Genomic DNA, 288,358 nt, shown 5'->3' on the forward strand with positions numbered 1-288,358 from the left:
CTTTTTCATATGCTTATTTTCTATCTATATATCTTTTGAGTTTTCCATATTTTTGTCCATTTTTAATTGGGTTTTCTAATTATTTAGTTTTAAGAGTCCTTTGTATATTTCAGGTGCTAATCCTTTACCCAGATTTTTTTTCAAGATTTTCTCTTTTTCTATGGATTGTTTCTTCATTCTCTGCTTAATGAAATTCAGCTTACCAGTTTTTTCTTTCACTGATCATGTCTTTGATGTTTAAGAAGTCATCTCCAAACCCAGGATCACCTTGACTTTCCCTGTATTATCTTTAAGGAGTTTTACAGTTTTGCATCTTACAAAAGTTTCCAAATAAATGGATAGTTCTTAATTTTTGTTACTGATTTCCAATTTAACTATGTTATAACCAGAAACCTCACTCTGTATAACTTCAGTCCTTTAAAATGTGTTGAAACTTGTCTTACACTTCAGGAAATAGTCAAATTTAAATATTCTACCTGTGCTGAAATTAATTGCATATTAATGTATGTGCTAAAATTGTTGCAGCATGTCCTAGAGAAGCCTATTATATTATTTCCATCTTCTACACTTCCATTGATTTTTATCTATTTTTTACACTTTTTTTCACATCAAATGAGACAGCTATGTTAAAGTCTCAAGCTGTGACTTTGGACTTAATAAGTTATATTAGTTATATTCTTTTTTTTTTTTTGGCTTTTTCTTTTTCTTTTTTTTTCATTTATTTTTATTAGTTGGAGGCTAATTACTTTACAATATTGTAGTGGGTTTTGTCATACATTGACATAAATCAGCCATGGAGTTACATGTTCTTGCTTTTACTTATATTGAGAACATATAATTGAGTACTAAGTCGCTTCAGTCATGTCCAACTCTGCGACCCCATGGACTGCAGCCTGCCAGGCTCCTCTGTCTGTGGGTTTCTCCAGGCAAGAATACCGGAGTGGGTTGCCATTTCCTTCTCCCAACACATCATTGGAAGAATATATATTTAAAATTGTTACATAATATCTTCCTGGCTAAATGAAACCTTATGTAGGCTGTATCCCTAGTCATGCCTTTTATTTTACAGATGGTTTTATCTGACATAGCCACAGGTAGTGAATGTTGTGCCCAAACCTCCGTCAGGAACTGCCAGCAACCAACAGCTCTCGCTCATCAGCCATGTAACAGGAATTGTCCTCGGCTGCAGGGTGTCACCGCGGCCAAGGGCACGTCCCCTTTCTGGACACAGCATCCTTTGGTGAGAGCGGGGTTGCCAAGACCCACGCCCTTGCCAAAGCCGCTCTTTCCCCTCTGCTCTGAGACTCCAGGTACATCTTCGCACTCGCCACCTGTTCTCTGCGGGTTTCTTCTAGCCTCCCTCTCAGTTCTCCAGTAGCTTTTAACTGTCAAATCTGACGTTAAACCTACTTCCATAATTTCTGGTTTTTTTCTTTTTTCTGTCACTTCTTGTGGTTGTTAACTACTGCTTTTTGAAGTTTGGCTTTATCTCCATGATTATTAAGCATGCTCAATCATGTCCAACATTTTGTGACCCTATGTTGTAGCCTGCCAGGCTCCTCTGACCATAGCATCTTTCAGGCAAGAATACTGGCGTGGGTTGCCATTTCCTCCTTCAGGGGGTCTTCCCAATTCTTGGATTGGCAGGTGGATTTTTTTTTTACCATAAATGTAGCAATTTAATGACTTAATGATTTTACTATTAAGAATTCTCTCATGAGTGTATCAGTTTTTTTCTGTATCCAGATGCTGTGTCTGAGGTTTGTTTTGTTTTTTTTTTCTTTGCTTAAACTTTCATTTGAGAATTTGTTTTTTGGAAATAATTGAGAACTAAGATGATGGTAGCTTTCTTCAGAATGAGGTTTTGTTTGCTCTGAAGGACCTTGGTATGCCGCAGTCCCAAAAAATGAAGCTTGAGATTCTTGAGTATCCTCTCTGCAGAGTAAGCCCTTTGGGGACTGCACCCACAAAAAGGAGGCGGTGGTAGGTACCGTGGCCTGTTCTTAGTGCACAGAGGATGGGCTGAAGAGGAAGGTGCCTCCTGCTGCTCCAGAGAAGATACTCCCTATCGCCCTGCTCCCCTCGCCCATCACTCCCTGAGTGAGAATGCAGCAGAGATGCCTTTATGTATCCTGCCACACAGCTCTCAGCTGCAAAGAATGCTGGAAAACTAGCATTTTAAGGTGTTGTAAAGAGTGTTGCAGACAGAATCCTAAGACAAGCCCCATGATCTCTGCTTCCTAGGTGTTGGCATCTCCAATTAGGTTATACTGCATGGCCAAGGAATTACTCAGATCTAATTAAGGTCGTAAATCAGCTGAATTTGAGCTCATAAGGGAGATGATTCTGTGGGTCTCATATAATTACATGAGTTTTAAAGTTTTCTCCAGCTGGCAGCATAAGATGAGAGAGATTCCACGTGTGAGAAGGACTGAACAGGCCACGACTGCCCTGAAGGTGGAAGGAGCCACACGGCGAGGCGTTCTAGTCTCTGGGAGCAGTGAGCACCGCCCCGCCCGCCCTCCCTCCAGCAGCCAGCCATGAAACGGGCTCCATACAGCAGTCACCAGGAGTGGAACTCGGCAAGCAACAGGTATGAGCTGGAAAGCAGTCAAGCCAATGCTTGATTCCTGTCTTACGATACTAAATTGCAGAGATCTCAGCCAGGCCATCCTAAACTTCTGACTTTAGAACTGCGAGACCATAAAGGAATGTTATTTTAAGCCACTGAATTTGTGGAAATAATCCCGTCATTCTTTGGCTTTCACCAAGATTCACAAAGGGGTAAAATGTACAAAGGTTCAGATACTGAGTGGCCAAAGTGAACTTCCAATAAGGTGTTTACTCCAAGGGTTAATAACTGAATTATTTGAGATAAGCTATTCAGTCATGAGGTTTTATGGCAACTCTTAAGAAAGAAATAGGATGGCCCAGTTCTTAAAAATGCCCGTGTTTTAGAGCAGCTGAGGCCCACATGTACCCAAAAAAGATCGGACAGACAGCTTTCATATTAGCTACAGATACCTTTTGAGTAGAACTCTGATTTGACTCAAAATGCAGGAAACTTAAATGTACTAAAATGAACACGCCCTACAGTAAATGAAATCACATCAGCACGAAAGAACAAGTATACAAAATCTTTATAAACTCACATATTTTTGCCAAAAGTGTACAAGCAGTCTCATTTCACTGGGACAAAAAGGAATATTTTTGTTCTCCACAGGTCACTGAAGGAAGTCATTGTACAATTCAGAGAAGCTATACATAGAAAGTGAACTGGGTGTGAAAAACAATAGTGTCACTCACACTGTTTTATCTAATAACAGTATTAACCCACTTGCTAAATAGGCTTTGACTTATAAGAGGCACGTGTTTCCAGAACTGTTCAACATCTCATACTGATAAAACTAAAAATTAGCAACTGTATGAATCCTTTAACAGGGTATTAGCAAAAAATAATATGAAATGGTCTCTTTGCAAAGCCACACATTTACTTTCCTTCCGTGAAAATAACCCATTAGTTAAATTTTGTCAGCCTCTCCTCCAAAAAGTCTGGTTTGCTTTACCAACCCTGGGACCTCACTAGCTGAGCCCACTGCTATTCTCCACTGACAGACTGGCCCAGACCTCAAGTTGTTCAGGACCTGGAATATCTTTATACCCAGAAATGTTCCACTGATAAGGGAGAGTGCTCAGGGGCAACACAGCCACAGGGGGCCCCCCACCATGGGCTCAGCTGCTGCAGTGACGGGACACAAAGGTGAGCCAAGCTCACTCGCCTCCTGCGCTGGGCTCCTGCGGTTACTCACAGCAGGTAAACTGTGGGCAGACAGTAGCTGGGGACATGGCAGACAGGAACCTGAGTCCTTGATGGTGTTGCCAGGCCCTTTGTGGAAATGAATGGAGTAGAGGTGGAAAGTAGCTGCCAGTAAAAAAAAATCATTCCTCCCCCTCACTCTTCCAAACCCTCCATTCCCTCTTTATGAGAACATTCAATCATAATGACTCTTCTCTCTCCTTGTACTAGTGAAAGAAACAAAGTTCTGCAGATACCCACAGTTAAGAGACTTCAAATCCAGCAAGCAAGGCCTTTAGTGCAAATAAAATGAGTTCCCATTAAGGTCAAAATGTTATGTTGTAATTAGGTACCAAGCTGGCTTGATACCTTTGAAGGTCCAATTTTACCTTCCTTAAAATGGTTAAAGTATGTTTCAGCCAATTTCCTTCTGCAAATAGGAGTAGGAACTGTCTAAAACTTCATGTTATTGAAGGCAAAGCAGCCTCACGTCATCTAATCAGCTCAGTTGAATCTATTTTTAAAAAGCAGGACCATTGTCCTATATTCAAGATTTTCTCACATATGTGAGGCATCTAAATTCTATGTTGTTAAAATAGCCTATGTTTTATTAGAATATATTTACCTAAGACCAAAGTTAGGTGAGAAAGATTTTAAAAAAAGAAAAAAACTTCTAAGGCTCCTTCCCTTCCAATGAGGGAAGGGGTGACAAAAATTCAAGTGTCAATTTCCCTTTTCTGGGAAGAGGTTTAGAAAGGCTGGGCTCACCTTCAGAACTCTAGCAGTTCCTTTTGAAATCTATCAGATCTAAAATATAAAAGTCAGGAAAAATAGTTACAAAACTGGGCATTTCTTAAAGACGTAAGACCTTGGTAATACTGGAAGAACCATGTGAAGGAGATGTTTAAAGACAGCTAATATACATTCTTGGTTAAGTGAAGATAGAGAAAATGAGGATGCAACATCTTACATAGATTTTCTTTTTATGCCAGGACATGACGCAATGAGGAGTAGCTGAGGCAGCCTGATCCCTGAAGTGAACTGCTCGGCTATTCTGTTTACCTAAAGAGGTTTGCAAAAGGATTGCTGTGCACAGACTGAGCTACCGTATCTGGTAACTGTTCTCCTGAGAGAACAGAACCACCTGGCAAACTTAAAGGCAAGTGTTTCCATTCTTTTCATTAACTAGGCTGTGTTAAAATTAACATCAAAACCAGATCTGAACCCACCAGCCCACCATGATGTAGTGCAAATCTCGCAGTGGCAGAATACCCTCGGAGAGGCTACACGTTGGTTTCCAGTCCCAGCAAACGTCCCATTCTCTCCACATTCTTGTCAATCGTAGCTTGACACGTTATCTCCTTAGCACATTCCATGGGAAACCAGCCCCGTTCTCCATCTCGAAGTCTTTCCCCTTCAAACCAGCCTGCAAAAAAGAGCAGAGGTCTCAGGGGACACTTAAGTATTTGGAGGAATCTTGATTGTGTTTGGCTCCAAGGGAGGAGCGTAGGGGCAAATTTCAGAGCCAGCATTCTGCCCCAGGTTGGGTGTCAAAGATGATGCAAGGTGAGGAGAGAGGTGGAACAGAGGGAAACCTTTCAAGAGGGAATCAGTGGCATATCATGATGAAATGCAGGACATGATCAGAGGCCCTGAAGTGAACTGGTTGGGAGAGTTTAGGAGCTTGGGCTGACTGAAAGAAAGGAATGATGATGCTTTGGGTACTGAGAAAGTAATTTTTTTTACTTTATTTTTTTATTGAAGTATAGTTGATTTACAGTGTTTTGTTAGTTTTAGGTGTACAGCAAAATGATTCAGTTATACATATATATATATATTTTTTCCCCCCAGATTCTTTTTTTTTCCCTTAAAGGTTACCTTGGTAGTCTCGAACTGTCCTCATTTGTTTTCATTCCTTTATTCTGTTCCATGGCAGTGATTTCCACCACTGTGTATTCCAACTCACTTATCCATTCTTCTGCCTCATTTATTCTCCTGTTGATTCCTTCTAGGTATGTTTTTCACTTCAGTTATTGTATCCTTCTACTCTGTCTGGTTGTTATCTTTTATAACTCTTTAAAACTCTTTGTAACTTCTCTGTGCATCTGTTCTTTCCTATATTCTTGGGTCATCTTTATGATCATTACTCAGAATTCATTCTTGGGTAGATTGCTGATCTCCACATCAGTTAAGTTGCATTTCTGAGGTTTTATCTTGTTCCCTTGTCTGAAACATATTCCTGTGCCATCTCATTTTGTCTAAACTTCTGCGTGTTTTTCTGTGTATTTGGAAGCTTAGTTGTGTTTCTCAAACTTGGAGAAGTGGCGCTCTACGGGGGCCGTCCTCTATGTCTCAGCAGTACACTCCGCTCGCATCACCCAGGGCCAGAGGCTAGCTGGCGCCTTCCCACTGGGAGGTGGGCCCGGGTCTTGGCTCTCTGGTGGGCAGGGCCATGTGATGGGCTGTGTCTACAGGTGGCTGTGGGTTCAGGAACTCTTCAGAGAGCCTGTCTGCTTACGTCTGTGGCCGTGTTCCTGCTCTGTTGGTTGGTTGGCCTGAGGCTTCCCGTTCCTGGAGCCTATGGGATGTTGGGTAGGACCAGGTCTTGGTACGAATAAGCCAATCTGTCAGGCACCAGGGTTGTCATGTGGTTGACCATAACCCAGTATGCCTGCCACCAGTGTCTGTCCAGACAGTGAGCCACAGCTGACTCCTGTTTCCTCAGGAGAACCTCCAAGACCCGCAGGTAGGTCTGATGTAGGTTCCTGTGAAGTCACTGCTTTTACCCTGGGTTCTGCTTACACATGACCTGTGTATGTCCTCCAAGAGTGAAGTCTTACTCCCCCCGACCTGTGGAGAGCCTACACTCCCGCTGGCTTTTGAAGCCAAATCTCTGGGGGCTACTCCTGATGTCAGACCCCCAGGCGGGGAGCCTGAAGTGAGGCTCAGAACTCACTCCTGTGGGGAGAACTCTTGTAATATAATTGTTCTCCAGTTTGTGGGTCACCCACCTGGGCGGAGGGAATGGGAGATCTGCTTGTATCATAAGTGCACCCCTTGATCTTGTTGGGTTTCTTCTTTGTCTTTGGATATATAGTACCCTTTTTTGGTAGGTTCCAGTCTTTTTATTGATGGCTGTTTACCAGTTGTGATTTTTGTGTGCTCGTGAGAGGAGGTGAGATTAAGGGTCCTTCTACTCTACCATCTTGTCCCCCATCTGACTTGAATGAGGAAGGAGGAACCTCTGGAGCGGAGAACTAGGTCACTGGGGGACCAGGAAGGAAGGAAGCATTTCATGGTTCGTTTTGACTAACAGCCATTACTGCAGCCTATTAAAAACATTTAGAAACAGTAATGTGTAGGTACAGGAGAGAGAGGTGCATAGGAGAAAACTAAAGGTCAGGGAACATAAGCACTGACAATAAAGTGAGACCCTGAGTGCTGGACCACCACCACCCCACTGAAACACTCACCATCGCTAACACGCTGATAAATGAGGACCACATCTGCCACCTGCAGAGAGAGTTCATCTGGCTGCTTGGCAGTAAATGACCGAGTGATTTCCACTTGGGTCAGTGCTGAGGGGGAAAGAGGACATAATGAGAAACGAAACAGGGGCAAATCAATAATCTGCATTCATTCAGCCAGCATGGATAGAAAAAAGGCAGGCTTCCAAAAAGAAGCAGAAATTAGTTTCTAGGAACTCCCTTACTTGGCCACGAGCTTCCAAGTTAGAAGCTCAGAATCAAGAGAGGCCTTTTATGATACATGAATCCCCTCAAAATTAGCTTTGATAAGTCATTAGATACATCACACAATACAACCGGAAACAGCCACTGGGGAAACTGAGGCAAGACAGACTGGGTATGTGCCAAGGCCATGCAGCTGAGGATAAAATCCAGAATCTGTGCAGTTCTCCTGGCTCTCACCCAGGGTGCCGCCCCAGCCCACCTAGCAGCACCTGAGAGCTGCCAGAGAAGGGTAGAAATAAAAGAAGTTCCAGCCAAAGGTTAGATCCTAACAATCTTTTACTTCAATGACTTGCTCCTGGCTGACCTGAGTTCTTACTTTGGTTTTTAATATGAAACTTGATTCCAGAGAAATTTCAAGCCAGTCACTTTAGCTTTGACTTTAAGCTGTGATTTGTGAGTGCTCCAGGAGATCCGGTTTTGTTGCCCTAGTTCTTTGAATTTGCACTTCCAGCTAGAATCACCCAGAGCAGCAATGACATCAAAGCAACATGCTTAGCACATGGCACTACCCTTCACTGTGTCAGCTAGGGCTCCCTAGAAAAAATATTTTTAATATTATTTAATAACAAAAAGTCAAAAGGAAGGGTACAGTGATTTACCTTAAGGTTAAAAATACACTTTAGTATGGAGAAGGTTTAAACATGCTATTACTGCCCATTGACAAACTAGAAATGTAGGAGCTTGACAGTACAAGCAAGGCGGTCACTGTAAGTTTAACTTTATTCTCACTATCGTATGTAATGATGCACCTAACCTGCAGGCGATTTAAGAGACTCGGGAGGCTATGCAATGATCTGCCATGTTTACAGAGCAAAGAACTGCACTTCAGGTTGGAATCTGTCCCCTGGTCTTCCAAAGCGGGGTGCACCCAGAGCTGATGTGGGGCAGCAAGGGGGAAACCTTGGGAACTCACAAAGCGGGCAGTGTGGCATTTAACCACTGACAGCCCAGCAGCCAGCAGGGGGCAGAGCTCTCCATTTTTCAGATTGTCGGCCCTCCGGCTACTTACAGGTCCGATCTGGAGGCTGCTTCCCACTGCTGTGTCCCAGCGCAGTTATCCAACGGGCTCGCTCACTCCTAAACGCAGAGAACATCCAGTTGAGAGATTCAACAGTGCTTAGACACAGAATGAAGTATGTTCTAGAATGCAAAAGCTTCTTTTCCCCCAAAACAGGGCAGACATTCTCTATAAAGGTAAGCGGCTGGTCTTCAAAACTCAGGTAAGAGTTATTTTAAAATGATAATCTGGAAAATGTAAATAAGCCCCAAAGAAGTCATTGTCAAGAGATTCTGAATGGATCTGTCTGGTTATTAAGTGGAATTTCTCATATGACAGTTTGTTGTTGTTGTTGAGTCGCTAAGTTGTGTCTGAATCTTTTGTGACCCCACAAACTGGAGCCTGCCAGGCTTGCCTGTCCATGGGATTTTCCAGTCAAAAATACTGGAGTGGGTTGCCATTTCCTTCACCAGGGGATCATCCTGTTAACAAATAGCTGATTACACTAATATAATCACAAAAAGATACTTAGTATCTATCTCTTGCCACTCCCTCCTCTCTCCTCCCTGCACACTCCACCCATTTCCAGATAATGAGAAAACTGAAAAACTGACAGATTTAAAGTCGTTCTGTCCTCCTACAACAAACATTACCAAATGTGAGCCTTAGCCAACTAGAAATTCTCTGTTCTCAGACGCTTAAAGTGGTTTTGTGATTACAGACAAAAGAAATTTTTTAAGGTTTAAAAAGTTTTTTTATATTAAGCTATAATTACATGAAACAATAATTATTTAACTAAAAGATCAAAAGTTTAGGATGAGCAAACATTACTCTGTAAAACAGTAACCCCAAGTTTCTGATTTGGACAGTCAAATATTAGGACTGTGATTAAATAAACCACACAAACATACACACTTCAAAATCTTTTAGGAAGCATTTGTTAGACATACCACTTGAGAGCCATTATTTAAGTTTCCCAAAAGCCTGTTCAAAGGTAAATGACCCAAACCAAGGTCAGTTTCTACTACTACACTCTACCTCTTAAGAAAGGGATGCCTTGTAACAATAAAAAAATAACCAAATGGGACCTAATCAAACTTAACAAGGTTTGTACAGAAAAGAAAACCATAAACAGAATGAAAAGATAACCTGTGGACTGGGAGAAAATACTTGGAAATGCTGTGACCAACAAGGGCTCAATCTCCAAAACATACAAACAGCTCACACAGCTCAGAGGGCTCCCTTGGTGACTCAAGACAGTGAAGCGCAGCGCAGGAGACGGGCTCCATCCCTGGGTCTAGAAAATCAATCCCCGGCTCGGGACAATCCCCTGGAATAAGGGAATGGCTTCACTTCAGTACTCTTGCCTGCAGAATCCCATGGCCAGAGGAGCCGAGTGGGCTAGGGGCCAGAGAGTCAGACTCAACAACTAACATTCTCACTTTCATACAACTCAGTTTAAAAAGACCCAATCAAAACTGGGCAAAAGACCTACACATTTCTCCAAGGAAGACGTAGATGACTAGTAGGCACATGAAAAGATGTTCAACCTCACTAACTATCGGGGCTTCCCTGGTGCTCAGACAGTAAAGAATCTGCCTGCAATGCAGGAGACGCAGGTTTGTTCCCTGGGTCGGGAAGATCCCCTGGAGAAGGAAATGGCTACCCCTTCCAGTATTGCCTGGAAAATCCCACGTACAGAGGTGCCTGGCAGGCTACCGTCCATGTAGTCACAAAAGCTTTGGACTAAACAAGATCACATTATTGAAGAACACACATAAAACACTACACTCTTCTTAAGTGTATACAGATCTGTAAGTGTTTACTTAGGTACAACCACGTACTCACACCCCCAGATCAACACACAGACCTGCCAGGAGGTTCCTTTCTGTTCTTTTCCAATCAATGAACTCCTGCAAAGGTAACTGCTGTTCTGATTTCCATCACACAGAAAAGTTTTGCTTATCTTGAACTTTATGAAAATGGAATGCTATATTGTTGTCCACTTTGATACCTGGCTCCTTTTGTTCAAAACATTCACCCAATATTGAAAACACAAGGCTCATCTCCTCCAAGTTGGCCTCCTCTGAAGCATGAACCACATTTCTGACATCATCGCATTCTGATAATGCTGTCCCTAGGCCCCCCTCCACACAGCCCTGTCACGCTGCTGGGCAGGTACATACTTCCTGAAGGCAAGCGCCTTATCTCTGTATCTGCCTGCACGTAACAGGAACTAGTAAACCCTGACCTCTGCTAACTTGGTACTACTCATCGCAGACTGACCCCATCTTTTAGGGGCTCATCTGTTTCTCAGCTGGGCCACAGATTCCCCCAGGACAGGAACTGGATCCTATAAATAGTGTAAGGGATTGCGTATATGCCAGGTATGGTGCTTTTTTGTATTTAGTGAGTACCATCTCATCTTTACAGCAATTTTGAAAACTGTTATACCATCTCATCTTTACAGCAATTTTGAAAACTGTTACCATTCTTTTTTTTCCCAGAGGATGAAGCTGAAGTCTGGAGTGTTAAGCGCCTGCTCATAGTAAACTGCTAAGGGTACAGTCAGACTGTAAGCCAGGGATCATGAGAGGTGGTGCTCCTTAGCAAGTGCTCACAAAATAACCAGAGGGGCAGGAAGGGTAGAAACTGTAGTCTGCTGACAGACAGACTTACGTAAAAGAAAAACATGAGGTCAGGCCCTGATTGAGTTCATGTGTCAAGTAGTAATACGCACAGTTCGTATAGAAACTCGTGACACCGCCTTGCTTTCAAGAACTTGATCTCTCTCTAATACAGGCCCAGGAGGTTTTATAAGGAGCCAGGAAAGCGCAACCTCTTTTCAAATAATCCCTTTGTTAGGTAAGATTTTTTTTTTTTAACTCAGGCTCAACGAGAATTTCCGAAGTACAAAGGCAACTGAAAACTACAGTATCTTAAGGATGGAAGCGCGCTGTTTGCCAAGCGTAACCTGAAACGATCCATCTGTGTCTCCCATCTGGCTCACCATGGCATCTTCACACGGCCCTTACCGCCGTCTGCAGTCCTCAGCGTGGACCCTTCTCTGGCCCTGAGTGACTGGTCCCAGCGGCAGCCTCACCCTGCAGCCGGCTTCCAGAAGTCCAGATGAAATCTTTCTCCTGTGGCATACTGCCTGGATGCTAATGGCATCCTTTAGACACAGCGGCCCCTCACAGGGACTCCAGGGCACAGAACAAGACACTCCTTGTTGCCTTGCTGAAAGGAGCCGCTTCTTGAAAGGGCTTCAATGGGATCAGCCCCACCCCCTCTGAGATGCCATCAAAACCGCACGACATTACCCGGGGCTTCCACAAATTGTGCCAAGGAGCTCCTGCCTGTCGTGAGGCGGAAGGCGCTGCATCTCTAAGACTGGGAGGAGACTTGTTCTTAGAATTCCATTTTACGTGGACCAAGAAAACCCTGAGCATAGCCATACCCATTATTAAACTTAGATATGAGGTCCAGGGCACTCACAAGCAGACAGCTATTTTCTCTAGGGACAATGAGACAACACAAATTAACAGTCCACACCACACCTAGTTCATTGAGATTTCCCTCTGCCCAAACAAAGTGCCAGAATCAACAACCAATCCTGCTAATGGAGACCCAGGGCAGGTCAACTTTTAAGGCACTTCTGACCCCTCCTCTCAACCAGCATTCACCAAGTCCCTGCCTTTGCGGGAGCCCTGTGGCAGGCAGCGGTTGCTAGGTGAGTGGTACGGGGTGTCTTGCTCTTCACAGCCATCAGTGAGGGATCGGAGCCAAAGACAGAATCCAGCGCATCCTGCATTGTGCTGGGATGGCACCTTCTCCGTAAAACCCATCTGACCGGGAGAGAAAGGAGACCGAGCTGAGGAGGGAACCCTTTGACGTAGATATCTGGAAACGCAGTCCTTTCTGTCTGCATGGCATGAAAGGATGCACCTCCAGTTCCTCCCCACTCAGGGGTCAGCCACCGTAGCACCTTGACCTGTCCCTTACGTGATTATGCGAAGGTTTCAACTTAATTGCACAAGAGTCAAAGATACAGCCAAGCTGGACTTCCATTGACTATCAGGCATCTGCTAAAAAGATGGATACATCCCGAGAAAATGGAAAGCACAGTTTGAAACGGGCAGGAGTGTGGCTTAGGTGGAAGGGAATGAATGCGCCCACGGAGGGCTTCACTACTGGAGGGGGTCATCCTGGTCTTTCAATAGAAGCCCAGAGACTTCAGCCGCTGTTTGACCTTCCTTTATCTCTCTTAAAATGGCATTTGACCAGACACCTTTCGTGCTCCTTCTCACAGCCTACAAATTTACTTACGGTTCCTTTTGAAACTCCTGTACCCATGACCTTTGGAGAAAAAGTCCCCTGAGCCTTCCTAAGGTGATCATGGAGACTGCTGTTTCTGTTCATTCTCTCACACATTCAGTTCAACGAGATGAATTCAATATGTGATCCAGAGAAAACCCACAGGGCAGAAAACATTCTCATGAATGCTATGCAACAAAGGCTTATAAAGCTGTACCAGCTCAATTTATTTTAAAAAAAAGTCTAACCAAACCAGTTCCCCTTGCTCACTAAGAGTTTTTTAAAATTTATATTCTGTGACATGCTATATAGTTAAATTAGTTGTTTCTTGTCTGTCCTATCAAACAGCTCATGAGACCTAGTCTGGTCCACAAATCCTAGAGTTAATTTGAAGTGGGTCAGCTACTACCTGCTTCCTTAAAAAAAAAAAGACCAACGCCATCACGTGCTCTCCTTTTCCTGTATATCAATGATGAGGAATCACCAAAGATTAAGTATCCTGATGGGCACCTACAAATGTAAAAGATTATTAGACGTAGAGTCAACAAATACACCCTAAAATAAATTTTTCCCATACAAAGTGTCATCTCTGGATTTTTCTTAAAGGGTGAAGAGTAAGTTAGACATACTATATACAGTTTTATTCCGTCCTGTTTACTTCCTGTTAATTAAGTCATTAACAGAAGCAGGAAGAGAGCAAAAGACTGCCTGCAAACAATGCCCCTTTATCAGGAGGCCCAGGAGTGGGCTGTCTGCATGGCTGACAGAACTAACCACATCCATTAGGCGTCTAGTTCATCTTGTGAGACAAATTTTGAGAAGGACCTCTGATTACAGCTTAAGGTGATTATATCTTATAGCCAAATAGAAGATAAAAGTTTGTGTTCATTACTAAGCATGTCCTGCACAGGCTGGACCCAAATGCCATCCAGATTCCACTGTGGACACAGGAAGCCAAGGACACCGCTTGCCACAGCCTCACTCCATGCCAGCTGCAGCTGTCTGGGCTTCATTTTAATGAAGGCAGACAAAGGGGCACTCGGGCGCCAGCATTCTTCTTGAAAGGCCAGAGGAAGAAGTGACTGGAGTAAAACACTCTTCCCTCGTACTTTTATCAAGGGTAAGCTTCTGTATTTCCCACAGACTGTTGTCTCATTAATAATACAGTGACTTAAGATCTTTAAAAAGCAAACAGATATAATACCGTATGGCTTCGAGGTACATCCTTAAAACGGTTTAACCATATCCTTGAGAACACATGTTGAAAAACAGGTGGGATTTAGATAACACTTGCTCTAGCAGCACAAAACCACCACCAACAAAATCCCAGTCAACAGAGACGGACAGAGGAGCAGTGTTTCCCTGCACTTCGTTCCAAGTCCACCTTGGCTTGGATATAGGAAAATGAATGATTAATCATGGGGCAATTCCAAAAAATACTCATTGGGAACCTGCTATGTACAAAGTGGGAAACAGACAAAACAGGCTGAGTGTGGGGATTAGTAGTAAAACCATGCAGAACTGGGGAGAAGAGTTAAAGGCTCTGAGGATGCCTCAAAAGATAGAGGCTATGCAGGTGGTCCTGGGGGGAGGGAGGTGGTGGGATGGAAACATGTAGGAAGATGCAATACACTTCCATTCAGGAAGAACCAGTCCAGGATGGATCTGTTCAGACCTCGAAGCATCAGAAATGCCACCAAGTCTCCCAACTGGATAATGTGAAATTAAAGAAACGCACATGTTAGGGGAAGCAGAGGGTACCAGCGACGACTGGTTTCAGAAAGGCTGCATTTCTGAAGGGGAAGGGGAGAGGAAAGGTTACATGTGGGGAAAAATGAAAGTGCACAGATAACAGGTTGAGAAAAATTGAAAAAAGAGGGGTCAGCATGAGAGAGCTGGATGGCTAACGGAATGGCATTAGAAGTAAAGAAAGGAAATCTGGGCTGCTGGGGGTGGTCCGCAGGAAGCCCTTGCTCATCTTCTGATGCAGTGCCCTCCCTGGGCGGCAGAGGAAGACTGTGTACCGAAGATGGTTGAGGAGTGACTCGGAACAGAGCGTCGGCTGCTCAAGCCAGGGCACCATCGATTCCTCTCTCCCTCACGGCCACCCCAGCTCGGCCAGTCCTGACGCGGGCGCTGTCGCCTCTGCCTCCACAGTGTAGTTTCCATCTCTCACAGACCACAGTGCACGCTGCCATCTGATTCATCTGGACTCACATAATAGGACCCTAACTGCTCTCCCCGATGAATCCCCTGCCTCCACACCTGCCTCTCCAGCTTATGTGGTTCTAAACCAGCGCTTCTCAAAATATCTGGGGTGGACTGGTCTTCACCACCCCAGGACCCCCACCCCTGTTCCAATTCAGTGTGGACCACTGTTCTCAAACACAATGAGAATGAGTTGCTGTTGAAATAATCTCACACTAGGATGCTGCAGAAGTGTCAAATTGCTGTATGTCTTTAACCGTTTCCCTCAGGCCGGGCCAGGAGCTCATGTGCGGACTGGCAGCCCACAGGCCCTACTGGAAGAGCTCTGCTGAAACGCTCCAGGCTCCGCCAGCGTCTCAAGCACCCACCCTCCCCTGACCTACTGTGGCCTACTCACTCTCGCGACGTTCTGGCCCAGTTTCCCGGCAGCTGGGACTCGCTGTGCCCTCTGCGTGGACCGTTCTGGCCCTGCCCTTTCCCCCAGGCATCCTCATTCATCCCTCAGGGCTCAGTTCAAACGGCCCGGAGACGTCTTTCTGCGCCATCTGATTGGAGGACATTCTCCACCCGAGCACCTAACGCTCACGCCAGAACACGCTGCCTGACTTTACTGTTGCCTCGGCACTTTTTCCCCCACTCACCTTTAATACTAGATGAAGAGGGCTTCCCTGGCAGCTCAGAGGTAAAGAATCCACCTGCCAATGCAGAAGACATGGGTTTGCTCCCTAGTCTGGGACGATCACACGTGCTGCGGAGCAACTAAGACCGTGTGCCCCAACTTCTGGGCCTGGGCTCTAGAGTCCCGGAGACTCTGGTTGGGGTGGCGGTGGTCAGGAGTGCTAGAACAGAGGGTGGGCGAGACAGAACCGATGGAGAAAAACGAACCAACAAGCGTGGTGCATGCGGCAAGCGCTCGGCATTCTCGGGAACGAGAGCACCAGGAGCCGCGCTGAAGGGTTCCCTGCAGGGGAAAGACCTGGCACCTGGAGCGAGCCCCGAGGACTGAGACATCTGCTAATCTGAGGAGTTCCAAGAAGGGTATTCCAGAAAGAGGGGAAAACGGGCAAAGGAACAGAAAAGGACGTTTTTAAGTGGAAAATAACCTGGGGGGTGCAACATCTATTCAGCATTATAAAATATTTCAAATCACATGATGCCCTACATTTACCACAGACCTTTTCCTTTTTTGAATCTATGGATTTATACTCCACATTTTAGTAGTTTTTACATTTGATGGTAACTGGCTTCCTGGAGTTTCCCCTTCAGATCCAGAGTAAGGCCAGGTGGGAGTGGAACAGTCTCCTGGCTGGCAGCTTCTCAGGAAGAAGCTTAAAGTTATTAGAAAGCTAGAATCAGAAAGGTCAAGGTCAAGTCGCATCTTGTCCGTAACCCATTTCCTGTGTCATTTCAGGCAATTCACTTCACCTTTTGGAATCTCATCTGACATCTGGGGGGAAAGCTGAGGGAGCTGGACATCAGACTTATAATGAGGGTCACTACATATTGTCTAAAGATGCTCTGGAGAGCCAAGAGGGGCCTATTCTTAATTTTGCCAGAACAACAGACATAACACTGATCCCGAAGAAACCAAGATGTTGTCTTACTTAGAGGTCATCTTACTTATTACGTACCTCAAAACCCTGAAGGACCATCCTCGAGAAACACCCACAGCTCCCTTCTTCCTGCTCTCTGGCTGGCTTAGCGTCTGGCCCATCCCAGATGCTCGCCACGTGTTTGCCCCACTTCCTTTCCGTGAGCTTTTCTGCATTCTTTGTGTAATCAAAGCTGTTAATCTGTTCTTCCACAATTCCACTGTCTTCTGATAGCCTAACTGTCCCTGTGCCAAAGAGCCACCCCCTTCCTACTGCTGCTGATTTTACATTCCCAGGTGGCCTCTACTGAGAACAGTTTTTCAAAGAAGGTAAATATTTAGGTACAGACCTCATTCTTTTTCAAACCAAAGAATAGCCAAAGAATGTAAATAATTGATCTGAAATCCTGCAATTATTCAAGGTCAGGATGGTGATAAAAGCCTTGTTTTCTCAACTAGATTGCTGATGGACTATTTTAACCACATATAAGAGCTAAAAAACCTGCTCACCTATACCTTTCACAAACCTTAGATTCAAGGAAAACATTCTACACAAACCAAGACTCTTGACTGTTCAAAACCATGTAGCCCCGTGCCAACCTGCACATTTCCAAATGCATCATATAACAGCTTGCCAGGGTTTTAAACAGCTGATTTGAAAAAAAAATAAAAAAGAAAGTGCATTTTGACTGTCCTGTTTTTTTTCAGCACCCAAGTATTTGTCCAGATTTTTACTTTGCGACTGTAACTGAGCTGGGAGCAGGGGAGAGTTAGGGAGTCATTCCTTCCATACCCAAGGATACAGCTACCCGTTCACATCTTCTGGAATGTTCTCTTGCTGTTAATTAAAGAGCTACAAATATGAGTCATACCCACGGGTTTACGGGTGACATAACTAGATATTCTGAGAATTTCTTGTTGAGGAAATGAACATCCATTCAGTCCACAGCAAGATTAAAAAGCAAGAAAAAGGATGGAACACGGGTTACAGAAGGTCCCAGAAAAGGATTGAGCGTCGGTGTATAAACTGAACGTGCCAGCTTACTGCCTACTCTCTTGGAATAATCTCAGAAACCAGCAGCAGAGATGACATAAATTATGGATGAGACAGTCAGGAAAAGATATGTTGATATGTTGGCAAGATCTGAATAAAGAACAAACAATCCTTATAAACACAGAGAAAATGAAAACATGAGTGAAACCAACAACACTTTCTCCCTTATTAAAAATGACAAACCAATGTCTTCATCTCCGAATAATTCTTTAGAATGTCTGGACAAGCAGTCATCTCTGAAGTCTTTAAGACTTATTTTCATCCTTAAAGTTCTTTAAGATCTAAAGCTCAGAAGTACTAAATTCTCTTTTGTGAGAGGCTTCCCCAAACAGAGAAGATCTAGGTCTGTCTTTACACGCTAAGGGGTTTTATCATTTTTAAGAGTTGAAGAAATGCCTTCAAGAAATGCCTCAGTCCTGGCCTTGGGTGTGTGTCCCTGCTGGTCACCTGCATAGCCCAGTAAGCACCACACCCAACAGAGATGCCCTCCCCAGAGGCACAAACAGAGGAGCATCCTTGGAATGCCGCAGGGCTTTCCAGCCCTTTCCTGGAAGAATTCTGGGGCCTAAGGAAGAGGCATTTCTTTGTTTTATAAACAAACACAGGGGATGGCGCTCCTTTTCTTACTCATTCCCTCTGTTAGCTTGAGAAGTGCATTTGGAATCCCTTTCTGCTGTTTTTCAACCTCAAATAGCTTTCCACACCCTCCCCCTCCTGGTTCTCCTTGCCCTTTGAAAAGTTGCTTCTAGTGCCCAAAACATGACGTGATCATTTCATGTGGATGGCTCTTCCCCTTCCTTCTCTTTTCTTGTGTCTCTCTTTAACAAACCAGGGTCCCTGTTAAATATTCTTAGAAGATGGAGATTGTCTCTTTGGGTTGACTTGTCTCTTTGGGATTTTGTTACAGTCTTAGGGTGGTTATTCACCCTGATTCATTTTCATCACACCATGTTAAGAGCCAAGTAGAAGAGTATAGGAACCCCAGAGAACCAAGGATTAGGGACCTTTCCCTCCACGGCTTCAACCTCTGACCCAACATAATACCTGCCTATGATGATTAGTTTAAGAGGAGGCTTCCAGTTTCCAAACAAATTGGCCAACTATCTCTAAATGGACAAAATTGCAATGTAACCGAATAGGATCCTGCAGGGCCTTCTCGGGATAGAACCCCCACCCCCACTGTCCTCTGCTGCGGCTCCTTCCAGAGGCACCTAAATAACAGTATCTGATGCACATTCCTGAGCTGTGTCACAGATGCTGAAACCACCACCAAAATGGAAGAAATACTGCTTGATGACCATGCACCCCCAGACCTACTGGTACCTAAGGACTGATAAGGGAAACCACCCACCACATACCCTGTAACCCCTTCCCGCACCTGGCCTTTAAACGTGCTTTGCTGACATCCATCTGGGTATCTGGGGGTTTTCAGAGCACGAGTCACCCATCCTCCTTGTGTTGGCCCCTTCACGATAAAGGCTGCACTTCCCTTCATCACAACCCAGTGTCAGGAGATCAGCTTTACAGCGCACAGGCAAGCAGACCCAAGTTTGGTTCAGTAAGAGCAAAGGCAGACTTGACAATTAAGCCCCTTAACTTCATCCCATATGGCCTTCCCTGGTGGCTCAGATGGTAAAGAATCTGCTTGCAATGCAGGAGATCCAGGTTCAATGCCTGGGTTGGGAAGATCCCCTGGAGAAGGGAACAGCAACCTACTCCAGTATTCTTGCCTGGAGAATCCCATGGACAGAAGAGCCTGGTGGGCTACAGTCCACGGGGCCACAAAGAGTCAGCCATGACTGAGCAAGTAACCCTACCAGTACTGGCTTCATCCCACGTGAGAATGGGCTGCCTACTAACTGCCGCTGAAACTGTTGGCACAAACGTGATGACTGTCCTGCCTCTGCATCGACTCTGGACAGGAGAGAGGGTTCATCAGAATGTTCGGGAACCGCTGAAGAAAACCACCCACCTTGACCAGGCAAAGCGATAACCACTTGCATGAGTTGTCTCACAACGGGAGGATCCCGATAAGGAATGGGGTGCTGCCCCCAAAACTAACCAGAAGAATTTGGGAGGGGCCGAAAGGAGGGAGGAGATGCCACCCCATAATATGAGCCAACCTCCCGGAAACTGTCAGGCCAGAATCCATCATGGCTGAGAGATGTGCGTGCCGCTAGGGAGGACCCTGAGTCAGACCAGGCATGAGCCAAACAAGATGACTCCTCACTACTATGGAACCGAGGTCGCGGGCGCTGGCAGAGAGGTCCGCTGGGTTCCGTCACCTGTGGCTCTCCGCCTGGGCGCCACTTTCCTGTAAAGTCTTGCTTTGTCGGCACATGTGTCTCCTTGGACGGTTCATTTCCAACTGCTAGACGAGAGCCCGCTTTCAGGCCCTGCAAGGGGTTCCCCTTCCTGCAATAAAGATATTTCCCTAAACGCAGTGTCTCTTTTGACCAATCACTGGGCTTTCTGCTGCCTGGCTGAAGGCAGGTGACTGCAAAATGACTTCAATTTCAGTAGCTAAGGAAACACAGGGCCTAGACTCAAACTACCAGTAAGTCATATTCCTAGGGCTCCTGGGTCATATTTTTATCAATAATTAAAATAAACTGATTTTTTAAGCCATTCTGTAAGTATAAAAGCTCACTACACATCCACCAGGACTCATGGGGACAAAAATAACAATACCCATCTCTCAGTACGTTGAGAGGATCAGAGTGAGAAGACGAGTGTCTGTACAAAACACCCGGATGCTATGCTTGGTGCATAACAGGCAGGCAATACAAAGACACAGGAGGTGGCGTTCTACTGTTTCTAGGCAGCCTGTGGACCAGGCGTGATTAGACCGTCAGCAGACATGCTGAAACCCTCGCCCTGCACACACTTACTGTGTCTCCGCTCCCAGCAGCATCTCCACTTTCTCGTTGGCATGGTTACTAAGGACAGTCAGCGTGAAGAGGTGACTGGCAGAGTTCTGTCTTGAATAAAGCATTGTGGAGCTGTTCTTCCCTGGAGAAGAATTAAGCTCTTCACTGTCACAAGACTCCACCAGTAGCTGATCTCTTAGAGAATAATCGTTGACATTGTAACTTTCTTCACTGTAAAGAAAAGGGGAAAAGAACATGATCAGGAATTCAGTGGATGAGACTGTGATGCCGTCAATTTTCAAGTCACACGTTGGGGGACGTGGAGGGGAAGGGAAGGAGGACAGGGAGAGAAGGATTTACCTTAAATACGAATTGAACTCTGAATTATTCCTGCTGATTATGAGTCAGCATGTGTGCTCATTCACTTCCGTTGTGTCCATCTCTTTGTGACCCCATGGACCGGAGCCCGCCAGGCTCCTCAGGCAAGATTCTGGAGATCGTCCCGACCCAGGGGTTGAACCCACATCTCTTACATCTCCTGCATTGGCAGGCGGGTTTTTTACCACTGAGCCACCTGGGAAACCCTATGAGTCAGTATAACCCTCCAAAATGAAAACCTCCTAATTACTATTTTTCTGTTGTATACCGAACTGTATCTTAGGTATCAAAGCAATATCGAGACTTCCCTGGTGGGCCAGTGGCTAAGAGTTCATGGTCTCGATGCAGGGGACCCAGGTTCAGTCCCTGGTCAGGGAACTAGACTGCACATGTCACAACTAAAGATCCCAAGTGCTGTAACTAAGACCTGGTGCAGCCAAATATTTTTTAAAAGAGAAGCAATATTAAAAACAATTATTAAACCCTCCAAGTTTCCCTTTACACTATCCTGGCATTGCTGCAAAAAGTAACCATAGAGACATCATGGGACTGCTTGAACAGCTACTCCCCAGCCTCACCTCCATCTGCAGGATGAGATCTGCTCACACTGGGAGGCAAGGCTGCCCTACCAGCCTCCAAACCACCAGGCACAGGAGGAAGAACAGCCTCAGAGGTCGGTCTTCTGGCAAGACCCCCGGCCCTTCCTCCCAGCATGCACAGCCTCCCCACCAGCTTCAGACAGCGCCCACCGATCCCACCACTCCCTCCATCCCTGCTTGTGCCCCAGACTGACCCCCTGGTGGTCTCCGTTCCCCGGGATGGACTCTGACCTGCACAGCCCTAAGCACGTGCCTAACTGGGCCTCACCTCCCCAAACCCCTCAGCAGGTTGCTAAACCCTTCCACTGCGTCCTCTGGAAATCCAGCGAAATCTCCTAAATCCTCAGCCTCTTCTCTGAACTCTCTCTCTTTACCTTCTTGCCTTAACAGATATTAGGCTCGTCCTAGAGAGCACCGCCTCGCTAGAAGGCTTTCCACCGGCTTGAGTTTCATTATTCTAGACAACAATCACATCCTCCTCCCAGAATGTCCTCAGTCTCTATTTCATCATCAAAGTCATCTCCAGGCCCCTGGATCCTGCCTCATCCTCATTCATGAGTGTAGCTGCTGGCTTCCTGCTGCTGTCCAACACCCCTTTCTTGAATTTCCATGTGGCAATCCTTCCACGATTCTGGCCTCTCAGTTCCTTGATTTCCCCTTCAAGGATCGACCCTGTTATCATCAATTGCAATCTCTCTGCAATCCCAATGTCAAACCCACTTCCTAACCAGCCCTGCTAGTCTCTTTGACTCATCTCTTCTAATCCTCAACCCCAACAATTTTAACCCACCATTCCTACAACCCACTATTCCACTGATACAACCCCACTGATTCCACTGCCTTTCCCTCCATCCTTGAACCCTTCATGTCCTCTCATTCACCCTTATTCAATTATCCAACTTGAATTTCCCAATACCTAAGTATATAAGCACTCCTTGTATACACAGTCATTTTCTTGGCAAATCCCAACTCTAGTTAGATACAGCTCTCCTCTATTCTCTACCTGTCCTGCAGGTGAACATGGCAGAGGTCAAAAATAACTGGTGAATAAATGGATGACCGTGCAATACATTCTAATGCATTCTAAGAACCATATTGAACAATTAACTTACCTAATAAAAAATGCAAATTTATGAACTCAGAAGAGCTAAGGAAAAAAAAAAAAAGAAGAGCTAAGAAGAATCCTAGTGCTCAACTATACTAGGAAATTTCAAAATAGGCCATTTTGCTCAAGATTTCTGAGAAAATTTTTCATCTGGTAGTGGGCATCTGTCAACCATTCCCTGTAACTCTCCTTTAAAAACTTTATGATCTTTTTAAAATTTAGTTTCATAGATCATTCCCCCACCCCAAACCAGCAAATACAGTTGTATCATCCATAAAAGCAAAAAACTGCCTTTTGATCAAGCCTGTTTGTTGCTAGGGTAATAATCTGTATTAACTGGAAGTACACATGGCAACATCATCCCCGAAACTTGCTGAGACCTCGCTTATACAGACCAGCATACTGTGCTCAGAATATATAAAATATTTCTCATATCAAAATGAGGGTTATCAAAGTTCATGTGATTTTCATAAAAGGAGGAAGCAGAGTAATATACTTTACAAACAAACAATATTATACCTTGCGAACCAGAACCAAAGCAGTCAGTTTTGGGCAAAGCAGGTGTGGGGTTGCAGCCTGCAGGCCCACAAGCCTTGTAGTTGCCCAGCCTCAAGACAGACCCCGCAACAACAGAGCCATCAGTGGTTTATGGGAGAGGGGACCTTACATCTGAAACAAAAGGGTCCCAGAGTGACAAGTGTGCTGCTGGCGGCAAGTAGACCGGGGCAGCAGTCTTCAGCACCCGGGGGAGAAGCAGCCACCATTTACAGGGGGAAGTGACATCAAGTGGGCTCACTGGCTTCCAGGAAAATGTCCCTCACAGCCCCTCTGGTTAACAGTCATCACGAAGGCAGATGTTTCCCTTAACAGACTGGCAAGTGAAGCTGTTCTGGCCAAAGGATGAGAACAATCACCAGCTGGGGCAGTGGACAAGCACGTTCCTGTGAGTTGGGCAGAGGTGAGGGAGGGATCCAGCTGGGCATGCACAGACAGTAAGAGGAGGGCCATCCTGAGTGGCCTGACCATAGAGCAGGTGAGGCTCATGATGCTGTCCAGACATCTCAGACACGGATTTAACAAAATCCAGGACTCAGGAAAAAGGATAAAAATGAAAGCAAAACCTCAACAGCAGCAGCAAAAACGAAAGGAAAAAAAAAAAAAAAAGAAGCCTTTGGTACTGTCCTCTCTCTGCACCCCTGAGCCACTCTCTTGGTCCAACTCACAAGCTTAAAGAGATCATCTTTTAGTTAAAATCATTTCCAATTAAAAATAATTCTGCTTCAGACAGGGAACTCCAAGCTCCCTAACGGTGTGCGCATGGAGTATTTAGGCAGTGCCGTACGCTATGACATTGCACAGGTATTCTCTGTATTCCCAAAGAAATAAATGGCAAAGAAGTCTGCATGCTATGGAGGCAAGTTCCGAAAAGGCTTCAGCATAAAGTGGCTTTACTTGCTAGATGGTCCCCAACAGGACTCCAAACCAAGAGTTCATAGGAAACTCATGCAAATGGACATGAATAAGCTACTTAAATCTCCCCCCCCCCCTTAATTTTCGGAGTTATTACCCCCTGTGTTTGCCTAAATGCAAACAATATCAGCTAGTGTGTTTCACTGATGTGTTGAATCTCTGAATTCAGGGGGAAGGTAATTAGAGACAGAAGAAGTAGAAAAATTAATAGAATATATTTTTTAATTGTTCTCTTAAGCCATGACAACTACAATACCGTTAAGACCTAGGGTGACCATTTGTCCTGGTTTATGTCTGTTGTCCTCTCAAACGTTCAGCTGGGATGGCAAAGAGCGGCCACCTCATTTATAGTTGTGCAAGTTCACCTCAAGATAGCTGGTGTCCACACATCCGGGTCGTTGAACTTTCCCACTGTTTTAACTTCTGTATCCAAAATAGGACACAGGAAACAAGTGTGCTGTTTCTTAACTGATTCAATAGCCGTCACCCAATATCATTATTTTATCTAGACCTGCAAACGTCTTCATTATGTAAAAAATAATGTCCACAACTTCATCACCACTCCTTTAACGCACTTAATATTTAAAAAAAAAAACAAAAAAACTTGATTTAACAGTAGTCAAGTAAGCTATTTATCCTTGTCGGCTACTATTCAAACCCAACGGAACCGACAAGGAAAAGGAACTCGCTAGCATGTCCGAGCTCTCTCACACAAAATACACACTCACACAGTTAATCTCATAAAGGCTCAAGTTACTATCTCCCCCTCTCCAAATCTGCTGAATACTGAGTGAAGTTCTTTCTCCTCATGACAATCGGCACCTACTAACTGTCTCACACTAATACAAAAGGATAACTGTTAAAATACGTGCTTAAGGATGTCTCTGGTAGCACAGGGAATAATACGCTGCCTGCCAGCGGAGGAGACACAGGCTTGATCCCTGGTCCGGAAAGATTCCACATGCCCTGGAGCAGCTCAGCCCACATACCTCGAGCCTGTGCTCCAAGACAAGAGGAGCCACTGCAAGGAGAACCTGGGCACCGCAATGAAGAGTTGGCCCCTGCTGGCCGCAACTAGAGAAGGCCTGTGGGCAGCAAGGAAGACCCAGGGCAGCCCCAAATAAATAATAATAATAAAAATATGTGCATAAGCAGAAGAGCGGGGAATCCACAGTCAGATGCAGCCATTCACAACCCCATTCCCCCTTCTGCTGACCCACCCGTGTCCAGTCAAGTATAAAACAAGCTCAGCTGGGTTGGGAAAGATCCCCCTTCCCTACAGGAAGTTGATGCTAATCAGACTTCCCCATATTTGTTTCTTTCATCTAGCAAACATATGGTTTACATAGCCTCTGAAACAATCTGGATCATGAATTTAGGAAGTTAAACTGCTCAGAAAAAGGCAAATGGAAAAACCACCTTTCCTTGCACGCAGCAGTTTACACGTAGACTTCCTCCGATTGTCTTAGCCGCACTCCAAGCTTGCCGGCTGCTCATCAAAGAGCAGCTGCTGTGTGCACGCACAGCCTCCTATCAGGCGCAGCAATCAGACCAGTGGAAGCCTGTGGCTCTGTGGCATAAACAACGATGGGTCTCCCTGTCGAAACGTACAGTCCTAGTAACCTTTGGGATGCCTTTTCTTTTTTTAACATGATAAAAAAAAAACTATCAGTAGAGAACAGAATATGGTGGTAAATAAACACGTCAATTATTCTTCCCTCGGAAGGCATTCTTTTGTTAAGCGGCTCAGATACCGTTTGGTTCTTCTGTATGCAACCTAACAGCATGCACTAAAAACTTTTCAGCCCATGATACACCTTTTCTGAGAACAGTTGATTCTTAAAGTAAATATTAGGGAGCACTTTTAACTTTCTCTCCTGTCAATTTCTCTAAAGGTTGGAATGCTTTCATAATGGGCATATATTTGAAAAAATAAAGCAAAAGTATTAGTCGCTCAGTTATGCCTGACTGTAACCCTGTGAACTGTAGCCTGCCAGACTCTTCTGTCCATGGGATTTCCCAGGCAAGAACACTGGAGTGGGTTTCCATTTCCTTCTCCAGGGGATCTTCCCTACCCAGGAATCGAACCTGGGTCTCCCGCATTGCAGGCAGAGTCTTTATCATTACCCAGGAAGACCTGGGCATATATTTATTACTTTTAAATAAGGGCAACATTTAAAACTGCATACATGCATGAAGTGAAAGTCGCTCAGTCGTGTCCGACGCTTTGCATCCCCATGGACTATACAGTCCATGGAATTTTCCAGGCCAGAATACTGGAGTGGGTGGCCTTTTTGTTCTCCAGGGAATCTTCCCAACCCAGGGATCGAACCCGTCTCCCGCATTGCAGGCAGATTCTTTACCAGCTGAGTTACTAGAGAAGCCCACATACATGCATGCATGCTAAGTCGCTCAGTCATGTCTGACTCTTTGTGACTCTGTGGACTCTAGCCAACTAGGTTCCTCTGTCCATAGGGATTCTCCAGGCAAGAATACTGGAGTGGGTTGCCATTTCCTCCTCCAGGGAGATCTTCCCAACCCAGGATCAAACCCCCGTCTCCTGTGTCTCTTGCACTGTAGGTGGGTTCTTTACCACTGTGCCACTGGGGAAGCCAGTTGCATACAACACACATTTTTAGAATACCAAATTTTACATATTTAGAATAAATACTTAGAATATTTCAAATAAAATCTACATATTCAGAATACCAAAATTTAGAATACCAAAGCTGCATGTGTATACACACATTAATGAGAGCATAATGACAGGCACCCAGCTCAACATAGGACTTACTTTGGGAAAGGGGGAGAAAAAAGGGATGATGAAGAGGCTCTAGGTAGACCTGCAATATTATATCAGGACTTTTTTTTTTAGAGACCTGGCAGTGATATAGCAGGGGGAAAAAAAAAAACTTGTATCTGTTAAACCTGGGTGATAGGCATGTTGGTGGCGGTGGTGGTTTCGTCGCTAAGGCATGTTCGACTCTTGCAACCCCGTGGACTGTGGCTTGCCAGGCTCCTCTGTCCATGGGATTCTCCAGGCAAGGATATTGCAGTGGGTTGCCATTCAGTGTTTGATAATTTTCTGTATGTTTGAAATATTTTGCAATTCAAGGTAAAAAAAAAAAAAAAAATCTAAATAATAAAGGCATAGATGTGAAGACTGTCAGCATTCCATGTTTTCTGTGGATGCCTGAGGGTACAGGTGAAGGGACTCTTGGGCAATGGAATATTTTTTGCCTTACAAACAACTGATTACTTGCAGATAACATCATTAACTGAAGTATATCACAAGGTAAGAGTGAATTCACTAAAATGGGTGGGCTAAAAAAAAGAAAAAGACTTTTCCATATATGAATAACACTCAGAAAATATAATGGAAGAAGATCTTATTTATAATAGACACAAAACCCACCAAATGTTTAGAATTTTAAATTGAAGCTTCTTCTATATGAAGACAGCCTTGAAATACTTTAGAAGAAGGCCTGAATGGATATAAAAGTTTGATATTAAAGAGATATTAATTCTTCCTGAATTAATATATAATTTTAACATAATTTCCTTGAAAAATCTCAGTTTTGCAGGGGAAGAGAGGAGGGGGAATAGTCAAGCTGATTCTAAAATATGCAGAAAATAACATTCAGATTGTGAGAAAAATGAGAGTGACTAGCCATATTAAAAACATATTCTAAAGCTACAGTAATTCAAAGACTGAGGTGAATAGATATTAGCTGACAGAGGGCGTACTGAAACAAGAGTGGTTCACAAAGGGAAAGGGAAAGGGAAGTAGCTCAGTGGTGTCCGACTCGGCGACCCCATGGACTGCAGCCCACCAGGCTCCTCCGTCCATGGGATTTTCCAGGCAAGAGTACTGGAGCGGGGTGCCATTTCCTTCTCCAGGGGATCTTCCCGACCCAGGGATCGAACCCGGGTCTCCCGCACTGACCCTAAATACGTCTAGGAATTTACTACATGATATCAGTGACATTTCAAATCTGTGGAAATATTGGTAGTTTAGTCAACAAATAATATTGGGACATCTAGAGAAACACCTGAAAAGTTTTAAGAAGCTGGATCCCAACCTCACTCCATTAATCAGGGTACTTCCTTGGAGCCAAGCTATGTAAGCATCATGAAGAAGAGGTGGTAATGGAACGGGTCTTTCTACAGAGCCTTGTGATTAGAGATGAGCTTTTACACATGCAAATACCATAGGAAGAGTTTCCACCTTAACCCTTATGAGCAAACCTCTTAGGTACATAACAAGGATGACCAGGAGTGAGAAATGACCAGGCTGGATGACCAAATGGAACCAGCAGTACAAAAGCAAAGACAGAGATGGGGAAAGCAAGAAGTGTTAGACTTTAAAAGACCAGCTCTCCCCATGCCCTGCTCAAGTCTGCCTTAACTGTCTCACCTGCCACCTTCCATTGCTCTGGAACTTTCTTTCAGAGCCAAAATCTGACAGACCAGAAGGAGAACTTCCGATTATTCCTTTTGTAGAAGAATTAAATTTAACAGGAAAATGCAAGCAAAGATTATCCAAAACAAAACACAAGGATTTTCTGCCATCTATCATCAAGAATAAGATTTATTTTTACCTATTCAACACCTCCCTTTCCACAGGCTTTTTTTTTTAAACATGCAGGCAGCTTCCCTGTCCTGAAAAAAAATTTTCACTTGAATCTGCTGCTGAAAAGACAAATGTCTACTGAGCTAGCAGCTGCCGGCATTTTCTCAGATCCTTGTGCCCATGTACCAATGAAATTGCTCTCCAAAGTCATGATGGCCCATCGCCGCAACAAACCCCGGACCTGCATGCCACCACTGCTCATCTCGGCCCTTAATGAGGTTGAGCACCCGTGACAACCTGGAACTCTTCCTCTCCTAACGCCTTCCACTACAGTCCTAGGTCATCCTTTTTTTTTTGTAGTGGCCATACTCCAAGTTTCTCTCCTAGACCTTCTTACTTTCCTCAGGGATCTGTAATGGCTCTGCCCTGCTCCCTGTATGTGGATTCACAGAAGTTCCTGGTGTTTAATAAAATCAAAGAGATTCTTCCCACTTCCCTTCAAGACACGTACAAGAATTCTTCCTCTGAAGATTTCAACTTGTTTCTCTTTCCCTTCTGAAATCATGATTGCTAATCCCCACACTTGACTTTGTCCTTAACTGGAACAAGAACACCCTAGTTAAACATTTCTAGGAGGGAGGAGACAGGATTATGCTGAAGTCTACTTTGAAGTTAGGAGGTTAAAACACTTTCTTCACAGTGGCTGAAGTTGATTTTCATTTTAAATCTTGTTATTAGAATTATATATACAATTTTTTTACTAGAATAATATACAATTTTAAAGCTGTGAAGTACAGTGTAACATGAGAGTACAGGCTTGGCCGAGCGTGAATGGCTCAATTTCATCACTCACGGACTTTGTGATTTTGAGCAAGTTACTGATCCTTTCTGTGTCTTCTCCTATGTAAACTGGGGATTACAATACCTCTTAGGATTGTTGGGAGGATTAAATGAAATAATACATTTATTATCTTTTTGCATGTAAAGCTCTTACAATCATGCCTGGCTTACAGCAAATGTTATTAGCTAGTATTTAAAATCTTCCTGTAGAACATCACGCCTTTACACTGCCTGACATCTTGTTAAAAGCCTAATAATTATAGGTGCTTTGCAAATGAGCAAGTGGACTAAGCATAATTAGAGCCAAATACCTGTGGTCAAAATATTCATTATTTGTCAGAGGCTCCAACCAGCAAAACAAGGCATGAAATTTGCCCCAAAACCGATTTCAAACAGCCTTATGTGCTCAATGCCTCAAAATAATTCTGAAGACTAACAAACACGCCACACACACGTTATGAATATTTACTACAAGTCTTTATGAACAGATTTTATTTCTCTTAGAATGAAACACTGAATGGAACTACCGGGTCATATGGTAAATTGCTTAGCTTCTTGAGAAAGTGCTGGGCCACTGTCCAAAGTGGTCGCATCACCGTACCTTCCGATAAGCAGCCTGTTAGGGCCCCGTCTCTCCACACCCTTCTCAGCACCATCTCTGTCTTTGCTATAGTCATCCTAGCGGCTGCCAAGTGGTACCTGGTTTTGGTTTTAACTTTCATTTCCCTACTGGCGAGTAATGCTGAGCATCTCTTCAAACGCTAAGCCATTTGGATATCTTCTTGGCTGAAATGTCTATTCAAATGTCTGCCCACTTAAAAATTGAGTTGTCTTACTTTTGAGTTCAAGATCTCTTTATGTAATCAGGGTAAAAGTCCCATATCAAGTATGGCTTGAAAATATTTTATCCCAGTCAGAAGTTTGTAAATTCCATTTTCTTAGTTTTTCTTTTTCTATTATTAAGTTTCAGGTCTTCATTGTTCAGGTCCACTCTATAGCACAGCCAGCTCTAAAAGAATAAAGACGAAATCCCGTGGTTAAGACTCCACCTGCCAACACAGGGGACATGGGTTCGATTCCTGGTCCGGGAAGATTCCATACGCAACTAAGTCTGTGCACACAGCTACTGAACCTGCGCTCTAGAGCCTATAAGCCACAACTCCTGAGTCCACACGACACACACAGAATGAAGCCCTCCCACCCCAGGGCCCGTGTTCCGCAACAAGAGAAGCCACCGCCGTGAAGGGCAGCCCCCGCTCTCCACAACTAGAGAAAGCCCATTTACAGCAAGGAAGACGCAGTGCAGTCAAAAATAAAAAAGTAAACCTTAAAACAAAAAAGACCAGACTTCCAGAAAACCCAGAAATGTCACGCACTTTCTGTTTCACTGTTGAGAACGTAACAAACAGTGGAGGTGAGGGTCACGTTTGTTGGTAAGGATCTGTTATGATTTACTGCCACTCAAAAAGACTGCCAATGATTCACACAGGATCAGAAAGCCCCCAATCCAGGTTTATCATCACTGACCTCTCCAAATGAAGGGAAAAACATACTGAACTCACTTCTATCAGCCACAAAGTTACAGTCTCCTAATCAAATACTAGGGATGTTACAAGACAACTGCTAATACAAACACGTACCCATGAACCAGATCACCGTACCGAAGAGTAAAAGTTGATCAATGATTATCCCTCAGTCACTTGCCATCTGACACAGGTTCTTGATAGGAAGGGAGAGGTGTGGTGTTAAATGCATTTACTCCTAAGGCCATATTTCAGAGGCCATAATCCAGGTTTGGAGAAGGAAATGGCAACCCACTCCAATATTCTTGGCTTGAAAATTACACAGACAGAGAAGCCTGGCGGGCTGTGGTCCAGGAGGTTGCGAAAGGGTGGGACGTGACTTAGCGACTAAACAACAACAATGCAGGTTTGGCCTTGGGGTGCACCAGACTCTCAGCTCTCCAGCAGCGGCTTAAGGTTTCAAGGGCTTCCCTGGTGGCTCAGAGGGTTAAGAACGCGCCTGCAAGGCAGGAGAACCGGGTTCAATCCCTGGGTTGGGATGATCCTCTGGAGAAGGGAATGGCTACCCCCTCTAGGATTCTTGCCTGGAGCATTCCATGGACAGAGGAGCCTGGTGGGCAACAGTCCATGGGGTCACAAAGAGTTGGACACAACTGAGCGACTAACTCTAAGGTTTCACACCATTTTTTAAAATAAGAAAGTGTTCCAGAAGTAACAGGGCAGTAATATGATTTGTGCCAAATCTTCATCGAAGGACACCCAGGACTGGGAATGATGATGACGCCAGCAGGTGTCAGTCCGGCAGCAGGGACCATCCGCTGCATTAGGCACTCACTGAGCACGATGGCGATTCTCACAGACGCTCCCGGGAGGCCGTGACATTGCTTCCTCATAGCACGGATGAGGGCACTGAGGCTCGGAGAGATCAAAGGCAACTCGCCCAAGGTTACACGGCCAGGGTTTTGACACGGTTCTGTCTGACACCAGGGTATTTATATTGTGCACTTGGGGCAACAATGACCCTTCTTACAGAAGCAGAGAAAAAATACTCTTAGCTCCTGCACGTCAGAGGATCAAGGATGTGTGGGGCAGCAAGAGAAAGAGAAGAGGAGGAAGACGAGAGGGGGTTCCCACGTCTCTCCCATCCCATCTCTCCATCTTGATCTTAGAATCCGATCCAAGTGGTCACAAACAACCAAGCTGTATATTCCAGGAATAAAAGGGCTTTGTGCCAGAGCCTTATTGCCTTTTGTTTTATCCAAGATACTCAAAAGTTAATTTCCCGAGCAAGGAGTTTATTCTGCAGAGGCAGAGCGACAATGTCAGGTAGCCTCAGCTTTCTACAGTGGCAAAGCTGTCAAAATGGAAAAACTCAAAACGGGGCCAAACTAGGCCATGACCCTTTCCAGGGAGCCCACCCCACTTTAAGCTAATGGACATTCGAACTACTTAGGAAAAGGCAAGTTCTAGCAGATCTCTGAACTCCTGATAATGATCAGGTAGAATTCTATTATAGAAAATCCTTTTCTTTAAAACTTGAAGTCTGTAATGCGTCATGGAGTTCAAGTTATGTCAATATACACAATATTTATGGAGCTGGGGATCAGGAAGTGGAAAGCTCCGGTCTTAAATATCTGAGGGAAGGAAATGCGAAAAGGAAACGCTCTTCCCCACACTCTGATGCTAGATTGGCTAAAGGCAGAGGAAGGCTCACAAGTACACCTTGGGACCCCTTCTAATTTCTTCTCACAACCAGTAAAACTATAAAAATACTCAAGCAAAGACCCGCTTTGAAAAATGTGTTTATCAAAGCAAATAAAAAAGGTACCAGTTTCTAGGCTACTTTTCCAAGAACATTACAGGATGGTGGAAAGGTAAAAATATTCCAGAAAAACAAAATTAAGAATTAATGAACATAAATTGTTAGACGAGGTTCAGACTCAGATGAGAATCCTGGCTTTGCTGAGACTTTAATCTCTTTCTGCCTCAGTGTCCTCATCTGTAAAACGGAAATAATACTTGATTCCTGTGATAACTCAATGACAGAGTCAGAAACACTCTGAGCACAGTGAAGGGTACACTATAATGCTCAACAATATAGGCTCTTACCATCATTATCACTATTACTACTCATCTGACTGTAGAGACCACCCCAAACCATCATGGATAGATCATTTGTGGGGACAGAATTCAGGAGAAACTGCAAGAAACACATCACAACATGACTACATTTACCGGTCTGATAAAGTCTAGACTAGATTGCTACAGTCTTTTGGGATTGTGCCCAGCACCCACGCAAGGTCAATCCGTCTGCAGCTCTAAACGTGCTCAAGGGCACGGCGGGGCTGGTGGCAGCAAAGAGGCTCTATAAGCAATATGCTCAGTGACCCACACTGGAGGACTGACTCCAGCCAAAGGGACGTGCGTTCTACCTCTCCAGGCATTTCTGTCTTTTTTGAACCTACCCCCAACCCCATTTATCTCAAAGGCAATGTGTTAGTTTTTATAAAGAGCTCTTGGGACTTCCTTGGCTGTCCAGGGGGTAGCTCTCTGTGCTTCCACTGCAGGAGGCAACAGTTTAATCCCTGGTCGGAGAACTAAGATCCTGCAAGCCATACAGAATGGCAAAAAAAAAAAAAAAAAAAAAAAAAAAAAAAAAATTTTTTTTCCTCTTTTCCAAACTATCCATTGTCAATTGAGCTTCTGTGGCAAAGAAGGCTTCCCAGTTGTGGCCCTAACTGTCTACTATCTAATCCTCTGCCATCTTCCCCTGCCTCACGGCTAAACTAAAACAATCATGGTTGTCCTATTCCTCTCTGCTATATGCTGGCTTTCCCAGCCTCCTTTATAAGGTCAAGTCTTGTGACCCAAGACAGATGGGTAAAACGCAAGAAGCCTTCTGAAGACTTGTCTGGGAAAGGTTCTCCTCTGCTGATGAAAAGAAAAGGCACTTGAGAAGACAGTCCCTTTTTGGTCAGGCTCTATGCCTTGCTGCTCCCCTCCTATGTCCTTGAAGGAAATCACGATGCCTGGACTTGCAGCAACGGCGCTCCGTGCACGCGCTGCAAAATGAACAGAGCGTGGAGCACGTGCAGCCAAGGAATGGAAGGCGCTGGGTCACGGGTGTGCCCGCTCTGGCTCTCCACGCTGGTGAGAGAGGTGAAGGTCTTCATTGCTTGGGCCACTGCAATTTGGGTATCCAGTTACATATAGCCAAGCGCCTTCCTAAATAACTTCATAGCAAATTCCCCAAAGTGGAAGAGTATGCAGGGTCTTCCAAGCTCATCTGACTTCTTATGTATGTGTGTGTTTGTGTGTGCATGTGCCTGTAATAAATGAACATTTTTATTGCTTAAACCTTTTTGTATGGGTAGCTCAAAACATTCGTTGACTCAACAGTACAAAATAAAAGCAAGCCAAAAAAACTAAAACAAAAACCCTTCCTCTGCAGAGCACAATTTTGCAAATACAATCCAAAGTGTTTGTCAGATTGAGGTTATATGTCATTTAGGGGTAAGTTTATAGGTAAAATTCTAGAAGATGTGAGAAGTCGCATGATAAAGCCCCAGATTTGTTTTTGCCCAGATTAATTAAAAAGTGAATCTATAACGGAACAGAACACAAAAGTCACATATCTTTTAAAAATAAAAGAGAATCCAAAGAGCTTTTAGCTTGGGTGTGGAATGGGGAAGGCCGCCCACTGAGCAATACTGTCACTCTGTTTATACTTAACCATCTTCACGACTGGTTCACATTTGACAGATATTTATTACCCGGTCATTATGGGCCAGGCGGAGGCTCAGCACTGAGGATGCAAAGGTCATCTCGACAGACATGAGCAGACAGTAACGCAAATATTATGACAGAGAAAGTGCAGGGCTCTATGGGAGCGCAGAGCAGTGGAAACAAACCCACTCCAGAGGAAAGGATAAGAGCTCCCCGTGGATGTGACAATTCATCTAAAACCTAAAGAATGAAAAGGACTCTGCCTAGAAAAGATCTGGAGTGGAATGGGGTTATGGAGTAGAGAGGAGTATTTCAGGCAGAGAAAGAAGCGTGTGCCAGGTCTGGGGGGCTGCAAAGGGGGACATTATTCAGTGAGGCATTTATGCTGAGTGCAAGGTAGATCACGGAGGGGCTGTTTGCAAAGCACAGACTGAGTCTTTGAAAAGGCACACTGTGGCTGCGGAATGTAAACAAGCGGGGGGATGGTGGCAGGAATCCAGTTCTGGGCGAGTTCAAGGCGGTGGTGCAAGGGCGCGGCAACAGGTGAGGACAATGGCTGTTCCATCACGGGCAGAAGACTGAGGACTGGACAGACGGGGAGCAGGGTGGGAGAAGGCCAAGAGGCCGTCCAGGTTTCCTGAGGAGTAACCGCGTGGATGGAGCGGCCTTTTACTAAGGAGGGAACAGACCCTGGAGAGGGGACAGTTTGAAACAGAAGATCTGTACATGAAGGCAACCTGTGAAACCTCCAAGAGCTGTTCAAGTCACACCACCGTGATGACATCCAGGAGCGAATGAAAAATGGCATCGTGCGTGCGTGCTAAACTGCTCCAGTCATGTCTCTTTGCAACCCCATGAACTGTAGCCCCCCAGGTACCTCTGTCCACGGATTCTCCAGGCAAGAATACTGGAGTGGGTTGCTGTGCCCTCCTGCAGGAGATCGTCCTGACCCAGGGATCGAACCTGAGTCTCTGATGTCTCCTGCATTGGCAGGTGGGTTCTTTACCTCTAGCGCTACCTGGGAAGCTCATGAAAAATGGCACCAATGTTAAAAAAACAAGCAAACATGTTCTAGAACTGGCTAAGACATTACAGCACACTTCTTCATTCTATGTTTAAGTGAGGCAGTGGTGATGGGCCAAGCAGCACAGGAGGCTGAACTCCGGCCTCAAAAATACGCTGAAACCTAAACTCCTGGCTCTGTGCACATGCCCTGATTTGGAAATGAGGTCTTTGCAGATGGAATCTGCTAAGATGAGACCATTCTGGATTCGAGCGGGCCTGGAACCAGTAGCTGGTGTTCTTACAAGGAGAGGGAGACTTTAAGGCACACAGGAGAGAAGAAAGCCAGTTGAAGGTGAAGGCAGAGATTGGAGCCACAAGCCCACGAGCCCAGGGACCACCAGGAGCAGAGGCAAGGAAGGATTCGCTCCTGCATCCTTCGGAGGTGTGCGGCCCTGCCGGCTTCCTGATTTCAGAATGCTGCCGGCGTGACCGTGAGAGACTAAACGCCTATTTTAAGCCACCCAGTTTATGGTTCTTTACTACAGCAGCTGTGGAAAGTATTACAGGGAGGAAGACTTTGTTTTAGCTTCAGAAGAAACTGGAAAGGAAGGCCTAAGGCAGATAGAAGGCAATGAATGAGACAAGCAAGGCCACTGCAAACTAAGTGTGTGGGGAGTCTGGCCCAAACGCTTAGGTCGTGAATTCAGTTTTTATATTTCAAAACTGAGGGCAACGGTACCTAATCCATAAAGTCGCACATGGGGGTACAGTCTCTGCACCGTCAAGGGTAATTATAAACATGCTATTGCGAGGCACAAATTAGATATTACATACATTTATGTAGATTATTCAGTAATCTATGAACACACCATGGCAACCCCTTCCTCTTTTATTATAACATCACTGCTGCTGCCGTGTCAAGTCTGATAGATCTGTACACATTCATTCCCCTGAAGGCAAAGCTGGTTGACAGTCCACCATCATTCTAGCACAGTGATTCTCAACTGGGAGACATATGACAATGTCTAGAGATGCTTTTGGTTGTCAGAGTACGAAGGAGGTCCTACTAGCAAGCAGTAGGCAGAGGCCAGGGAGGCTGCTAAAACAGCCTCACAGAATACAGCAACCCCCCCCCCCCCCCATTCCCGCAACAAAGAACTGTCCAGCCTCAACTGTGCTTCTAGAACTCTGCTCTGGAAGCACCCGACGGCCTGCAGCCAAGCTTCAGGGACCAAGGATGCACTTTCTCATCCACAGCAGTCAAGCTGATCACATATTCTCCTGAAATGTGACACGAAATTAATATCACTATTAATACAGTGATTCACAAGTAACCCAGAGCTAATGGAAACATAAGTCCTCCTTGATATCCTTACAAAGAGTGAGAATTCCCGTCCTAGAAGCAGCCAGTGACCATGCCGCTCTGAAAGCACCAGCGGGGATACACGTACACACACCGCAGGGCCCAGGCGCCCACACTCCCCGCCCGCCGGCGCACGCCCTCTGCCAGACGAGACTGGAGGAGGAACAGCAGCTGTCCTCCCAGCAGTCCCTCCCAGGAGCTGGGGAGCCTCCCTGAAGCTGAGCAACCCCTGGAGACCCAGCAGCGGAGCTCCCGGGCTGAACCCTGGAATCAGACATTCAGCAGTGGGTGGCTGGATCAGGCCCACGGCGCTGGCACAGGTAGTCAGGTTATCTTTTATCTGAACCTTGTAGCCAAGCCTGAAATACTGCCTCGTTCCAAGCTGCTGTATCTTCTCTGTGGCTGCCTCTGGCATGCGAAGCATCTGTAGTTGCCTCCTTGTAGCTATAATGTAAATACGGCTGTGCATACTGGACATTTTTAACCAAGCTTGTTTATCAAGCCTCTGTGGTCTGCTCATCCCCCTCGCCATGTATTCAGGTCATAAACAACTTGAACCTCCAGTGCTATTCTTGGGAGTCAAGAGCACCTTAAAAATAGGATCAGCTAATTGCTAAAGGCAAGAAAACCCCAGTTTTGGTAAAGGCACAGTCAGGTACTCAGGGTTGCCCTCTCTGCTGAAGCTGTATGATTTTCTTTTACTGACAAAGAAGTTCAAACATATCTAAGGAAATAAATGTGGGACAGCGTGCAGTGCAACATTAAATGGCAAAGTCTACCTTGGAGGGCAGAGCACACCGCTACGTAGAACAGCACATATGTTAATCCTAACTTTGAGAAGTCTGTATTTATTGGGTTCTAAGCAAGTTCAAGGATAAAAGTTGTGCCATACTGGTTTAAATACCCTGAATGTTTCCACCACCATAATCAAAACTACATTTACATTTAAAATTGGCTTGGTACTTTCAGTGTATCTTTTATCATCAAAATCAAAAGTTTAGTTAAAGCTTTTGGTCCATTGAGACAGAGCAAATATTCCAACAGATGGAAAATGTTAAAAGTCAAGAATTCTGGCATTTGAAGATTCATATATAATTACCCTCCTCTAAAAGCAAAACATCATGAAGAAAGCCAAAGAAACATGCTATCTCATAGGAAACCAACAGCAAAACACAAAAATACAAAAATTACAATTCCTCTCCAATCTGTAAAATAAAATTTACTGAGCTACTTGAACTTTTTAAACCGCCCCAGATAATAGAGATAATTTCTTCTTGAAGTTATGGGAACACGATTTTCCTAAGTATGAAAAATAATCATCAGCATCTTAATGTAGTCATCACAGACACATGGCTTTTCAGGGCAGACCACACAAAATTTTCATGTCACGTTGACAACGAAGCGGCTGAAGTAATTCATAATGCAGTCTGATTTGAAGGAGCAGAAAGAAAAGCTCAACCTCTGTTTCAATTCAGTTTGAAAAAGGAGAATTCAAAAAAATATTTCATGATAACTTAGACATAGAATTTACATATTCATAGAAGCCTGTGTCTATGACTGCCTTTGGGCAGTAGTGTGTAGCGTCAGTCACTCCGTTGTGTCCGACTCTTTGCGACCCCACAGACTACAGCCCGCCAGGCTCCTCTGTCCACGGGGCTCAGAAGGTGAAGAATCTGCCTGCAACGCAGGAGACCCAGGTTCTATGCCTGGGCCGGGGAGATCCCCTGCAGAAGGGAATGGCAACCTACTCCCGTATTCTTGCCTGGAGAATTCCGTGATTGCCTTTATCTTATCTAAATCGTACCCTGTGAACTAACAATTGCTATTATTATATGCCATCAAGTCAGCCTACCTTTATCACCTTCACACACGGAAACAAAAAACCCACAGATTTATATTTTAATGCTAAGTTCATATTCTGGGAAAGCCAGACTGTTTACAGAGAAATAACAAGAAGATCTTTTATAATCCTATCTATGTAGAGCACATTTATTAAAGAATGCTCCCCAGGGCTTCCCTAGTGCATCAGTGGCAAAGAATCCACCTGCCAATGCAGAAGATAATGGGTTCGATCCCTGATCTGGGAAGATCTGACATTTCAAGAAGCCACTAAGCCCGTGGGCTACAAGTACTGAGCCTGTGCTCTAGAGCCTGGGAACCATAATTTCTGAGCCCTCACGCTGCGACTACTGAAGCCCGCATGCCCCAGAGCCCTGCCCTGCAAGAAGAGAAGCCTCGGCAAGGAGAAGCCCGCACACGGCAACTGGAGAGCAGCTCTCATTGGCCTCAACTAGAGGAAAGCCTGTGCAGCCGTGAAGACCCAGCACAGCACAAATAAAGTTAAAAAAAAAAGGAATGCTCCCTAGAGAAAGGCAGCGCTGAGGGCTAAGCAGAGTGTGTTTGTGTGTTTTGAGTGGGGACAGTTAGAACAAATATCAGAAAAAAAGGCTTGTACACTAGTCCTCCTGGAAGTTTCCCTAGAGTAGGACCTGCCTACACAACCAGAAGTCTAAACTAAGAAGAAAAAACACTCTGCCACCCAGGAGACTGACTTTCTTCCCCAAAGAGTGGGGTACTGGACCACTGCTAACGTCCTCCCCATCACAGGGAAACTTTTTTGGACTAACCATTTTTAAGAACACTGAATTTGTAAATTAAGCTACAGGAAGCACTCGAGTTGCACTTCAGCTTGTTCTCAATCAGAGCGATGTTTATCTGTTTCATACAAAGGTCCTACAGCAGAAGTGTGAAAAACGCTGATGGAGAATAACACCATTGAATAATACCATTGCCTCCCTAGGGATGTCAAGAGAATCCAAGGGCATAAACGTGTGAAATGCTTAGCACAGAGGTTTGCAGGCTATCAAAGCTCAGCAGCGGTTGGTTGGAATGATGATGCCGATAACAATTTGAATCTTTGCTGCAGAGGTAATTTAAAGAAAATGAAGCACAGATGTTCATATGATTCGCTGTGAAGAAATGTCACACTTAACATCTCAGAAGCTTTTAAAAGATGATCACCTCCAATAGTTGCTTGCACCACAGAGTTTTAAAACTGGATGCGCAGAGGGCAATGCCACAAAAAGGCTCACCTCTTCTTCTTGGTGATGATGAGCACATCGTTAAACAGGAAGAAGTAGACTAGCTGTCGGGACGTCCTTTTTGAGAAAAGCACCGTGTCTTCCACATATGCCGTCAGCTCGCCTCTCTTTACCAGCCACCGGGAAGAGGAGACCAGAGGGAAAGGCTGCAAAGACAGAAACGCTCAGTACCCAAAGCCAAAGTCACGTCTTTTTAGGACCACCGGAAGTAAAGTATACAACTTACATTCAAACAAATGATACGCCGTTACTCTATAACAGTTCATGTAATAGGTACATAATGGTAAAAACACAATCAGAGGAGAACACACTCTTCAAGAGAAAACCAAAAGGAACCAAAAGGAATCGTTTATTTCTATTTTCCAACAGAAAAAAACTGTTAATATTAACTTGTCTATATAAAGACTAAAACTCAGTCAGAAAATGTTACTAGGTCAACCAAAAATTGTTACCCTTCCATGAACTCTCAACTTTCTGAAAAAGAAGACTGATAAGGAGTCACTTAAAACTGGAAAACCTCAAAATGAAATCTATTGGTATCAACTGTAGCCATTTCAGATACCACAGATCAGAATCCAAATGTACCAAAAAACATTGATAACTGTGCTTAAAAAGAGACAAACATAAAATAAGAGATAAAGGTCTGCATTCAATTCATGAATTAAAAAGATTTTATTCAAAAGGAAAGAAAAAAAAAATCCCTGCAAATGTATGTTATGTCTATAGATTATCTACTTAGCTGTATTCTGGAGAACACCTATTCTTGAAAGTTTACGGTAGTTTCCCTCATGGAAGTTAGTCCCTGAAAGCATCGTGCCACTTTCTGGTTGTGAAAATGAACTTCTTCCAGAATAATCCACCTTAATCTCACAGAAAAGGCTATATTCAAGGAATTACATATTGCCTTTTCTTTATTCAGTTTACAGTTTCCAACTGGAAAACTCTCAAAACCTCAGAATAATCCTTGCCCTTGAGAGTTCCTTTTTTTAAAAATTACCAGAAATGCTTACTGCCAAAAATCTGATTTAAAACACGACATCCATAATATAAGCAAAAGTTCTTGGACACACAAAAGATAACCCTAGTAAGTGTGGTGCAACCAAATGTCATCCATTTCAGAGAACAATGATTAAAAATAGCCAGAGGAAATTAAGGATATAAGGGAGGAAATTCAAAGGCTAAGAAAGGATTTCATTTTTTTTTTTAATTTATAAAGAACATTTCTAAGAAGTCTGCTCACAAACACATACTTTTTGGTTGGCCAAAAAGTTCCTTCAGTTTTTAAGTAAAAAATAAAAGACACATTTTTCATTTTCATCAAGAACTTTACTGAACAGAATATCCACCATTTTGTTCTACTATCATCTGCCATTTTTCAGGCAACTTCATAATTTCATCTTCCCCAAACTTTTAATCTTTTCAGCCAAAGAACTGTTTCAAGTGCCTTTTACAGTCTTCCAGAAAATTGAATTTTTTTTCCATTAAGAGAATTTTGTAAAGAATGAAATAGAAATTCAAAGGTGCCATGTCTGGTGAATACGGCAGATGAATCAGAACCTCCCAGCCAAGCTCCAACAGTTTCTGCCTGGTCATCAAGGAAACAGGCGGTCTTGCGTTGTCCTGATGAAAGATTATCTGCTTTCTGTTGACTAACTCTGGGCACTTTGTGGCGAGTGCAGCTTTCAGTTGGTCTAACTGGGAGCAGGACTTGTTGGAATTAATCCTTTGGTTTTTTGGAAGCAGTGCATAAGAGAGGTGAGCCAATCCAACCCCACCATATACACAGCATCACCTTCTTTGAATGAAGACCAGCCTTTGGTTGGTGGTGGTTCATTTCATTTGTCCAGTGATCTCTTCCATTCCACATTATGCATAGTATTCACTGTTCATCGCCCATCACAAAAACGGGACATTTTCATTATGTTTAAGTACAGAATTTCACGGGGAAAGACGGTCAAGAAGGTTTTTTTCGTTTTAACTTATGTGGAACCCAAACATCAAAGCAATTAATGTAATCAAGATGCTGTAAATGATTTTTAATGCTTGATTTGGATATTTTGCGTATGTCTGCTATCCCCCATGTGGTGTAGCATTGAGTGTTCTCAATTCATGTCTTAATTTGATCACTATCAATTTCAACTGGTCTACCATCCAGCAAGAAACTGCACAAACCACATCTGATATATTCAATCAGTCACAGCACCTTCTCCATATACCACACAAATCTTTCTTTATTTTTTTGCATTTTAGTCGCACTTTTACCTTTCCTGAAATAATAAGGCATAATATGCAGAAAACGTTGCTTTTTCTTCTATCTTCAATATTAAAATGGCTACACAAAAATTCATCAATTTTGATAATTTTTTTTTCTAAATGCACACTGATGTGACCGCTGTCACAGTACAATCTAACAAAATTGTCCTGAATTAAGTTAAAGACAACTAACCATTATTAGAGCTATCTTACGGAAAAAAACAAACAAATGTTTTGGCCAATCCATATTTTCCTGAAGATTTAACAAAGGAAGATGAAAGATTATGGCTGATCTTAATATTTCAAACATGTCTAATAAAAGAGTTCATATACTTATCAGCCTCCAAAGTCAAATCGGTCTATGGCTGAGACTTAAAAGGTGACAGAGAGGTTACTTCAATAATTTAGGAGGACCCCCACCAGCAAACATGAGAGGTCACAAATAACCAGAGTCAGGTTAGGTCCTGCCACAGGACCATAATTACAAGATAGCACTGAAATCGTGCCATAGATTATAAAGGACAAACCAATGAGAGTATTACGTACGTGCCACCCTACGCCTATTCTTATTTAGAAGACAAGGGGAATAAAAAGTTTTTTAAACCCTTGTTCTTGAAATAGATTGAGTTTTTGTTTTATTTTTTAGATTGAGTTTTATGGACACTTCATAATCCACTAGGCAAAAATAAATTTCTAATGTATATCTAAAATTGACAGTGGCTTTCTCCAAAGAAGACATAGAGACGGCCAACAAACACATGAAAACATGCTCAGCATCACTAATCACTAGAGAAACGCAAATCAAAACTACGAGGACCTCCATGGTGGTCCAGTGGACAGGAATCCATCTGCCAACGCAGGGGACACAGGTTCAATCCCTGATCTGGGGAGATCCCACACGCCGCGGAACAGCTGAGCCCACGCACAGCTACTGAGCCTGCGCTCTAGAGCCTGCGAGCTGCAACCCCTGATGCCGAGCCTGCGGGGGCCAACTACTGAGCTTGTCTGCCACAGCTACGAAAGCCCACACTCCCGGCGCCTGTGATCTGCAACGAGAGAAGCCACGCAAACGAGAAGCCCATGCATTGCAATCAAGACTGGCTCCCACACTGCAACCACAGAAAGCTCACACACGGCAATGAAGACCCAGAGCAGCCAGAGAGAGAGAAAGAAAGAAAAAACTACAGTGAGGTATCACTCACACTGCTCAGAATGGCCATCATCAACATTTATACAAACAACAAATGCTGGAAAGGGTGTACGGGAGAGAGAATCCTTCTACACTGTTAGTGGGAATGTAGACTGGTACAGCCACTATGGAGAACAGTATGGAGGTTCCTTAAAAAATCAAAACAGATCTGTCATGTGAACCAGTAATCCCATTTTCAGGCATATACCCTGAAGAAACCATAATCTGAGAGGGTGCATGCGCCCTGATGCTCACGGCAGCATCACTGCTGATAGCCAGGCCATGGAAGAAGCCTAAATGCCCATCGACCAAAGAACGGATAAAGAAAATGTGGTGCATGTCTGCAATGGAATATTACTCAGCCAAAAATAGGAATGAAATAGGGCCATTTACAGAAACGGGGATGAGCCTAGAGGCTATCATACAGGGTGAAATAAGTCAGAAGGAGAAAAACAAATACTGTATAATATTGCTTATATGTGGAATCTAGAAAAATGGTAGAGATGAACTCATGTGCAAAGCAGGAATAGACACACAGACATAGAGAACCAACTTGCGGTTACCAAGGGGTGAAGGGAGAGTGGGATGAACTGGGAGACTGAAGCTGACATATATACACTGCTATGCATAAAGTGGATAACTAATGTGAACCTACCGTATAGCACAGGGAACTCTATTCAATACTGAATGACAGGAAGAGGGCATTGTAACAGAAGTGTGTGTGTTGTTTTTAGCGAGTACTCATCATCTCCTAAGAAAAATCATGGGTCATGTTTCTGCATTTAAAATGTTACAGTCAGGTTGTCACAGCAGAATAGTTTACACTGAGCTGCAAGTCAGGATATCTAGACCCTAGTCCTGATTCTGCCACCATAAGCCAAACGACCCTATTAGTGATTAATTATTCTCTGGGCTGTATTTTCCTCATTTATAAAATAAAAGGGTGCATCACTGACCCTCAAACCATATGACACAGTAGAGCGTTATCTGCATAGAGCCGTCATCACTCTAATTCCACAGCTCAAATGGGGAACCCGTTCACTATGAAAAAATATGACCAGTCACTTTAAGGTGCTTTATTAAATTCAAGAGGCATAAAAAGAAATAAAATCACAACCATGAGCACTCACATCCATTAAGGATTCAACTGTGAGCCACAAAGGACTTGACAATGGCCAAGCCTGGCCATGGTCATTTCCTTGTTCATCCTGTCATGTGGCCCTGGGCAGGAAGGGACACGCAGCAACACGCAGCACATAGGCACAAAAAGAATTACGTAAGAAAAACAAACGTGAAAAGAATAATCCACTAATAATCCTTTTTGCCAGCTGGGAAAGGAGTCCCCTCATTTGACTGAGGAGAAATGCCCTAGTCCAGCTCATGGGATACCACTGTTTTGCCGGACACTTTGGCTCAGACAGTAAAGAATCTGCCTACAACGCAGGAGACTCAGGTTCGATCCCTGGGTTAGGAAGACCCCCTGCAGAAGGGAATGGCCACCCACTCCAGTATGCTTGCCTGGAAAATTCCACAGACAGAGCGGCCTGCTGGGCTACAGTCCATACAGCCCATGGAATAAAGAGCTGGCCACAACGGAGCAACTAACACTTTCACTTTTATTTTTTTTGGAGAATACAAAAGCAATCTCCTTTCCAGTCTAAAAATTCTGTCATTTTACTATGTCTCCTCAAGTTTGGTCTCTTCCTCGGAGGGAAAAAAAAGTTCTAGTTAGATAATACCTAACTCAGTGGTTTAGAGAAAGGTCACTTTATCTGGGATAAGCAAGAGCAGAATTACCCACAACAAAGAATCTGCTGCTCCGCCTGCCAGCCTCTGTGTAATCCATTTACGGCCCTGCTTTGACAAGCAAATTCCTCCACACTCTGCTACTCTCCACTATCTCCCTATTCACTGAAGATCTCAGCAAAAGCAGTAATAAATCTGTTTATGAAGAAGTATGAGAGAGTACCTTAATTTTAAATTCCAGCTGGGAGTTAATTGTGTACATCATTTCTGTCCTTTCCATCTTCCGGGCTCCTTCATTGCAGAGTCTCACCAACTGCAAACAGAGAAGAATCAGGGAGGGTTAAGAGGTGAAGGAGAGAAACCTCACTATCAAATGCAGATCTTGCAGGAAATAATTAGCACTTTGGAAAACTCCAGACAGTTCAAGAATCTCCAGCCTCACACAGTCAAGACTCCGTACCCAGTTGGAAGTGGTGTCATTAGGATGTGCAGACAGAGGAAGAATGCCCTGAGAGTTTTCAGGGACACACGTCCTCGTGTTATGCGTGTTACCACATCACACGCTTCACATACACGAGGCAGGTTCACTGCGTGGTCCAACCTGTCCGTTCTGCCCCCGCTCCTCGCCTTCACCCCTGGGAGCCCCACCAAGCCCAGGGCAATTCAAATCAGAGCAGACTGAGGGCAGAATACCGGACTTCAAGGGCAAGTTCTCAGCTGAATGCTAGGCTCCAGGCATGTGGCGGGTGACCTGGATGCTAGAGGAGGACAGCCTTCTGCTGGAACCGAATAGTCAGTGACTCTTCAAGCTGAGGGGAATGCGGTTTAATTAGCACTACTGAGTTATCTACAAATAGATGGACTAACAGTCCTTGGACGAGTAGCTGTGATACTGTGATTTATAATAAAACAGATATTTTGTCTCCTAGCCACTGTTTCTGGCACATGGCTCCTAAAACCCTTGTAATTTCCTATATAAGAGCCTTGGGGGCATCTTTGGCTATAATTTAGTATTGTTACCAGTTCCCGAAATAGCTCCAGGACATAAAAGTAAACTGGGTATCTTCTGTTATTCATAACAAGCCCCTTTCAACCTTGCTGAATTTATATTAATGAGGCGATTTTCGGAAAGCTCCTAAAGATGGGGTTGGTTGCCAAGGGAACCATTCAAATAATTAGAGGAAAGACTGGAACTTTCAGGCCTACCATCTGACCTGCAGGGACGGAAGAGGGGCAAGATATGACTTGATCACTACTGAGCAGTGATTTAATAAATCATGCCCATGTAAAGAAGCCTCCAGAAAAACTGCTGAATTCTGGAATGGGAGAAATTCCAGGTTGGTAAGAAGATGGCATCTCAAACTCTGAGGATAGGACATTCGGAGCTTGGGACCCTTCTGGACCTCACCCTATCTCTTCCTTTGGCTGCTCACTCATATTCTTTAGCATCCTTTGTAACAAACCACCAATCTAGTAAGTAAACTGTTTTCCTGAGTTCTATGAGCCCCTCGAGCAAATTAATCAAACCTAAGCAGAGGGCAGGTGGTGGAAACTTCCGATTTATAGCCAGTGGGTCAGAAGCACAGGTAACAACCTGGACTCGTGAAGAGTAACCAGAGTGAAGTCTGGGGTGTGGCCTGGGGGGCCTGAGCCCTTATCCAGTGGGATGCGCTATCTCCAGGCGGAGTGAAAACTGAATTGAATAGAGGAAGCCACACGGGCTTCCCAGGTGGCACTAGTGGTGAAGAACCGGCCTGCCAGTGCAGGCAGACACAAGAGACACGCGTTGGATCCTTGAGTCGGGAAGATGCCCTGGAGGAGGGCACGGCAACCCACCCCAGTATTCTCGCCTGGAGAATCCACGGACAGAGGAGCCTGGTGGGCCACTCAGTTCATGGGCCACAGAGTCGGACACGATGGACGTGATTTAGCACGCACACACGCGCAAAGCCACCGAGCTGGGAGGGCAGGTTGCTCAGCGTGGGGAAAGCCGCACACATTGGAGACCACAAGGGTCAGAAGTGAAGCGTTCTGTGGGTAGAGTAATGTGCGCAGAGGATCCACCCAAGAGCCACAAGAAAGTTTGTATTGTTAATTTCTCATTAACTGGAAAATCTGTAAAACATGCCCATAACAAGGATCATCGGCCATAAAGACAGTGTGCTTGTTAAAAACAGAAGCTAGAAATTCCGATTAGATTTACTTAATATCGGTGCTTTACTAAGTAGCTCCTACTCTGAAAAGAAATGCTAGCACATCAGGCCAGAAAAGGCTCTGACCTAATCCTACTTCACGGAGGTTAACTGGAAACAAGATGGGTTACACACTTCCTCCTTTTTTCCCATGATTATATGAACATATAAATACACACATGTGATGTGTAAAAATTATTTTATTTTTGTAAATGGATCACCCAATGCTTGTCTGGGACTTAATTTTTCCACTTGACAATATTTCTCCTTATAAATAGAGCATTCACTGAAAAACAAGTTTATTTTGTACCTGGTATGTGTCAGGTGCTAAGGTTGCAACACTTAAGAGATCTACAGTCCCTACTGTCATAAAAGAAGGGCAGACACAATAATCAGAGACTGAAATCTTAAGGAAAAAACGGGGTGGGCAGGGGTCCAGGGAGGAAGAGGGTGGGGAGAGAGTCGGGGGCCTCTCCTTAGAGTTCCTCTGAGCTGCGCCGAAGGAACAAGGGGAGTTGTAGCGCGCAATCGAGGCGCAGCACTGGGCCGGGCAGAGCGAACACGGGAAGCAGACTGCCGTGTGCCTGAGGAATAAGATCCGACACAGGAAAATGGCACAAGGGGAAACTGAAGGGCCAGGCCAGGGTCAAAGCACGCAGGCTCTTTCGGCGTGTGGGTTGTGTTCTAAGTGCAAAGAGAAGCCACCCGCAGGCTTTCAGCAAAGCAGTAGCAGGATGCAACATACGCGGTGAGCACATGTGCTTCCACAGCGCACCTATTCCATCCCCAACTGATGGACGTTTGGACGATTTCCAATCACTTGACGGATTTTCTGGGTTTAAAGGGTATGCCTATCTCCAGCATATCTTTAGGTCCCAGTGGTATGAAGAGTTTATTGATGCAAGGACTGGTGGTCCACCTGCTCAAAGCTAGGAGCCGAGGGACTTCCCTGGTGGTCCAAAGAATCTGCCTTCCAATGCAGGGGACACAGGTGCGACCCCTGATCGGGCAACTAAGACCCTATATGCCTTGGGCAACTAGAGTGCCCGCTCACAGTCACTACTGAGCACGCACACACCACAACTAGAGATGCCATGTGCTGCATCGAGCAAAGCCTGCGCAGTTCATAGTATCTCGTTAATGCTGTGACCTCCAGAAAAACATGTCCAGTCTTTGTAAGTTCAAATCTGATCATGAAACTCCTCAGCTTGAAATCTTTAAAAGGCCCTTTGAAGCTTCCAGAATTAAATCTCACCAAGATGAGGCTCTGGCACCTACTTGCCCGACCCTACTTCTTCTACCCTGGGCCTCAGTGCTACTGAATTTCCGGCCAAAGGTCCTCCCTCTGCCACGTCCTTCACACTTTTGATGTGTTTCCCTCCACCTGAATGCCCTTCACCCAACTCTGTCCAACTGACTCCTTCTTATCTAGATTTATACCACTCTGTTTGTCTTTCAGGTCTCATCTTGGGTATTACTTTTCTTAAAAGACTGGAGAACAGAGACTGAAATGTCCATATCTGATAGTTAAGTGCCTGGCCCAGTGCCCAAGACACAAGGAACACTCAGCAAATAGCAAATGATAATGTATAAACTTTAGGAATTCTTAAAGAGATGGGAATACCAGATCACCTTACCTGCCTCTTAAAAAACCTGTATGCAGGTCAAGAAGCAACCGTTAGAACTGGACATGGAACAACAGACTGGTTCCAAATCAGGAAAGCAGTACATCAAGGCTGTATATTCTCACCCTGCTTATTTAACTTACATGCAGAGTACATCATGTGAAATTCCAGGCTGGATGAAGCACAAGCTGGAATCAAGAATGCAGGGAGAAATATCAATACCTCAGATATGCAGATAATAGCACCCTAATGGCAGAAAGCGAAGAGGAACTAAAGAGCCTCTTAATAAAGGTGAAAAAAGAGAATGAAAAAGCTGGCTTGAAACTCAACATTCAAAAAACTAAGATTATGGCATCTGATCCCATCACTTCATGGTGAATAGATAGGGAAAAAGTGAAAACAGCAACAGACTTTATTTTCTTGGGACTCCAAAATCACTGCAGATGGTGACTGCAGCCATGAAATGAAAAGACACTTGCTCCTTGGAAGAAAAACTACGACAAACCTAGACAGTGTATTAAAAGCAGAAACATCACTTTGCTGACAAAGGTCCATCTAGTCAAAGCTATACTTTTTCCAGTATCATGTACAGATGTGAGAGTTGGACCATAAAGAAGGCTGAGCACCAAAGAATTGATGCTTTTGATCTGTGATGCTGGAGAAGACTCTTGAGAGTCCCTTGGACTCCAAGGAGATCAAGCAGTTGATCCTAAAGGAAATCAGTCCTGAATATTCATCGGAAGGACTGATGCTAAAGGTGAAGCTCCAATACTTTGGCCACCTGATGCAAAGAGCTGACTCATTGGAAAAGCCCGTGATGCTGGGAAAGATTGGGGGCAGGAGGACAAGGGGCAACAGAGGATGAGATGGTTGGATGGCATCATCAACTCAATGGACATGAGTTTGAGCAAACTCTTGGAGACAGTGAAGGACAGGAAGCCCGGCGTGCTGCAGTCCATGGGGTGGCAAAGAGTAGGACACATCTGAACAACAATGCATAAGCTGCTTTCAGAGGTCATTTACAAGTGCTTTAAAAAGGGGGACATATAGACCAATGGAACAAGATAGAAAGCCCAGAGATAAAGCCAGGCATCTATGGGCACCCCACCTTTGACAAAGGAGGCAAGAATATAAAATGGCGAAAAGACAGTCTCTTCAGTAAGTGGTGCTGGGGAAACTGGACAGCTACGTATAGAACAAAGTACACTTCCTAACCCTATACACAAAGATAAACTCAAAATGAATTAAGACCTAAATATAAGACCAGAAACTATAAAACTTTTAGAGAAAAACACAGGCAGAACAATGTATAACATAAATCATAGCAAGATCCTCTATGACCCACCTCCTAGAATACTGAAAATAAAAACAAAAATAGACAAGTAGGACCTAATTAAGCTTAAAAGGTCTTGCACAGCAAAGAAAACCACAAACAAGGTGAAAAGACAACCCTTAGAATGGGAGAAAATACTAGCAAATGAAATAACTGACAAAGGATTGATTTCCAAAATATATAAGCAGCTCCTACAACTGAATACCAGAGAAACTCAATCAAAAAAGTGGGCAGAAGACCTAAACAGACATTTCTCCAAAGAAGACTTACAAATGGCTAACAACCATATGAAAAGATGCTCAACATCAAATGTAAATCAAAACTACAATGAGGTATCACCTCAAGCCAGTCAGAATGGCCATCATCAAAGAGTCTACATCCCACTACTGGGCATATACCCTGAGGAAACCAAAACTGAAAAAGGCACATGTACCCTAATATTCCCTGCAGTACTATTTACATAATACCTAATACACAGTAGCCACCTAGATATCCAACATCAGAAGAATGGATAAAGAATTTGGTACATGTAGACAATAGAATATTACTTAGCCATAAAAAATGAATCCATTTGAGTCAGTTCTAATGAGGTGGAAGAACCTATAGCCTATTATACGGAATGAAGTAAGTCAGAAAAACTAATACCGTAATATATTACTCATATTTACGGAATCTAGAAAGACAGTACTGACCAACCTATTCACAGGGCGACAGTGGAGATACAGTCATAGAGAACAGACTTACGGACGTGGGTCGGGGGAGGAAGGTGAAGGTAGGACAAATGGAGAGAGTGACACAGAAGCATACACCCTACTGTGTATAAAACAGGTAACCAATGGGAATTTGCTCTATGACTCAAGGAACTCAAACCAGGGCTCTGTAACAACCTAGAGGGGTGAGAAAGGATGCGAGGTGGGAGGGAATTTAAAGGGGGCGGGGCACGTGTGTACCTACGGCTGACGCATGGTGATGGATGGCAGAGGCCCACACGATATTGTGAAGCAATTTTCCTTCAATTAAAAACAAATAAGCTTGGGGATAAAAAAGGTGGGGGGATAAACTCATTGGAAAAGACCCTGATGCCGGGGAAGACTGAAGGCAAAAGGAGAAGAGAGTGGCAGAGGATGAGGTGGTTAGATAGCATCACCAACTTGATGGACACGAATGTGAGCCACCTCTCGGAGATGATGGAGGACAGAGGAGCCTGACGTGACACAGTCCACGGGGTCGAAAAGAGCTGAACATGACTCAGTGACTGAGCAACAACTGGCTGCTGGCTTCTGCATCGGGCAGTGCAACTCTACAAGTGTCTTCAGTATCATTTGAGCAAGAGATTGCACCGCTGTTTTTGTGCTGGGAAGTCGCCAGCCCTGAGAAGAGCACAGTTCTAGAATTTCTCGTTAGAAAATGGTCTCAGCCTTGCTCACATACCTATGTAGTGTATTCTCGTGATCAACGTTCCTCTTCCTCAAAGTACAAGGATAAATGTTAACTTTATATTCTTCAGGTGGGAAATGGTGGCAAATTAATAGCGAAAAATTTTCCAAAAGGTAAAAAAAAGTAAAAAATAAAAAGAGGAGTGGGGGGGGGGGGGGACAATTCCTTTATCCCATTTTAAAATGAAAGGGAAAATGGAAAATAAATTCATCATCTTTATTTCCTAAACTTCCAAACACCAAGTTCATCAGCCAGCACTTCTGAAGGCATATGAAAATCAAAATCGTTCCCCAAGGAATGGTATCCTCAGTGGACTCTGTTTAGTGACTATTTTAAGGGACAAGCACTAATTTGGATATGTGTGCTCTCGTATTTTCCGTAAAATCAGCCTCTGCATATTGAAACTGTGCCTTCCTTCAACATCTGTCAAAGCTTTATTAAATTTAGTTCACTAAATTTTTTGCTTTAGGCAAAACTTATGTGTGGGGGAAAAAACCTCAATCTCTCTAATGAAGTATAAATAAAAACAAAATATTTTCAATTTGTCAAATTCACAAAGATGAAAAGAATATTCGATGCTGGGGGAAAGATACTTAGAAATACTTCCGGTTGTCATGGACACAGGGACAATTTTTCTTACAGGTACTTGGGGGCCCTTAAAACATACCAAGCTTTCCCCCCCCAATAAACCCACTTCCGGAAACGTTTTACAACAGAAATCATCAGAGGAGCACAACCATTTATGCAAGGCCATGCGGCACTATTTAGAACAGTAAATGAATGGGCACCGCATGAATCCATGTTTAAAAGTACATTTACATTCACTGGAAGCACACACCATAAAATGACAACAGTCATTACCTTCAACAAGATTACTAATACATTTTGTTTTCTCTTATTTCAAATTTTCAAATTTTCTATAATGGACACTTACTACTTTTAAAAATGTACCTTTGTAAACTTTACATACATTCTTTCAGAGCAATACTTAAATAGTGAAAAAAACAAAACAAAAAATAAATTCCTCCCTGCCACACTCCTGTCTCTTCACCATCAGCAACCACGGTTGAAAGTTTGAGTGTGATTCTCAATACTATTTCTGACACACATATGTATACAAACGCATTTTATTATCTAGATTCATTATGCTATTTGTTCTGTTCTGCAACTTCATGTTCTTCACTTAATACAGCTTAGAGATCTTTTCGTGTTAACAGCTATCTACCTCTTTGTAAACAGCTGAAGTGGCAAGTTACAGGAAAAGATTCAAGAGGACTTGGCTCTTCTGCCACTAGCAAAAGAGCTTAGAACTTAATACTATCTCCAAATAGAAGTAGAAATTTTATGAGGTGTGAGTTAAAGCAGTTATTCTCTTTCTGTGGGAGAGTAAATAGAAGGCAACAGCAGGGGAGATTTCATTGGCATCAGAAACCATCTCTTGACCACCATTCCTTAGACACAGACCAGCTCTTAGACTCTGCACCAGCTGAACTATCAGGTTCCCAGGAAACTGCCCTCCTCCCAGCTCCACCTCCCGCATAGAAGCAGAAAATCAGAAAGTACATACATGTTTCACTTGATAGAAACATGTTGTTTTCAGACTAAGAAGTCTCTCCAACTGCCCCAATTCAGAAAAATTGTCACCATCATTTCATCAATACACATGAACAATTTCACTGAAGTATTATTTGCACTAGGCAAATACATTTCATTAGCATTTTGATCACCAAAAAACATATTACTCATTTTTCCCCAAGAATGAGTAATGATTTAGAGAGACTTGCCCAAGGGCCCTAGGTGGAATCTGCTTCTAAAAATTTGGGTCTCAACACACAAAATTTCACTGTAACGTAAGTATTGAGAACTCTCAGTTTCTCTCATTTCAGAAAGAGCAAGCAAGTGAAAGTCTGCATTTTGATTTCGAACCATAAACACTCTGTGTGCATAATCTTTTGGTTAAGAATACTGACGTTGTTTTCCCATCTATAAAAACCCACTGGTAACTTGCACAAATAAAAAGAAGATGAATCCTTGAGCTGGCAGTACTGATGACCTCAGTTTCCTACATCTAGAGACTGAGGTTATAATCCTGATGTTCATGACTCCTATGCAAGAGAGAAAAATGCTGTCCTAGAGAAAACACTTGCTTAGGTCACTGAAACAGCAATTCTTCACAGAGGGTCTTTCACGTAGTAAGTATCAAGGTACTGCATGCTTAGTTGCTTCAGTTGTGTCTGACTCTGGCGACCCCACGGACTGCAGCCCACCAGCTCCTCTGCCCATGGGATTCTCCAGGCAAGAACACTGGAGTGGGTTCTCATGCTCTCCTCCAGGGGATCTTCCCAACCCGGGAATCAAACCCATGTTTGTTAAGTCTCTTGCACTGGCAGGTGGGTTCTTTACCACTACCGTCACCTGGGAAGCCCTGTATCAAGGTAAGGCAATTAATTTTTGCCAGCCTGCCCTAAAAGCACCAGTGCCAAATCAAGTCAAACAGCGATGCCTAAAGGAACATGGCAGTCTACTCAAACTGGGACGTAAAAGTCTCGAAAAAATTAGGTATCATTCCTAATTCAAATCAATCACTACTACCTTCCTCCTTTTTCTCTGTGAATTTTTTTCCAGCTTCTCAGTTACAACCAAACAGAATCTGACACTCTCTTTCATATCCAAGACTCAACTTCTCCAAGTAGCTTCTCCTACAGATGCCCCCATCCACTACAGGATTTGGGGTCCTGGAGGAGAGACCACGGGCAGCAGGATCATAGGCAACTTCATACCTGTCAGGCTAAGTTTCTTCACTTAGTGTTTTTGCAAAGTGGGATATGTGTATCTCCCTCTCTGATGGAGCAAGAGATGCATTCAAGTGGTTGGCAGATCACTATAGATCACTATAGTTTAAATGTTCACATCCTCCCAAAATACTTATTGAAATCTTAACTCCCAAAGACGATGGTACTAGGAAGTGGGGACCTTTGGGAGTTGCTCAGAAGTCATGGGATAGAGCCCTCATGAATGGTGGTGTGCTTTATACAAGAGGCCCCAAAGAGCCGCCTTGCTCCCTTCTGCCTTGTCAAGGCTGCGAGAAGTCTGCAACCTGGCTGGAAGAGGGATCCCAGCCAACTCTGCTGGTTCCCTGATCTCAGACTTCCAGCCTCCAGAACTGAGAAAGAAATTTGCTGTTTATAAGCCAATCAGTCTGAGGTACTTTGTTCTAGCAGCCCAAATGAGCTAAGACACAGATAAACTAATTTTTAGTATAAAAATGTGTTAGAAAAATGAACAACTAGCTTATAAAACTCGTGATTTTGTAGTAATTTATTGGCAAAGATGAGGATAAATAAAATGGAGTCAGTTTAAAGTTGACTGAGGGACTCCCCTGATGGTCCAGTGGTGGAGTCTTTCTTTGCCTTCCAAAGCATGGGGTGCGGGTTCAATCCTTGGTCAGGGAACTAAGATCCCACAAGCCTTGGGGTCAAGAACCCCAAACATAAAAAAGAAGCAATAAGGTAACAAATTCAATAAAAACTTTAAAAATGGTCCACATAAAAATATTTAAAAAATAAAGTTGAAACAGTAAAATTCAACATAAAGTTCAATTGACAAAGTTGATTGAAAGAAACAGTGCTTCACAGTCAAGTATCACAAAGATGCACAAAACTCGAGGCAGCCTAGAGATGCTTAGGATGTTTCTGTGATCACGGGCTTTGCTCTCCTGGGTCTAGCTCATCTCATATCCTCACTGATTCTCAAACCTTCAGCTGCATTTTCTCAGCGAACTATTCCTGTGAGCATTTAAACATACCCACAATTTTCTAACCTTTAAACAAAAGAAGACCCTCCCTCACTTCCCTTTCAACTCATTTTACCCTCACAGCCCAGTGGGTGAAACAGCTACACTCACTGGCGCACAATTTCATCCTCCACATGCGCCAACCTGGCTTCCACACCTACCCCGCAAGGACACAACTCACCTGGTAATAAACACACCCGGGGAACGCAGCGATCACTCTCTCACTTTGTCTTTCCAGAGCAGCCAGCGGGGCTGCCCTTCCTTCCACCAAATTACACGCCATTTGCCAGACCATTAGAGGGCTTCCCTGACAGCTCAGTTGGTAAAGAATCTGCCTGCATTGCAGGAGACCCCAGTTCAATTCTTGGATCAGGAAGATCCACCGGAGAAGGGACAGGCTACCCACTCCAGTGTTCTTGGGCTTTCCTTGTGGCTCAGCTGGTAAAGAATCCAGCTGCAATGAGAGAGACCTGGGTTCGATCCCTGGGTTGGGAAGATGCCCTGGAGAAGGGAAAGGCTACCCACTCCAGAATTTTGGCCTGGAGAATTCCATGGACTGTATAGTCCATGGGGTCTCAAAGAGTTGGACATGACTGAGCGACTTTCACTTTCCTACTTTAGTACTTCTGTTGTTTTTCAAGTTTCCTCTGCTGTTTCCTTTCCCCTACACAAGGTGAAGCCTGGTGTTCTTCATGGCTGAACCTCAACACTCTTCTTACTCTACACACTCCTGGGTACTTTTCACCCACTTTCCCAGCTTCAAAAATCATGCCCATACTGATGATCCACAAACCCATGTCTCCAGTTCAAGTCTCTCCACTGAGCTCCTGACTTGGATATTCTACAGGAATCTCAATTCCAACACACCCACGATGGAATCATCAGCTTCTCCCTATGCTCGTACTATGGAAGTAAGAGCATCCATCTAGCTGCCTGAGACAGGGACGATTTTCCTTGAATCATGTCCATAAATATACCCACCCAAGTCATCTCCACGCCTACCTCCCCAGTGTTGCTTCTTTGCCTTCTAGTATCATATCAGTATAGGCTCTGGTCGTTGTAACCTAAGCAACTGTAAAGGCTTCATCACTGGGGCCCATGCTCACTGCCAACTTCACAGCACATGAATCTGTAGCTCCCACAGCATCCTAGGATAAGGTTCACAATTCCTTAACATGGGTCCTCTGGGCTCTCTCTCCTGGACTGGGCTTTAGTCACGTGAAGAACATTCTAGTTCAAATTCTGCAAACAAGTCTTTGGGTCTTTGCATGTTCCTGAAACACCCCTCCCCAGACCCTGGCTCAAAGCTGCTCTTGCTCCAGGTTTCAGCCTCAACATTTCTATGTTCTTCCTCTCATGTCACTCACCACCCTTTACTGTAACTCTTATTTCATGTCTGCCTTCCCCTTTGTGCAGCACATTCCATGAGGGCAGTAACCACACATGTCTTATTCATCCTCACATTGTCAGGGGCTGGCATTGCCCCTGGCACTGTAGTGAATATGCAATAAATATTTCCTGAATGAGAGAATGGATAAACAGCTATTCAGGCACCAAAAGAAAATGAGATCTCTAAAGGCCCTTAAGACTGTCTGAAATAGTAAAAATACCAATTTCACTTGAGTACAGAAAACATAATTTTGTTTTTCAACTACTTAAAGAATGGTGCACAAATGGCTGTGAGAATCAACCAGTTTTTAGCATCAAATCCAGACAGGTTCTCTTCTGAGGGATCTGAGTGTTTTATTGTCTGATTAGCTACTCAACAGTTACCTTGCTCACTTCCTTTAAGGCTCTTTTGCAGACTTCATATTTCGGAGAGTCCTTAGGTGTCTTTTGACAGATAGTCTGCAATAAAATAAAAGAAGAACAAAATCAGCTGATTTATTCTATTAAGTAAAATAAAACCAATGTCCAGCCATGTACTCTTACTCATAGCAAACCTAACAATGCTGAAGACAATACTATGGATGAGTATAAAGACAATATTAAAATAGGAAATAGTCTTTAAAAGCATAGAATCCATGTTCATCCAGAGGATGATTTAATAAGAGGATAGACTTCAGAGGTGGGTGAATCTGGTTTCTAATTCTAGATCTGCTCCTTATGAGCTATTCGACCTTGGGCAAGTCACCTTCCCTTATAAGCTTCTATAAGCCTCAATTTCCTCATCTGTAAAATTGGGATAAAGCCACCTATAAAGCCACAAGGCTGCTAAAAAAGTTAAATGATAATGCATGGGAAGTTCTTTATGAATAACCTGCATACAGTAGGTCTTCAAACAATGACAAAATTACTTCAATGATCCCTGTTATCATCATCATTATTAGAGGTTATTACATTTGCAGATGATATCATGTGAAGAAAAAGATCAAGAAAAAATGGCTGCTGGGTTTTTTCTTGATATGCTTATACTGCAATTTTTGTGATGGTAAAATTGAGTTCAAAAATCGTCAACTGAAGACATAATGAATTACACATAACTTTTGAAACTATATCCGTTCAAAGCCAACAAAACCATTCCAATTGTTAAAAATGTTACCCTCAATTAACAATGTAACTAAATCTCCAAATGAAGTAAAATCGAAGAGATCATGTTTTAAGTACATCGAGATTCTGCCCAGGTGGCCCGATTCTCACACATGGGCCACAGATGAGGGCAACAGGTATCCAGCGGAAGCGGAAGACACCAGAAACTAGCAAACCACTGGTACCTTACACGCGGAGGAACACCAAGCCTGTGAATCTGAAAGTCAGGTGTCAGGAATGCTATGTGTGACATGTAAGAAGCACACACCGGACCACTGGTGGTTTTATATTAAAGTACTCAAAATTTTTTTGACTATGACCCCACTGTAAGAAATATTTTTATGCTGCAACTAGTACACATGCACACAAAATGAAAGTTTTTTATGAAATAATATTTAATCACATTATGAACAATGTATATATCACATACTGTGTGTTCTACTCTATATTCATTTTCTAAAAACACTACCCATGATTCAAAAGTCAATTTCATGACCCACTTATGAGTACAAAAGCAGTTTGAAAAATATTAGTTTTTATTTCTGGGAGAAGGCCATAGTTTCTTTTGTACACTTTAATTTTATGTAAAATTTTGCACACACTAGGAAGTCATTCTTTTAGGAAGAATGACTACAGCTTAATCTACAATCTCAAAAGAGTCTCTGACCCCAAAAAGTATCATTTCTTTTTAGAGTCTGTGTGATAGACATGATAAATATTGAAACAAAAAATCAGAGCTAGATTTGCAAAACTGCAATTTTCCCAATATTTACAAGGAGAGAAGTCCCTAAATCACACAAGATGGACAAGGATGGGTGCAAGGGTAGTAGACTAGTAGACTGAGGTGACCTAGGAGAGCAGCAAGTGCTGTGAATTCTGAAAAGACAGCTGAACCTCAACACTGTGCGGCTGGGCCAAGAAAGTGACCATAATCCTACCCTTTTACTAGTTTGTAAATTTCACAGCTTCTTTGAATTTATAATGGAATAGAGAAAATGGAATTTATTTTGTAATCTTAGACAATCATAATTTTTGCTATATTTTTATCCTCTATTTTGACTTATAAAAAGCAAGCATGTCAAAGCTGACATTATATTATCATCCAAATTTAAAGCTGAACTATGCCAAGATATTTTAACTTGATCAGAAAGATATTCTTTGAACTACCATATGATCTAGCAATCCCACTCCTGGGCATATACACGGAAAAAACAAAAACTCTAATTCAAAAAGATACATGCAACCTGATACTCCTAGCAGCACTGTTGACAATAGCTAAGATATGGGAGCAGCCGAAACGACCATCAACAGACAACTGATTTAAGGTGTGGTTTGTATATGTAATGGAGTACTAGACATAAAAAGGATGAAATCATGCCATTTGCAGCAACACGAATAGACCTAGAGATTATCATACTAAGTGAAGGAAGTCTGAAAGAGAAAGATAAATACTATATGATTTCACATATGTGGAATCCAAAAAAGAATACAAATGAACCTAAAGATTAAAAAAAAAACCTCACAGACGCAGAAAACTTAAAGTTACCAAAGGAGAAAGGAAAGCAAGAGAGGGATAAATTAGGAGTTTGGGATTAACAGATACAAAGTACTACATATAAAACAGATAAGGAACAAGGAGTTACTGTATGAAAAAGTAAATATCTTCTAATAATCTATAATGGAAAATAATCTGAAAAAATATATATACATATGGTATATCTGAATCACTTTGCTATACACCTGAAACTAACACAATATCAAAAATCAACTATAGGTCAATTTTATTTAAAAAAAAAAAAAAAAAAAAAGGTGCTTGTGGGCACACCAGCCGGATGGGAGGCACATCAGTCACCCCTTTCTCCTGCGGCTGCCGCGGCGGTTTGGGCCCAGCCAGCATGCAGCCCTCCGGGGCCACCGCCTGGCACTCCTCCCCGCCGTGCTCCCCGCCGTGCTCCCCGCCGCCCGCCTCTGCTCTCCCCGCTGTCACGTCCTGCACTGCTCACAAGCAAGTACGTGTTTTCTTCATGAGTGCTCCCTGCGATAAGATCAGATGTCTGGATTTTCCTCACTCACTCTGAGCAATGCAAACGAGGGCAGGTTTATGCCTTGTGACGCTGCAGAGACTCTTCCCGTGTGAAATGGGAGCCCTTCGGCAGCTTGGGGCATCCCACATGGCACCGGCGGTAAAGAAGCTGTCTCCCAATGCAAGAAGAGATGCGGGCTCAATCCCTGGATCGGCAAGATCCCCTGGAGGAGGGCATGGCAACCCACTCCAGTTCTCTTAGCTGGGAAACCCCACGAACAGAGGAGCCTGGTGGGCTACCGTCCGAGGGGTTGCAAAGAGTTGAACATGACTAAAGCCAGTGAGCACACGTGTAGCAGCTTGGAAGATGACAGAGAAAGGGATCCTAGTGACCCAACAAGGAAACTGAGGCCCAGAGAGGTGAAGTGACAGGCCAAGGTCTCACACCTGGTGTTTCAGCCGCAAAGGAATTCAGTACTCCTGACTTCAAAGTCAAGGTTCTTCCCATTTCAGAAACTGTTAAGTGAGGGTTGTAATCTAACTTCTTTAGAGCGACCACACAAGCCTAAAGTGGAGACCGTTTCCCATGTGGGACTTTCTAGCCAAACAGCACCTTCTCACTGAATTGGGAAATGTTATAGAAAGGATATAATTTAAGCGGAAGAAGAATAATTTTCTTAATTGGATTTGTTGCAGCAACAGCTACCGGCAGAGGAAGCAGACAGCAGGTCACATCTTACGTCCATCAGCAGCGGTAGGCGGGTCACCCTCTGCATGGGGAGGATGAGGAATGAGATCATGGGCAGGTTCCTGCAGTCTTCGTGGGACTCGATTCGGGACAGAACTTCCTTGAAGGACGGGTTGGTGGCTCTGAGGGAAAACAAAGAGACAGAACTTCAAAGTATTTCCTCTTTAAGGTAAGAGGCAAGTCAAAATGTATTATAAAACACTATGATAAACTTATAGATTATCAATGATTTTTAAATATATAAACAACATAAACACATAATAGGTGGACATGGATGGCTTCATCGCTTGACAGTCAAGACTGAATATAAGTTTAAGGTAGTAATAAGAATAATAAGATGAAAATATAGGTGCCAGAAACTTTTAGAAGTAGAAAGTAAACAAATGAAGAAAGCAGTGGTATCATAATGGTGAATGTATACATTAAAAATTAGTATACACACTACATCTCATATCTGATCATCTGCAAACATTCCACTAAAAAATGACACATATGTTTTAAGCCACGTCTCTAGCCTGAGATAATAATCTAAGAAAGAAATCTCAGGATTTACTTACTAGGAGGCCTTTGGACTTTTCCAAAGCTTCTAAGACAGAAAGCCTTCTGACTATGTCAGCCAGAATATCCCTCCTCTCCCAGTGATGCTACAACAGGAACACTGCCACAACATTTCTACGGAATTTAGCAAGATACACGGACACGAAGGGTCTCATGTGGCACCATCCACGTAACTTTGAAGGGGATTCCAGTAAGAATGTGGAGTCTCAGCAAGGTCCCCAACTTTCCAAATAAAACATCTAGCATTCGGTGAAGACAGAAGTCAAACCAAGGTCTTCCGACTTTCAGCGGGTCCCTGACATGGCATCTCCTGTTCTGTCACCTCACTTCACCCTAAGGGGAGCTCTGGGGCGTTACAGTGTGACTTGTGAGGGGGACGCGGCGGAGGGGTTGACCCCAGATTCTGTGAGCCCCTGGTGAGGGGTGACGGAGGCCAAGAAGCAGGGTAATGGCAACTGAAACCTTTTTCCAAAAATTTATACTTTGAAACTTAGATGATTTGCTTCAAGGCTGCTAGAAAGAAATCGGGAAATACCCAGAAGAGCAAGTTAAAAGAAAGTACTCAGAAATGTTACAATTTCCTTTTCTTAAACTTGAGGAGTTAAGTTTCCTGCTAACTTTGAAAAAAAAATTTAGGAAATTAAAAAAGAATTAAACTTTAAACCAGTTGCATATTTAAATCACTTCCGCCACCTCCAAAGATTCTGAGTCTATGATGGACCCGGGGCATTGTGTGTTTGCTGGTTTTCAGATTCCAAAGTGCAGGTAAAGCTCAAAGTCACAGCCCCAAAGGTAAATTTACATTCTGAAAACACAACTACTAATTTCCATGTGAAAGCTCAAATGACGATATCATTGAGCTAATTTAAATAAAACCTTTAGTTTTAAAGAGTTACATAAAGTACAGCAGTACTTATTCAAGTTTTTTTTATTTTTATTTTTTTAATCTGGCAAAACAAAACTTAATTTAGCTCTAATTCCTGGCTTTGGCTTTTATACTTGTCACTTGGATTTTACAACAGTTAAAGAGTAACCTTTACATCGCAGTTCCCATGGCGGATGAGGGGTGATGAGGGCATCAGTAAGGTCTGGAGACATTTCTGGTTATCACAGCTGAGGTGAGGCTGGGCTTCCAGCTGGTGGACAGGAGCCTGGGGAGCTCCGAAGTATAGAACAGTCTCCACAGCAAACACTAGTCCAGGACAAAATGTCCGGCAGTGCGGACAAATCCTGCTTTGTGCTACTAACCTCATTTAGGGCTGGCAGCTGTGGGGTTTCCTCCCTGCCTGTACAAGATTTTAAGGAGGATGTGGCGGGGGAACGGGGCATCATCAGCCCTTCTCACCCACGTGGGGGCTGCTTCTCTAAGGAGCCATGAGGTCATCATCACCAGGGGTCTCTCACATTGTCTAGAGACTGGCCAGCGTGCCACGCTTCAGTCATAAACAGCACAGCTCACAGAAGGATGACCACAGCCAGTCAGCCCCCAAGCTGAGTTTACAGCGATGTCCGACTGTACTGCCAGACGCGGAGCTCCTGGGGGTAAACAAGCCCCGGCCCCAATAACGCAATGCAGACATCGCTGAACCACTGCTGAATGCCTTTCCGGCTAGGGATGGCACATCCATCACACCAAAACTCTCAGCAACCTAAACAGAACAAACGGAAAAGGTGTGTGTGGAAATGTAAGGTTTACTTCTTTTTTGTTTCACAATTAGAGCCTTTAAGAACTCAAAAAAAAAAAAAAAAAAAAAAAAGCCTTCCTTCAGACCATCCTTGTTCTCCTCACACCTAACCATCCAGAGGGAAAAGATGAGTGATTCCCATAAACAACTAAATACAGAGTTTTTATTTGAATGGAGGAAGATTAGAATACTAAAGGACACTCCACTCGGCTCCTAGGCACTAGTTCAAGAACTTTATCTTGGCCTCAGGCAAAATATTTAATGACCAGATAGATAACAGCTTAAAGAACAACCTTCTCACCATTCAGAATGATGATCATCCATCATCATTACCCTCCCCCATCCCACAGGAATTAAAAAAAAATTCTTGCAGGAATTAAAAAAAAGAAACAAGGAAACTCAACAAGCTATAATTTCAGAAGAGCTTTAAGGAAAATTCTCCACGGCTGGGTTTTTCTAATCTAACACCCCTGCCCAAAAGCACCTCTCTTCCCAAAAGGCATTGAATTTAAGAGATCAATGAATTTCAATCAATGTGACCAAATTAAAACATGATTAGGTCATTAAAGCCGCAACATTGAGTACTGCTTACAACAATTTCTGCAGTGTCCGCTGTTGGTAGACTTCATTTGTGCAGTATTTCACATATGGGTCAAATGTGGATGCTGTGTGCTTTTCCACAATGTCACTTATGTCCTCTATGAAGATATTATTCTGATGTCTTGCTTCCAACTCTGTAAAGAATCTAAAAAAAAAAGAAATGCATTTACACTGCTTTCTATATGCTTTAATAGACAACAGATTATCCTCATGAAATGCTATTATACAGGGGTTGAAAATACCAGCAGTACATGGTGCCAAAAAAATACAAGAAAAAAACTATAAAACAGTCTAAGTTTAAATCTACCATATTAACGTCTTATTCCTTCATATGAAAGTGTTAGTCACTCAGTCGTTTCTGACTCTTTGTGACCCTATGAACTGCAGTCCACCAGGCTCCTCTGTCCACGGATTCTCCAGGCAAGAACACTGGAGTGGGTTGCCATCACCTTCCCCAGCCCAGGGATCAAACCCAGGTCTGCCACATTGCAGGCAGATTCTCCACCATCTGAGCCAGCAGCGAAGCCCATTACTGCATGCGGCTAGCTTAAAACATTTAGTCCAGGACATTGCTATGCTTTCAGGTATATTTTGGAATGTACAGATTTCACTATTTTTCAAGAATTCCCTAGATACTTGGGGACGGGGTGCAGCATTAATCCTTACATATAGTATTGTATTGAAAAGCATATGAGCAAAACACCTAAATAAGTGCCCAAAAACTAAGTCTGAAACAGACCTAATTCTATGGGGCCTTTCTCTCCAAATAAAAATAATCATATCGTTTCCATCTAACATAATACATGACACTTAAATGACTTTGTAAATGCTTTAGACTGCAATTTAGAGTTGCCTTATGTGCACTCACACGTACCTATATTGTGTCTAGCCCAGTCAAAATTAAATTTCAGATAAACAATGAATAATTTTGTAATACAACTGTGTGCAAAATAACTGTATAGGACATCTTGGGTGTCTTGCATTTCTTCTGTCAACCTTATATTGGGTCCAATTTTAACAAAGTAGCAAACTCAGATATTTGAAACAGACTGTTCTTCCTCTGGCCCACAGACCAGCAGCATTGGTATCACTCAAGAGCTTATCTAAAAGGCAGAATTTCACCCCTCACGTCTCCCAGTCTGAACCTGCACTTTATCAAGACTGCCTGATAGTCTGAACGCACCCTAAACTGAGAACTTCCCTACAGCACACTTACTGACCCTGTTCGGAGCAGCAGGAAAATCTATCAAAAATAACTCTCACACAAGGACTAAAGGGTTTTCTCAAGTCTGAAGAAGGTGAAATCAACAATGTCTAATGTTGACTCTAGAATATTAGTACAAGGGAAGGTTAGTTTCGGTATTTAGCACGTCATTGCTCCTTACCAGTTTGTTGGGTGGACTCCATAATACAAAATTCAAGACAGACAGTGAATGAGACAACAGAAATTTATACAAGATTATTAATGGTAAATATGGGCTAACATTTTCTCACATTTATATCTCAGTTCTTTTCAAAGACAATCTTGGCACTCAGAAACAAAACAACTAAGACGTTAAAGATCTTATTTTTATAAGGGTTGGGAAGATCCCCTGGAAGAGGAAACAGCAACTCACTCCAGTATTTCTGCTGGTATAATCCCATTAACAGAAGGGCCTGGTGGGCTACAGTCCATGGGGTTGCAAAGAGTCAGACACAGCCAAGTGACCGAGCATGCATGCATGCTGACATGTACATTAAACTCATTTGAATATAAATTGTATTAGCTTGTCATCATTATCTATCCTATTTTTATTTTTTTTGACTGCACCACACAGCTTGTGGGATTTTAGCTTCCCAACCGGGATTGTGCCCAGAAAGTGAAGAGAAAGTGCCGAGTCTTAACCACTGCACCACCAAGGAATTACCTCTACTCAATTTTTAAAAGTCTCCAAAGGAGCTTACCAGACAAAGAAATACATTTTAACTTCCTAGAAGAATTAACATTTATATTCTGGGAAAGCACCTACATGTTTATTACCTTTAAAAAGGACTCAGGAAAATAGTCAATATTGTTCCTATCCACATGACCTCATCATCCAAATTCCTTGTTTAAAGAGCAAGAGGAGCAAATAAAAGCACAGCATGCTAGACTTTTCAGCCTCCCTTCCAATGGGATCAGGCTGAATAAGCACAGCGTCCCTCAGGATCAGAGAGCAGGTCAGAAGAACACACCTATGTTTCAAAACTCAGTCAGTGACTTCATGTCACTTTGCCACGCTGAGTTTATTCAACATTCAAAAAAAATATCAAACCCTCTCTAAAAGGTTTCAGAATTTCAAAAATGTCAAACTCCAAACCCTCGACAAACAAAAACCATGCTATTTCCTATCTAGACTAGTCCCTCACTTCAAGAAATCTGTCTATTAAGATGGTAAGAATGGTAAATATAATTGATACAGGAAAATAACATGCCTGTATATAATTAACTACATGTTGAAACATATGCATAAGAGTGCTGGTGGCAGTATCTTTTTAAAAAAATTATATAAACTATTTATCTTTTATTGTAGTAAAATATATATTACATAAATGCTGCCATTTAAACCATTTTCAATGGCTTTAATTACTGTCAGTATTGTGCAACCATCATCACTATTTCCAAAATACTTTCCTCACCCCAAACCGAAATGCTGCACCCATAAAGCAACAACTCCCCGTTCCCCCCTCTCCTCAGCCGCTGATAACCTCTCATCTTCTATCGATCTTTGTGAATTTGCCTATTCTAGATATTTCATGTGAGTGGAATCACACAACTTTTTCTCTAGTTTATTTCACTTAGTATTCTGTCTCCAAGGTTCATTCATATTGAGGCGTGTATCAGAACCTTTTCTTCTTTATGGCTGAATAATATTCCATTGTAGGTACTTACTATAATTTCTTTATAATATGAACAGGTTGTTTCCACCTTTTAGCTACTGCGAATAATGCTTCTGTCAACATCCCCATCTGGGTATCTGTTTGACTGGCTGCTTTCAGTTCTCTGGGATGTATATCTACAAGTGGAATTTCAACCTTGCTGACTCTGCCACTAGTAGTGTATACCAAGAAATGACAGTATAATAACAAGAATCAATACAGAAGAAGCTAAGTTAGATGCCAAGGAGAGGTTATTTCATTAAATGAAGGCTGAGTAAGAAATAAAGGATAGAAATGGTATGGACCTAACAGAAGCAGAAGATATTAAGAATAGGTGGCAAGAATACCCAGAAGAACTATACAAAAATGATCTTAATGTCTCAGATAGCCACGATAGCTTACCTAGAGTCAGACATCCTGAAGTCCGAAGTCAAGTGGGCCTGAGGAGGCATCACTATGAACAGAGCTAGTGGAGGTGATGGAATTCCTGTTGAGCTATTTCAAATCCTAAATGCTTGTGAAAGTGCTACACTCAATATGCCAGCAAATTTGGAAAACTCAGCAGTAGTGGCCACAGGACTGGAAAAGGTTAGTTTTCATTCCAATCCCAAAGAAAGGCAATGCCAAAGAATGCTCAAACTACTGTACAATCACATTCATCTCACACGCTAGCAAAGTAATGCTCAAAATTCTCCAAGCCAGGCTTCAACAGTACATGAACTGTGAACTTCCAGATGCTCAAGCTGGATTTAGAAAAGTCAGAGGAACCAGAGATCAAATTGCCAACATCTGTTGGATCATAGAAAAAGCAAGAGAGTTCCAGAAAAAAATCTACTTCTGCTTTATTGACTTCGCCAAAGTCTTTGGTTATGTGGATCACAACAAATGTGGAAAATTCTTAATGAGATGGGAATACCTGACTACCTTACCTGCCTCCTGAGAAATCTGTATGCAGGTCAAGAAGCAACAGTTAGAACCAGACATGGAACAATGAACTGGCTGCAAATTGGGAGAGGAGTACATCAAGGCTGTATATTGTCACCCTGCTTATTTAACTTATATACAGAGTACATCATGAGAAACGCTGGACTGGATGAAGCACAAGCTAGAATCAAGATTGCTGGGAGAAAGATCAACAACCTCAGATATGCAGACGACACCACCATTATGGGAGAAAGTGAAGAGTCACTGAAGAGCTTCTTGATGAAACTGAAAGAGGTGAATGAAAAAGCAGGCTTAAAACTCAACATTCAGAAAACTAAGACCATGGCGTCTGGTCCCATCACTTCATGGTAAATAGATGGGGAGACAATGGAATCAGTGACAGACTTTATATTTTTGGGCTCCAAATGACTGCAGATGGTGACTGCAGCCATGAAATTAAAAGACACTTGCTCCTTGTAAGAAAAGCTATGACCAATTTAGATAGCATATTAAAAAGCAGAGACATTACTTTGCTGACAAAGGTCCATCTAGTCAAAGCTATGGTTTTTCTGGTATCATGTATGGATGTGAGAGTTGGACCATAAAGAAGGCTGAGCACTGAAGAATTGATGCTTTTGAACTGTGGTGTTGAAGAAGACTCTTGAGAGTCCCTTGGACTGCAAGAAGATCAAAACAGTCAATCCTAAAGGAAATCAGTCCTGAATATTCATTGGAAAGACTGATGTTGAAGCTGAAGCTCCAATACTTTGGCCACGAGATGCAAAGAACTGACTCATTGGAAAAGATCGTGATGCTGGGAAAAATTGAAGGCAGGAGGAGAAGGGGACGACAGAGGATGAGATGGTTGGATGGCATCACTGACTTGATGGACATGAGTCTGAGCAAGCTCCGGGAGTTGGTGATCAACAGGGAAGCCTGGCGTGCTGCAGTCCATGGTGTCGCAAAGGGTCAGACACAACTAAGTGACTGAACTTAATTGAGTAAGAAATGGGTCTTTACCTCCTAATGCTCAGAGGTGAGTGGCCCATGGGAGGCAGGGAGCCAATCACTTGCAATACGAGACCTAAGACAGGGCCATACAGTGAAAACGACAGTGTAGGGCGGTGCAGCTGGAGGCCGAGGCGAGGAAAGGTGTGAGGGGTCATCAGCGATTAGGATGGTAATGCAGGAGGCCAGGGGAGAGAGCACCTGCCGCAGGACACCCTGTGGGCAAAGGCCCGAATCTCATTCAGAAAAACTGTGGGGTTTAGCAAGCTGAGATGTCGACCACAGGAGGAACAGGACAGAGAACAACAGCGGCAAAGCAAGTGGGCCTGAGCTGGACTGCAAAGTCTGACTGTCTACTGAGCAGCTTGAACTTAATCTACGCACAAAGAGAACCTGCTGGAGATGTTGATGCCAATAAATCATCCAACAGGACAGAGACAACTGACACAGAAGTGGGGAAGAGCATCTGCAGGCCAGTGAGATGCTCACCTAGGCAGGTAACAATAAAGCCTGCACGGGGAACCAAAAGGAGAGGACACATTAGGGTAACAGTGTGGAGGGAAAGTTAATACAGTGGAGAAACTCACTAGATGGAAAAGTCAAGGAAGACACTGCGGTTTCTCTTCAAAGTTTCTAGCTGGGCAACAAGCTGGGTCATTAAGCCATCCATGAAGGCAGGAACTTAGGAGGAAGAGGGAAAGGCAAGAAAAGCGCAGTTTAATTTTCCCTGAAAATATCCATCTGTGAGAATTCAGAGCCACAGGAATTCTAGGTAGTATGTAACCAGGACTAGTTCACTTTTAGCTGGTTTTCATATAAATGCAAACTATTTGCAATTTCTTTTAGCTCCAAGAGTCATTTAAGAAAACGTTCAAAGAAAATGGAAAAAATAAGAAGCCATTCATAAGATCATTATCATGTAAATCTAAGAAATATCTCAGAGGCAAAGCTCTCTTCCAATTTCTTGTCTTCAGCTAACTGTTACAGTCTGAAAGAATGCAACTATATGACCAAAAACAACAGCAACTTGGCTTTTCCCAATGAAAAGGGAAATTCATCTATCACTCTTGAAAGTTTGCCAAAGTACAAGATTAAAAATGAAGCACTAACGAAATATCTGTTTACGCTACTTGTTTTGATACAAAATAAATGAAGCCGCCCATCTTTTATTTTGACATGAGCATAATTAAGGCATAATTCAAAGCCTTCTATGTTCAATTCTCTAATGGTTATTTTGGGCAAATTTGCATATTTCACTCAATGAGCTGAGCTACCAACAGGCCAAGAAAGTATTACTGAAGAATGAGGTATTATTTCAATAACCGAGAATGCTGGAGATCCAAATGAAATCTGAAGCAAAAATAAAAGCATTCTGATTCCCTGGGTGAGACCTGAATGCAGTCTCTGAAGCAGTCTGGCTTACTTGAAGGACAACTCTTTAATGGAAATCTATTTCAGCCCAATGAATTTTTTTTTCCTGGCACAATACCTTCATTATTTCTTCTTTGTAGCAGTACCAAGATGATCATGTTTTACAACTAATCATGTTACACAACCTTTTTTTTTTCCTACCAAAATTTTAATGTCATCGCTAACATCTAGACTTTGAGAAACCTCCGATGGACCAGGAAAGGCCTCCTGGAAGCACTGCCTCTTAACCAGACACCCCGGTTAACCCTGTCTGACTCTTGACTAACCATCACCAGCCGCCGGTAGCTCTGAATTCTCACAGATGTGTCTTTTCAGCATCTATTTCACCTCTCTAAAGGGAAATGAAAGTGACTGCCTCTTGCTTCTTCTGCCTCTACCTAATCACATCCATACTTCACAGGAGGGCTGCAAATGATTGCAGCCCCTCCAGACGAGCTCCTTGGCTGTGCAGAGAAAAGTTCGGGGCCACCAAGAAACACCAGGCCAGCCTCCCAGGAGGTGAAGACTTCAAGATGAGAACCACATGGTCACATCTGCAGAGCCTGCTCGAAGCCTATAGCCTCTCTAACATTTCCTATAACTACAGGGGCTGCATAGTCTTTAGGTCTTTCGTGGTTGCTTTAACAAATGATGGTTTTAATTGTAGCACTGCATTTTCAGGGAAAAAGCAAAGTCAACAGGGAAGGAGCCGCTTCTGACACACTCAGTACATATACTTTTGTGAGCATCATTTTCTCCCTTCTGTAGTAGACGGAAAAGACCTACCAATATGAGGATAAATCTCTCCATACCACGACTAATAGGCTCTTCAAATTCAACTGGTAATGTCATTGGCATGTCAGGGATGAGTAATCCTGAGAGATCTTTGGAGACAGTAAATCCACTCATCTACAGAGGAGAGTAACACTTATTTAATACAGACAACAAATCTGGCTTCAGCTGTCAGCCAACAAAATCTCTGCCGTGGGTTAGCACAGATGACATGCTTTGATGGATGTCAAGTAGCCAACAATTGCTAACGATGACCACCATTCACTATGCCACGTCCAGCACTTCCCACACACTGCCTCATCTAACTTAACCCTCAAGTTGACTTTATGACCACCAATGAACCCATTTTACAGATAAGAAAACCAAGGCTAACCGAACTTATGTCAAAACTAAACAACAAGCTTCAGTTTGAACGCAGAGCCTTTCTGAGTCCAGAGTCTGCTTGAACTACTTCACCTACCACCTCTGCTCACAAGTACCCACTGCTCCGGTACTACGGGCCAGTCCTCAATCTGAACATCCAGCAAGAAGGCTTATAGCTGGACCTTAAAGAGGAAATACATTACTTCCTAAGAGTGACTACCGAATTATCTCAACAAATGATTTACACACATCTACAGAGTAAAGACTTTCTCAGTGGATTTACGCTGTGGCAAGAGGTGCGAGGCAGCGCAGGAGCTGACCGCCTCCCTGGATGCTGCCTCCAGGGGGGCGGCAGCCGGTGATGTGTTCTGGTCCTGGTCCACAGAGTGAGAGCAAAGATTGGTTACGGGGCGGCCGGTGAAACCCTCCGGGAGTCATGCCCAGCCACCCCCCACCCCCACCCCCTGCTGCCCTCCCCTCTGCCCCACTCATCCTTCAAGTCTCAGATTCACTTTCACCCCCTCCAAGAAGCTTTCCCTGACCCTTCTGGCTTGGGTTAGGTCCCCCTACCTTATGTCTTAATAAACCTCTATGCTTTTCTTTTGGTGTGTCTACTATGATTGTATTTAACTATATAATGATTTTGTTTACCTTTATCTCTCTTAGCAAGGGAGCTAGAGGACAGAGGCCGTGTCTGTTTTGTTCAACACTCTATGCTTGGGGCCTGGCCATAGGACCTGAAGTATAAAAGACAGTTAAACAACGGATGCATGAATAAATCTAATTTGTGTTTTAAACAGTAAATATGAAGAGGGAATCCACTCAGGGAATTTTGTTCTAATGCCATTTATATGACACCTACAAAGAAGTCAGTCTCTGCCTTGTTCTGAGCTGTACTGCGCTCAGTCGCTCCGTCGTGTCTGACTCCTTGTGACCACTTGCACTGTAGCCCGCCAGGCTCCTCCGTCCATGGGGGTCCTCCAGACAAGAACCCAGGAGTGGGCTGCCATGCCCTTCTCCAGAGGATCTTCCCAGCCCAGGGATCGAACCCAGGTCTGCCACATTGCAGGAGATGCTTTACCCTCTGAGCCACCAGGGAAGCCCCTACCTGGCTTTATTCACTGGTAAATATATATTCATATTTACTGACCACAGAGTTCCCAGAGTTGTTCTAGGCACAGTGAAGGTCTCAGTGAAGACACACACTCCCAGCACAAACTTTTACAATCCTGACAAGTATGGTCAGCATTTCCTAGGTGGCTCAGAGGTAAGGAACCCAGCTGCCACTGCAGGAGAGGCGGGTTCGATCCCTGGGTCAGGAAGATGCCCTGGAGAAGGAAAAGGCAACCCACTCCAGTACTCTTGCCTGGGAAGTCCCACGGACAGAGGAGCCTGGTGGGCTAGAGTCTATAGCTCACCAGGCTCCTCTGTCCATGGCATTCTCCAGCAGAGAATACTGAAATGGGTTGCCATGCCCTCCTCCAGGGAATCTTCCCGACCCAGGAACTGAACCTGCATCTCTTAGGCTACAGTCCACGGGGCTGCAAGAGAGACAGGATTTAGAATCTAAACAACAAGTATGGTCACTAAGATGAGACGCAGTTTAGCCCAGGTTTCTTCAGTGCCAGCTGCCCTTGCTGAAAGCCTTGCCAGGCTGGCGCCACCTTCACCAGTTTAGGGAGGATTCCAGGCGACTGAGAAGCTCAGCAGAGAGCGCTCGGGCTGAGGAAGCACAGAGAGCCGGGCTCTGCTTATGGTCAGCGCAGCCCTGTGCCTTTCTGGGAAGGGCGGCCTCTCAAGGTCGTTTTGCTTCATTAATATGCACGTGCCTAAAGCAAACTCACCTTCCTCCCTTGGATGAGCTGACGATCTAAGTGGCCGTGGTACAGCGCTGGCGAGGGCCATATTCACGTACGCCAGGGACATGTACCATACCAGGCGGGTTTCACGTGTCTAAACTGCTATTGCATAATGAAAAATATCTTCATAAACAAAGAAATACTCCAGATAAGTGGAGCAAACTATGTGCTCCTGGAAATACTTTCCTAACAGAGCAACAAGAAAACATTCTGTACTCCACCAAAATGAACTTCTACTCTGCTGAGCACAAGTGAACTCTGGGGCTTATTTGTTTGCATTTGTTGGGGGTTTGGGGTCTTTTGTTTTTGGGGGATTTTTGGTGGTGGTCACGTTGACATTAAAACGGTTTCTTTTAATAGAGCGGACTGTGGAGAGCAAACTCACGGCAAGAATACCATCACTAAGCCGCGGCAGGCATCATTAACAGATTATGGTGCTCTGCCCACGTGCAGAATCTGTATTCAAGCCATCATCAGTCAATCAAAATCAATGATGAACATGATGAAGCTCACCTATGAATGCTTCACTGGACTCACACTGATGGGAAATCTGTTAATTCAACAGAAATAGAGGGCTGTTGCTTCTCAATAAGAATACCCTACATCCTGATCTGGTAACGGTCTCACGGGTTTCCTCCCCAGCAGACTATACATCTCTTTCCATTCCATTTTAGTGTCTTGTGACCTTTTCTCTCTGGATTGATAATAAAGGGATAAGGGCTGAATCAGAAGTGTTTTGGGAATGTGAGAGGAAAAAAAAAAAATTCTCAACAAAGATGTCCATAATGTCCATCCTGAGACCTACTGTTTAATCCTAAAAATCTCTAGGATGGATTTTGTTAAAGGATTCTTATCATCTTATCAAAACCTTTTAAATCAACCTGGACATAGGACAGAGGTGATGGAGGTGAAAGAGATAAACGAAGGGTTTTCTTTCTTATCCTTAACACCACACAACACAGAGCCCGCTAGGTTTAAATCCAGCTCCCCACAGATGCCTTCAGTCCGGGGCGCCCAGCAAATCTCAGAGATGAAAGGTGGAGCTGGGGGCCGGGGGAGGGATGCGAGGGAGCGAACACAGAACCAAGTGCCCCCGAGACTTCCCTGCATCAGTTAAGGCTCCGCTTGCTGAGTTCTTTCTCTCACTGATCACAGACAAGCTAGAGGGAAAAGAAACATGACCAAACAAATAGTAAAAAAAAATACTATTTTTAAATTTCTTGAAATTTTAATACCATTAGACTCAGTTTTTGCTTAAAAATGAGAATTTAAAGAATTTCTCATATGACTCTGCTTCACAGAAGCTGGAGGAAAGGGGTCTTGTTCCCATGGTAACCTGCATACTCGATTCTTTTGTTTCAGCACTCCTCATGAATTTACCACATTTTAACTTCACTCAGAATGAAGATAACACTCTAATGAATGACAGGAAGCATGTGCCAGAACCCGTCTGAAAACACCCTGAGAAGAGGCCTTATGTAGGCATAGGCCTGGGACGCTTGGGCTATGACGGACAGTTCTGCAGTTTTTAATGATGGTTTTTAAAAATCTGAACACAACTATACATTTCCATCTGAAAGAAAATCACACCCACTCCCGACAATTTTATATATAACTGTGAAGACCGAATGTGCCTGGTTCATCCCTGGATTTCCAGGACCTAACAAAGAATGAGGACTCCGTCTCTTTGCTATGCACCTGAATCTATCACAACATTCTTAATCAACTATACTTCACTACGAAATAAAAAGTTCTTAAGGAAAAGAGATCTTTATTATACAATTATTTCAGATGTGGAGGTGAGAATGGGGGTGAAATTCACCTACTGCTTTCAATCTGCTGACCTAACCAGAAACGCAGTCAGCTTATCTTCAAATTTGTTTTGATTACAAAATTGAAGGTTACTAATATACAATAAACTTCAAGTGTGTTACAGACTGTAAATAAAGGGAAAAAAATTGATTGTTTATTTTTCATGGCTGACCTGATTGCAAAATTTTACTTAGTGTTACTCTTGAACATTGTTTCCCTGTGATGAATAAAGATTTGGGGCTAATTAAAAAAAAAAAAAAAAAAGAATGCAGACCTGATAAATGCATTGATTGAATCAACACTAGGTTCCTATTACTCCTCCTTGCCCCACTGTTAACGTGCTGACTTCCAAGGAGAGGAGCAGAGGGTGATAATATGAAACAAGTATCTCCCAGGAACATGAGTTAATAACTTCAGACGTGAGTTAAATTATCAGGGTCCTCACAAGGGGGGCGGGCAGGGCCGAATGGCCCTAACGGCTGGCAAGTGAGGCAGGTGGGTGTCTGCTCCTGACACAGCATGCAAGACGCAGGGCATGTAACTCAAGAAGTTTTGCTAATCTACCGCCTGGCCAAAATTCTTTGAAAACTCCAAACCTAGGAAAGATTTATGACTTTCGGAGGGACTGTTTCCTTTTATTAGATGACAGTTACATAACCAATTCCATGACCCTTTCCCCTTGGCCGCCTGGAAGGGTGTTTTTGTATTTAACCCTCACTCGAGCTCGCAGCTCTGTAGCAGGAGGGCTGGCTGGGCGCACTGGCTACCCTTGTCCCCACCCTGGTCCCCACTTCCCCCTCAAATGGACTGTGTACATCTCATCCACTGCGAGTAGTCTTGGGCCTTTGGTGGATGCAGTTGGAGGACAAAATATCAATTATGAACAAATAAGCCAGGAAAATGTGGATGCTTGGGTGTGCTTGGAAATAGCACTGAGAATAAATCTACAGAACGCTGGGACAATATCAAGTAAAACATCTTTTCATGCTGAAGCCCCCTTTCCTGTTGTGAACTGATCATTCTTGAACACAATCAACACAGGGAAGGACATGCGTGCCTTCAGACACTCTCTCCAGATGCTTTTTAGGTAATGCCCTCGGTATTCCAAGTCAGAATTTAACCCACAAGGAAGAGTAACATTTCCAACAAGCCCCAAAGCTTCGCATCTTCACTTTTCTTTATTAAATATGCCCCCAAAAGTTGTCTTCCTAAAAGGAGGCAATGCTTTCTATAGAACCATCAGTTTCAGCAAAAAGAAAAAGGAACCAGGACACAGAAATTTGGAAAACTCTAGCAGCTGGTTTCCTAAGCCATAATACCCTAAGAAAAAGGACGCCTGTCTGAACGATGGAAACAGAATTCCATGTCTTTGCTGACACTTTTCAAACCTGCTCCAGTTTATCAGCAGCTGGCTCCAGTCGGGCCCTTTCTCACACAACCCTCTCATTCACCTTTCATCAGGGATTTTTAAAATACTTTCTTTTTAGATGGTTATTAGCACTGGCCAGCAAAGTAGCCAAAGAACATGATCTACAGGGTAAACAAGTTCTTAACCTGGTCTTAAGTGGATCTGGGACGATGATAAATTTGCTCCTGCATTTATTAAAATGAAAGGGGCTGAGTACAGAAGACTGGTCAACCATCAGTCCTGCAACACGCAGTCATCAGCTCAAGACCAGTGGCAACACAGGGAAGCCAGAAACACGCAAGGCCAGGTCACTGGTAGGGGAGCATGAAGACGTGAAAAGAGAGAACGTGCAAATACTAAACCTCCTCAGTACCAAAGACCAGACTTTCCACTTTCTCTTTTTCTCAGTCTTTATACTTTTCTCCAACATTAGCTGTATGTGATCTCTTATCTCATGAGTAAACTCCAAGATAACAGTATCTATAAATAAATACACTTCCAGCTGAAGTCCATTTTGCACTGTACCTACCATAGCAAGGCTATCATGTACCATTACCTCACACCTCTGGAAGATGGATGCAGGGTACTGGTTACAAGTGCAGGCTCTTACAAGAGCCAGATGGCCTGGGTTCAAATCCCGACCCGTCTTCTGCTAGCCTTGTAGCCTGAGGCTACTTAATGTCTCCATGACCTATTTCCTCATTTGTAAAGTGGGAATAATAATGGTATGACCTCATGTGGTTCTCACGATGACTTAATGAATTAAAACAAGTGGCCAGAATGTGGTCTGGCATGAGGTATGTGCTAGTTAACATTAATTATTACTCGAGTGCAATAAAATTCCTTTCCCTCCCATGTGAATTTACACAATTCACATGTCTTTTAAATGAAGCCACTAAGCTTTCTCGATTTTCCAGTCCACTCTGTTCAAGGACACCAAGTCTAACTCCTATATTTCCATCAATTAAGTCTGGGTGGGCAGGTGTAAATCCATCTTGCCATACACCAAATCTGCTCAGTCATAGGCATACACTTCCTCATCAACTTACTAAAAATTGTAATAGGTACTTATCAGTGACAAAATTAGAGGAGGATTAGCTCAGTTCTTTATTGGGCTTAAGAACCACTGGCTTTGAATCAAAATACTTTAAAGTTAAATTTCTGATTATTTGAGAATTTTATATCTCATTAAATTAAAAAATGTCTTCTCACCATAATTTTGCTTTCGGTGTCTAGGCGTCTGTTTCTGCTTTGCAGATAAGTTCCTTAGTATTATTTTTTTAGTTTGGAAAACTCACGATTATCAAAGGGAAAAGGGGAGGGGGAGGAATAAATTAGGAGCATGGGATTAACAGATACCCACCACTGTTCAGAAAATAAACAATAGGATTTACTGCCTGGCACAGGAGGCTATAAGGGCCTCCCAGGTGGCACAGCGGTGAAGAATCTTCCTGCCAATGCAGGAGACATGGGTTCCCCTGGAGGAGTAAATGGAAACCTACTCCAGTATTCTTGCCTAGAAAATTCCGTGGACAGAGGAGCCTGGCAAGCTATAGTCACGGGGTCACAGAGAGTTGGACGCAACTGAGTGAGTACACACGCACGGAAGCTGTATTTGATGTTCCGTAATAACCTATCATGGAAAAGAATGTGAAGACGTACGCTGGAAAAAAGGCTGCTCACAGTTCTAGAGTTCAATATCCATCTCATCGATCTTATATCCCACCCCAGTCATTTCTCTTTCCCCTCATTATCACAGAGATCACTTCCACATGAAGAGGTCTGATTCATTCCAACCCTGTGCCACATGACTTTTGCCCATTTCATCCCATAGACATTACTCCCTCAAAAGTCTCTAGAGTTTGACACTATCATCAGTTACTGCTTCCTTTTTAACCTAAACAGATAACTGTAAACGATTTAAAAGAAAACCATTTTACTGAAACCATGATAAATAATTATAAAATTTGCATGTGCTTTAATTTATACTTTAATGACAATATATTAAAATTCTGTAATTTTTTTTTAAATTTTGTAATTTTTAAAGTAATATTTATTCTCATTTATTTATTTGACTGTGCCAGGTCATAGTTGCAGCATGTGGGATCTAGTTCCCCGACCAGTGATCGAACTTGGGCACCCTGCGTTGGGAGCATGGAGGCTTAGCCACAAAAGTCTTCCCATTAGGGAAGTCCGATTTCATGTATTTTGAATCTAATGACATTTTACTTTATTATTGTTTAGATTAGGACTATCCAATAGAAATATAATGTGAGTCACATATGTGAGTTACGTAAGTAATTTAAAATTTCCTAGTAATAATATTAAAAAAGTTAAAAAAAAAAATCAGGGGTGAAACTAACTCTAATAATATATTTTATTTACCAGTATATTAAAAACATTGTATCAAAATATAATCAATATAAAAGCTATTAATTAAATATTTTACCTATTTTCATATTTGGTCCTGGAATCAGTGTATATTTTACACTTATAGCCCACTTCAATTTCAACAAACCATATTTCAAGTGCTCAGAAGCCACACAGGGCTAGTGGCTACCACATAGGACAGTGTATCTTTAGATCACTGAAGTTAACAGAAAATATAAACTATGTGAAAATCTTTATTATAACAACTAAATTCATGATTTTGCTGAAGGCAAAGAAATCAAATTTTGTGAAATAAATGCATAATGATAAAAAGAAAAAAGAACCATTGGCTTTGTATAATGAAAACCCTAACACAGAAAGAGTCACAGAAACTGAAAAATTAGTGGAAGTCGAAATTTTATATCAGTAGCCAGGGCCTAGATTGGGGGGAACTCAGACTGCCATACTAAATAGCTTCAATTCCTTCCTTAAGTAATAGAGAACCCTGAAGTTTCTTCTGTTTTAGGAAAGAAATCTAGAGGTAGGAGGGTGAAGGACAGGATATGGGGCTGAAGGTTAAACTGAGGTACTAACGAGAAGGCAAGGAAGCCAGTCACTGTCTACACACACGATCCACTTAAGACGAGACTGGCAGTTCCTCAAAACGTTAAACAAAAGGGTTACCATCCGACCCAGCAATCCCACTCCTGGGTATACACTGGGAGAGAAATGAAATGAGAAGAGAAATGAAATGAAAACAGATGTTCACACAAAAACCTGTACACAAATGTTCATAGAAGCATAAGATATAATGGCAATAAAGGGAAAACAGCCCATGTGCATTAACTAATGAATGGACACATAAAAAGTGGTATATGCATACAACGGAATATTACTCAGCAATAAAAATAAAGACTTGCATATATTGTGACATGGATGAACCTTGAAAATATTATGCCAGGTGAAAAAAGCCAGTCATAAAAGATCATATATTATATGGTTCTATTAATATGAAATGTCCAGAATAGCTAAACCCAAGAAACACAAAGTAGACAGGTGGTTGCCTAGAGCTGGAGAAGTCTAGGGGGAAACAGGGGTGAGTGCTAATGGATGTCGACTCTGTTTGAGGTGATGAAAATGTAAAGTTGATTGTGGTAATGTCTGCTCAACCTGTGAATATACTAAAAATCACCAAATTACACAACTGAAATGCATTATTTGTATGGCATGTGAATCATTCTCTCAATAAATCTCTTTTAATAAAAAGAGCAGCAGCTGGGAAATCGGCAACAGGGGTAAGAGCTGATCTGCACGCATCCTGTTCATGGATAGAGCTCTTTTTTCCTGCTTTCCCAGAGAGTGAATTCTGTCTGTGTTTCATCTCTTTTCAAGAGACTCTTATGAAAAGTCCCAAGATTTAAACAATAAATGAGAGCTGCCCTGGTTCAGGCTGGGTCAGGAGGCTCAGAGTCCAGTTGTTTGGACCAACACCCAACTTGGCCGACCCTAAAATGCCTTCAGGGAATTCCGGGCCCCTGGGAACGCAATCTGAAACCACTCAGTGGATCCAAAGGGCTGAGAGATGTGGGAATGTGAAGCATCTTTGTAGGGTCAGCGAGAGGGAATCCAGCCAGACTCTGCCTAGTCACACCAGGGAACTGGAGACAGAGTGTCCGCACCAAAGCAGCCCTGCCCACCGCTCACACCTTCAGTCCAGTGACAACTGTCTGCCCTCTGCCCCGTCACCATACACACTCCCTTGTAAGGGTGAGTGATGGGTTCATTTACAGAAAGCTAGAAAGGTCTGGCTTTACACCCTCCCTTGAGGTTTTCAAAGAGCTCCAATGATGGTAACTGTGTTCAAAAGAGTCAAAATGATCCAAAATCTTACCTGGTATTTGACCAAAACCAAGACGCTAGCAGCCTTCACTTTTCTTTAGTAACAGTGAATTTAGAATTACAAAATACATTATCTATTCCCTTAAAGAAAGTTATATAGCATGCATAATGGAGCCTATGTTTCCTGCTGCCGATCTGTAGCCTATAAACCATGAGAAGTCTTATTTCACCACTGCTTGTGTTCTGTTTTATACATGTACCCCTTTTCTTGCACTTGTTTCTCTACCAACATCCTGGTCCCCAAACACAAGTCTTCAGGAAAGGTATTTTGCACTTCATGTTATTCCCCACGCTTTTTTTTTTCCCTGCTTCAATTCCGCTTTTCCAGAACTAACAAAAACTGCTTCTAAAAGCTCTGGCCCCATCACCCCATTCCTCGGAACTATCAGTGAGACCCAGCTGTCTGAACCAAATCTCCGACTGTTAACTTCTAACCACACAACTGCCTCTGAGAAAAGCCCATGATGCGCTTCTCCTGTTTCCTTTCTAACCAGCTCTATGAGCCACTCTGAGCCATCAAGTCAACCTCCTACCTGCTCTCACCTACATCCTGCAAAGGGCAGTGCCGTTGCAGAGCCTTCTTTTGTTGCTTCTTAGCAATGTTGACAGTAGATCATCACAGCCATTCATTCACTAGGATATGCAGTGGCTGTGGAGAGGTGACTACTTGTTTGTAGGGAGTTGGTCACTCCCTAGTTTTCCCTCTTTCTTTTTTTAATTAACATCTTCATGGTTGTGGTAGAAACAACTATCAACAGCTAATCTGGATTTCAAAAAATTTATTGGAGTATAGCTGCTTTACGCTGCTCTGTTATTTTCTGCAAAGTGAATCAGCTACACGTATACATTATTGTTTAGTTACTAAGTCGTGTCCAACTCTTTGTGACCCCATGGACTGTAGCCCGCCAGGCTCCTCTGTCCATGGGATTTCCCAGGCAAGAATACTGGAGTGGGTGGCCATTTCCTTCTCCAGGAGATCTTCCCCACTCAGGGATTGAACCTGCATCTCCTACATTGCAGGGGGATTCTTTACCACGGAGCCACCAGAGAAGCCCATGTGCATATGCCCCCTCTTTTTCATATTTCTTTCCCGTTTAGGTCACCACAGAGCTCTGAGTAGAGTTCCCTGGGCTACACAGAACGTCCTCACTAGTTATCCATTTCACACACAGTCGTGAATATATGTCAGTGTCAATTTCCCAATTCATCCCACCCTCTTTTCCCCTTGGTGTCCACATGTTTGTTCTCCAAGATACATAGACACCTGCCTTTGGCCACTTCACCAGAGTAGCACCCAACCATCCTCACTTCCAGACACAGAAGCAGGGAGGGCAGGCTCCCTGCAAGCTGCAGGAACTTGAAAAAGAAACAGCCTACCTTGGCTTACTCGAGGGAGTGCCGCACTGTGATACCTTCACAAGGGGATGGTCTTACAGCCTCGAGTTAAAAGGAATGTGAGCAGCTCCCGGAGAGCTGGACCACAGCATCCCCTGCCGAGGCATGTGAGCGCTCAAGTCATCAGCAGCTTCTCTAGTTTCTCTAGAAACTGAAAATGCCTGGGCACCTGTGCTAACACGGTCAGCACGAATTTCAACCTCAGAACTGTTATCTGTTATTACACCTGATAGCTTAACTAGACAGTGTATAGTGCTTCAGTTTCCAAGTGGTTTTCTTCATCTTTCTATTATACAGTAGTACCTTTTCCAAGGGCTGTCTTTGGCTTTTAGCTATGAAAACTAAATCCCCACTGGCTACTTTCTAAACCAGAATGAAACGAAACATACAGTATAAGTTCTTTCTGGGGGACGAACTGAAAAATCGTAATTCAGCAATAGAGGACTACTCCACGAGACGCAGTTTCTGAAACAAAAGGTCATGTATAGGTTTTACTATTTTTATACAACAGTGATATACTAAATAAATCAGAGGCAGTCAGCTTTATAATCTCTAGGAATTTTAAAAGAATTCAAGATCTTTGAAAAATATAATTGTATTAAGGTTTGCTTTTCTTTTATAAACCTTCAGGTTTCAGTATATTAATTTTATATATATATATATATTTTTTAAGGCTGACTTGAAGATAAACAATGGAAAATAAAGAAGGAAGCATTTCATTTCCATGGAAAGTTGATGGACGTATGAGGGTCTAGGCAGGAAGGGTCACCACCATGCCTGCCCTCCGTCTCCAGCGGTCTAAATGCCCCACAATACGGCACATCCGTGCTCTCAGCTCTATGCTCAGGCCACAGGCCAAGTTAACCTTGGATCGTTTGAAGTGCAGCTGCAGGTATGCGAACACAGATCAAAAGTCTAGCCCTCTCCCCCCTTTTTTGGCCACACCACCCTGCCATGTACGACTTTAGTTCCCCACACAGCGATTAAACCAGTGCCCTCTGAATGGAGGTCAGAATCTTAACCTCTGGACCACCAGGGAAATCCCTGACCACGTCCTTCTGCAGAGACCGATCAAAGGCATGTTGGCACTGTTCCCTAGATTTCCAAAACCTGGACTTCACCCTCCACTCTATGACCCAGGGGAGTAAATTCAATTTTCTAAAAAGTGAGCTCTTCAGCCTTTCTAAGTGGGAGACTCTTCAGTGGTAAAACCCCGATCTGCAGGTGGATGGTGCTTCTACCACCTCTAGGACCTCCAGAATCTCAGCCTAACAACGGTCTCCATCATCACCTTCCTCTGCTGTGCTTCTACAAGCTATGTTTCTCTTATTGGGCTTCTTCCTAATTTCAAGCATTTCTCAGTTTTCAATAGTTGCCTTACCTCTTTGCCAGACTAATACCTTGAAGCCAACTCAAGTTTTTTAACTGTTTTAAGCAGGAAAAAAAAAAAGTGTGCATATCTATCTTTTGTTTTTCTTGTTTTCCTGTCCCTTTTCTATTTGAAGGGCATTGTTTTTACTCCATGTTAATACTGTAAAAAAAAAAAAAAAGACAAATCAACCTGATCCCTCAGTTGCTCTAATATAAAAAATTGACAAAGGAATATTATTTATCCCATCTAATTTTAACAGGGGGGGGGCGGAAATAGGCATGAGTTACTGAAAATTATATAACTGTACTTTCTTAATGCCTCAAATTGTACAGTAATAGAGACAAAGGTATATTTGAAAGCCCTTATGCTTAATTTCCCTAAGTCCTGGGGAAAGCATTCACCCTATACATGAAAACACACTCCCCCTGCACCCCCGTCATACTTGCCAAGTTGATAGAGAGGGTCTCTGGGGAGCTTCAGGATTGTGACCCTGTACACGCGCACAGTCCCATTGATTTTCAGGTTAACTCAGAACAAATGATCAAACCAACGAAATGAACACCTGAGCTCTCAAATGGGTGGCTGACAGGTTGAAACTGCCCTACACGTGTGTATTTTTAAAAATCTCAATTATCTTCCAACACTTAAAAATCAAGAGACTGCACCCACACACCCAGATTTCCCACTTCTGAAGTATCAGCTCTCAACACGGAGCTCACATTCTCACAACAGCCATGGAGGCTGGGGCTGCGCACACCCCCATGTCCAGTGACCCCCCCCCACCACTCAGAGCCCACCCTGTTTTTCAGCTATGTGACCTGCTCGCCAAGACAATTCCTCCCCCTCTAGAGAGGGCTCAGAGTCAGACCTGGCTCTCAGCTCCGGCTCATCCTTCAGCATCTAAATACTTACTCAGTTCAGTTCAGTCTCTCAGTCGTGTCTGACTCTTTGTGACCCCATGGACTGCGGCACGCCAGGCTTCCCTGTCCATCACCAACTCCTGGAGCTTGCTCAAACTCATATCCACCGAGTCGGTGATGCCATCCAACCATCTCATCCTCTGTCATCCCCTTCTCCAAGGCTCCAAGTCCCCTTCTTCTCCAAGTAGTAAGTAACACTTACTATTTGGGTGCAATTTACCTAACCTCTATGCCTCTCATCTGCTCAAAAAGATCTATTTCCTGCATAGATCATGGCAAGCATGAAATAATACAAAGTCAAAAAGGACTTAGCATAGTACCTGGCACATGGGGCTGAATAAATGATGATAAATGTTGTCATCACCATCATCATCAAATGAAAAACCATCCAAGGGACACTTGGGAAGATGCAAATTTCCATTCAAGTCATAAAGTTTCTAAAATCACCATTTCCACTTCCTTAAATGTATATATTATTCAGAAGAAATCTAAGTTACTAGGGACTCATTAAATTTTGCTTCCATGTATCAGGATCTTGCAAGTTCAGACTCCACACATGTGGGAAAAAAACAAAAACCTACACAACACCTGGTTTTCATTTAATTCCTCAGAAGAGCAACATATTGTTCAGAAATATTTTTATACGCAAATCAATCTGTCCCGTACCCCTGAAAAGCTTCCCCTATTAATATAAAAAGAGAGAATACAAGCTTTTATCAGTCTGAAAAAAATTTTATTTAACTGTGAAGAATTAATTGCTGCAATTAGCATCAAATTTTAACAAACATATGGCTGTAAAATGTTTGTCTTTCACTATAAAGGCTTTGGAGTTCGCAGATTGCCATAATTGATACCTCTGTAAGAACTGTAATTAATTGGGAACTTTTATAGTTCAATTACAGAAGAATAAAGGAAGAAAAATTCAGTCATCACTTCATAATCTTAATGCAACCTATGTAAGTGGAGATCAGTAGAAAAGTCTTGTCAATTAAATTCATAATTTGAGCCAGAAGAAACTAGATGAGAGGCTAAATCCAATTATTTATAGCATTCTGGCAAAAGTCCATAATGAATTTTTAGACGGACTGGGGGAAGAAGAAAAAAAATCCATAGAAACCTTACTAATAAACTCTCTTGCAATGGCCTATTTGGATATTAATAGCACCTGGCTGAACACGTCATATTCTGATGGTAAGTTAACTGTGCTATAAAACCTTAAGTTTTCCTCAAATGTTGATTTTGGCTACTGAATATTTAAGAAAAAAACAAAACTGGTATAAAAAGGGTTAAATTATGCTCCTTATAACCATTTTACTTCAGTCAGTAGCAGTAAAGCACAGCCCAACCCCCATACAATAATGTGAAGTCATAACAACAGGCACCTCGTTTATGCAATAGATGCTTTTATAAAGCTAACTTTTTTTTTTTTTTGCAAATCAAGTCACTACATATGACTAAAAAAACCCTGGATGCTTCATCTTGTGAAAAGAAACGCAATCTGGGAGTGCAAATGCTCCCCCTTAGAAGGCATCTGTGCTGTATGTCTGGATCTTAAGCTGGTAAACAAAACCAGTACGACCTGCATTCAGAAAACAAGTGAGACCAGGAAGAAACGTCCACTCCCGCTGCCACAGCGAAACTTCAACAACAGCACTGTGGCCTCGTAGAGTGCGGCACTCTCCACTTCCTTTCTCTGTTTGGAAATCTCTCTGTTTGTCAATTGCTCTGACAATCCTATGAGTCACAAAAGCCACGTGGAGGCTAAGGCGTTCTGAAGGAGCATCCTGACCACTTGGTCCAGAGCAAACTCATCTATTGCTTCCTGTGCAGAACTCTGCATCTCACAGACATAATACCCAACACGGTTCCTCAAAAGGATTCCAAAAGAGACTAATGTCATTCTTCAGGTACATTGATTTTTTTTTTTCCATTAAGGAAAAGAACAAAACCTAGAGGCCCCTTGGCTTCTAGAGCACACCATCCTTCCTGGATTTCCTTCTGCCCCCACTGGCTGGGCCGTATCGGTCTCATTTGCTGGCTCCTCCCGCATCTTCAAAATCTCTTAAGAGCTGGAAGGTCCAAGCGCCTGGGGCTCCCTCCTCTGCCTCCATCCTTTCTCCAGTAAACTCATCCACACCATCGCTTGAAACTGCATCTACAAGCCAACCACGTCCCAGTATGTCTCCACCATTCAGACCGCCCCAATCCAGACTTATGAAACGAAATGCCTCTTCGCAGTACCTCTGACAGCTCCCAGCCATCTCCAGAGATACAGGGCGTGTGGGACAAAGAGCAACTTCAGGACTCAACGCTTGTTAAAGGCAAAACTAGAGGCACTAAAAAGATCAGTGGTTGTCAGGTGCCTGGGCAGAGGGACGGATGAACAGGTCACCAAGGGTTCTTAAGGCAATGAAAACCATTCTGTATGTTACTGTGATTACAAATACACGTCACTGTACATTTGACAAAACCCAGAGAATGTACAACACCGGAAGTGATCCCTAACGTAAGCTCGGACTTTGGACAATGTCAAAGTAGGTTCAGAAGTTGTCTAAATGAGCCTCTCTGGTGAGGATGCTAATAATGAGGGAGGCTGTGCTTGTGGGAGCTCAGAGGGGCTATACAAGAAATCTCTGTACTTTCCACTCAATTTTATTCTAATCCAAAACTGTTCTAAAAAATACAGAATAAGGACTTCCCTGGTGGTCCAGTGGTTAAAACTCCACACTTCCATGTGGGTTAGATCCCTGGTTGGGAAACTAAGATCCTACATGCTGCATAGCGAAGTCAAAATAAAATTGCAATTTGTTAAAAAGTAATAATAATAAAGTATTAAAGAATACAGCACAACAGTGAATGAACCAAGTGAAAGACATCTAAAAGCTTATCATTCCATGTCTGTTCCACCGTCCCAGGGTGTATTTTCAGCATTCCAGTTAGAAAGGCACATAATGCTTTTCCTGAAAGACCTCCAGAAGAAAGGATCCTACAGTAGCTGTGACATCACTCACCAGTGTATACTCGCTGACATCCACGGGCATCCTGACTCTTCTCATGAGGCTAAACTTTAAGACAGGCTTCATGAGAACTTTCTTAATAAGACCCCGATCTCTTAAGCCCCCTAGACCAGTGGTGTTTTCCACAAGTCTTTCCCGGCTCCTGAAGAAAAAACTGACCAGTGGGAAAGACATGGACTTTCAACTCTAGTACCAAGGCCAGACTCTGGACCACTCTTTCATAGAGCAGGAAACAAAATGAGTAAGACTCACATAGCTTCGTGCCACATCTGAACACTCAACTTGTCTTTCCCTCTCCTTTTCCACTTCTCCAAGCAGCTGTCTGAAACTAAGAGGAGTTCTCAATTTAGTTCTTGAAGAGGATAAGAGATTAATCATCCCAACTTGTATTTGCAGAAGTAGCCACTGATTAGGTACTAGGTGATACTGAAGAATCATCCTCACAGCTGACTGGCATCACCACCTAATGTATCCTTCAACCTGGGACACCTCTTGAGTGAGAAAGGAGTAATGAATGATTACACCCAACTACTGAAATTAACCTGGGCCAACAAGGATGTGTAGTTACCCTAATAAATTAAAGAGCACTACTATATACTAGGAACTACTCCAGCTGCTTTTCATGTATGGACTAATTTAATTTCCACAACAACCCAAAGAGTAGGGACTGCCATCACCTCTACTTTGCACACATGCATACTGAGAAACGACACCAGGAAGCTTGCCTGAGGTCGCATAGGGCAAGTGGAAGAGCTGGGACTGGAACCCAGATGGACTGATGCCACTGCTAGTCACCACCCCAATACTGTCAGTAACACCAAGCTTAATGACACTCTAACAGCCCCGATGCTTACAGTGTTTTAGAATAAACAAAGTTAACTGTTGTTTTTCACAGTCCTGAGTTATTTCATTCCTGAGAATTTTTTTTCCCTCTCACATCTAACTGAAATTAGTCCTGCTGTACCTCTGGAATTAGAATGAGCAGAAATAAACCCAACTAGAGCCAGCAAGCAGCTGGCCACTTCGGTTTTGCGTGTGTTGCCTGTTCTTCTTATTTGTGGTAGTTATGTTCTATAAAGTTACTGTGAACACTGAATTAGCAAACCCTGAACCATTACTCCTAAGTGGAAATACAGAGATTCCTACAAGCCTCTGATCACAGTAGTTTCATCAACTGATCGACATATAACCTTCGGTTCCTTAGCACCACATTCATGCCGACAGCCCTGTCAGTTAGCCTGAACAGAGCTTACCTCACACACGTTTCTCCGTATCATGCATCGCAGTCTTCCTGTCTTGGGAACTCCACACAGCACTTCGGCACTACACATGAGGGCCACTTTAAACAGCAAAAGCACCCACCCCAAAAACCCACAAAAGGGCAAGAAATGTGGATTTAAATAGACCGCAAGTCTGAACGACTACAGGAGCACAACAAGCATTGATTTGGCGTCACAAATAAGTCTTAGTGGGAGGCAAATGAGCAAATACGGATACCACAAATAATGAGCATCAACTCTCCACGCCCCTCACTCACTAAGGCACCAAGCCTGTGATACAGAAGCAGAGACTCCAGTTCCAGCCGGCGAATCTGAGCGCAAATCACCAGTCAGACACCCGCTAGCTGACGGCTGTGGGTAACTTGCTCTAACTCCCCCCTGCGCTGTCTGTCTTCAACTGTAAACTAACACTGCCCCAAACCTTCTCTTTCTTGGGTCACATAAGAGCAATTTCTGTAGCTTTCAATCTTGAGTTCTATTTTCCATTTCTCATCGTTCTTCACTACCAAGTCTTTACAGAGCTGAGTTCCCTTATTTGTCATCTGCGATGGAATTCAGGCTGGGGCTTCCCCAGTGTCTCAGGTGATAAACAGTCTGCCTGCAATGCAGGAGACCTGGGTTTGATCCCTGGGTCCAGAAGAGCCTCTGGAGAAGAGAATGGCACCCACGCCAGTATTCTTGGCCTGGAGAATTCCAGGGACAGAGGAGCCTGGTGGGCTACAGTCCAAGAGGTCACAAAGAGTCACACAGTTGAGTGACTAATATTTTCACTTTCAGTTTTTTTCCATGGAATCAGGCTAAACAGAGCAACATGGTCTGATCTAACTAGCAAATGAAATATGATCTGTAGGTACAGAGGCTTCTCAAAACTTTTCGTTTAAACTTCAATGAGAGGGGGAAAAAAGATGCAGAATAATGTATATCATCAGTATGCTACATTTTTTAAAAAGAGGGACAGTAAGAACTAATTTGTATTTGCCTGAATTTGCATAAAGAAATGCTGGAAGCTGAAACAAGACATCTAATACATTAATAGGAAGTGAAGGGTAACAGGGTCGACAGAGAGAGGGAATGAGCAGGTGTCTCTGAACCCAAGTACGTATCATTTGATATGGTTGTACTTTTACACCATGTAAATATATAGCTTATTAAAACCACAATGAAATATCCTTTCCTGTAAAATAATGAGCCAAGAGTTAGAAGTTCCAGGTTCTAGCCTTAGCTCTGATTCTAGTTAGCTGTGAGGCCTGAGGTAGTCTGTGGGTGCCAGGATGGGATAGATGGCCTCTAAGCTCCCTCTCTATCCCAAAACTGCACAGAAGTAGTCAGCTACAAGACAAAATAAAAGCGTAAACCGAACTTGTACCAAAGTGTTTACTAAGAGAATAAATTAACAGCAAGTGAGTGCTCTCTTAGCCACGCTAACATGATTGACACGTTTTACAATTTCTATCTCCTATTTCAAATAAATTATCTGAATTTTTAAAAACAAGATAGTAATCATGAGAAATTTTAACAAAACCAAATGTTACCTAAGGACATGGTACAAAACGAGTTCTTAGTAAAAATGAAGCATAAATAACTTTCCCTTAAGCGAGATTAACTGAAGGTGTCCAAATCTCCCAGATTTGTAAATAATTCAGAAGCAAGGAAATTGAAGAATCATGCACTCTAGCTAGAAGTATATTTAGTGTTTTGAACCAAGACATAACCCAGGCTCTATTATTTTTCAAATAAAAATCTTCATATTGTAGTTAAATGACCAATTTAATATGTTGTAGAGATGTTTATTAAGTTCTACTCTGTACATTCCAATTGCCCATTTAATAAAGTTACCAGCAAATATAAAATCAATAATAACAAATGACTAGTGTGGGACTTCTACATATAGAGACTAGGTTGACTTGTATTTGACCTAAAACATCTATTAACAAAGTACAGCATGGGGACGATAGTTAATAACATTTTACTATATTTTTGATAGCTGCTGAGAATGAAGCTCTTAAACATCTTCATCACAAGAAAAAAAATTTATCACTATGTACAGTGATGGAGGTTAACTCGATTTATTGTGATGATCACTTCACAAGAGTTTATACGAATATCAAATCATTATGTTGTACACCTGAAACTAATGTTATATGTCAGTTGTATCTAAATTAAAATAAATCTATTAAAGACCATGAATCTTAGGAGACGAATATGATGAGGGAGCATAGGAAAGATAAGCAATTAAGAGTTAGAGAAAAGACACTTCCCCAGTTCCCCCACCACTCCAAGGCCTTGCTTTGAGGGGTATCCTGCTCTCACGTTTCCGTAACATGTGCATTCATCCCCCCAGATCACCAGGACAAAGCTTTCTGCCTGCCACCTTCACTGCTGTACTTCCAGTGCCTAGCATATTGTCTGGTACACAGACAATAAATTACATTAAATAAATTACATTAAAGAAAGTCAAGTCTAAAATACTTCATTAAAGAATAAAGATGTAATGCTCAATAAGAATCTCATATTCAGAATAATATCTATCTCCCCAAGAAAATAAATCCCGTAACTCATGTGGAACCACTCATTTAAAGTTCCTAAATAGAAGAAAGTAGACAGAGGACACCCTGGCTTATTTTAAGTATAGGAAGGGAAAAAAAACGGATATCTACTGCTTTTCTTCATTTAAGACTCTCGCTATTTTAAAGACTGAAAGAAAAGTAAGTCAACATCAGTGCATAATAGTGTGTACGGTAGGCTATAATTGTATTTTTAAAATAATTTATTGATTGTTGGCTGTGCTGGGTCTTCAGTGCGATAAGGGCTTTTCTCTAGATTCAGCAAGCGGGGGCTACTCTCTCGCTGCGGTGAGCGGGCTTCTGATCGAGGTGGCCTCTCCTGCTGCAGAGCAGGCTTCAGGGGTTGCAGCCCACGGGCTCAGCCAGTCGCTGCGGTTCTCAGGCTCAACTGCTGCGGCACACGGCTTAGTTAATCCCCTGCACGTGGGATATTCCCAGATCAAGGCTCGAACCCAGGTCTCCTGCATTGGCAGGTGGGTTCTTTACCCCTGAGTCACCAGGAAAGCCCTGTAACTGTATTTTAAAAATCATATATGCAGAGAACATCTCTGGAAGCTACATCACAAACCAGCTGGATGGGGGACTTCTCACTGCATACCCTTTGGCAGAATTCGAATTTTTCACCAGGTTATGTATTATTCTGGGCAGTGGGGGGTGGGATGTCTCACCCACTGTCTGCTGGATGAAAGCAGAGCGGCCTCCTCCACAGGAATCAGCACCAAGCCAGCCCTCGACAAGGACATGCAAGGCTCACAAGGGAAAAGCACATGGAAAATTTCAAACGGGCCACAGACGTTCTAGACAAGTCAAACACGTACCATGTCGAACCTTGCCTACTGCTCAATTCTAGGCTTGTTGAAGGAAACCCATCCACTGAGATTATCAAGATGCCATGCACGTTTCCCCAAACACGGTGTCCAATGGTTCTAGGGGAAGGAAAAGGCAGCCCCGCATCATGTTTTTCCTAGCTTGGATGTTCACTCTCGGAAAACTGTTCCCATATATCACCCTCGTATTAGAGGGTTATTCACGTCTCTACTTCCTCAACTGTTCCCATATATCACCCTCGTATTAGAGGGTTATTCACGTCTCTACTTCCTCCAGGCTATCTTTCCCACATTAAAAACACTGGCAACGTGTACATCTTTTCATACCATCCCTGAAAGGCTTTGTACTATAACCAGGCTCTCTAATGGAAGTCAGATTTCTGAGCCTAAGCCGGCATTTGCAAAGTCCACCCTCTGTGAGACCAACCTGCCCGAGTTCACGTGCTGTACGGAGAATACACTGTGTAGAAAAAGCACTGATAGGAGTAAGTAATTCTCCAGTGTGAGCAGTGATAACAGGCTCACAGCAGGCCAGGGCCTCAGTGACCTGGTTTCTGACTCTTCAGTTATTCCCATCACCATTAGCTCACTGCTTATGGAGCAGCTGACGTGCATAGGGATGGAGTGATGTTCCTAAGGATGAGATTAGGAGGATTCCTTATTCCGGTCTCAGGAAAGAGAAACGTGTTCAATAAAGACTCATCTTCAATGTTGGGGATGAAGTTCATGCCAAGAAATTCTGCAATAAAACAGTCAAAGGAAGACAAAGTTCCTTCAGTTTGAACATGTACGTTTCCAAATACAGAAGGTCTTCAAGGAGTCCAGAAGAATCTATTGTATTCAACAGTATGCAGGGGAAGTGTATGAAGTCTAAAGAACCATACGTCCCCCCTCCCCGGCTAAGTTGGAAATGATACCTCATGAGCAGAAAACAGATCGCCCAGTCTACCTTTCAGAAGTATCAATAAGACAATACTCTGATCTTTAAATGTAATAAATTGGTAAAATTCTGATACTCTAATAAAATTTCATTCTGATCACAAAAACTGTTCTGTGGAAGTAAACTGGATATTAGCCAGGAAGACTAAAAAAGGAAAAAGGGATTAAGGGACAAACAATGGTTACAGAAATGATTTTAACACAAGTGAGCTCCTGCGACAGTAAGTCAACATCAGTGCATAATAGTGTGTACGGTAGGCTATAATTGTGGTCCTGTGCTTGTTTAATTTACAACTGGCAAAGTCAAAAATCCATGTAATGGTTCAAAATCCACAGTTGCAAATGCAGTGCAGATGAAATACGGCAACTAAAATCCAGCCATTGTTTCTTTTTCCACGAAGTTCTACCCTAGTTTAAGATTGATAACTGCTAGTGACTAGGCTTGGTAACACTTTCGTCTGTCCCAACCAGGATCGTTGGCCAAGTTTAAATCTCCATGTGACAACTCAGAATCCACAGACTCTTGGAGCTTGCAAAAGCAATGCAAAAAGGCAAAAAAAAAAAAGCACATAATGGCCCAAATGCCTGCAAAAAATAAGCAGAACAGCCTGGTTGGCAGCTGGAGCATGTCAGGGCCTGTTTTGAAGCCCTGGTCCAAGGAATGTACTACACACAAGCACACACCAGCCTGGGAAGAAGCAAATAGCTCAGTTTTTAATCCTAAGTCATAATTAATACACTTTATGATTAGGGAAGAATCCATTTATTTTGAAATCATTCAATGTCAAAATAAAGATGATCACTACATGTTGCAAAGCTCGCCACAACCGTCTTGAATTACAAACATGCACACCATTGGCCAAGAATCTTTACCAAACAAGACCTGTTCTTTAACCTAGTCCTAGAGCAATGCTGTCAGAGGCTAATACACAGAAGACAGACAATATATACCAAAGTCACTAAATACAAAATCTAGAGATATTTCAGATTACCAGATTAGATGACCAAAATGACAATATCAACAAAATCACTGCTATTTGAGAGCTTACCAAGTGTGAAACTAAGTCCTCTATATGTATTATCTCATTTAATTCTATACCAACCCAAGGAGGTTAGATATACTATTATCCCCACTAGACATCAGGAAACACTTAAGATTTAGAGTTAATAAGTACTTGCCTAACATATTACTGAAATGTCTATATATATACAATATATGTATAAATTTTTATTTATTTTTTTACATTTCGGCTGTGCCACGAGACATGTAAGATCTTAGTTCCCCAACATGTGGGATCTTAGTTCCCCAGGGATTGAACCCAGACCCCCTGCAGTGGAAGCCAGGAGTCTTAATTGCTGGACTGCCAGTGAAGTCCCAAAATGGATATATACTTTAAAGATGGAGGCTTCATTTGTGCGCACCTACAAAGCTTAATAATAAGAACACATCTGAATATAAACATTCTAGTTGAAAATTATAAAATGTTACTTAACTTGAATTAATGCCAGTCACCATTTGACAAGAATAGGGTGAAGGTAACACGTACACCTGATTGCAGGGTTCCAAAAGGAGCGTTAGGGCAGAAGCCTTCGGGTGTCAACAATCAGTACATCCTTGTTTCCTGCATGCCGGCCACTTCCTCACCTGGGGTTGGGTCTCCTGAATCCCTTGGTCCAGTGTTCATCGATTTTGCCCCACTGCTGGGTTGAAGCGAGCTATCCTCCAGTGGTGTGGAGCCAAAAAGCACATCTGGGCTCTGACTACTGCTCAAATAGGCTGTGATGAAACTCTTGTTTATAGACACACCTTTACTCCAAATTCATTAATTCCTGCACTTTGCAGAGGTGCTGGGTTTAAATCTGGTTCCTTCTTGGCTTTCTTCACTACCAATTTAAACTTTCTCAGATTATCTGAGTACTCACTGAGAGTCTTTGTGCTTTTTTTAAGGTTTCAAAATATCATTCATTGCTGGCATCTCTTTCTTTGTTTTGTTTAATTTTTTAAAAGCTTTTGTGCCTTTGTGCATTGACTATCCCATCATTTTTAGTGGGATATCAGAAGCGAATAAATGTTAGAGCACATGGCTACTCAGTCATCTGCCTCCCATTAACTTTTACAAAGATTTTAGATACCCTCCCTGCTTTTCTTCAGTCTTACCTAAAAGGACTGGGTCTATTAAGAAAATATTTGGGGGCTCCCTGCCAGTCCAGTGGTCAAAACTCCATGCGTCCACCGCAGGGGGGCTCGATTCCTGTTTGAAGAACTAAGATCCTACATGCCGTTCACCATGCAAAAAACAGTTAAATGTTAAAAACACATAAATATTTGTTGTCTTTATGCCTCTACTTGAAATGATACTTAAAAAGTGACTATTTTTTACTTCAGACACTGGTTATTGGTAAAAGCTGAATAACGTGGACTAAAATACCCACATTATTATAGAGATCTTGAGGGGAATTTCAAATTAATTTCTTTGTTGTTTCATCTCAGACTAGAGAAAAAGTCATCATAAAAGTAACCTGAATGTCACTGTCTCAAATGTCAGTTAAAGACGTTTGGTTTTAGAAAGAACAGTTTTTCTGTTACATCTGTGAAATCGGGCAATTGCTTTAGTTACCAAAAAGCTTTGTAAAGTTGGTACCAAATAAAGTTGGTAAACTTATACTGGATATTGTGGAAGCAAAGAACATTTGCTAATGAAAAACAATGGCAACAGCCATTACTTCAGGACAAAACAGGTTCTACAACGTAAGGAATTCCATACTCTCCGGCCAAGTTAAATTTAATATGTTTTTCTTTTAAAATTTAGCTTTATGAACTAGTCAGGAAAGACGAAATGCTAGTACTAATACTACAAAACTTTTGATAGTTTACTATCGATGCCTTCAGGTTGACAATTTTAATTACCAAATAGAGAAAACACTGTACAATATAGATACATTGTGCTGTTGCTCCAGTAAAATGTCACTTTCTGTATAATAAAGTCATTTTATAAAATAATATTGAAACATGCATTTAACAGTATCCAGGATTCCATGATATTTTAATTTTAACAGAATCCGATTAAAATTAGAGAAAGGAATCTCCTGGAGAAGCAAGTTCTGGGTGAGCCCCATTTTGTCTGTTTACTATTACTGTAATTTACTTCTCCACACAAAGCAGAAACTGGAGAATCTGGCATTAGCTGCTCATTATATGTTGGGAACAAATTCAGTTCCTCAGGACACAAAAGCACATTGATGGATATTTTTATTTTACTCGGCAGAAATTGAAGACAGCATAGTTTTAGCTTTCAATTACTTCCCAAAGAAATACCAATGTTTTAGCTTTGTAATGAGAACAAGAAAAACAAGCATGCCTCAAAGTTCTTTAGCAGCATATTTTTATAAGTTACAAATAATAGTATATACTATTATTGAAAAATGCAAATGAAATATTGTTAGCATAACCTAGACATTTAGAATGAAAACTCAGAATTAAGATTGAAAACATATTGTGTTATAAAAAAAATCAAAGAGAGTTTTATCTAGTCTTCATTGCGCAGAAAACTTTTTAATACAGAAGACCTTACTTAGACCTTAACCCCATAGCAGTGGGGTTAATAATTTAGTCTTACACAAAAGGCAATTTCCTTTTCTGATAGTATCAGTCTTTCACCATCAATAGAGCTTAAACTTAAAAACAAGTGGAATTAAGATCATATTCTGTCCCAAATTCATGTAAATTAATCATACGTGGTCTCTACTAATATGGCATCTATCTATAAATTATTCTAAATGAACAGATACGTGAAAGCAAAATCCCTCCCCCCAAAAAAATCAAAAAAGTTGAAAGTGTTAAGTTGCTTAGTCATGTCCAACTCTGCAATCCCATGGACTGTAGCTGCCAGAATTCCTGTCCATGGAATTCTCCAGGCCAGAATACTCCTCTCCGGGTTGCCATTTCCCCCTCCAGAGGATAAGGATGTACACAAACAGACAAAGTATATACTACATGTGATGTTTAATAATGAATTAAGTATTCATTTCTAAACAAAAGTTATCCAGTACTACATTTTTTCATGGGATGTTTAGGGTTTTAGGACACCTTTGGGCCCCAAAAGACAGAGAGACCATGAATCCAGGGAGATTTCATGCATCTAAGCAGAGGGAAACGGGCAGTCACAGGTAGAAGGAAGTAGGTCCACAGCTGGAAGGTCAAAGACTCTGCCTTAGCACTGACCAAGGACACACCGGGACAGGATTGAGCTCTAATCATCCAAGAAAAAGAAAAAAGTCACACTCTTGCAGGAGGGGTCAAACATAAGACCAGTGGGGTTCCAACTGCCTCCCCGTGCATGCCTTTAAAGAAGGTTACAAAAAATAAAAAATAAAATAAAATAAAGAAGGTTACAAAAAATAAAAATAAAAAATAAGGTTACAAAGCAAACAGCTGCCTGGCCTATGGCAGATACAGGGGTGACAGGTAGGCATTAAAGAGAAGGGCGAGTTCTCCACAGTCAAGGGGCTTGAGAAAGGTCCATGCAGTGCTTCTTACCCTATCTGCTTCAATTCTGCCCCACCCTCCAGGTTCCTTCAATGTTTCTGGGCCGAAATTCTGACCATGGCTTTCTTTTTCTCTATCCATGCTTCTCAAGGAGGACACAACTAGTATTTGGGTGGGACAATTGATGCTTGTCTGGGGGCAGTCCTACTAACATGTCTGGCACTTTCAGCCTCCATCTACTAATGCCAGCACAGTCCCACGGTCACTGGAGCAAGCAAAAATACATTCTGAATGCCCCAAGGAGGCAAACACAAGGAGCACCACCAATTCAAAACCAACGCTACAAGCTCTAGTATCTCATTTAAACCCACAGTGCCAAGAATGTACACAACTCAAATCTACATCTTGTGTCAAGATTTTCCTGGATTTCTAACCTTTTTCTCCTTTCAACTAGACATCTTGCCCTCATCCTCCACAGTTATTTTGAGCTTACCCCAAATTGAATCCCCTTATCTCCCTCAAAAAGTCCCAACCTGCTTTTCTTACACCCTGACTAATAAAACCATCATTCAAGGTCAACGAGGCAGAAACTGGGAGGCAAACAAAGCTCTTCCTCTTTCTCACCAAGTTCTCAGGATTTTAAATTCTAAATATCCCTCAAGTCCTTCCTCTTAGGACTGCTATCAGATTCCCATCATCTCTGGCTATGTTTTGCAAAGGCCTCAAATTTTTCACCATCTTCACCTCCTCTCTAATGTAAACACTGTACCACCATCATCTCCCAGGTCACCAGTTCACTTCCCAACTTAAGTGCTCATTGTGCCCACCCAGCCTTCAGGAAACAGAAAAAAGTCCTCAGCAGGAACACAAAAGCCTTCACCATCTTGTCTCCTCCTCCTCTCTGATTCTCACCAGGGGCTCTAGGTCCACAACCTTCAGCTTGACTAAATCTGCCCACCTGGGGGAAGCGCCCTACGCGAGGAAGCCTCTGCACGCACACTGGGGAAGCTCTCCTGGAAACCACTGACCAGTGAGGACCAAGAGCCCAGGGCAGATGCTTCCTAGCCGAAACGCTCTAGATCCCAGGCATCCGGCAGAATAAGAGCCTCCACATGTATTGACGGAAATGAACAATTCTTCATAGAAAATTCAGTAGGAATATCCACTGACAAATGTACACACCCAGAATCAGAATGGTCTTGTCCTTGCCTGTCTTCATGTAACGTCATCTTACACAGAAGGGCTTCTTGGTGACACTTACTGACAAACAGTGAAAAATTCAAGCAATTATGAGGAGGACCAGACATCACACTATTGAGTCAAACGCTGAGCATGCAATGATCTTAGCCTCCACTAAATAGCCCGTCACCTAGAGCTACAATTTTTCATCAGATAAAAGTAAAGCAATGCAGACAGTCTTGATTATGCCACACTTAATAATAACACACAGTCTAATCAGTTTAGACACTGTCCATTTGTTTATTTAAGGAAAAAAATGAAAATTTTATGGTTTCTTAAGACTGGAAACTCTTTCATGGGTCACACAACGAGTCACTCTTGGGGCCCGGATGCTGGAAATTCAACAAGCAGGCATTAATTACATAATGAAATAGGTTTTGTAAGTCTCCTGAGCACTTTGAATTTTAAAAAGGCCATATTTAAGACTTCCCTGGTGGGTCCAGTGGCTACAATTCTGCATTCCCAATGCAGGGGGCCGAGGTTCAACCCCTGGTCAGGGAACAAAAGTTCACATGCTGCAACTAAAGATCCCGTACGCCACAAATAAGACTCAGCACAAGTGAAATTGCTCAGTCGTGTCCGACTCCTTGCAATCCCATGGACTGTAGCCTACCAGGCTCCTCTGTCCATGGAATTTTCCAGGCAAGAGTACTGTAGTGGGTTGCCATTTCCTTGTGCAGGGGATCTTCCCGAAACAGGGATCAAACCCAGGTCTCCCACATTGCAGGCATACGCTTTACTGTCTTACCCACCAGGGACTCAGCACAGCCAGACAAAAAAATAAAAATAAATTAAAAAAAAAAAAAACACTGTATCTAAAATGAGTGTTTCAAACTTAAACTTTTGTAATGTAAGTTATTATGATACAGACATAGGATTACCATGTAGAAGCTAACCATTCTTAGTTGAAATATATAACAAGAGATTAAATTACATAGGTAAGCATCTCTCCAAACTAAAACACTGCATTTCAAATAAAAACAGAACAAAAAATGTAAAGGATAAAGATGTTTCTTTTTATCATTTAATGGAGGTTGAGATGTTTTTGTTTTAAAAATGAAAAATAGACAAAAAAAAAAAACCATCCAGAATAGCCTATTATAAGTTACTATCAAAATCAAAACATTTAGATAAAATCATAAGAGATTTAAATTTTGTCAGGGAAATTAAAATAATAAAATGTTCATCTGTAATTGAAATGACTTATTTCAGGGTTAACCAATTATGCATTATTTTAGTCTCCATTTTATAGCTAAGTTGCAGAGGTTTAGAAACCTTCTCAAGCCTAACCTACTACCTGCTAGGCCCCAGGCTCCTTCTGAATCATCTCTGATACACGAGCAGTGCTATCGAGGCCCAAAGACTCTGGGACCCAAAACATCCTCTGTTCAAGAACTGCTGTTACTCATCAATCAGAACTGACCAGCAGCTTTCTCAAGAACCATTGACAGGCTGGGAGAAGTGGACTCATGGCCACACAACTCAAAGAACAGTTCCGAAGAGGAGTAAAAACGTGCACTGTGGTTTTCAGAAAATAAATTCTAATTAAAATTATAACTTACAAGCTATAGTTATCAAAACAGTAATAATTCTGTGTAGCAATATAACTAATATAGGGATTTATCGTCATAGTTAGACCAAAGTACAAGTTAAAATGAAAGAGACTCATTTTGAAATCTGAACACCTGTCGAACCAGGACACACCATCTAAGGCTCTTGTCTTGGTCTCTTCACTAAGAGGAGAAAGATCTTTCACTTCTCTTAACAAAATGGGCAAGAAGGGTGCCCCCCAAAAAGCAATGGGCTGAACACAAGCAACGACTCAGGTTCTAAAAAAGGACTTTTCAAGCTGCGGTGCATGTCACCACCTGCAAACCACAGGCCTCTCTTCTCTAAGGTTCAACAGGTCCTCGGAACATGAATTTTTAAGTATCCACGTCAGACACAAGATTGCCAAGATCTTTTCTTGTGGCAGAATCTGCTTCAGGAGTTGTGTAACTAGCATAAAATACTAGGAGCACTCACTGATCTGACCACGAATCCCATCTCTGCAGTCGCCCAAACTCACACACCAACCTGTTCATCACGGGACATTCGATTCTGTAGTTGAAAAGGAAAATCTATTATACCTGCACACAGAGCCGGGGCCAGGGGTACGTCCGCATTACCATCACCGCCTACCTGGCTCTGCCCTAAAGCGACAAATGAACAACGTCCAGATTCACAAAGGGTATTCACCCCGAGGCAGGTCCAGTCTTTGTGGGCCCTGAAGACTATACAATTCGGAGGCCCTCTAAGAAGAAATCAGGCACTATCGCAAAAGATGCCCTTGCAAAGTAAGCAGCCTTGAAGCATAAGCTTCACGAGTTGAATGAAAAACCCACCTTTGACTCAACCATAAAAACTGCCAATATTTGAACCATTCTGACCACCCAAAACAGCAACTTTGCACACTCAATTTAGTACACTGCTGCTCAAGGCTCCAGGACAGGCTACGGAGTTCCCTCTGGACAGAAGAGTTCAGGACGGAGGTACAGTAAAAATATAACAATAATGAAAGCTCTCCTAACAGTGCTTATGGAAAGTGAAGCAGGGAAAACCTACAGAAATCATTACAGACACCACGACCTCACTTTAAAAATAATATATACATATCTTAAAAAGCGAGAATGTGAAAATATAATTTTTGTTTTTAAATGTTATGATCATGAGTTACTTTTTTTTCTTTTCCAACTAAATGTTGTTACATTACTGGCATAATTAAAGAGGAAAAATAAAAGGGATAAAGGGGAAGTAGGGAGAAAAACAAGGAATCCGGGGACCTCAGATACAAACGTCTGCTGTGTCAATTCACTACACACTTAGCATCTATTTACACAACAGCAACTTGAAACAGACCTTAAAATTTACCTCAAGGGACAAAGATAAAAGCCAGATGAACAAATGAGAGGCCCCACACCGCTCCTGTTTAGAGGGCCCAAGTGTTTGTTAGCAAGGGACGCTGCTGCTGCTGAGTCGCTTCAGTCGTGTCCGACTCTGTGTGACCCCATAGACGGCAGCCCGCCAGGCTCCCCCGTCCCTGGGATTCTCCAGGCAAGAACCCTGGAGTGGGTTGCCATTTCCTTCTCCAATGCAGGAAAGTGAAAAGTGAAAGTGAGGTCGCTCAGTTGTGTCTGACTCTTAGCGACACCACGGACTGCAGTCCACCAGGCTCCTCCGTCCATGGGATTTTCCAGGCAAGAGGACTGGAGTGGGGTGCCATTGCCTTCTCCTAGTAAGGGATATCTAAAGGCCAATGAAAGCGAACTTACTTTTTGCTGGCCTCGCAGACATCTGTAATATTGGAGAAAAGATGGTGACTCTCGGTCTTCGTCATCGTATCACTCAGCGCTTTAGAATTTTTAAACATTCGTATCAAGATCTCCAAACTGAGTAAATATGAGTGTTCAGAGGATATGACTTCAAAAATAGCCTGATAAGAAGGAAGAAGAAATGAGTTATTAATTCTTTCAATTAAAGAATTAAATTGAGCTCTCATAATTCTGCTATAAGAATAACAGTATCTTTAAAAATGCAAAACTGTAAGTATTAAAAAAAAGTACATTACCAAACTACTGTCTTTATATAAGGCACATATACCCAAATTTTGAGAAGCAGAGTCACTGCCTAGAGTGCAACTAGGAAAAAACAAAAGCATTTGGCATCCTGAGGTCACATTTTGCCAGAGGGCAGAATCTCCGGGCGGAAGCTAGGGCAGGTCATAAAACCTCAGGGTGACATTCATTAACCTTTGGGGTCACCTCCTCCACCCTGATTTCAAAGCATGCTGTTCTGGGACAGTGAAGATTTATGGACCTCCCTTGGGATTCAGAGACAATTTCTCACAAACCCATTTCTTCCCTCCCCTGTGGGTCCTTTGTCTCCCAGTGTTTTACTTCAACTAATCTGTGGTTAATATGAGCAAATATTCTGGGTGTATTAAGGAGCATGACTGGACCTACCCTCAAAAGGTTCTTATCAGCCACAGGAATTCTTTTATATAAACTCATACAATCGAAAGTAATTCTGTGCAATAAGTCACCCTTTCTGCTCTCCTCACTGTCTCAAGAAGGAGTGAAGGACCCTCAGCAGAAACTCTTGGTGTCAGGCACACAGAGGCGGTTCAGCTGATAAGCCTTCATTAACAACGAAAAGCCAGCCCACGTATGTGGAGAGATACCAGCGCCCTGTGTAAGGAATTCATCTCCGGCCTTAACAACATCAGATTCTCCTAGAACGGCCAGGCAGAGAGAATTCCTCCTCAGGGAGGCGTGGTGAACATCCTTGCGGGCTTGAGAGTCCCATCCTTCCTGGAGATCGTCCCTAATAACAGAGCATCATCCCCGTGGCCTCCAGGGCTCCTCCCCTTAGCCTGGCCCGGAGGGGCCCAGAAGGGTCTCCTTGTAAGATCCAATGCTCCAGCTGAGGTCAGGTGGGAGCCCCGCTGCAGGCAGGTGGGCCACACTCTGTAACACTCGGTAAATCGGGTCGGTGGGGCTAAGCTCATTGTTCACCTCTATTCTTAGCATCCACAATCATTTAGGTAAGTCTGACTTCAACGTGCTGATCTAGCCTTGGTTGTGTTCCAGGGACTGTAAGTGATTTAACCATCTAATGATTATGTCATTAGAGGTAAAGACAAGGACGTTAATAAGAGTTTCATTTAACTTGTATCTTGTGTGATTCTATTCAATTAATAAAATTATCCCCAGGAAATATAATACAGACTAAAGAGAGTTCACTCTTCCTGACCAAAAATAATGGATTTCGGGTTGTTGATGGATATGGTGCCTTGGAATGATTAAAAACATTTCAAAGTAGACGTTTTTGTAATCAAATCCGAAATGTGAAGATTCAAACAAAATGATATGATAAACCATACAGAATAAAAGAAAAGATGAGTACGTGGTAGTTTAACATAATACGCTTAATGTAATAACTTAAAACATCCTGCAATAGAAACATCAGTTACTGGAGGAAGACCACATTAGACCTGTTAAATATCTGTATAAGAACAGAAATAAATCATAAGTAGATTTGCTATCATTAAATTTTTATATCACAAATATGAATAAATATTCTCAAAATGTAAGGGAAATGGAATAGATTTAAAAGAGAAGAAACATTCCAGTGGGATCAGGACCCTGGAGAAGCTCTTGAGCTGTTTATGCCATAATGTTAACAGTTAAAAAAAAAAAAAAAAAACCACCTACTGTCCATCATTAGGAGAACATACTTTCTTTAGAAGTATTTATGGAATGGAATACTATATAGTGGTTTGAATAAATGACCTAGGTTAATATGTCTTTACATGGAAAAATCTCAAAAACAATGTTAAATGTAAAAAGCAGTCAACCAAAACACACGTTCAGAATCATATCATCTATCTACATCTTAATAGGCACAAACATATGTACATAAATAGATGTAATACATGAACAGATGGATACACATCGATCCATAATTATAGTTATCTCCTGGGAGGAGAGGAAAGGAATGAAAGGAGGAGAATGTAAGACTTCTATTTTATTGAAAGTCATATTTTCTTTATAAAAATTAGAAAAATTATAAATGCAATAATTTTTTAAATTCTCTGTGATGTATGCACCAATGTTATACACTATTTTGATTTTTTTTAAATAATCCTATAATTCACCCTTATATTTTTGTGTCACTGCAAGCCAATGAAATAAGAAAGGGGTACTTCATGTCCTCTATGGAATTTATTTATATGCATGTATATGCCTAAGCTTATTTATCTCCAAACTCATATGCATAAGACAGAAAGAAAGTGCTTTGAGAACTTCAAAATATTGTTACAATGAGCAATTTTCTTAAGCTGCATTTACTAAATTTCAACTTATGAAACTATTGCTATCTGTTCTATTTTTTATTAAGCAAACTTGCGTTTGGGTATAATTTTAGATTTCTAGAACTCTTGCAAAGAGGGTTCAGAGTTTTTCCACTATCATCCTTTTTCAGTTCCAGAATCTAATTAATGTCTTTTCCATTTTTCAACATATTTCTTCCAGTGTAAATATTATACCTGGACTAGGTGCTTTCTTAAGTTAAAATGACATTTTGTTTTTAGTTTTTGTTTGCTTAATCGCTCAGTCATGTCCAACTCTTTGCAATCCCATGGACTGCAGGGTCCTCTGTTCATGGGACTCTCCAGGAAAGAATACTGGAGTGGGTAGCCATTCCCTTCTCCAGGGGATCTTCCTGACCCAGGGATTGAACCTGGGTCTCCTGCATTGCAGGCAGATTCTTTACAGTCTGAGCCACCAGGGACTAGATGTTTTGTTAAATTAAAATGACATTGGATATTTTAAATTTTCTTTTTTGGGAATCTACATGTAATTTTATTTGACAATAATCACATAATGCTTTTGTAAAAAAAAAAAAAAGAAAGAAAATGAATACACTGTCAAAGGAAAATGCTCAACAAAACAGGCACCCCAAGAATCCTAAAGAATCTGCTTGGTGGAAAATATATCTTTTGGAACTTCCCTGGGGGTTCAGTAAGACTCTGTGCTCTCTATGCAGGGGACCCGGGTTCAGTTCCTAGTCAGGGAACTAGATTCCACAAGCTGCAACTAAGATCCAACACAGCCAAATAAATTAATTAAAATTCAAAAAAATACCTCTTGCCGCTTTCTTTCCTCCTGGCTAACTGTCTGAGATAATCCATTTCTTTTCACCTAGAGTAAAAAGCAAAATAAAGTTGAGTTCATTTACTTTCATAAACAACTTCTTTATTATGTAAGGCATAATCCTATGCCCTTCAAATATGAATTAACTGCAAAATGCTGAATTCAGTACATATTAATTTTGAGTCTCATATTCCTCAGATGACATTTAATCACATTAATAAATTAGAATAGTACAACATTAAAGGAATGAAAAGTGTCTAGAGCACTACCCAATGGGTTTGAGTTAATTTGTTCTGGTCTTAGTTCTGGCTATTCCTAAAACACTTACAAAATTAATCTCCCAATTCATAAGTGAAGAAGTCCCTGACAATAAAAGAAAGGAAGCCACTGCCCTAAGAGTTTACTGCTCAGAAACCCTGGTCGGTAATATGGTGTCCTTATTACATTGAAAGTGCAATTTTAACACTATGTGAACACTCTGTGAAAACAGGAACTCAGTGGAACACCAATGCGCTTTACAAAAACCCAATCAAACAAGAAAACACAGGCCTCTTGGCCCAATTTCAACAGGTTTTTGGGTATATTGAATTTTGACAAATAAGGATGTTAATCTGATATTCTTTGATGAAGCAAGAGTACCTCCAAGAGCCAAGAATGCCAGCCCCATACTGGGAATAATGCAATTGTGTCCCTGGTTGAATTCCGAAGTCCCTATCTCAACTGCCACACACTTATACTTGATTGCTGCAGTTCCTACCAAAATTCAGTCTCTAACTCAGAACAGAGGTTGAATTACGAACCCCATGAAGGCAGGACCTGGAGTCTCTTCTAATATACCTGGCCCTGAGTCCAGCACGTGACAGACATTCATGCTTTTCAGTTAAAGTTTAATTAACGAAAAGTAAGGCATGCACCCAATACCAACCAATTAGATCCTGAACTTGACAGAAGAGCAGCAAAAAAGGAGAAAGTCCTCCCCTCGTGTGAAAAAGCAATAGCAATAAGATGTAACACAGGTCTTCAAACGATTTGCTATCTACTTCCCAAAAAAACTAAAAAACCATGTTCCCTTAGACCCATTTTATGTTGACATTTCAAATTTTCATCCAAAATTTAAAGAATCTTAAAGACATATCTTCCTATTAATTGTAAATCTAGACATTTTAACCATGTGTTATCATATTCTTTTAAATGTATCTAGTGGAATATAAAAACCATGATGACAAAATCCACCATCATCCATTTAAAACATATGGAGATTTTACATTCTTCTTCTTTCTCCTTGAAAACCCATTTCTATGTCAATTTTCCCTCCAAATTTCCTGATATAATTCTGTGTCAGAGTATTTAATTCATCACTCTAGCATATTTAGGGCATAGGTTTCTACATTTAATTTTCTAAAATTTCTTGTGATCAATGAGCTTTAAGTATAAAAAGAATCTTCTGGACTGTATAATCACTACAAACACCATTAATAATCCATAATCAAAATGATGCAATTATTTCTAATTTCAATGCATTAAGCACTAAAAGTAAAATTTTACTGAGAATGCAGCTCTGAGTGAGACGGGGGTGGGGGTGTATGGTGGCTTCATTCAAGGAGGCTTTGCTGAAACCAATATTTCAAATTGACCCCATTTTATTTTGTGCTGTGATTTAACATGCTGACACAGGGCACCAAACACCAAGTAAGATTTGAGATGGGCTTTCTTTAGAAAAATGGCAAAAGGGTAACTGTGAAAAGTGGAAATTGGACAACAAAATGTGGTGTCACACTTTAACTGCAGATACACTCTCAGTTTTAGAGAAAAGAATGCCTAGGAATTAAGGATCTGGAAAATGGTCCCCCTTACAACTACTCCTGCCCACCACCTCGCCTGGTCTTGCTGAATGCAGGCATGTGATGTGTACCCCAGTGTGAAGACCGCTGGTATACAGGTCTTTACATGGTGGGGTCAGGGAAATAAAGACACCTATATGTTACTGCCTTCAATCTGGTTGTTCGAAAAGATTATAGAGAGCAGTACAATAGCATAGAAAGAGTCCTAAGTCAATAGTAAAATCAACATTTACTGACTGCCAGGAAATATGCCAAGTATTTTATATCCCTATGATCACCGAATCCTCAGAAAAACTCTAAAAAGCCAATACTATTCTTATGCCCATTTCACAGACAGTAATAACAACTATGACTTAGGATTCCAGATCACACAACTAACAGATAGGAAGGCCAGGATCCTCATCCAGGCGTACCAACTCAAGGGCTCCCGCTCTTAATCATGATATTATCAGGGATAGGGGACCCCCAGTTTTGCATGAAGACACCTTACTTCTAAGGTCGGGTGACTGTCACTAATGATGATCCCTTCTAACGCCAGGTCTGCACCAAATCTCCACATGCTTGTTGTCACCACACATATCGCGGGATGTTCTCAGCCTTATCTACCGTGCTGACACTGGGCCAGCCTGTCAGCAAGAATTCATGGCTAAAAAGGCTTCTTCATACATTTTAATAAGGGAGGAGACTGGCCAAAAGAATGAAACCATTCAGAGCTGCTCCCATTTGGTTAACGTTGAGCAGGAATTGCACAGGATTTCCTGCCTGACTCAAAGCCCAGCAGATCAATATCCTGGCGCTGTGCCCACAGTCTCGGCAGGTGATGTCACCAGCAAGAATTTCCATGCCACCAGCATCTGCACCCACAGCTACTACTGAGTTCAATCACAGAATCTTAAGGGGAAGAAAGTAAAGCATGTGGGCTTAGAGACCTACCCAGATACAGCTAGGTCACTGAGGGATTAAGAGTACTTCATCCCATCAAAAAGAAAAAAAAAAAAAAAATCCCCAGCTAAAGTAGCTGCCCTTCTGAGGGAGAAGAGAAGGTAGTTTTCAAAAAGGCAAAGCACTCATACATAGAATTATCATCTTTCACCAACACTAATAAAAAACGATCAAACATTCCTTTAACCAAGAAGTCATCAATTAGAAACCAGTAGCCCATACAGAACTGACCGATAGAGAAAACAAAAGGTTCTAGAAAGTACATTCTTGAGTTATAATTAAGAAAATGGGCACATTCAAGGATCCAGAAGGCCAGGTCTGGAGTTATGACAAGCCGGCTCTACCTGGCTGACTGCCAGACCACTGCTTGGGGCCCGGCTAGACGGGTTCTTCTCCCGAGCCAAGAGGAAGCTTTTTGTCCACCTGAGATCTTCCACATGCAACTCTAAATTACACAGTGCCTGAGAGCAGGTGCCTGGAGGCAGAAGATCAGAGTGGGCAAGAGGACTTCAGAGACCAAAGAATGTGGAAAATGAAACCAGAAAAAGAAAGGTAGAGGGGATATATGAGAGGGTCCCACAGAGACTGGCAGGAGACAGGCAGGAGAAAATTGGGAGAATGAAAACACAGAGCAAAATGTCAAGTGGAAAGAAACAAGGAAAGAAGGGGGAGGAAGGGAGAAAGGGAAACAAAAGAAGGAGAAAGGCTGTGTGCAACAATTTTAATAGTATGTTATCTCTGGAAATTTTCTATTCAAAACCAATGACCTATATTACTAAACCGAAGTAAAAATCGCTGGTAAGCCCAGGCTTTTCTTTTGCACAAGCACACAAATATATGTGTAAAACATATGTTTACAATAATACCTACAGTTTTTACATTGACATGTTTCTGCAGTTTGCACACTTTTGCTAAGAGAATTAAAATATCAAGTTTATCACATTTCTCCAAGTGTTCCCCTTGTCTCCACATGTGGAAAAGATGATACACCAGCTTCCAAAACGGGATTCCTATTCTGTCATCTAAAACGAAAGAAACTAAATCGCAGAGGCTCTTTTTTAAAACCTTTTACATATGTATCTTGCAGTGGCGGCTCCAGCCCAGGACAAAGGGGAACACACATTCTGCCAAGCAACAAGCCTTTCCAGCGCCCTTCTGACCTCACTGGAACTTGCTCACTGCTTTAAATTTCCTATTTAACTATATCATCAGTAAGTACAGTTACAAATGTGCTTGAATGAAACATTAAGAGCTACACTCAGTTTGAGGTTCTTGATTTTGTACAATCTAACTAATTCACAAAACCGTTCAAATCTTGCCATGGCAGATTCTACACTCTTAGGAGAACATGTGAATATATGTCAATATTTATTTGACATATATGACATATATTCAAATAAAAGTCGATACAAATTAATTCAAATAAAGCAAAACTGTAGCCCACAACTACAGTTCTGACATATGTTAAAATATATGAACATATATTATGTGACTTGTCAAGGCAGTGAATGCAGGGAACTCAGTAATCTCATAACAGTTATAAATTCATAATCATAAATTATATTTTTACTGCTGTAATTGGTATTAAAATTCTCCACTTATGATTTTTTTTTTTTTGTAATCAACATATTTTCCATGTTCAAAAGAGACAAAAATTAACAACTGGCTAAAACAAATAAAGAACAGTAATAGATACTTCATCAATGGATATACTGTCTAACTGGCTCCAAGATATAGTTTTTGAAATTTAAGGTAAACTCCCCAAAGGATAGATCCAAAAGTTACTCCACCTAAAACTGACGCCAGGTTAGTCTGAGAAAGACAAATATCATATGATATGACTTCTACGTAGAATCTATAAAAATTATATAAACGAACTTACTTACAAAATAGAAACAGATTCACAGACATAGAAAGCAAACTTATGGCTACCAAATGGGAAAGGAGAGATAAATAAGGAATCTGTGATTAACAGGTGCACACTTCAACATAGAAAACGAATAAACAGCAAGAGGCTGATATATAGCACAGGGAACTATACTCAGTACTTTATAATTACCTACATGGGAAAAGAATCTAAAAAAGAATAGATACATGTATATGTTCAACTGAATGACTTTGCTCTACACCTGAAACATGACACTGTAAATTGACCACGCTTCATTTTTTTATGATTAAAAAAATAAACAAAATGGATGCCAATTTCCTTCGTGATCCTTTGCAAGCCTGAGCTTGTTAGATGACTATCTCATGAAGGAACAAGCAGGCTTCAGGTAGTAATTCCACTTCTGCACTCATCACAGCTACAGGTGATTTCACCTTGTGAAAAGCTGTCTTAAGGAAACCTAGGCAATGTTCCTTGGCCTCTGACGCCGCTGACTACAGAAGGCAGTAAGAGCCGGGTTCTCCAAGTCTCCAACAGAATCCTGAGGTTGCCATGTGTAACTAAGCCTATCCAGAGCATACAGCCTGCCCTCTAACTGTGTACAGAGCCAAGAGGAATTACCCCAGTCTCTAGGCTGCTCGGATCATTTTCTATGGGGTAAACAGGGATATGACCTCAGGCCCTCTATGACTTGACATTGTTTCTATACAGATAAGATGGGTGTACATTCTTTCTCTTTTTCCCACCAGCCAAAGTAACTAGAACAGGAGGGCCTGCAAAAGATTGACGACCAAAGAAGCTCAGAAAAGTAGTCAATTAAAAATGAGATCAGATATTTATAATCCAAGTTCACTCAGGCTCCATAAAGCACTGATGTCCACTGAATACCCACAGGAGCTAAGACCTTCAAACTTAGAGTTACTCATTCGCGGAAAACCAGCTGGATTATTCATGCCTCCTGGTGACTTGCTATTCATGGGTTTCTATTCTGGAGAGTTCAAGTGGGAAGAGAATGAATTGCAAAGTAAAATTATACTGCGGGACACAATCACTCCTAGGTCCTTTCTACAGACTTAATACAAATTGAACAGTCCCGGAATTTCCAATGAGTTAAGAGTTCTTTCACTTCAACAACATAGGAACAGCAGCTCGCTGAGAGTGTGCTTGAAGTTCCTAAAATGAAAAATCTGCCACGGGCCTGAAACTGTCCTCGGAAAGTAGCCCCCGGGGTTGTCTCAGGTCCCGCCTCGTCCACTGAGAAATCACTGGGATGCGGTCCATCTAAGCAAGAAGCTGCCGCAGAACACCCACAAGGGCCCGAGATCCAGACGACCAGAGATGAGATAACCGAGGTCACGATGGGGACGGTGCGGTATTTGTCAGGAGAAACAGGTACATAGATCACTACTTTTGAGAATAATGAGAGGTAGAAGACAATGGCCCATTTAATAAATCATATGCTTAATTTAAAAAGATCTCCAGTGACATGCCAGGGATCTCATCATTTGTTCAAAAAACCAGAGCTCCTCTCTTATCGACTGTTGTTAAACTTAAAACAGTAAAATTCTATAATCTTAAAACTATAAATTCCATAAGCTTAAAACTGAAAATTCTATAATCCTCACCAAAATTCTTGAATCTCAAGAAACAGTAAGCTCTGCCAGCCTCCCAGAGGTAACCTCGCGTCTGCTAAAACTGTGGCGAACTCAGATAAGGCAAGGCAGGGCTCGGGGCTTTGACCCAGAAATGGCCTGGGTCACCGTCTAGAGTCAGAGCCGGGATTCCTGACTGAGTCCCAGTTACTTCAATAGAGATATGAGGCCCAGAGTACAGACCACAAACAGCAAGGTCATTAAATAAACTTCTGTGTCTTGTGGAATTTAGGAGACAAGAGTGCATGTGTTACTTTGTAGCCAGTCCCTGTAAACCAGCATCCTTTATTTAGCCAAGACCTGATTCAGAGTTCTGGTTGTTCCTCTTGTATTTCTCCAACTTCTGATATATCCAATGCTTACCATGCACCAGGCACTGTTCTTCCCATGCATCTAAACCTTCTAACAATACCACAAGAAATGTATTACTATCGCTATTTTACAAATAAGAAAACAGACACAGGAAAGTTGTCTTCGTCAGCCCTAACAAGTGGTCAAGCTGGTATTCAACCCAGGCATGCTTGCTGCTCACAAGGACAATTTCTTTACCACCGCGGTGCACTGCTTTCTCACACTTCTGAATTTCTTCGAGGTGTGCGTGACCCGCAGCTACCCTTCCTTTAAACTAAGGTCCTCCCCTTGGAAACCTCAGAAACTGCATCCCCAAATGAATTCTCAGCTCTTGCTCCAGAGAAAGCTAAGCTGTTGGCAGGGTGCCTGGCAATTTAACTTGTTGATTAGTCCTGACATCCGTGGAATCTCCACAAATTCCTCTCTCTGACTTGTGGCTCTCAATACCACTCACTCCCCTGCGGGCTACTGAGCCTGGACCCAGGTGGACTCAATCTCTATCCCCCAGTGAGAGAGAACCCCACTGCTGCTTTTTCTATCAGCAGCCAAGGGGAGAAAATGAGATCAGGACATACATGAAAAGCTAATGTCACAGAAGATAAAAAGGAAAACTGGTTTTAGGGGGACAAAGCAATTCTATAAAATTATTTCATAAAAGATGAGCAGTTTTAAATATTGGAAAATTTAATAAAATACTGAGGAAGCGACCAGACCAATAATGATGGTGGACAGTGGTGAGAGGCGGGAATGGTGGTAAAACCATAGCAACTCTCAGTCTTGTTGTGCTCAGTTTTGTAATAAGGTGAACGCACCTGCATTACCTTCATAATTCAAAAATGGCTATTGCAAAGAACTTAATTTAAATTTTGAATTTTAAATTGGAATATTAAGAACAAACTAATGACTAACTAAGGGGAATTGGTTAAAAGAACCAAACTAAAAAAAAAAAAAAAACAAAAAACTACCTATTTGATGAAATATAAATATGGGCTTTACAAAGGTTGTTATGAAAGAAAGTTTAATGACATGAAAAGTCACTCACAGTGTTGTTAAGAGGGAAAAAATGGGTTAAAAAACAACAGGTTTAATGGTGAGCAAATATTTACATTATTAAATAGAAAATATGAGCAATAAGACAATATGTTTTTATTAATTTTTGCTTACAGGAAGAGGAAAATTCTAAATACACATTAAGAAAACAAAAAAAGTCTGAAAAGTTATATACCCAAATATCAACAGTGACTACTTGGGAAGGATTTCAAACAATTTTTACTTTCTTCTTTTTATCTATTGGTACTTTTTTATTTTGCACTAATAAACATCTCTTAGCTTTGGAATTAAAGCATTGCTTTTAATAAAAATGTTTCAAAGTCTTCTCTCAAAAAAGGAAATAAAGCAAGTAGGAGAGGCAAATGGAATTGTGTAGAGATGCCAATAATGCCTGCGTTTCTTAGTTGCTGCCCATAGGAAAGCTCCTGAGAGGTAACCATTCGCAGATAAAAGCAGCTCAGATAAAGGCAGGTGATGAGAAAGGTTTCGGTCCAGCCCAAACCAGGCGGTGGCTTATGAGGCGGTGCTGACAGTGACGGATGACAGGCAGGCGTGTAGATGGGCGAACAGAGGACAGGACTAGGGGTGCGGAACTGACAATGAAGCCGATGACATGGTTGAAGGCATGAGTCGGGAGGGGCTGACGAAGGCAGAACAGGTCTGAGGGGCCCTTCTTGCAGAAAAGGACACCTGTTTATAGAGCAGGTGCCAACATCTTTGTTGCCATTCTGCTTCTGCTTGTTATTTTTGTCAAGTGGCAGATGGGTAGGAATGATCACCTCCAATCAGTAAATTCCTTAGAACAACAGTGACACTGAAGTGAGCGTCTTAGATTTGCAACACAATCTAAACTTGAGCAAAACTGGTTTCAGAAAAGTGGGTACTAAAGTGAATTGATGTTTTACGCGCCATGTTCAAAGCATGCCATGATCCCACTGGGCAGGAACTACCATATTATATGGAGGAGATCTGAGAAACAGGCATAGCATTACCAATATTCTCCTGTTTACCTATACCTCAAGTTTCATTTTCAATTCAATTACTCAAGCAATTATTTTACACTTCTGTTTTTATTTTCAACTCTTGGCCCATCTAGCCCATCGAGTTTTAGTCATAACCTCTAGGGAGCACTTTCCTGGCCTTTACTGCTTTTATGACATCTATCTGTGCCATTCATTTCTGCATTTTGCCCAACATTCTTTCAGAAACATCACTTAGACCTTTCGTTTCTATTGCCTCCTAAACCAGCTTCCAAGTTCCCACAGAGCAGGTACTGGCTTCAGTTTGTTTTGTTTGCCCCATTCGCCCCGATGCAGCGGAACACGTATGAATTTCAGAGACGGACACTAGCGTTTTCAGACTACAAACTTACCATCACTTAGTGAACGGCAAAATAAAGCCCCCAAATTTCTGCCTGTCATCCACGTCAGGGTAACAAAACAGAAACGACAGGACGGAAAATACCACAGTGCACTGTGTGTATCAAGGGTAACTTCCACACTGTGAAGCTTTTGTTTGAGGCACACAGACACGCGCACCCATGAACACACATGCTAGGCTATAAGCAAAATGTATTTCTCATTATGTTAAGCTACCGATACCGACCACGGTTGCAGGATGACTCCACCATGTGTGAATTTCCACTAGATATGTCAGGCACGTCACTGTACACTCTCATTCACACATGAAAGAAAAGCTGTCCTACTCAGATTCCGCAGAAGCAGCAGCCCAAGAGGCCAGATTTCTCATCATGCGGGGGGTCAAAACGGATTGGAACAGGGCTGGTTAAGCAGTGATCAAATAACAGTAAATGTTTAAATAACCTATTTAAGTGTTGTTGGGGGGGGTGCAGAATTAGTGTCTAAGTCTACATGATTATCTCTTAAGAAACTCAACAGGTAGCTATCCATGGAAAGCTAAAAGGGTAACATGAGGAGGGCCAGGACCATGCTAGGTAACCTCAAGTCTAAGTTACAAGAACTCAGAAACTTCGAGTGTGTAGGAGCTCTCGGAAGAGCAGACAGACCAGGCAAAAAGGGAAAATGAGAAGACAGGCCACTTCTGAGATGGAGTCATATTATTGGCCAAGTACCTGATGGAAATGCGGTTTCTGCTCTTTCACGGCCCTAGGTATATGTCCGGTATAGACAAACTTGAAAGGCTCTGTTCCAGGTAACCTCAAGACCATAGGAAAAACAGTAGGAGAGGAACCATATTTGTCATCTCAGAGTCTCAGCTGCCTCAATATATGGTGGAGAAATAGCCTCCACCCTCATGGTATCGTCAACCTCATGGCATTGTCACAAGGATGATACAAGCTGAGTGAAATGGCCCAGTCCAATCCCTGCAGTACAGTATCCTCTGCAAACCCTGGGTTAATACTTCACCTACATGTAAAAAAATTAATTTCATGATGACCCAATGACAGGTCCCAGAGCTACAGCCACCCTGCAAGTCAGCCTCCACCCTGCCCGCTCACACTGAGACAGCTGAGTATGAGTTTAGCAGCCATAAGCCTTTGTCTATCACTACCAGAAGCAGGGTTTCCTGCTGCTCCAAACGGGAACTGTTCCATTTTATTATTGCAGTCAGATGAGTAGTAGAGTTTATCTCCTACACCAAAGGGGAAAATAATCTGCAATTTCCTTTCACTGGCAACAATACTTCCTTCTGCAGAAGCTGTCCACTGGCTATATAGTCCTTATGCCCCCAAATAACAGATATACAGGTAACAAATGCCAAAATGATCCTAAGACAGAAAAGTACAGATTGATCATGCAGAAAATCAACAGGCCTTAAGTATTCTGGATAAATCAAACAAATTTAGAAACGAACTTTTAAGCACTAGCTCCATATTTATAGATTCAGTAGTCATTTCGATGGTGACAATTTCTCTATTCAGTCATCAAGGAGACAAATCACTCTGTGGATGTGGAATGGCCCCTTCCCTGGACCGAGAGAAGAGACACCACAAGGAGACATCTCAAGGTCGAGAGGGCAAACACAGGAATCGGATGGATGATTTCCACAAACCCAAGTTTAGTTCTACAGAGCCCTTCCCCAGAGGTATTCAGAACTCCTCGAGCAACTGAGCTGGGACTTTCCCTGGTGGTCCAGTGGTTAAGAACCCACCTTACGATGCAGGGGACATGGGTTCAATTCCTGGTCGGGGAACTAAGATCCTACATGCCGTGGAGCAGCTAAGCCCGAGGGCCACAACTACTGAACCCTCATACCACAACTTGAGTTCATGAGCCTCAGCGAAAGATCCCACGTGCCGCAACTGAGACCAAATGCAAATAATACATAAAAAAGTAAAGTAAAAGTCACCAAGCCTGCTTTCCTCTTACTTAATTACACTGTATTCCTACAGACTCCTACTGTTCTTAAATGCATCCCATCCACCTCTCCAAAAGACATTATCAAGTGGAGGACAAGGCTGTAATTTAATTTGATCTCATAGTATGCAAACACCTAACATAGGTAGTTTTAAACTATGAAGATACCAAATTTCCTAACACATCAAAGACATTTGTTAAATCCAGGATGTAGCCAAGAAAACGTTAAGAACTTTTCTTTTAAAATAAAAATTCAAAACAGCCTCTACATAGTCCCTAAATAGGAAACTTTCTGGCTATTTTAACTGCTGGGTAGCTTTCTGTTATTTTCACTTATGGAATTAGGTTTTGTCTTCATTCATTCACTCATAAATTCATCACAGATTTACTGCAAGCCTACTGTAATTCAGGTACTGTTTCATGTGCTAGGGATATAATAGAGAATATAACAGACAAAAATCTGCCTTCATGCAGTTTTTATTTCAGTGGGAAAGTATGGACAATTAACAAGAAAAGTAAATCACATAGTACATGAGAGGGGTAAGTGTCAGGAAGAGGATAAGAAAAGATGAGGAGGTGGTAGTGAAAGAGTCGTGTGTACGCTGAGAAGACAGCAAGTGCAAAGGTCCTGAGGCAGAGTGTACCTCACACAGAAGGAACATCCACATAACTGAGCAACAAGCAAGACAGAGATCCAAGAGAGGCGTTCAGAAGAGTAACCAGGGGCCAGAACACGGTCTCACTGGTCTCTGTAAGGCTTGGTCTTTACTTTGCGTGGAGTTAAGAAATCAGTTAACACTTCAGAAAACAGGATGCCTTGGTACACTGTTACAGGGCCACAAATCAATAATATAACTATATGGCTGCTGTATGGAGACGAGACCAACGGCACAGAGGAAGACGCGGGGCGCTGAGCTGGGCAGCACAGGGGACAGCGCCCCTCCGCGTTGACAGAATGGCAGCCGCAAAGCAGCTCTATTCTGAAGGTCCAGGCAACAGGCTTTGCACCAAATTGGAAGCAGGTGATGGGAGAAAGAGAAGTGTGAGGAACGGCTCCAAGGGTTTTGATCTTCAGGACTGGAAAAAGGAGTCATTATTTGCTGAGAAAAAGAAGAGATTGTGAGAGAAGCTGATTTGGGGGGGAGAGAAGGGAGTGATCGGAAGTCAACGTTGGGACAGGTTAACTTTGAGATGCCGGCTAGATGCCAGAAGTGAAGTTGGAGATCCTTGTCTGACACTCGAGAAAAGGTCCAGTCTACAGACAGAAACCTGGAGATCGTCAGAGGCAGAGGATCCATTTAAAGCCACAAGACTAGCAGCAATGAGCCTGGGAGTGCAGAACAGGGAGGAGCCCCAAAGATGGAGCCTTGGGACTCCCAACCGTTAATGATGGGAAGAGGGAGGACTCACAAGGAGATCAAGGGGCTCCAGGTGCTCTGACTTGATTTCAAATCCCCTGACCCTCTATCCTCAGAGGGTGTGTGTACGTGATGTTTCCCTGCCTGGGACTCCTCCACCCTGCACCCACCCCCTCCAACAACTCTGACCCGACATGTATCTGGCAGCTGATCAGATGGCAGCTCTTGTCACCTTCTTTGCCACCTTCCCAAAGGTGCCCAAACAGATGCCCTTCCCCACAGGGTCTCAGAGCAGCACAAGCCCGTCCTTCACGGCAGTCACACAGCAACTCTGCATCTATTTAGGGGGTTATCTGGTGTCTGTCTTACCAGCTACAGTGTCTGCAAGGACATGAACGGAGGGTGGGGGCTGTTTGTACTCCATCACCAGTGTCTAGAACAGGGCCCTTCATAAAGAATAGGGGAAGGAAGGAATCCTTGATCAACCTCTCATCAATTTTCTGTTAAATGAAATAAGACTCTCTTTGTGTGGGTCCCAGGTCAAGGTTTGCAGTTGAAACATCTCCTTTTATACTTATGCCAACCAAAATAAAATACCCTTGTGCTCATGTCCTCCCACATTCTTGGAGCACCTGTCTCTTCTGCCCCCTACCTCCCCTTGGGGCCTCAGGCATACAAATCCATTTTCACAACCCATTGTTCTCCCCAGAGAATCAATAACATAAATATTGGCACATAAATTAGTGTACTCATTGGCTCTTACTTAAGCTCCAACCAGAATATTTATTTTTTTCTCAATGTCTATATATTTTCCAGAAAGGGTTATATAGTTCAAGTTCCGCTATCACTATAATTCAGAAAAAAAGCCATTTCTAATAGTGATATGAACAATATGAAATGCACTAAGCTATACTGATGTGTCCCCAGTATTTGGAGATAAAAGAAAAAACACTCCCAAACTGGAACTGAAAAAAACAAAACCAAAAATTATAAACACACACTTCAAACATAAACATGCGTGTACATTTTTCTAAAGAGAAGGTCTGTGGCTCACAGCTTTTATCAGATTCTCAAAGCACATAACAGCTCCCCCAGAAAAGACAGATGACAAAATGCACATCCATCCTACAGACTAACAGAGGGACTAGAAAGAACACTGAAAATCATCATGTATAGACAGGAATTAAGACACATTGTTCAGGAAAAAAGCAAGCTTTAATATATGCACGGGCTTCCTTGGTGACTCAGTGGTAAAGAACCCACCTGCCAATGCAGGACACTTGAAAGACATGGGTTTGACCCCTGGGTTGGGAAGATCCCCTGGAGCAGTAAAGGAACTCCGTATTCTTGCCAGTAAAATCCCATGGACAGAGGAGCCTGGTGGGCCACAGTCCATGGGGTCACAAAGAGTCGGACACAATTCAGTGACTAAACAACAGCAACGATATCTGCACAGTATATAACTTATGTTAGTACACATAATCTTTTTCTCCTTAAATGTATATACATGGATTTTGAGAGCAGTGTTACCAAATTGAGAAGCGCATTGCCTAGAGAGAAAGGGGAAGAGACTGGGATTGAAGATATGATCAAGAGAGACTTCAGTCTTATCTGAAATTTTTTTTTCATGGAGAATGTGTTATGTATTGCTTATATAGTCAAAATCAGCTTTCAAAAATGTTAAGGGAATGCCTTAATTTAATTGTACTCAAATGGCAAGAGTGTAGCTCTGTCCTTGCCTCAGGCTATGCAGACCCAGCTCCAGCCCTCTTGGCTGGACCAGGATCTCTGCTGGGGGTCTCAGGTCTGGAGGACACAGACCTCCAGTTCTGTTTATAAAGATACAAACACCCTAGGAGACCTACTGTCCAACTTAAAAGCTTGCACCAGTACACGCCTAAAGCCCTGACTGTTTACACGGTGAGTACTGAAAGTAAGCCAGACATGAAAAATGCAAACTTTTTTCTATTTTTATAAACATAAAAGATAGAGATGATAAAAGCCATTAATCAACATTTAAGGTAAAAAAAAAAATAAGTTTATGAGGCTGCTGTGTTGCAAAAATGTAAATGGAAAATTCTACGACTGAAGAGATTATTTTAAGCAGCAAGTCACTGAACAACTGAAAATTAATTCAGACAAGTGTGAAAACGTAAGGGAAAACGATGAAATTTTCAATGACCTCTTTAAGCATTTCTGCAAGCAGAAGGATATTCAGGTTTATTACATCTGCTGAGTTGTGATTTTCAGTAGAAAACAGTCTGTCTTTTACAATAAACATGGTGTAAATTCTAAAAGAATAAGTCCCACCAGATGGAACTGCTAAGACTCCAAAGAGTGTTATAAGTATCATGAAATCATAATCAAATAGCCAGTTTTCAAATCATCCTTTCTGGTTCTGCAGTTCCAGAAAGTCGTCCAGAGCAAACTATGTGTCTTAGGAGCCAAGTCCTAATTCTAGTTATGAACCTAGTTAGCTACACTAGGGACAGCCGAAGACGTACTTCACAGAAAACATAGAGAACCAGTTCCAGAATAAAGTGTTTAAAATATTTGAGCACGCTGGAGAAATATGCAAAGCGAGTAGGATTACTGATAAGTCGCCTGTCAGCAAGTCCAGAGGAAAAGTCCAGTAAGAGGGTGACTATAGGAGGCCCGTATCTGGTGACTGCGTTGGATACTGAACCCAAGCAGAGTGTTCGCCTCTGTGCTTGTTCCTGCCTCTGGAGCTGAACACCCGTGTCAAAGGCACCTGGCATGTCAAGGCTATGGGAATTACACAAACACCCCACGGCAGAGGGGGTCAGGGCCAACAAAGAGGGCTGGCAAGGGTGGCTTTGGGACTGTCACCAAAGTTAACAAACACTAGTTTTGCAACTGCCATTTTTTCAATCTAACGCGTAGTACCTGATAGGAGGAAGGGTCGAGTTATGACAACGGCAAAAAGGCTCCAGGCGAGGTTCATTTTTTATTTTCTGTAATACTGTAAAGCCTCCCGGGATCCTATGAAAGGATAAAACTTATTAAAAACCTGAAGCTCTCTTTGCAGGGGGGACTCAGCCGCTACGCACCTGGCGCTAACTGCTACAGGTATGCAGTGTTCTATCCCACACCAGTAACACAATCAATATTTTTCTTCAAACCCACAAGCCCAGAAATCCAAGCACTGTGGTCTTAGTCCTCACAATGCCAGTTTAGGTGAGTTGCTGGGTGAATCCCCTGTGGATGGCAGATTCCTTTGTCTCTGGGCACAGATCTCCAGAGGACAGAAAATTACTTTTTTTTCTAACTTTTGGACTCTGGGAGAAAGCGAGGGTGGGGTATTTTGAGAGAACAGCATCAAAACATGTATATTATCTATGGTGAAACAGATCATCAGCCCAGGTTGGATGCATGAGACAAGTGCTCAGGCCTGGTGCACTGGGAAGACCCAGAGGGATCAGGTAGAGAGGGAGGCGGGAGGGGGGATCGGGATGGGGAATACATGTAAATCCAGGGCTGATTCATGTCAATGTATGACAAAAACCACTACAATATTGTAAAGTAATTAGCCTCCAACTAATAAAAATAAATGAAAAAAAATTACTTTTTTTTCAAATTGAAACCCCAAATTTCATTTCAAACCAAGCAAAACCTGAAAACCATGATCATTTAAGTTATTTTGCATACATTAGTGTTCCCCAAGACCTGAAGTAAAAGTCAAGTTGCTCAGTCGTGTCCAACTCTTAGGGACCCCATGGACTGCAGCCTACCAGGTTCCTCCATCCATGGGATTTTCCAGGCAAGAGTACTGCAGTGGGTTGCCATTTCCTTCTCCAGGAAATCTTCCCGACCCAGGGATTGAACCTGGGTCTCCTGCATTGTAGGCAGACACTTACCATCTGAGCCACCAGGAAAGCTCAAAGAGCAGCAAAAAGTTATGTTCCCTAGAATGGAGAAATTCTGTATTTCCACTGAAGAAAAGATTGATGCACTCAGACAATCAAGTAAAGGAAAAATAAGTCTGGCACCATCTGATGACATTAAGGAGCCCAGGTTGCGTTCCTGACACAGAAGAACACCCCACTTCTACGTGGGGGGACCTGTCAACAAAGCCGCATTGCTACACACATCCACCAGGTCGCGGTAATCCAGTTAGGGACGCCTGCGGCAGCCTAAACTTTCTCCACTATGTTGAGGCCCAATTAAATGCCTCTCTTACTCATTCCTAGGTGACTACAACACTCCAGTTAAACCTGTCGCAACACCTTACACAGAAAACCACCTCTTGCCTGCGTGGTTGTCCAACGAAACTGAAGAAGACGCATTATAAACAAATGCACTAAGACAAATTCCATACAGACTGAAGGTTTCAACACCTACAAAACAAGCAGAAGTGACTGCAAATTGCTGCTCTGAAATTTTCAAGTCTCCCACACACTGGATGCTTCTTGCAGTTATCTGATAAAAAAAGTTTCATCATCTCAGGAGGCAGTCTGGAGTTGGCAATGGAGATAAGAGGTTTGCATAGGACAATCAACAGCCGCTAACACACAGGTGTGCTCCTAAGCAACCCCTCCCAAGTAGAAAGTCAAGGTAGATCCAAATAGAGATCTAACCCCCTTGCCAGAAAACCCTTTATTCTACTCCTTTCTGGAATCAAGGCCTCACTCAGAGAAGAGTTGTGGGTTAAAGACTAGATAGAGACGACCTTACTTATTTGGTATTACTAAAAATTATGCATGAAAAAATTAAAATTAAAATTAAGCATGGAAAGATGATGCAAAAAAATACAAAAAGTCGAAGTACTCCAAAACCTGCCCTAAACACGGCAGCCCCTTTACAAGAAGAAATCAGGCACAATATCAGACAGAGATAATGGAGGTGCTGACTGCTTATGGAAAATATCCTGACATTTTTCATAACTCACGAAGCCTCTATTCTTTAGGGTCCTAACTGCAACCTGGATATTCACTAACTACTAGAATTTTTAAAAAGTAATGGCTGCTTTTTGTTGTTAAAAGTATCCAGTTTTAAAGAAGCCGAAGGGGACTGCCACTTTTTAGTGGACAGGAAACCCACGTGGGAAGGACAGAATAGACACCTTCAGGACAGTAATGACACCTGGGGAGGCAGGAAGGAGAAAAGGACCGGGAGGAGGATGGTGAACAGGGTCTGCCTGAAAAACGAGAGGCCTGAATACGAAAATGTTAATGTCTGTTCAAGCTGGTACCTGTGTGGCAGGTACCTGGAGATGCATTACACAAACTTACATGTTAGTTTATCTGCACGCTTGTCCTCTCGCCTTTCGAGATGGCCCACACTCTGTCTCTGGGGTGTGTTTCTCTCTAAATCAATTCACATCTTACTTATCACTCCGTCTCTTACTGAATTCTTTCTGCCACAAGACACTGAGAACTTCAATAAATCCTGAGACCAGGCATGATCTCAGTTAAAAGACCATGAGCTCAAGTTCCAGATCTGGGATTTCGCTAGGGTCAAGTCCTGGACTGTAGGTTCAAGGCCCAATTTGAATTACATGGTTTCAGAGGGTACATTACAGATGAACCGACTTAAGAAACATGATTAAGTAATCACAATGTATGACCTTATGCAGATTCTGATTTAAATAAATCTTAAAAAAATATGAAAATTGAGAAAATGAGAATACTGACTGGGCATTGGATGGTATTAAGAATTTTTTTCTGAATTTTTAGTTGTAGCAATATAATGAAATATTATTTACGGATAACTTTTCTGCCTTCTTGAAGTTGTTGTTCAGTCGCCAAGTTGTGTCTGACTCTTTGCAACCCCAGGGACTATGGACTGCCAGGCTCCTCTGTCCATGGGATTTCCCAGGCAAGAATACTAGAGTGGGTTGCCATTTCCTTCTCCAGGGGATCTTTCCGGACCAAGAATCAAACCCATATTTCCTGCACTGCCAGGTGGATTTTTTACACTGAGCCACCAGGGAAGCCCTGGGCTTGAAATACTTTATAGTTTAAAAAAAAAAGTTTTTAAAAGTGAAACAGACACACAGAAAGGCCAAAGAAAACGCAGGCTGGTGCCCAAGTGACGCAAAGGGCAAAGTCCAATCATGATGCTTTGGTTAAATGTAATTGCCAAGCAACACAATAAATACACACAAGCCCTGGGAACATGCAAATCCAAGATAACACAGTTCTGCAGTCAGAATCTACTTTACAACATTTTATCACCACATAGTCTTCTAATATCAATCTTTTCGTTAACAAAAGGCACAACAGTACATTGATCCTTTGCCAAATAAAATGCATGCCCATATTTGAAGTATTGAAAGTTTGAAAGATACAAAGTGGTATTTAAATTTGCATTTGTTAATCTAAATGGAAAAAAAAAAATCTAAATGAAAGTCAAACTCCAGGAAGCATAAATATGGCAGCCTGGCTTTCGGTACAAAGCTAAGTTGGAGAAGTGTGTAAGTGACAGCGAAGTACATGTTTTTGTTTAGCATTCAGAGATCAACAGCAAGATTTAGGCCTGGACTAACACACACAGATGCTGCCCTAGAGAGAAAACTCAAAAAATCCAGTTTTCTTCTCGAGTATCCCCTAACAAATGGTCTATACCAACAACAGAATGACAGTCCCTCAGGGTCAACTTGGCCTGTTACGTTGCCAATAAAGGTTCATCTAGTCTAAGTTTTGGTTTTTTCCAGTGGTCATGTATGGATGTGAGAGCTGGACTATAAAGAAAGCTGAGCGCCAAAGAATTGATGCTTTTGAACTGTGGTGTTGGAGAAGTCTCTTGAGAGTCCCTTGGACTGCAAGGAGATCAAACTAGTCAATCCTAAAGGAAATCAGTCCTGAATACTCACTGGAAGGACGGATGCTGAAGCTGAAACTCCAACACTTTGACCACCTGATGTGAAGAACTGACTCACTGGAAAAGACCCTGATGACCCTGATGTTGGGACAGATTGAAGGCAGGAGGAGAAGGGGATGACAGAGGATGAGATGGTTGGATGGCATCAGCAACTTGATGGACATGAGTTTGCTAAGCTCCGAGAGTTGGTGATAGACACGGAAGCCTGGCGTGCTGCAGTCCATGGGGTCGAAAAGAGTCAGACAGGACTGAGCGACTGAACTGAACTGGCCTGTGTGGGGGTCTCCCAGGTGGCGCTAGTGGTAAAAAATCTGCCTGCCAATGCAGGAGACATAAGAGACACAGGTCTGACCCCAGGAAGAGGGCAGGGCAACTCACTCCAGTACTCTTGCCTGGAGAATCCCAAGGAGAGAGGAGCCTGGTGGGCTACAGTCCATGGGGTCGCAAAGAGTTGGACACGACTGAGCAACTACTGGCCCAGAGATAGTGTTGGGCTCATGAAACAATTGTTTAAAACTTAAATTAGGATGATACTCGAAGGGACGTCCCTGGTGTTCCAATGGCTAAGATTCTACACTCCGCATGCAGGAGCTGGAGTTTGATCCCTGGTCCGAGAACTAGATCCCACATGCCGCAACCAAAGATTCTGCATGCTGCAACAAAGATTGAAGATCGTGTGCCGCAACTAAGACCTGGCACAGCCATATAAACAAATATTAAAGAAAACAAACAAACGGAATTTTGCTGTTGTTCACTCACTGAGTTGTGTCCGACTCTTTAGGATCCCATGGACTGCAGCACACCAGACTTCCCTGTCCTTCGATATCTCCCAGAGTTCGCTCAATCTCAAAAGTCTGACTTTCTGTATTCTCTTTTCTAAATATCAGAAAATATTGCAACACTGAACTGGTTTGAACTAACTGGCAGCTGTCCAATTTATACAAGGCCCATGGACCACAGTTCCCCACCACTCCCCATCACCCACACTCACCAGCATCGCTTATAACACTACTTGGCCTGCCCCCCGTAGGCATTTTAATCTGTGGTGTAACACTAAGGATGTCACACTGTGCTGTGATGCTGCAAATACATATCTTCCCCTTAGCACAAAATTAGGGGGTAGGAGGGTTTGGTTTCTTGAATTCTGAATTCCAGTACAGTCCAGAGAGGGTGCTCAGTGCGGAAAAGCCTGAGCCAGATGTCATCTCCATAATCAACATACACGCATTTCCATGGTCAAGTTTACAAGTGCTTCTTCACTTACGCTGACGGGTTCCCTAAGTGCATGAGATTCCCGATTCTGAACTATGCTCATTTCGGCTTCAGAGAGAATCACTTCTGCTTCCGTAATACTAAAGGACTCACAGAGGTGCACTGGCATGTTCGTCATGCAACATTCCCACCACCCAACATTCCCACCACCCAAGCCAGTTATGGGAACTCTTTCCCACCTACAAATGCTGGACCCAAACTCACACCACGTAAACTAAGCATCACACTGTGACATTGTTAAGCCAGGAGGAGAAGAAACTATGGCTGAAAACTAAAGAGGTTTGATGCAGAGAGGAGAATTTACTCATCAATACAAAAATAAGTATCAGACACTGGCCCACAAAAGAGGCACACGTGGAGACAGAACAGAATGCCATTCATTAACCAATTTCAAGAAAATATAAATATGTCTCTATCAAACGAAATTTCCAAGGAAGAGGTGTAACACATTCCCTGTTTTACATAGGTACTATACATACATACAAATATCATACATACATATATATTATTGTCATTCAGTCACTAAGTCGTGTCCAACTCTTTATGACCCCAAAGGACTGTAACCTGCCAGGCTCCCCTGTCCATGGGGATTTTTCAGGCAAGAATACTGGAGTGGATTGCCATTTCCTTCTCCAGGGGATCTTCCTGGATCAGGGATGGAACCTAAGTCTCCTGCATTGGCAGGTGCATCCTTTACCACTGAGCCACCAAGGAAACCCCCAAACTTATGCATACACAGCCATAATTATGATACAGTTCAGATATATTAAGAGATATTAAGCTATCACTTAATATAGATATATTAAGCTACCACTACATACACACTCTATAAAAAAAAATAAGAAAATACACTGAGTAGGAAGAGTTTCCAGAGCCCATAGTACATCAGTCTTAAATCACTTTATTTTATAAAAACATGATAAATTTTCCTGATCAGAATTGTCAAAGTTCACTTTCTCACTGCAGAGTTTCAAGAAATATTTCACAATCTAAAGAGAAGAACCTTCCTCCTGAGGGTTACAGGATCACTGGTAGAAAAAATTAAAACCACAACCAGGTATAATTTTCACAACTTGGTTTCTTCACGCCCACAGATAGAAAAACCAGAAGGTACACACTCACCGCAGAGAGCTGGCTCCATGTGGACCTCAGAGGCTTGTGGTGAATCACAATTTTTTCATCGGATTTCTGTTCTTTCAGCTCTGACTCCTCATCGGAGTCAATGTCAAGGGCCTTTTCTTTGTAGTTCTGGTACAGGACAGCGTTTTCTGCAAAAAAATAACCAAACCCTACACATCACTAACTGCCACCCCCCCATCATGATGCTACTTGTTCTAAAGAAACATCCAATATTTATGTGATGTTTGGCCTCCAATTTAATAAACAAGAGATAAATGGATTTCTTCATGAAGAGTCATGATCAAAAATCTATCTTCTCACTCATACAGCTCTATCCCCCAATCATCTGCAGGGGACAGGGAAGTACCTGTACGTCAAATGCCAACTGAAGCAAAGTTTCCATGACTCTGTCCACCACTCATGAAGGTCATGTCTATCACATCATTGTTTTTTAGGTTAAATTGAATTTACACCCCTTTATTTTTCAATTTAACAACATTTATAGCGCATCTACAATGTGCCAAGGGCTGGGAGTAAATAGAAAATAAAAGACACTTTCTGTGCCCTCATGAGCTAAAAATTTATAGTAAAAGTCAGTCATTCATGAATTCATTCAACTGATACTTAGAAAATGTCTACTAGACGCCAGTAAATGCTAGGTGCTGGGAATACAACAAAGAAAAACAACAAAAAAAAGAGAAAAATCTCATTCTTCAGGAAGCTGACATCAGAGTGATGAAAGAATGACAATAAATAAACAAGCAACCTTTATAATATGGCAGATGCTGAAAAGTAACATGGCGAAAAATCAAACAGAGAAAGGGTGTTATGAAGGGTGGTACGTAGATTTTAAACAGGGTGGTTTAGGAAGGCCTCATAGAGGTGACATTGAAGCAAAGATCTAAAAGAGGTTAAGAAAGGAAACCGTCTGGACTGCTGGCAACAACAGAGACATCAGCAAACAGAGACAGCAGCAGGTACAAAGGGCCTGGGGCAGGAGTCGGCTTGATGTGTCTAACAACAGGCACGCCGATAGGGCCAGGAGGCCTGTGTGGCCGGAATAAGTTAGGGGAGGGGAGGAAGCACAGGAGATGGGGGTTGGGATGAGTAGAGGGCTGACCATGTAGGGTCTTGCCTCCATGCCACTGGAAGGACTTTTGTTTCTTACTCCAAGTAAGACAGCAAGTCATTTTAAGGTTGAGAACACAATGATCTGGCACAAATACATATCTACAAACCAAAAGATTTATACACAAGTGCTCTGAGGACAGACTGTCAGCAGGACATGATTTAGTCTGGGGGTCAGAGAGGTGTTAATGAGGAAAATCTTAAGATCTGAAAGCTGAGAAAGCACAGAGCTACAGAAAAAAAACCACCTGCAAAAGCAAGAGGAAATAAATGATCTGAGAAGAACAAAAGAGGTCACGAGCTAGAGTAGAGGTGTCTATCAGACAAAGGGTGTAAGGTGGGTTTAGGGAGAAGAGCCAGACAGTTCAAACCAGGCAGAGTTTTGCAGGCAATGTTCAAGAACTAGATTTTATCCTGATCCCCAAAGCCCCAGTTTCTTTCATACTGTAAAGGTTTTATTTTATCCCGACGGCAGTGAAAACCCACTGAAAGACATTTTTAGATTGGAAGAGCAAGACATTGACTAGATAAGGGACTAATTAGGATGCTCTTGAAGTGGTCAGTGAAAAGCGATGGGGACTTGAGGGGGCTGGACTGGAAACAGGGGTCAGACTGGCTGTGGTGGTCAGGATGTCTTCTAGCTCTGTTAAGTCCCACAGCTGAAAAGCGGAAGAAGGGAACTCCAGAAGAAATTCGGCTTTAGTGGAAAGATTATGAGTTTGGTTTTGGAACATACTGAGCTTGAAACGTTTTCCCTATTTAGTGAAGCTAGCAAAACATCCGCCTAATTTCTCATCAACTATGGCATGTACTGTGTGCATCATCATCACTAAATACTGAGAGTTCATGCAAGACTTTACTGTTCTCTGATTGGTCTGCAGATGAAAGCAGATTATGAGGGTACAGATCTCTGTAGAACCCTTTAAAGTACTTAATTATATGACATAAAATATGTTCGGACATTGTTGATATGATGTCTCATTCATCCCACAACAATGCAGGCAATTATGAGCTTCATTTTACGCAGAATAAAACAGGCTCAGTGAAGTTGAGAGGTGTGTTTAACATCACTCCACTGATAAGTAGCAGCAGCAGGACAGGAACTCAGGTCTCTGGTTCCAATATCACAGGATCTCACCACTCAGCCACACAGCTTCCTGACTCACATTCTTGTTAGTCACCAACTGTAAGACTCCTGCATTCCTCACGTACATATATGTGAAAAAGAATGTCTAGGTCATCATATTTGAGAAGAGCGGAGAGGGTGCACAGAAACAGCTCCTCGTAAAAGCAAACAGCGTAACACTAGTTATAATGACGGTCTGGCCTCAGACTTCAAAAATGCTCAACATTTTTAACTATTCGAAGCAAAAGTCCCAAAACTAATGCCAAATTCCAGAAGATGCAAAACATCTCTCATGATTGATATTAGATAGATGCCTGTTCACTTCACGGTCTTAACAGGGTACAAGAGAAAGCAAAGTGCATGAGAAGCAGTTGTCTGTCCTGATCCCGGCTGTGTGACAGTGGATAAGGTACTAAGCCTCTTTGAGATTCCAGATTCCTCGGTTATAAAATCTGGAGGATGCCTTTATCCCAACCAGCAAAAATGCTATATCTGGGTTTCTTCCCCATAGAAAACATTTTTCTAAGAGGGATACAATAAATACATTTTTATAAACTGGTCATATTTAAATGATAAAATGGGAACTGATTTTTATAAGAATTATATGGGGAAATGTTTTGTAATCAGCCAAGTTGATAAAACTCTGGGTGGTTTTACTTTTGATTTACTTACAGAGGGGCCTACCCTTCTTCACTGTTCTTTTAAAGGCTGGAAAACCTTAGCATTTCAAAGAATGACAGGAAGTAACTACCCTCACTTCCACCACACTCCCCCAGCTCTACAAGCTCTTCAGGTCCATTGACACTGGCTCCATTTACACAAAGTCCGCTAATCTGATTAGGGTCTGAACACCTGGTGAAAGCTGCTTTTGTTTCTGAGATCCTTCACAAAAACACTACACAGGGTCGAAGTTCATAGCAGTAGGGTTCTGTTAGCGAAGAGAGTTAGGTTTCCTCCAAATTGAAACTTGGTTAGGAAACCATATTAATGATATTAAAATATGGGGATAAGACCATTAAGTCAAAGGAAATATGACCTAAGGAAATAGCGGATGTAAGATCTACATGCCAAACCTTCAGAATTTTAAACTGAAGAGCTAGAACTTATCCTTATTCTTTCTTCATTTTTTGAGGGAGGTGGGGATAGAGCCAGAGTAGAGGAGAATTAAAAATCCCAGAACACTGGTCTGACAAAGGCATCGGCTTACAAAGAATGCCGTTAATTTTATTCACTGCTGGTATTACTGGATGAAAATTTAGCTTAGTGCAGAGCTTTGTGCTGTATAATTTGAGAAGAAGTTGTACATTTTTCTCATCTTGTGTTTTTGTTACTTCAGTTGGATTTCAACTTATAATTGATATTCCACATTGAAACAGCAATAAAAGTCTGGAAAATCAAATGCTTACCTTCCCCATCAAATGTTCCTTGTCCTTTCAGCATTTTTTTCTAAGAAACAAGAAAAGCAAAAAGAGGAAAAGCAAAGCAAACTATGTATGAATGAGCCAAACAGAAAATACAGCTATTTCAAGAAAAAGTACTTTTTTTGTGGTCACATTCATTAGATTTCCAACAGCATGCACACATGATCCCTTGAGCAGTCATATGACTACTACCACTCACTTAAAAGATGAAATAAAATGTACAATATCCCCCACACTCTGCCAATACAGCTTGAGAATCCTCAAATGACCAATAGTTTTCAGCTTATTACTGATGATTCACCATCACTGTTAAACTGAACTATGCTATACTTGCAGAGCTGGGGGGAGGGGAAGCACATAAAATGTTATGTAATTTCTTTACTTAGAAATTAGTTTGCTTAGTCGCCCAGTCATGTCCTATTCTTTGTGACCCCATGAGCTGGTTCCAGGCTCCTCTGTCCATGGAACTTTCCAGGCAAAAATACTGGAGTTGAGAAGACATTCCCTTCTCCAGGGGATCTTCCCAACCCAGGGATTGAGCCCAGATCTCCTGCATTGCAGGGAGATTCTTTATCATCTGAGCCACCAGGGAAGCCCACTCATGATTCACCACCACTGTTAAACTGAACTCTGTTAAACTTGCAAAGTTGGATGGGGAAAAAAAAATACACATAAAATGTTATGTAATTTCTTTAAGGCCATAGGATCTAAAATAAAACAGGCTCGCTTGTGTATTACATATGTGACATTTATATAGACTGGTTCCAGCTTTCAGATTAATCAGGAAAAGATGTGGCTGCCAAAATGAATTTCTGCCCTATTGCTGAGATCTGTCTTGTGTCTGGAGAAGGCAGCACATGTACACTCCAAAATCTCCTTCCCTAGTCTTCCCTATTTCTTTATGTCATATTTGGTATTTTAAGGAGTGCAACTCCTAAGTCTTTATCTGGGAGCAACGCCACACCGTTCACTCCAACCTGAAGTTCCAAGCTACCAACTTGTTAAATGCACTCAAGGGTTAAGTGGGCACAAAATGGGAATGAGATGCAACCAAAATCTCTGGTGAAAGAAGCCAGAAACAACGAAGATGACAAACTATGTCCTTTGTGATTCTAGCAGTTGACCTTTAAGATTCACATTTTACCTGGATGGTATTTAGTATCCGTGATCATCACGGAAAGGAAAAATATTTCAGTAACTAAGTCACTAATATAAGTACTTAAAATAATCAACAGGCTGAAAGGAAATCAGTGTTTTCCTGCATCAGCTGTGGTGAATCAGGAACCAGTAACTGACACTTCTAAACAAGCACCACACGGGCAGATCCACGCCTGCCTGCCTCCCCCTTGGCAGCTACCTGTATTAAAAGTGCTCAAGACTCACTCCACCAATACGAAATCTGATGTGTTTTTTTTCTCCTACTTGTCCAAACATTTTGCCGAACTTAGAAAATTAATAGTGATAAGTTTCAGTTCCTCCCATAAAACTGCATTAACCTGGGCTCTGCCTACCTGCACTAAAATGGCCAAGAGATAGACGTGCAGGGCTCTGATCGACAAACAATAAAATTAAAAAACAACAATAACCTGTGGTTCCTCCGTGCCCCTCCTCCCCACCCCAAACATCTTCACTGGCGACTTGGTGACTACCTAACCTGCGCCCCTCTTGCCCACTTTTACCTTTATCCTCCCCAGGCTGGAAAACTTCTCCTTGTCCTCCACCACTGCTTTCAGAGCCGGCTGGGACATCCTGTTCTTCTTCTTCGAGGTGCCAGGACTGTCAAAGTCAACGCCACTGACCACCGCCCTGCGATAGGAGGTGGACCGCAAGCCTCTGCGCAGCGACCCCGGGCTGTCCGCCTCGTGCTCCGCCTCGCCCTCGTCCTCTGCCGGGCCCAGGGGCGGCCCGAGGCCCTCCACCATGCTGCGTACCTTGAGCAGTCTCTTGTGAGCTTCCACGTTCAGACTGTTGGACTTACTAACTTTAATTTCCGAGGCCAAGCTCTTCGGAATGATCTGCTGTTTTCCCACTTTGAGGGCGGCGGGGCTGTTTGTGCTCAAAACCACCGAAGGATTCTCCAGGAGTTCGTTCTCCGGTGAGGGCAGCCTTTGGAGGGGCAGTTTTTGTTCCAAAGACCTTTTGGGGGGCGAAGGAGAGAGCCTCGAGGGTCCTCGCTCAGGGTCCTTAGCCACGCAGCCGGACAGCGAACCGGCGCCCTGGGAGGAGACACCAGGCGAGAGCCCATTTGCAGCCGGCGAAGGCAGGGGGCTGGAGGGGAATCCGGGCTTGTCCCCCTCGGGGCTGCAGGGGGAGGACGCTCGAGGAGTCCGCGGGGGCTGCAGCGGCTGAGGCGCGGGCTTGGTCGCCGTGCCGTTCGCTGCGGACTTCGGGGAGCCGCCCGACGCCACTCTGGGGACTTGGGGTGACTTGGGCCGTCGGAGCCGAGGAGAGACAGCCCGGTACTCCGGGGAGACGGTCCTCCCATTGGTCACCGCCCTCCGATGGGCGCAGAGAAGCAGGGGGCTCCTCTGGACCGTCCTGCCGTCGGAGGCGCCGGGCACTTCGGCCAGACTCTGCGCCGCAGGGAGCGTCTCTCGGTCCTCCACCGGGAAATCCGTGATCAGCAGCCCGCTGGGGCTCTGGTAGGACTGGGGCCTCGGCTTGCTCCGGCCCAGGAGCTGGGGCTGAGGGGTTGAACGCCTCCGCCACAAAGGGGTTAAGCTGTTGCTGGAGAAGTCCACTTCGCTCTCGGTGTTCATAGCGGAGCCTCGGGGCTCAGCCCCCGGGGGGCGGGGGGGGCGGACAGCACCTAGTTAGTCTTGCCTAAAGAGGAAAGAAGTCGTGGAGCTCGGCCTCCGGACTACCAGGCACGCCTTGCAGACGCGCGCGCTCTGAGCCCGGGGATCACCCGGCTGCGCGGGACACAACTGCGTTCAATTACCCACCCTTTCTGGGGCAAAAACTGCGCCCACCGCGGCGAGGGGTCCAGTACAGAAACCTGGGTCGTGCCCAGGCGAATTAATCCAATCACCTCCGCGCCGCTCTCGCGGCCCAAGACCACCCGCACAGAAACAGACCGCCACCAAATCGCCGGTGCAAACTGATGCACAGGAAACTTGGGACGAGTTCAGCTCGGGAAACTCGTCGCGGGACGCTCCCCTCCGCCGCCATCCAGCGGCCAGCCCCCGTCGCAGGTCCCCTAGAGCTCCAGTGGCCCGTCTCCCAGGCGGATTTACCTTCAGGGCTTTGTAGAGCTCGGGGCCGACCAGCACCCCCGCCCAGTGGGTGGCCCGGGTCCCGGGTCCCGGACCGAATCTTCGCAGCGGGAGCTCGGGAGAGCTCCGCCGGCGACCCCGCGTCGGCGCCGCCCCCAGGCCTGATCCCGCCCACGGCATTGGCCGCGCCCCGGCCCGCCCGAGTCGCCGCCTTCTGGGAGCCGCTGCCTTCCCGCCCCGGTCTCTGGTTAAAACGCTCGAGCGCACCTGGGCCGTGCGCCGAGCCCCGGGTTCCAGGCCACGAGATGCGGGGAGGGGGCGGCGTGGGAGCTGCGGGCGCGCAAGGCTGTTGCTCGGAGCACAGCGTGGGAACAAACGTAGGCGCCCTGCCAGAAAGTAATTTGCGAAGGCCTGGGCCCCCGGGGGATCTCCCTGGTGGATCTCCCTGGTGGGAGCTCGGAATGCCGAGCACCGTAAGGTGGGTGAAGGGCGTGAGCCGGAACGCGTGGCTCTGAACACAGAAAGCCAGGCGCCTCTCAGTGTTCCGGTGGTCTTAAATCCGATGCCCTGCGCCCCTGCTTAAAATATCTTACGGACTGATAGGCTTGCTTGTGCCTGGAGTATTTCTGGAAAGATACTTAATAGCCAGTTCGGGGAGCACATCTGGGTGGCTAGGAAACCGGAGGGACGGAGTGTTTTCATTCAATCACCTTTGGATCTTGTATGCTTTGAATTGCGAATGTTACCTATTAAAAGTAACCATAATTTAAACTGCCCAAAAAAAAAAAAAAAAAAAAAAGCTTATTGGTTTCTAAGCATACACAGGATAAAATTCAGAATCCTCTCCAAGGCCCTCTAGGACTTGGCAGCTGGGTAGGAGCGCACGAACAGGACGCGCTTGCCTCTGTAGCCCAGCCTTCCCCCACCCGCTACACCCGTTCCTCCGCTGATTTTAGGCCACACCCCCCAAGTCTGACAGCCTCAAACCTTCCCTTTTGTTTCTCCTTGACCTTCTGACCTCTCGGTGAGAGAGGCCCTCCCTCCTGGATCTGATTATGGCTACGCTTATTTACTTTCCCGGCCACCTTTTCTCATCTATCGACACTCGTCGCAAATGCATTTAATCATATATTTAGCTTTATGTTTATGATCTGCTTTGTCGTCTTTCACTGAAATCTGCAAGAGGGCAGGGGCCATGTTTCTTTCCTGCCGCCTCTGTATTCCAGGCACATAGAGTGGCACTTAATGACTATTTGTCGAGTGAATGAATGTACGAATGAATGAGAGGGTGACCTGAATGAAGACACTGACCAACCACCGCAGAGTGCTCCCTTGCTAAGTAGTAGAAAGTTGGCTGTGGCCTGGACAAGCTCCAGCAATGTGAGAAGAATAAGGCAAACTTGAGAAGACAGATGATTTTTAGACCGTAAGATCTGTGTAATTAATTCTATTACCAAGACATATGGGCTGTTCTCCAAACTCTCTTTTTTGGCCTTCACAAATTCAACAAGGGTATACTGCACATCCACAAAGTCCTCTTGTTTGCCCTGGATAGGTTGAATTTGATTACCAAAAATAGTAAGAGGCAATTTCTGGGTGGTGATGAGATGAATGTTTTTCATGCTTATTTATACTTTGCTATACTTTCCAAATACTGTACATTAAATATATGTTACTTTGATTTGAGATGTTTTCATAAGTAGAAGAAATGGCATCAAAATATTTATAAGAAATTTTTCTAAAAAAGAAATTTACCAAATATTTTGGTTAGAAGATATGGCTGATTATATACTAATACCTACCCACTTTTTAATATAGGGTATTTTTCATACTAATATGTATTACTTGTATATTGGGAAAATATAATAAAGTTAATTTTTAAAGTGCTTAGTTAATGGCAGATGAAGTGTTACCTAATTCAGGATGCAATCTGTGACTTACATTAAGAAGTTTTAAATGGTGATGTGAGAAAATAGCTTCTTAAATGGTGATGTGAGAAAATAGCTTCTCTTCAAATTATGCTGGTTCTGCAAACAAACAGAACTGATGATTATGAAGAAATTGCAGGATATTCCTACCTAATTCCTAAGCAACAACATAATACCCACCAAAACAACAACAAGGACAAAACATGAAGCTCTTGTTCCTTCACTAAGCTTTGAAATCCACAGATCTATGGCCCATTTTACAGTCCATTCAATTTATCATAATTATTCAAATCTAGTGTTCTTGCCTGGAGAATCCCAGGGATGGTGGAGCCTGGTGGGCTGCCGTCTATGCGGTTGCACAGAGTCAGACACGACTGAAGCAACTTAGCAGCAGCAGCAGCAGCAGGATACTTTTGATAGCATGTGCTATCAAGAAAAAAAAAAGCTGTGAATTAAATTACGACACTGTGTTGTTACATAGGATCTTTTTAATACTTATGATGGTTTTAAATTTAGATATAGTTTTCTCAGTAATGCCCATATTTAGAAAAGGAAAATATAAGCAAAATAAATTGATTAAATATTTCTACTAATTCTGTACACGAGTCTAATTTTCCTAAACCCCTCTTCACACAGAGCATCAGCATGTGCTTGTCCACACAGTATCATTGATATACACGTAGTATTTCCTAAAAGGATGGCCTAACTGTGTCTCTGGGAGTTGCTTCCTACCCAGACATTTGTTCTTCAAGTTTGATGCTGGCACATTCCTATTAGATTAAAAGCATAGTTTTCTTGTTCAACTGAAGTATATGTCACTACAACCTATGTAGGCCTTCCCTGGTAGCTTAGCTGGTACAGAATCCACCTGCAATACAGGTGGTTCTATTCCTGGTTCAATTCCTGGGTTGGGAAGATCCCACTCCAGTATTCATGGGCTTCCCTGGTGGCTCAGATGGTAAAGAATCTGCCTGCAATGCAGGAGACCTGGGTTCGACCCCTGAGTTGGAAAGATCCCCTGGAGGAGGGCATGGCAACCCATTCCAATATTCTCGCCTGGAGAATCGGCGTGGACAGAGGAGCCTGGCGGGTTACAGTCCACGGGGTTGCAGAGTTGGACACGACCGAGTGACTAACTACAGCCCAGCACAGTACCACCTACACATCCTCTCTATTAATGGCCAGAAAGAAGTTTCTGACAAATTGAAGTTCCAGGCCTTCGCTGCAATCCTGTGTGATCCAGGAGTTGGTTATATTACCCTCTTGTTGCTTTGAAATTTCTTTCATCTAATCTGACACATCTGGCAATTTCTCCTGCCTTCAACTGCAGTTCTTAGCATGTGATTTTGACACATGTAGTATTAAATTGCATAGAATTCAGTGAAATGATGACAATTCAAATAGTTATAACTATGTTCACAAGCGCAAAGGCAATGCCAACTATATCAGGACTGCCCTCTGGCCAATGGCTATTTCTTAACATTAGTAAAATGAGGTCGCTGGTGATGCAGTTGGTAAAATCCACCTGCAATGCAAGAGGCCTGGGTTTGATCCCTGGGTTGGAAGATCCCCTGGAGAAGGAAATGGCAACCCACTCCAGTATTCTTGCCTGGGAAATCTCACGGACAGAGGAGCCTGGCAGGCTACAGTTCATAGGATCACAAGAGTCAGACATAACCTAGCGACTAAACCACCACCACCACCATCACCACACATCCCACTTTCAGAGATGTTAAAATGTGAGACCAAAGTGCTTCTTAGAATTGGAGAAATACAGGTCCATCTAGTCAAGGCTATGGTTTTTTCAGTGGTCCTGTATGGATGTGAGAGTTGGACTATAAAGAAAGCTGAGCGCCGAAGAATTGATGCTTTTGGACTGTAGTGTTGGAGAAGACTCTTGAGAGTCCCTTGGACAGCAAGGAGATCCAACCAGTCCATCCTAAAGGAGATCAGTCCTGAATATTCATTGGAAGGACTGATGCTGAAGCTGAAACTCCAATACTTTGGCCGCCTGATGCAAAGAGCTGACTCATTGGAAAAGACCCTGATGCTGGGAAAGATTGAGGGCAGGAAGAGAAGGGGACAACAGAGGATGAGATGGTTGGATGGCATCACTGACTCAATGGACATGGGTTTCAGTGGACTGCGGGAGTTGGTGATGGACAGGGAGGCCTGGCGTGCTGCGGTTCATGGGGTCGCAGAGTTGGACACGACTGAGTGACAGAACTGAACTGAAGCTGAGTAGGTGTATGATGAAGCTCCCTGTTCCCTGAAAGCCTCTGTGAAGGAGTCTGGGTGGAAGCGGACCTGAAGAATATGTAAAATATCTCGAGACAGAGGTGAGGAAAAGGATATCCTAGAGCCATGTCCCAGAATGAATAGAAACACAAGGGCATGGCTTGAGAACTAATATTTACTAAGTGCCAACTATATTTCAGGACCTAATCTCAAATTAATCCTCTCTCCCCTTAAATAGGAAGAAGCTGAGGGTCTAAAAGCTCTTGTACTGTTGGTAAGCGGTTGAGTCAGAATCCTATTAATATCTGGGATCTGTCAGACTCCAGAGCCCTGGAGCTCCACATACCAGAAACTAAAGTCACAAGATCAGGGCATTTGCATTAAGAAGTTGTGGGAGATTGATTTGGCTTAATAGAGAATAGAATGTGGTGTGTGACATAAACTGAGGGGTCTGGATTTTACTTGGATAACATCTGACACTCTGGAAGTATTTAAACTTTGCTATCTTTTAAAACAATTTAACTGATAACATCAATCTCAGAGATAAATAAATAAAAATAAACAGATTTGTTTGTGGGTTAAAAAAAAAAAAAATCCACCTAAACCCATAAAATCTGAGGGAAATCTTCTCTTGGAAAGAAACTATAGAAAAATATTTAAATATATTCGTAACAGACAAATGTTAGTATCTAATCACTCACAAATCTTTAAGGAAAAGACTAACAGTGGAAAGATGAGCAGAGTGAGAATAATTTTAGAGTAGACAGGAGTGTTTTCTGTACATAAAAATACACTCAGCCCCAATTGGTAACAACAAAATTGAAACAGTAATGAGATCATAGTTTTTCATTCATTAGATCAACAAAGACTTAAAAAAAAAAACAAACACATGGTAAAAGTGCAGGGAAAAGAGGGTTCTGACTCCTTCATGGTAAGAATGTAAACAACTTTTCTGAAAAGCAATTAGATGATACTTAATCAAAACCTTGAAAACAGGCATATCTTCAACCAAGTAATTCCATGCCCAGGAAATAATCCTGAGGAAATCATCTTTGATGTGTAAAAATATATATGTTCAAAGATGTCCATTAAAGCATTTCTTACAGTAGCAAAAAAATCAGAATCTGACTCTTTACCAAGAGTTTTGTTAATAAACCATGATGTAAAATGAAACAACCAAAAATAATAGTGTAGACAGAAATTACTCATATAAAAATTCAAAACACTGTATGGTAAGTAGGAGAGAAAAGTTATTTTTGAACTTATCATGCAGAATATCCTACATTGAATCTTTTTTTTAATGCAAACAGCTGTGTATAACTACTTAACGATAGAGAATCTGCCTGCAATGTGGGAGACCCAGGTTCGATCCCCAAGTTGGAACGATTCCCTGGTGAAGGGAGTGGCAACCCACTTCAGTATTCTTGCCTGGAAAATCCCACAGAGAAGCCTGCTGAACTACAGTCCTTGGGTTGCAGAGTCAGACACGAAGGAGTGAATTAACACAATTACTTAATATCTAGATTTGCGATATTCAAAACGTTGGCATGTCCACCTCTGGGACAGAATTAAAGGTGGTATTCCAATTGTGCTCGGTTGTAAAGCAGACCACCTCACCACTTAGGGGCTTAAAATAGCAAATTGTATTATTTATTGCTCCTCACCATTCTGCAGACTGGTATGGTGGGTTCTTCTGAGTGTCTCCCCAGGCTCTCCCACATGGCCACAGCCTGCTGTGGGGTAGGCTGGATCAGACGGACAGATGGACGAGAACAGATGGCTGAGGGTTGGCTGGTGCTGGCCGTTAACTGAGGTTCCTCAGTGTTCCTGTTCTCAGATCTTAAACATCCTGGACAAGCTTAGTAACCCTGGTACAATGAAGTGATGAGTCAAAATGACAAAGAAAAAATTGGAAAGGATATTTGAAAAAGAGAACTTGAGAGCTGATTAATTCTCACTGGGAAAAGAGTTCTTAAAAAGATACTTTCTTACAGCACTTATAATAATGATTAATATATTACCTTCTGCTTTTTAAAACATTTTTTGAGCACTTGCAATATACCAGACCCTCTTTGAAGTGCTTCAACTATATCACTGATACATGACTTAACCTTCACAACGACCTTATGAGGTAGGAACTACCACTGTCTCCAGTTTATAGAGGAGGAAGCTAAAATGCAAAGAGGTTAAGTACCCATGCAGTCTGGCTCCAATCTGCCTCATAACTATCACATCGTTATATTATTTGTGATTCCATTATTCACTTACATTCTTTTCCCACAAATAAAACATAAGCTCCCCACTGTCATTTCTTCCTCTGTCTCCTACATGCTTCGGTAATATGAACAGGTGGATGGATCAGTGACAATGTTAGTCCAGAGGAGGGGAGGCATACCAAGCAGGGTCACCCAATCAGGAAATAAATGCAAAGGCCTTTGGAAAGGAAGACTTTCAGAAAGGAAAGGCAGTCCTGTTCATCAGCTAGTATTTTCTTTTGGTTCCTGATGGGTATCAGGCTCTGGACTTGTAGAGACAGTGGTAAAGAAAGTAGGCATGATCCTGCTAAGTGTTCCTGCCACAGTCTTGCTAACAACCTTTCGGGAAAGGCCAACCCCAAAGGGCATCTCACCCATGTTGCTCACCTATTGCTCTTTCAACCAGCCCCTCTCGTCTTGGGGGGCAGGGAACCCGACATACAGGGCTTCTGGAGAGAGCAGGCAGCCTGAAGACAGTGCAGGCACTTCACTGCAATTGTGGGAATTCCGACAGTGAAAGGAAAGGCAAAAACAGAGCAGTTGCTGGAGGGAAAGGGAGAAACAAGCAGTTTTATTTCAAGACAGGGGACACTTGGCTGGACGTCAGGCAGCTGTCTTGTAGTTGGTGTCTGCTGCTTTCTAACTGTGGGAATGAGGACAAGTCACTGAACCTCTATAAGACTGCAGTTTCTTCAACTACAAATATGAAATTGTTCCTCTTCTCAGCACAGTTTGAGAACACTGATTGATTAGAATAATTTGGATGTGGACTGGGGAAAATGGGATGCAGGGGGGGTGGGGAGGGGAACGGAGGCCATCTGAACCGTACAAAACAAATTCCTAATCACCTTTCCTCTGTCTTGAACAGAGGGGCTTCCCTGATGGCTCCGATGGTAAAAAATCAGCCTGCCAAAGCAGGAGACTTGGATTTCATCTCTGGGTCAGGAAGATCCCCTGGAGAAGGAAATGGCAACCCACTCTAGTATTTTTGCCTGGGAAGTCCCATGGACAGAGGAGCCTGGTGGGCTACAGTCCATGGGGTCACATGAGTTGGACATGACTTAGCGCCTAAACAACAACAATCTTGAACAGAACATAATCAGAATGAAACTCTGTTGTTTCCAACTCTAGCATAAAGGAAAAGGATCACAGTGAGGAAGGGATGCTGAAAATGGCTCAGAGGACTCTTGATAGGACCCAAGAAAATGATAAGAGGAGAGAAAGGGCTTCTTTCTGCCAGTCTTAGCCAGCAGCATCTAATCTATTGATTCACAACTGTGACTCTGAGAATGAGTCACATCTGATCGACCCCCCAGTGACACTGGGTTTTTGAGGGGAAGCTCTCCATTTAACTAGAGTGAATCAGATCCTAGGTAAACTACAAAGTCAAGGTAGACAGTGACTCTCTGAACTTGTTAGGCCCCAGAGAACAACTGTTCACTGTTGTCCTTTGAATTGTAGGGATAAGATAAACAACTGAGCAGCCACTTTCTTCAATAGGTTCTAGTCTGAGGTCAACACGTGGCTTGAACAGAACTTTCACCTCTTCAAGCAATAGTTTTCTTGCAGGTTTTGTCTTTTTTTTTTTTCCTTTTAAAATTTTAATATATTCATGTGGTAAAAATTGGGATTGTACAAAAGTAAAACATATCTCCTGCTCTTGCCTCTAGTTTCCTACCCCGCCCTCTAGAGGCATTCACCGTTAACTGTTTGTGTATTTTATAATTTTCAGATTTATGGTGGGACATAAACAAGCATATATATCCCTATATACCCTGGACACCCCCACATGCACTAGTATCCTATAACGATATCCTGTAACTTATCATTTACCTAGGATACTATTCTCCACCAGTAATTACAGAGACACTATCTGTTTTTAACATCTGCATAGCATTAGGAAGAATCAGATGCACTATCAATTTCATACGGTTCCACCTAATGTTACATCACTTATTGGCAAATTTCCTGTTGATAAACATTTAACTTGCTTCTTCACAAAATCTGAGCACCAAGAAGGAAAAAAAAGGTTGCCTTTAGTTCTAAATTTCCATAATGCTTTTTTGTTCCCATTCTTCAATGCCTGGGTCAGGTAAGGTAGAAAAGAGAACACTTTATTGAACAAAGATACAAGGATGATTTAATTCTGTGACGAGTAATTAGGAGTCTGCTCTTAATACAATTTTAATGGTGATATATGGCAAACATCCTCTAGGTGTGTTTCTTTTGGGGGAAACTAGATTAGGGGTGCTATCATCACTATTACTGATTTCCCTTACTGATAATTTCCCAGTCTCTCTCTCTTTAGTCTCCCAGTTTACCCAACTCTTTGCGGTTCCTCTGTCCATGGAATTCTCCAGGCAAGAATACTGGAGTGGGTAGCCATTCTCTTCTCCAGGGGACCTTCCCAAGCCAGGGATCAAACCGGAGTCTCCTGCATTGGCAGGCAGATTCTTTACCATCTGAGCCAGCAGGGAAGCCCTATGCTCCTTCTTTACTGTCCTTCTCTGGATCCTGTTCTTTCTTTGAATTATCAAAGTGGTGTGAAGAATCACAACTCCCAACTAATAAAAAAAAAATTAAAAAAAAAAAAAAAGAATCACAACTCATGAAGTTTGCTAAGTAATTTGAACAAAGAGTTATCTGAATAGGCCATAATGTTCCTTTTGTGTGAAGTATTTGATGTTTGCAAAAAGAACTCGAGATAAAAAAAAAATTCTTCTGTGTGCCCTCATTTTCCAGGTAAAACTGTATCAGGAATCATGTGGGGATACTTAAAGCTAGCCAACACATTTCAAGTTTTCTTCTGCCCAGATTTGTTTGGAAGAAATCCAGTCTTACCTATCTCAAAAATTCAGCAGGGAAAAATAGCTGAAATAAATTAAAACTGTGATTACTAAATTCTGTGTTTACCTAGACAGTCTGGCATTTGGCTTAAAAGACAGAGTTTTTTATAAAGTGTTATTTAAACTCGGTTTTGCTACAGATTTTAAATTGGAAGAAAAATGGTAAGAGGGGAAAGCTCTATAAACCATACACGTTTGGGCTCATTACCAAGTACTCTCACCGAGCAGTACCAATAGAATTTGAAAAATGCTTTCCTGAGTTGAGATCTGCCACCTAGCAACCGCTGTGAATTGCTTCCTGCGCTGGCCCAAGACAACTCAAAGTGCCAGCTTTAAAATTGGTGAGGTGTTTCTTTAAAATTGATGGGGTGCTTTGCTGTGCGTGGGCTGCAGTCATTGAAGGGAGGATTAAAACTTTGTTTTTAGGGCAAAGATATGCAGATTAGAAGGACTATTTAACTTAACTGCTCAGCTGAGTTTTGGAACAGAGTTGGCCGATTAAAGATTAAAGATGGCAGTAGACAGATTATGGTAAAGATTATTTGTAGTTTATCTGAAATTCAAATTTGACTGTGCATTCTGTATTTTTATTTGTTCAATCTGGCCACTCAGTTCTTTAGATACTTTTGTAGTACAGAGCGGGGGAATATTTGTAGAATATACATCACTTATGGGCTTCCTCTGTGGCTCTGCAGTAAAGAATCTGCCTGCAATGCAGGAGCCGCAGGAGACACAGGTTGGATCCCTGGATCGGAAGATGCCCTGGAGGAGGGCATGGCAACCCTCTCCGGTATTCTTGCCTGGAAAATCCCATGGACAGAGGAGCCTGACGGGCTACAGTCCATGGGGTCGCAGAGTCGGACACGATTGAGCGACTTGGCACGCACGCACGCAGATACGCATACATCATACATATTAACTTGATCCCCCAAGGCTACTGATGTTATGGATCTAAAATGCCTTTCCAAGAGCACTGGCTATTGGATAGGAGGGAGCATGAAGCATAGGAGGCCACAAGTCGGGTGGGAGCTAACAAGGGGACGAGAAATCAACCCAGTGTTGCAGCTGAGAAAGCTAAACTGGGAGGAAGGCAGGCGAAGGAAGGGGTTAGCCGTGTGGGAGCAGGGATGCCCCAGAGCGGAAGGGTGCCGGGGAGGAGAGCCAGCTGCCTAGGCTTCCGGGAGCAAGAGGAAGTGGGCGATGGCAGCATCCATTTCACTTTTAAGCGTTAGAAGGAGGAGAAAGCCCGCCATGTAAATATGCCTTCTGAAGCTTGGGCTAAGATGCGAGAGGGGCAACCTGGGATCCCGAGAGGCCACGGCCACCTCCAGGCAGCACCCACACAATCCTCAGGCCGCTTGCACCAGGATGCAGAGCCAGCCCGGGGCGGAGAGGCTCTGTCAAGGCCCTGCCCTTCCCGCTTCACCTGGCCCAACTCTGAGCCTGCGAGAGGCCGCCGCTTTGTCTTCAATCCAGATCACAGCCCCTCATCCCCACCTGAGAAATCTGCAGCTCATTAACTCAGCAGTACAAAATACTTTAGACAGAATTCAAATATAATTCCTATGTGTTTGCACATGATTGAACATCTCCTAAAGGACACATAAGAAGCTGCTAAATGGGGTGTGGAGAAAAAGATTTCCTTCTACACTGTCGGTGGGAATGTAATTGGTGCAGCCGCTGTGGAGAACAGGATGGAGTTTCCTTAAAAAAAAAATAAAACATAGAGTTGCCATATGATCCAGCAATCTCACATCTGGGTATATATCTGGAGAAAACTCTAATTTGCAAAGATTCCTACACCCCAATGTTCATTGCAGCACTAATTACAATATAATTACAATAGATAACACATGGAAGCAATCTGAAAATTCATCAATGGAGGAATGGATAAAGAAGATATGGTATATATACAGTACAATTGGGATTCCCTGGTGGCTCAGAGGGTAAAGCATCTGCCTGCAATACCGTTGTTTAATTGCCAAGTTGTGTTCGACCCCTTTCTGACCCCATGTACTGTAGCGCGCCAGGCTCTTCTGACCATGTAATTTCCCAGGGACCAATATTGGAATGGGTTGCCATTTCCTTCTCCAGGAGATCTTCCCGACCCAGGGATTAAATCCGTGTCTCCTGCATTGCAGGCGGATTCCTTACTGCTGACCCACCAGGGAAGCCCCATTGGACTATTTCTCAGCCATAAAAGAACGAAATAATGCCATTTGCAGCAACATGGATGAGCCTAGAGATGATCATACAAAGAGAAGTCCAACAGACAAAGACAAATATATGATACCACTTACATGTGGAGGCTGAAAAAGTGATACAAATGAACTTATTAACAAGACAGAAACAGACTCAGAGACATAGAAAACAAACTTCTGGCTACCAAAGTGGAAAGGGGGTAGGGTTAAGTCAGAAGTTAGGGATTAACACATCTACACTAGTATATAGAAAAAAGATAAATGACAAGATCCTCCTGTATGGCACAGGGGAAAATATGCAATATCTTGTAATAAACTATAATGGAAAAAATCTGACAAAGAACATGTGTATACATGTGTGTGCTTGTGTGATAAGTCGCTTCAATCACATCGGACTCTGTGCGACCCTAAGGATTGCAGCACACCAGGGTCCTCTGTCCAGGGGATTCTCCAGGCAGGAATATTGGAGCGGGTTTTGCCATGCCCTCCTCCGGGGGATCCTGCTGATACATGTGTAAATATTTATATGTGTGTGTGTGTGTGTGTGTATAAACTGAATCATTTCTCTGTACACCAGAAATGAACACCACATTGTAAATCAACTATACTTCAATTTAAGAATTATTTTTTTAAAAAAGAAATGGCTAACTGGGGCTGCCGGGGTGGAGAGGACTGGAGTAAGGCAGTGGTGGAGGGGAGTGGGTTCTGAAATGGAGGTATATTTGCTCACATACCTTACATACCCACTGATTTATTTTCCAATGTGTGTTTATTACTGACTCATAATAAAAATTCAAATTTAATGACTATAATAAATTCAGTCCAGAATCTGATTCATGTTTCAACTTGCATCTTTGATTTAAGATGACTCGTGGCAATAAGGTATTTTAAAATAAATGTCTTTATACACACTGTCTGATAAAGAGGACTGGGAACTGACATTTCAGCACAATTTCCGGAAAACTTGCTGCTGAAATCAATGACAAAAATCAACCCTTGGCAGAAAGTCTTGCTTATTATTTTACATGTTCACTCTGAATTATGTGCCATGTTGCTTTATATATAAGTATGTAAAAGCTCAGAATGAAAATTTTATGGAAATTAAATCTGAGGCTTATTTTTTTTTAAGTAAAACAATGTTGAATCCCGCCTTGTAGGTTCCGCTAGGCCAGGTGTCAGCCTCCTTTGTTCGGTGATGGAGCCCCAGGACCTAGAGCAGCTTGTTGGCACATATTACATGCTCAATAAATAATTGTTGAATGAAGCAATACATGATTAATATAAAAATTCAAATATTACAAAAAAAACCCATACAGAATGTGCAATACCCTCTAATCTCTTTCCTCATTATAATCTGCTATTCTAGTCTTGTGAAATAAAAGAACAAATCATTTACTTCTTAAGGAGTGAAAGTTTCATCCTAAGTATGTTTTTAAAAGATAGTTAATTGAATGATGCCACAAAGAATGAAAAGACAAGCAACAGAATGCAAGAAAATGTAACAGATATAACTGGCAAAGGACCAGCACCGAAAATATGTAAGAACTCCAATCAATTAGAGAAACTGGCAAAATACTTGGATACACATTTCACATTAAGAGTAGCCCCTAGCTGCCAAAATCAAATGAAAAGCACTCTTTCATTTAGTCAGGAGAGAAATGAAAATTAAAACTACATAGTTGGATTTCCCTGGTGGTCCAGTGGTAAAGAATCCGCCTGCCAATGCAGGGGACACAGGTTCAATCCCTGGCCTGGGAAGATCCCACATGCCAAGGGGCAATTAAGCCTGTATGCCACAACGACTGAGCCAGTGCTCGAGAGCCCATGCTCCGCAACAAGAGAAAGCCCCTGAAATCAGAAGCCCTCCCATCGCGATGAAGAGTAGCTGCTGACCACCACACTAGAGAAAGCCCCCACACAACCAATAATAAATAAACAAAAAGCAAATCAATCTACATTTTAAAAAACCTACACAGTCAATAGATGGACACAAATGCTGAAGTCTCACAATAGTAAATGTAGGTGAGGATCCTGAGCAGCAGGAATTCTCATATATAGTCTTGAGTGAGGAAACTGGTTAATCCAGTGCAGAAAACTTCATGACATTATCTTCCAAAGCTGAATATGCAGCAATTCCATCCCTAGTGTGCAAGAGAAATTCATTAACATAGCAAAGTTGAAATAGGCTAAAATTGAAAAACTCTCAATTATCTACCAACAGAAGAATGGATCTAAGCATGTGGTATCATCTCACCGTGAAATTCTATATGGCAATGACAACGAACAAATCCCAAAGAAAGGCAATGCCAAAAAATGTTCAAACTACCGCACAATTGCACTCATCTCACATGCTAGCAAAGTAATGCTCAAAATTCTCCAAGCCAGGCTTCAGTAGCATGTGAACCATGAACTTCCAGATGTTCCAGTTGGATTTAGAAAAGGCCGAGGAACCAGAGATCAAATTGCCAACATCCATTGGATCATCAAAAAAGCAAGAGAGTTCCAGAAATCATCTATTTCTGCTTTATTGACTATGCCAAAGCCTTTGACTGTGTGGATCACAACAAACTGTGGAAAATTCTTTAAGAGATGGGAATACCATACCACTTTATCTGCCTCCTGAGAAACCTGTATGCAGGTCAAGAAGCAAGAGTTAGAACCAGGCATGGCACAACAGACTGGTTCCAAATAGGGCCAGGAGTACCTCAAGGCTGTATATTGTCACCCTGCTTATTTAACTCCTGTGCAGAGTATATCATGAGAAATGCTGGGCTGGAAGAAGCACAAGCTGGAATCAAGATTGCGGGGAGAAATATCAATAACCTCAGGTATGCAGATGACACCCTTATGGCAGAAAGTGAAAAAGAACTAAAGAGCCTCTTGATGAAAGTGAAAGAGAAGAGTGACAAAGTTGGCTTAAAGCTCAACATTCAGAAAACTAAGATCATGACATCTGGTCCCATCACTTCATGGCAAATAGATGAGGAAACAGTGGAAATAGTGGCTGACTTTATTTTTCTGGGCTCCAAAATCACTGCAGATGGTGATTGTAGCCATGAAATTAAAAGACGCTTACTCCTTGGAAGGAAAGTTATGACTAACCTAGATAGCATATTAAAAAGCAGAGACATTTCTTGGCCAACAAAGGTCCATTTAGTCAAAGCTATGGTTTTTCCAGTGGTCATGTACGGATGTGAGATTTGGATCATAGAGAAAACTGAGTGCCGAAGAACTGACGTCTTTGAACTGTGGTGTTGGAGAAGGTTCTTGAGAGTCCCTTGGGCTGCACCCTAAAGTAAAGTAAAGTAAAATAAAGTCCACCCTAAAGTAAATCAGTCCTGATAATTCATTGGAAGGACTGATGCTAAAGCTGAAACTCCAATACTTTGGCCACCTGATGCAAAGAACTAACTGACTCATTGGAAAAGACCCTGATGCTAGAAAAGATTGAAGGAGGGAGGAGAAGGGGATGACAGAGGATGAGATGGTTGGATGGCATCACTGACTCAATGGACATGAGTTTGAGCAAGCTCTGGGAGTTGGTGATAGACAGGGAAGCCTGATGTGTTGCAGTCCATGGGGTTGTAAACAGTTGGCCACGACTGAATGACTGAACTGAACTGAACTGAACTGAATTACCTATTTCATATACAGACATAATTTGTTCAAAGAAAAGTGCTCATTGCTTTACTCATCCAAATAAAATAGTTCAGTATTTTCTTTTATGTCATAATTAAAAAGGTCTATCCCATTCTATGATTGTTTTAAAAATTACCCCCAGTTTCTTCTGGGCAGTTATGACCAGAGGGTATTTTGGCACTAGCCATAGGGACTTCAACAAATACGGTCTTTCCCTTCTTTCCACTTAAGGTCTATAAATCATTGAATCAGTTGCTTTATTTATAATAACTCTTAATTTTACTATCTCATCGGATGTTACTGTCTGAACTTTACTATGAAACCTAGAGAAGTCTTCAAATGAGTAGAATTCTTCTTCTTCCCCTATCCTCTGAGACAGTTTAAATAGCACAAGACCTGTCTGTGTTTTAGAAGCTGGAAAAGTTAATAATGAAACAGCTTGAACCTGACTTTTGGACAGGCAGTTTTTTATATTCCTTGCAGAATTACTCAGCTACTTAGATTTTACAGCTTTTCTTGAGTCAGTCTTTGTTTCTGTATTTTCCTAGATTCATTTTTTTCCTTAACTTCTTAAGTGCCTCTGAGATCAGTTTTATGTACCATTATTAATATTCTGCATTTTTTGCATTATTATTTAACATTGCCATACAAGTTTGTCTGTTTATATATGGCACTGTTTTCCAAATGCTTCTCAAAATTATTTAATCAATCCTACTGACCTAATCATTTCTAATTTGTTAATTTCTGTTTTTATCTTTAATCATGTCTTTTTCTTTTTTCTTTGTTTTGTTCTTTTTCTAATTTCTTGAACAGTTTGTTCACAAATTGTGTCAGTCTGTATCTAATTAGGAGAGGAAAACTATATAATAATTTACACAGGAAAGGTTTAATATGAAGAATTATTAACCATAACAAACGATTAAAGTAATTATAGATTGTCTAGTAAGAAGTAAAGTGGTGGTTTAGTTACTAAGTTGTATCCAACTCTTGCGACCCCATGGACTGTAGGCTGCCAGACTCCTCTGTCCATGGAATTTTCCAGGCAAGAATACTGGAGTGGGTGGCCGTTTCCTTCTCCACGGGATCTTTCCGACCCAGGGATCGAACCAGCATCTCCTGCATTATAGGCAGATTCTTTACCACTGAGCTACCAGGGAAGCCCAGGAAATAAAGAGAACTCTAAAGATTATAAGAATTGCCAGACATAAGGAGCAGCCACTATCCGTGGAGTTGAGATGGAGCGCGCAAGCAAGAACCCATCTCCATGGTGGGGTGGGAATGTGGGGTGGGGGTGCTGAGATCCAGACCTTATCCAAGGGGATGCTGCCCTGGCTTCCTGGGGAGAAGACATGTCATTGTATCTCGGTGCTGGTGAAACTTGCTAGAAATCTGTCCTTTATCAAAAAAAAAAAAAAAAAAAGAAATCTGTCCTTTGGAGTTGCCAAATATCTGCCCTCTAGGGTACCAGGGAAAACTATCCACAGGAAGGTGTCTTACTGGAGGTGCTTTGTTGCAGAACTGCGCAAGTGGGTACCAGGGCAAACCTCAGACCATGAGGTGCCGCTGTCAGCTGCACACCCCAGGATCGGAGCGCTGGGTGGAGAAGCCGAGAGTACTACCTGAAGAGTCTGTCCTGGAGAAGCTGTCAGCAGTCCAGGAGGCAGAAAAGCTCATCTGCAAAACCTACCAGGGAAGGTGCATGGGGGGTGGGGAGCTGCTGGCTGCCATTCACTGCAGAAGTTCAGGCTTCCCCACAATGAAGTGCTGCAGGAGCCTGGTGGGGAAGAAAACCACCGCCCTGCACTGCAGGAGCCTGCCTAACAAGTACAACAGAACCCAGAAGCAAGCCCTGTTTCATCTACTGTTTCTACAGCACTCTAAAGTGATACATCTTCAGTGCCAGCAAGCAACGAAAAAATATTTAAAGGGCCCAGGTCCATTTCACAGAGTTGAAAGGTTGACTTTTTCAAAGGGTGACTTTGGAAACAGTAGGCAATCAACAGGTAACCAGCACACACATTTTCATCAATTCTTCTTGAATAGTGTGTGTGTGTGTGTGTGTTTGTGTGTGATAGTAACAGCCTTGAAAGAGATACATTTTGTTCCAAGTACACTTTTGATAAACTTAAATTTTGTGTTATCATGTTTATATGTTACTACTGTTTTCTAATTAGTCTGTTATTAAAATCATATACAAGCCCTGTGACCCTGTCCTTTGAAGTAAAAGGTGTTTGCTTTGGTTTTCCAGGTCTCCCTTGAGTCACAAAGGACTAGCTCAAGAGTTAATGATTAGGAAATGTGAAGATGTAGGAACAAAGAATAACTGTTAGGTGGAGAAAATGGTAGCAACTTAGATTATAAATCAACCATATAGCAGTCTCCCAGGTCCCTGAAAGATATAAAGGTCTGACACACATTCCTAAACTGTTTTTACAGGAAGCTCGTGAAAACTGCTAACTGCAAGTAGACCCTAGGCCAATTGAAACCAGAAGACTGATGATGCTCAAAACTTCATCTTGATGTCTACTAAGTTGAGAATTGAGTACAAGTTGATCCCGGGCCCCATGGCTCCCTTCCTCACTAGCTTTAAGAAATCCTTCCCTGAAAGTCATCAGAGAGTTCAGGTCTTAAACGCACTTGCCATTCTCCTTGCTTGGCACCTGCAATAAACACTGGACTTTTCTATTATGTGACCAGAGGTCAAGAGATTAGCTTTGCTGGGCATCAAGCAAGGTGATCCATATCCAGGCTCATCAACATGATTGATACTTTCATTTTCTGATTGATGCTTTCAATTTCTATCAATAATTATAGATATACACTCTATTTTTAGTTTAGAGGTGGACTTTATGTACTTTTTTGCTTTACAAGTATTTACTTTTATTATACTGTAGTCAAAGAATGTGCTTTTACTGGTTATGCTACTTGAGATATCTAATAAGGTTTTTTTTTTTACAACATTTTGTAAATGCTTCATGAATTTTTGAAAAGAATATAGACTATCTATGTGACAAAAAGCTCAATACATATACTAATTAAACTTTTAATTATATAATGTTTACTACATTTGTTAACTTGGCCTGCGGAAAACTGACACAGAGAGTAATATCTTTGTTATTGTTTTTCATTTGTTACCATAATTTCTCACAAATTTTACCTTGTTTATTTTCATGCTAAATTTTTTGACACATAAACACTCATAAGTGGAGTTTGGAAGAACATATCCAGTTATTATAATGGTGTATTTGCACAGATGCCTGACACATCAGTTCAGCTCAGTTGCTCAGTCGTGTCCGACTCTTTGCGACCCCATGAATCGCAGCACACCAGGCCTCCCTGTCCATCACCAGCTCCCGGAGTTTACTCAAACTCATGTCCATCGAGTCGGTGATGCCATCCAGCCATCTCATCCTCTGCTGTCCCCTTCTCCTCGTGCCCCCAATCCCTCCCAGCATCAGGGTCTTTTCCAAGGAATCAACTCTTCGCATGAGGTGACCAAAGTATTGGAGTTTCAGCTTCAACATCAGTCCTTCCAATGAACACCCAGGACTGATCTCCTTTAGGATGGACTGGTTGGATCTCCTTGCAGTCCAAGGGACTCTCAAGAGTCTTCTCCAACACCACAGTTCAAAAGCATCAATTCCTTGGCGCTCAGCTTTCTTTATAGTCCAACTCTCACATCCATACATGACCACTGGGAAAACCATAGCCTTGACTGGATGGACCTTTGTTGGCAAACTAATGTCTCTGCTTTTTAATATGCTGTCTAGGTTGGTCATAAGTTTCCTTCCAAGGAGTAAGCGTCTTTTAATTTCATGGCTGCAATCACCATCTGCAGTGATTTTGGAGTCCCTCAAAAATAAAGTCAGCCACTGTTTCCCCATCTATTTGCTATGAAGTGATGGGACCAGATGCCATGATCTTAGTTTTCTGAATGTTAAGCTTTAAGCCAACTTTGTCACTCTTCTCTTTCATTTTCTTCAAGAGGCTTTTTAGTTCCTCCTCACTTTCTGCCATAAGGGTGGGGTCATCTGCATATCTGAGGTTATTGATATTTCTCCTGGCAATCCTGATTCCAGCTTGTGCTTCCTCCAGTCCAGCCTTTCTCATGATGTACTCTGCATATAAGTTAAATAAGCAGGGTGACAATATACAACCTTGACATACTCCTTTTCCTATTTGGAACCAGTCTGTTGTTCCATGTCCAGTTCTAACTGTTGCTTCCTGACGTGCATATAGGTTTCTCAAGAGGCAGGTCAGGTGGTCTGGTATTCCCATCTCTTTCAGAATTTTCCACAGTTTGTTGTGATCGACACAGTAAAAGGCTTTGGCATAGTCAATAAAGTAGAAATAGATGTTTTTCTGGAACTCTCTTGCTTTTTCAATGATCCAGCGGATGTTGGCAATTTGATCTCTGGTTCCTCTGCCTTTTCTAAAACCAGCTTGAACATCTGGAAGTTCACGGTTCATGTATTGCTGAAGCCTGGCTTGCAGAATTTTGAGCATTAGTTTACCAATGTGTGAGATGAGTGCAATTGTGCGGTAGTTTGAGCACTCTTTGGCATTGCCTTTCTTAGGGATTGAAATGAAAACTGACCTTTTCCAGTCCTGGGGCCACTGCTGAGTTTTCCAAATTTGTTGGCATATTGAGTGCAGCACTTTCACAGCATCATCTTTCAGGATTTGAAATAGCTCTACTTTTGCACTTGCAGCAACATGGATGGGTCTAGAGATTTTACTAAGCAAAGTAAGTCAGAAAGGGAAAGACAAATACCACATGACATCACGTATATATGGAATCTAAAATACAACACAAATGAACATATCTACAAAACAAACAATCTCACTGACATAAAGAACAGGCTTGCTGTTGCAAATAAGGAGGCAAGGACTGGGAGTTTGGGATTAGCAGATGTAAACTATTATATATAGAATGGATAAACAGCAAGGTCCTACTGTATAGCACTGGGAATTATATTCAATATCCTGTGATAAACCATAATGGAAAAGAATGGATATATATATACACACACACTAATATAACTGGACCACTTTGCTGTATAGCAAGAATTATAAATCACACTGTAAAGCAACTATACTTCAATAAAAATTTTTAAAAGAATATAGATATTCATATATATGAATCACTTTGCTGTACATCTGAAATGCTATAAATCAATTGTACTTCAATTTAAAAAATTAAAGAAAACAGATAAAGAAAATTTGGTCATTACTTTTTCTTCTGTTAAAACATTTTCTGACCTTAGAATGTACTCACAATGGAAACAATATCCTTTAGACATTTATAGGGACTATGAATTCGAAATTTCTTAGAAAAAATTTTGGTTTTCTGATGTAAATTTGCTTCCGATGGAGTATAATTTCTCAACTTAATTTCTTCTTTGTACTTTTGATCCTTTTATTTGACTATTGATTTTTTTCTACTCATACTTAAACAGTTAGGATTACGATTTGCCAATTAAAGAAAAACTTTGTCATGTTAAAACTTAGCATGTAATGATAAAGGGGAGAGGAAGAAGTTTCCGTTCCCTGAAGTTTTCCATTCCAGATTGGGTATTCAGTTGACTCTGCATATAGAGCCTGTGGAAAGTAGCTCTGGACGAGGCTGTTACTTCCTTAGCCACAATTTACAGCATTTCTGCCATCTGGAGTGCCAGGTCAGTGCTGGGGAAGCTCGATTGTTACCATATTGAGGGCAGGAGCACTGTGGGTGGGCAAGTCCATATCCAGGCCTTGAGACTGACCACAGCCTAATGAGTCTACAGAGGTCTAAAGGTAACTTATCTGTGCAAAATAGCCTAGGGCGATCTGTGGGAGTCTGGAAAATGCACGCCGTGTCTAACAGGCGCGGCTGCTACTCAGCCTCAGTATATTGTTGCCACGTGGGAATGTGGGCTCTGCCAGAGGGAGAGCTTCTGATTCAAGAGAAGCCAGAAACCTAGGTTGTTTTTTTTTTTTTAATGCAAAATCTCCTAATTTTTTAAGTCTTGGCAGCTAGTTTGAAATCTTAAAAATATTCTGTGGACCAACAATGTGTGGTCCTAACAAAACCCATCTGTGGCCTACCAGTTTGTGACCTCTGCACTAAGAATTGTTTCAGAGGAGGCTGGGTTTATGTAGAGAAGGGGCGGTAAATCAAGGTTTAATGACTAAGAGCCTGGATTAATTTTTTGAAATGCTGAGCAGCTTCATCGTCCCTCACACAGAGATTCCTGTGTGATCACAGGAATCCTGTGTGATTCCACGATCACATGCTCATTATGATTGTGTTCTCGGTATCTCTTCTGCTCCTTCTCTTAAGTGTAATAAGCATATGGCTTTGTTACCAAGTCCAAGCTCATACTGCTCACTGAATGACAGGCCAACCAATCGAGACACGAGTTGCTGGGGCAAAGAACAGAGACTTTATCTGGAAAGCCAGCAGATGGAGAAGACGGTGAACTAGTGTTCCAAAGAACCATCTTCCCCAAGTTAGAATTCAGATTTTTTTTTTTATACTGAGGAGAAGGGGTAAAGTTCTGGTTCCAGCCAGACTATCGAGGGGATGTGTTAATTTCATCCTTCCAGCAGCCATTTACAGGTGGGCCTGGTCAGGATGCTTCCTGTGAGCTAAAAAAAAGATTTTTTTTTAAACTTTATTTTTCTATTGAAGAATAATTGCTTTACAGAATTTTGATGTTTTCTGTCAAATCTCAACATGAATCAGCCATTGCTATACATATATCACTTCCATTTTGAACCTCCTCCACCATCTCCCTCCCCATCCCACCCCTCTAGCTTGATACCCTGTTTGAGTTTCCTGAGACATACAGCAAACTCCCGTCGGCTATCTATTTTACATATGGGAATGTAAGTTTCCATGTTACTCTTTCTGTACATCTCATCCTCTCCTCCCCTCTCCCCATGTCCATAAGTCTATTCTCTATGTCTGTTTCTCCATTGCTGCCCTGTAAATAAATTCTTCAGTGTCATTTTTCTAGATTCCGTACATATACATTAGAATATGGTATTTATCTTTCTCTTTCTGAGTTACTTCACTCTGTATAATAGGTTCTAGGTTCATCCACATCATTAGAACTGACTCAAATGCATTTCTTTTATGGCTGAATAATATTCCATTGTGTATACGTACCACAACTTCCTTATCCATTCATCTGTTGATGGACATTTAGGTTGCTTCCTTGTTCTAGCTACTGTAAATAGTGCTGCAATGAACAATGGGATACATGTGTCTTTTTCAGCTTTGGTTTCCTCAGGGTATATGCCTAGGAGTGGGATTGCTGGGTCATATGGTGGTTTTATTCCTAGTTTTTTAAGGAATCTCCATATTGTCTTCCACAGTGGTGTATCAATTTACATTTCTACCAACAGTGCAAGAGTGGTCCCTTTTCTCCATACCCTCTCCAGCATTTATAGTTTGTAGACTTTTTGACCATGGCCGTTCTGACTTGTATGAGGTGATATCTCATTGTAGTTTTGATTTGCATTTCTCTAATAATGAGCGATGTTGAGCATCTGTTCATGTGTTTGTTAGCCATCTGTATGTCTTCTTTGGAGAAATGTCTGTTTAGGTCTTTTTTCCACTTTTCGATTGGGTTGTGTGTTTTTCTGACATTGAGTTGTCTGAGCTGCTTGTTTATTTTGGAAATTAATCCTTTCTCAGTTGTTTTATATGCTATTATTTTCTCCCATTCTGAAGGCTATATTTTTACCTTGCTTATAGTTTCCTTTGCTGTGCAAAAGCTTTTAAGTTTAATCAGGTTCCACTTGCTTACTTTTGGTTTTATTTCCATTATTCTAGGAGGTGGGTCATAGAGGATCTTGCTTTGATTTATGTCATCAAGAGTTCTGCCTATGTTTTCCTCTAAGAGTTGTATAGTTTCTGGTCTTACATTTAGGTCTTTAATCCATTTTGAGTTTATCTTCATGAATGGTGTTAGTAAGTGTTCTAATTTTGTTGTTTTACATGTAGCTGTTCAGTTTTCCCAGCACCATTTATTGATGAGGGTGTCTTTGCCCCATTGTATATTCTTGCCCCCTTTATTAATAATAAGGTACCCATACATGCATGGGTTTATTTCTGGGCTTTCTATCTTGTTCCATTGGTCTATATTTCTGTTTTTGTGCCAATACCATCCTGTCTTTATGACTGTAGCTTTATAGTATAATCTGAAGTCAGGAAGGTTGATTCTTCCAGCTCCAATCTTCTTTCTCAAGACTTCTTTGGATATTTGGGGTCTTTTGTGTTTCCATATGAATTGTGAAATTTTTTTGTTCTAGTTCTGTGAAAAATGTCATTGGTAATTTGATAGAGATCACATTGAGTCTGTAGATTGTGCTTGGTAGTATAGTCATTTTCACAATATTGATTCTTCCTACCAGGGACATGGAATATCCCTCCATCTGTTTATGTCATCTTTGATTTCTTTCATTAGTGTCTCATAATTTTCTGCATATAGTTCTTTTGTTTCCTTAGTTAAATTTATTCCTAGATATCTAATTCTTTCTGTTGCAATGGTGAATGGGATTGATTTCTTAATTTCTCTTTCTTATTTTTCATTGTTAGAACATAGACATGTAAGTGATTTCTGTGTATTGATTTTGTATCCTGTAACTTTGCTAAATTCACTGATTAGCTCTAGTAATTTTCTGATACTATCTTTAGGGTTTTCTATGTACAGTGTCATGTTATCTGCAAACAGTGAGAGCTTTACTTCTTCTTTTCCAATTGGGATTCCTTTTATTTCTTTCTCTTCTCCAATTGCTGTAGCTAGGACTTCTAGAACTATGTTGAACAATAGTGGTGAAGGTGGACACTCTTGTCTTGTTCCCAATCTCAGGGGAAATACTTTCAGTTTTTCACCATTGAGAATAATGTTTGCTGTAGGTTTATCATATATGGCCTATACTATGTTGAGGTAGGTTCCTTCTATGCCCATTTTTTGAAGAGTTTTTAATCATAAATGGGTGCTGGATTTTTTCAAAGGCTTTTTCTGCATCTATTGAGATTATCATATGGTTTTTATATTTCAGTTTGTTAATATGGTCTATCACATTGGGCTGGAAGAAGCACAAGCTGGAATCAAGATTGCTGGAAGAAATATCAATAACCTCAGATATGCAGATGACACCACCCTTATGGCAGAGAGTGAAGAGAAACTAAAAAGCCTCTTGAGGAAAGTGAAAGAGGAGAGTGGAAAAAGTTGGCTTAAAGCTTAACATTCAGAAAACTAAGATCATGGCATCTGGTCCCACCACTTCATGGCAAAGAGATGGGGAGACAGTGGAAACAGTGTCAGATTTTATTTTGGGGGGCTCCAAAATCACCGCAGATGGTGATTGCAGCCATGAAATTAAAAGACGCTTACTCCTTGGAAGGAAACTTATGACCAACCTAGATAGCATATTAAAAAGCAGAGACATTACTTTGCCAACAAAGGTCCATCTGGTCAAGGCTATGGTTTTCCCAGTGGTCATGTATGGATGTGAGAGTTGGACTATAAAGAAAGCTGAGCGCAGAAAAATTGATGCTTTTGAACTGTGGTGTTGGAGAAGACTCTTGAGAGTCCCTTGGACTGCAAGGAGATCCAACCAGTCCATCCTAAAAGAGATCAGTCCTGGGTGTTCATTGGAAGGACTGATGTTGAAGCTGAAACTCCAGTACTTTGGCCATCTTATGCCAAGGGTTGACTCATTTGAAAAGACCCTGATGCTGGGAAGGATTGAGGGCAGGAGGAGAAGGGGACGACAGAGGATGAGATGGCTGGATGGCATCGCCGACTCGATGGGCATGAGTTTGAGTAAATTCCGGGAGTTGGTGATGGACAGGAAGGCCTGGCGTGCTGCGATTCATGGGGTCACAAAAGAGTCAGACAAGACTGATCGACTGAGCTGAGCTGAACTGATCACATTGACTGATTTGTATATATTGAAGAATCCTTGTATCCTTGGAATAAACCCAACTTGAAAATGGTGTATGAACTTTTTGATGTGCTGCTGAATTCTGTTTGCTAAAATGTTCTTGAAGATTTTTGCATCTATGTTCATCAATGATACTGGCCTGTAGTTTTCTTTTTTGTGTGTTGTCTTTGTCTAGTTTTGGTATCAGTGTGATGCTGGTCTCATAGAATGAGTTTGGAAATGTTCCTTCCTCTGAAATCTTTTGAAAGAATTTTAGAAGGATAGGCATTAGCTCATCTCTAAATGTTTGATAGAATTCTCCTGTGAAGCCATCTTGTCCTAGGCTTTTGTCTTAGGGAGATTTTTGATCACAGCTTCAATTTCAGTGCTTATATTTGGGCTGTTCATAATTTATATTTCTTCCTGGTTCAGTCTTGGAAGATGGATCTTTCCTAAGAATCTGTCCATTTCTTCCAGGTTATCCATTTTATTGCCATATTGTTTCCCATAATACTCTCTTATAATCCTTTGTATTTCTGCATTGTCTGTTGTAACCCCTCCTTTTTCATTTCTAATTTTGTTGATTTGATTCTTCTCTTTTTTCCTTGATGAGTCTGGCTAAAGGTTTGTCATTTTGTTTATCTTCTCAAAGGACAAACTTTTAGTTTTATTAATCTTTACTATTATTTCTTTCATTTCTTTTTCGCTTATTTCTGCTCAAATCTTTATGATTTCTTTCCTTCTACTAATTTTGGGTTTTTTGTTTTGTTTTGTTTTGCTTTTTCCTTTTGTTTTAGGTGTAAATTTAGGTTGTTTATTCAATGTTTTTCTTGTTTCTTGGGTAGGATTGTATTGCTACAAACTTCCCTCTGAGAACTGCTTTTGCTGCATCCCATAGATTTTGAGTTGCCATGTTTTCTTTTTCATGTTTCTAAAAATTTTTTGATTTTCCTTTTGATTTCTTCAGTAACCTGTTGGTTATTTAGAAACGTGTTGTTTAATCTCCATGTGTTTGTGTTTCTGTTTTTTTCTTGGTATCTAGTCTCATAGCATTCTGGTCAGAGAAGATGCTTGATAACAATTTCAGTTTTCTTAAATTTACTGAGGTTTGATTTGTGACCCAAGATGTGGTCTATCCTGGAGAATGTTCCATGTGAACTTGAGAAGGAGGTGTTTTCTTCTGCATTTGGATGGAATGTACTGAAGATATCAATGAGATCCATCTCATCTAATGTATCATTTAAGACTTGTGTTTCCTTATTAATTTTCATTTTGATAATCTGTCCATTGGTGTGAGTGGGGTGTTAAAGTCTACTACTATTGTTGTGTTACTGTCAATTTCTCCTTTTATGTCTGTTAGTGTTTGTCTTATGCATTGAGATGCTCCTATGTTGGGTGTGTAGATAATTACAATTATTATGTTTTCCTCTTGGATTGATCCCTTGATCATTATGTAGTGTCTTTCCGTATCTCTTGTAATCTTTATTTTAAGGTCTATTTTGCCTGATATGAGGATTGCTACTCCAGCTTTCTTTTGCTTCCCATATTCATGGAATATATTTTTCTATCCTCTCATGTTCAGTCTATATGTGTCTTGAGGTCTGAAGTGGGTTTCTTGTAGTTGGCATATATATGGGTCTTGCTTTTGTATCCATTCAGCCAGTCTGTGTTTTTTGGCTGGAGCATTTAATCCATTTATATTTAAAGTAATTATTGATATATATGTTACTATTGCCATATTCTTAATTGTTTGGGATTGATTTTGTAGATCTTTTTTCTTCTCTTGTATTTCTTGACTATATAAGTCCCTTTAACGTTTGTTGTAAAGTTTTGTTGTAAATGTTTTGTAACATTTGTTGTAAACATTTGTTGTCTGGTTTTGTGGTAATACTGAATTCTCTTAACTTTTCTTGTCTGAAAAGCTTTTTATTTCTCCATCAATTTTGAATGAGATTCTTGCTGGGTACACTAATCTTGGTTGTAGATTTTTCCTTTTCAGTACTTTAAATATATTCTGCCATTCCCTTCTGGCCTGCAGAGTTTCTGCTGAAAGATCATCTGTTAAATGTATGGGGTTTCCTTTGTATGCTATTGTTGCTTTTCTCGGGCTGCTTTTAATATTCTTTCTTTGTGTTTAGTGTTTGTTAGTTTGATTAGTATGTGTCTTGGTGTGTTTCTCCTTGGGTTTATCCTGTATGTGACTTTATGTGCCTCTTGGACTTGATTGGCTAATTGCTTTTCCTTATTGGGGAAATTTTCAACTATAATCTCTTCAAATTTTTTTCTTACCCTTTCTTTTTCTCTTCTTTCTCTGAGACCCCTATAATTAGAATGTTGATGTCTTTGATATTGTCCCAGAAGTCTCTGAGACTATCCTTAGTTCTTATTCTTTTTACTTTATTCTGCTCTTCAGAAGTTATTTCCACCATTTTATCTTCCAGCTCACTGATTCATTCCTCTGCTTCAGATATTCTGCCAGTGATTCCTTTTAGAGTATTTTTAATTTCAGTAATTGTATTGTTTGTCTCTGTATGTTTTTTATTTAATTCTTCTAGGTCTTTGTTAAATGATTCTTACATTTTCTCCATTTTGTTTTCAAGGTTTTTCATCATCTTTACTATCATTATTCTGAATTCTTTTTTGGGTAGTTTGCCTATCTCCTCATCATTTGTTTAGACTTCTGTCTTTCTAGTTTGTTCCTTCATTTGTGTAGTATTTCTCTGCCTTTTCATTCTTTTGTTTTAATTTATTGTGTTTGAGGTCCCTTTTCCCAGGCTTCAGGGTTGAATTCTTTCTTCCTTTTGGTTTCTACTTCCCTGGTAGCTCAGATGGTAAAGCGTCTGTCTACAATGTGGGAGACCCAGATTCAATCCCTAGGTCTGGAAGATCCCCTGGAGAAGGAAATGACAACCCACTCCAGTATTCTTGCCTGGAAAATCCCATGGACTGAAGATCCTGGTAGGCTACAGGGTCGCAAAGAGTTGGACATGACTGAGCAGCTTCACTAAGGTTGGTCCAGTGGTTTGCGTAAGCTTCGTATATGGTGAAGTTTGTGCTGAGTTTTTGTTTGATTTTCCTCCAATGGGCAAGACTGAATGAGGTGGTAATCTTGTCCGCTGGTGATGGGGTTTGTATTTTTGTTTTGTTTGTTGTTTAGATAAGGCGTCCTGCACAGGATGCTACTGGTGGCTGAGTTGTGCTCGGCCTTGTATTCCAGTGGCTTCCTTTGTGTGAGTTCTCACTATTGATGCTCCCTAGGGTTAGTTCTCTGGCAGTCTAGAATCTTGGAGTCAGTGCTCCCACTCCAAAGGCTCGGGGCTTGATTTCTAGTCATGAAAGAAGATTCTGCAAGTGGTTTGTTATGGCATTAAGTGAGATGAAAACAGACACCCAAAAATGAGAAATCAAAGATGAACCCCAGACAAATGGCAGTTACAAAATCAGGCTAATAATAATCAAAATAATGGAATATACATATATACCTATATACCCATAAGCAAAGTCAAAACAGTCCCAACAAAAATAAAGTGCAGCAGATTGACCTGGTGAACAAAGGAAATAAAAAATTATATTTACCATTTAAGAAGAAAACTAACTAAAGTACAAACTGGAAAACAAAACTAAAGCAAGGTGCCAAGTGGGGAATAAAGCAATGAAAGCAAAACAAACAAATATGAAGAGAGGAAGGAAAGAAAGAATAGATATGCAAAGTTAAACAGAGTTAGATAAAGAAGATTTATATACATTAAAGATTAACTGCAAGGGGAAAAAATAGTAGGAAAGGCAAACAAAGGAATAAATGTAGAAAAACATAACAGATTAAAAAAATTAAAAATTATAATTATAATAAAGAGAAAAGAAAAAAATAAAGGAAAACCCCACAGAACTACAAAAGCCCAACATAGAGGCAGAATTTTATAATGATAAAAAGTGTGACTGACTATACACATCCACATATACACCCATAAGCAAGATCAAAACAGTCCAACAAAAATAAAGTACAATAAATTGACCCAGTGAAGAAAGGAAACCAAAAATTATATCTACCAGTTAAGAACAAAACTAACTAAAGCACAAACTGGAAAACAAAACTATAGCAAGATGCCAGTTGGGAACAAAGCAACGAAAACAAAACTAAAAAATATGTTGAAAGGAAAGGAAAGAAAGAAAAAGAAAGAATACATATGCAAAGTTAAATAGAGGTAGATAAAGAAGATTTATACACATTAAAGATTAACTGCAAGGGGAAAAGAACAGCAGGAAAAATAAGCAAATGAATAAATGTAGAAAAAGTACTAATAGGTTTAAAAAATTATACATTAAAATAAAAAAAAGAGAGAGAGAAAAAAAAGGAAAAACTCCACAGAATTGCAAAAGCCCATTGTAGAGGGCAGAGGTTTATAACAACAATAAAAAGTGTGACTGAGAAAAAAAAAACTCAAAAACTTAATTGGATTTTGTACTGCCAATAAAATCGACAGTTACAACAGAAGGGGAAGAAAAATAAAAAAGAAAAAAATCCAAAAGAATCTACAGAACAGATCAAAACATAAGAATAATGAATGTTTTTCTTGAGTCACTGTTGTCAGGATCCTTTCCCTCGCTGGGAGTCACAGTCCACCTCACCTCCCTAGGATGCCCTCCAACACTGCACTGATCTCTGGACCTGCAGTGGAGGCAGCTCAGATTCTAATCTGGTCCTCCTCCTGTGTTCTTGCCTCCAAGGTCCACAGCCATCAGAACTAGTGCGTTTTCTTTTCTGGGAGTTCTCAGTGACCTTTTATATATTCCATAGACACAGAGTCTGCCTAGTTGATCCTGTTGATTTAACCTGCAGCTTGTACAGCTGGTGGGGAGGTTCTGGGTCTTCTTCCTTAGCCACACTGCACCCGGGTTTCAGTTGTGGTTTTATCTCCACCTCTGCGTGTGGGTCGTCCACTGAGGTTTGCTCCTGAGGCTGCCCTGGGGGACTTGGGTTTCCCCTGTGAGGGCCAGGTGCGGAGGAGGTGCAGCTGCTTGGGTCGCAGGGGTTCTGGCAGCACCGGGTACTCAGGGGGGTTGGCGCTGCGGCAGCAGGAAATACAGTGCTCTGGAAGGGTGTGGCGACCAGTACTGGCCAATCCGCTCCAGTGTTCTTTCCTGGAGAACCCCCCTGACAGAGAAACCTGGCAGGCCACAGTCTACAGGGTCGCAAAGAATCGGACACGACTGAAGCGACCCTGTGCGCACAGACGCAAGACGTTTCTTGCCTGTGGCAGCTCTGCCCCAGTGAGAGTGCGTGAAGGTGGCATGGCTGGTTGTCTTGCAGGGACCCTGGCGGCGCCAAGTGTGCAGAGACATGGACTGCCTCTGCCGTAGGAGTTATGGCCCTATCAGGGTCTTTTTTCAAGCCTCTTGTAGCTGGTGATCAGAAGGCCTCTTAGGGCAGCCTTTCTCTGTAGCTCTGCCTGTTCAGGCACTTAGAGGGCTCCCTTGCCTGGGGTCCCTCTCTATTGTTAGGCATGTCAGGCACATAGAGGGGCCCCCCTGGCTGGGGTCCTACTCTGTAGTTCAGTGGTGAGGCGTTTGATGGGCCAGCCTCTCTATTGTTCAGCTGCTGATGCTGGCATGTGGGGAGAGATAGACTATGGTGCTGGCTCTACCCGCTACGCGTGACTCAGCAGTATCGCCTTGCTTCCATGGCTGCCTGGCTTTCCTCCACTGGCATTTCCCACCACAATCTCTTCCTTCACATCCCCCTGATCTGTCTCTCCACAGTCAACAGCAGCCCTAGTCCTGGGATTGCTACACAATCCCTAAACTCCAGCTCCCAGCCACTGCATCTTCTAGGGGACCTGCATCCCTGTCCAGGGTATGTGTGGCTGCAGCAAGGACTGTCTGATTCTCATTCCTTTTAGGCGTTTCCCTCTCAGCCTTCAATGTTTCTCCTCTGACTCAGAGAATTGCCCTGATGTGGGGATCAGACCCCTGCTTCAATTCCCCCACCCACCAAGGGCAGGGCCAGTCCTACTAACACTCCTGTTTTTCCCCCTAGTTCCTTCATCCTACTGAGTTTTGTGTGGGTCTATAAATTCTTTTCCACTGGTCAGGTACCCCTGTCTGTGCTCAGCTGGTGTTCTGCATGCATTTCTGAGTCTGAAAGTGTATTCCTGATGTGTCCGTGGAGAGAGATGTACTGCACATCCACCTACTCCTCTGCTGTCTTATTCTTTCTCTAAAAAAAGGTATTTTAGCTTTACATTAATTACCTGGGGGCAGAGTTCCCAGAGAAGGGCCATTATGTATAATTTAAGCTTATAGGCAAAATCTCTTTAGTGATTAACTTGTAATAGAATACTAAGTTTCTTCCCTATTACATTTTAGGGGCGATTGATCCTTTATCTGCTTCTGGTACACTATCCCCCTTGCCCACATCAACAGATAGTAACTCAGGCCTGAGCCAACCAGCAAACAATATTTCCGAGACACAGATCAGACCATGGTGACGTTATTGGATGAGATTTACAGATTTTAGGGGCTTCCTTGGTAGGTCAGTAGTAAAGAATCCCCTGCTAATGCAGGAGACACAGGTTTGATCTCTGGGTTGGGAAGATGCCCTAGAGAAGGAAATGGCTACCCACTCCAGTATTCTTGTCTAAGAAATCCAATGGACAAAGGAACCTGGTGAGTATAGTCCATGGGGTCACATAAGAGTCAGACATGACAGAGCAACTAAACACCACCACCACCACCAAGAATAGATTTTAGAACTAGAAGAGACTCTAGAGTCTAACCAGTTATTTTCAGATGAGGAAATGAAGCGCCAAAGAAGTGATATGATTTGACCAAGGGTGTGCAGCTGTCTAGAGGTAGAAATGAGACCATAACTAGTGTCCATACTCTACCCGCTTTATTTATTATATTACCTTTAAAAACAAACAACTTCCTTAGAGGTATTTTGCATTGATAATTCTCTTACAACTATTACTAGTTACATACTTTTATAACTTGATTAATTCCCATCCTATTTTCATATTTCATTCATATAAAATACTTCCTTCCTCTGAACTCAAGATAATATGTTGTTAATACCACTCATTTGACAACTGTATCAATCAAGACTCAATTATTAGAGGCAAAAAGCCAAGTACACTTGCCTTAGCCCCAGATTTTTTTTATTTTTCCCAACTGAGAAGTCCATTGGTGACACTGCTGGAAGCAGGGGTTCAGTGATGTCACTTAATTGTCTTGCTTCTCTTGGTGGCCTGGCTTCTTTCATTCTGAAGCCAAAAGCTTCCTCTATGCAGCTGGGGAGATGGCTGCCAGCAGCTCCAGGCTTACTTAATCAGACTCTAGTAACCACGTGGAGAGAAGTCTATTTGCTTAAATTTGTATGTCTCTCAGAGGGAGACTCTGATTCTTGCCTCTTGTGCCTGGCCCTGGGATCAATTTCTGTGTCCGGAAGAACCTGCTACTATTTTATAGGTTCAGATTGGATCTTGTTTCCCTGTCTCCTGCCAGGGAGAAAGAGAAGGACTGAGATGGAAGTGTTCACTAGGAAAATGGGGGTGGTCAAAAGGATTGGATGTTGGTAAGCAATATCTGTCAGAGGCCAGGAAAGCAATTACACAACCAATATTGTTACATCCCAGTGTGGTTATGTTTGGGAAATAAACAGGATCCTGCTCAGTTCCAGGACATCCAAGAGTCAGGCTTGGCCGAAGTGCAGGAGCGTGTACCCAGTGATGCCAGGACTGGTTCATGCTGAGGAAATAGAGTATTCTTCTTATTTATTTATTTTTGGCTGCATTGGGTCTTAGCTGCTGTGTGGGTTCTTCACTAGTTGCAGTGAGCAGGGGCTACTCCGTAGTTGTGATGCGTGAGTTTCTCATTCTAGTGGCTTCTCTTGTTGTGGCTCAGGGCTCTAGGGTGCGAAGGCTTCAGAAGTTGCAAGTCCTGGGATCTAGAGCACAGGCTCAGTAGTTGCTCTGCGACATGTGGGATCTTCCTGGACCGGGGATGGAACCCATGTCTCCTGCATTGACAGGCAGATTCTTTACCTCTGAGCCACCAAGGAATCCCTGGAAACAGAACATTCTAAGGAGAGATACAAAGCCGTGTCAAGAACAGGAGACAGAGACGTGGGTGAGGAGAGATGGCGATGAGGCAGGGAATGCTTTGAGGAGATGTGCCCAGAGCCATCTAGGTTGGTCTTAGCAAGACACCAGTAACTTGTCCTACAAATGGGTTTTGAAGTTAATAGAAAACTCCTGACAACACTTTCTAACAGATGCCAGACTTAGAGCAATTGCTGGGAGAAAGTGTAAATTGGTTTAAACTTTTTGAAGTTTACAATGAGTATACCCTTTGACTCAGCCAATCTTCTTCTCAGAATTAACCCTAAGGAAGTATTTATATATGGAGATTGTGCTGTAAACTGTTAATTGCTGTTATAAGTCAAAAAAAGATGGAGACAACCTAAACATTTTACAATATAAGACTGGGTAAGCAAAGAAATCATTACAAATACAAACAAAGGAATGTATTGCAGCCACTTAAAATGCTATTATAAAAGAGTATTTAAAGAAATGAAAATCTGTTCATAATATGTTACATGAAGAAACAACTTCCAAAATGGCTCAAGATTAATTACTTTTATTATACTCTACTATATACCAGACAGTTGTATGATCTGATTTAATCTTTACAATTCTAGGCAGTGGTTATTATTTTTTCCCCCATATTACTTAACTCCTAACTTCATTTCCTTCTCTATAAATGGGATATAGTTGAGTCCATCAGCTGGAAGCCATATGCCTGGATTTAAAACTGGCTCTGTTACTTACTATCTATGTGATTTTGGACAAGTCACTTTTTTCATCACAAGCACTTTTAAAAATATGCTTTATATTGCAAATCAGTACTCACATGCACACACAGATGCAAAATATAAATGGAAAGAAAAATTTGCAAACCAATACTTATTCTTCCTACCTTGGATGCATTCTGGTATTTTCTTTTCTATACAAACCCATTCCATTCTGATCTACTTTATTCTATTCCATTTTATTTTTTTTACAGCTCACCAACTACAGCCCACTAATGGTAGCATGACTGACATTCTTTAGATGCTCAGTAAATGGCAGCTAGCATCTTCTTCTCCTCCTCCACCTCCTCCCTCTCCCCTTGCTCATCTTTCTTCTTCTTCCTGTTACTATTACTGGTAGTAATAGTAGCATCAGGATTGTGACAGAAGGTGGTTAAAGGCAATGCCCTTCAGAAAGAGTAGATTCCCAGCTTCAGAGCGTGGAAGTGGTTTATAAACACAACTCAAATTGCCACAATCATTATAAATGTAACTTCTAACAGAACAGATGGGTTTATCCTGTACTTAACAAATCCAACTGTCATTGGTGGCAGTAAAGCTGAAAATCTGTTGTAGGAAGTCAGCAATACTCCCTGGAGGAGTCAGAAGACTAGACTGTCAACCTTCAGTGGTACTAGGACTCATTCAGTTACAGGTGACAGAAAATCAAAACCAGGATTTTTGGAAAAAAGAATTTGTTGGCTTACATACAGAACGAGGCAGTAGCAAATCTACCTGCTTCCGCATTGTTAATGCTTCCCTGGTGGCGCAGACAGTTAGAAATCTTCTTGCAATGCAGGAGACCAGGATTCGATCTCTGGGTCAGGAAGATCCCCTAGAGAAGGGAAAAGCAACCCACTTCAGTGTTCTTGCTTGGAGAATTCCATGCACAGAGGAGCCTGGCGGGCTACAGTCCATGGGGTAGCCAAGAGTCAGACATGACTGACAGGCTAAGACTGAGAGAGTTTCTCAGTCCTGTTAGATCCAGATGCTCAACGGAGTCCTCAGAAAATTCTTTCCTAAGTTTCGGTTATACTCTACTACATTGGCTTCCCTCTCTGCCAGGTAATTTTTAATGGTGGCCCCTGGCAACTGAAGCTCTAAGTCCGGAAGAAAGAAACCATTTCTCTGACTGAGTTCCAGTAAGTCTTGGGCCTGGCTCTCCGTGACTTTGTGTTCCATCTTGGACCGAACTGCTGCAAGCAGGGGGTTAAGCTGCTCTGGCTGGCCAGGATCCCCAGAACCATATGGGCTGAATGAAAAATAGGTGGGCTGCCAAGAGAAACCAGGTTGCTGCCCCCAGGAGTAGGGAGTACAGATGTGGGTGCACAAATATGTCTACTATAGTTAGTAATGGGCTTCCCAGGCGGTGCTAGTGGTAAAGAACCCACCTGCCAATGCAGGAGACATAAGAGATGCAGGTTTGCCTCCGGGGGCGGGGAGATCCCCTGGAAGGGGGCATGGCGACCCACTCCAGTATTCTTGTCTGGAGAATCCCACGGACAGAGAAGCCTGGTGGGATACAGTCCATGGCGTTGCAAAGAGTTGGACACAACTGAAGCAACTTAGCACACATGCATGAATAGCTAGTAATAGTGCAGAGTAAGACAGAGGATCTCAGAACCCACATAAAGTGAGTGGTCAGAGGGGTTAAAATCCAGGCATGAACCACAGACGAATGTTCGAGCATCAATAGCAAAAGAATTCAGAACTCCAGAAATCCCTATGTGCTTTGTCCATCTGCACGTGCAGAGATCTTGTCAGCAGCATTCTTCTGAGATAAGGAGGAAGGAAGGGAACTAGGGCAAGGAAATTGCATTGAACTAGTTGAGTATTATCTCATTTAATTTACCAAAAGTTGGTCCTTAGGTAACCCTGGGGTGGGTAGTGGTATTTCCATATAGGCACAGGAGAAAACTGAGATCATACATCTAGAAAGTGATGGAGTCAATATTTCAACACAAGTTTTGTCTTACCCAAAGCCCACACTCATTGCCTCTGCTTGAAACTCTTTCCATATTTTCCTGACTATGAATTTCCAATCACACTTAAGCTTGTCAAGATTTGTCATGCATCTCGGGGTCCCTTACACTTAATTCACAGCCCTGCAGAATCTTTTAACATGGTGCTGTAATTAGTTCTTAAATCAGTCAATGGTCTCCAATCATATACTTCTATTGGTCAGAACTTTGGGGTAGCCTACTCTATGTTATTTATTTATTCATACTTACATGTGTTTATAATAGAAATATACTTATTACATGTTTATAATATTAATGTTAGTATTTACATTAGATGGTGAGACCCTTGAGGGCAGTGGCTATTACATCATCTTCAGCCAATGCCTAGCACAGTATCTGATACATGCTATGATGACAAAATTCTCAAATAAAACATCTGCTTTTGCACATGATCGTGATATAATCACTTGGTGTATATAGACCTTTGTTCTACGTTTCAGAAACTGTAATCCTCATATTAATTCTAAAAGGTAAGTCCTATGTTTCCTATTTGACAGATGAGAAATCTGCCACCTAGTCGACGGCAAAAATCATATTCTAGTCCAGGTCTTTAGACGTCTCAATGGTGTTACTGCTAAACACTATGTTAAGGTCTATTTTAATACATAAAGTGACAATGAGTCAGAATTTAAATTGATGCTGTTCTGGAGAATTTAGAATATGTGGCTAAATAGCCTTGTGATAGTGGCGTTTCTCCTAGTTTCCCATTTGGTTTTGCTAACTAGATCGTAAAGGCCTATGTATGCATGATGTTTTACTTTTTTCTACCCCTCCTTGCATTGCTCAGATGTTTTGCTGAGCCAATGTTTTTGGCTGGATCATTTCTGAGAATGACCAGGGAAAGTTGTGCCTAGGAGTGTGGGGATATAGGATGTGGGGGTGGAGAGGTGTCAGTCAAGGGGAGATGAGGTACGCTGACAACGGGCCTGCCCTTAGACCACTCCCCACACATCACACACCATAGGCTGCTAAGCCTGGTGGCCACGGAGAAAACTCTTGTTCCCAACTGCTTGATTAACAGGAGTATTTAGTTGAAAAGAGACACTTGCTGCACAATATTAGGTACTAAGATTTCAAAACTCACGAGTGAGCCAGACATAGAAACGATCACTCTGAGTTACTGAGAATGTTTATTTTTTAAAAAATTCTTCAAGATTAACTGTCAGTAAGTTGAAGGGAAAATAAACGGGAAGATGTCAGCAGGGAAATGGTGTGCTGTGGTGCTGTCTAGAAGTTGTGAAAAGCAAAGGACTTGGCTAAGAATGAAATGAAATCAGAGGTGGGTAGACATACTGTCCCATTTTAAATGTGACAACAAAGCAGAGAGCCAGAAAAACTTAAAAATGACATTGGAATCCAGAAACCGGAAAGGGCTTGACTTTGCTGACAGCATTTTTTTCCTGCTACTAAATCACCTGTATCAGGCAAGGCACCTACTTGGAAATGAACTCATTTATCTATTATGTTGCAACGGTGAAGTGATGGTATAAACCTTTAGATATAAAATTGGAGAAATTCCCTTAGTTTCACATGCCTGCGAACAGCCCAGCTGTGCCCTCTAGTGATCATGCGGTCCTGCTGCTTTATTAGGAGATGGAAAATACTGAAGCAAATGCATTGAGTGCCTCTTCCACCTTAGAAATTAGCTTTCCGTGTGGGATGATTGCTTCTATGGAAAATAAATGTTTCTAAAGAAATATATATCGTGACGGTGAAACACAAATTTCTTTATTTCTGTTCCCCGGAGCACCCTTTTTCTTCGCTTATAGATTCCTTTATAAATTTGGGTCATTGGTGAAACTGATGTTTTCAATTCCACCTAGTCAGTTACCAGGGGATTGAATTGAGGCATAAAGAATTTTTCACAGATCCAGTATTGCAAATAAGTTGGATCAGGTTAGGACAATCATGTTTAAAAGGGGGATTACCTTACTCCACATGTTGGGATATATGGTGTGACAAGAGGCTGCCAGGGCAGAGGAATTTTCAGTCAAATTCAACTCTTGGCTTGATTTAATTTTACCAGGAATATGTGTGCACCTGTCTTAATTTCTTTGCTTGGTTGTAACTTCCATGTATATAAGCCTTATATATTCTAGAACTTGGCATTTTGTACTGTATTTCAAATTGGGCCTTGCATACAGAAGGTTTAAAAAATTTTTTGAAACAATGACAAACTTTCATAAAAGGTGTGAGTATTTTTTTTTTTTTTCTGGACCACTTAAGAGAACGTTGCACATACAGTGACACTCCTCAGAGTATTTTAACATGTATTTGCCGCAAATAAAGATTTCTCCTACACAACCACAATGCCATCCAAATCAGAAAATTAACATTGATGTGTTACTAAACCTCAGACCTCATTTAAGCTTTGCCTGTTGTCCCGTTTCTGTCCGTTGGAACACAAAGATCAATTTCAGTATAATGTGTTGCGTTTAGCTATTTCTCTGTAGTCTCACTCTGGAACAGTTTTTCATGTTTTTCACTTTCATGACCTTGATAACTTTCGACAACTATCTGCTGATTGTTTTCTAGAATGGTCCTTTATTTGCATTTGTCTGATGTTTCTTCATGGTTAGGTTTAGGCTGTGCATCACAGGCATCAGTGTGACAGAGTAATGCTGTATTTATCTATCAGCTGACACACATTTTCAGATTGTCCCGTTATTAATGATTTTCACTTTCATCACTTGATTAAAGTATTGTCTACCAGGTTTTTCCGCCGTAAAATTACTCTTTTCACTTGGTAATTTATACATGCCTTGTTTGGAGTTCTTTTGCCTATATATTCTGTTTTTCATTAAACTTCCAATTTACTCATTTACTCATATCTCTTTAGATTCATTTCTTAAAATTTTATTCAATTGAATTAATTTTATTCAGTGATTCATTAGTAACATTATTTATTTTGCTCAAAATTTCCCAGTTTGGTCAATGGGAACCCCCACAAGTTGATTTCTGTGTCCTGACATGTTTCCATTTTTTTTGAGTTTTTAAACAGTTTATTTATTTTTTATGGAAGTATAGTTGATTTAAAATATTGTATTAATTTCAGGCATACAGTTATAATTTCAGCAGTTATATATATATTTTCAGATTCTTTTCCCATACTGGTTATTGTAAAATATGTAATATAGTTCTCTGTGCTATATAGCAGGTCCCTGCTTATTTTATATATAGTAATGTGTATATTTTACTCCCAGATTCCTAATCTAACCTCCCCATCACCTTTTCCCTTTGATAACCATAAGTTTGCTTCCTATGTCTGTGAGTCTGTTTCTGTTTTGTAAATAAGTTCACCTGTATCATTTTTTAGATTCCACATATAAGTGATATCATGTGGTAATTGTTTTTGTCTGACTTACTTCACTTACTATGATAACTATGGGTTACTATCTGGGTCACTATCAGGGTTACTATCTGTAGGTATATCCATGTTGCTGCAAACGGCATCATTTCATTCTATTTTATGGCTGAGTAATATTCCACTGTAAGTGTGTATGTATATATATACACACACCCCACATCTTTAGCCAGTCATCCACTGACGGACATTTAGGTGACTTCCAGGTCTTGGCTATTGTAAACAGTGCTGCAATGAACACTGGGTGTATGCTCAGTAGTGGGATTGCCGGATCATACGGTAGTTCTTCTTTTATTTTTTAAGGAAACTCCATATTGTTCTCCACAGTGCTTATAACCAATTTACATTCCCACCAACTGTAGGAGGGCTCCCTTTTCTCCACACCCTCTCCAGAATTTATTGTTTGTAGAGTTTCGATGATGGCCATTCTGACTGGTATGAGGTGATACCTCACTGTAGTTTTGATTTGCATTTCTAAAATAATTAGCACTGTTGAAATCTTTTCATGTGTCTTTTGGCCAACTGACTCATTTGAAAAGACCCTGATGGTGGGAAAGATTGAAGGCGGGAGGAGAAGGGGATGACAGAGGATGAGATGGTTAGATGGCATCACCGACTCGATGGACGTGAGTTTGAATAAACTTCGGGAGTTGGTGATGGACGGGGAGGCCTGGCGTGCTGCAGTCCATGGGGCTGCAAACAGTCAGACACAACTGAGTGACTGAACTGAACTGAACTGATGTCTTCTTTGGAAAAATATCTGTTTATATCTGTCCATTTTTGATAGAGTTGTTTCTTTATTTGATATTGAGCTGTATAAACTTTTTATATATTTTGAAGATTAATCCCTTGTTGGTCATACCCTTTGCAAGTATTTTCTCCCATTGTGTAGGCTGTCTTTTCCATGGTTTCCTTTGCTATTCACAAGCTTTTAAGTAGGTCTCATTTGTTTAGCTTCGTTTTTTTGTTTTTGTTTGTAATGATCATCTTACACCCTTTCCCAGTCCCAGTCCTGAAATGAGTCATTTTTCCAAGGAGTTCCTGAATCCTTTTAGTACAGAATGGTATTTAGAAACCAAGATCTGGGCAACTCTTTTCGCCCTCTGAGAAAACTGAGCTAAAGACTAGATGTGGTACAGCCCCCCCCCCCTCATATTTCTATATCTATCTCTATTTATTCAAGACCGTAAGTTCATCCTGATTTCAGTTCAACATGGAGTTAATTCCAGTAGTGTTTTTTCCTTTGCTGTAGTTCCCTTCTATGAGTGTGAGAAACTCAGCCCTTGTTTTCCTTGATAGATTTCCTTAGTCAGCTTACCTTGATTTGCTCCTACACATGTCTGCTCTCCTCATCCCAGTTCTAACACCCTGAAGGGTTACCATCATATGGGCATCCTCTGTGTCAAGGCAGCTCCCTGCCTTCCCATTTTGAGCTGCCCCTGGCATTCCAGCCCTGCCCACCTTCATCAGGCTCTACCACCCCATTCCAAGCTCCCCACATTCAAGGACACATTCCTCACTTGGGCTCCTTTAGACCCTGTGGTTGGTAGGGGGGACAATAATGATCCCTGGAGCTTTAGGACCAACATTTCAGGAAAGAAAAGGAAAGTGAGGATGAAGGGAGAGGTCTTTTAACTTTTTTCCTTGAAATGTGTTTGAATGACTCGCTGAATGAGTGAATGGTGTATTAGTTTCTTAGGGAGATCATAACTAATTGCCACAAAATGACTATCTTAAAACAATAGAAATCTGTAGTCCTATAGCCCTGGAGACCAGAAGTCTGAAATTAAGGTGTGAGCAGGGCCGTGCCCTTTCTGAAGGCTCTGGGAGGGGATCCCCCTTAACTCTTCCTAGCTCCTGAAGGTTGCCAGCTGTTCTTGGTGTTCTTTGGCTTTTAGCTGCATAACTTCGGCCTCTGCCTCTGTCACATGGCATTCTTTCTGGGTGTCTGCGTCTCTCTGTGCTTCTTTTTAAAAAACTACCATGTACAAAATAAACAAGCCACAGGGATATACAACACAGCACAGAGAATATAGCCAGCATTCTACAATAACCCTAGATGGAGTACAGTCTACAAAAATATGAGTCACTGTGTTGTACACAAGAAACCAACACAATGCTGTACATCAACTATACTTCCATAAAAATAAAAGAGAAGACACACTTTTTTGAATTTACAAAAAAGAACTTCACATATCAGATTTTTCTAGGTCACGAGACAAAAATAAAACTGGATTATTTAAACCATGATTTGTCTTTCCACGCATCTCATCTCTTCTCTTCCTATAAGGACACCAGTTTTATTAGATTAAGGGCCCCACTTTACTTGTTAACTGAATCTTATCAACCAACTAAAGAATAATTGAATGAATGGTATTTAGAAATCAAGATCTGGGTGCTAGGGATTCCTGTCACTTGGCCCGTTTTAGGTCACTTCCACCTGAGTTGGAGATGCTAATACTTAGGGCTCCATGTTGAGTCCCTTTTATCTTTACCATCAGCCCTCTCAACTATTCCTGTGCTTTCCTATATCATCTCTATAACAACTTCCAATACTATACCACTTCCAACATAGTTTTATATCACACACTACTTACATACCCCCCATTTGACTGTTTCACATATTCAGAACCAGATTTTTATTTCTCCCTACTCATCCACCTCCATCTAAAACTGCACATTTTCCCATATTTTCCATAATAGGTAGATCAAGCCACACTTGCCTGTCATACTCGATTCTAACCTTCCCTCTAATATCTTTTCCCAAGTCATTGCCACAAATTCTCATATCTGTTTACTGTTTGTCTTCTTTCCATCTCAGTGGTCAGAATTCTAGTCAAAACTTCCAGTATTTCTCATCTCCTTGACTGCATTTGCCCCTAACTTAAATCCCAATTCTGATTATTTCCCCTTTAAATCTATTGTCTACCATAGGGTGATTCTTTAAATAAACACATTTTTTAAATAAATTTTTTTAGCCATATCCAAAAGTAGAAAAAAATAGTGCAATGATCTCATATAACCCATCAACAAGAATCAGCAATTACCAGCATCTTGCCACACTTGCTTACTTGATTAATCTATGCCTTTTCCCCTTCTTTCCATCCTCCTTCTTTTCCTTTCTTTCTTCCCCCTACCTCCCCCACTTATTTCTCTCTTTCTATCTCTCCTTTTTACTTATTTATTTTTGCTGGTATATTCTACAGGAAATTCTTGACATCATAAAATTTCACCTCTACTTTAAAAACACCTCTAAATAATAAAGAATAAGGATATTTTTCTTATATAGCCAAACACCATTAACAGAATACACTAAATTAAAAATAATTCCTCAATATCATCCAGTTCTCAGTCCATATTAAAATTTCTCTGTCTCAAAAATCTTTTGACATTTTGCTTGTTTATTATAATACTCATTTAAAAATAAGAATCACGTTTAAGATTGGATAGCCCCATGCTTTCAAACTCCTCTCCTTACAACTAAAAGTACCGCTGAAGATAACACAACAGCATAGAAGATTCTGAAAAATGGAAAGAAGGCAATGGTCCAAGGACCTCGGGACTCGAGGAAGGACACAGCAATGAGTCCCTGAGTTTCTTTATTGCCTTTCATGTGTTCCAGACAGGCTGTTCCCTCCAAACTGGAACCGCCAACAGGCACAGACAGAAAAGCTCCAAGAAAAATCCCGTTTCCATAGCCAAAGGATCAGGAAAAGGATGGCCCAACAACAGAAAATCTTTTTGGCAATATCTGCCCTACTCCAGCCAGACATCTACGGAAATACTGCCTGGCTTCCTGCGGTTTCAGTGGGGTCAAACAGCAAGCTGATTTTTCCATCTCTCCTCTGTCCTCAGTCGGGGAAGCAGACCGTGGTGCTCTGGTTCTCTTGTCTGTTGGGGAGAAGTCGGTGAGACTGATTGAGGAGCTGACCTTCTGTCTTCCGCTCAGGGGAAGCAGGTGATGCTCTGACCCCGCTGCCTAGTTAGTGTCAGCTGGGCTGAGTGAGGAGCTGACCTTTCCACTGAAAGTCGACTTTGCTCCCCTTCTCCTGCCAGGGTAGAATTGGGGAGGTCCAGTGGCAAGTTGATCCTCCATTCCCATTAGGCAATGAGATTGAATGGATCAGTCCTTCATTATCCCCCAGCCAGGCAACAGCAGGGGCCAGTGTGGTGGGGAGCTTCTGCTCAGACACTGCAGCAACAATGAGCATGACTTTGCACTCTCATTCCCCCTTCCCCGAGGTCGGGGGAGCCTAACAGAGAGCTGAGCTTACGCCCCTACTAGGATACAAGGAGACAGCATAGTCAGTTCTCCACTTTCAAGAGGAAGTTGCCAGCAGGGCTGAGGAGGAGCTGAACTCTCCTGCGCCCATGTGGTACAATGAGGCAGTGTAAGTTGGGGGGTGTGTTGGCAGGGCCCAGAGGCAAGGCAAGCATGTAGAACCACACCGCCCCTGCATTACACCTCAACAGGGAGTTGTTGTGATTTAGTCGCAAAGTCGTGTCTGACTGTGATTCCATGGACTGTAACCTGCCAGGCTCCTCCATCCATGGGATTTTCCAGGCAGGAGCACTGGAGTGGGTGCCATTCTCTTTCTCCAGAGGATCTTCTCGACCCAGTGTCTCCTGCACTGAAGCCGCGTCTCCTGCTTTGGTGGGGGGATGTTTTACCACTGAGCCACCGGGGAAGCCTCTCCACAGGGAGACTGCTTGCTGAAAAAGAAGACTAAGAAGGATCTGTAGATTTGCTTATGGCTGCTGTGGGTCTCTGCTGCTACGCCAGCCCTTGTCTAGTTGCAGCAAGTGGGGGCTGCTCTCCGGCCGCAGTGCACAGGCTTCTCGTAGCGGCCGCTCCTCTCCCGTGGAGCACGGACCCTAGGCACACGGACTTCAGTAGTTGAGGTGGACAGGCTTAGCTGTTCCATGGCATGTGGGATCTTCCCAGACGTGGGATCAAACCGACGTCCCCTGAATTGGCAGATGGATTCTTAACCACTGGACCGCCAACCAGGGAGGTCTCTACATGGGTTAACTTAATCAATGCCCATCACAACACTGAGGTGAGTGCTATTATTACACTCTCCCATTATTTTGATCTCACTTTGAAGAATGCTGTTGTAGAGTGACTAACTCACCCAAGATGACACATCTTGCTCACGGAGGAGGAACCAGGATGCAGGTCAGCAAAAGGAAATCACTTCGAGACTGGATGACTGAAAGACAGGCCAGTACACTTGGCCTGGATGCAAAATTTTTGAAGGACTTAGAGAAGGGGTGTGACCACATATAAAGGTCAGTTAGATTTTAGTAAACAGGTGGTGTGGATCAGACTAAGAGAGCCTCAAATGTGGAGATTATGGAACAACAGGGGTCCAGGACACTTGGTGGCTATAGGAATGAACCAGAAAGTACTGAAGAACAGCATCTAGTAACAGATTAGAAATAGATGTGAAGAGGATAAAAGCGCCTCTCTTATGTCAAAAATCAAGGGATGTCAAAGATCCCCGGACTACGGCATGAGAGATGTGAGCTTGGTCAGGGTTCTGTCATTTACTAGTTGTGTGTGCCTTTTGTCATGACACTTCAACTCTTAATCCTGTCTTCTCAGTTTTCAAATGAAAATCTATTAGAGGCTCTAAAGCAGAAGCTACCAGGCCTTCCCTGGTAGTTCAGTGGTTAAGACTGTGCTCCCAATGCAGGGGGCCTGGGTTCAATCTCTGTTCAAGGAAATTAATCCCACAGGCCATAACTGAGACCTGGTGCAGCTAAAAAATAAATACAAAAGGCAACCATAAAGTAGAAGCTACCCTACTGGTGGCTCAGATGGTAAAGAATCTGCCTACAAGGCAGGAGACCCGGGTTTGATCCCTGGGTCAGGAAGATACCCTGGAGAAAGGAATGGCTACCCTCTCCAGTATTCTTGTCTGGAGAATTCCATGGACAGAGAAGTCTGGTGGTGTCAGTCCATACAGTCAGTCCCCGGAGTTGCAAAGAGTCGGACATAACTGAGAGACTTTCACTTTTACCTTACTTTATTATTGTTGTTGTTCGCATTAAAGAAAACAATAAACCATTTTTATAGTAATTTAAATTATATCTGTCAACAATTGAACATTGAGATTACACACAAATCTGGATTTCTGTCTTTTCATGAAAAACCAGAAGATCTGGTAACATCAGGCTCCTGATCTCACTTGATAGCCATGTGCTTCCCCTTGAGAAGCAGCTATCCCTCTAGCCAGGTCACCTGCTTTCTGCCTTTGCATCCCTTGAGTTTGCTTCAGCTGTATCAATCATACAGCTCTGGGCTCTGTAAGTATTCAAATATTTTTAGCCCTGAACTAGTTGATTTTCCAGTTTCTTTTATTTGTGAAACTTGCAAATCTGTAACTTTCATATGTATCCTAAAAGCAGGGAGGGGAGGAGGTAACAGTAATAGGTTTAAGAGCTTACCTAGTGCACTATATTTTAAGTGCTTTACATATATTATTTCATTTAATCCAAATTTCATTTGGCTTCATCACTATTATTTTTCATCATACCCAAACAACACCCAGAAGGCTAATTTGCCCAAGGTCATACGACAGTTGTGTTGTTAAGTCAGGATTTGAACTCAACTTTCTGATTCCAGATCTAATGCTTCATAATCATTAAGCTCTGAAATTTGAAGGTCAGCGAATTTTGGAGAAAGGCGGGTTGGTTCTCAGTGTATGAGAGGTTGATAGTCAGTGTACCCTGGCCATGAAGGTGATGACGTGATCCAGATCCTTGCTACCCTAGGCAGATGAGTGAGAACCCTCAGCCCTTATAATTCTTCACACCACCTATTCAAGCATTGGAATAAGAGTCAGTGTAGTCCTGGTAGTAATGAAGTGTTAAGAGCTGGGGGGATGAGAAAGGCTTTGAAGGGATTTAAGAATTAGAGGGGAATGGGAGCCAGAGCAACAGCTTGAGGTGAGGGAAGCTGGCATAGTAAAGCTGGACGCATTGCTAGTTGTTTTATTCTGCCAAGAAGCTGTAGGTGCAAACCCGAGATCTGGACGAGGCCAAACAGGTGAGGCTGCACACCCATCAAATCAAGTTTGCAAACTATGGTGAGAGAGCTATTTTTCCAAAACTATCCCAAGTACTGCTGGGTAACAGAGTTACAGGGAGGGCATAATGACTGTTTTAATTTGCTGGTTTATCAACTATGATATCTATTTACAAAATATAACACAACTCAGTAACATGTAGAAAAATGTATATAAGTCTTCAGGAACTTATAAACTATGAAAAAGCTTAAATATGAGACCACCAGTGGCATATTTTCCCTCAATCGTATATGTAAGCATTTTCCTTCTTGGATTATCATAATTTTCCTTTTTCTTTTTCATTTTTTATTCTTTTTGTGAGATAAAATGGTTATGAGAAGTTACTTTAAAATTATATAATTAATGAGAGTCAAATGGAGCATATACATAAATGGAAATAATAGTCTTTTATAATAACTGGGCCCATTGAGATATAGAGAACCATTTTATCTGCTATGATACGTTTTTCAAAGAGTGGCTAATAAACTAACTTCAGAACTTTTATTTTTCCACTTGGAAAATATTTCTTAAGCACCTGTTTTGTGTTGGGCTCTAGGTGGGAGGCAGAGGCAAGAAGACAAGAGTGAAGACTCTGTGCCGGCTTCAGAGAATCTACAATACGTTCCAGTTCTCTGAGGTCTGGTGACAGTGACTGATGTTTAGTTTGGCTCTTTGGAGGTGAAGGATTATCTGCCCCAAGGTGTGGATTGATCTACTGCCCTAAAATAGCTTCCCCTATTTCCCTGACACTGTGGACTGTATGTCAGGATGGAATCAGGCACCATATCTGATCTCTAGTCTGACACATAAGCAGCGACTCACTTCCTTTTTTCCAAATTGTGAAAAATACGTGTAAGTTATAATTTCTGTTTTTCTAATCAATTCATAAAGGGAAAAATGGTTAAGCCAGCTCTATATAAACCAGTCCTAGTCTCTACGTCTGTTAAAGCTGCTTTTAAAAGTATATAGAGTGTTTTTAGGCCAGTACTCATGGCTTATGCTGTTTTTTAACTTCAGGAAAAGATTAAGACAACCGTGACCAGGATTGGCAAGCCAGGAGTTTGTGAAAAAAGTGAAATAAGAGTTTGGATCAGCTCCCTGACCAAATCCTACCAGTTTTGAAAAGTACTATAATCAGATGTGGCTTCCCTAGTGACCGCAGTGGTAAAGAATCTGCCTGCCAATGCAGGAGACGCAAGAGGCACGAGTTTGATCCCAGGGTCCCCCTGGAGTAGGAAATGGCAACCCACTCCAGTATTCTTGCCTGGAAAATTCCATGGACAGAGGAGCCTGGAGGGCAACAGTCCATGGCGGCCCAAAGAGTCAGACGTGACTGAGAGAGCGCACATACCATCAGCTGATGTGTCTAAGGGATGGCTTGGCCTGATTTTCATCATTGTCCCCAAAGTCATTCCAAGTAAGTTTCCTGTACAATCTATGGAAGAACTGGGTTTGCTAGTCTTCAAATGAAGGTTGAAGGAAAGTCCCACGTTACCCCCTTTTCAGAGAATGACTCCTCTGAGTGCCTCTTACATAAAAATTCTGGTGCAGCCACCAGCTAAAATTCATTTTACAGAAGTTGTAAACCAGCTGCCAAGGCCTGACCCTGACTTTGTCCAGTGCCATCAATAGAGTCCTTCGTCAGACCTAACAAAGCTTTTTTTTTTTTTAAACAAGCAAACCCTCCTGCAAGGATTAAATCAATGATGTACAGTGAAGGAAGGTTTGACCAATTAATTAATTTTTAGCATTTTATGTATCTGGGAAAACTACAGAAGGAAAGTGTTTTGACGGTGGAAAAGAATGTGAATCTTTATCACTATCCAGAAAAGCTGGCCTGCTTGGGTGTGGGGCTGCATGAAAACCTGCAGAATGGAACCAAGACCTTGAGATATTTTCCCTTCATTTCAGAATTCTGTCTTGAATGCTGAGTAACAGTGAACCAAAGAGAGCTGGCCCTTAGAGCATAGTAGGTCCTCTTCTTAAAATAGGTCACGTGGTCTTTCATTCAGGCTCCTTTACTGATTTGTATGTAAGTGGGCAGATCACTCAAATGCAACTTACCAGAGTGTTGTCCTCATCTGCTAAGTGAAGATCCTGGACTTTCAATATTCTTGGCTTCTTCAAATTCTGGGCACCTGTTTCTAGTTGGGATCCTTTGCAGTTGACAGGTTCAAAGGATGCCAGTGATGTCCATACCAGATATTTGGAAGGGTTCTGTCGATCACAAATGATAAAGGGCTGTCCTGATATAAGAAAGGAGAAACAAAAAAGAGATTGGCTTGGTATTCCTAATTTCAATGAGAATCTACATTTTGGTGAGTGAAGTGAGTTTCATTTGGTTTAGGGTATTCAGAGTGGATGGGTTTCTTTATCTCATCCAGGGCCTCTGATTATAGAGAACTGGCTAAGTTGCAGTGTGGTGGTGGTGGTTTAGTCGCTAAGTCGTGTCCGGCTGTTGTGACCCCATGGACCCCATGTGACCCCAGGAGGCTCCTCCGTCCATGGGAGTTTCCAGGCAAGAATACTGGAGTGGGTTGCCATTTCCTTCTCCAGGGGATCTTCCCAACCCAGGGATCGAACTCGGTTCTCCTGCATTGCAGGCGGATTCTTTACCTACTGAGCCCCTAGGGAAGTTGCAGTGAATCCACTACAATTGTCAAAGAAAATGTGATTTAAGCCTTAAAGAGTGAAACAGGCTATAACAGGAATAAGCTGTTTCTTTTAGTCTGACTGAAAGACTTAAAGTTTGCCATTCTTGAGCTCTTTACACTGTTGATACAAACAGAGCTTCTTAAAACTTTTTTTGAGAAACAAGAAGTGTAATACATAAACCCTAAAAATTAATGTGACTAAACCCCCATAAATCTCAGATATGTCTGTGCTATGTTAAAGCAAAGATGTGTAACTAATATTGTGAGAATATGGCAAGTGGGGTGGAGAAGGAAATACATTTTAAAATAAATTTTCGAGTCACTGTAATTAATAGAAGGAAATATATAAGCTATTTTCACGTAATCAAATCCACATGGACAGTTTCCACTTGCATCTTGGGTGTGGATCTGAAGGCAACATGAAATAAGGAAGGAGAGCCAGCTTTAAAGATGTTTATTTTTCAGCTTATGTGGAACATGTGGAGTTAACTATATAGAAATACTCATCTGAAAACTAAATAACTACACCCACAAGTCAATATTCAACTCTTTGTGGGCAGAAATGGCCTCATTCAGTTTTTAATTCTTAGTATGTCCAATATTACTTGCTAACTGAAAGGCATGTGGTACATTTTGAGAGAGGAAGGAAAACTTTTCCCCCGTAAAACAGTTAGGAAAGAGCTCACTTTTGCTTGACTCTGAGGAAGAACTAATCATTTTCAAAAAGTGGATTTTTAAAGATCCACAAATAAAAGCCAGATCATTTTATTGAATACATTTGAAGTTACCCTTTTGCCAAATGTTTATTCCTTGATTCCAATGTGCTGGGTAATGTACAGGGGCTGAAACAGCTCAGAAGAGGAATAAGACACTCCTTGCCCCCAGGGGAGAGTGAATAGTGGATCAAATAGTGGAGAAAAACGTGCACAATCAAACGGTAACAAAGATATAGTGATATAAAGTGGTATAAAGTGATATATAAACATAGCACACTATGTTGTGTACAAGTTCAAGAGAGATTCTACTTTTGGCTGATTGAATTGGTTGATTACCTATTACGGGCTGGGCACTTTAAAAATTATTTCTTTTGCAAAGATGGGCGTTATGATTTCTACCTAACAGGATGAGACTGAGGCTCAGAAATGTATGCAAATGAAGAATTCATAGCTGTCACTTAATGCAGGATGCATGGGGCTCTTTTAGTGAACACATGTTAACTTTCAGGAGCAGAGAAGGTACATGAAGGAAGTAACATGGGGGCTGGGCCTTACAGACCTTGCCCTTAGCAGACTCCTGTCCTCTAAGGTTTCCCCTCTGATCAGTGCTCTGTGACCTTCTTTTTGTTCCTTCCTCCACCGTCCCACTTTGAGCCAGGTCCGTTCGAGTCCTCCCTTGAGAATTAGACTGAATTTTAAGGGACAGAAGCAATCACACTTGTGTGTAGGAGCTGTGGAGAAGAGTGTACTCTCACCTTCGGAGATGGGCCACACTCTGACCGTGGAGCGTGTCTCTCTCTAAACAAATCCATTTCTTACCTATCACTCTGTCTCTCACTGAATTCTTTCAGCGATGAGACATCAAGAACCCGAGTTTCATTGTCTTGAGAGCAGGCATGTGATCTCAGTTAAAATATCGTGGGGTCAAGTTCCAACTAGAGTTGCACGGTTTCATTACCACTACTTTATTACTCGTACTGCCACTGCTGAAGGTCTTTGGAAAGGGTAGTGTTGCCGTAAGGGTACAAAAAATGGGCTAGAATGGGAGAGAGATCGGAGGAGGAGAAACCAGGGCTGCATATTTGAATTAATCAGAAGGCTATTGAAGTAATTCAGATGAACAGGTACATAAAGCTGGTTACTGCATTTTATAAAATCCTGTGGTTCTCTAGATGTCTTTGGTTTTCTTTTTTTGATTAAAAAAGCATGGATACAGAAAAACATTTCTATACCAAAAGAAGATCAAATATAAGTGGCAACTGAGTCTTAGTCTTGGTGTTAGAGAGATAATAGGAAGCAGTAGGGACCGAGGTAAACTGGAGAGTATGCACACACGGGAAAGAAACTATGATTGCTCAGGACCAGTTGATTAATTCCATGTGAGAGATCGGGCCAGTGTTGGCACACCTTTGGGTTTTTGAAGAGTGGCTGAAATCCTGAGATTTGCATGAAATCACTCACATTTTAAATGTTGGCTCAAATTTTTCTATAATATCATGTGAGCCAAAGAATACATTTCTAAAGGCCTCATGTAGGCCATGGTTGTTAATTTGCAATCTCTGTGAGTAGCGGGGAGGCTCAGAAACCAGAGTATAAGGATGTGACTTCCCAGAGTGCTGCTACCATATCTTATTGGTTTTTCTTTCTTTTATTTATTTTTCTTTTAGTTTTTTCTTTTTTTTCTTTGTTTATTTATTTTTAGAGTTCTATTTATTTAGGCCCCACTGCATGACCTGTGGGATCTTAATTCCCCAACCAGGGATTGAACCTGCTACACTGGAAAATGGAATCTTAATCACTGAACAACCAGGGAAGTCCCTACCATATCTTATTGATGTTTATATATTCAGTATTAGTAGCACGTCTTGGGCACAAATATCAGTAAAATGATCCTTTTCTTAAAACTTAGGTGGGAGATAGACACATAAGCATATATTCATAACACAGTGTGATGACAGAGATGTGTCAAGATACCAGGAGATCACAGAGATAAGGCAACAAACAAGGCAGCCTATATCCAGCAAGGCTTCGTGGAGGAGATGATGGGGCATTGTTAGGCAGTAATGAAAAAACCTAAGAGGTCAGATATACATCTTTTTCAACATTTATTTTAACTATCATTTAGATTGGTAAATGCAAATTTTGAAATTTGAAGAATCATTTAGTAATTCTATACCTGGTTCTGCTTCACACTGTGGAAAACAATCAATGCATTAATATTTTAACTTAGAAATGAAAATGTTTGGGGAAGCAAGAAAAAGCTGTTTACCAAATAGTGAAAAATTTTATTTCCTTAGAAAATAATCACATCATCTGACAGGAAAATTTATTTCAAAGTTACAAGAGTAGCTGTTCAGTCAACATTAAAGGAGGCCGATGTTTTAGTTATTCTTTCATTTACTTCTCAGACTTGGAAAATACGTCAGGCCTTTATGCAATTATCAGATAAAACTACTTTTTCCTTAGTAAGAGAAACAGATTTTATTGTCAGGAGATAATACAGAATGTTTATATGCATATTTCAGTGGTGGAATAATTAAATCTTTTAGAAAAATCAGTCACATGTACGGTTGCTTTTGAAGATCTTCATGATCTTTTTGAGATCTAAAATTCTGCTTTCTTTTTCTTTTTGTATGAAAAAGACAACATTTTGTTCTTGATATAGATATATCCTATTAAAAAGAAACCCGAATAAATGTGCAATCACAAACCTGCTGCACTAGTTTAATTAACATTTTAACAATGACTAACCTGAGCAACACAAAGGTTTTGATATGGAAAGATCACGTTGTTCTGAGTCAACTCCTATAGTGTATTATTTTTAATTCTTTTTCTTTTCTTTTTTTGATGAAGGATGTAAGAGAGATATTTTAGAAGAAAATTGGAGACAGAAATCTTCAGGACTAGAAACTACATAATTTGCCTTACCTACTTAGAATTCTGGCTCCAAAAGCTAGTTCCTATAAAATGGTTCTGTAAAATGTTAGTCATTCTGGCTTTGGATAATTCATAATTTATAATAAACCAGATGGGTCACGAGGTAAAACTTGTAAGACAGGGTAAAAGAATTTTAAAGCAGCTTAAGGTTATAAATGAGTCTGCAGATGAGATGTTTAAGATGATTTGAAAAAAAGAACAAGCTGTTCTCAAACACTTTGGAAATATGGACTGCAACAAACAGATGAGCCATGTGCAAATTATTTCAACTTTTCCTAAGCTCTGTCATATTTGGAGGGAACCTTGAAATGTTATTCTGTGGCATTCTAGTTTCATGATCATAAATATCTTAATTTGAGAATACTTTGCTTAAAATATCACTAATCATATAATTACTTTTCTTAAAGTACTCAATAATGACTCCTTTTAGAAAGGAGTCTAAATCAGTGTTTTTTCAAGATAATATCTGTAAACTATTTTGAATTTTATTTAGAATTTCCCTCTTTCTAAATATATAACTTTAAGGTTTAAAAAATCTGTTTATTTATTTATTTTTTAATAACATATCTTGGGTTTGGTCCAGCAGCACCTTGACAAACTATGACAGGTGGACTGGCGTGCAGACTTGGAGGTGGCCCTACACTTGGCCTGTGAATAGACCTGGTGACAGATGCTCAGTGGATCAATCTGATGAGCAGGTTAGGCTAGTCCAAATGGTATAGTATAAGAAAAATGAAGTGTTGAGGTTTCAAGAAAGTATCCTCAGAGATTCATGAGGCAGAGTAAAAAGAAATCAAGTTCTGGTCTATCATCCAAAGCCCAGACGTTCAACCTCAGTGAAGTCAGTTAGTAATTCTCAGTACTCAGATCTATAGCAGAAGTGCTGGAATGCATAAGGAAAGACCCATCACTAAATAGCATGGGTAAGAAAGCAGGCAACTAAGAAAAAAAAAAAAAAGACCAAGATCCAGAGTCAAGGCAGAAAACACTGACCCACAGAACTGAGGTAGGTGGGGTGGACAACTGTCCATAGTGCCCAGTATCCATTCCCTTTTTTCTTACCATAGATCTGCTTTGAGAAACCAGACAGATAATGAGCATGGACTTGATCATACCCAGTTCCTGGGGTGAGCCCTGGATGACTTAAGCTGAGCAGCATAAAGTCTATGGCTAAGTTGGATTAATCATAGTGACTGATGGGACTTTAAGACTATTAGCGTTGCACTCTCCACTCTTTGGAACTACTGAAATCAATTCTAGTTTCATGGTGGGGACCCATATTAAGGAAAAATCTGAGGTTTATGGACATGAAAGACTGGAAAACAGGCAAGGAAGTGAAGACAAATCCCTAAGGATACAGCAAACCCATGTATCTTGTGATGACTAAAGATAGCACCATACCCCTAGACCTTTCAGTTGTCTGGACCAATGAATTCCCTTTTTGTTGCAGCCATTTGCATTGGCATTTCTGGTACTTGTGACTGAAAGCTCCTGGTACATTAGATGCTGGCCAGAAATAAAGAAGAAACCCAGTTGTCAGAGGATGATTCGTGGTGAGCACCAAGTCTCAGGGATAAGACCAGTCTTGCTATAATTTGAGTGACTTGAGGTTACACATGTCCTGATGTTAAATCGCAAAGTACTGAACAAGAACTATCAGTACTGAACAAGAACTATCTCAATTTCTTTTGCTGAAGATTAGGATTGGTTGCATCTTAATTGGTTGAATTTACAGTGAAAGCTGAGCCTGAAGATGGCAAAAAATTCGCCAGGAGGAAGTTGGACTAAGAAATAGGCTGGGTGAGTCCACTTACAGCCTTCCTCAGATAGTTAGTTCAGCTGCTAAGTCGTGTCCAACTCTTTGTGACCCCATGGACTGCCGCAAGCCAGGCTTCCCAGTCCATCACCAACTCCTGGAGCCTACTTAAACTCATGTCCATCATGTCGGTGATACAATCCAAACATCTCACCCTCTGTTGTCCCCTTCTTCTCCTGCCTTCAATCTTTCCCAGCATCAGGGTCTTTTCCAAAGAGTTGGCTCTCTGTATCAGGTGGCCAAACTTGATTTATTCTTGAAATTGGGGGGCAAAGATTTGGAGAGACAATTCGGATCTTGGAATGTGAAGTCAAGTGGGCCTTAGGAAGCATCACTATGAACAAAGCTAGTGGAGGTAATGGAATTCCAGTTGAGCTATTCCAAATGCTAAAAGATGATGCTGTGAAAGTGCTGCACTCAATAGGCCAGCAAATTTGGAAAGCTCAGCAGTGGCCACAGGACTGGAAAAGATCTGTTTTCATTCCAGTCCCAAAGAAAGGCAATGCCAAAGAATGCTCAAACTACTGCACAATTGCACTCATCTCACACGCTAGTAAAGTAATGCTCACAATTCTCCAAGCCAGGCTTCAGCAATACATGAACCATGAACTTCCCGATGTTCAAGCTGGTTTTAGAAAAGGCAGAGGAATCAGAGATCAAGTTGCCAATACCCACTGGATCATCGAAAAAGCAAGAGAGTTCCAGAAAACATCTATTTTTGTGTTATTGACTATGCCAAAGCCTTTGACTGTGTGGATCACAATAAACTGTGGAAAATTCTGAAAGAGATGGGAATACCAGACCACCTGACCTGCTTCTTGAGAAATCTATATGAATGTCAGGAAGCAACATTTAGAACTGGATATGGAACAGTAGACTGGTTCCAAATAGGAAAAGGAATATGTCAAGGCTGTATATTGTCACCCTACTTATTTAACTTATATGAAGAGTACATCATGAGAAATGCTGGGCTGGAAGAAGCACAAGCTGGAATCAAGATTGCTGGGAGAAATATCAATAACCTCAGATATGCAGATGACACCACCCTTTTGGCAGAAAGTGAAGAAGAACTAAAGAGCCTTTTGATAAAAGTGAAAGAGGAGAGTGAAAAAGTTGGCTTAAAGCTCAACATTCAGAAAATTAGGATCATGGCATCCGGTCCCATCACTTCATGGCAAATAGCTGGGGAAACAGTGGAAACAGTTGCTGACTTTATTTTTTTTCTGGGCTCCAAAATCAGTGCAGATGGTGATTGCAGCCATGAAATTAAAAGATGCTTACTCCTTGGAAGGAAAGTTATGACCAACATAGACAGCATATTAAAAAGCAGAAACATTACTTTGTCCAAAAAGGTCCATCTAGTCAAGGCTATGGTTTTTCCGCTGGTGATGTATGGATGTGAGAGTTGGACTATAAAGAAAGCTGAGCACCAAAGAATTGATGCTTTTGAACTATGGTGTTGGAGAAGACTCTTGGGAGTCCCTTGGACTGCAAGGAGATCCAAGTAGTCCATCCTAAAGGAGATCAGTCCTGGGTGTTCACTGGAAGGACTGATGCTGAAGCTGAAACTCCAATACTTTGGCCACCTGATGTGAAGAGCTGACTCACTGGCAAAGACCCTGATGCTTGGAAAGAATGAAGACAGGAAAAGGAGACAACAGAGGATGAGATGGTTGGATGGCATCACTGACTCAATGGACATGAGTCTGAGCAAGCTCCAGGAGGTGAAGGACAGGGAAGCCTGGCGTGCTGCAGTCCATGGGGTCGCAAAGAGTCGGACATGACTGAGTGACTGAACAAGAGCAACCAATTTATCAGAAAGTGAGGCAGACTTACATGATCAATCTCTTTAATTTGTAAGAAGAAGGCACATGAGACTAAATGGTGACAATTTTAATTTATTAGAAGTTAAATTTCCTTGTTATTCTCTCTCGGAAAGACCCTTCTAGTTATGTTTATAGTATCTAGAAAAATTATTGTTTGGCAAATTTAATAGATAATTTGGTTGTCTTCTTATAGGTTCTCTCCAAAGTTGACTTTGACATAAGGACTTGGGCAGAGGTGGTTTATTTCAGATGTGAATTCAGATGGCCAAGCAAGGAAGCAGAGAACTGAAATAGGGGAAGGAGAGGAATGAATAAAAGGCATGTTAATAAACCAGCCACCACTATAGGCAACAGGACTTCAACCGCACAGTGGATATTAAAGAAATCATGTGGAACATGCCTCAGAATTGTTCCCTGTGGATATTGGGAAAACTACAACTACTTTGCCTTCCACATCTCATTTCTCACTAGGTGCGGGCTGACTCCATTCTAGACATACTTGTGTTGTATGTGTCTGTGGTGGCCTAAACTACTAGAGTGTGTAGAAAACCCTCTGGCAGAGGAAAGGGAAAGCCAGGAACTGGAGATGGGGAGCTGACTGCCAGAAACAATCTATCACAGCAACAGGGGAACTTTGAGGCAGTCAAGAGGACTTCTATGGCATCTGCCACACTGGTAACGAGGACATCTGTTTTCATCTGGCCAATAACTCTTCCCCACTACTTTAGGTCACAGCATTTCCCCTTTACCTGGTAGACTGGTATTCCTCCACCCCATGCATTTCTGTGTCTGTCAATGAAGCATCTCTAGATTCCCTCTTACTGCCTTAGAATCTTGTATATGGGACTTGAGAGGATGAGAAGGTCTCTCTTTCCTCTGAGCTCACAAACTTAAATGATTCATACCTGGACTCATGAAATTAAAAGACACTTACTCCTTGGAAGGAAAACTATAACAAATCTAGACAGAGTATTAAAAAGCAAAGGCATCACTTTGCTGACAAAAGTCCGTTTAGTCAAAGCTATGGCTTTTCCAGTAGTCATCTACAGATGTGACAGTTGGACCATAAAGAAGGCTGAGTGCCAAAGAATTGATGCTTTTGAACTGTGGTGCTGGAGGAGACTCTTGAGTGTCCCTCAGACAGCAAGGAGATTAAACCAGTCAATCTTAAAGGAAACCAACCCTAAACATTCATTGGAAGGACTGATGCTGAAGCTGAAACTCCAATACTTTGGCCACCTGATGCAAAGAGCCAACTTATTGGAAAAGCTCCCGATGCTGGGAAAGACTGAAGGCAAAAGGAGAAGAGGCCAGCAGAGGATGAGATGGTTAGATAGCATCACTGACTCAATGGACCTGAATTTGAGCAAACTTCAGGAATTAGTGAAGGACAGGGAAGCCTGATAAGCTGCCGTGCATGGGGTTGCAAAGAGTAAGACATGACTTAGGGACTGAAGAACAATTACACGTGCAGCCGTGCTGCAAGAGGGAAGCCACATAGAGTAGGAGAGGCGGAACAGATATTTACAGAGAGAAGCAAAACTGAAGAATGGAGAGAACATAACATAGACAAGGTTGAGATCTAAAGTGAAGCTATTTCTTTTTTTAAAATTTCTTTTTAAATGAAGGATAATCAAGATTGCCGGGAGAAATATCAATAAATTCAGATATGCAGATGACACCACCCTTATGGCAGAAAGTGGAGAAGAACTAAAGGGCCTCTTGATGAACGTGAAAGAGGAGAGTGAAAAGGTTGGCTTAAAGCTCAACATTCAGAAAACTAAGATCATGGCATCTGGTCCCATCACTTCATGGCAAATAGATGGGGAAACAGGGGAAACAGTGAAATTTTATTTTTTGGGGCTCCAAAATCACTGCAGATGGTGATTGCAGCCATGAAATCAAAAGACACTTATCCTTGTAAGGAAAGTTATGACCAACATAGACAGCATATTAAAAAGCAAAGACATTACTTTGCCAACAAAGGTTCATCTAGTCAAGGTTATGGTTTTTCCAGTGGTCACATATGAATGTGGGAATTGGACTATAAGGAAAGCTGAGCACCAAAGAATTGATGCTTTTGAACTGTGGTGTTGGAGAAGACTCTTGAGAGTCTCTTGGACTGCAAGGAGATCCAACCAGTCCATCCTAAAGGAGATCAGTCCTGGGTGTTCATTGGAAGGACTGATGTTGAAAACTGAAACTCAATACTTTGGCCACCTGATATAAAGAGCTGACTCATTTGAAAAAACCCTGATGCTTGGAAAGATTGAAGGCAGGAGAAGGGGACGACAGAGGATGAGATAGTTGGATGGCATCACCGACTCAATGGACATGGGTTTGGGTGGACTCCAGGAGTTGGTGATGGACAGGGAAGCCTGGCGTGCTACGGTTCATGGGGTTGCAAAGAGTTGGACATGACTAAGTGACTGAACTGAACTGAAATTGCTTTACAATGTTGTATTGATTTTTGCCATACATTGACATGAATCAGCCATAGGTATACATATGTCCCCTCCCTCTTTAGCCTTTCTCCCACCCCGTCCCACCTCTCCAGGTTGTCACAGAGTACCAGTTTGAGCTCCCTGAGACATAAAGCATATTCCCACTGGCTCGCTACTTTACATATGGTAATATATATGTTTTCATGCTACTCTCACCATTCGTCTCACTCTCTCCTTCCCTCCTTGTGTCCACAAGTCTTATTTCTATGTCTGCGTCTCCACTGTGCCCTGCAAATAGGTTCATCAGTATCATCTTTCTAGACTTCATATATATGCATTAACATATGATATTTTTCTCTTTCTGATTTACTTAAAGTGAAGTCATTCCTTAAGGCTGATCTACTCCTGTCAGGAACGTTCCCCTGACTCACCTAGTCTCATGAGGAATTCAGTTTTCCACTCTACTCCACCCCCAGTTTTTTTCTTTGCATATTCTAGATTGAATTAGCTTTTTCTAACAACCAAGATAGTACTACACAATGTACTTTCTTTCCCTCTTGGCGCAGGCAGTAAAGATATTTCCTGCAATGAGGGAGACCCAGGTTTGATTCCTAGGTCAGGAAGATCCCCTGGAGAAGGCAGTGGCAACCCACTTCACTATTTCTTGCCTGGGAAATCACAGGGAGAGAGGAGCCTGGGGATCTACAGTCATGGGGTCAGAGTCAGACACAACTGAGCGACTAACACTTTCAACTTTCTTTCAATATACTTGCTTAAAGCAAGAAACTACATGGTTGAAACAGAGCAACCATTAGTTTCTAGGAGGCAGAGAATTCTAAAGTGTACAACACAAACCTTATCTGTCCTAATAGAAAAGCAGTTGGGAAGAACATACTCACCTCTGCTCCAGGAAGAAAGGAACGATGACACAAATCTTGTGTGATCTACAGGAGAACAAATCACTGTAGAAGGTCTGGAGTCAAGTACATATAAAGGTGGGTTTTATACATGTTTTGTTGCTGTTTGTTTTAGGACCTAAAACACTGGGGGGTCATGTTAGGAGGAATCCTTCAAGAAAAGCTTTATGTCAGCAGTTGTCCTTGTCTTTTGTATGTTATTCTAAAAATCTTTTTAAACGTTGTTTTACCAAGTATTTATTATCTTAATTATAAATTAGTACTTCACAATGACATCTTATACACTCCTGTTTTTGCCTCTTCAACTACTATAAACAAGTAGAGAAGTAAATAGCTTAACAACACTGTTACCTACCTTATAAAGCTTTTAAAAAATTATTGTTTTTCTTTGGCTAAATAGAAAATTCCTATACTTCTCTCAATGTGTTGCTATAAAACCCTGTTACTTGATTTTCTGACACTTTCATAACATTTATTCAAATTGAAAAAACAGCTCCAATTATTTGTCTTGTCTTGTCTTGTATTGAACCCAGGACATTTCACATAAAAACAGTAAATCAGGTTTTGAGAAAGCATAAAAAATTGACAAATGCATGATTCTGATGAGAAACTATGGTGCTTAATATCATTTAAGAAACTTGTGAGTAGCTGATGCTGGTCAGGGACTGTGCTAGACCGAAAATAACAGGCTGCATATCCAGGTCTCATATAAAGCCTGGCAGATGATTCCTGTTATTGGAGAAGTAATACCAAGAGATTACTGTGAGGTTTGGCTGTCTTCCCTGCAATGGAGTTCTGAGAAAGCAGATCTAGAACCATGGGGTCGATAACCTGATATTTCCACCCCACTGCCAGGCGGACACTGACCCCTGCCCATGCATAGTTATGTTACTCTGAACAACTGAAGCTAATGAGCGGCAGGCAGAGCACAAGGAACAGTCAAGAAGGAAAGGGGGGTCATGGTGGGACTGAGTGTCAGGTCTGCAGGAGGTTAGCGCAGTAAACAGGAAATGAGTGTTGAGGTGACAAGAGGGGGTGCTGAGAAAAAACTGGATCAAGAGAGTGAGTGTTAACTGTGAAAACAGAGGATTGAAGATCCACTTTTCTGGTATGCCAACAGGAAAGAACCCGATAGCTCAAAGGAGCCATTCACAATCAGACATCATCCACAAATCAAACAACTGAAAAGCAATGGAAGCAATCTATCAGTTTACCTACAAAATGCCAAATAAGTGGCTAGATTAAATCGCTTCTCTCAAAGTCATTGAAACAACTTACATTCCCACCTGAACTGTGTGGAAATTTTAGTTGCTCCACATCCTCACCAACAGTTGGTACTGTCAATCTTTTTTATTTTAGGACCATCAATATTTAAAAAAAAAGGACCTCACATATCTCATGAGGAGCAAGGTTGAGAACAAGTTTTCTATAATATGAGAGAATCATACTAGATAGATAAGAATATTTAATAGAAATGGACATTTAGAATAGACAGTGGGAAAATTACTTAGTTGCTTCATGTTTAGCAATTCTCATTTATAAAACTAGGATAATACTTCACAACGTTGCTGTGAGCATCTGAGTGTGTAAAGACAAGAAAAGCACATTGTGTTTTCAGTTTTAACTATTGCTATTATATCTGCCATAGAGTCAACCAGATAGTGGAGAAACATTCCTGGGTTCGTTCTCCCACAGGTTGTGTGAGACTTCCCCAAACACTCCTGCATTCTATAGGTTATCCAGTCCCTCACTCATTCATCAGGTAGGAAGGTTACAAAAGGCACGTTTTCAGTCATTATCTGATAATGCCAGGCCAAGAAAAAAAAAATACATGATGACAAAAAATGGCTGAACAGGTGACAAGGGAAAATGAGGATAGATTATATTCTTTATAATTTCCATACATAAACTCACGAAAATTATGAACAGCCAAAAGCATTCATTTTCTCTCAAATTTGAACCATTGTTTTAAGAAATATGTCTTAAATTTTAAAGTCACTACAATATTGTAAAGTAATTAGCCTCCAACTAATAAAAATAAATGAAAAAAATTTTTTAAGTCTTCAAAATAAAATGGAGAAAATGACATTCGAAAATCACTTCTTCCATATACCTCGTCTTTATCCATTTACCTGTCAATGGACATTTAGTTTGCTTCCTTGTCTTGACTATTGTAAATACTGCTGCTGTAAATATTGGGGTGCATGTATCCTTTCAAATTAGAGTTTTCTCTGGATATATGCCCAGGAGTGGGATTGTTGGATCATATGGTAACTCTATCTTCGGTTTTTTAAGGAAGCTCCATGCTGTTTTCGATAGTCGCTGCCCCAATTCACATTCCTATCAACAGTGTAGGAGGGTTCCCTTTACTCCACACCCTCTCCATCACTTATTATTTGTAGGCTTTTTTATGATGGCCATTCTGACTGGTAATAGGTGATACCTCATTGTAGGTTTGAATTGCATTTCTTTAATAAGTAGCGATGCTGAGCATCTTTTCTTGTGCCTCTTGGCCATATACATCCCTTTTATTGAGAAATGTCTATTGAGACCTTCTGCCTACTTTTTCATTGGGCTGTTTTGATGTTGAGCTGTATGAGCTGTTTGTATATTTTGGAAATTAAACCTTTCAGTGGCAAATATTTTCTCCCATTCTGTAGGTTGTCTTTTCATGCTTATGGTTCCTTTGCTGTGCAAAAGCTTTTAAGTTTAATTTGGTCCCACTTGTTTATCTTTATTTGTATTTCCATTGCTTTAGGAGACAATTCAAAAAGACATTGCTGCAATTTAAATCAAAGAGTGTTCTACTTACGTTTTTCCTCTAGGAGTTTTATAGTATCTGGCCTTAACTTTAGTCTTTAAACCAGGTTGAGTTTATTTTGGAAGAGTGTTAGAGAATGTTCTAATTTTCTACCTTTATATGTGACTGTCCAGTTTTTGCAGCACCACCTATTGAAATTGACCATGGGTCTGTGGATTTATTTCTGGGCTTTCTGTCCTGTTCCATTGATCTTTATTTCTGTTTTTGTGCCAGTACCATACTGGTTTGATTATTTATAGCTTTGTAGCATAGTCTGAGACCACGACACCTAATTTCTCCAGCTTTGTTTTCTTTCTCAAGATTACTTTGGCTATTTGAAGTCTTTCCTGTTTCCATACAAATTAAATTTTTTTTCTTCTAGTTTTGTGAAAAATACCATTGGTAATTTGATAGACTTAACAAATTGAATAATCTGATTGAAGCTGTAGATTGCCTTGGGTAGTATAATCATTTTGATAATATTCATCCTTCCAACCCAAGAACACAGTATATCTTTCCATCTGTTTGTGTTGTCTTCAATTTTTTACATCAGCATCTTAAAATTTTTGGAGTACAGGTCTCTTGACTCCTTAGGTAGGTTTATTCCTAAGTATTGTATTTTTTTTGACATGATGGTAAATGAAACTGTTTCTTTAATTTCTTTTTCTGATCTTTTGTTGTTAGTATATAGAAATGCAACAGATTTCTGGGTTATTAATTTTGTATGCTGCAACTTTACCAAATTCATTTATGAGATCTAGTAGTTTTCTGATGGCAGCTTTAGAATTTTCTATTTATAGTATCATGTCATCTACAAACAGTGACAGTTTTACTTCTTCTTTTCCAATTTGGGTTCCCTTTATTTTTTTTCTTTTTCGATTGTTGTGACTAGGACCTCCAATAGTATGTTGAATAAAAGTGGTTAGAGTGGGCATCCTTGTCTTGTTCCTGATTTTAAAAGAAATGCCTTCAGCTTTTCATTGTTGAGTATGATGTTAGCTGTAGGTTTGTTATATATGACTTTTATTATATTGAGGTATTTTCCTTCTATGCCTTCTTTCTGGAGAGTTTTTAATCAGAAACTGATGTTAAATTCTAACAAAAGCTTTTCTCTGCATCTTTTGAGATGATCATATGGTTTTAGCTTTCCAATTTGTTAATGTGGTATATCATATGAACTTTTTTACACACACAGATGAACATACTTACAAAACATAAATAGACCCACAGACACAGAAAACAAGCTTATGGTTACCAAAGGCGAAAGGGGTGGGAGAGGAATACATTAGGAGTTTGGGATTAATGTATACACAATACTATATATAAAATGGGGCTTCCCAGATGCCTCCGTGGTATAGAATCGGCCTGCCATGGCAGGAGATGAGGGTTCGATCCCTGGGTTGGGAAGATCCCCTGGAGAAGGAAATGGCAACCTACTCCAGTATTCTTGCCTGGAAAATTCTGTGGACGGGGAGCCTGGTGGGCTACAGTTCATGGGGTTGTGAAGAGTTGGACGCAACTTAGCAACTGAGCATAGCACCAGCATATATAAAATAAAGAGCCAACAAAGACCTACTGTATCCCACAGAGAGATACACTCCATATTTTATAGTAGCCTATAAGGGAAAAGAATCTGAAAAAGCATGTTTTATGTATGTATATGCATATACATACATATATATACATCTTAATCACTGTCATGTACACCTGAAACTAACACATCTTGTAAATCAACTAAACTTCAATTAAAAAATATCCTATTTTGCTTGTGGTTATTCAGTATGCAGGAACAAACAGATCAAGCTTTACTCTTGAGGCAAGGTTGTGAGTAAATCAACAATCTTAACTTGCCACCTACATCATAACCAGAACAAATTACCTTTAGATGTAAGAGTCAAACGTACATTATCACATTTTTTTCTCTATTTATATATTACTTTATGAATAACTTATATATAACCCTATAACAAAGATATAACTTGAAACCCTACCACCATTAACGTTGTTGCATTCATATTTGAATGTTAACATTAACATCTCTCTTTGTCTTACTGGGTTCCTCAGGTTCAGATACAATACCTTAGAATAGACAGTGTAAAGAATATGTTCACCTGTTGGATGCCTTGCTCTATCCATTCCTTCCTTCCTCTTTTCTAAAAATCCTTCAAAATTCCCAACCATTAGTGGATTGTTGTGGTTCTTGGTCACTGTCAGCCAGTCAGCATATTAACCCAAGTGGGTACCAATAAGTTAGGCCAATCAGGAGGACCCATGAGACAGTTCTGGGATTCCAATTGTGGGAAGTGACTTGCTCTTTTATGTTGGAAACATGTAGCCTGGAGACCTTCTTGAAATGCCAAGAGAACTGTCTTTTGAGAATGGAGGAACTGCGAAAGAAGTACTGCTGAGGAATGAGGGCAGCAGCTACATTCCACTCATACTGTTTTAGTCATTGGATCAAACTTCTGAAACAAAACCTACTCTGGACTTTTCAGTTATGTGAGACAATAAATTCCTTGTATTGTTTAATCTAGTTTGAGCTGGATTTTCAGTTATTTGCGGCAAGGAAGGAAGAAAGGAGGGAATGAAGACAGTCAGTCCTTGTTGGAGATAAACTTGAAAATTTAAAACACTCAGAAAAGCTGTTGGCCATTTCCAAAATGGAATATTTTAATCACTGTTTCAGTGAACTTTTTAGACAAGGGCAGATACAGTATGGCATTTTGTACTTCTTGCTCCCATGTATTTGCTCATTTCTTTTCAGGCTCTGTTCAACTGACATTTTCTCCCCAGAAGTCCTCTCTTATCCTGTCAGCACAGAGGAATCTGACAATCTTAAGATGCATGAAATAGTCACTGTTATGTTATTTATTATTTTTAACAGCCAAATTCTCCTTACTTGGTTGCAAACTCAGAGAGGCAGGATTTGTCTGGTGCGTATCTCCCCCATGAGGCTAAACATGATGCCTTGGTATCATAGGTCCTCAGAAACGTCTGCTGAATGAGAAAGCTTTGTTTTCTTTCCCTAACCCTATAATGAAAGACACTATGATGCAATTCTGTTCTTTCTGGCTCTGATTGTAAGAAGCAACCACAACAAATTTTTCTATAAACCTCCTCATTTAGAGGCAGCAGTTCCAGTCTGTAACCTCTGAAACCAAAGCAGGAAAGGACATTATGTATTGATGTTAGAAATCCACAAATGCTTCATTTTCAAATTCTTTCCACTGTTTTCTTCCCCCTTTCATCAAATAAAATCTTTCCATGTTTTTTTTTTTTTAACTCTCAGAGAGATTAAGCACATTTAATCTAATTATGCAACTCACAGACAAAAGTCATCTAAATGTGAAACACTCTGCTAGTTGTATTTCACAGTTGCCATTGGAGACAGACAAGTTTAGAAAACTGCAAGTCAAGTCTGAGCTTTGGCATTATTATAATGCCTCTGAGGGAAGGCATCACCTGGCTGTGTTCTTTCTTTTGTTTGTGAGCTGTGTGTGTCCAGTCGGCCTCTGCAAATAACCAGAAACAACTGCATTGAGATGGGGCTACCATATATGTTTAAAAAATGAAGACAAGCTCTAAAAGTTAAAGGAATAAGCAAACAAACAAATAAAACTGCCAGGGAGTCTGAGACTTGATATCTCCTGAAAACAGGTAGAACACAATTTGTCTGACGTTGGGGAATAACAGTCTACCTGGCATTAAAAAAAAGCTTCAATACTTCATCATTCCTGGGAGCTCCTCAGGCTCCCAATTCAACCTGATGCATTACAGTTGCACTATTTCCCAAACACATTTCTTAATTAATTTTTACTCACTTCAGGTTAGCAAAATTATGAATAGTCTATTTTCTTACTAAAAATAATTTTGCAGACTATTTTGAATTCTAGGCTGAGTTGATAGGAGAGCTCTCAAATATTTTGGAAGTCGAAAAGTGAATGCTGGCATCCATGTGGGAATCCATTAAGATGCACAAAATGGATTCCTTGAAATGAGAGCACTCAGCCCTGTAAAGACAGTGGGTTTCTCTTGCCCTCAACTCTCCAGCCTCTCATGTATGTTATCCGGCTGGAAAAGCCTTTGGAACTGACTGACAGGTCTGACAAACCCTTGCAGGACTGCTCATGTAACAGAAACCAAGCTCTGTGTTAACCTCTCCGCAAACTCTGAGCACCAAGCATTCGTCCCGGCAGCCTGGCCTGTTTTCCTGAGCTCCCCGCTTCACAGCAGGCCCTGCACGCTGTGCGCTGTGGAGGAGGCAAGATTTTCTCTGGCCCTGGCTCCCTCCGCTTTTCCTCTGGCCTGGGATACTGCAGTCCCAGAATGCCTTGAGGTAGGACCCACCCCAGGGATGGCTTGAATAGACTTTCTAATTTACACGAATCTTGAAACCATTAAGAATGCTGTTTCTACGTTCTATTTCATGTCTCAGTCTTGTACTATTCGCCTCCACCCAAGACCTCCCAGCTGGAATCACAGTCCTTCCCAGCTGTAGGTTTAGCGCTGACAATTCCCATTCATCCATTTATATATTCACTCATCCCGTTATCTCCCCAAGCTGTCACTAAACAAATATGTCTTTGGATCACTGCTACAGACTGAATGTTTATGTCCCCCGAATCTGTATATTGAAACCTAAATCCCCAGAGTGATGTCATTTGGTATTTGGAAATGGGACCTTTCGGAGGGCTCTGCACCCACTCCAGGACTCTCGCCCAGAGAGTCCTGTGGACGGAGGAGCCTGGCGGGCTGCGGTCCATGGGGTCGCACAGAGCCGGACACGACTGGAGCGAGTTAGCAGCAGCAGCAGCCCTCATGAATGGAATTAGTGTCCTCAAAAAGGAGACTCCAGAGAGCTCCTTAGCTTCTTCACCACATGAGGACCCAGCAAGAAGACTGTAGGCTGCAAACCAGGAGGAGGGCTCTCACCAGACGCCAAAGCAGCCGGCACGTTAATCTTGCGCTTTCCATATTCTAGACGGCGAGGAATGAGTGTCTTGCTTTATAAGCCTCCTGGTCCCCAGGGCGTTCTGTTAGTGCAGCCTGCGCTCAGACGATCTCGTGTCATACACAGTACGGTGATAGAGCGATAGGCGAAAGCAGACACAGCGAGCTTACAGGCCCCTGAGGGTCGGGGATAACCACACTCCTGCAAAACATTTAAAATTAGAAATGAGGTGGGTTCCATGAAGGCAAGGCACATGTGGCTATGAAAGAGCTTATCAAGTTGAAGCAGGGAGGGGTGGGGCCAGCAGAAAGGTTTTGCAGTTTGAGGGAGGTGAGCTGGAGTTATGCTGAGAAAGGAGTGAGTTGGGGGTGGGGAGAGTACTTCCTACCCAGGGAGTCATCCGCAGAGCTCCTCCGGTAGGAAGAGGCTCGGCGCCTCGCAGGAACTGCGGTAAGGGCAGTCTGACAACAGTGCAGAGAGTGGGAAGATGTAGCATGGGAGAGGACCCAGGGGAGGGCTTGTGGATCAGGACAAAGATTCTGAGGAGTAGGCTAAGAGGAATGACTGGAGGCTTTAAATTGTGACAGTGGAATGGTCAGACTTATGCTTATTTTTTTCATTTAATGTAATTTTATTTTGGCCACGTGGCATGCAGGATCTTGCTTCCCCAACCAGGGATCATACCCATGTTTCCTGCATTGGATCTTACCCCCTGGACCACCAGGGAAGTCCCTGGACTTATGCTTATTTTTAAAGATGATCTTGGCTCCTATGTTGAAAACCTAAGTTGGAGCAGAAGTAAGAGTGAGAAGGGTGATGATAATCATGGTACAGATGGAGATCCTGGGACCGTGGTGGTGGTGGATATAAACAGTGGTAGAGGGATGTCAGAAATTTTCCAAGTCAAATTCACAGGCAAGTTATATACTACATAGGAAGTATAAAGGACAGGATTCTGGGATTGAACTTTCTGACTAGGTCAATCACTCATGGAAGGGGAACTGGAAGTGGGTCCATCTGGAAGAGAAAAACCATCAAAGCAGTTGGGGACGTTTTCAGTTGAGACACTTAACCAGAGATGTCCAGTAGGTATTTGGACCTTCAAGTCTCAGGTTCCGGGGAGTGACCTGGGCTGGAATGATACACTTGTAGATTACTGCTGTATATACATGGGTGCTGATCGCCCCTGTAAGAATGGATGAGCTCTGCTAGGGAGATGCTGTGGACTAAGACAAGAGGACCTAGGACTGGAACACTCCAACATTTAATTAACAAAGAGAATGGAGAAATGTTGTCAGACAAATTAGGAGAGAACCAGGAGAGAAGAGTGTGCTGGAGAAATTCTCCATTTCCCTTTCCTCCCTTCTCTGGGCTGTTCAGTGCCCTTGGGAACTCATTTCTAGGAGTTTTATCACCCAGGCTCCCTTGCCTCAGTTTAATGTTGGGCTCAGCCAACGAGAGAAGAGAGAGATCAGATATATATGTCCCTGGTTCCTTCCTGTTATGCTATAGTTTTACAGTGGTTTCATTTTTCTGACATCAACTTTGTATTTCGGTGTGAATTAAAAAGTATACTGAGGAAAAAAAAGAGTAAAAGAGAGTATGTACTGACGAATTTTAAGAGACATTCTATACAGCCTTAAGCAGATGAATACAGCCATGTCAGGTCACCCTGGGTTTGAGGATCCCCTACATACAAAGCATCTGTTGAGATTTGCCTGTCCTCTGTCTTTATCCTTTTCCACATCTCTCACATTACTCTTCAGCTTACTCTAATCTGTGAACTCACCAACATCTTGCATAAAAGAGAAGAGTCGTAAAAAAAATAGCTGGAGGTGACTATGGGTTCAAAGGACAGTTAAACAGTACCACCAACAATCCTTAATCAGGTCAAGAAGTATATTTAAAGCTTCAGGATCAACCTGCGGTAGAGATCTGGACCCAATGCAGTTGCCTTAGGTCTGGTGTCTAGTGTGCAATGGAAGAGCCCCGCACACACACCCAGACAGCCCGGCGTGTGCTGCTGTTGTCCATTCCTCCCCCTGATGTCCCGGTGTGTCTGATCAGGTCCCTGCTTGCTTACCTTGTTTCCTCTCTGGGGCAAACGAGCTCTTTATTTGGTCTTGACAAAAATAAAGAAGCGGCTCTATTTAGTTCTAATAATCCTAAAGGCTGCAGGGTTCTTAATTTGAAATGCTTCAGCAGCAAAAAGAAATTAAAATGGCTAAGCCTATAGTTTGGAAGGCTAACTATATAAACTGTTCTGTAGAGTTAATAATGAATCATGACTAATGAACTAATTGTGAAATTAATATTTATACCTTCCCTTTTATGTCCCTGCTATAACTTTGAGCCAACTGAAGTGTCAGTCACTTAGTCGTGTCTGACTGTGACCCCATGGACTCTAGCCCACCAGACTCTTCTGTCCATGGGAATCTTCAGGGAAGAATACTGGAGTGGGTTGCCATTTTCTTCTCCAGGGATCTTCCTGATCCAGGAATCGAATGCAGGTTTACTGCATTGTAGGCAGATTCTTTACCATCTGAGCTACTGGGAAAGCCCAAGTGAAGTTATTCATTTATCTCTGATCTTGTTTTCTTTATTGGGTTATCTGTGTTGTTCTGACATATGCCTCTTGCTTTCTGCTTATCTGTGCTAGGAAAGTGATATCCTTGAGTCTGTGCCTTAATTGCCAATAACAGAGGGTTTAAAATTGTTTTTAATTATAGTTCTGAGTTCATTTTAAATATTGAAACACTTAATTTCTTAAGGAAGTGGCTTCTACCCAGGCTTTCTGCTAAATGCCTTCCACTAAGTCCAATTATTCCCTGGAAATGGTTTCTTTTTCACTTGTTGGAATGCAACATTTGGCTTAAAAAAAAAAACAACAACACTCTCTATGGCCTCTGAATTCTACCTGTGTGTTGCAATGTGAGGGGATTTATTTCACTTATTTTGTGATGGGAAAGTAATTTGCAGTTTGAGTTTGAGCTGCAGAAGACCTCCCGCTGGGCAAGAACAATAATGCCATGCTCAGTCCTGTTTAAGTCTGTTAAGCATCCTTCCTGGATGCAGAAGCTCGGGAGTTTGTTTCAGAGCCAATATCATGTGGGCTATTTAGATACCAAAATTTGGATATAGACAAAAGAGTTTTAACAAGTAAGGGTACAGAAAGGGAGCTTAAAACTAAACTGGATTGCAAATATGAAATATTCCAGTTCCAAATTCTCCAGCTCCCTAGGTATTTTACACTTGGGGGATAAAATAGTCCTCATAAATTTTATGCTGTCAGAGCTTCTTATAATGGGCCCATAGCCACCTCTATGGAGTGAGCACAAAATAGCCTGTGGATTTGGATCAAATTTGCCCTTCTGGCTTAGCACTTCTATTCATACTCACCCATAACCTGAACCCTGGACTCTGCCTGGGTGTCTGCTTCCTGACTGCTTTGCATTAGCTGAGATTCCCTAGATTCTAGTACTTGTCTACCCCAGACTCTATCATGATCCTTCTGATTTGTCCAAGTTCCCAATCTGGGCCTTTTGTAACCAAGGGATGTCCTGACCCCTGCCACGTTCTGTATGGCACTAGTGAGACCACATGATATCATGGAAAGGCATTGAATTTAGGATGAAATTACAGGGTGCACCGGCACATTAAAACAGATGAACAAAGGATTATTATTATTAAAAACTGACATACAGTTCTACTATCCTTACTTATGAACATAGTCTTTACAAGCATACAGCATGTAGGCAAATTAACATATGCCATTATATGCAGATGTTCAGCCAAGATTTAAATATCAAGGAGGAGACTCAAGATATCCCTTCTTTCAATTCATGAGGACACCTCACTATAAATATCATGGGCTACAAACATGTTCATTCTTAAAATTAAGAAGAAAGAGAGTACATATGCCTTAAAGAGTGTTGTTATAACTAAGTGAATACGATTTATGTAGTCATTTGGGGATTTTGACAAAGTGTGGATTTCTTTTTCTTTCAAGTCACCTGTGATATGGGAATGTATTGCGGTATAATTCCATATTTAATTTGCAAAATCTCAAAGTGTGGCTTTCTTCTTTTTTATAATTTAAATGAGATCGTCTCATTTAGTTTATAAATACTAAAGTAATAAACTGTAGAAAGTATGAGTTTTTGACCTCTTTTAATTACACTGACTTTTCTGAAAACTTTTGTTGTTTAATGGTTTTATATATTTTGATGTTTTTTAGGTGCATACAAATTAGAATTATTACCTCTTTTTGGTTAATTGGTACTTTAAAAATTATCAGTCTCCTCTAAGGAAAAAGCAGCTTCAAATGCCAGACTCACTTCTCCTATTGTTGTTGTTTAGTCACCAATCCCAAAGAAAGGCAATGCCAAAGAATGTTCAAACTACTGCATAATTGCACTCGTCTCACACGCTAGCAAAGTAATGCTCAAAGTTCTCTAAGCCAGGCTTCAACAGTGTCTGAGCCATGAACTTCCAGATGTTCAAGCTGGACTTAGAAAAGGCAAAGTGACCAGAGATCAAATTGCCAACATCTGTCGGATCACTGAAAAAGCAAGAGAACTCCAGAAAAACATCTACTTCTGCTTTATTGACTATGCCAAAGTCTTGGACTGTGTGGATCACCACAAACTGTGGGAAATTCTTTAAGAGATGGGACTACCAGGCTACCTGACCTGCCTCCTGAGAAATCTGTATGCAGGTCAAGAAGCAATAGTTAGAACTGGACATGGAACAACAGACTGGTTCCAAATCAGGAACAAGGCTGTATGTTTTCACCCTGCTTATTTAACTCATATGGAGAGTACATTATGTGAAATGCCAGACTGCATGAAGCACAAGCTGTAATCAAAACTGCCAGAGAAATATCAATAACCTCAGATATGCAGATGACACCACCTTTATGGCAGAAAGAGAAGAAGAAATAAAGAGCCTCTTGATGAAAGTGAAAGAGGAGAGTGAAAAGGTTGGCTAAAACTCATCATTCAGAAAATTAAGACAATGGCATCTGGTCCCATCACTTCATGGGAAATAGATGGGGAAATAGTGGAAATGGTGGCAGACTTTATTTTTTGGGGCTCCAAAATCACTGCAGATGGTGACTCTAGCCAAGCTTGCTCCTTGGTAGAAAAGCTATGACCAACCTAGACAGCATATTAAAAAGCAGAAACATTACTTTGCCAACAAAGATCCATCTAGTCAAAGCTATGGTTTTTCCAGTATCACGTACTGATGTGAGAGTTGAACCATAAAGAAGGCCGAGTGTTGAAGATTTGACTTTTGAACTGTGGTCTTGAAGAAGACTCTTGAGAGTCCCTTGGACTGCAATGAGATCCAACCAGTCAATCCTAAAGGAAATCAGTTCTGAATATTCATCGGAAGGACTGATGTTGAAGCTGAAGCTCCAATACTTTGGCCACCTGATGCGAAGAACTGACTCATTGGAAAAGACCCTGATGCTGGGAAAGATTGAGGGCAGGAGGAGAAGGGGATGACAGAGGATGAGATGGTTGGATGGCATCATCAACTCGATGGACATATGTTTGAGCACACTCCAGGAGTTGGTGATGGACAGGGAAGCCTGGTGTGCTGCAATCCATGGGTTCACAAAGAGTCGGACATGACTCAGCAAATGAACTGAGATGAGTCATCAAGTCATATCTGACTCTTTGTGACTCCATGGACTGTAGCTCCTCTGTCCATAGGATTCTGCGGGCAAGAATACTGGAGTGAGTTGCCATTCCCTTCTCCAGGGAATCTTTCTGATCCAGGGAGTTTCTTCCAGTCACAGATCTTAGCTGTTTAACTTCTCTCTGTGTCATTAGTTATTTGATGCCTCAAAAGTATACTTTATGTTTAATTTATCTTTTCTAACTGTTCCCAATGAGTAGGTTTGTACAAAAGAACTTAGTCATTGCTTTATGAGAGAATTAAAAATATATATATTTTTGTACTGCACAAACACTAGATTTGCAATGAACACACCATGATTCCAAAGTAAATTCTGTAATTCAAGAGAAATATTTAATATCAATTATGTGGCTACTTCTCTATTGAAATAAACGTGGCAAGTTCAGTGCCAACTGGATTTATTCTTTTCCAAACATTTTCCAAAGCGTATATGCAGATGATGATGAATAGAGTAATTTAGAGGAAAAGCACTATAAAAATATTTTCAGATGTTAATGTATTTTCAGGGAGGGATTATGCAAAATCACTGAAATACTTTATATTTTGTGACTGTGCCATGGAATTTTAAAGAAAGAAATATGCATTTAAAAAATTTCATTTCTACTTAATTTTTTCCACTATAAAAGCAAGATAAAATTCTTGTCAAGTATTCTATATGTTGCTGCTATGTCACTTCAGTTGTGTCCGACTCTGTGTGACCCCACAGATGTTAGCCCACCAGGCCCCTCTGTCCCTGGGATTCTCCAGGCAAGAATACTGGAGTGGGTTGCTATTTCCTTTTCCATAGGTCATTCTCTATGCTTATTTTGATATATCTAGAGGCAAATGTCAAGTGTCCTATTATAGTGAGGCAAGTTTGATAACCTGCTTAAAGTGATGTCAGCCAGATCTCTCTATTGTAAAAAAATATATTTCTTTGTTATTAAGAAATTTGTGGGAGGATATGAGATTTATGGGTATAGTCTTTTCTAACAGGATTATACGGGCTTCCCCATTGGCTCAGCAGTAAAGCATCCGACTGCAATGTAGGAGACGCGAGTTTGATCCTTGGGTTGGGAAGATACCCTGGAGGAGGCATGGCAGCTCACTCCACTGTTCTTGCCTGGAGAATCCCATGGACAGAGGAGCCTGGCACGCTATATGGTCCATGGGGTCACAAAGAGTTGGATATGACTAAAGTGGCTTAGCATGCATGCACAACAGGATTATAAGCAATGATTTTTGTGACAACTGGTGGCCCTTGCTGAATGAATGTATAAACTGTGGATTATAAAATGATGATTTTCTAAGTCTATCATTCTTTCTCTTGGCTGGCATTTGCTAAAAAGATTCTTTTTTTGAGAATCACAGAAGAGTTCTTTCTTCCTTGACACTGGCATACACCCTCAGTCCTGTATTCCACAAAGAATAGTCCTTCAGTAGTTCAGCTACCCTTTTAATAATAATCCTTCCAATCTTTCTTTTTATTTAAGTTGATCCGTCAATTTTTAAAGTTGGCACCAATTTTCAAAACCACTAGCAGTGTTTGAAAATACAGTTTCTCTGTACAATATTACATTTCTTTGTTAAATACTAAACCCACCATAAAATAATTATATCTACCTATACAAATATTTTCACCTACTGGAAATACAAGCTTAAATTGTGAGAAGAGTAAAATGTTGCTGTTTCTATTTAAACCCTTTATCAATTTTCTAAAGAAGAAAATTCTTCTTGGACGATTCCACAAATATTCACTGAGCATGTTAGGTAGGGATTGGAGCCTTAGTAATGACAGAGAAAGGCATGGTTTGTATCTTTGTAGCTTTCAATCCAGTGGAAGAGACAAACTAAATAAGCAATTACATTATAAAGAACTTGCGTTTCAAAGAATCTCAGGTACTTTGATGCTTTTTCAATTACTGTACATCAGAAGCTCCCAGCAGAAAGCTTTCATTCAACTGTGCCATGACTGCCGCCTGGCTGGCAACAACTGCAAGATATCATCAATTATATGATAATGCCTCATTTCAGTAATGTGAAAATATGAATTCCATCTTGAAATTCACTGGGAAAGACACAGAAATGGTCAGGAAGGTGGACGTCCACAGTGGAAGAAGTCTTTTCCGAAGGAAGTAAGGTCTAGTCTGAGATGTGAAGGATGAGCGGAAAGTTGTGAAGAAAGTCGGAAAGAGGGTTCCAGGGAGAAGTCACTTTCCATGACATTTTCCTCATCTTTGAATTTGGGAGTTTAGGGGGATTAGGATATATGTATTATTTTAGTTCTTTATTTTGTGTTGGCAGCAATTTTTTTTTTTTTTTAGCATCTAAGTCTCTGTTTTATTTTTATTTTTTTTCATTTAATTTTATTAGTTGGAGGCTAATTACTTTAAAATATTGTAGTAGTTTTGTCATACATTGGCATGAATCAGCCATGGATTTACATGTATTCCCCATCCTGATCCCCCCTCCCACCTCCCTCTCCACCCGATTCCTCTGGGTCTTCCCAGTGCACCAGGCCTGAGCACTTGTTGGTGGGAATGCAAACTAGTACAGCCGCTACGGAGAACAGTGTGGAGATTTCTTAAAAAACTGGAAATAGAACTGCCATATAACCCAGCAATCCCACTGCTGGGCATACACACCGAGGAAACCAAAATTGAAAGAGACACGTGCACCCCAGTGTTCATCACAGCACTGTTTATAATAGCCAGGACATGGAAGCAACCTAGATGCCCATCAACAGACAAATGGATAAGGCAGCAATTTTTTGAAATGAAATTCTATCTGGAATCCTAATACATGACACATATAAATGGGTAGTTGCTTTTATCAAGAGGATGGGGTGGAGTTGAGCTCTATTCATTTCCGTCCACTTCTCCCCTTGAGGGGGCTCCCAGGAATGTAGTTTGAAAGCCATTGGACTAGATGATACCAAGATCCCTCCTACTTGTAATACTGTATAATTCAATGTGACAAGCTCATCTGGGCACTATCCAAAGCTCAACTCAGCTTCAGAAATTGATATAACTGGTAAGTGACAACGGCTAGCAGATAACCTGAGTCCAACATTTGCACTTTTAACTTCACATTATACTGACTCCAATAGTATTACTGGTGTTTCTTTGATATGTAAAATGGGGATAACACTATGTTCTAAGGCCATTGAACACAAGAGTTTCATCTGTTTGTGCGTTAGTGGTGTTTGGGTATGCCCATAAAGATATTGTGCATCACTGCATAACAAACTGCCCCTGAATTCTGTGGCTTTGGACAATACTAATTTTATTTATTACGTGAGTTTGGGAATTTAGGCAAGTTTTGACTCCACATGATGCAGACTGCACTTGGGATCTTCCTTGATGGTCTCTGCTCTTTTGTCTAACGGCTGAGGGTGCCAAGAGTGAATATTCTAAGAGAGAAAGCGGAAGCTTTCAACCTCTTAAGGCCTGGGCCCAGAAACTAACACAGCATAACTCTCGCCATATGCTACTTGTCTACGCATTCACAGAACCAGCCATATTCAAGGGATGGGAACACAGATATAATCCTTTGGTGAGCAGAGTACCAGAGAGTTTGAAGCCGTCTTTAATCTGCCAGAGACTCAGCTGAGGAAGAAGTCCATCAGCGCACAGGCAGAAAGCGCAGATGGACCGCAGTCTGGATTTATATTACCCCCCTTTGCTTTCAGGGGTGTGGAAATCACAGTATGCTAGAGGATTTATGAGGCAATTCACTTAGTCAACCAAGTGTGAAGTTGGTTCTTTATCTTGGGGAAGGAAAGGCTCAATATAGGACTGCCACGGCCTGTTCAAGGAAATCATTAGTCTCAGGAAAAGTGGGGGACCAACTTGAATAAGGTAACTATGGCAAGGGCAGAAGAAGATATTGTTCAGATGGAAAAGGTTTAAGGTTAAATGTTCTTTTACTGCAGCTCAAGAAATGACTTCATTGTCAAATATAGAGCTCTTGGGATAGAGGAAAGTTATACTATCTTTAAGTATCTTCTTTAAGAGATGGGACCCTGGTAACGTATGAGAAAAGATGACTGGTTATGTAAATACTCATGATTAGCACGGGAAGAAAGGAGAGGGTAGGAAGAATGTAAAGTGGAAGAAGGTCAAGTGGAACAAATGAGATGGTAACAGCTATTAAACGAATGGAGAGAAACTACCTGGAGCTTGAAAGGAAGAGGAAAAATAGTGGATTTCATTTCAGGAATTAATACAAACAAATTGTGGATTTTGGAAAGCATATGGGGAAACGTGAGGGTAGAATTGGGTGTAATGTAGCAAGAAAATCAGAAGGGAGCTCTTGCAGTCAAAGGAAAACAGTGGAACTCAGCTTTGTGAATAGAAGAGACCAGGAAGACGGGGAAAAAGTATAGAAGAGCTCACAGATGGAAAGACCAAAACAAATGACGCCAGGAGACCCAAGGCAGGCAGAGCAAAGCCCTTGGAGTAGGAACACGGAGTAGGAACACGAATTAGGAACAGTCGGAGGCAGTGGAAAAATCTGACGACTGAGGTGAACGAGAGGGCTAAAGAGAAAACTGCAGTTATTGCATTACAGCGCCACTATGGTTGTCTTTATCATTGTGGTTACTGCTATTGTTGTTATTTCTTCATAATTTCCTAGAGGAGTTAGGAAACCATTTCAAACCTAGAGGAGTTTGAAACCATTTCCAATGGTTTCTACTGTTTAAACTCTAATCTTTTTCTTTTTTTTTTTTTTTAAACTCTGATCTTATTCTCAGCCAGTGACAGTAATGCCTATTCTATTGAGAAAGGTGAGGCAAGTGATATGAATTCCACCAACTTCAGTCAAGTTTACATCAAATTGTCAATGTATCTAGTAATCTTCTTTTCTTTTTTTATAATTTTAAAATGTCCCTTCTTTTTCAACGTACCCTTGGTGCCCCTCCCTCCGATCTGCTGTGGGAGCTCTTTAATTATCCATTTTTCCCCCACGTAGGCAGCACCTCCCTTCTTTCTGGGGAGAAGCATTTTCCTGTCTCTCCTGGGCTGAAAATGCCTTTATTTTCTATAACCATGAACTATACATTTTTATTTATTTCATTTCACTAATAGCTTCCTGTAAAAGAAAGCCTATATATTTTCAATCTACTGGTGAAATATTTAGTTTTAAAATGGGAAAGAAAAAGTGTACCATTTCCAAAGAAAAAAGGTCATGCAGAAGAAGAACTGCAGTCTACTCTTCCACCCTACTACATCTCAGCCAAAGATGAAGACAGTGGAGCCAGGTCCCAATGATTCTTAGAGGATAAAGGAGGTGAGAGGAAGGATTTTGTCAGAGTAGATACACTCCATCTGCAGTCTATTCTGAAGAAAGAGAACAAGGTAGACAGGAGAGTCATAATCATGAGGATGAAGACCACACTAAACCTAATTCCATGGAAAATGAGAAATACATAGAAAGTAACACACATAGTCCTAGGTGGCTCAGTGGTAAAAGATCCGCCTGCCAATGCAGGAGATGCACGAGACGGGGGTTTGATTCCTGGGTAGGAAAGATCCCCTGGAGAAGAAATAGCAACCCAGTCCAGTATTCTTGCCTGGAAAATTCCATGGAAAGAGGAGCCTGGTGGGCTACAGTCCATGAGGTCGCAGAGTCGGACATGACTGAGCACGCAGGTATGCAACACACATACACACGCCTGAAGAAGGGACAGAAGGACATGTGTGCCTGTGTGGATGTCTTTGAGTGTTTGTGGTGTTTTATAAGTGATAGAGAATATTTTTGAAATTTTGTCAGTTTGAAAGATAAGTTATAAATATATACCATAAGTAAGTGTTCATCTTAAGCCACATGGTCAAATCTGCAAGACTAGTGCATTACTTTACTTCCTTCAAATCAACTTAAATCATACCCTGGTTTCTCCATCCTGAGACCTGACTGAGAAATGAGGTGTCAGTCCTGATCTTGATTCTCTTTTCTCTCTAGGACAAACCAGAGATTCAGAGGTTTCTGCAGTACTTAGCAAACAAAGGCTGGGTCTCAGATCTCTAGTCTATTGTGGTTGCTACTGATATCCTTATGACCCAAGCACCCATGAACCCTTGAATGCAGCAGTTTTATTCTTTGGTGCCATCTGTTGAACAAACCTCCTGTCTGGGCTTGCTATGTGCCCCGGACCTTTGTCAGGGAGCAGGACGTAGATCTTCCAGAACCCTCCCTCCTTCCCCAAACTGCTTCCCCCACCAAAATCGATGTCCCACCTCCAATGCAAACACAGATGAACACATACACACACGCCCTCAAAGGGACTCCAGGAGAACTAGTGTGGTATATCTGCTGGGTGTAGACTTTCACAAAAGACTGCCTTCCAGCCACCCTACAAATATCCTTGTGGAGTCAGGTTTGGGTTTGGGGAGAGGTAAGAACTATAATCTGGACCCTGTTTACTTCTGAAGCAGAGTAAAAGCAGAGCATACATGCATGGGCAATGACACAGATGTGAAGGTGCAGCTCTCCACTGCCTAACTTGTATCTGCCAGACACATATCCAACCTCTGGGATCTCAGCAGGCCCTGAAAACGGAAGTATCCACCAGCTCGGAGGGTCCCTGCCTTCTACATTTCCAGCCACATCAGCACCCAGAAACAAGAAGTTACCATCAAAGGCAATTCTTCAGCCTCTCTGGCAAACCCCAGAAATGTGGGTTCCAGGCCTTGGAATGGTTGTTCTGCCAGCACATAGACTCTCCTTATCTGAGTTTCCCATTTAATTTTGCTTAGGGATGTCTGTGGGCAGCCCTGGCAGCAGCCACCACATTGAGGGAAGGATGTTAGAGAGAGCCTGTCTACCTTCTTGGAAAGAAAGAAGGGAAAATACAGAAAGAAAAAACACATTAATCCACCAATAACTTCTGCCAGACATATGTAAATATCTTCTATTATGTAGGGGGAGAAAATTAAAGTATGTATGCAAAAATGTTCAGATAAATGGATTGCTGCCCTCGGACACGTTTGATTTCTGTTTTTCAAATGATAGCTTCCAAATATCCTGAGTAAGTTTTATGACAAAGACATAACTTCCATTTAGACAGTTGGATTTGTAGCAGTTTATTTTAATCGTCTATTTTAGGAATTCATTTCTTGCATAATGAATAATATAATGTTTTATTTTGAGCCTGAGTGCTGCTCATTGAAAGAGAAATATTGTCAAAACCATAATTAACTGGCAAGTAATTCACTAGAATTATATACTGGGATATTGGCTATAATAATTGCTCAATTAATATCATGCTTTCTTTGAAAACATCACTTTGATTGATGAGATTTCTGAAGCACCTTTACTCGGAACATTTAGGAAAATAATCAACAGAGATCAGTTGCCAAACTCTAATATTTATACACAGGCTAAGCAGTTATTTCTAATTCCTCTTATAAGTAACATAATTCTCTTCATTTATGATACAGCAACACAGCCTTCCATAGGAAGTTACGGCTTACTGTACCCACCATTCTCAGTAAGGGGTGGATTTTGAGTTTTCCCTTAGTGGCATGGAATGGACTTATATTGAAGAATTCATGTTTCTCCAGCTTCCCCTGCAGCTAATTTCACATATCTGTAGTTGGCTGACTGTCGATCAGACTGCTGTCCCAGAAAGCCCCTCCGCTATAAGAGGGACCAGAACACAGCAATCTGCTGGGCTAACGGAAGTTAATTCTCACCCACCCCCACTAAGGCCAGAGTAGAAAGAATGGAAACAGGCAATGTGTGAAAAGATTCCTTATGTGATGAAATACACAGATTTAGAGATTTCGATAATCACAACAAATTCTAATCATACTTGGATAAGCCTTGGTAGAATGCCAGAAGTCTAAAAGTAAAGGGAAGATTCTAAAAATAAAGAGATCGGATGCAATTTAAAAAAAAAAGACAATTAGACTAACAGCAAACTTCTTAGCAACAATAACAGATCCAGAATGTGGTGGGTATATTTATTTAAACTGTTGAGGCAAAATAAACATTAATCTAGAACTATAACCTATGCTAAATTTTTAAGAACAAAAATAAAGACATTTTCAGACATAAAGAATAAAAAAAATTGCAACCACTAGGTATTCACTAAAGGAAAACTTGGGCTTCCTTGGTGGCTCAGACAGTAAAAAATCTGCCCACAATGCAGCAGACCTGGGTTCAATCCCTGGGCTGGGAAGAACCCCTGGAGGAAGGCATGGCAACCCACTTTAGTACTCTTGCCTGGAGAATCCCACGGACAGAGGAGCCTGGTGGTTTACAGTCCGACCCATGGGGTCACAAAGAGTCGGACACAACTGAGTGATGAAGCATACCACAACAGCAAAGGAAAACTTAGGAAATGTGCTTGAAGATAGCGTTTCTTTTAAGGAGTGAGAAAAATGTTCTAAAATGGATTGTGGTGATGGCTGCAAAACTCTGAATATCCAAAAAAATCCCCATTGTATTGTACATTTGTGTGCAAGCTAAGTTGCTTCAGTCGTGTCTGACTCTGCGTCCCCATGGACTGGAGCACACCAGGCTCCTCTGTCCAAGGCAAGAATACTGGAGTGGTTGCTTTGCCCTCCTCCAGGGAATCTTCCCAACCCAGGGATTGAACCCCTGTCTGTTTATGTCTCCTGCATTGACTGGTGGGCTCTTTACCACTAGTACCCCCTGAGAAGCCCAGGTTCACGTAATTGTGTATAAATAGCTGAATTGCATGATACGTGTAGAGGGTTGAATGCAGTCCCATTTCATGTCTCCTATCCCAAACTCATGTCTACCTGGAACCTGATAATGTGACCTTATTTGGAAATAGGGTATTTGCAGATGCAATTAGACAAAGTTCTCAAGATGAATGGAGTCAGAGAATGAATTATGCTTCCACAAGCCAAAGAATACTGGAAGCTATCAGAAGTTGGAAGAGGAAAAAATTGGTTTTTGCCCTAAAGCCTTTGGAGGAAGCAAAGATCTGTCAACACCTTGATTTCAGACTTCTAGCCACTGTATTGAGAGGATAAATTTATATTGATTTAAGGGGTAATTTGTTATGGCAACCCCAGGAAATTAATACAGTATGTGAATTATATGGCACTAAAGCTGATACACATGGTGCTCTTGAAGAAGAAAGTAAAATTTCCAAGATTTATGAGAGGCAAGAAGGACTGATGAGCAAGGAAATTGGGGAATTTAGAGGTAAATCTGGAAAAAATGATTTGATTGTAAAAATACTAATATTTGAGTTGGATCATTAAATCAAAATAGAACATAAATATGGAGCAAAATTAACATGTAAAAAGAAGCAGAGATTGTAGGAATTAAAGGTAAAATATTTGTGCTTGGGAGGAGGTTTGAAATAGTGAGAAATTTTAGATGTTGAAATAAGTTTGCATGTTGAAATCTTAAGGCTAACAATTGAGTATAAATAGTATATTCAACTTTTGAAACTATATAAAGAAAAAAATTAAACTTACAAAAGAAGAAAGGGAGAAAAGAGGCTAAACTCACAACTAGAAGACAGATGTTGTTAAGTTAAGTTAAAAGAAAACAGGGTTTAAGATATGCTGTCACCAAGAAGTATCTAAAAAGAAAAAAAGACATACACACAAAAGCAACCTAGATGTCCATCATCAGATGAATGGATAAAGAAACTGTGGTACATATATACAACGGAATATTACTCATCCATAAAAAGGAATGCATTTGAGTCAGTTCTAATGAGGTGGATGAACCTAGGGCCTATTACACAGAATGAAGTAAGTCAGAAAGAGATAAACAAATATTGTATATTAATGCATATATATGAAATCTGGAAAGATGGTACTGATGAAACTATCTGCAGGGCAGCAGTGGATACACAGACATAGGGAACAGACTTGTGGACACAGTGGGGGAAGGAGAGGGAGGGACGAATTGAAAGAGTTAACACTGGCACACACAGATTACCATTTGCAAAAGACAACCAGTGAGGATTTGCTGTGTGATGAAGGCAGCTCAGACCCGGGCCTCTGTGACAGTGCAGAGAAGTGGGACGGGATGAGCGGTGAGAGGGAGGCTCAAGAGGGAGGGGACGTGGGTACACCTATGGCTGATTCATGTTGCTGTAAGTCAGAAACTAACGATAGTACAAAGCAGTCATTCTCCAATTAAAAAAGTAAACCGAGGTAGAATTTTAAGAAAAGTCAAAATGAAAAGACAGAAACAGTGATACGGTGACCACATTTTGATTTGCCCTCATCTCTCTGCTTTCGTGTCGTGTATGTTTGAAAATGTCCATAATAAAAAGGCAAGTCAAAGAAAAAGGGTGTCATTGGAAGCAAGAGAGTCTGACATGACTTAGTGACAAAACAACGCAATCCTAATTATTCCTACAGTTCTTCCTTGTCATTGCTTTTTGGTAAGCAACTGAATGAATATACGACAATTTTTTTAGCCATTTACTTTTTATGGACATGAGTTGTTTTTAGTACTTGGCTGTATGACTGTTATTAGGAATAGTTGGCACATGTCTCCTAAAGCACATGAGGGGACATACCTAAGAGTGGAATTGCTGAGTAACAGGATATGTGTGTGTTCAACCTTGTAGTTAATGCCAAATGATTTCCCAATTTGCTGACCAATTTATATTCTTAGCAGCGGAGTGTAAGAATTTTCACCATTTTCATTTTAGTCATTTGATAAGTACACAGTGAGAACTCACTGTGACTTTAATTTGCAATTTCTTGATTACTACTGAGGTTGAACCTGTTTTATTTCTGTTTGTTAGTCATTTGAAAGTCTTTTTTTAAAAATTTCGTGTTCAAGTTTCTTGTTCATTTTTTCTACAGTCATCTCTCTTTTTACTGGGTTTGCAGAAATATTTAGCATATTCCGGATATGAGTCTTTGGTTAGAATTATGTATTTTCTGTCATTCAATAGCTTGCATTTTCTCTCTTTTATGGTATTTTGGATTAACAGAAGTTCTTCATTTTAATGTAGTCCAATTTATCAGTTTTATCCTTTATATTTATTCCCTTTTCATTATTTAACTGGCTTGGTCAACCAATATAATATTGAATAGAAGCAGGAACAGCAGGTATCTTTGTCTGGTTCTCAATCTTAAAAGGAAAGTACACTTTCAATTCTGTATGTAAGGAGTCCAGAAGTCACCACTCTGTCCTAATAAGTAAAAAACCAAACAAATTGAAAAATCAGCAACTCTTCTTAGACATGTAAGAAAAGTGAAGTCACAAGGAAGGTGATTGCCTCCCAAGCTGAAAAGACAGACAGGAGGATACAGAGATTCACAGTATTTGGAACAGAAATTTCTGTTGGAAGCAGTGCTGTGGTAGGAAAACCTGAACTACAATTAACGAATTGCTGGACGCTCAGTGTGGACAAAGCTGAGAATGAGAAACTCCAGGAGGTCCCACTAATAGAGCAGCCTCATTCTTTTGCGGCTTTACCTCCAGGTGATCGAACAGATTTCCACAGTAAATATCAGAGACATTTCCCCTCATGTTTCTAGCAGGAGGAAAGGAAAAGAAACTTTCAATTTTGCAGTGAACCTAAAAATGCTATAGGACAAGGAAAACTTACATTATTTTATCATAGTGTACAAATGTTTTCTGTTTGAAATTAAAGTCATCATCTCTATTCTTACTTAGTACAGAGTGTTTAAAAAAAATAGGATTACATTTTGAATTTCATTAGTTATATATTTATTTTTGTAATGATTGCAATTTTTGTATGATTTTTAAACTGTGGTTTTAAAGATAAGCTTCACTGAACTTAAAATTGTTGGCTGATAGCATTTTTCTTTTCTGCAGCCCTTTTAATGTTGTTCCAATGCCTTCTGGCTTTCACAGTTTCTGAAAAGTCAGCTCTTAATCTTATTATTATTCTATATAGGTGTAATTTTTCTATGTTTGACTTTGAGCATGACTTTGAGGTTGACTTTGAGCAAGACCCTTTGTCTTTGACTTTCAGCATTCTGACTACAACATATCTAGGAGGGGATGTCTTTGTGCTTTTCTTGCTTGAGTTATTGAGTTTCTTAGATATGTAAAAATTTTCATCAATTTTGTCCAAAGTTTTCAGCCATTGTTTCTTCAAACATTTTTTTCTGCCCTTTTTTCTCTCTCTTTTCCTGTGATTCCAGCTACTCATGTGTTACACTAATTTTTACTGTCCTGTTTGACCTTATGGTTCTATTTACTTTTCTTTAGTCTTATTCTTTTTCTATTTCTCTAACTACAGTTGCAGTCCTTAAGTTCTCCTTGTCTTTCTACCATCTCCAGGCTGCTGTAGTGTTCATCCAGAGATTTTATAACTTTAATATTTGTACTTTTCAGCTTGATAATTATCATTTAAAATGTTATGTAAAAGTTTATTGAGATAGCCTATCTTCTTAATTATTGATACCATATTTTCCTTTAGTTCTTTGAACATATTTATAGACGTGATATAAATGTCATATAAATGTCTGTGGTGAAGCCTCCATAAATGCCTAAATACTTGGATCACGGCCAATGGGAACATAGGAGAAATCCACAGAGGACTAGGTTAAAAAGGAGGGCCAAGAAACACGGACAGGGCAAAAAAGCGAGGGAAGGATTCCAAGGATACAAGTAATTTGTTTGCTTTGGAAGCTACATTCTGTTCGCTTTGGAATCTATATTCTGACCTTGAGATTTCTGCTACTTTATCGTCCCAAAATTTGGAATGCATCCCTTTAAGAAGGGGATTAAATTCACATATCCAGCTCAGCATCACTCTGTTTACAAGAATAGATTTCTTTCTGCTTTCTATCTGCTTTTATGTGGTTTCCCCGCAACACATGAATAGTTTAGCTTTGAGTCAGGGATCTGGGAAATTTAGTTTCTAAATTTGTGTCTCTTGTTTTCATGCTGTGAGTTCTAAACTCTTAGTCCATCTAGTGCTTGTAGTTTTCTTGAGTTTATTTATGCTTTTAGATATTTTTTAGTGAATTTAAATAATTTTATTTAAAAAATTTCCCCATGTTTTATAATTGCCATCTGTTGCAGGTTCATGAGACCACTCTTTCCTCTCTTTCCTCTACCTTTACTAGAAGCTAATCTTTAATTAACTTTGAATAGTCTCAGTTTTTTATAACCTAAAAATGTACTTTTCCACTCTATATTTGAAGAATAATATTGCTGTGTATAAAATTTTACATGGTCAGTTATTTTTCTCTCAGTATGTTAAAGATATTTTACTCTTTAAGCTTTCATTGTTGCCCTTGTGGAGTCAGATGTTGGCTTAAATTTCAAATACTGTTTCCCTCTTACCTGATATACTGCCTATTGCTATATTGTTTTATCTCTTTCCTTAGCAAATATTACTATCTAACCTACTGTATGTTTTCATTTTTTTATAAATCTTATTGGAGGCCTCTCTTTCACCTAAAATGTGGTCTATGGAAGCAGAATTTTTTCGTATTTTGTTCATTGCTTTACCCCCAAGAAAGTACAGGATGCCATATGATAAGTACTTGGTAAACATTTGCTGAAGGAATGATAGGAGAAGCTTTGTCTGTCCCTAAGGTGGGCTAGCCATGAGTTGGAGTCTGTTTAAGAGAAGTTTCTCTAAGTTCCTTAAGAAATTTAATACTGGTCAAGTATTATTTTTATTAAATAATTAAAAAAAAACAATGATCTATGAGAGCTGGTGACTATTATACTAGTAATTAATAAACAGTAAAGAAATAGTTATTAAAGTTTAGCTTGTTTAAAAAAATAACTAAGGATTCTTAATAAAATAAAGGTTCCTGGAAAGTTCCTTTAGCAGAGATTCTAAGTCAGCTAGGAGGGAGAAATGCCCTGTCACGTGCATTTTACACTAACATCTCAAACTTAGGAAACTTTGGCATGAAGAACCACAATTTGTTCCTTGAAGCATGGAGATGAGTCATTAGTAGCTGAGTTTGGTAAAACATTTCTTTCTCTGACCACTGTGATTACATGACCAGTGCATATCCTATTTCAGCGTCCAGTTTCTAATCTCCACAATAATTTGCTGGAATTCCCAGGAAAAGGCCAACTTCTTCACTTTCTAGTTTTCTTCTCTGTGAATTAATTATGGACTCACACCTACTATCTGATATTTACAAAGTGGTGAAAGTGCATTCCTGGAGTGGAACTGAATACATTAAAATATCTGATCATAAATAGAGATTACATTGTGGAGAAGTTCATGGGGGCAGTGCTTCATTCTTTTGGACTAGTAACATTAAAATGCTTACCATCTGTGTTCAGTCAATATTTATTTCTTTCACATTTGAATGTAATTCCCAGCTTGGAGACAAAGAGCTAAGAAATACATTCTAAATTTGATCAGAAAGGGAATTAACTACCCAACCTCATACCTCTTTCTCCACTGGCCTATTTTGTTCAGGCTCCACTTCAGTAATCCACAAATCTGATACCCGAATACCAAGTATTAAAGTGCTGATTGCAAAGTTTTTTTTTTAGGGGTCAGGGAAGGGTTACAACATCCGGGGCCTGGATTTTATTCTTCTCTAGACTTCCTGTGTGGTATTATGCCCTTCCATAATAGTGTGCTAAGTGTTCTGATAGAATAAAAGAGGGATCTCTGTCACTTTCTTTCATTGCTTTGTAGCTGCATTTCTAATAACAACTTTCCAACAGAGGTGCAGGTGCTCGTGTCAAGAAAGGCCATTCTTACAACATCTTGAATTGAAAATACACAGAGGAGAAGAAGCTTTCTGCTTTCCACCCTGCCTGCCCTCTTGCTTTCAATTTTAAAACAAGTGAGTCTTCCCCTTGCCCCAAAACTGCTGAGAGTTCCTCTACTAATCTACTGAATTGAAACATCTATTTTTTTTGAGGGTCTATGAGGATAGTGGCATAAATATGTGATAGCTATTGCTTTTAGACATACAGTACGTTTTCCTATGTGCTCCTCCCAACTTCATAAAATGTGTCCTTTCTTTATCCACCCCAATATTCATGAATAGGAATGAGACCCAGTCTTATCCAATAGGCGAACCTACTCCCCTGGCCATATAAATATGGTCAGAGTTGAGTTAAATGACATCAGCCAAGCAAATTCTTTGGGATATTTCTATTGGGACAAAGGTAGAAAATTCTTTCCCGTTTTGTGATCCCTTTGCTAGAAGAATATAAATCTACGATTGCTAGCAACTACCCTCCTCATCATGTGGATGGAATCTGCCAACAGCAGAGAAAATGAGGTCCCGCCTCAGATGGAAGAGCCAATACCCAAATGAAAGGATTCTCAGGACATGGTCCTGAATATGCTTATGCTTGAAGCGGTTGCCAGGCTTTTACTTCCCAGTCAATAATTTCCTTTTCTTTTTTTTTTTTAACCTTAAACTAGTTGAATTGGGGTTTTGTTACTTATAAATGAAAATGTCCAGACTAAGCAATGACAACAAAAACAATAAACAGAAATGGAAATTTTTTTAAAAATGAAAGTACTTAATAATCTCTTGAATTATATAAATGAATTTTTTGGATACATCACAGACCTTGCCATTTTCATCTGTACCTTAATTTTGTGTCAGAATTCCTTTACTCCTCATGTATCCAACATTAATAATTTTCTATTTCAGTGAGGGAAACAGGAAACTTTACAATATTAAGTTTAGGTAGATCTAAGAAAAATAGCCTTCACAAACTCTTTCATAATCTGGCTACACTGTCACCTTAAGCTTAGGAAGCCCGGGAGATAAAAGTCTCTTTCCTGATGGGAGAATTCCAGAGTAGCTGAACAGGTTTGTTCTCTTTGGGGATCTTGATTCCTGGCTCCACCTTTTAACACTTTAAGGGGAATTTTACCTTTGCCATTGAAGATGTTATTTCAATGCTTACAAATCAGATGGATTAAAGACAGGGTGTAGTTTATCATGCATGCCGGGACACTTTTAATGAAAGGGGCCTCTGTTAAAAAATTAGATGTGGGACAATAGATTCACACCAAGAACATGCTGGGGAAAGAGAGGGTATATGGTCATTCTAGCCCAAAATAGTAGTTTTCAAACTGGCTTTGTGTCATATTTGCCTAGGAAAATAAAAGCAATAAAAAGAAGCCAGATCTCCCTACCCAGAGACTTTTGATTGAATTATCTAGGGTTAACTCTGGGAGTTTCACTTTAAAACAGTAATTCCTCTGCTGATTCTATTGTACAGCCAGATTTGAGAAATATAACATCTCTGATTGAGTTTAACTATTTTAACTACAGTATATAAGTATGTAAACCTGAGACTCAAAAGGTTAGAACCTGGCCCCTCTTCTTCCATTAACTACTTAGGTGGTCTTGGACAAATAATTTTCTGGGGTTTAGTGGCTTCATCTTGGAGAAGGAAATGGCAACCCACTTCAGTGTTCTTGCCTGGAGAATCCCAGGGGTGGGGGCCTGGTGGGCTGGCGTCTATGGGGTCGCACAGAGTTGGACATGACTGAAGCGACTTAGCAGCAGCAGCAGCAGAGGCTTCATCTATTAAATGAGGGACTTACACTAGAAAAACCCTAAGGCCCATTGAACTCTACAATTCTGATCCTGTTAAAGAATTCTTCTTTCAAGGGATGCAAAACTCTCGAAATCAGAATCTACTTCCCCCAGTCTTGGATCACAATGGAACATTACTTGGAGGAAGGATAAATCAAGTTCATTTTTTAAAAGCCAAGGATTGGATTTGTGGTATAAATGAAGTGATAGAACATACCCGCACATTTGTTCCAGTGCTGTTTGACAGCGCTTCGCTGTTTTTATGCCAGCTGAGAGGATGAAAGGACTGCAGCCCTCGGAGAGATTATGTAATTTTTGCAATCTAATCTGGCACAACATTCAACAACTAAAACGTCCAAGGATGCGGTTACTTTGCCCAGAAAGAATGTTTATCGTTTTACATAATAGAGGCACCGCACTGGGTGTCTTGTTAATGGTCTCATTCTGAATGTTCTTCTGTCTACAGATGGAGACAAGCTGACGGATACGCAGCTTGGGTAAGTCATTTTATGACTCAGTTTCTCATTCCCTTTAAGAACAAGATCCTTTAAGGCCTTAACACCAGTACTGAATTACTTTAAGAACCATGATCCCATAAAGCCCCTCTCACTCGTCTGCTCCTTTGGCCCTGTCTGGGTGTGTGCATGCTCAGCTGCTCAGTCCTATCCGATTCTTGTGACTCCATGGACTATAGCTTGCTAAGCTCCTCTGTGCATGGATTTTCCAGGCAACAACACTGGAGTGAGTTGCCACTTCCTTCTTCAGGAGATCTTCCCGACCCAGGGATCGAGCCCATGACTCCTGAGTTTCCTGCACTGGCAGGTAGATTCTTTAGCACTGCAGCACCTGGGAAGCCCAGTGTACAAGGTGAGACATGTTAAATCTGCCCTTTTCTGCACCACTCTATGGAACTCTTTTTCAAACTCACTAACTAGCAATTCTCCCTTTCCTGAAATATCCTTTTCCATTCTTCTATAGAATAATCCCTAAGAAATAAAAATGATGGGACCACCTCACTACTTAACATTTAACTACAGAGTTGACCATACATAGCTTATTTGTCCAAACACATGTTTGAGTTCATACTGGACCTTTAATCCAGTATTGCCCCAAGATTTTTTTAAAAAAATGTATCTCTGTATCAAGGCCTATAAGACCCCACAAAGTAATCCATGCTGCCAAACACTATTCTTCTAGGTCTAAAAACTTCAAAGAACCACCCCCTTTCCTGGCAATAGTATCAGCTGAGTATTAAGGGAAAACAATCAGACTTAACTAATGTGCATCACTCTATAAATAGGATAATCAAATCTATGCATTCTATTTAGCTACTTATGATACTTTGTTCTTTTTCCACATGTTCTCTATAAAAATTCTAAGTTTTCCTCTCATGTGCATTTTTCAGAACAAGCTGAGTTTGCATTTGGGGGTACTTGGTGCATCAAAGTGAAGCTATTAATGATGGTTAGCTGATCATCAGTTCCCCCAAAATTCTTTTAATGCTTCCTGTAAAGTATAAACAGAACTATTAGTAAGTGTTGCATAAATGAAAAACTGAATAGAAGCTAGGCAAGACTTCAAGACTTCTTTCCATTACCATCCTATATCCATCACTACAGCCTTGCTCACAGAAGGCCTCCTTGCTCTGGTGTTGCCTGTTTCTTCTTGAAGTGTTAGTCACTCAGTCATATCCAACTCTTTGTGATCCCATGGACAGTAACTCCTGTATCTATGGAATTCTCCAGGCAAGAATACTGGAGTGTGTGGCCATTCCCTGCTCCAGGGCCTCTTCCTGACCCAGGGACCAAACCCAGGTCTCCTGCATTGCAGGCAGATTCTTTACCATCTGAGCCACCAGGGAAGCCTCTAGACTCTTCATACCTCTCAAACAAAATCATCTCTCTTTTTTAAAAAAATTTTAAATAAAAATTTGTGTGTGTGTGTGACCATTGAACTGTCTTTATGTAAATCTCTTCATGCCTACACCTGTTAAAATCATCTCTTTTCTGAAATTCTTTTTTTTAAAGGTAATTTTATTTATTTACTTTTTGACTGTGCTGGGTCTTCATTGCTGCATGGGGTTTTCTCCAGGTGCAGTGAGTGGGAGCTACTCTCTCATTGAAGTGCACGGGCTTCTCGCTGAGGTGGTTTCTCTTGTTGCTGAGCACAGGTTCTAGGTGCTCAGGCTTCAGGAGTTGCAGTAAGTTGCAGTTGAGGCTCTCGGGTTCTAGAGCACAGGCTCAATAGTTGTGGATGACCCCAGCTGTTCTGTGGCCTGTGGGATCCTACTGGATCGGGGTCAAACCCACGTCTCCTGCATTGGCAAGTGTTCTTCACCACTGAGCCGCCAGGGTAGCCCCTGAAACCCCTTTCAATCACGTTTTAGTATGAAAATAATCTGATTTATTTACTTATTTTCAATTGAGTTTTCCCCCCCTTTTCCATTATGTTTTATCACAGGATACCGAATGTAGTTTCCTATGTTATGTGATGGGACTTTGTTGCTTATCTATTCTCTATATAGGTTTGCATCTGCTAATCCCAAAGCCCCAATCCTTTCCTCCTCCGCCCCCCTTGGTAACCGCAAGGTTGTTCTCTATGTCTGTGAGTCTCTTTCTGTTTACAGATAAGTTCATTTGTGTCGTATTTTAGATTCCACATTTAAGTGGTGTCATATGGTATTTGTCTTTCTCTTTTTGACTTACTTAGTATGATAACCTCTAGGTACATCCACATCGTTACAAATGACATTATTTCATCCTTTTTATGAGTAATATTCCACTGTATATATGTACCACATCTTCTTTATCCCCCTGGAGAAGGAAATGGCAACCCACTCCAGTTTTTTGCCATGGACGGAGGAGCCTGGGGGGCTACAGTCTATGGGGTCCCAAAGACTCGGACACGACTGAGCGACTTTCACATACATATATTTGTCTATAAGCCATTTGAGTTCGTCTTGTGGCTCAGCTGGTAAAGAATCTGTCTGCAATGCAGACCTGGGTTTGATCTTTGGGTTGGGAAGACCCCCTGGAGAAGGGAAAGGCTACCCACTCCAGTATTCTGGCCTGGAGAACTCCAGTCCACGGGGTCACAAAAAGTCGGACGTGACTGAGCAACTTCCACTTTCACGTCTTTATCCATTCATCTATGGACATTTACGTTGTTTCCATGTCTTGGCTATTGTGAACGGTGCTGCTGCAAACACAGGGGTGCCTTTATCCTTTTTGAATCTGACTATTATCCATATGTATGCCTAGAAGTGGGGTTGTTGGATCATACTGAACTGTTCTATTTTTTGGAAATTCCATACTCTTCTCCATGGTGGCTGCATCAATTATACTCCCATCAGTAGTGTAAGAGAGCTCTCTTTTCTCCACACCCTTTCCAGCACTGTTATTTATAGACTCTAATGTTAATTTATGTTGACATTATGACTGGTGTGAGCTGGTACTTCATTGTATTTTTGCTTTGTATTTTTCTAATGATTAGCAGCGTTGAGCTTTTTGATGTACCTGTTGGCCATCTATATGTTTTCGGAGAAATGTCTATTTACGTCTTCTGCTCATTATTTGACCGGGTCTTGGTTTTTGTTATTGAGCTCTATGAGCTTAATTTTGGAAATTAAGCTCTTGTCAGTTGTATCATTTGCAAATATTTCTCTCAGACTTGTCTTTTCATTTCGTTTCTGGTTTCCTTTGCTGTGCAAACCTTGTAAGTTCGGTTAGCTTCCATTTGTTTATTTTTGCTTTTGTTTCTACTGCCTTGGTAGACTAATCTAAGAAAATGCTGTTATAATTTACATCAGAGAATATTCTGCCTATGTTCTCTTCTAGGAGTTTCATGGTGCCATGCTTTATATTTAAGTCTTTAAACCATTTCGAGTTTAATTTTGTATATGGTGTGAGGGTGAGCTCTGACTTCATTTATTTTCATGTGACTGTCCAACCTTCTCAACACCATTTGCTGAAGAGACTGTCTTTTTTCCATTGTATATTCTTGCCTCCTTTATTGAAGCTTGATGGTAGGTGTGTGGGTTTATTTCTGCGCTCTCTATTTTGTTCCATTGATCCATATGACTGTTTTGTGCCAGTTTCATGCTGTTTTGTTTACTGTACCTTAACAGTATTTTCTGAAGTCTGGGAGGGTTATGCTTCTTGTGTTATTCTTTTCCCCCAAGATTGTTTTAGCAATTTTTGGTCTTTTTATGGTTCATACAAATTTTAGGATTAGAAAGTAATTTGATTTAAATATAAGACTCCAAGATTGTTTGTACTTTCAGTTCAGTTGCTCAGTCGTGTCCAACTCTTTGCGATCCCATGAACCACAGCATGCCAGGCCTCCCTGTCCATCACCAACTCCTGGAGTCCACCCAAACCCATGTCCCTCGAGTCGGTGATGCCATCCAACCATCTCATCCTCTGTCGTCCCCTTCTCCTCCTGCCCTCAATCCTTCCCAGCATCAGGGTCTTTTCCAGTGAGTCAGCTCAAGGAACATATATGTTAACCCAAAATGTCCCTAGTGGTGGCGTTTTACATAGCCTGGCTAATTACATCACCCAGTCCAGGCACTGTGAGGGGCTACATTTTGGGCAAGGGGATAACCTGCCTAGGGTCCTGCCTGTATCTCTCTCTCCAGAGCTACCTTCCCTTTCATATCTTTTCTTCTTTCCTTTAAAATAGTAAATTATGGAATTTGTCTACATAGGCCATTTATCTGGAAGATAAACATCTGGGCAATAGAGTGAATTTTTCAAGTGTTTTCAAATTTATTCATCATTTGCATTTTTTTCAATCCATGCCAGAAGAATTTTCTATCTGCGCTTGGGCATCAGTGCATTGGCACCAGGTAATGGTGTGATCCAGGAGGCCGAGAACCCGGGGCAGCAGGCAGTGGGTGCTGAGCCACAGTGTGGGTGCTGTTGTTGCCACACATGGGTGTGATAGGATTATCATGGGGAGACCAAAGATACTCTCAGAGGCCATTCTGTGAAATAAAGATGATCTATCACTGAGCAGGAGGTATCCAAGTTATAGAAGCCAAAGGAAAAATTTGCTAAGCAAAGATGAGGAAGATCACATGGCTGGGTCTTTCCAAGTACTGCTGTGTCATTTTTTCCATAGTCTTATGTGTGTGCTGCATCCATGTACACGTAGTTAGTGATGCTGACAAATCGCATATGCACATCAACACAAACTTCCCTAAAGTACACATTGCATGCAGCTTCAGTGATTGAGATTTTTTTGTTAGTGCCACTTCTTTTAGGAGGTAAATATTCACTCAGAATTCTGATTTTTGTTGCAAAAATAAGTAAAATGCCCTTGCTAAGGTTTTGTGAGGAACCACTTAGTTTTTTTTTTTTTTTTTTTTAAGAGGTGAACCTGGGATAATTTCAAGTGAAGCAAAACTATTCAAGAATCAACTCCTAATCCACTATTGTTCTCCCACTGTACCTATATTCATCAATACAGCTAAAAAGGGCAAGAGGGCAGAGGACCCAAAGAAAAGGTTTGAATTCCTGCATAGAAGAGAAGGGACAAAGAAACAGTTCTGGACCAGGGCTTAAAGAGAAAATAATTTTTTGTTTTTTTGTTTTTTCCTTTTGTTTTGTTTTTCCCTTCCCTTTGTTTTGGCAAATGAGAGGCTCTAATGGGTGTGGAATTTGAGAGGACTGGAAAGGAGGAAGGAAGTGAGACATGTCAACAGCAAAGTTGGTTAAGCCCTCAGAAATGGAGACCCTTTGCTGTCTTTACAGAGATTTAACTAAGAATGGAATTTGCAATTCTGGACGTGTATCTTTGTTAGATACTACACTGGGGCTAAAGCTCATGGGTTACAACCAGAAAGGGTTAGACTCCATTTCTTCTTCAACTGAATACATGAAATATCTGTATTACATAAAAAAGTGAAGACAAATGCATTTAATACTAATTTTTATACCTTATATCCCTTAGTACACCTCTAAAGCTCTGAAAATTTTCCTTTCCCTCCACCAATACTGAGCTTTTGTCTAAAATTAAAAAACGTGAATCCAGAGTAGTGTATATTCTCTGAACATTCCTGAAAACAATCTTTCATTATAAAAGTAATATAATCAATTTATAGAAAATTTGGGGGAAAAAAGAAAAATGCCACCTACAATAGTGTTATCATGATGTAAACTGCCACAAATGAATATGATATTATTTTGTCTATTTTATCACTTATTTTTTGCTTAATAAAATCCTATTAATTATTATATTAAATACTTTACCTTAGATAAAGCATTCAGGTTCACCTTACAGAGAAATGCAATGAGTCTCAGGCCTTTGGGATGAGGATGATTGTTAATAGCTATTTTATACATGTTTGCTATGCTGCGCTAAGTCACTTCTGTCACGTCCAACTCTGTGGGACCCTATGGACAGTAGCCCGCCAGGCTCCTCTGTCCATGGGGATTCTCCAGGCAAGAATACTGGAATGGGTTGCTATGCCCTCCTCCAGAGGAGCTTCTCAACTCAGGGATTGAACCCAAGTCCCCGCATTGGCAGGCGGGTTCTTTACCGCCACCTGCGAAGCCCACTATTTTATACATGTCAGGAGTTTATAAGTCAGAATCAGGTTGTTCAATAGGTTCATATTAAGGTCTGTTAAATTCTGAAAGTCCTGGGACAAAGTCTACATTTATTCTTAGAAAAAAATGGTAATCCTGATAATGCCAAGAAAATAAAATTTCTTAATAAGATATCATTACAATGCCCATATTTTTCATACACCTAACATTATGAGACTGTATATTTGCCTGTTACATTCTTGTCCGGAGATCAAGATGATATGCCAAATCATCCTGTCAGGATGTTGCTGCATCATGATGTAGTCAAAGATACTGGAGTAGGTGCAGAGACACTTGTTTTACCCTTTGGAGGGGTCCAATTTCCACATTTTGTAACAATTCCCACATTTTGTAAGAATTAGATGATCTCTAAGATTCTGCCCTATTTCAGCAATATATGCTGTAGAGTTGAGAACTTGAAGAGTTTCTTTGGTTTAGTACAGGATTATTTTTAGACAGAAATGTCTTTTGTGTTCTTAAGACATATGAGACTAATCTTCTAACATTTTCCCCTTAAATATCTGTTAAAGGAATTTTGAAAAAATATACATTCTCTTGCCCATCTAAATGTACATTTAAAATTTCTCAACATTATTATAAACAAAGGATACAATTTCCAGTATAATGTAAATATTGCCTTTTTTTTTTTTTTAAATTAAGCTCCTATTCCAACTCCCAGCTCCAAAAATCCATTTAATATATTGTCCTCGGATAGAGGACGTATCAGATATTAAACTGATAAGAACAGATACTACACTTGATCTTAGCCAAAAGGCCGAGAAGCGATAAAAATATTGCCTTTTTAAAATAAAGCTATTTAAAAAGCACTCAGTATAACTTGAAACCATACCAGTGTGCTGCTAACCATAATCCATTAAAAAAAAATCACTGAATAAAACCTTTCAAACTAGAAATTCGACTTTTAGTTTCTTTGTGCTTATGTTTCCATTTCACTCCTCCCACAGGATTTCATCCAAATGTAATATATTGTATGCCTAAAAATCTTCTATTAATCATCAGATTACTCTGTAATAAAGTGTACCGATTTGGAAATACATTTTAAAAGATTTGTGTCCCTGAGGGTCTAGCTTGATCCTTTGAAGTGAGTTTTCTGTTACAGTTGTGCATGCATGCTAAGTCGCTTCAGTCACGTCCAACTCTTTGAGTACCCATGGACTGTACCCCGCCAGGCTCCTCTCTCCATGAGATTCTCCAGGAAAGAATCCTGGAGTGGGTTGCCATGCCGTCTTCCAGGGGATCTTTCTGACCCAGGGATTGAACCCGCATCTCCTTTGGCTCCTATATTTCAGGCGGATTGTATCCTGCTGAGTCACCACGGAAGCCCTTGTTACAGTTATTAGTACACAATTGAACCAAGCAGCAGAAATACATGTTACAAAAGTTGATACATAATTATTAAGGAAATGCATTTCTTAGGAAGTTCATGCGTGCATGCTCAGTCATTTAGTCGTGTCTGACTCTTTGTGACCCCACGGACTGTAACCTGTCAGGCTCCTCTGTCCATGGAGTTTTCCAGGCAACAATATTGGAGCGAGTTGCCATCTCCTCCTTCAGGAGATCTTCCTGACCCAGGGATCAAACCCACGATTCCTCTGCCTCCTGCATTGGCGGGCAGATTCTTTACCGCTGAACCACTGGGGAAGCCCTTTTAGGGAGATACATGTTCATTTTTTAAACAAATAATCCTATGTAGACAGACATAGACAAATAATCCTATGTAGATGTTGCTGTGAAGGCACTTGTGAAAATGATTAACATTTATAACCATCTGACTTTAACATAATGGGTCTCATCCAATCAGCTGAAGGCTTTAAGAGCAAAGACTGAAGTTTTCTGAAGAAGCAGTTCTGCTTCAAGACTGCAGCATAGAAATTCTGCCCGAATTTTCAGCATGCTGGTCTACCCTGCAGATTTTAGGCTCAGTTGCTAAAGTTAGATACCATGGTGCCCAAGAAGAATAAATCTAGTCAAGATACTCTGTAACTCTTTCCTTAAGAAAGAGACATATCCATCTCCATAATTATTTTTGACTTCTTAAGCTTAAGGTGACAGTGTAGCCAGTTGATGAAAATACATGGAAAGACCATTTTTTCCTGGCATCTGCCTAAATGCTATAATATAAAATATGTATCTCCTACTGGTTCTGTTTCTCTGGAGAACACTGACAATCTTAAAAATATGTTTAAAGATCTATCATATGACATCTGATTTAGGTCCTTTTTAAATTTTTTAAGACAAGGAACTTAATACTCCCTGATTAAAAAAAAGAAAAAGATTTCTTACCCGGCGGTTAACTTTCTCAACACCTACACCAATATATCAGATTAGTGTCTCTGGGGCTCCAGAGGCTTTTGTATCTCTAAAGCAATGCCCTTTCTGCTGTGAAGCAGGACAATCATGAAAGAGAACTACTTTAAGTAGATTTATTTTTGTAAAACTATTTTTCTCCCAATACTCCATGGAAAATCTATGGTACCCTCAGGATTACTATATCCTAGTTGGAAAACAGCTGATATCAACCATCTTGCTACCTACCCAAGTATCATTCTTGTTACTTAAGTATCATTCTACTTGCTACCTAAGTGTCATTCTAAAATATGTCTTCTATTATATATTTGTGAACAGCATTTTGGCTGTGGTAGAAATAAAACATACTAAGAATGACTAAGCTTAGAAATAAGAAAAAATCCAATGATGATAATTTATTTGGAAGTAATGATACTTTAGAAATATTAATGATGCTATTGATAGTCAGTTAAACATATTTCAACACTAGAGTACTTTGACCAAATTCTTTTTGGTACATTTGTACTTAATAATACATTTTTACACATTTCTAGTTAAATATATCAAACTCAACTGAGTAATTGATGTTCCTCATTTATTTTACTACTAAGAGCACACATCTAAGTTATGCTTTGGAATTCTTGTTTACTACAATATACCTAAAACTCTCTTTTAAGTCATTCATCAGGAAAAGGGATATAAACAACATTTTATGACATCTAACCCAGGAATTTTTGAGGCAATAGCCCATGGTTTCTCCCAGACTTAACATAAAGTAGGGGCTTTATAAACATTTGATGATTAAATGAAAGTACAAAAGTCAGATTCTTCAGTATTAAGTGCTCAAAATTATGGCTGTATCTGAAAGTCAGAAATCACTTTCAGGATACTAACTCCTTTTACAGAGTGACATGAAAGATGTTAGAACATGATAATAAACTGTCTTTTTAAAAAGCGACAACAGGGCTTCCCTGGTGGCTCAGTGGTAAAGAATCCGCCTGCCAGTGGAAGAGACACGGGTTCGATCCCTGATCCAGGAAGATCCCACACGCTGCGGAACAACTGAGCCCTTGCACCACAACTGCTGAGTCTGTGCTCGAGGGCCTGGGACCTGCAACTACTGCGTCCGTGTGTGGCAAGTACTGAAGCTTGCACGCCCTAGAGCCTGTGCTTGGCAGCAAGAGAAGCCACTGCAATGAGAAGCCCGCACACCACAAGGAGAGGGTAGCCCTACTCGCCACAGCTAGAGAAACGCCCATGCGGCAGCCAAGACCCAACACAGACAACAGTAAATAAAGTTTGTTAAATTAAAAAAATACAAAGGGCCAACAGATAGCAAAAGATGGACACTTATTACCTGTAAGCTATTTCATTTCCCTTAGATAATTAATATACCAGTACTGTGGAGTAATCTTACTCGTGAAATGTAATCTTTATTAATTTCATAAAACATAATCTAAAAATCCTTAAGTGGATTAATAAGTGTAAGTGTTAGTTATCCTTACTGTGGTTATCATCCACTAACTTGCTTTCTTCTTTTCATAGGTGGAATGCCATCCTACTTACCAAATTTCCTGGCTGTGCTAGTTCAACTGGCAGTATTGATTAATGCTTGACATATCAGCTAAATTTCTTTCTTCTTGAAAATTCTTTAAGAACTGGCATAATAAATAAAATTGAACAGAACAAATTTACCAATGTTTAGAAAATGATGTCTTGTTTCAAAAATTTGAGTAGCAATTAGATGATGGAATAACTTAAGGAAAAACCAGGTTTCATGCTCTCTAGTTTCCCAATTAAAAGGAGCCCATTTCTGGGCTGCGAGAAGATGCTGATAAGATTATTCCTCCTATTTGAAAATCATACAAAACTTTTCAGTCACACAGACTGGGAATACAGCTGAATGACATCCCTTCACATCTATAAGAGCTGTTGTCTGCTTTAAAAGGAAAAGCTCTTAGCATGACTTAAAAGTTGCATTTCTGAAATACAGCTTGAAGCTCTTCTCAGGGCTGAACAGAGCAGTGAAGGCAATGAATATTATCTACTTCATATTAAAAAAACCCCACTGACTCAAAGATCTGCTTATTGTCTTTAGGCTCTGTTTTAAGGAGCCCAATAAAATATTTCTTTAAAATCTGCTTTTATTCTTTGGAGTTACCTATGACTATAGCCTTGATTTTTCTCTCGTGCTACTATATTCAACCATCTCCAGATGAGGTCTGATAGTATAAAAAGATGATACTTGTGCTACAAAACTTTTACCTAGGTAAGAATATAATGAGTAGATTATAAAAGGTTACATTTACCATAAATCACACCCTGAACTACATATTTAGATTAGCAAGATACAGATAGAACTGTCAATTCAATTTTGATGGTACAAGAGTATCCCCCACTATCCCCCCCCAACACACACACAACTGGTGTGCTGGAACTGGTTTGCACTGGCTTTTGAGGGCAGATTGTGAAATTTTCAGGACTCATGTAGGCAGCTTGATATCTGTTGTGAGGGGAGTATGAAAACCAGCAAATATTGTAAATCAGCACTTTTCTTTTCCAGAGAAGCCAGTTCTTAAACATTAACCAGCATACCTATGTACACACACATACACACACAGACTGAAGTTTGTATGGTCTGGGGTTAAAAAAAAATCAATGACTCATATCCAATTGTCTATTTCTCTGTAAAATTATGAATCAAATATTCTTGAAAGATAAAGACTGGACAAAAGATGAATGTCTTACAGAAAATTTATAAATTGGTTTTAGAACATACAGTTCTAGATTTTCTCTTCAACTGCAAACATGTCCAGTGAAAACGAATAACTAGCTTATCAGCTTAAGAAACAAGGACTCTATTTACAACTAAGCCACTGTCTTTTTTAGGGGAAACTTCTTATAAGATTCTTCTGTCCTCAAAAAGGAGCCCAAACTTAGACTCACTTCCCATTTAATCTGAGACAATGTTTCTTGGCAAAGCAAGAGAATTATAAAGCTCTTCTGCCAACACGGAATTAGCCTCAAGGCACACTGTCCCCAGGACTATTGCTTATTTTGTTCCCAGTTACAAGCGCCTTCATTGTTAACTAATGGAATACACACACAGGGAAAGGAAAGAGTCAATACTGGTGGTGGTCTTATGAATTGCACACATTTGCTTCCTAGGCTGTTATGTGCGGCAAGACTGGGTAATGTGTGAATTAGCTGACATTAGCATCTATTGTGCCTAAATAGCCTTCCAAATGTAACACTGAAATTGCTCTCTTCTGCCCCAGAGTTCACATGTTAACAGTTATTGACTTTAGAGGCTTGTGAGATTGATTCGAAGACCAGTGAAATCCAAGATCCTCTCTAGGCTGCTTTTAAGAAAACTTCTGAGACTTTAGTTCACATTTCTATTCATTCACATTTTTTTTTTTCCACAACGACAGGTCCTAAGCAATAATGAGAGCTTTATTACAGTCTTGTATAATTTTATCTTTAATAAACCAGATTGCAGTTATGACAAAAAAATCATGTAATTTTTGTGGAAATCAATTGTTCACTCATTATTGACAGGCACCTATAATTATATGACAATTTGGCTTCTTATCTTCAGTAAAGGGTTTTAAAATTTTATTTTTACATAATTTGAAATAAAATTATGTAGCATGTAATTACATTTTGTAAATATCCCATTTGGTTTTGGACAGAATGTATATATTCTGTGTGAGAGAACTCATGAAAGTTTCTTCACATGATAAGGTCTTGCCAATTTCTCAATTGATTTCTATACTTTGAAGACATACTTGGCTGTTTTTCCTTCTTGGTAAAACTATTTCTTTGATAAATTTGAAATAACTGTGTCCTTCTTAAATGTCTTAAAATCTACTTTAAAAATATTAAATGCTAATAATATAGAAGATTTGTCTTTGTTAATATTCACCTGTTATAGATTTTTTCATCAACTATCTTAAATCTTTTGTATTATTCTGCTTAAATGGGCCTTTTAGAAATCCTACAAACTAGATTTATAACTGAACTATATCTCAGAATTTCTGTCTTTTAAGAAGTAAATTTAATCCACTCGCATTTAAAAAAAATTACTGATAAGTTTGGACTTATTTTTGCCATGTCATACCTTGTACTTTTGCTTTTTATTTTTTGTTGTTCTCTTTTCTATTTATTTTTGGGTTGGTCAATCATTCTGTTTTTATTTGCATTCATAGTTTGAAAGTTCTAAATTTAAATACAGTCCATTTTTAAGGGTTCCCTAAACTTTTGAAAATTTACTGATATAAAGGCAAGAAATCACAAACATACAATTTGATTTTTTAAAAAGAATGTATCTTTAAGAGAAGTTTCGGGTTTAGAAAAAATGAGAGGAAGGTACAGAGCTTTTCATTATGCCCACTACTCTCACATAGGCACTCATCAGAACGGTATATTTATTGCCAAGGATGAACCTACATTGACACATCATAATTATCTAAAGTCCATACAACTGTAAGTTTCACTGTTGATGTACCTTCTACAACTTTGGACAAAAGTATAATGACGTATCCATCGTTATCATACAAAGTATTTTCACTGCCCTAAACTCTTCTGTGCTTGGCCTGTTCACTCCCCCATCACCCTCTTTTTCCTAGCAACCCAACCACAGATCTTTTTGTTTCCATAGTTCTGCCTTTTGCAGAATGTCATATAGTTGGAATCATGCAGTATGTAGCCTTTTCAGATTGGCTTCTTTTGCTTAGTAATATGCATTTAAGATTCCTCTATTTCTTTTCTTGGCTTGATAGCTCATTTCTTTCTAGCACTGAATATTACATTATCTGGATGTACCACAGTTTATTTATCCATTCACCTACTGAAGTACAGCTTGACTGCTTCCAAGCTTTGGCAATTACAAATAAAGTTGCTATAAACACGCATGTGCAGGACTTTGTGTGGACATAAATTTCCAACTCCTTTGGGTAAACAGGAAGAAGTGTAATGGCTGAATCATATGGTAAGAATGTGTTTAGTTTTGTAAGAAACCTCCAAACTGTCTTCCAACATAGTTGTGGTGCAAAGTTTTGGCCACTCTAATAGGTATACAGTGGTATTGTGCAGTAGCTGTTGTTGTTGTTTTTTAATTTGTAATAAATCCTGATGACATACGATGACCACATGCTTATTTGTCATCTGTTTATCTTCTTTGGAAAGGTGTCTATTAAGGTCTTTGGCTCATTTTTAAATTATATTGTTTGTTTTCATATTGTTGAATTTTAAGAGTTCTTTAACTTCATGATTTTTCACACCCAGATGAAGCCCAGAGATCTTTAGTAGCATCCAGAGGTTCCCCGTACATGCATGCATGCTAAGTCGCTTCAGCCATGTCCAGCTCTTTCCGACCCTAGGGACTGCAGCACGCCAGGCTTCCCTATCCTTCACCCTGAGCCCCCTTCAGGTCTAACCCTCTTCCCAAGAATAACCACTCTTCTGACTTCTACCATATGGACTTTTGAACTTCATACAAGTGGAATCACGCAGTATCTTTTGCTGTTGTTGCTGTTAACTTTATGTTTGTGAGATTCTGTTACATGTAGTTTTAGTCTGCTCACTCTCATATTGCACAGTACCGTTATGTCACTATGCCAAAATCCGTTCTACTGTTAATGGACATTTGGATCATTTCCAGTGTTTGGCAGTTACATATAATGCAGCCACGAATAGGATAGTACAAGTCTTTTGATGTACCTTGGTACCATTTCTGATGTTGTATTTCTATAAACAAAATTACGGAGTCACACGGCTTGTGTAAGTTTAGCTTTTATAGACAGGACCAGTTTCCTAAAGTGATTGCACCAATCTGAGCTTTCACCGCAGTGTAGGGAAGTTCTGTTTGCTCCATATTCTTGTCAACACTTGATATTGCATGTCGTTTTCATTTTAGCATGTGTATTTTATATTTTAAAAATTTACCACATATTTAAATATACTTTTATAAGTAACACTGGGTTAATACTATCCATCCTCTTCATGGATCAGTGCCTTGTCACGGCGAAGGGGCTAGGGTAACTCAGTGAAGCTATGAGCCATGCCATGCAGGGTCATGCAAGAGAGATGGGTCATAGTGGAGAGTGCTGACAAAATGAGATGCCCTGGAGGAGAGAGTGGCAAACTACCCCAGTATACTTGCTGTGAGAACCCCATGAACTGTATAAAAAGGCAAAAAGATATGACACCAAAAGATGAGGCCCCAGGTCAGAAAGTGTCCAATATGTTTTGGGGAAGAGTGGAGGACAACTACTAATAGCTCCAGAAAGAAAGAAGTGCGTGGGCCCAAGCTGAAATGACACTCAGCTGTGGATCTATCTGGTGATGAAAGTAAAACTCAATCTTATAAAGAAAAGTGTTGCAATAGGAACCTGGAATGTTAGGTCCATGAATCAAAGTAAATTGGACATGGTCCACCAGGAGACAGCAAGAATACGCACTGACATCTTAGGAATCAGGGAACTAATATGGATGCGAATGGGAGAATTTAATTCAGATGACCATTATATCTACTACTGTGGAAAGTAGTAGAAGTAGATGTGAACAGCCGACTCATTGGTAAAGACTGAAGGCAGAAGGAGAAGGGGGCGACGGAGGATGAGAAGGTTGGACGGCATTATCAGTTTAATGGACGTGAACTTGGGCAAACTCTAGGATATGGTGGAGAACAGGGAAATCTGGCGTGCTGTAGTCCATGGGATTCCAGAGTTGGACATGATTTGGTGACTGACCAGCAACAATCCTATCCAAAAAGCCTGAGTCTTTTTTTCTTACTTCCTCTTTCTGTCCATATTGTGATCATCTGGGATTTTACTTACGTATTTTTCTATTATTATTTCTTATAAACAATATTTAACATTTAACATTGCTTCTTTTTGCTTTATATCTGATTTTTTCTTAAGTAAATTTCTTAATTTTTCAGGGAAAATTTATGAGTATTATATTAATTGAGAATGTCCTTGCCTTTTCATGTAAATGATATGAAATTCTGGCTGCAAGATTATTTGTCAATGGAGGGTTCTGTAAAAGGGCACAAACTTTTAGTTATAAGATGAATAAGGTTGAAGATCTAAATGTATGACACGGTGACTATAGTAGATAACACTGTATTACATAATTGAAACTTGATAAAAAGTAGACTATAAAAGTTCTCACACACACAAGAGGAATAAATATATGAGATGACAGATGTGTGAATTAGGTGGAGGGGATACATTCACAATATATAGGATAAGGAAGCTGTGGTACATATACACCATGGAATATTACTCAGCCGTTAAAAAGAATTCATTTGAATCAGTTCTAATGAGATGGATGAAACTGGAGCCCATTATACAGAGTGAGGTGAGCCAGAAAGATAAAGAACATTACAGTATACTAACACATATATACGGAATTTAGAAAGATGGTAACGATGGCCCTATATGCAGGGCAGAAGAAGAGACGCAGAAGTACAGAACAGACTTTTGAACTCTGTGGGAGAAGGGGAGGGTGGGATGTTTCGAAAGAACAGCATGTATATTATCTGTGGTGAAACAGACCACCAGCCCAGGTGGGAGGCATGAGTCAAGTGCTCGGGCCTGTTGGGCTGGGAAGATCCAGAGGAATCGGGTGGAGAGGGAGGTGGGATGGGAGACCAGGATGGGGAATTCGTGTAACTCTATGGCTGATTCATATCAATGTATGACAAAACCCACTGAAAAAAATAAAAATAAAAAAAGGAAAAAAACAAACAAACAAACAAACAATATATAGGATAACAAATCATCATGTTGTATACTTTAAATAACTTATAATTTTGTCAGTTATAACTCAATAAAGCTGAAAAAAACCTATTTCTCTCTTAAACCACTGGAGATATTTTTTATGCTGCCATGTATTCATTTTTACCAGAGATGTTATATGTCATTTCAATTCTTTTCTCCTCTCTGAAGGATTTTCAGATTTTTTTTTTGGTGTCCTGAAATTTCACCATGATGTGTTCAGGAAATGGTTCTTTTTCATGTATTCTACTCACTAAATGTTTTAAAATTTCCTGCCTTTTAAAAATTCTGAAATTAAAAATTGTAACTATTTCCCCTTTCCATTTTCTTTGGTCTCTCCATTTGCATTTTCAGTGAAATTTTTGAAAGCTTTAGATCTACTTCACTAGCCCTTTTATGCTGCCCTTTCAGTGAAATATTAAGGCTATGTTTATGTGTGTGTTTTCTTCCTGTATATAATAAAACCCCATACATCCATCAATCTCAAAACTATCAACATTTTCCACTTTGTTTGAATCTATTTCTACACATGTACCATACACATACATACATATGCACACATACGGTACATGTGTAGAAATAAAATATTATATAATATATAATATATTACACACATAATTATTTGCTGAGGTATTTTTAAAGCAAATAAAGACATATCTTGTATTGCAAACTTGTACATGAAGTTAATAAATAAGTAACAAAAGAAAGTAATAATCAAGTAATTTAGGTTGAATTTATTTATTTTATAAATAAGTATTCCTTAGGGATTAAACTTGAATTCAGCTAATGTGATTTAGGGTGTTATTAATCACTCTCATTTAAAAAAATTAAAGTATAACTAAGCATATTTGACACAGGCTTCCCAGGTGGCGCAGTGGTAAAAAATCCACCTGCCATTGCAGGAGACAGAGCAGATGTGAGTTCAATCCCTGGGTCAGGAAGATCCCCTGGAGAAGGAAAGGGCAACCTAGTCCAGTTTTTTTGCCTGGGAGATCCCATGGATGGAAGATCCAGGTGGGCTACAGTCCATGGGGTCACAAAGTTGGACAAGACTTTGTGACTAAACAACAGCGACCACAAGATATAGCACTCTATTTATAAGTTCTTAAATATTTCTAACAGAGAAAGATTTTTAATTTAACTACAGTACCATTATCATTCTTAAGAGAATTACAATCTAATTCCTTAATATCATTTAAAACCCATCTAGTAAACAATTTTCTCCGAGTACATATATCAGTTGGATTGTTCAAATAAGAGTAAGTTTACAGATCACATTTGGTTAATTTGTCTCTTAAGTCCATTTAATCTATAATAGTCCCCACTCATTTAAAAAAATGCTACTTGTTAATTGAATGAATTAAGTTATTTGTTCTGTAGAACTTCTCATATTTTGGATTTTGTTGATTATATTTTGTGGTATCATTTAACACTGTTTTCTGTCATCTGACTTTTCTGTAAACTAACATTTTGATTCAATTACTTGACGAGATTCAGATTCAGTTTTTGACACCTGTGTATTAGGTTATATAGATGATACTAGGTGTGTAATACAAAAATAACTCTTTCCTAGTGATGCTAAATCATTCACTGGATTCAGGTATTGTCTACTTGATCCAGCCATTAGAAAGATACTTATCAACCTTTTATCTAGTATTTTTTGCAACCATTAATAACCATGTACCAACCATTATTAGCCCCAGAAAATGTTGATTTTTCTAGTAATAAAAATAATTATTCTACAAAGGAGAAGATTCCCTTATCAACTTCTTAGTTATCCTGCAATAGTTTGTACCAAAAAGATAAGATAAATGCTGATCATTTCACTTTATTTTATAGTTTTCAGAATGAGATTTGATGGCTCTAACAATCTCTCAAGATTGTTAGGCATAGAGATTTTGGAGTTTTGTTATGAACTCATGGATTTTTATATATATTATGTGTTTATATCCATTATAGTTATGATTATTTTCTAATGTTCAAATTTCTATTCTTTAGTCAGTGGGAGTCAAAATTGGCTATCTTTTTTGAAATGATGCTAATAGTCCTTGATAGCTTCCTTGCTTTTTAGCACAGTAAGATGTTTCAGACTTATCCAGTATGTTTTCTGCCAGGCTCCAACTGAGCATTCTTTGAGGAATCTTGGTCTTTTTTGGTGAGAAAAGATATTTGGAGATCATAATCTGGTATTAAGCAGTTTTCACTGTCCTATGCCCTTTAAGCAGACAGAGCTAAGAAATGTGTTATCTATTGATATCTTCAACTCAAAGAGATTTTTACTGGAATTAAAAAAAATATTACAGAGTTTTTAATTTCTTTGATTTTATTTTCTATTTCATTAGAATCTTGATTGTTAATGATAGCATAATTTTTATTCATTTTTTCTCTTATACATTTAATCATTCTAAAATAGAATTTTATTAAATTAAGCATGTTTTATTGTTACTATGGAATAATTACATTTTATAGTAAATTTTGTCATTTTTTTCATGGATATGGTAATACCTTGTATTTATCTCAGAATGTTATACTTCATTTATAGTTTTCTTTCTTTTGTTCTTTTGACTTTACTGTATCAGACTCTATTTATTCTACCTTTTTTGATGCCTCACTTTAACAGTTTGTTTTTTTTGAAAAATTGCTTATCCTTGAATTTCAGATTCCTTTTATGCTGGTTAGTGTATATGTAGTACTGCTTCAGCTCAGTTCAGTCACTCAGTTGTGTCTGACTCTTTGTGACCCCATGAACTGCAGCACGTCAGGCATTCTTGTCCTTCACCAACTCTCGGAGTTTACCCAAACCCATGTCCATTGAGTCAGTGGTGTCAACCAACCATTTCATCCTCTGTCATCCCCTTCTCCTCCTGCCTTCAATCTGTTCCAACATCAGGGTCTTTTCAAATGAGTCAGCTCTTTGTTTCAGGTGGTCAAATATTGGAATTTCAGCTTCAGAATCAGTCCTTCCAATGAACATCAAGGACTGATTTCCTTTAGGATGTACTGGTTGGATCTCCTTGCAGTCCAATGGACTCTCCAGAGTCTTCCCCAACACCACAGTTCAAAAGCATCAATTCTTCAGCGCTCAGCTTTCTTTATAGGTCAACTCTCACATCCATATATGACTACTGGAAAAACCATAGCCTTGACTAGATGGACCTTTGTTGGCAAAGGAATGTCTCTGCTTTTTAATATAGTGTCTAGGTTGGTCATAACTTTCCTTCTAAGGAGTAAGCATCTTTTAATTTCATGGCTGCAATCACCATCTGCAGTGATTTTGGAGCCCCCAAAAATAAAGTCACCCACTGTTTTCCCATCTATTTCCCATGAAGTGATGGGACCTGATGCCATGATCTTAGATTTCTAAATGTTGAGCTTTAAGCCAACTTTTTCACTCTCCTCTTTCACTTTCATCAAGAGGCTCTTTAGTTCTTCTTCAACTTTCTGCCATAAGTGTGGTGTAATCTGCATATCTGAGGTTATTAATATTTCTCCCAGCAATCTTGATTCCAGCTTGTTCTTCCTTCAGCCCAGCGTTTCTCATGATGTACTCTGCATAGAAGTTAAATAAGCAGGGCGACAATATACAGCCTTGGCATACTCCTTTTCCTATTTGGAACCAGTCTGTTGTTCCATGTTCAGTTCTAACTGTTGCTTCCTGACCTGCATACAGGTTTCTCAAGAGGCAGGTCAGGTGGTCTTGGTATTCCCATCTCTTTCAGAATTTTCCACAGTTTGTGATGATCCACAAAGTCAAAGGCTTTGGCATAGTCAGTAAAGCAGAAACAAATGTTTTTCTGCTTACTTCAGTACTTAAGTAAGTACCGCTTACTTCAGCCTATCTTGAGTAGTTATGGGATAGAGGCAGGGTACGATATGCCAGGAGCTAGAAAGATTTCCTTCTTCCTCCTGGGTCTTGGGAGCCACCTTGGTCTCTCCCATTCCGCCATAAGCACCTCCAGGCACTGTTACCACCTCTGTTCTCTAGCCCACTGCCCCATGACTGGCACACCAAGGATGAGGCATGAGGGTCTGCGCGGTTTGCAGCAAACTGGCCAGCTGCCACCTCCACAGTCTCCAGTCGATTGCCCTGATCATTGTCCAAGAGCTAGGTCACAAGTGAGAAGTTTGGCCCAGTTCTTACCCTTTCCTGCTTTGTTGTCAATAGGGCCCTCTTGTCGTTAAGGTTATGAGTTTGTCTTTCAGTTCAATCATATCTACCTGTTCTGTCTTTCAGAAACTTATAAGTTCTGGTCACCCAGTGTTCTCACTTCTTATTTTGTTTTTTGCCTTGTTCTGTTTCTTGTGTGTGTGTGTGTGTCTGTGTGTGTGTGTGTGTGTGTGTGTGGTCATGTTGTATGGCTTGAGAGATGTTAGTTCCCAGACCGGGGATTGAATCCAGGTCTTCAGCAGTGAAAGAGCATAGTTCTAACCACTGGACTGCCAGGAAATCCCCTCACTGTTTTTCCTTTGGAAATTTTAAAGCACATGATTAGTTTAACAAGGGCTTCCCAGGTGGCCCTAGCAGTGAAGCACCTGCCTGCCAGTGCAGGAGATGTAAGAGACATGGGTGTGATCCCTGGGTGGGGAAAATCCCCTGTAGGACAGCATGGAAACCCACTCCAGTATTCTTGCCTGGAGAATCCCATGGGCAGAGGAGCCTGGTGGGCTACAGTCCCAGGGTTGCAAAGAGTTGAACACAACTGAAGCGATTTAGCATGTATACAAGTTGAACATATAATAAGTATTCAAATATATCAGTTATCTTATAGAAACATATGCTATCATATACAAATACATAATATGCTCTCATAAGGAAATAAATCATTCATTGTCATACCGAAAGCTTAAACACATGTTCAACGGTGGTAGCCTTGTTTCAGGCTCTACCCCAACATTTTTTTCTGGATTATTGTATACAAATTGTATGCAAGTCATCTTTTTGTCTAAATATATCTATTTGGGCCATGTAATGGGATCCTAAATTATCTTACCCAATATTTTCCTCAGGACTCAAAAATGAGTCCAGAGGCAGTTGGGTTAGTATCCTCTCTAACAAAAAACAATTTCCTCTTGGGTCCACATTTAAATGTCTATGCTGGACCACAAATAATCTCAAATTAAGTAAATTAAAAATAGCATTCATTTATCATCTCACTGTTCGGGAGATCAGAAGTTCAGGCAGTCTTCAGGTCCTCCACCTAAGCCTCACAAGGCTGAAACGAAGTATCAGCCAGCATGGGTGCTTATCTGGAAGATCTGAGGAAACTCACAGGAAGCATCCGGGAAAGAATCTGTCTCTAAGAAAATTCGGGTTACTGGCAGAGTGTCGCTTCCCGTGACTGTGGGACTGAGAGCCACATTTCCTCAGTGACTGTCTGCTAGGAGTCACTCTCGCTCCTAGAGGCCTCTCTCCGTACGATGTACACAGGTCCTCTCCATCTTCACAGCCATCAGTGGGGCTTCAGGTCCCTGTGCTTGAGTCCTCTGACTTCTTCTACCACCAACCAGACAAACTTCTCTGTCTTTGAAGGGCTTGTGTGATTAGATCAGCTGCATAGAAATAAACTTGGCTTAAGCTGAGCACCGAAAAATTGATGCTTTTGAGCTGTGGTGTTGGAAAAGACTCTTGAGAGTCCCTTGGACTGTAAGGAGATCCAACCAGTCCATCCTAAAGGAGATCAGTCCTGGGTGTTCATTGGAAGGACTGATGTTGAAGCTGAAACTCCAATACTTTGGCCACCTCATGCAAAGAACTGACTCATTGGAAAAGATCCTGATGCTGGGAAAGACTGAAGGTGGGAGGAGAAGGGAACAACAGACAATGAGATGGTTGAATGGTATCACTGACTCAATGGACATGAGTTTGAGTAAACTCTGGGAGTTGGCAATGGACAGGGAGGCTTGGTGTGCTGCAGTCTACGGGGTCGCAAAGAGTCGGACACAACTGAGCAACTGAACCGAACTGAACTTGGTTATTTCAAAATCAACGAATTATAACTTTAAATCCTTCTGGAAATCCCATTCCCATGTAAAATGACAAATCACAGATGTGCTAGTTCACTATATTAACAAATCAGAGGATTAGGGAAGAAAGTGTTCAGGAGTGATTTCAGAGTCACGCCTACTGCAGACCTGCTCATTTTTACTTCCCTCCTCATCCTTTAAGGATGCCTTAGCTTCCAAAAACCTTCTGAAAAATAGGCTCCTGATGGATCCCCACCCCTGGCTTGAAAGTTTGTATCAGAATTTCAAATTATGCTGCAGTTGAAACATGCATACTTCATATATTCAAAGGATAAGTACATATTCAAAAGAATTTTTGACTGTTAATATGAGTCCCTCATTTGGAGGAATGCTTAAATTTTCCTCCACAAAAGTGTTTAGTTCCTTTTATAATGTTACTTTTGAGGAGAACACTATCACTGAAAAAAACATGCTCAAATATAACTTCTGAGAGTCTTGAAGTAAGCACAGAAAACTATTTCCTAAATCCTTTCAAAATGCCAACAGTTTCTGATAAATGAAAGGTCATGTTAATTCTTTTGGCATTTAAATCAGCACCTTTAACATGATTAATTGATGTGGCATTTAATACATGATTGTACTTGCATTCTACTGTTATTATATGGAAATACTGATTTGAATCCAGAAGAATATTAAACAATCATTAGTGGATTCTGATTGTGCTAATCCCTGCAATTAATTCTGTCCTGTTATTTTAATGAAATGAAAAAATAATTTTGCTTTTATAAAATGAACCCACTTTGCATTTTAGTCTATGCTTATGAAAATTAAATGTAGAGAGTCTCAGTAAAGACATGACCATAATACTGACCATTTCCAATGTGAAAGTTATATGACCATTTGTGTTCAAAGGACAAATGCTTTAAAAAACAGTATTTTATTTTCAAGGAAAAACAATTGCAGAAACAACTTTTAGCTTTTTTGCCATGTGGAGATGATTCATGCTAATTTAGAAAGTGGAAATTCTGTTATTATCTATTTTAGTTCCTATCCTTTACATTAGGAAGAATAATGTAGATGAGTCTATAGAATAGAGTGCAAGCTCTGTTTTGACCCAGAATCTCTTTGCAAAACTTAACTCCCAATAAGATTGGTACACTGTCCTCCCCAGGGAAACTGAGCCCCAATTCAGTTCAGTTCAGTTGCTCAGTCGTGTCCAACTCTTTGTGACCCCATGAACCACAGCACGACAGGCCTCCCTGTCCATCACCAACTCCCAGAGTCCACCCAAATCCATGTCCATTGAGTTGGTGATGCCATCCAATCATCTCATCCTCTGTCGTCCCCTTCTCCTCCTGCCTTGAATCTTTCCCAGCATCAGGGTCTTTTCCAATGAGTCAGCTCTTCGCATCAGTTGGCCAAAGTATTCGAGTTTCAGCTTCAACATCAGTCCTTATAATGAATATCCAGGACTGATCTGCTTTAGGATGGACTGGTTGGATCTCCTTGCAGTCCAAGGGACTCTCAAGAGTCTTCTCCAACACCACAGTTCAAAAGCATCAATTCTTCAGCACTCAGCTTTCTTTATAGTCCAGCTCTCACATCCATACATGACCACTGGAAAAACCATAGCCTTGACTAGATGGACCTTTGTTGGCAAAGTAATGTCTCTGCTTTTTAATATGCTCTCTAGGTTGGTCAGAACTTTCCTCCCAAGGAGTAAACATCTTTTAATTTCATGGCTGCAATCACCATCTGCCGTGATTTTGGAGCCCAGAAAAATCAAGTCAGTCACTGTTTCCACTGTCTTCCCATCTATTTGCCATGAAGTGATGAGACCAGATGCCATGATCTTAGATTTCTGAATGTTGAGCTTTAAGCCAACTTTTTCACTCTCCTTTTTCACTTTCATCAAGAGGCTCTTTAGTTCTTCAATTTCTGCCATAAGGGTGGTGTCATCTGCATATCTGAGGTTATTGATATTTCTCCCAGCAATCTTGATTCCAGCTTGTGCTTCTTCCAGTCCAGCATTTCTCATGATGTACTCTACATATAAGTTAAATAAGCAGGGTGACAATATACAGCCTTGACGCACTCCTTTTCCTATTTGGAACCAGTCTGTTGTTCCATGTTCAGTTCTAACTGTTGCTTCCTGACCTGCTATAGGTTTCTCAAGAGGCAGGTCAGTTGGTCTGGTATTCCCATCTCTTTCAGAATTTTCCACAGTTTACTGTGATCCACACAGTCAAAGGTTTTGGCATAGTCAATAAAGCAGAAATAGATGTTTTCCTGGAACTCTCTTGCTTTTTTGATGATCCAGCGGATGTTGGCATTTTGATCACTGTTCATTTCTGAGGCAAAACGTTCAATATCGCGGTAATCTAAGTCTGTGCCCTGACCAGTAATGCTGAAGAAGCTGAAGTTGAACAGTTCTATGAAGACCTACAAGACCTTCTAGAACTAACACCCAAAAAACATGTCCTTTTCATTATAGGGACTGGAATGCAAAAGTAGGAAGTCAAGAAACACCTGGAGTAACAGGCAAATTTGGCCATGGAGTACAGAATGAAGCAAGGGAAAGGTTAATAGAGTTCTGCCAAGAGAACTCAGTAGTCATAGAAAACACTCTCTTCCAACAGCACAAGAGAAGACTCTACACATGCACATCATCAGATGGTCGACACTGAAATCAGATTGATTATATTCTTTGCAGCCAAGGATGGAGAAGCTCTATACAGTCAGCAAAAACAAGACCGGGAGCTGACTGTGGCTCAGACTGAATTATTGCCAAATTATTTTGGCAAATAATTGCCAAATTCAGACTGAATTTTTGCCAAATTGCCAAATTTGCAAAATTTGCAAAATTCAGACTTATTGCCAAATTCAGACTGAAATTGAAGAAAAGTGAAGAAAACCACTAGACCATTCAGGTATGACCTAAATCAAATCCCTTATGATTATACAGTGGAAGTGAGAAATAGATTTAAGGGACTACAGCTGATAGACACTATGAACTATGGACAGAGGTTCATGACATTGTACAGGAGATAGGGATCAAGATCATCCCCAAGAAAAAGAAATATAAAAAAGCAAAATGGTTGTCTGAGGAGGCCTGATAAATAGCTGTGAAAAGAAGGGAAGTGAAAAGCAAAGGAGAAAAGGAAAGATATACCCATTTGAATGCAGGGTTCCAAAAAATAGCCAGGAGAGATGAGAAAGCCTCAGCGATCAATGCAAAGAAATAGAGGAAAACAATAGAATGGGAAAGACTAGAGATCTCTTCAAGAAAATTAGAGATACCAAGAGAACATTTCATGCAAAGATGGGCTCAATAAAGGACAGAAATGGCAGGGACCTAACAGAAGCAGAAGATATTATGAAGATGTGGCAAGAATACACAGAAGAACTATACAAAAAAGATCTTCACAACCCAGATAGTCATGATGGTGTGATCACTCACCTAGAGCCAGACATCCTGGAATGTGAAGTCAAGTGGGCCTTAGGAAGCATCACTATGAACAAAGCTAGTGGATGTGATGGAATTCCAGTTGAGCTATTTCAAATCCTGAAAGATGATGCTGTGAAAGTGCTGCACTCAATATGCCAGCAAATTTGGAAAACTTCGCAGTGGCCACAGGACTAGAAAAGGTTCATTTTCCTTCCAATCCCTAAGAAAGGCAAAGCCACAGAATGCTCAAACTACTGCACAATTGCACTCATCTCACAGGCTAGTAAAGTGATGCTTACACTGAGCCTGGGATTTTGTAATTTTATCATTATGGTGAGGATTTCTTGACTTCACTCAACATTCATGGGTTGTTCCTTTCATAACAGCCACTACATTTCCTTTAGGAAATTCCCTTATACACTGTGCCTTAGATTTCCCCTAGCCATCAGATGCTTTCTTCCTGGACTGAAAACAATTGAAACTGACACATTCCTGGTACTGATACTCTCAAGAAACAGCTTATTTACTGCTACTAGTTGCCTGCAGTTTTTCAGATTCTTGTCCTTCCTAAAGCCTTCACCTTTTCTCTCAATTCTTTGAACCATGTCTATAGACTTTTAGTATATTTCCTTTCCTCTTCCCCTCAAGTTAGCAACAGTTACATTCCTTTGCCTGCAGCCAAGGAAATCTAATTGATATATTCACTAAGCTGTATAGAAATGAAATTCAATTCCATATTCACTAAACTTATCGTATATTCATCATGTTACTATCCTCAAAAGCCCCAATATCCCAAGGCAGTAAGAATTCAGCTGAACTTGGCCAAGATTTTTCCCCACTGCTGGTTTAATTGATGAGAGACTCAAATGCTAACATATAGGGACAACTCAAATTTTCTTTTTGTGTTGCTGAAATCTTAAACACTAACTCTGGAGAACAACAAAAGGACTTGGAGATCAATTCTACATTTTGGGGGAACAATACTTATGTTTGGAGGTGGGGGTTCAGTTGCTTCAGTCGCGTCCAACTCTGCGACCCTGTGGACTGTAGCCCACCCGGCTCCTCCGTCCATGGGATTTCCCAGACAAGAATACTGGAGTGAGTCGCCATGTCCTTCTCCAGGGGATCTTCCCAAGCCAGGGATTGGATGCGCATTTCCTGTGTCTCCTTCATTGCACGTGGATTCTTTACCAGGAGCCACTGGGGAAGCCCATATTTGGAGGGGATACTAGGAAATCATCTGACAGGCTGAAGAATGAGGAGAGTTTCTGGGAGTCTGAGTAACTTGGTCAGTAGCCCAGGGCAAGCCAGATCTAGAGAGCAGGAAGGCAAAGGGGGCAGGTACTTGTTGCCTCCTGCCACCCTCTCCTGATACTATCTCTGGCTCTCTGCTGGGTATTCCCCTGATCACCATTGTACGTTCTAATGATTTCCAGCATCCTCATTTAATTTTAACCAATGTTAAGTAAAAGAAAAAGTAATGGTATTTTTGTGGATGTTTATAAATAGAGTGTCAAGATTATATCTCATGTACTAAATGTAATAATAAGGTTAAAGAGTAAATCATACATAGTGAAGTCAGAAAGGAAAACAAATAACATATATTAATGTACATATGCGGAATCTAGAAAAATGGTATAGATGATCTTATTTGCAAAGCAGAGAAAGAGACACAGATGTAGAGAACTAACATCTGGACACAAAGATGGAGGGAGGTGTTAGGGAGAATTGGGAGATTGTAATTGACGTATATACACCATTGATACTATCTATAAAAGAGGTCACTAATGAGGAGAAAGTGAAGAGGAACTAAAAAGCCTCTTGATGAAAGTGAAAAAGGAGAGTGAAAAGGTTGGCTTAAAGCTCAATGTTCAGAAAACTAATATCATGGCATCTGGTCCCACCACTTCATGGGAAATAAATGGGGAAACAGTGGAAACAGTGTCAGACTTTATTTTTGGGGGCTCCCAAATCACTGCAGATGGTGATTGCAGCCATGAAATTAAAAGACGCTTACTCCTTGGAGGGAAAGTTATGACCAACCTAGACAGCATATTAAAAAACAGAGACATTACTTTGCCAACAAAGGTCGGTCTAGTCAAGGCTATGGTTTTTCCAGTGATCAGGTATGGATGTGAGAGTTGGACTGTGAGGAAAGCTGAGTGCCGAAAAATTGATGCTTTTGAACTGTGGTGTTGGAGAAGACTCTTGAGAGTCCTTTGGACTGCAAGGAGATCCAACCAGTCCATCCTAAAGGAGATCAGTCCTGTGTGTTCATTGGAAGGACTGATGCTGAACCTGAAACTCCAATACTTTAGCCACCTCACACAAAGAGTTGACTCATTGGAAAAGACCCTGAGGCTAGGAGGGATTTGGGGCAGGAGGAGAAGGGGATGACAGAGGATGAGATGGCTGGATGGCATCACCAACTCGATGGGCATGAGTTTGAGTAAACTCCGGGAGTTGGTGACGGACAGGGAGGCCTGGTGTGCTGCAATTCATGGCGTTGCAAAGAGTTGGACACAACTGAGCGACTGAACTGAACTGATGGTAGGAAGAGAAGGGGATGACAGAGGATGAGATGGTTGGATGGCATCACCGACTCGATGGACATGGGTTTGAGCAAACTTTGGGAGACGGTGAAGGACAGGGAGGCCTGGCATGCTGTGGTTCATGGGGTCACAAACAGCTGGACATGACTGAGCGACTGAGCAACTCCATGGCTGATTCATTTTGCCAAACAGCAGAAACTAACACGACATTGTAAAACAACTAATCTCCAATAAAGTTAATGTTTAAAAAGAGCAAATGAATTAAGATGGAAGATGTAAAACCAAACCAGAAACAAGAAAAAACAAGAAACAAGAAAACAAGAAAACTAAAACAGAAACAAGAAAAAAAATAACAGGCATTATGAGAGCCTATTGTGGGCAGTGTCCCTTGAAGCAATAGTTACCGACCGAAGTCAGCAGAGGAATCGGAGTGGAAAGCACATGGGAGAATATGCGGGGTTGAGGTGGTCCAGGAAGGATGAGACAGGAAAAACTGGTGTCAAGTCCCCAGTGCATATCAAGAATTGGAAAGTTAGGTTTGTTTCTGATGCTTTATAGAGCATTTTTGAAACAACTTGGAAATTTTTTTTAGTAAACTAGGCTTTGTTGTTGTTGTTTGTGTTTTTCTTCTAAAATCCAAGCTGTCCATCAAACTTAAATAATACCTTTTAGTAATATTGGCTCCATACTGTTCCCATTACTTTGGAGTATTTATAGACCTCAAATATAAGTGTCATTATTAAAAACAAGGCAGATTTTTGGCTCTCACACAGAACGTTATGAAAACATGCCTTAAAGGCAATTTATCAAACTTATAGATCAAGTCTTGTTTTCTACGAACTTTCAAATTTAAGATAAAGTTTCTTGGAATCTACGCCACAAATAAATTGGGTATGTTTGTGTTTACAGTATGTATCTCTATCAGAAGGTAGAGCATAAAAGAAAAAAGCATGAATTAGACCATGGAAGACCTAAATTTTACCATTGGCTCTAGTACTCATTTGACTCCTCAATTTGTGTAAGTTAATTAATATCCCTGAGCCTCAGTTTATGCATCTGTAAAGCTGATTGTGGAATATTCCATTACTTTATTTTTAAGAAAAGATATGCTTATAAACTAATATTAAAGTAACAGAAGCTCACAGTAAAAAGGTTAAATAGTATTAAAATGGCAAAAGTAAAATACACGATTCCTTTATCAGATCCCCAATTCTTACTTTTTATTCACCAATAATAATCTCTCCGGGCTTTCCTGGTAGCTCAGCTAGTAAAGAATCTGCCTGCAATGCAGGTAACCCCAGTTTGGTTCCTGGGTCAGGAAGATCCTCTGGAGAAGGAATAGGCTGCCCACTTCAGTATTCTTCGGCTTCCCTGGTGGCTCAGATCGCAAAGAATCCACTTGCAATGCAGGAGGGCTGGGTTCGATCCCCGGGTTTGGTAGATCCCCTGGAGGAGGGCATGGAAACCCACTGCCATATTCTTGCCTGGAGAATCCTCATGGACCGAGAAGCCTGGCGGGCTACAGCCCATGGGGTGGCAAAGAGCCGGACATGACTGAGTGACTAAACACAGCACAATAATCTCTCTTTCTAGAAACCTGTAGACTTTCAGTAATTTTACCTGCATATACAAATAGAGAAATTCCTAGGCCTGGATGGGAGAAGAGATCAGGTCCTAGTTCCCAGCCTGGCCCATGGTTGGGTCTCAGTAAGGGACTCGAGAATGACTGATGGATGCCTGAATGCCTTGATCCTTGTGCCCCAGGTCCTGCCTTATAAACGGGGTGGCACTCAATTTCTCCTCCTTCCTGTGTCCTGCCTTTTTTTCTTTTCTTTTTTTTTTTTTGCATCTCCTTCACTGCTGGGCCTTTGAGCTCTGCCCCTGAAGCTCAGTCTATGGCTGGGACTCTACTAACTCCTGAAAAAAATTTTCTGAGCCAAGAATGGCTTCCCATCTGGTAGCTGCCTGGCCCCAGTGGGCACACCCAATACTTGTTTTAATCTAAGCCATCTCCCCTGCCATCTGGTTAACTCTTCCAAGTGTGGTGGCTGTGCCATAAGAAAACATATAACAGTATGGGTATTTTTAGGTCTGCGGTATTTCTTCATGTGTCTGCGTACAGTTGGACCATAAATGGGCAACTCAGGCCAGCACAATCATCTGGAGGCTGTGACCTAAGGACAGTGGGGCTGCAGTTTATTGGCTCTGCGTTTTCCCAGCTTGACCTGAAACTATCACTTAGGTCTTTATAAAAACAAACAGACGGTTGGCTGCCTACAGGTTCTGGTACAGATGCCTAGAGGAGTGACAGAAAATATGCAGCAGATTAACTGTCTAGAGGGACTACGCGTGGAATTTGAAACCATCCAAATATCCTTGGGCTTTCTCAAAATAACTGTTCTGGAAGTGATGTCTCTGCGTCAGCTAATCCACGTGTCTGACAGGCCACTGTAATAAATGCACAGGGCCAGGAAAATGCTTTTGCCATATTCGGTTTGAATTTAAAATTTCATTAAATATAAATGGTTAGCTGCTAAACATTATTCTTTTGTAACTTATTTTTTCTTCACGTTATGTGTTAGACATTTATTTATTCTGATACGTTTGGCTTTAGTTCATTTAAACTGATGTGTAGTATGCCATTATATGAATATACTAAAGTGTCATCCATTCTCCCATTGAGCTATGAGCATGAGGATGATTATAGCTTTACAGCACTGGCTGTAGAGTGGTTTGTTATGCAGCTTTATTATGGCAATAGCTAACTGATACACAGGGTATGTATACCAATTTTACTAAATACTGAAAAGTTGCCTTTCCAGCTGTTTGTACCTTTTGTAGTCCTATGACAGCTTCTCAACTTATTTGCCAAAACTTGATAGTTGTATATTGTTACATTTGTGCTAATTTGATGAGTGGGAAATGGTATCTCATTGCTTTGAATTGCATTCTTCTGATTGTGGGTCAGTGTAATTGTCTTTTCCCATGTTTTCTTTTTTGGTCATTTAGATTGCCTATTCTGTGACTAGTATCTGTTCTAATTCTTTACCTATTTAAAAACTTGATTATGAAAATTATTTTTTATACATTTTCTTTAATACTTTTTTGTTTGACTGTACCCGGTATTAGTTGCAGCACTTGGGACCTAGGTTCTCTGACCAGGGATCGAACCCAGGTCTCCTGCATTGGCAGCACAGAGTCTCAGCCACTGGACCACCAGGGGAGTCCCATGAGTATTATTTTTATTAATTTTAGGAATTAATGTGTTTTATTCTGGGTACCAGTGCTTTTTCAGTTATGTGCTGCATACATCTTCTCCTACCCTTAGCCTTTGATCTAAAGCTTTTGTGCATGTCAATTTTTTTTTACTTCCTTTATGATTTGTGCAGTTTATGTCTTGTTTAGGGAAACTTTTTTTTATGCCATGCCATAAAAATTCTATATTCTCTTTCAAAAGTTTTAAAATTTTGTTTTTAACATTTTAGCTTTTAATTCTTTGACATTTATTTGATATATGGTGTAGGGTAGAAATATGAGTGACTTTTTCACTTTGAGTAACCAATTGTCCTAGACCTGTTTATTGAATTATTTGCAATACCACCTCTGTTACAGATGAAGTTCATATATTTCTCTGCTTCTGAACTCTGTTCTGCTCCTGGCCTGTTGGTGTTTCCCTGTGTCAATGCTCTTCTAGCTTAAATGGTAAAACTTTAAAAATTAAATGTCTTAATATGTTTAGTTTTTGTTCTTTATATTTTTTGGTTATTATTCTTTCCCATTGATTTTTCATATGACTTTAGGATGATTTTAGGATTTCATATCATTTTCATATGATTTTAGGATGAAAAACTCTGTCGAGTTCTAGATTGGAATTACATTAAGTTTATGTATTAATTTGGGGACTTGTTACATTTAACTGGTTTTAAGCCTTGTCATTCATAAATACAATACTGCCATTCTTTTCTTTAGATCTTCAATAATGTCTTCCAGATTTCTCCATGAAGACTTTGCACAGTTTTTGTTAGTTTTTATGTTTGGATTTTAGAAACATTTTTAAATGTTATTGCTGTAGAGAATGGTAGTTTTTCCTATTACCTTTTGGCAATAAAAGGCTATTTTAATTTGCTGATTTACATTTAGCAACCCTTCTGAACGCTCATTAATCCGAATGATAGGTCTGAAAGCTCTTCTAGATTTTCCTCCATGTAGACAGTCATATTGTCAGCAGAGGACTGTTTTGTATATTCCTTTCTTATTATTTTCTTTTTATGGCCTAGCTTCTCCCTAACGATGAAGGGAAGCAATGCGGCTTTGAGAATTTTGTTTTCATGCTTCTGGACGAAAGAGAGAGTCAGGAAAACTAGAATCATAAATTACACGGCTGGAAATGTCCTTTTGTAAATTTATTCCTTTTGAAAATATTGTGCCAAATCTTCAAGAAAAATTTATTTTTCAAACCATAATAACTTAGTGGCAGAGTTAGGATGAGACATAGGCTTCTGCAGTATTCACTCTTCTAAAACTTGACAAAAATTAATTTATCTTTATCTTGTGAACTATGTATGAACATTCCTACCTACAGATAAGAAAACTGAGGCACAGAGAGGTAAAATGATTTCACAAGGTCACACAACTAGTAAGTGGCTGAGCCAGAATTTGAACCCAGGTTGTCTCATGAGGGAAAGAGTTTATTTTTCAGCTTTGCTCAATTATAATATCAAGTCTAATACTTGCAAAGATTTCCCCAATTTGGGCAGGAGGCCCCTATGGAGGGTGAAACCCACCTTTAGAATTAGAGAGGTTTGAGTTCAAATTTTACCTTTAGCCATACAGCTTTGCAAAATTCCTTACAACAACTTGAACCTCATCTTCCTCACTCCTAAAATGGGCATATAATCTCATCTTTCTTCAAGGGATGCAAAAACTCTCCCATGGATTATTCCAGAGCATGGGGTGCGAGCACAAAGAGTAATAAAGACTCTGCTTTATCTGATGGGATGCTTAGATCACCGAGGAAATGAGCATCCTCTGGGTTCGGGGCTTTGGCTTCCTATTCACCCGGCTCCTCTTTCCTTTCACAGGTTCTCTGCAGTATCAGGTCTGGTGATCCTAAAGTAACCCAGCATGCTCACTGTTGCAGAAGAGGGAGGTGAGAGCAGGAACAGCAATGAGGGACCATGGGAAGGCTGTGTTGAGAGGGAGATGGGGAACTGGGAAAGGGCCCCATCATCTTTTCATTGCTTTTCTAGGTATTTCAATAGGATGCTGAATAAAAGTGGTGATGAGTGTGTTCTTGTTTTTGACATTGAGGGGAAAGCCTTTAATGTTTGTTTAAAGCGGCTGATAGATATCCAGCATGCTGGTCACTTGCGTATTTGCTCTCAAATCTCTGCCCTTATCCTGTCATCTACATCTCCCAGACACTCTGAGCTGGATGTTGGCTATTCTTGGCTAACAATGCACGGCTAGGAGACTAGAGTGGCAGGAAGGGAGAAGCCAGAGAGTTTCTCCCCTCTCTTGACTCAGCAGAGCTCCATCTTCTCCATGACGCCACCTCCTGCTAGACAGTCCCTTCCTCTGTGGTCACAGCTTCTAAGCCTCCCTGGAGCTCTAGGTGCCTGGAGGCTTCAGATCTTGAACTCTACTTACCCTGCTTCCTCCTGCCTCTTCACTAAGGATGTTAGAGCTTCTTGAGCTTCACTAATGTCCGTCACCCCTCTGGCTTCCAGCTGTTGCAACACGTGTCGTGAACTTGTTCCCTAAGGTAATTTCCTTTATGGGACTTTTGGCATAGGCCGTATATTCCTAACTGGATCCCAACTAAAACATTAGATTGGAAAAGTTCTAATCCATTCTTATCTTGCTTATGGTTTTATTTGTTTTGCTTTGTTTTAATAAAAAAGTTTAATATTATCTTTTACCAAATACGTTTAGTGTTGAGTTGCTATGTGTGAGCAACTTTGGAGAGCTTTATGTGTTATTTCTATTCTGCTAATATGGTAAATTAAATTTAATAGACTTCCTGAATACAAACCATCTTTGCGCTCCTTGAATAAACCCTGTTTGTTCATTATACTGTTGTTTAAAAACAGTATGCTGAATTCTTTGCTATATTTCAAAAGGCTATTTGCATCTATATTCACAAGCATAATTGGTCTATAATTTTCTGTTTTAACATTTCTCTTAGTGTAGTGGTGCAATTTCTATATTCACAGCTTAATTTCTGTCCCATTTTTGTTCTATTTAAAACAAATAGAAAAAAATAGTTTGCTATTTGTTTTTGCTTTTAGAATTAATTCTTCACCTTTGATGATTACAGCTTTACCATGATTTTATATTTTGGGATATTTATCTTTTAAAAAATTACTCCTTACTTTCACATTGTTTCATCTATCCTTTTCTTATATTCCTTTGACATTTACACTGGACACACTCTCACCTCTATGCTTTTTTAAAACTTCACTGTTTAGGTATAACATGTTTTTATTTAATTTTTGCAAGTTTGGATTTCTAAAGTCTTTATTTTTAAAAATTTTACATTTTCTCACTCTTTTTAAAACTGAAGTGGAATTGATTTACAATATTATTCTAGTTTCAGGAATATAGCTAGTGATGCAATATTTTTTGCCATTTATACTCCAGTATAGGTTATTACAGGATAATGAGTATAATTCCCTGTGCTATTCAGTGTACCTTTGCTGTTTATCTATTTCATATATAGTTTGTATCTGTTAATGTGTTAAAACCCTTAATTTGTTCATTTCCTCCTATCCCCTCCCCTTTAGTAACCAAAAGTTCATTTTCCATATCTGAGCTAGACTCAGATATGGTCATTTACATATCTATGTAAATGAATGTTTATGTAAACATTCTGTAACAGTTTACAGTTTACAAACAAACTGTAAACAGTTCACATAAACATTCATTTCTATTACTTTTTAGGTTCCAAATATAAGTGGTATCATTTAGCATTTGGGTTTGTCTGACTTATTTCACTAAGCATTTTCCAATTGTTTTTGAAGTTCTTCTCTGTTCATTTCTTCTTTTTGCTTTTCCTATTGTGGTATAATTTTCCTTTGTAGTATGCTTATGTAAGAAAGGATTTCTTTCTGGTTTTGTGTATCTATTTTGGGTTTTTGATTTGTGGTTACCATGGAGGTCACACATGTTGACCCATAATTATATTCACTAGATTTGAACTGGTAGTAATTTAAGTTCAAACATATTCTAAAAGAAACACATTTTTTACTCCCTTCCCCACATTTTGTTTTTGATGTCATATTTTCCACTTCATGCTTATCCCTTTTCTCCTAAACTTTTAAATTAATTTTTCCCATGGGTATGATTCCTTTATCAATTCCAATACCATAATATATGATTAAAAATTGTCAGTTTGTTCAACAAAATGTAAATTAACATTCTGATTGTATATTTTGCTGGTGGTCTTTCTGAGCATTAGACTTTGTTGTAATATTTAGGTTTCCAGTCTCATTTTGAATGGACTTACCCCTTTTCCTTGCCCCTTCTCTCTTCTAGATTCGTCTTCTCTGATGAGAATATTGCTGTTGTGTTCAGGTAGGCTGCAGATCCACACTGAGAGCTAGATATTCCACACATTCTAACGTATGTTGATGCCTCTGCACTGATGCAATTTTGCTGATTTTGCAGATCCTATCACTCACTAAGCCTATTACTAAGTTGGTTTAGTTTCTAAACTTGAGCCTATGTTTGTGTCTTACTCATATGCCAACTGTATCAGACAGAAATGTGGCCCCTAATGATGTCTAGATCCTAATCCTCAGAACCTGTGACTATGCTACCTTATACTGTATAGTAAAAGAGACTGCAGATGTGATAAAGGTTAAGGATCTTGGTTTGGGGAGGTTTTTCATGTGGACCCAATATAATCATAATCACATAAACCTTTAAAATCAGAGAAGCTTTCCCATCTCCAGTCAGTGAGAGAGAAGTATGATGACTGGGCAAAGGGTCAGAGAATTGCTGACTTTGAAGATAAAGGAGGGAGATCAAGAGTTAAGGAATGATGGATGAACAGTGTGTAGGAACTGAAAAATAAGGAAACAGAGTCTTCTTTACAGCTTCCAGAAAGGCATGCTGACATCTTGGTTTAAGCCCCATGAAAACTGTAAGATAATAAATTTCCATTGTTTTAGGCCATTATGTTTGTGCTAAATTGTTACAGCAATGATGGAAAATTGTAGCTCAATACAAATTATAAGATATATCTAAAGCAGGAAATTGGTATCATTTTAATCAAGTAATTAAAAAATTTCTATTTTATTTCTTCTATTAGCTTTTTAGCTATACTCTTTCCTAATTAAACATTTTCATTAAAAATTACAATATATATTTTCACCCAGTCTACCTTTAATTAATGTTATATCGCTTCACACATGATGTAAGAAACTACTTTCACCCTTCCTCTCCTTTGTTTTGTCATATATTATATTTCCACATGTTATAAACCCCACAATGCAGTCTTTTCACTTTAAATAATTACTTTGAAAGATTTTAAAAGAACAGTATTTTGAATTTGCCTACATATTTACCATTTCCACTTCCCCCCCCGTAAATCCAAGCTTCCATACAGTATAATTTCTCTTCAAGTTGAAGACTTTATTAAGTGCTTCTTATGGAATGGATCTATTGGAAAAAATTTTCTCCGCCTTCATGATGCCTCTATTTCACTTTGATTTTTAACAGAGACTTTTTATGAGTATGAAATTTTAGGCAGACAGTTTTTTTTCAGTACTTTAAAGATGTCATTTCATTTTCTTCTGGCTGTCTTTCAAAAGTCTGCTATTATGCTTATCATTGTTCCTCTCTATGCACTAAGACTTTCTTTCTCTAGCTACTTTTAAAACTTGATCTTTTAGCAAGTTGACAATGACATTTAGTTTCCTTTAAACTGTGATTTTAGAGACGTGTGTTTTTTTTTTTAAATACTTACTGTGCTTGGAATTTGTTGAGTTTCCTGTACCTGTACTTGATGCTTTACCACCAAATTTGCAAAAATGTTTGGCTGTAATTTCCAATATTTTCTGCTCTACTCTTTACTCTTTTGTAACTTCAATTATACATGTGCAACACCACTTAAATCTCTCACAAACTATAGATGTTTTTTCAAACTATTTTCAGTTTCTATTTCAGTCTAGATAATTTCTGTCCATCTATCCTCAAATTCACTAAGCTTTTCATCTGCAGTGGGCAATTTGTTGTTAATCTCATCCAGTGAATTTTGAAATTAAAATTCAGTATTTTTCACTTGGTTGTAGAACTCTATTGGTTCTTCTTTCCTAAAATATGCTAGGTTCTCACCTAATTTGTTATTCTAAAATGTATTTACAATATTTGTTTTAAAGTCCTATCTGATTTTTAATTAACTGGGTCACCATAATTCATCTTCAACTGAATGTTTTCTTTTGATTATGGAGACCAATTTCTATGTGTGTCTTAGAATTTTTGATTGTATTCCAGACATTGTGTACAAAACAAACAGTAAAAGCTTTTCTGTGGTCTTTTACAGAAAGTGAGAAGCTGATCATGCAGATTGCTATTAAAGCTAAGTTGTTCTAAACTGGGCTACAGCTTAATTAATTAAGCTACAATTAATTAATTGCTAATTAATTAATTAATTGGGCTACAGCTACTTAATCAAATTGACTTTACTTGTGATTAACCTAACCTTCCATATCTAGGACAGCTGCCTTTTCTTTCTTCTTTTTTTTTTTTTTTAATCCTGTCTGTGTTTGAGTTCGGAAGGGACTGAGCTGCAGTTTTGATATTTTTTGCTTTAGATTTACTCAGATTATGTTCTAGGAATCCAATCACTGTGAAATCATGCAGGACTACAGTTCTAGGTTCCTCTGCTGCTGCTAAGTCGCTTCAGTCATGTCCGACTCTGTGTGACCCCATAGACAGCAGCCCACCAGGCTCCCTTGTCCCCGGGATTCTCCAGGCAAGAACACTGGAGTGGGTTGCCATTTCCTTCTCCCCTGCTCTTCCTCTAGCTGAATGAAAGAAGGTGAATTTGGGGGCTAATGAAAAAAAAAATTTTTTTTTGGAATTGCATCTCTTCCAATTTTCAACCTGTCTTTCTGACCCACCCCGTTTTCCATAAGCTTGACTAATTTTGCCTCTTCACTGTAAAATGTCTCTATCTATAGAAAGGCTGCTACTTTTTCTTCCAGTATCTAAACCAAGTGCCCATCCCAGGGTATGTAAATTACTGTGGTCTCTGTTCTCCTAAGAAGGAGTTTGACTGAAATTTCTTTCACTGAACAACAAATAAATGTTGAATGGTTTGATGCTATAATTATTTTAACTGGGGCTTAAATTTTCTCATGTAGATTGTCTTCTTCTCTTTTTCAGAAATTATAATGACTTTTTCATGAGTGAACTTTATTCTTTTTACATAGAATTAAAATATTCTTCTGCTAGTCTCCCAATTGTGTCCAGATGACATGACTTTTATTTTTATCATCATTTAGAAATGTGGGAAATATTTCCTCAAATATTCCAGAGAGTTTTGTTGATGTGAAAAATTTTAGAATGGTTATTTCATTAAGTATTTAAAAGACTTTTATAGTGAGTATTACAAGGAGGTTGGAGGAAAGTGCACAATTTACTTCCACTTATTCTAATCTTTTCAAATCTCTGAACACATATGTATTAAAATATGGGGTATGAATTCCTCTCTGCACTGAATTGTTGCTAAACTATCAAAACTGAAAATAATTGCTGATTTGTATAACTCCTGTTATACACATATCTGTTGGATCATCGAAAAACCAAGAGATTTCCAGAAAAATATCTATTTCTGTTTTATTGACTATGCCAAAGCCTTTGTCTGTGTGGATCACCACAAAATGTGGAAAATTCTTCAAGAGATGGGAAGACCAGACTACCTGATCTGCCTCCTGAGAAATCTGTATGCAGGTCAGGAAGCAACTGTTAAAACTGGACATGTAACAACAGACTGGTTCCAAATAGGGAAAGAAGTACATCAAGGCTGTATACTGTCACCTTGCTTATTTAACTTCTATGCAGAATACATCATGAGAAACACTAGACTGGATGAAGGACAAACTGGAATCAAGATTGCTGGGAGAAATATCAATAACCTCAGATATGCAGATGACACCACCCTTATGGCAGAAAGTGAAGAAGAAACAAAGAACCTTATGATGAAAGTGGAAGAGGAGAGTGAAAATGTTGGTTTAAAGCTCAACATTCAGAACACTAAGAACATTCATGGCATCTGGTCCCATCATTTCATGGCAAATAGATAGGGAAACAGTGGAAACAGTGTCAGACTTTATTTTTGGGTGCTCCAAAATCACTGCAGATGGTGATTGCAGCCATGAAATTAAAAGACGCTTACTCTTTGGAAGAAAAGTTATGATCAACCTAGACAGCGTATTAAAAAGCAGACACTACTTTGCTAACAAAGGTCCGTCTGGTCAAGGCTATGGTTTTTCCAGTGGTCATGTATGGATGTGAGAGTTGGACTATTAAGAAAGCTGAGTGCCAAAGAATTGATGCTTTTGAACTGTGGTGTTGGAGAAGACTCTTGAGGGTCCATTGGACTGCGAGGAGATCCAACCAGTACACCATTAAGCAAATCAGTCCTGAATATTCATCAGAAGGACTGATGTTAAAGCTGAAACTTCAATACTTTGGCCACCTGATGCGAAGAACTGACTCATTGGAAAAGAACCCTGATGCTGGGAAAGATTGAAGGCAGGCAGAGAAGGGGACGACAGAGGATGAGATGGTTGGATGGCATCACCGACTCAGTGGACATGAATTTGAGTAAATTCCGGGTGTTGATGATGGACAGGGAGGTCTGGCGTGCTGCAGTCCATGGGGTCACAAAGAGTTGGACACGACTGAGTGACTGAACTGAACTGAACTGAGGCACATATCAAGTGCCATGTAAGAATGGAGCTGTTTGGGGACCCTCTGTATTTCATGGCTCTATTTCTGTGTCTTCTTAAAAAGTGCATTTATTTCTTGGTTTGGCCGTTCTCAGTTTTGAAGCTGTGCAGTCTTTTCTCTAGTTTCCATGTGCAGCTGCTCAGGCAGTGGCTGCTCTGTGGCTCCCAGGCTCTAGAACACAGGCTCAATATTGCGGTGCGTGGGCTTGGATGCTCCACAGCATGTGGGATCCTCCCAGATCAGGGACTGAATCCATGGTCTCCTACCACTGAGACACCAGGGAAGCCCTATTTCTCTGTCTCCATAACAGCTGAGTTCAGGGGTGCATTTACTTTTGTCTGTGCTACTCAATGGGCTTCGCTGGTGGCTCAGCAGTAAAGAATCTGCCTGCAATGCAGGAGATGCAGATCTGATCCCTGGGTCTGGAAGATCCACTGGAGAAGGAAATGGCAACCCACTCCAGTATCCTGGCCTGGGAAATTCCATGGACAGAGAAGTCTGGCAGGCTACAGTACATGGGGTTGCAAGAGTCAGACACGACTTGGTGACTAAACCGCCACCACCATACTTAACAACAGTCAGTGTGCATATTATAGGTGAGGATCACATTTCTCTGCCAGTCAGGGGAATTATCCGCATTGTATTTTCAGTTGTCACTTCCTATTCATTATCACTGTTCTTCATGTCTAGAGCTCTGATTAGTCTAAGGTTGGAACATTTAAGTCTATCCCCCCAAGACTCTTAAATCATTTTCATAACTTAAATATTTTCTTTACATCTTTGTTCAGGCTCTGCCTTTTCTGTACTCTCTTCCAATTTATTAATACTCTCTTTGGCCAGGATTGATATTATCTATTAGTTTTCCAATAAGAATGATTAAAATTTAATTTCTAAGATTTCTAGGTACTGTTTCTCCTCTCATTCATGTTCTCTCCTCCTTTTCTTCCTCCCTTACTGCTTATTCAAAATCTCTACTGTCCCTAATGCATAGCTACTTATTTTGTTATATAGTCTTCAATTTAGCTTTTGGGAAGAAGTTATTCCTTCTTAAAATTTTCTGAGTATTTTAAGGACATTTTAAAATGTTTTCTAGGAGACATCTTTATTTTTGCATTTAGTTGGAATTGGATCTTCTCATTTGCTAAGTGGTTTTAAATTGTTTTGTTATTTTCATTTTGTTATCTTTTTTATCATATTATCTTTATGTACTCCTGAACTTTAGTTTGCAAGTTCATCTTGTGAAGAAATTTCTTATATCTTTCCCTCCACTTCTTACCATTTCTCACATAATTGGTGTCTTTGGTAGCTTTATAATTGCTTCCACCAGTCTCTGCAGGGCCCACCATAAAAAAAATTTACCTATATTGGTGGATCAGGACTTTTGTTTGAAGAGATATTGCAGATCAATTTCTGGGCAGTAATCATTTGGCTGAGAGCTTGCTACTTCTTTCTGGTCACTCTAAGCAATGACTTCTTTTAGACCCCTACAGAAGCGATAGCACTGACTCTGGTTAATGAACGGGCAAGTCCCCACGGCAGGACAGTCAGGCTTGACACAGGAGGTCTGTCTGCTTTCTTTCCCCACAATGACTGGGGGCTTCCAGCCCAGCTACCACAGTAGAGGTGAAAATTCTCTGCTTGTTTTGGATCTCAGAGCCACTGCTTATAATCTTCTACTTTTGTTCTATTTTTTTTCCTCCCAGTGGAACAACTTATGAGAATGACTATGGGTTTTCATATTTTCTTGTATTATATCTTTGCTATTTTGGGATGGAAGTGGGAGGTGGAAGAGTGGTCTTCCAAGAAACCCCACACCATGTTGACTAGAAGTCCAGATTTGTGTTTTAGAAACATAAATCTGGAATGACTATGTAGTGAATTAGAAGGCAGTGAGGTTTGAGACATGAGTTTTGTTCCAAAGAATTCCAGGAAAAGAGATAAAGGATAGTTTGTGACAAGAATAGAGAGAAGAGAGGTAAATTACAGAGAGTTGGAAACACTATTCAAGTAAAGCTGGATTTACTTTAAAGCCCTGGTTCTCAACAGGGTTATACTACTCCCTAGAGGGTGTTTTGGAAATTGGTGGTAGTATTTTTGGTAGTCATAGTTATGCGGGAGAGTTTCTGATACTTGGGGCTTCCCTGGTGGCTCAAATGGTAAATAATCTGCCTGCAATGCAGGAGAGCTGGCTTCAACCCCTGGGTTGGGAAGATTCCCCAAGTTGGGAAGATGCCCTGGAGAAGAGAATGGCTACCCACTCCAGTATTCCTCCCTGGAGAATCCTATGAACAGAGGAGCCTGGTGAGGTACCCAGTCCATGGGATCACATAGGGTCAGACACAACTAAGAGACTAACATTTTTCTGATATTTAATAGGTGGGAGCCAGCCATGATTAATGTCCTAGCATGTGCAGAATGCCCTTATACTTTGAAGGACTATCTAATGTCTTCCATGACTTTCAAATATCCCAGACATTTATGTGGGTGAAACACCTAATTAAAATTAGATAATTTACATATTATTCTACAGAATTTTATTTCACACTGAATTTTTCAACAGTACAACTACCATGTTAATTCAGTGAAGACTTTGTTTTGTTTGAAACCTAACCAAAATTATTCATCATTACAGAAATCAATTTGCTGACATCAGCAGTGCTCATGGTATATCAATCTCCAAAACTGGTGATCTGAAATATCTTTTTCATCTGTGACTTTCATAGGCAATAGAGAAAATAAGAGATCATTTTGAAGAGACTTAGAATCAAATCTCATGTAACTAATGAGATTATATGAACATGAGTATCTAACCGAATTTTGCTAACAAGCTGTTGAAAGAGTTTCATATTATATCATTATATATTGAATATATATAATTCTATAACATTTCAGATTATATCATTGATATATTTTTATTTCTTTATGTGTGGCACAATGTGATAAATATGTATTTTGAAAATTACATAATAGAATTGGTTATTGTTTGGCTTTTTCTTTTCAACATTACTCTGATCCTGTCTCCAGAGGTCTAACAAACTAGTTTCTTGTCCTAAATTGCTTCAGTCATATCCAGCTCTTTGCAGCCCCATGGACTGTAGCCCACCATGCTCTGTCCATGAGATTCTCCAGGCAAGGATACTGGGGTGGGTTGCTGTGCCCTCCTCCAGTGGATCTTCCCAACCTAAGGATTGAACCATCAACTCTTGCGTGTCCTGCATGGGCAGGCGGGTCGTTTACCACTATTCTCACCCCAGAAGCTCACAGTTCTTTTGAGTCTTTTGCATTCAGTTCCTTTTTGGAAATCATACCTTATTTTCCATCATCCAACAAAATATATGCTTTCTAGAGTCTTTGCAAATTCTGAGATTAAATGTATGCTTCAACATGTGGAGAAAGATTTCAAGAAAGATGTTTTAATACTACTCTATCCCATGTCATAACAAAAGGATCATTTTAATGCTGTTTTATAAATATGGTCTAGCCTATTTGTTGGAATATTTTATTCATTCTTTCCTTTTTGACAGTGTGTAATTAATCTTGGCATTTATCCCTCCTTCACCCAGTGTTACTCTCCTTTCCCTATTCTTGTACAAACAATTCCGCTCTATTGTTCCTTATCTCAATAGGTTTTATTCTCTTGCTATTCATGCTGCTCCTTTTTTCTTTCCCCTCTAATTACTCTGTAGAGTTCTTCATCATCTTACTTTTCTTAAATTTCAGTGTTTTTATTATATGTAGATGCAAACATCTGACTACTTCAATATATCATCTATTGTAGCAATGCTCAAGAATTTATATATTGAAATACAAATATATATATTTATATATATCTACATGATTTCACCATAATTTAGTTCCTTTTAATTACCTTCCTATTATAGGTATGATATTATACCACTTAATATTAGTATGTACTGAATTGTATTCCCTTAAAATTCATATGATGAAGTCCTAACCCACAATACAAGCCCCAATGTGACTATATTTGGAGACGAGGTCTTTAAAATGATAATTAAGGTAAAATGAGATTGGAATCATGAACTCATTATTGCCAAATTCAGACTGAAATTGAAGAAAGTGGAGAAAACCACTAGACCATTCAGGTATGACCTAAATCGAATCCCTTATGACTATACAGTGAAAGTGAGAAATAGATTTAAGGGACTAGATCTGATGGACAAAGTGCCTGATGAACTATGGACGGAGGTGCAAGGCACTGTACAGGAGACAGGAATCAAGACCGTCTCCAAGAAAAAGAAATGCAAAAAAGCAAAATGGCTGTCTGAGGAGGCTTTACAAACAGCTGTGAAAAGAAGAGAAGTGAAAAGCAAAGGAGAAAAGGGAAGATATTCCCATTTGAATGCAGAGTTCCAAAGAATAGCAAGGAGAGATAAGAAAGCCTTCCTCAGTGATCAATGCAAAGAAATAGAGAAAAACAATAGAATGGGAAAGACTAGATCTCTTCAAGAAAATTAGAGATACCAAGGGAACATTTCATGCAAAGATGGGCTCAATAAAGGACAGAAATGGTAGAGACCTAACAGAAGCAGAAGATATTAAGAAGAGGTGGCAAGAATACACAGAAGAACTGTACAAAAAAATCTTCATGACCCAGATAATCACAATGGTGTGATCACTCACCTAGAGCCAGACATCCTGGAATGTGAAGTCAAGTGGGCCTTAGGAAGTATCACTATGAACAAAGCTAGTGGAGGTGATGGAATTCCAGTTGAGCTATTTCAAATCCTGAAAGATGATGCTGTGAAAGTGCTGCACTCAATATGCCAGCAAATTTGGAAAACTCAGCAGTGGCCACAGGACTGGAAAAGGTCAGTTTTCATTCCTATCCCAAAGAAAGGCAATGCCACAGAATGCTCAAACTACTGCACAATTGCACTTATCTCACACGTTAGTAAAGTGATGCTTAAAATTCTCCAAGCCAGGCTTCAGCGATACGTGAACCGTATTCCAGATGTTCAAGCTGTTTTTAGAAAAGGCAGAGGAACCAGAGATTAAATTGCCAACATCCGCTGGATCATCGAAAAAGCAAGAGAGTTCCAGAAAAACATCTATTTCTGCCTTATTGACTATGCCAAAGCCTTTGACTGTGTGGATCACCACAAACTGTGGAAAATTCTTCAAGAGATGGGAAGACCAGACCACCTGACCTGCCTCTTGAGAAACTTGTATGCAGGTCAGGAAGCAATGGTTAGAACTGGACATGGACCAACAGACTGGTTCCTAATCGGGAAAGGAGTACGTCAAGGCTGTATATTTTCACCCTGCTTATTTAGATTATATGCAGAGTACATCATGAGAAACCCTGGGCTGGAGGAAGCACAAGCTGGAATCCCGATTGCCGGGAGAAATATCAATAACCTCAGATATGCAGATGACACCACCCTTATGGCAGAAAGTGAAGAAGAACTAAAAAACCTCTTGATAAAGTGAAAGAGGGGAGTGAAAAAGTTGGCTTAAAGCTCAACATTGAGAAAACTACGATCATGACATCTGGTCCCATCACTTCATGGGAAATAGATGGGGAAACAGTGGAAACAGTGGGTGACTTTATTTTTCTGGGCTCCAAAATCACCACAGATGTTGATTACAGCTATGAGATTAAAAGACACTTACTCAAAAAAAAAAAAAAAAAAAAAAAGACGCTTACTCCTTGGAAGGAAAGTTATAACCAACCTAGACAACATATTAAAAAGCAGAGACATTTCTTTGTCAACAAACTTCCATCTAGTCAAAGCTATGGTTTTTCCAGTGATCATGTATATATGTGAGAGTTGGACTATAAAGAAAGCTAAGCACCGAAGAATTGATGCTTTTGAACTAGGATGTTAGAGAAGACTCTTGAGAGTCCCTTGGACTGCAAGGAGATCCAACCAATCCATCCTAAAGGAGATCAGTCCTGGGTGTTCATTGAAAGGTCTGATGTTGAAGCTGGTCCAATACTTTGGCCACCTGATGCGAAGAGCTAACTCATTGGAAAAGATCCTGATGCTGGGAGGGATTGTGGGCAGGAGGAGAAGGGGATGACAGAGGATGAGATGGTTGAATGGCATCACTGACTCAATGGATACGGGTTTGGGTGGACTCTGGGATTGGTGATGAACAGGGAGGCCTGGTGTGCTGTGGTTCATGAGGTCACAGAGTCGGACATGACTAAGCAACTGAACTGAACTGAGATCAGAGAGGTAGGGCTCTAATCTAGTAGGACTGGTATCTTTACAAGATGAGGAAGAGACAGAAGGGATGCGCACACATGGAGAAAAGGTTACGTGAGGACACAGCAAGTTGAAGTCTACTCGTAAGCCAAGGAGAGAGGCCTCAGGAGGAACCAAACCTGCTGACACCACGGTCTCAGACTTCCAGCCTCCAGAGCTACGAGGAAATACGCTTCTACTGACTGTGCCTCCCAGGCGGTGGTGTTTTGTTATGCTAGCTCTCATAAACTAATACAAATATTAGGTGTGTAGCAGGTGAGGTTGTCTATGGTTACCTCCTTCAGGTTATTTAACGGGTATTAGAAAGCATCTGTTGTAAGAGGGGTCTGGCAGAGTCAGAGCACTCACAAATAGCCACATGCTTCCCCACATTTTCCCCCCTACACAGCTAGGTGGGGTCAGTTCCAGCATGGACTGTGAGCAGAAACGGCTTCTGTCACTTCTGAGATGAGCCATAGACGAGCCGTTGTGTGCGACCTTCCAGCTCCACCTCTTTATCTGTTGCAACAACCAGCAGGGCAGTGGTTTCATCAGTGTTCAGCTGATAGAAGACAAAGAGCTATAGCTCCGAGACAGCTGCTCTTGAGAGATGTGAGACTCCAATGGAGAGAACGAGAAGTCCCTCCTCAGGTTCCCACGGTAACCTGTTAAGACAGTATAACTTGCTGTTACCCTGACCGTATAAAATTGGGTACTGTAAGAAGGATGGTGCCTTCTAAACCTCACACATGTACCACTGACTGCACTCTTATGTAGTAGGTGATGAGGAAATGTTTATTAGAGGGTGAGAAGATGAAGATCTATGTATACGGTGTCAAAATGTGACTGTCATCTTTCATAATACTGAAGACTAGCAAGCATAAGGAAATAGTTGGGAAACACAATGTTAATTGTGTGTGCTATTGGTTCCACTTAGCAAGGTATTATTATAAAAAAAGACAGATGAGCTGAGTAAAGCATTCTGGCAAAAAGGAAGTATGGCCTTGCATTATTGGAAAAGTCAACTGCTTTGAGATCCTAACTGTAAGAGAGACTTTAACAAGGCATTCAGAAACAAATGCTTTAAAAATCTCTCAAGTAACTAAATAGCTTTAAGGGAAAGGTAAGGTTAAGTGTATGATTTTCCCACTTAAATGCAAGGCATGACACCCTAAAACTCCCAGAAAAGAACATAGACAAAGCATTCTCTAATATAAGCAGTGTCAATGTTTTCTTAGGTCAGTACATCAAGACAAAAGAAATAAAAGCAAAAATAAACAAAAGGGACCTAATCAAACATAAATTTTGCATATCAAAGAAATCCATAAACAAAGCAAAGACAGCCTATGGACTGGGAGAAAATATTTGCAAATGATGTGATCAAAAAGAGCTTAATTTCCAAAATGTACAAACAGTTAATACAACTCAATAACAAAAAAGACCCAGTCAAAAAATAGGCAGAAGATCTAAACAGACATTTCTCCAAAGAAGACAGAGATGGCCAATAGGGACATGAAAAGATGCTTAACATCTCTAATAACTGGGGAAATGCAAATTAAAACTACAATGAGGTCCCACCTCACACACCAATCTCTTAAAAAGTCTATATATAAAAAATGCTGGAGAGTGTGTGGAGAAAAGAGAATCCTCCTACATGTGGTGGGAATGTAAATTGGTGCAGTCACCATGGAAAACAGTATAGAGGTTCCTTAAAAAAATCTAAAAACAGAGTTACTGTATGATCCAACATTCTCACTCTTTGGCATATATCTGGATAATCATAATTTGAAAAGATAGAGGCCTACCAATGTTCACTGCAGCACTATTTACAATAGCCAGAACATGGGAGCAACCTAGGTGTCCATCAACAGAGAAATGGATAAAGATGTTGTGGTATTTATGTACATACACACACACACACACACACACACACACACACACACACACACACAATGGAATATTACTCAACCACAAAAGGGAATAAAATAATGCCATTTGCAGCAACCTGGAAGGGCCTAGAGTTTTACCAAGTGAAGTAAGTCAGACAAAGAAAGACAAATATCATGTGATATTGCTTATATCATAAACATGACCACAAATGAACTTATCCATGAAATAAAAAGAGACTCACAGACATAGAGAACAGACCTGAGGTTTTCCCAAAGAGGAGGAGGTGGAGTTGAGGGATGGATTGAGAGTTTGGGATTGGCAGATGCCAACTACTACATATAGGACAGATAAACAACTGGCCCTTACTGTATAGCACAGGGAACTATACTCAATACCCTATCATAAACCACAGTGGAGAAAAAAAACATTTAAAAAGGAAAGAGTTCAAAAGTCTGTTCTGTACTTTTGTGTCTGATTCATATCAATGTATGACAAAACCCACTGAAAAATAAAAAATAAAGGAAAGAGAAAAAAAAAAAAAAAGGAAAGAGTATGGTCTTCCCATATTAGCCAGAGACTTTAAGGTAGCAGTCACTAAGTCAAAATCCAACAGACAGAAACCAAAGAATCCACCTCACATGAGAGAAAATAAATATTGGTGAGATTTCAAAAACAACTAAAGCTGAGCAAGTCTTCACATTTATTGATCATTTGAATTTCTTCTTTTGTACATCAGGCTTTTTTTTTTTTTTTGGCTGTGGCAAGTGAAATCTTTAATTGTGGAATGTGAACTCTTGGTTGCAGCATGCGGGATCTAGTTCCCTGACCAGAGACAGAACCTAGACCTCCTGCATTGAGAGGGCAGATTCCTAGCCACTAGACCACCGGAGCAGTCCTTGTACATTAGCTATTTATACTCTTTGCTCATTTTTCTCTTGGGTATTAATTCTTTTTCATTGATCTGTATATTATGGATATGTATCTTTTATCTCTACATAGGCTCCAAATATTTCCCCCATCCCCCGCTTGTTTCCTAACTTTATGTTGTCATTTTTTTTAATCTAAAACTTTTTTGTTTTTTTCATGTGGTTCAAATCTGTTAGTCTTTCACTTTATGGATCTTAAAAACTATTTTCTCAGTATATCTTTCTATATAAAAAACTATTTTTCTTGTTTCAGTGTTCCTAAGAGGGCCTCTAGGCCCTCTAGAATGATGAAAAAGAATGGCAGTGGTAACAAACATTATTGTCTTATTCCTTTCTTTGACTAGAACGTTTCTAAAGTTTCACCAAAAATTAAATATTTACTGGAGGACAGATTTGTTTTCAGTATCAAATGACTTCATCAGTTCATAAGCTATGAAAAATAGCTAGTATTTATTATTTGTCAAGCCACTTAAATTCTCTACTCTGAATCTCCTTACTTATAAATAAAAAATTGGACCTGGAAAATCTCTAAGCTTCTTTCCAGCACAGTCTTAAAATTCCATGATTAATTTTGAAAAGGTCTCAAGTCATTTCATCAACCTAAATAAACACCAATCCTACCTGTGAAATAAAACACATAAGCCCAAAGAACAGGGAAGCCCCTCCATCATCTGAGTAACTCATATTTAGCTTTGTAAAGTAGCCTGAGGCCAAAAAAAATGATCTTAACTTTGGTATGTTTCCAGTTACTTTATAAAGCTGTTTGGCACCTTTTACTAAAGGGAAAAATATGAAGTTGAGAGGAAATGAAAGTTGAATGGTGATTGGAAAATCATTGGTGAATATGGCAATACCCCAGTTTCAAAAGTCAGTTGCAATCTGGTCAGTTTGGCGTGAAAGCAAGTTTATTATTATTATAATTTCCCCCTCCAATGGGTGCAGACTCAGTGTCTGGGACGTAGAAGTTGGGAGAAGAACCAAACTGGAAATAAAACCATAATTCCCCATTACCTATAGAGATACAAGAAGCAAAGGGAGGGGGAATATATGCTCATGGGGAAAGCGATCAAAATCGCCAAAGGCAGAGCGGAGAAGCCGCCAGAAAAGATGCCGAGCGGAGGAGCAGACAAAGATCGAGAAACTGGCAGGGAGTCACGGGCGAGCCAGAGCCAGAAAGGAACACACAGGGGCAGAAATGAGTCAGACTCCCTAAAAGTCTCAGCGCAGGAGCAGGAAAGCGTGCGTGTGGGCGCCCGGGACCGCGGAGGTGGGAAGAGCCAAGCCAGGGTCAAAACGCAGCAGCTTCAACGATAAAAGCTCCCTGGAGAAGCTGCCTGGAGACGAAGATCTGCCTTGCAGACTCTCCCGAGAACAGACCGGGAATGCGCAGTGCACTGGAATGCATGCTATCATCTAAACTCTGCAAGGCAGAGGAGACGCAGTTGAGGTGTGAAGGGGTTGAGAGCAATGCCCCCTGCGCTGAACCAGATCAGGCAAAGGCTACATAACGGTAAAGGCTTCCCAGGCGGCGCTAGTGGTAAAGAACCGGCCAGACAACGCGGGAGACACGGGAGATGCGGGTTAAACCCCTGGAGGGCTAAGACCCCCGGGAGGAGGGCATGGCAACCCACACTATTTTTGCCTAGAGAATCCCGTGGACAGAGGAGCCTGGCGGGCTGCAGTCCATAGGGTTGCATGGAGTTGGCCACAACTGAAGTCAATTATTGCACACACGTGATGGCAGGTGGGATGGGGCGAGCGGTCAGCGAAATCACTTCCTCTTGTTTTACATGTGGGAACGGGGCTCAGAGATCAAATGGAGACCATGTACCACATGCATAAGTACTTTAAAAGTTGCAAATAAAATTATTCAACTGCTAATGAAAATGTTCTATCTGCCTACCTTGACAAAATACCTTCATAAAGATACAGAAAGGCTAGGTTCACATTTAGGATTCTTGGACTTCCTAGAGTTAGCCAGAAGATGGCAGTATTTGGAGAGCAGATCAAAGGCCCAGGGCCACCCAGCCATCCATCCTTCTCTCCCATCCCTTGTTTTGCTCTGTACCATCAGGGCCTGGCTGGCTAAGTGTGGAAATCCTTGGTTGCATCTCCAAACCCCAATCCCCATCATCATCTCAAAGCATCATGTAAAATAACTACATTTTGCTCATTCCTGAGGCCTAGATGTTTCTGGGGAAGAGAATAGACTTGTGGAAAGGATAACATCATCCTTAGACGTGTATTTGGGCTGCTTGGTAAGGAATTCCGGGTAGTGACTATCTAGAGCATGGCCTGAGGGCAGGTGGGCAGTCCTGGCCCTGTTGCCTCCCTTATCCGTCAGAGCGGGGAGGGCCAGAGACAGGTTCCTGACATCTCCAGAATGTGAGGATCAGAAGAGGTGCCCCCTTGCCCAGGTCCCTTGTAAAATTAAGCCAGGAGATCTTATCCCTGTGATGGGGAAAACACTTCCTATTAGAGCAAAGCTCCTCTGTGAACCAGCAGAATTTACAATGCCTGGAAACGTGTTAGAGAGGCAAATTCCTGGGGCCCATCCAAGACCTAACTAATCAGAAACTTTGTGTTTGGTGCTCAACAATAACAAGTCTTCCATGTGATTCTGATGCATGCTGAAGTTGGAGAAGTACAGATTTATGAAAACTTGTTCTCAGCTGGGGCTACAAAACACTACTTTGAGTTTTTTTTTCAGGGTTTTAAAAATTGCTAGGGAAACAAGGGAAAACAAATTTAGGTACCAAGAATTTAACCGTACCTTGCTAGTATTTTCTCTGCAATTTAACTCATCTTATTCTCCATTGGTCTATCTCTTATTTGATATTTCATTTGTTGATTCAAGTTTTCCGGCCATCTTTAGCTTACATTGGGTTCCAAATGCTTTCTTGGTTTCCATCTGCTGACCATCAGTCGAATGTTTGTCATCTGCAGTGATGAGATGGGATCAAGCACTGACAAGTTGACCAGTCTTTTGAAAAAGGAAACTGTCTGCACTCAGCTGCATATGGAGCTCAAGTTGCAGCACACATTAGTTCAGTACAAAGATGTAAGTTATATAGCTAAATATTTTGTTATTTTCATCAGGCAAATACTGATTAATTTCCATTAAGGCTTTGTGGCTCCGATCAGTTCTCACCTCTCTTCCCTCCCTGAGGATGTCATCTGAGGGCTTCTCAGCTCAGGCCTGGTTGATACTGGGGCTTCCGAACACTGCACAGCATGGGAATTATGTCAGTGTACTGATTGTGAATGCCAAGCTGACAAAACAGGGGCGTGGGGAGGGCAGACACACTCATGTGTTTATTCTTCAGCACCCATGTTGTGAAATGTCACATTCCGCTTTATGTCTGAGAGTAAAGAGCATTATTCAAATTCTCTGACAAGCTATGGGCATGTGTGTCTTCCTGAGTCAAGAACTGGCCTCAGACTCTTTCGGTCTTTCACACTTTTTGCAGAAACCTTAAAAGATTAGAACACCAAGCCCCCTTAGTACATAAATGGATTAGCTTACAGTACTCTGTAGGGGAATAGGACTTATAGAATGAAGAAAATTACACCTCTTACTATTGGCAGAGTTGTTTTTTTTTTTTTTTAATTTTTTGGATACATGAGATTCCGAACAAAATTTGAATCCAGTAAAGACCTGGAACCAGTTTTCAACAGCTCAATTTTAAATTGAGGTCCCCTGAAGTATGGGAGTGATATGTGTGTGCTCAGTCATGTCTGACTCTTTGTGACCCCAAGGACTGTGGCCTGTCAGGCTCCTCCGTCCATGGAATGTTCCAGGCAAAAATGCTGGAGTGGGTTGCCATTTCCTTCTCCAGGGGATCTTGCTGACCCAGGGATCAAACCCATGCCTCCTGTGTCTCCTGCATTGGCAGGCAGATTCTTTATCGCTACCACCACCTGGGAAGCCCCATGGGAGTGACATTAGCCTGGCAAATCATCCACATTCCTGTTTAAGAAGGCAGTTAGCCTGCGCCTCTGCTGGTGGAGCTCACAGTGGGGCTGCTTACCTGGAGCTCAGCATTTCCTGACCTCAGCACGATGGATATTTTAAGCCGAATAATTCTTCGTCGTGGGAGCTGTTCTGTGCACTTCAGGTGTTCAGCAGCATCCCTGGCCTCTAACATTAGACACCATTCTCTCACATTCCTTGTGTCCATTTATGAGAACCAAAAATACCTCCAGACTCTGCCAAATGTTCCCTGGAGGTCAAAGTTACTCTTGATTGAGAAGGACCCAGTAGCTGGTTCATTTTCTACCCTCATCTGTGCATTTTAGACAGGAAGAGGGAGAGAAAAGCCTTTACTGGAAAAGGTGGGAAGACAGTTACTCTTGGCTTCTGAGACAATAAGGATGGGGAGGAGAAAGGAAAAAGGGTATGCACTGTGCATTTGCTGAGTATTATGTGCGTGCTAACTCACTTCAGTCATGTCTGACTCTGTGGGACCCCATGGACGGTAGCCCCCCAGGTTCCTCTGTCCGTGGCATTCTCCAGGCAAGGTTCCTGGAGTGGGTCGCCATGCCCTCCTCCTGGGGGACTCCTGACCCAGGGATCAAGCCCACATGTCTCATGTCTGCTGCATCGGCAGGCAGGTTCTTTACCACTAGCGCCACCGTAGATGCACTCTCTTTGTGCTTTTACATATTAGTACATGGGGAAGTCTCAAACGAGAGTGTGAACAAGGGCTATGCTACACCAGAAGGTAAGCATTAGAGTATCAGTTTTACTTAATGTAAATATTTAAAACATTTCATTTTATATTAAACAACAAGCATAAAAGGTAGAACATGAGGTGTGTATAGATCTCTACAGATATGAATGTGCTCTCAACTGCTATTTGATTCTATGGACTGAATGTTGATTTCCCTTCAAAATTCATATGCTAAAGCCTCATTCTCAACGGGATGGTGTTAGGAGATGAAACTTTTGGGAGGTAATTAGGTCACTGGTGGCTCAGATGGCGTCTGCTTACAGCGCAGGAGACCTGGGTTCGATCCCTGGGTTGGAAAGATCCTCTGGAGAAGGAAATGGCAACCCACTCCAGTACTCTTGCCTGGAAAATCCCATCGATGGAGGAGCCTGGTAGGCCACAGTCCATGGGGTCGCAAAGAGTTGGACACGACTGAGTGACTTCACTTTCACTTTAGGTCACTGGGGTGGAGTCCTCATAAATGGGATTAGTGCTCTTCAAAGAAGAGTTATTTGCTTTCTCCCTTTCTCTGTTTTCTCACACATGAGGACAGAGTGAGAAAACAGCCTTTTGTAAACCAGGAAGAGGAACTGAATCTGCCAGGCAGTGAATCAGTTGGCACCCTGATCTTGGAAGGCCCAGTCTCCAGAACCATGATAACACATATTATTTTTGTAAGCCACCTTGTTTATGGTATTCTGTTATAGCAGCCCAAGTTCAGACAATTGCTTTGGAGGAAGCACATGAAAAGCATGATGAATGCTAATCAATTTAATCCTCTGAACATTTCTAAGAATTAGATAGGTATTAATATATTCCTCTTATATGGGCTTCTCAGGGGGTCCTAGTGGTAAAGAACATACCTGCCAGTGGGTCAGGAAGATCCCCTGGAGTTGGAAATGGCAACCCACTCCAGTATTCTTGCCTGGAGAATGTCATGGACAGAGAAGCCTGGCGGGCTACAGTCCACGGGGCCATGAAGCGTTGGATGCAACTGAATGCACACTCATATTCCTCTTATTTATTCATTCACTTTTTAACATAAAGAAATGAAAACTCAGAGAGGTTAAGTAACTTATCCAAGCTCACACAGATACTGTGCAATTGAGACTTGAACTTTCTGAAGTATTACCTGAGATTTTATAGTCTAGATATGATTTTTGACTCCTTAATTTTCTGCCTATTCAGAATAGGCAGCGTTATTGTCATTCTTTAGCCGCTAATAGGCAGCGTTAGCTCTGGGACATCTTTTGCAGGAGCCCAGATGTCGTCTGGCTTCTGTGCTGCCTTTCCCTTCCTCCTCGGAACTCCTCCCAGAAACCCAGATACGCAGCGCCCTTGCTGCATCCAAGCCTGAACATCTTCTTGTGCACTTGTCCATTCCAGGGCTGGTTTTGTTGCTGGAAAAATGGCTGATACTTCAGGCAGTGTACAAGGGGCTCTACTTGCTGGTGATGATGGGAGTGGCAGTAAGCGTGCATATCAGCTCTGAAGATTTCTGTGGGAGTCCGAAAGACTGGAGGTTGGAGGGTCTTCCCATTTGCCTGGCAGGGAAGATCAAATTATCTTGAATTTTCTAGAAACTCCCAGATGAGACCCAACAAGAGAAAGTAGCAGGGAGCCAAACAGTACTTTCTTGGTTCCTTTGTTGGACTCTCTACACTTTTTTCTTTTTTTCCCTCTTCAACCCTGTGCTGTCATCAGAGAATAAGGGAGACCCAGCTGCCTGGTTTTCTTTGGCAGGTTCTTGAAGCAGCTTTGTAGTCTGTCTTGTTCTCGCTCTCCCCAGCTGACCCCAGCAAGGCTTAATTTGACTATGTGAAAGTCATGCTAATTTTAGTCATTTATGCAATCATTTGCCATTTATGCCAAATTGCTGTGTAATACCACAGTGATTATGCATATCATTAAATATGTGTCATATTAGCCTTGTGGTAGCTTTTATTTGATTATAACACTAAATCATGCCCAGAATTTTTAGACTTCATGGTCTGTTGCTTTCACAATATTGTCATCATTTCATATCTTAAAAATTTAGAATGTTGCCACTGAGGGAAACTTTGATGGAACATATTTCTTCTTCTAGACTCAATGTAATGTCAAAGTTGACAGCGTGTCCATCATTGCCATTTTGGGGATTTCCAAATCTACCTTTTTGCCCTCACAATGTTAACTGACTCCACAAATTCATCCTTTTGAAATATTTAAAAAATAATCTTTTCAATCACGCATTAAAAAAACAAGGCTCACTTTTCCTATTGGATCAGGTTTTTCTAAGTTCACCATAAGTCTTTACCCAAATATGCATAATATTAATACATACGAAATAATAATTTTTCTCCTCAGAATGTAAATAACTACTTTTATCATAGGAATGATACCTTAAAAGATTTATACTAAATATTAATAGTGCTTATCTTTAAATCTCATATTATGGCTATCTTTTACCTTCTTTATATTAATATTTTTGGGTACTATAATTTTTAACAACAAGCATGTTATAAAATTTATCTTCAGAAAGTAAACATTTGTTTCACTGGAATGTTTCTTGCATATATGTTAAACTGTAATTTTCTAATTGATTTGTTCAGTATTAATTATGTACTTAAAGATTATCTTTAGCAAACACATGTGATATTTTACCCCTTAGATCATTTTACTTTGGGAGTACAACCATATGCTTAATATCTTGTAAGTTATGTATTAAAAAGCAACCAAATTCTCATCATCTATATCCAATACATTTTAATTCAATTCACTAAATTTAATCTCTGTTCCATGCCCAGACATATCATGGGCCCAGATTTAGTCCACCATTGGATTCCTCATCTTTTTTTTATACTTGATTTTACTTATCCTTTTAAATTTATTCTAACATATTTCACATTATTTTGGGAAGTGGAAATAGCAAGATTTTGCCTCATTTTACCAGTTCTTGCAAGAAAAAGGCCACTGTTGTTCTGAATGCTTTATGGCGAATTAGGAGCCAGGAGCTGCTGCTCTTCATCTTTTCCACATGGTGTCCTGTTCATGTTCTGGAGTGCTGTGGAAACAACTGTCAAAGGCAGGACACCCAGCTGCCAGGGGCAGTTCATCTGCCATATGAAGAATGACAAGATTCTGACCTACAGTTCAATTCCAGATTTTTCTTAAAGGCAGGAGAGGGGAGAATGAGGGGAAAACAAAGAAGAATGAAGCTAAAAACAGGCTATGGTGTATACTTATGGTTTGAACAAAGTTATCTACCAAACACAATTTCACAAATTGTGAAGGATTTCAAAAATCCTTTGCTTATAAGCTAAATGACTGAGCTGGGTTTTGCACCTGTCTCTCTTAACTGCTGAAAAAGTCCCAAATGGAGATGGCATGACTGACGGCTTTTATCCATTGCATCTCCTGAGTTGGGACAAAAGAGCCACCTCCTGTCAAAGCTATTTGCCAAGTTTTAGACAGATTATTTTAAAAGGTCTGACTTGAATACTGTTTTTGACTTTGACTGCAATGATCAAATTGGCCACTAGACAGAGCTGTTTGTCTTAATTTTGAACACTACAGAGTTTAGAATTTTCAAGAGAAGTAGAGCCAATGAAAAGAGAAAACTATAAATAATGATGTTTTATGAGACAGGTACTCAAATACACACTTGGTGCACTTCTCTCCACTGGTAGCGCATAATTTCCAGATTGTTCTGTCATTATCATTCAGGAGGCCGCGACTCAGTTTTCAAACTTCCACTCGTCACCAGGAAGATTTCAATAGCTAATAAAGAATAATCAGCATGTATTATGCAGTTTGTTCCTTCTTTTATAATACCGTGGCTAAAGTCACAGTGACATCCTAAATCCTGAACTTTTCCTGGAAATTTCTCTGCTCTTTTCTATGAAAGCTGTTTATTTTATAAGCGTACATTTTGGAATTATAATGGTTCATATTATTGTATCTATTATAGATTTTACGCGCATAAAATACACCGAAGAATTATAAATCAGTGCCATTCAGAAAGCACTGAGCCCAATTCACAAAGCACTGAATTCTGGGGTTTGGTTAGAATTAGTGTCAAGGGGTTCTGCTGAGGAAGGCCTTAAAGAGAGAACCCAGAAGCAGGCCCTTAACCTATGTGTGTGTGTGTTCGTCGCTCAAGCTTTTCTGACTCTTTGCCACCCCATGGACTGTAGCCCACCAGGCTTCTCTGTCCATGGAATTTTCCAGGGAAGAATGCTGAAGAGGACTGCCATTCCCTACTCCACTTAATCTGTGTACATGTCAGTACTTCTTACTTTGTGAAGGATGCAACCCCATGTGACCCCAAACAAAAGTTCTCAAACGTGATCTCTGGCACAAGGAGCATTTGTTAGAAATGCAGATTCTCTGGCTCCACCTCAGCCTGACTGAATCAAACATTCCAGGGAAGAGACTCTGTAGCCTGTGTTAATAAGACTTTCAGGTGATTCTGATGTAAGTTAATGTTTGACATCTGTTGATGTAGAGAAATAGCTTTCAAATGAAAGAGAGAAATCCAATTATTAAAAAATAAGTTTGGTGAAAAAGAAATAATATATGAAACAGCAAAAAACACCCAAGAAGCTGTAATAAATGATCTCAAGATATAAGAGGATGCTCCAAAAGATAGTTTTTAGAAATTAAATACATGATAAATACAAATAATTAAATTTATTAAAATAGATTATATACAAAATAAAGTTTAATGAAAATAAAAATTCAATAGAAGGTTTTGAAGATAAAGTTGCAAAAAGTATCTATAAAGTTTTAAAAAACAAGAGATGAAAAATTGGAAAGAGTAGATAAAGAATTTAAAGGATAATAAAAGGCCCTCAGAATCTACTTTATAGGCGTTCTGCAGACACATATGGAAAATTTCTCAGAGTTGAAATGTGTGAGCTCCTCAATTGAAATAGCCCACTCGGTGCCCAGCCCGTAAGAAAAACCCAGAATAAGGCACATTAATGTGAAAGTTCATAACACCTGGTGAAAAAGAAGATCCTAAGAGTTGGAGAGAAAAGTCAAAAGTAACGTAAAAAGAGAAGAGAAAATCAGAATAGCCTCGGAATTTGCACAAGCAACAGTGGAGTTAGAAAACTAAATGAGCAAAATCTTCAGAAGTTGAAATGGAAATAAATTTTAGTCAAAATACTGCACCCGTCTAGTTAAGAAATGCAAAATTTCAGGCATGTGACAGCTGACAAAATTAATCTCACCCTGTTTTCTTTCTTATGATGCAGCTGAACTGAATGCTTCAAAAAAGTAAGCAAATAAATCAAGAAATAGGAAAATGTGGGATTAGGAAATAGTGGATCCAACAGGAAAATGACTAAGGATATTCTAGGATAACAACTATGCAGCCAGCTTGGAAAATGACCTGTCAGATTAGAACAGGAAGTTGGAGTAGGGGTTTCTAAGGAAAAAAAGTTGTATTATTTGATCATCTGGAAAATATCAAGAATCATTGGAAAGATCTATCACATTAGTGATAGATCATAGAAAACTAAGCAAATTAAAAATGAGGCTATTACTAACTTTAGGAGAAAACAGGAAGTTAATATAAGAGAGAAAACATAATGCATGTGGTATTGTGGTTAGCTCAGGAATGAACAATATTTGTTCCATCAAACACATGTAAATACTCACTTCCATTTTAACCACAAATTACCAAAAAAAAAGAGAAGAAAAAAGAAACCGACAGACTATATGATGAAAAAAGTTAGAATTAAATGAAATTAAATAAAAAGAGGTTTAAAAAATAATTTGCATTAATTTTATACCATTCTGTGGTTCCATATTCAGATATTGAACTCAACCAACTTCAGTTGGGAGTCAGTAAACAGCCCAGTTGGAATGGGCAAAAAGGTCTCAAACAGACCCAGGATTACAGTGACTCTTAAACTGTGGTCCCTGGGCCAGAAGCACTTACACCATTTGGAAACTCGTTAGAGATGCACATTTTGAGGCCCATTCAAGATCTACTGAATCAGAACTTCCAGGCTTGGGGGCCCAGGAATAAAAAGTCTTCTAGGGGATTCTGATACATGCTAAAGTTTGAAAAATACAGACTTGTGAAAACGTGTTCTCATCTGGGGCTGCAAAACACTATTTAGAGTTGATCAGGGTTTCTAAATTGTTAAGGAAACAAAAGAAAACAAATTTAGATACCAAGAACTTGATTGGACTTTACTAGCATTTTCTCTGCAAGTTAACTCATCTTATTCTCCATTAGTCTACTTCTTATTTGATATCTGATTTATAATTTGGGGAGTAAATGTTAACCTTTGCTAGGTGAAAAGTTGAGTACATTGCCTCGACATTATCTAATGATTATTTGTCAATCCTTTGTCTCGATATACAAGATATACAAGACCTCAAAAAGAATCCCTAAATGTAATTATTCTGAGTATCCACACCACTGTATGACTTACGCCACTTTGAACAGTCCAGGGTTGCTGACCTCTTCTTGATGTATATTGATTGACCGTCTTGTTGGCTGACTTGCAGGGAACCAGTGCACACGCCTCATCAGTGACAGCAGCTTTGGAATTCTGGAGGTTGTTCTCTTACAGAAGAGTTTGGCTCCTGTTTTTCTAAGCAAGTTAAAATTTTGCTAACAGTTTTGACTTATATAATAGTATCATGCCCTTAATATTATAGTTGTGGTACTGAGCAAATGATCCCAAACTGAATTCATAAGTTTTTCTATGAACCTTCCCCATCTCTCATACTTCCAGATTAGTGATTAGAACCACCATCTGACCGGTTGGTCAGGCTACAGACATGGTGCTGCCCATTAATTCATTCAATAAAAATTGAGGGCTTACTATATCCTGGGTGTTCTAGGAACTGGGGATACAATAATGAACAAAATAAGACAAAAATTCCTTCCTTTAAGGAACTTATATTCAAAGTAATAACCAAAATATTATTTCTAATAACAAAAAAATAAGCAAATTACTTTATACCATAAATCAAAAAGTGATGGGTAATAAGAAGAAAACTTGGGATACTGACACAGAGGTTGGAATGTTTAGTGGATGACGGTGAGAAGCCTCACTGAAAAGGTGATATTTAAAAAAAGACTTGAAGAAGGCATGAGTATGAACCCTACTGGTAATCTTGGCAGAGCAAAAACAAAGATTGTAAGGTAAGCTCATGCTTGGAATGTTTGAGAAGAGCAGGATATTGGCGTGGGTGAGATACAGTGAGCTGGCAGGATGGCAGGAGGGGTGAACCCATTGAAGCAACAGGGCTAGGGTAGAGCTGTGTTGTACAGACTTTTTCATCCTTGTGGCCACTGTGAAGATTTTAACTTTCATTCTGCATGAGATGGAAGCCACTTCAGGGTTCTGAGCTGAGGAGTGACATGACCTGACTCATCTGTTGAGAGGGATGAATTCCCATCTCTTTCACTGCCCCAGCCAATTGCCATTGACAATCAAATCTATTTCCTCTCTATTTCTCAAACCTCTTCTATCTTTTTTCCCCCTCATCATCACTGTCAGCACACTAGTCCAGGAAGCCTTAATTTCCTACTTGAGTCATCTCAATAGCTTCTTAGTAGATTTCCTGCCTCTGTTTTTTTCCCTCAAATTCATTCTCCACAATGTATCCAGAGTAAGCACTCTGAAAATTTCATTGATTTACACCTGTTGTTAAAGCTGTCAATAGCCTTTTTTTCTCCTGTAAGTAAATTCTAAACTCAACATGACTTTCCATGGTCTGTTTCCCAATCTCTAGCTTCATGTATCCTCTTGTCTCCTTCATAGGATACACTCTGCCCATATAAACTTCGTTCCTTGAGAACATGATGTTCTTCTGTTTCTGAAACTTCATAGATTGTTATTACACAGAGACTTCCCTGATTTTAAAATGTGGATTGGTTTACCTTGTTTTTTATTCCTTGTTTTTTTTATTACCTTGTTTTTATTTACCTTGTTTATATTCCCTTTGTTTATTATCTCTTTCCCCATTCTGCCCTTTGGCTTGGTGAGGACTGTCTGTCTTGCCCATTTGATCTCCAGTGCACTGTCTGTGACACATGGAAAATCAGGGGTGAATGGAGAATGGATGCCAAAACTTCCTGATGGATGACAACATTTGAAGGCCATTAATAAACTCCTTTTTGTTACAGCCAGGAGACACTCAAATATTTGCTGTACATATGAAAGAAGGAATCAATGAAGGAAAGATTTTTCTCGACCCTTTGTGTTCTGCGTATTTCCCCCATTGTCCAAATGCGCCTCAGTAATACGTTGTGTGGGCTCCCACCGGTCATATACATATATGGGGCAGGTAATGGCTTACACAGTGTAACCTGGTGGTTTTGCAAGCATTCTTCACCAGGAATCCTTCCTGACTTCAGCCCTGGAGACTCTGATATGAGCAGCACTGATTCTGGCCACCTTTGGACACATGATCAACTTCAGAAGACTCAAACAGTAATGACCTAACTGGTGGGCAGCAGAAAGAGTGACTTTAGGGGAGGCCAATAGTTTCCACACACACAAAGAAGAAGCTGGACGGAGGAGCCTGGTGGGCTGAGGTCCATGGGGTTGCGAAGAGTCGGACACGACTGAGCGACTTCACTTTCACTTTTCACTTTTATGCATTGGAGAAGGAAATGGCAACCCACTCCAGTGCTCTTGCCTGGAGAATCCCAGGGACGGGGGAGCCTGGTGGGCTGCCGTCTATGGGGTTTGCACAGAGTCGGACACGACTGAAGCGACTTAGCAGCAGCAAGGGAGACCACCACCTTACAATCCCAGCAGGGTCTCAGAATGTGGAAGCCAGGGGTCTAATTTTAGGGCTCTGGGGTCTGAGCTCAGAGTAGTTATGAGGTAGGTCTTTGAAGACCTGATCTGGACTGGTGAGATCCAGTCCAGCAGCATTTTGGTCAAATGTTGACCAGCAGCATTTGTAATGCACTAGTTTGGAATTAGTAGACTCTATGACCCACGGGTCATGAAACGAACCTTCACGAGGAAACTTTGTATGACAAGCAAGTATCTGCCTAGGTGAGAAGACTCTTGTTTCCATTAATTATCTGTGGGAACTTTCCTGAAGCAAACAGTGAATTTTTAAAAAATTGGTTTATAGCTTTATCTTTCCCAGGCAAAGTTTCCTGGAACAAACAACTAATTCATGTTGACAGAGCTGATCTATATTATTATTTTGTTTTGGGTGACAAAGTTTTTTTATTGTTTGCTGGAAAATACTTTTGAATGCAAGGTCTGATTAGTGCAAGCTATACATGACATAAGTGTATAACTTAAATGAAATGATAAATATTGTACATAAAGACAGTGTCCACTCCTCTGAACACTACATTTAATAGGATGAAGTCTCTTATTAAATGAGAATTGTAAAAACTGCAGTCATAAATAAAGCATTCTAAGCAAAGAACTTTTAAATTCTTTAGTTGTGACATCTACTTTGTTTCTCTTGACTTAGGAATGGTGGAGCCCAGTGAAAACTTAGCCAACAAAAAGCCAGCACTCTCAGGAGCTCTTCCCAGGGAGCACGCTGCTGGTGCCCGAGACAGGCGGCGCCCTGGCTTCCCTGGAGCCCTCAGGCCCACGCTGACCACTGGTCCCTGTCCTGGGGCTAGTTTGAGGCGAGCAGGAAGAAGATCACGTAGGAGGACGCGTCTGTCACAACCCCTTTTACTGCACCAACTCAACAGATAAGAACACCTAGCATTTTTAATGCGTATCTATCACTCTCAGCAAACGCTCGAAAGTGGTTGACGACAAAAATGCAATATTGGGAACAAAAGCCATTTTCTATTTTCTATACAGTCTACAGACACCATGTATTCCTTTCAGCTATGAGTTCACAAAGATGCTCTAAAAGAGGCTGCTTCTACTATAGTCCCAGGCAGGCAGGCCAGGATCAAAGGTAACAAAACTCCAGCTACAACTCCAGATTCAAATGAGTTTAAAAAAATACAAACTTATTAGAGAGTCAGACTATGATGTACATGGAAACATAGACAAGTGCTGCAACAATATTCACTTCCCAAGGTCAACTTGGAACATAGCCACATTTCCCTCCAAACTGAGAAAACTGTGTGGAGAAGAACACAAGATTAACACCGTCACCTCCTCTCCAAACACTGTCGGGGCTCAGAAAACTCATCACAAGTAACAAACACTAAAAAATAAAAATAAATAAAACACATCTTAATATATACACAGCAACAAAGGAAGACTACTCTCCTTTTGGGTTTCCGTGGCACTCACTCAATCAAGGATTAGCCAACAATTTCCTAAACTAAGACAATAGTCTCACCATCAAAGAAAATTTTCTTGTCCAAGATGTTTTTTTAAATGACATTTCATAGTGGTCCAGATTGCTTACTTAAGATTAAACTACTAATGTACAGAGGACATCCTCTGAGCTCAAGTATGAGTAATAATAATATTCCCAGATTCTTCTAGGCTTCAAAG

The 288,358-nt window shown here is 41.0% G+C and overlaps 1 protein-coding gene and 2 pseudogenes across 2 annotated transcripts; all 3 read right to left on the reverse strand.

Moving 5' to 3' along the window:
* Positions 1–3,123: 3,123 nt before the first annotated feature.
* Positions 3,124–134,121, reverse strand: ARHGEF26 (Rho guanine nucleotide exchange factor 26). Of its 2 annotated transcripts, XM_065942705.1 has the most exons (15): positions 134,016–134,121; positions 132,459–133,602; positions 130,765–130,804; positions 127,108–127,253; positions 105,445–105,501; positions 102,073–102,233; positions 63,972–64,124; positions 61,129–61,258; positions 57,610–57,684; positions 45,680–45,769; positions 40,260–40,414; positions 20,607–20,816; positions 8,558–8,625; positions 7,270–7,374; positions 3,124–5,222 (listed from the first exon to the last, which is right to left on the reverse strand). In XM_065942705.1, exons 2-15 carry the CDS (start codon positions 133,536–133,538, stop codon positions 5,080–5,082), a joined length of 2,613 nt encoding a protein of 870 aa, XP_065798777.1. In that variant the 5' UTR covers positions 133,539–133,602; positions 134,016–134,121; the 3' UTR covers positions 3,124–5,079. The 2 variants fall into 2 exon arrangements, with proteins under 2 accessions (XP_065798777.1, XP_065798776.1); XM_065942704.1 differs by having other exon boundaries at positions 132,459–134,096.
* A 96,679-nt stretch (positions 134,122–230,800) lies between these two features.
* On the reverse strand, positions 230,801–230,932 carry LOC136173796 (U2 spliceosomal RNA; annotated as a pseudogene).
* A 57,001-nt stretch (positions 230,933–287,933) lies between these two features.
* The window catches only part of LOC136172978 (gamma-secretase subunit APH-1B pseudogene), a 5,342-nt pseudogene continuing 4,917 nt past the window's right edge, over positions 287,934–288,358 (reverse strand).

This window comes from Muntiacus reevesi, chromosome 8, assembly GCF_963930625.1.
Source record: "Muntiacus reevesi chromosome 8, mMunRee1.1, whole genome shotgun sequence".
NCBI lineage: Eukaryota > Metazoa > Chordata > Mammalia > Artiodactyla > Cervidae > Muntiacus > Muntiacus reevesi.

Excerpts from the sequence above, each read along its gene's own strand:
- ARHGEF26 (XM_065942705.1), bottom strand. The coding sequence starts at position 133,538 with ATGAACACCGAGAGCGAAGTGGACTTCTCCAGCAACAGCTTAACCCCT. Across the intron at positions 40,415-45,679 it reads AGCTGGAATTTAAAATTAAG|CCTTTCCCTCTGGTCTCCTC; the intron begins GTACTCTCTCAT and ends CTGTCTTTGCAG. Across the intron at positions 5,223-7,269 it reads TTATCAGCGTGTTAGCGATG|GCTGGTTTGAAGGGGAAAGA; the intron begins GTGAGTGTTTCA and ends TCTTTTTTGCAG.